The sequence below is a fragment of the Rousettus aegyptiacus genome, unplaced genomic scaffold (genome assembly GCF_014176215.1).
Source record: "Rousettus aegyptiacus isolate mRouAeg1 unplaced genomic scaffold, mRouAeg1.p scaffold_m13_p_9, whole genome shotgun sequence".
Lineage (NCBI taxonomy): Eukaryota > Metazoa > Chordata > Mammalia > Chiroptera > Pteropodidae > Rousettus > Rousettus aegyptiacus.
In genome coordinates, this window is record NW_023416312.1 from 104,769,183 (window position 1) to 105,051,211 (window position 282,029).

At 46.6% G+C, this 282,029-nt stretch overlaps 10 protein-coding genes, 2 non-coding genes and 2 pseudogenes across 31 annotated transcripts in view; 8 read left to right on the plus strand and 6 right to left on the minus strand.

Moving 5' to 3' along the window:
* Positions 1 to 9,957: 9,957 nt before the first annotated feature.
* On the plus strand, positions 9,958 to 15,922 carry GJB1 (gap junction protein beta 1). 4 transcript variants are annotated; one of them, XM_016150909.2, is made up of 3 exons: positions 10,163 to 10,501; positions 10,622 to 10,759; positions 14,540 to 15,922. In XM_016150909.2, the coding sequence occupies exon 3, from the start codon at positions 14,556 to 14,558 to the stop codon at positions 15,405 to 15,407; it is 852 nt and encodes a 283-aa protein (XP_016006395.1). In that variant the 5' UTR covers positions 10,163 to 10,501; positions 10,622 to 10,759; positions 14,540 to 14,555; the 3' UTR covers positions 15,408 to 15,922. The 4 variants fall into 4 exon arrangements, with proteins under 4 accessions (XP_016006385.1, XP_016006395.1, XP_036083090.1 ...); XM_016150899.2 differs by lacking the exons at positions 10,163 to 10,501; positions 10,622 to 10,759 and adding an exon at positions 9,958 to 10,079; XM_036227197.1 differs by lacking the exon at positions 10,163 to 10,501 and having other exon boundaries at positions 10,545 to 10,759.
* Positions 15,923 to 24,184: 8,262 nt separating this feature from the next.
* ZMYM3 (zinc finger MYM-type containing 3) lies at positions 24,185 to 39,680 on the minus strand. 5 transcript variants are annotated; one of them, XM_036226660.1, is made up of 25 exons: positions 39,578 to 39,680; positions 36,322 to 37,004; positions 35,359 to 35,402; positions 35,052 to 35,124; positions 34,429 to 34,723; positions 34,032 to 34,209; positions 33,467 to 33,685; positions 33,022 to 33,172; positions 32,641 to 32,756; positions 32,382 to 32,468; positions 32,109 to 32,259; positions 31,750 to 31,922; positions 31,419 to 31,584; positions 30,715 to 30,812; positions 30,462 to 30,624; positions 30,073 to 30,185; positions 29,790 to 29,964; positions 29,498 to 29,644; positions 28,809 to 28,912; positions 28,317 to 28,485; positions 27,918 to 28,069; positions 27,319 to 27,433; positions 26,595 to 26,849; positions 25,740 to 25,857; positions 24,185 to 25,654 (listed from the first exon to the last, which is right to left on the minus strand). In XM_036226660.1, the coding sequence occupies exons 2-25, from the start codon at positions 36,983 to 36,985 to the stop codon at positions 25,462 to 25,464; spliced, it is 4,119 nt and encodes a 1,372-aa protein (XP_036082553.1). In that variant the 5' UTR covers positions 36,986 to 37,004; positions 39,578 to 39,680; the 3' UTR covers positions 24,185 to 25,461. The 5 variants fall into 5 exon arrangements, with proteins under 5 accessions (XP_036082553.1, XP_036082555.1, XP_016006408.1 ...); XM_036226662.1 differs by lacking the exon at positions 39,578 to 39,680 and adding an exon at positions 38,351 to 38,419; XM_016150922.2 differs by lacking the exon at positions 39,578 to 39,680 and adding an exon at positions 37,733 to 38,240.
* Positions 39,681 to 43,525: 3,845 nt separating this feature from the next.
* Positions 43,526 to 55,727, plus strand: NONO (non-POU domain containing octamer binding). Of its 3 annotated transcripts, XM_016150963.2 has the most exons (13): positions 43,535 to 43,648; positions 44,226 to 44,326; positions 48,435 to 48,594; positions 49,521 to 49,714; positions 50,873 to 51,174; positions 51,751 to 51,846; positions 51,995 to 52,191; positions 52,488 to 52,572; positions 52,999 to 53,101; positions 53,648 to 53,687; positions 53,918 to 54,027; positions 54,412 to 54,519; positions 54,732 to 55,727. In XM_016150963.2, the coding sequence occupies exons 3-13, from the start codon at positions 48,444 to 48,446 to the stop codon at positions 54,864 to 54,866; spliced, it is 1,521 nt and encodes a 506-aa protein (XP_016006449.1). In that variant the 5' UTR covers positions 43,535 to 43,648; positions 44,226 to 44,326; positions 48,435 to 48,443; the 3' UTR covers positions 54,867 to 55,727. The 3 variants fall into 3 exon arrangements, with proteins under 3 accessions (XP_016006439.1, XP_016006449.1, XP_036082556.1); XM_016150953.2 differs by lacking the exon at positions 44,226 to 44,326 and having other exon boundaries at positions 43,526 to 43,648; XM_036226663.1 differs by lacking the exon at positions 54,412 to 54,519.
* A 67-nt stretch (positions 55,728 to 55,794) lies between these two features.
* On the plus strand, positions 55,795 to 60,147 carry ITGB1BP2 (integrin subunit beta 1 binding protein 2). 2 transcript variants are annotated; one of them, XM_036227288.1, is made up of 11 exons: positions 55,795 to 56,406; positions 56,635 to 56,684; positions 56,773 to 56,829; positions 56,905 to 57,050; positions 57,689 to 57,783; positions 57,887 to 57,945; positions 58,085 to 58,155; positions 58,268 to 58,367; positions 58,635 to 58,748; positions 58,917 to 58,979; positions 59,606 to 60,147. In XM_036227288.1, exons 1-11 carry the CDS (start codon positions 56,343 to 56,345, stop codon positions 59,951 to 59,953), a joined length of 1,167 nt encoding a protein of 388 aa, XP_036083181.1. In that variant the 5' UTR covers positions 55,795 to 56,342; the 3' UTR covers positions 59,954 to 60,147. The 2 variants fall into 2 exon arrangements, with proteins under 2 accessions (XP_036083181.1, XP_016006593.2); XM_016151107.2 differs by having other exon boundaries at positions 59,329 to 59,733.
* A 16,201-nt stretch (positions 60,148 to 76,348) lies between these two features.
* Positions 76,349 to 83,819, plus strand: LOC107513866 (rho-related GTP-binding protein RhoG). Of its 2 annotated transcripts, none has more exons than XM_016150986.2 (3): positions 76,349 to 76,480; positions 80,030 to 80,121; positions 80,283 to 83,819. In XM_016150986.2, the coding sequence occupies exon 3, from the start codon at positions 80,298 to 80,300 to the stop codon at positions 80,871 to 80,873; it is 576 nt and encodes a 191-aa protein (XP_016006472.1). In that variant the 5' UTR covers positions 76,349 to 76,480; positions 80,030 to 80,121; positions 80,283 to 80,297; the 3' UTR covers positions 80,874 to 83,819. The 2 variants fall into 2 exon arrangements, with proteins under 2 accessions (XP_016006472.1, XP_036082875.1); XM_036226982.1 differs by lacking the exon at positions 76,349 to 76,480 and adding an exon at positions 76,488 to 77,003.
* A 3,879-nt stretch (positions 83,820 to 87,698) lies between these two features.
* Positions 87,699 to 143,548, plus strand: TAF1 (TATA-box binding protein associated factor 1). Of its 8 annotated transcripts, none has more exons than XM_036226519.1 (39): positions 87,699 to 87,717; positions 88,869 to 88,983; positions 89,110 to 89,226; positions 92,489 to 92,611; positions 93,697 to 93,938; positions 94,330 to 94,548; positions 94,934 to 95,152; positions 95,498 to 95,705; positions 96,876 to 97,052; positions 97,228 to 97,293; positions 97,424 to 97,551; positions 97,645 to 97,752; positions 97,874 to 98,047; positions 98,491 to 98,664; positions 98,894 to 98,998; positions 100,549 to 100,749; positions 100,912 to 101,053; positions 101,444 to 101,574; positions 102,248 to 102,328; positions 105,782 to 105,931; positions 106,160 to 106,279; positions 106,541 to 106,716; positions 107,268 to 107,446; positions 108,865 to 109,078; positions 109,504 to 109,669; positions 110,750 to 110,961; positions 113,438 to 113,546; positions 113,835 to 113,933; positions 114,215 to 114,392; positions 118,119 to 118,186; positions 119,280 to 119,402; positions 120,145 to 120,237; positions 120,320 to 120,404; positions 133,817 to 133,884; positions 134,205 to 134,321; positions 137,402 to 137,527; positions 138,627 to 138,783; positions 139,399 to 139,576; positions 141,708 to 143,548. In XM_036226519.1, the coding sequence occupies exons 3-39, from the start codon at positions 89,196 to 89,198 to the stop codon at positions 141,928 to 141,930; spliced, it is 5,370 nt and encodes a 1,789-aa protein (XP_036082412.1). In that variant the 5' UTR covers positions 87,699 to 87,717; positions 88,869 to 88,983; positions 89,110 to 89,195; the 3' UTR covers positions 141,931 to 143,548. The 8 variants fall into 8 exon arrangements, 7 of the variants coding, with proteins under 7 accessions (XP_036082412.1, XP_016006508.1, XP_036082409.1 ...); XR_004952807.1 differs by lacking the exons at positions 87,699 to 87,717; positions 141,708 to 143,548 and adding exons at positions 87,759 to 87,956; positions 138,865 to 138,989 and having other exon boundaries at positions 139,399 to 139,509; XM_036226516.1 differs by lacking the exon at positions 87,699 to 87,717 and adding an exon at positions 87,759 to 87,956.
* On the minus strand, positions 123,975 to 124,093 carry LOC118608300 (annotated as a pseudogene).
* A 37,674-nt stretch (positions 143,549 to 181,222) lies between the features above and the next one.
* OGT (O-linked N-acetylglucosamine (GlcNAc) transferase) lies at positions 181,223 to 220,113 on the plus strand. Of its 2 annotated transcripts, none has more exons than XM_016151059.2 (22): positions 181,223 to 181,489; positions 184,157 to 184,337; positions 185,173 to 185,416; positions 191,330 to 191,398; positions 194,812 to 194,928; positions 196,870 to 196,949; positions 197,507 to 197,702; positions 197,960 to 198,100; positions 198,685 to 198,785; positions 198,936 to 199,089; positions 199,174 to 199,275; positions 199,472 to 199,651; positions 200,340 to 200,498; positions 200,656 to 200,745; positions 205,194 to 205,319; positions 205,698 to 205,868; positions 205,980 to 206,096; positions 206,188 to 206,358; positions 207,929 to 208,081; positions 214,244 to 214,496; positions 214,716 to 214,839; positions 217,834 to 220,113. In XM_016151059.2, exons 1-22 carry the CDS (start codon positions 181,453 to 181,455, stop codon positions 218,006 to 218,008), a joined length of 3,141 nt encoding a protein of 1,046 aa, XP_016006545.1. In that variant the 5' UTR covers positions 181,223 to 181,452; the 3' UTR covers positions 218,009 to 220,113. The 2 variants fall into 2 exon arrangements, with proteins under 2 accessions (XP_016006545.1, XP_016006555.1); XM_016151069.2 differs by having other exon boundaries at positions 181,257 to 181,489; positions 184,187 to 184,337; positions 217,834 to 218,949.
* On the plus strand, positions 188,698 to 188,804 carry LOC118608135. Its single transcript, XR_004952933.1, has one exon. It is a non-coding gene; the product is annotated as a U6 spliceosomal RNA (small nuclear RNA).
* LOC118608210 lies at positions 194,054 to 194,172 on the minus strand (annotated as a pseudogene).
* Positions 220,114 to 221,177: 1,064 nt separating the features above from the next.
* On the plus strand, positions 221,178 to 241,227 carry GCNA (germ cell nuclear acidic peptidase; the record flags this gene model as incomplete). Its single annotated transcript, XM_036226413.1, is given in 11 exon segments — positions 221,178 to 221,570; positions 222,901 to 222,950; positions 231,637 to 231,716; positions 233,751 to 234,278; positions 234,281 to 234,451; positions 234,973 to 235,048; positions 237,847 to 237,991; positions 239,355 to 239,493; positions 240,210 to 240,414; positions 240,701 to 240,932; positions 240,970 to 241,227. Coding segments are annotated over 11 exon segments (1,923 nt in total), but the record flags the coding sequence as incomplete, so codon positions are not given.
* On the minus strand, positions 239,198 to 239,316 carry LOC118608353. The gene has a single exon (XR_004952993.1). It is a non-coding gene; the product is annotated as a 5S ribosomal RNA (ribosomal RNA).
* A 2,401-nt stretch (positions 241,228 to 243,628) lies between the features above and the next one.
* Positions 243,629 to 246,491, minus strand: CXCR3 (C-X-C motif chemokine receptor 3). The gene is made up of 2 exons (XM_016151082.2): positions 246,388 to 246,491; positions 243,629 to 245,500 (listed from the first exon to the last, which is right to left on the minus strand). Exons 1-2 carry the CDS (start codon positions 246,397 to 246,399, stop codon positions 244,406 to 244,408), a joined length of 1,107 nt encoding a protein of 368 aa, XP_016006568.1. The 5' UTR covers positions 246,400 to 246,491; the 3' UTR covers positions 243,629 to 244,405.
* Positions 246,492 to 280,922: 34,431 nt separating this feature from the next.
* LOC118607766 (uncharacterized protein CXorf49 homolog) overlaps positions 280,923 to 282,029 on the minus strand; it is a 3,802-nt gene continuing 2,695 nt past the window's right edge. Inside the window, exons 3-6 of the mRNA XM_036226575.1 lie at positions 281,975 to 282,029; positions 281,708 to 281,753; positions 281,070 to 281,108; positions 280,923 to 280,968 (exon numbers count right to left, since the gene is read on the minus strand). The exon at positions 281,975 to 282,029 is cut by the window's right edge and continues 25 nt beyond it. Coding sequence (XP_036082468.1) covers positions 281,071 to 281,108; positions 281,708 to 281,753; positions 281,975 to 282,029 — 139 coding nt within the window. The 3' untranslated portion in view covers positions 280,923 to 280,968; position 281,070. The remainder of the gene's footprint in view (positions 280,969 to 281,069; positions 281,109 to 281,707; positions 281,754 to 281,974) is intronic.

Sequence of the window (282,029 nt, forward strand, 5' to 3'; positions counted from 1 at the left end):
CCTTCCTCTCTGGCCGTCATCAGATTGTCCTCTATATTTGTGACTCTGTCTTGGATTCGTTTGTTCTTTTCGTCCCTTAGACTCTGCATATAACTGAAATCGTACAATATTTATCTTTCTCTGACTTATTTTACTCAGCATAATAACCACTATGTTCATCCATGTCATTGTAAATGGTAGGATTTCATTTTTTTAATGGCTGAGTAATATTCTACTGTATATATATATGAACCATAACTTCTTTATCCAATCATCTGTCGATAGGCATTTACGTTCTTTCCATACCTTGGCTATTGTAAATTGTGCTGCCATGAATATAAGGGTGCATAGATCTTTACTAATTATTATTTGGTTTTCTTTAGATAAATATCTAGAAGTGCAATTGTTAGGTCAAAAAGCATATACATGTTTAACTTTTTAAGAAATTTCCAGACTGTTTTCCACAGTGGTTGTACCAATTTGCAATCCCACCAACAGTGTATGAGGGTTCCCTTTTCTCCGCATCCTCACCAACACTTGTTCCTGGATTTATTGATGATGGCCATTCTGATAGGTCTGAGGCGATATCTCATTGTGGTTTTAATCTGCATTTCTCTGATGATTAGTGACATTGAGCATCTTTTCATATGTCTAGTTCCTTCCATGAGGCCACCATTACATTGATCCCCAAACCAGATAAAGACATTACAAAAAAGAAAACTATAGGCTGCTACCGCTTATGAACATTGATGCAAAAATCCTCAACAAAATATTAGCAAACCAAATTAAGCAATACAGAAAAATATCATACACCATGATCAAGTTGGACTTATTCCCGGGATGCAAAGTTGGTAAAATATCTGCAAATCAATTAAGGTGATACACCACATTAACAAATCAAAATAAAAACCATGTGATCATGTCAATAGATGCAGAAAAAGCATATTACAAAATCCAGCATCCATTTATGACAAAAACTCTCAGCATCCATTTATGATAAAAAAAAACCTGTTAGAACTGAGCAGTGTCAAATTCTTAATCATCTTTCAAGGGCCAACTCAAAAGTCCAAGTGTATGACCAGATTCCCCTAGTCAAAATTAACCTCTATGATAATATATGCAGCAAGAATTGCCATCATAATTGAGTGTTTAATGATGTTCCTTCTTTTTTCACCTGTGTTCCCACAACATAGTGCTTATACTTCTATTCGACAGTTTATTTCACTTACTTTATATTAGAGCTGATTATTTAGACAACTAGTGGGACCCGTTCACCTTCGCATCCTCCACGGCCCCTAGCAGGGTTCCTGGCAAGCAATAGGCACTTAAATATTTATCAAAATGAAATGAAGACTCTGGAGCCAAGTCCTGAGACATTTGCCTCATAACAATTTAGCAAGACTAATTCCTGTTGCTGAACATGGAGTGGCATGTTGGAAGAAGAGAAATCTGGGAAACCTTGTTGGCAAACCTCCAACAATGTGCTTTGGAGCAGCTTCTGTAATTTTCAACCAGACGATTTGCTTGAGGGTATCTGATAAGATAGGAAAAATGACACAACTCAGACAAAATTCTTATCCACACATTCTTTAAAAGGAGTTAAAATCGTTGCAGGCCGATTGTCCTCAGCTAACGGATTACAAATAGCTGGAGAGAGCAGTGACTGGTGCTGAGGAGTTGAGGAGGTAGAAGCAGAAGCTCTTTGGAGTCATTTTCAAAAGGAGACTACCCTGACCCAGAAATTATCCTTTCCCTCAAAACTGATTCTTGACTGATCTCCCTGTATCATTCCCCTTGGAAGAGCGGTAACTGCGATGGGCGATGCGGGCCAAGGAGATTGACATGTATAATATACCTTTATGGCATCTCGGTAGCAGGATCTGTTTCAGATCATTCTGGACAAGCTTTTAGCTAAGGCTGCTATGCAGATCATTCCAATTCTGGAAGTGACACCAAGATAAGAAATGACTGCATTCTCACGTTGACGGTTTAAGGACAAGTTGAAGGCCTCAAGTTCATTTATTCGTTGACCACATCCATTCATTCAATTGTCATTCATTTAACTTTTTCTAAACAACTACTATGTGTCAGGTACATAGGTGTTCATATAGAGATGGATGGTCCTTGCCCTTCGAAAGTATTATTCTAATGGAAGAGACATACAAGTAAACAGATAATATGTTGGGCTATGACAAGTGGTATTACAGAGATATACCGTACAGAGGAGAAACAAGATAGAGAAAATAAAGGGATTAACTAAAATCTAAATTCCTGAATTTAGCACAAGAGGCCCTGGCTACCTCTCACCACTCCATAGCCTTTGAATGTAAAGGGTAGACTATCTGAGCTAAGTTTCAAAGAATGAAGAGTTGGTAAAAAAAAAAATAGGGAAAAGGTGTTATAGGCAGATTTTATTCCAAAGGTAGTGAAGAGCCAATGGAGGATTTTAAGCCGGGGAGTGACATGATCAGACATGGAATTTAGAAAGACCACACCGATGAAAGTTTGGAAAATGGATTAGAAGAGGCCATGAATGGAGATAGGGAGACAGTGAGCAAACTGGTTTACTAATCTAATTGTAAAATTATCAGAGTCTGTATTAGGGCAGTGGAAGTAAACTAGGAAGGAAGAAGAGTGGTTGGAAGACAGGAGGAGGTAAAGCCTACTGCGTTTTGTTACTTATAAATATGAAGTGGTAGGAGAGAGAGCAAGACGGGGAAGCTAATGCCTACTCCAAGATTCTTGGCTTAGGCGATTGGGTGGATATGATACCATTAAATGAGATAAGGGAACACAGGGGAGCAGGAGGTTTGGGAGCAGAAGAGATGAGATGAAGATATTTATATATATATTTGAAGGCCAGAAGTGAGGTCTGGCTTCATACAGATTTGGAACTATCAATAGTTGAGGTTGTGGGAGTAGATGAAACTGCTATGGGAAAGTTGGGAAAATGGTAAGAACAGATGGAATGAATTCTCAGGAGCATCAACTTTAAGGGGCAGAGTAAGAGGAAAGCATGGAGCAGTCAGAGAGATGAGAGAGGCCAGTAGAGAAAAGTGTAACAAAAATTAAAGGAGACTATGTAAGCATTTGAAACTCTATTTTAGAGAAATATTTAATGATACTTTAAAATGGTCATGATCTAGTGGCAAGTGAAAGAGGTTATAAAATTATATGTATTTCAGAGAACAGATTGGTCGTGGCCAGAGGTGGTGGGTAGGGGGTGGACAAAATGGGTAAAGGGGGTCAAAAAGGTATAAACTTCCATTTAGCGAATAAATAATTCATGGGGATGTAATATATAGCATGGTGACTACAGTTAATGACACTGTATTGCATATTTGAGAGTTGCTAAGAGAGTAGATGTTAAAAGTTCTCATCACAAGAAAAAAATTTTGTAACTATGTGTGGTGATGGATGTTAACTAGACTTACTGTTGTGATTATTTCCCAATCTATACAAATATTGAATTATGTTTTACACCTTAAAGTAATATATTATATGTCAACTCTACCTCAATAAAAAATAATATGTATCATATAATGACAATTTTATTTTAAAAGTATATTTATATCTTTTCATTGCAAAATGACTGTAAGGTTTCACAACTGTTAGCAATAATTATCCCTTGGTGATGATATTACAGACTATTTTTATTTTCATCCCTATGTTTTTTTGTATTTTTATTTTTCCATAAAGAACATGCATTACTTGTATAATCAGCAAACATAAAATGAATATTAAAAGGAGAAAATAAAAATGAGAAGCAGGTTTTGAGAAGGTGGGAAAGGTCAGCTGGATCAAACACTTGAGTCAGTAAAACTCATTCTGAGAGAGGTCCTTTGGATTTTGCTATGAAGTGACCTTGGTCAAAACTCAGTACCTCTAGTAGGGAGTAGAGGCAGAAGCCAGATTGGAGTGAAACTGGAGTGAGTTGGAGACAAAGACATGTAGGCGGGAAATATAGAAGTGTCTTCCAAAAAACTCGGTTAAGAAGGAAAAGAGATAGGGCAGAAGCCCAGTTTAAGATACCATCCAGTTTGAGAATTCCAAGCTAGGCCTAAGGACTTTGAGTAGCCTGATGAGAGATAGGTTATGAAGGTCTTCTGACAATCAGATTCTCTGTGTAAGGGACGCAGCATAGGATGAAATCGGAAGCAGGAACCAGCTCATCAGAATCATCATCAGAAATTGCTCTTCTGAGCTCAGAGACAAAGTTATCATCATTAAAACTGAACAAAGCACTCCAATGCTATTTATGCGGCTACATAATTCAGAGTGTAGGTTAATCCTTCAAAGGCCCTCCCACCTTCAAAGCTTGCGATGAGGATGAAATAGTTGCGGAAGTTCTTGTGACTCATGTGATAACAGTCAGGTCTTCTCTATAAAGGTGTGGAGCTCAGTTCCGTAGACAAGATTGTTCTCTAGGAACTATGCCAAACCTCAGTGCGTTCTCTGGCTTAACCCAGCCCCGGCACTGTGAGATGAAATGTCAGCAGTGTGAAAGAGCAGTTCATGTTTATTGTAAAGCACTAACTGGGATTCGGAAATCAATAACTGCTTGACATTCTGAAAAGTGCCCTCATGCTGGCAAATCCAATGGCACTGAACACCATTTCCTAGGTGATAATAAAGTAGCTCCATCATCCTTGTCCTTTGTAGGAGGAAAACGTAACCGAAATGGAGGCTTCTTCAGAGGATCTGAAGCTCTTACTTCGTATCGGAAACCGAGACCCCATAGATAGGGGAATCATTATTCTGGATATGTTTGCTTCTGGGGTGAGCAGAGGACAGAAGATCTTAGGGCCACCCAATTGGAAGAGATTTTTTACCTGAGGAGGCCCAGGGAAGCAAAGCCCTAGAGGAGAACCATAATCTTTAAACAAAAAGCAAGATGAGGATGGACATAGAAGAAGGGAGATATGGAAGCAGGACTGTCTTGTTCAGGTGCAAGGAACGGATTAAGTGAAGAAGGTTAGTTTGAATGAAGGCTGTGAAGGGGGAAGGTGCACTGGAGCTCCCCTTTTATATGGTGCTCAGGGCCTCTTGCAGGGACTGACTTGGCAATTTAAAGCAGGTATGAAGGACTAGATCCTGTCTTCCCCTTCACACACACACACACACACACACACACACACACACACACACACACACTGCTGTAATGACTGGGGCTGGAGCTGAGCTGGCTCTATGGCAGACACAAGGCATAATGGATAGGAGTTAAGGTTGACTCAAGCTCTTGTGGGTGATGCTTTGGCCCACAGTTCTCTCCATGGACCAGGTGCTGGAATCCACATTGGTGGGTCTGTCCAGGAATCTGCTTAACACATACTCTGTGATCAACAGAATGGACTGATGTGTGTGGATAGGGAGGTGGGGGACGTCAGGCAGAAGGCAATGGAGTCTGTGATTTCAGAGATCTGAACGGGCCTGGGAGTTGGTCCTCTAATTTGCAGCGGGCTTGACTGGCCAGGGGGAGCAGGAGAAAAGCTGCCTGGGTTTCCTACCTAGACGGCCCGCCATACCTCCTATGAGTACTGCCTGTCAGCAGAAGCCTTGGTTTTCATGGTGTCATCTGAAGCCTGGCACTCCCCGAGGTACTGACCTGGTAGTGCTAGGCGGTTCCAGGAAGGAGCAGGAGAAGTGGTTATGATTATTGAGGCACAGGATTCTGGATAAGACATTCATGGTGTTATTGGTGGCAAACTTGGCTGACACAGGGAAGGGCCGAGGAGTCCAAGGATTGGAAAGAAGGGGTGAGCACAAGGGCTTCTATTTAGGGTCCGGTTTATATGTTCGATTGGGTTCTCAGTGTGAGGGGGTGGGTAATAGGCCAGTAGATTTCTATTTGGAGGATTTAGAAAAATATCTTATGAAAAAACAATCTTCTGTATATACAATATGATTTCGATGATGGGTATATATATATAAAGAAAGAAAACTGGAAGGAAAGTACTAAGCTATTAACAGCTTAATGGACAGGGCATCAGCTCATCACCCTGGCTGCCCAAACTTGGACAATTAACAGAAAAAGCTAAATTTTTCTTTGTCCTTTTCTCTTCACCCTTCAAACTTGACACTTGGCTCCTTTTTCCTGGCTATGACCTGGACTCCTCTCTGATTCTTCACCCTACCATGCTACCTCCAGTCCCCTTGGATAAAAATCCAAGATTGGATTCAACCTGGGAACTTTCTACCTCTGGACCACTCCCAAGGTCCTACAGTGCACGGTACCCCCAAGAGCAGAACAATCAGGAAATGGACATCGAGCTGTATTAGCTGAATAAAAGTGATGTCAAGACGGGAGCTCAAAAGTTCCAATTTCCTATTTCACTTTTTCCATTTGGCTACCTGGTCTAGCAAAAGGATGCCGAGCTTTCTGGAGTTTTTTTGCAAGTATACCCTCCGTCGGTGCAGTGATCAGACATCAGTGAAATGTAGTGTTACACCTCAAACCCCAGGAATTAGGGTCTTCATAAAACACAAAAACAGGGGGAAATGAATTCCAAATTGCAGGAAGTAGATATGGTGCTGCTTAAGGCTGTTTTTCTCGGAAAATCCAGAAGCTACAAGAAACACCCTCCCCTGGGCTTTACTCTTGGTAGAATGAATACCATCCTGACTGTGTGGGGCTGGTTTTAGAATATTTCATACAATTATGTTTTTGGAGGGAGGTGCTGACACAATTTAGCTTTTGTTCCCCCTCTAAACTGTCCTTAGAGCAAAAAGTATATGCCTAACCATCAAGCACACAGTTGTCCAGAAACTGCCTTGAAAAAATATTGATAACTCCTTCTAGTAGACCTCTTCTAAGAATAAGAAACCCTGGGACACAGACTCATTCATATAATTACGTGTCCTTTTGAAAAGGATTGGTGAAAACCAATGCCAATTATGAATACAGCCCTTACTGGGAACGGCTTGCGTAACCTTGCACAGCCTGAGCCGGGATGTGGACTTTTGAAATGTTCTGCAGATTTTCAGGGTTACCCATCCCTTTAATCCTATGGACTCATTTGGGAAGAGTTTTTGTCTGTATGTCTTAAGCAACATTTATGCTGGAAGCTGTCCCCTTTGATTTCTGAGCCACACAGCAATGCTGTCTCATTGATCAAAGCCATACCAAATGCCACATTTTGTTTGGTAATGAGGCCCAGGGACGGGCTGGATGATGGACTCCACATGCAAGGCGGTGCTGCTGCATGCCATCCGAGGAAGCCTCAAGATCGCCGTGATACCATGAGCAGAGCTCCCACAGCCCGCTGATTGATTCTGTTGATGAGGTCCGAACCTCTGAACTATGATGATGTTACTGGTGAGATGTACTACTAATTAATTTGATCAGTTTTTTTTTTCCATCAACTGTCCTGGTCCTGAGTAGAGCAGGAATGAGGAAAGCCCTTGTTGAAGCTGATGTGTGAGCCATGCCAGAGACAGCGGGCTTATGTTTAGGGTCTTTTGCTTTGTATGTTTCAAGGTCTAATAAAGATCTCCCGGAGTAAATCCAAGGAAATAAGCAGGCTCATGTAAATTTTTCAATTATGCCTCTAAACATCCATTGTAAGAAGCAAGTCTGCTTAGGATTCCAGGCAGAACCTAATATTAGCTGCTTAGCAGGAGCAAATGGATTTCCATTTCTCAGTGTAGTAGTATAGCACCTCTCCACTCCTCTCTCCTCTCCTCTCCTCTCCACTCCCTCTCTCTCTCTTTCTCTCCCTCTCTCTCTCTCTCTATCTCTCCCTCCCTCCCTCTCTCTCTCACGCAGCGCCCCTTCCAGAAAATGTGTTCAGGTAACAATAAACAGGCAAAGGACAAGTTGATTCTAGCAACGGTATTTTTTTTACAGCTACGAACCACTCAGATAGACTTCCTATAGCCTATAACTGCAAGTATCCTAAAGAAACTGCCAGAACTCCAGGGAACAGTGAGTACACCGTGATATTGACCCGTAGTTTCCCTTACCAGGAGCTCTGCTGTGGGAGCTCTCTCTTCTGGTCTAACAGGTCTGCCCGCCATCCCTTAAACACGTCTCACAGCTTCCTGTCTCCTGGAAGGCTTGGCCTTCTATCCTCTTTCAGACCGGACCTGAGCTCAACTCTGCCTCTTCCATTAAACCTACCCTCCTCTGCTACATCTGAATGCTCTCAGCATCTCCTATCTAAATATGCATTTAGGACATACTCCCTTGGTACAGGTACCAAGGGACATGTCTCATCTCCCCTGCTAGCTTAGATCTTCTAGAGTCAGGGACCGACTCTTACTCAGATTCTCAATGGGACCTGTAGAGCTCATCAGCTATGATGTAGTGAAACAAGTTTTGGAGCCAGACTGCCTGGGATCAAATCGAGCTTTGTTACTCACTAGCTGGGTGACCACAGTTGTGTCGCTTAACCTCTGTGCGCCTTAATTCCCCTGTATTATGTGAAAAATTTTAAAAAATGCTTACTATATAGGATTATTTCGAAGATCAAATAAAGTAATACTTGCAAAGTATTTCTATGTTGCCTTTCACACATTAAGTACTCAAAAAATGCCACTCCTCTTTCTCCACTCCAACTTGTGGTCTCGGCAGGAATTGCCAAGTGCCAAGTGATGGCATTCGGCCTGTCACCCATGATGTCTAGCTCAGCTTTGCCTTATACCAGGTTTACCAGAAACTCACTAAAGGAATTCTTTACCTGACTTTAAATGTCCTTCATACTCTGAGCCCCTTAGCTGACTGGCAGAACCTTGCAAAGTCGCTCAACACAGCCCTGCCTCCTTTTTGTCTCCCAGGCATGCTCTGCCCATTCCTAGCTCTGTGCCTCTGCTCGCGCTGTTCCTCCTCCCTGGAACACTAGTCTTACCTTTTTACTTTGCAACTCCCACCCATCCTTTACTTCTCCAATCAAGCCTCACCTGCTCGAGGAAGCCTTCCCTGATTATTTCAATTTACTCTCCCCTTTCTTTGAACTCCCTCTGCAGTCAAAGTCAGAACCACATAACTAAACATACACTGATATTTTTCATGGTAACTTCTTGAGTCTTGTTCTTATCCACTCCTTGTCTTGATAAACTCTTTAAGAACAGTTGGGATGTTTCCCCTCTTCTGCCACCTGTTCCCAGCATGCATCCAGTACTGAGTACCCAGTAGGTGTCCAGTAAAGACATATCAAGTAATGTATCCACGTGCCTGGGTTTGGCCAAGGGAAGCCGAGGCTCTGGCTCTTTCTGGCAGTGAGCTTGGGTGGGATGGACAGCAGAAGGCAGGGGGACTGGCTTCTCTTGCCTTCACACATTTCTTTGCTGCCATTCAGACCACAGAATTATCAGGGTCCTCAGGTAAGCCTTCCTTCAAACTGAACTGATCCCACAGTTAATGGTTGACATTCTCTGTTTACCTTAATGATTGCCAAGATCTGTTGCTACACACGATACACTTTGGAGTCCAACTACCTTGGCCCCGAGGGTAGAAGGCAATTTTAGAAGAAGTCCTAGGGTTCTGGGATGGGACTGGAAATACTTCGGTCTATTCCCAGCTACTCGGGACATGGACAGTAAGGAGAGAGCCAAAGAGTACCTTGGAATCGCCATGTTGGGGAACTGTGTTGTCCCCTGATGCAACCTGAAGGTGCCAGTAAGCACCACCCATGGCCTTTTTCCTCCCCAGAGTCAACTCATTTTAGAGGTTGAGAGCTGTAAGGAATGGAAGGGGGCACACTCTGCACCTTGCCCGCTCACAGAGCCTCCCTATGGCCAGGGGTTGGGGGAAGGCTGAGAGCTCTAGATGAGCCCAGGTTCAGTCTCCTAGATGAGATGGGCTGAACATAGGCACGTGGGTAACAGTGATGCCTCTCTCCCTCTGGGGCAGGACAGAATTCCAGGCTATGTGCTTTGTCTCTCCAAATCCATTGGGAGCTCAGGAGATCAATCTTCTTTAATAATTGTATGTGAGAGGAGGTGGGGCTGGTTAATGTTTGTCTGGTTCCTCTTGGGCTGTGGGCCATATCTGGCTCCAGCTCTGGGCTCTTTGTCCCTCCCCTGGGCTTGGCTGACAGTACCTTGTGGCATAGTGCAGATATGCTTGCAGACATTCCCTGAGAAAGGGCAGCAGCAGCCAGGTGAGGAAGCCGGGGACTGAGGGAGGTGGATCGGGGGGGGTGCTGTGTGGCACAGGGGCACAGAAATTGGGGCTGGGGAGAGTCCCGGATCTTACCTTCTCTTAAACTCAGCATTCGGCCACGTAGATCCTTTCTGTGCTTCCTTCTGAGCTGCCAGGTGCCAGTCTCGCTGAGCCTCTCTTCGTACCTCCCAACTCTTATGCTCTTCCCAGACTCCAAGTCGCTCCTCCTCTGTCTTTTTCCCCAGCCAAGGATTCTACTTGTCTCCATGGGGCTGAATTCTCAAGAAGACTTGAGGGGGCCCCTAGGCACAGTGGCCAAGTTCATCTCCTTAGCCCACTGATCATTTCCTGCCATCAGGGTTATGGTTCAATGGGACTGTTTGGCACGGCCAGGTGCTATTTTCCTTCCTTGATTAGAAGGTAAGCCAGGCATGCAACCGGCATGGGGGCTGTGGACAGATGAATACAGTGCACTCAGTGGGCACAGAGGGCCAGCCAGTGGGGCTGGGATTTGAAAGCATGTGTTTCTCTTTTCTTGAGGGAGGCAGGCAGACTCAAGCAGAGCTTGGAGTAAGTGATGCTTTGGAGATATAAAGGAGGGGTGGCCTTCCAGCTGTTTGAAAGCTGTTCCAGCTGTTAAGAATGGCATGGCCAGACTGCATGGACCTAGAAAACGAGGTGAGCGAAAGAGAACAGATACAAGGAGGAGGGGTTTGAAGAGGCAGAGTATAGGCAAGGACGCAGCAGAGCAATGGGGAAAGAACACAGGCTTCGGTGAGGGGCCGACGTGCTTCAATCTGAGCTCTGGCACTTCCTCAGCAGCTGTGTGATGAGTTAGTCCGCTTCTTTGAGGCCTCAGTGCCTTATCTGCGGACTGAAGATGATAACCCGCAGCTCACAGGGCTGCCGTGACGTTGGCTGAGTGAGCATACAGCTCCAGCACACAGTAAACATTCCCCGAGTGGTGGCTATTTTAATGAGCCCAAGTAGAGAGCAACAGGAAGTCCGGTAGCTGATGGAGTAGAAAGAAGGTGTAGGTCGAACGGTCAGCAAGGGAGCTGACATTAGCAGGGGTTCTATGAAAAGACCAGGATACAGCGAGAGAAGGAGAAAATTAGAATGAACTACCCTGGTTCTGACCCAAGCCTGGCCACGGAATACATATGGCAGGGCAGAGGGGACAAGTGCAGTGACCAAGGGGCTGTGGAATTACAGGATTGAGGAAGGCTGGAGGGAATGGGCCTTAGCCATGCCAAACTGATGAATTCAGAAGGGAATGTGAAAGGCAGCCTGCTGTCCTCTCTGGGCCAGAGCCCGCCTGTGAATGGGGGAGGTGGAGCGGAGTGTGAGGCCGAGCCAGGCCCCTCTCCCCCAAACCGAAAAACGCAAGGATTCCCTGTAGTTGGAAGAAATAGATGGACTCGATGAACATGCATGTGCATGTGTGTGTGCGCACGCGTACCCGCACATGTGCACACATGTGGCAAGGAGTACAAGTGTTTGAATTGCGGGCCTGGTCTCAGTTAGAATGCGAAGTCCTTAAAAAGGAAGAGAGGCCACCAAAGGCTTTGAGGTCAGAGGGTAATAAGCTTGCAACTTAAGTCTACCATTTAGCAGCAGTGCGGTCGCCATTGAGGCAAGCTATTTAACTTCTCTGAGACTCGGCTTCCTTGTCTGAAAAATGGAGATGGTATTACAAGACTGTTGTGAGGACGAAGGGTGATGTCCTGATTTCGAACTGTGCTTGAGAAAGTCCGAATCAGAGGACGAGGCCGGAGTCTGCCAAGGCCAGAGGAGTCTTGTCTGATTAAACATGCCTGGAGCAAGACACAGAATATCAATACCTGGACTTTAACCCGAAGTCACAAAAAAAAATGGTTTGGATTTCAAAATCAGGTCACTCCCCTGGAGGTTTTCAAAATGAAACCCTTGATGTTGACATAGGGATCAGGGCTCCTTCCGAAGGGGGGAGCAGAAATTATCCCAGTGCCCACACAAGGGTTCTCGGGGGGGCCCCAAAGGAGCTACTGGCCATGTCCCAGAGGGCTCAAGAAGGCGAGAGGCTGAAAGCTATAAGCACCTGGAAACCTAGGGGTGGCCGGGCTGTCTGTGGGGCACCCAGGTAGAGAGAACAGCTGACATTTGCTTTGGGTTTGAGGAAGCAATGAAAGAAAGCTAAGGGAGGGAAAAGAACAAATCAGGCAGCGGAAGGCACTGGGAAGAAAGGACAGGGACAGAGTTGTCAGTTGATAGGAAAGGGAGAAGGGGCTGGAGGAGAATGAAAACCTGACCAGTTCTGAATCTCTAAAGACACAGAAAGAAAAATTCTAATTCCAGCCAAGGCGATAGAGCTTATGGCAAAGAGTATGGGCTGTGGAGTCCACTGGGCTTGGCTCAAATCCCAGCTTGGTCACGTACTAAGTGTGTAATGCTTATGACCCTTGGACAGATGCCTTCACCTTTTGTTTACCTTAGTTTACTAATCTGTGACATGAGGATCAAAAATACCTACCTCACAGGGTTGTTCTGAGTTTGCTGTGAGATAGCGTGCGTGCGAGGGTCTGGCGCACGCCAGGTGCTCAGTAAATGATTTTTCTCAGTAATTGCTCCGTGAACATGTGTTTTTGAACCTAACGTTGTTCAGAGACGTAATCTATGTCCGTGGAGCACCCCCTTCATCCCTTAGTTTCTTCTGTCCCATTCCCCAACTTTTCCAGGTGCTAATACCTCACCCTTTCCCTTCGTGACAGAGAGGACCACCCAGAACTAGATACGGGGCTTCTGCCACTACCCCTGCACTGGGGACATTTCCTACATGCTCTTAGAACTTAACGGCGGAAGTGGTGGGAGGTAGGGGGGAGGCTTCTCGCCTTCCTGAGGAAGAGAGGGGAACTTCTTCCCTAGAGGAACTGGCAAGCTGAGGAAACCAGGAGGTCACAATGTACACTTGACATTGGGGGCAGGGCAACAGCGGAAGTGTCTGTTTCATTTCACGGGGACACTATAGCTCAGCAATAGTATTGGGGATAAAAAAAAAAGCAGGGATATTGGGTTTGGCAGCCCGGTTAGTCCCCAAAAGTGGCATTGTTTCCTCTTCCTGATGACGTCCTTACTTTCCTTCAGTCAGCAAAACCAGGATTCAAACCCAAAGCCGCGTGACTCTTACCTCGCCCATCTTCTGACTTGCTGCTTGCGTGCTTACCTCGTCCCATCTCCTTCTGGCTTGTGCTCCCCTGTCCCCACCTGTCCACCCTCTGCACGGCTGCCCTTTCACGGAGCTCAGGGAGGGATGGTCAGGCTTTGCTCCAGGACACTGGAATGGACTCACAGGTCAGCAGCTTCCACGTGGCTTGCGCTGTTACAGGCAGCATCAGCCTTAGGTGTTGTTGTTGTTGTTGACGCCATCTGCAAAAGCACAATAATATACTGTGGAAAGAGCTTAGGTTTCTGCTTCAGACCCTTTCGGGTTTCATCCAACTCCTGAGTGAGCAACCGCTTCTCTGAGCTGCAGCTTCCTCATCTGGAAAGACCTGGGTAACTGTCCTGAGAGGATGGCTAAGTGGGTCAAAAGAAAGAATATGTGGGAAAAAAAGCCTGAAAGGCTTGATATATACAAGCTCCCTTTCCTGTCCCATTCCCTAGCGGGGACCTAAGCCAAGGAAAAATCCAGCAGATGCCGAGTTTCTAGTAGGGTCATGGGGACGGGCCTCAGCCCGGGGCCTCCTGGTCCCCTCCGGTCCCCTCTCCCGTGCACCTGTCTGTGTTGCACCTCCACCCCCGACCCGCCGGCCATTCTTCTGGTGGGGCTATTGGGCGGGCGCGGCGATGGACCGGGCGGGCACAGAACAGGTGGGTGCAGGCCTGGTGTCCGGCGCTGGGACACAAGTGCTCTGTGTGTAGGGTGGGCGGAAGTCAGGGCGTTTGATCTGAATTCTAAAGGGCGTTGTTCAGAGTCCCACAAAGGTCCCATTGTGCAGACACTGGGTATAAAGCAGCATATGACTCCTCAGCACCGGGCGGCGATGAATTGGGACGCAGGCGCGGACCCAGGGCCCACTCCCCCGGGACAGACATGAGACCATAGGGGACCTGTCTGGGTGGCCTCAGGGATAGGCGCTCCCCAAGGTAATAGGGCTTGGCTGGGTTTGCCCCGGGGCCAGAGCTGAGGAGCCAGGGGATAGTGAGCTAGAGAATGGCAGAGGGCGGAAGATGGGCCTGGTACAAGGGGCTGGACAGGAAACAAAGCAAAGAAGGGAGATGGGACTCGGGGACGTCAGGTCGAGTGAGGGGGACGAGGAGCAGCTGGCAAGGGACGGGGTGATCAGGAAAGCTATGAGTGCCCTTTCTCCTCCCCTGTCGCTGGCTCTCGGAAGGGCTGAATGGGGTGTCGTTCGGTGCCGTGGCACCCTGCCTTGTGTCCCAGCTCTCTGACAGCTTGCTCTGTGGCTCACCTTGCAGGTGTGAATGAGGCAGGATGAATTGGACAGGCTTGTACACCTTGCTCAGCGGTGTGAACCGACATTCCACCGCCATCGGCCGCGTCTGGCTGTCAGTCATCTTCATCTTCAGGATCATGGTGCTGGTGGTGGCTGCGGAGAGCGTATGGGGCGATGAGAAGTCTTCCTTCATCTGCAACACCCTGCAGCCCGGCTGCAACAGCGTCTGCTACGACCATTTCTTCCCTATCTCCCACGTGCGGCTGTGGTCGCTGCAGCTCATCATGGTCTCCACCCCAGCTCTCCTCGTGGCCATGCACGTGGCTCACCAGCAGCATGTAGAGAAGAAAATGCTGCGACTTGAGGGCCATGGGGATCCTCTCCACATGGAGGAGGTGAAGAGGCACAAGTTCCACATCTCAGGGACACTGTGGTGGACCTACGTCATCAGCGTGGTCTTCCGGCTGCTGTTCGAGGCCGCCTTCATGTATGTCTTTTACCTGCTCTACCCTGGCTATGCCATGGTGCGGCTCGTCAAGTGTGAGGCCTACCCTTGCCCCAACACAGTGGACTGCTTCGTGTCCCGCCCCACCGAGAAAACCGTCTTCACCGTCTTCATGCTGGCCGCCTCTGGCATCTGCATCATCCTCAACGTGGCGGAGCTGGTGTACCTCATCATCCGGGCCTGTGCCCGCCGAGCCCGGCGCCGCTCCAATCCGCCCTCTCGAAAGGGCTCCGGCTTCGGCCACCGCCTGTCACCTGAATACAAGCAGAATGAGATCAACAAGCTGCTGAGCGAGCAGGACGGCTCCCTGAAAGACATCCTACGACGCAGCCCCGGCACCGGGGCCGGGCTGGCGGACAAGAGCGACCGCTGCTCCGCCTGCTGATGCCACGAAGCAGGCGACCTCCCGCCCAGCCCTCACCTGCCCCGGGCCTGCCCCTCCTTCTCCCCTGCCTGCCAGGGAACACTCCGGCCAGACCTGCCCCTCCCGCCTTCCACCCCTCCAGGGTCTCCTGCCGAGGCGCTGAAGGGGTGAGGAGTTGGGGGACACTCCACGCCAGTACTCCAGGTTATTGGGGGTTAGGATGCTCTGACGGCTTCTCCAGTTACGAAGCTGATCTTAACCCTGTGCTGTCCCATCGCTGGGGAGGGACGTGGGTAAGTGGAGTGCAGGGAGGGCGCCGCGGACCTGAGGGTGGAGAAGGGAGGGAGCAGGAGAAGGAGGGACAGCACTTGCCGCCAGGCCTCAAGGAAAGGAGGACAGGTCTGGGGTGGAGGAGTGAGGGAGGGAGAAACAGGCAGATAAAGCGGAGCGGGGGTTGGTCAGTGCCGCCTTCGCCTCAAGTCCCAAAGCCTCTCTCTGCCTGAAACGTTACACATTAAACAGGATTTTACAGTAAATGAAGAGGTGGCTTGTGTGTTTGTCAAGTTCTCTTTCCTGCAACCTCTGACCTCCCCCTGGCTGAGCTGGCTTTGGCTTTTTCTTGATCGAGAAAGGAATGGGTTAAAGAAGTAGGATCGGAGGAGCCGAAGCTGCAAACAGGGGAGCGACAAGGAACCACCACCTTCCCTGCTTGGGAAAGCACTCCTAGCTGTTCTTTCCCAGGTGTTTTTTTCCCATTGTTTTGGTTTTTTCACGCCCCCCCCCCCCATTTTTTAATAACAGCTTCATTGGGATCTAATTCACTTACTTCCATCCTCTGATTTTATTGTTGAGGCCACTTTAAGTGTATGGTTTATTGAGTTTTGGTAATTGCGTGTAGTTTTGTAAACGTGACCACGATAGATATGCCATAAAACATTTACATGACCTCTAAAAGTATCTTTGGGCCCCTTCCTCTGATTTTAAAAAGATTACAATGACAACTCCCTCTGGAGAAACAGGAAATGGTAGAGAAATTTCGGGGACTAGCTAGCACACCTTCTCCTGGTACCTTGGTGAGGCCCCTACCCCTGGACCCTTGGGAGAAATAGTCCCCTTCCTCCCTTGAAATCCAGCATTCACTAACTGATATCCATTGCACAATGAACTTGACCCCTTTCCTTTGCACCTAGCCCCTAATTCTCCCCTCCCCTCTACTTTCCTTCTCTCAGGAATCAATGGCACCCATCCCAGAGATGTCTCTGCCACAGGTCACACATTTCATGGCATCACTCTCCAGAGCAGCAGGTAGCCTCCCCTCCCTCTGTCAGTGCTGGGGGGAAAAGCCCCGGGCTTCAGGTCCTGTTTCTGTCACTTATTAGCAAGGCATTCCCTCCCTCAAGCCTCAGTTTCCTCATGAGCCAACAAGGCTGCCTTCGTACATCTCTAAGCTGCCTCTGGGATTCTGAAGAGACACCTCCCCCCAGCCTCACGGGGTCTCCCCTTCTCAGATCGCTGCCCTCCCCAGTGGCCCCTCAGAGTAAAAGTTTCCCCTACAAAAGATTTCTCTCCTCTGCTTTCCTACCTCCTAACAGAAAAAAAAATTCTTTGCACCCCCTGTCAGAGTGCGCTGACTCCGTGTGGGAACTATATCAGAAAGGAAGAGAAAAGCAGGCATAATCTTATCAGACTATTCTCTACAGTCTTTCTCCTTCAAACAGAAGGCATGGAATTTTTCCTCATTCAAGGAGCTTTCTCCTTTAGAAAGAAAAGGAGAGGGTAAGTATTCCTTTCCCCCACACTCAGCAACCCCTGGCGCAGAGCTTCCTCTCTCAAAAGACAGACATTCCTTTCCTGCATGAAATTTCCTTTCTCCTTAGAAACTGACATCATACCCTGTCAGAGGACAGGTCCCACCCCCTCATGGTGGAGGAGATTCCTTTTCTTCTTGAAATGCATCCCCTCCCCACCCACAACACAACGCAACACACGCAGAGCATCTCCCCTCTGTCAAAAAGGCCATCAAGAGAAAGATATTCTTTTTAAATTTCCATCCTGATTCCACAAAGCAACCTCATTCCCCCAGCATACAGAAATGCTAAATCCATCATCACCTCTGAAATCCAGTTTCTCTTCAAAAGATACTATGAATCCCCCTCGGAGAGAGGCTCCAACTCCAGATCAAGGCTTTCCTCTCCAGGGGGCAGTGGTGGGACAATAAAGCTACCCCAGCTGGGTGCCACAGCCAAAGAGAGGACACTTACTTTTGTGTCCTGTGAACCAGGTGGGAGCAGGCCAAAGGAAGCTCGAGGGTCCCTGTGCACACTGTCACAGGGAGGGAACAGCGTGAGTCAGGCTCAGCCCAGGACTGACTTTCTTATTTGAGGCTCTGTCAAAAGAATGCAAGAAACAGGTGGCAAGTGAGGCTTAGTACCTGCCACCCGGTAGAGGACATTGCAATCGGGAGACTTGGGTCTCCATTTATTACTTGTGCCCCCTTAGACATGTTATGCTTACCCTCTCCAAGTCTCAGTTTCCTAATCTGCAGTATTGGGTCGATAATAACCTCTCTACCTCTTTCACAGAGCTCGCGTGAGAATCAAAGTAGTATGCAAACTTGTTTCTAAACTGTAAAGTGAGAAACATAAAAAAATAAAAATAAATGAACTATAAAGTGAAGTAAGATAGTATCTGGAGCTCTGAGACCACAGCTTTAGAACATGCTAGAACCTAAGACAAGCCAGAGAGGAATGAGGCTGGTTCAGATGGGCTGGACCTAGTGGAAGGAAATTGGCTCCACCAGGGGACAGACAGCAGCCCAAACAGCAAGCCCAAGAGATGTTGCAAATTCCTCTTGCTCATGATCCATCTAGGGGTCAATATTCAAGGGGTCTGATCTGGGGGCAGAAAAGGCCTAATAACAGGAACTTCTTACACACTCTCTCACATGGTACTGGTGCTTTTAGGGAAGTTTACGGTCTTTCAGAAGTATCTGTCTTCAGAACTACCAGGAGCTGGGGGCAAAGGGACAGAGTCAGCTCCTGCATGAAGGGACTATCTGAACTAGGAGAGGCAGTCAAGGCCCCAGCCGGCCGAGTTGGGATTTCAAAGCAGGCTGCAGTATCCATAGAGAATTGGCATGGCAACCATGAACTGATTTAGATGCCCAATCAGATAGCCTGGGCGCACACAGTGGCAGCTAGAGGGGAATGCTTGTTCCATTGATTCTACAATACTTAAATGCCAGCCCTAACCTGTGGTAGAGAAGGGGCTATAATATCCACCAAGCTGGGCTCCCTTTGATTTGGGGCCAGGCTGAACCTGTCAGGTGGGAAAAGGATTGGGCCATTCTAGGGAAGGAGCATAAAGCAGGCAAAAAACACATGTCAGAAAGGGCATGATTTTGTCTTCAGATTTAGACTAGTAATCTGCTGTAGAGGATTCGAGCAGTGGAACGGCTAGTGGAAAGGCGAGAAAGGTAAACTATGGCCAGCTTACTATGGGCCTTCCATGTCCCGTAAGGGGTTAAGACTGTCCTGTAGGTGGTGGAAACCATTAAGGGTTTTGAGTGGGGGGAGTGCTAGTCTCAGACTGTGGTTCCGGAGCTCACCTCGGCAGGCACAAGGAGAGTCGCTGGGGGCTTTGAAAAGGGAAGAGGCAGAACCACCAGTTATGGAGCTGTTGCAATAGCCCGGGTGGGGCCTGTAGGACCAGGACAGTGGCAGAAGGAACAAGAGGAGACAAATGTGAGAGACACTGTGGATGCAGGATCTACAACAGGACTTGATGTCTGAGTCTGGGCAAACGGAGGAGACAAAGATAATTTGGACGTTTCCTTCCCCTCCCCTGACTGGCAGCCACTTGATCATTCGAGACTCAGCTCAAATGTCATTTCCTATGTGGAGCTTTCAACTCTCTCTCCTCCCCTCTCCCCTATACACCCAGTCCGTCAGCAAGAACTACTGCCCCATCCCCATTCTGAATTCCTGCAGTATATTGTGTTTCTTATCAAATTGCGTGGTAATTACTTGCATATCCTTAACACGTAGGAGGTGCTTAGCCTGTTGGATGGAGGGCAGCAGGGAAGAGGACGTAAGTGTGTGCACAGGTTCGCCATGTCGGAAGAGGAGAGTGTGATCAGTGTGACTGAAGCGGAGACTGCGTGGGATTGGGAGGGTCGTGGGAGGAGGCGAGACTGATGAAGCAGGTTGGGGCCAGTTGGTGAAGGGCCTCGTGTACGGCGCACAGAAGTTTGCACAGGACTTCGAACTCTCAGCTTTCACTCAGAGAAACCCTTGTGACTTCAAAGTTAGCCTCTTCTTCACTTACAGGCGGTTCTGTCTATAAGTATAGGCAGGCTGTGCAGATCTTGACAAGATTCAGGGCAGGGCGGACCTTCGCACAAATAGATACACGAAGGCTGATGGCAAACTGTGGAAGGGGGGGCAGTGATTTGACAGTAGACTCCAGGGAGAAAGGGTAGTTTGCACAGGATGGCGACCGGCTTTTGGCCAGATTAAAGCCTCTCTGAAAAGTCAGGATAGCATAGTGACTAAGAGCATGGTCTCCTTCCTACCTGTGTGACTCTAGCCCCGTTACTCAGCTCCTCTGTGCCCCGGTTTCCTCATCCGTCACACAAAGATAATGATAGCACCTATGATAGCGAGGATTAAATGCATTGGTTGTATATAAAGCCCTTGGAACAGTGCCATCTGGTCGACAGTAAGCTCTGTACAAGAATTCCATGTCGCTATCTGCCCCTTCCTCCAGCTATTAGCCAGCTCTCTCAAACACTGAGCTAAACTCTCGGTCATGCCTAATTAACATGCTTTCTTGAGTGTCTAGTTGTCAATCGCCATGTGTGTGTGCTTAAGTAAGCAATATGTTTGCATACATATGTCGCGGTACATATGACTGCATCTGTGTCTATATGCGAGAGGGTGGCTGTGAAGGGTGTCTTAATTCCTAACGTGGTGTTAATGAAAAGGATGTGTCTCGATCATGCCATAGTCTGAAACTTTGTTATCAGACTTAGAAATCATCTCAGTGGACGAGAGGAAAGGAGACTGTGTTGGAGCATGGGGTAGGGACCGGATTTGGTGCCAGATTAAGCCCTTGCATACCTAATCTCAGTAATGGTGCAGTTCAGAGAGAATGACTAATAGGTCCAAAGGTTGCACAGCTTAAAGCCGCAGAGCCAGAATTAAGATGTAGACCTACCGTGATCTAAAATCTGTGCTGTCTCTACAGCAGAGTCGCTGGTCCAGTCTGTGTTGCCTTAGGAAGGGTTTCGGGCCATAGAGGCGGGGGAGGGGAGGTGCTCAGTGCGACATGATATCCCTAAATATTAACCTGCTGGAAAAACGAAGGTTAAGAGAGAAAAATGGTGACTGTTCAGGAAGGGCTGCCCTGTGCTCAAACCCAGAAGGGCCGTGTGGAGCCAGAGGGCTTCTCTAGAAATCTCCGCCTGGAGCAGGATCCAGAAATTGTCCATCTCCACAAGGCAAGGCAATTTGGGGAATGCAGAGAAGACAAGGAGAGACCATTATTTGGAACCCGTACCCTCCAAACTCCTAAATCAAGACAAACTTCTGAATTCACCGCCATTTCTCGCCCTTCACCTTAGGGGTGTCAAAGATGCAGTCGGTTTTCCAGCCATCTCTCCTTGACCTTTGACCTTCCCTTCAAGGGACAAAGCCCTTCGTTTCATAGTTAGACATAAAAGTCTTGAAATACAGATGCCTCGGGGAATTTATGCCAAGTGAAACTCATCCACACTAAAGTATCATCCATTAATCACCACACGAGGTCTGGTAACGTGGCTTCCCAAATCTTTCTCAAGCCCCTTTCCTCCTCAGATGCTTTCCTTCGCCGCACTGTGTGCCTCCCTTCCAGGCTTGCGGTGGTCTCCTAACCAGTAATGTGGGTAACAGACGCTAACGTTTATTAAGCGCTTGCTGTATGCTGGGGACTGTGTTCAAACAAGAGCCCTTGGTCCTCACCATCCGTTGAGGTGAGCACCATTATTAGAAATGAAGAAACTGAGGCCCACATAGGTTAAGTAGCTTGCCCAGGTCACACAGCTAGGAAGGCAGGGGCTGAGCCGGAGAACTGGAACTCGTTACCACCTTGGCCTAAGGCCAAGCGCTGAACCTCCCCACCACTGGCCTCCTCTGTTTCTTGGGGACCCAGTTCTCTTCCACATCACCCAGACGTGCTAGATTCATCTTACGACATGAATCATATCCTGCCAATTCTTTGTGAAAACCCTTTAATGGCTTGCCACCGCTTCGAGGATAAAGCGTGACTATTTCAGTTTGCCAGGAATGACAGCTTTCCCAGGACATCAGACCTTCATTGCTAAAACTGGAGAGGTCTTGGGCAAACGCAGATGGCCGGTCACCCTAGCGGGGCTCTGCATCACATGAAATGCCTTCCATAACCTGACCCCTGTTTTCCCAACAACGCCTCCCAGCGCTGCTCACCCTTTTTACTGTATGGTCTGCACCGCCTCTGTAGTCCGACCATCCTTCCCCAAAGACACCCCACACTCCTGTCCCATCATGCCTTTGTGCGTGCTGGTGCCTAACAAACTCACCTCCCATGTCACCTCTGTGGTCTTGATTTCCTGGGCGACAATGAGTAGCAGTTGGTAATTTTATTGCCACGCGAGTCTTCCCCGGGGTCAGGACTAGGGTGAGGCAGCCGGAGTACCTCAGGGGTGCACACCATGTACCCTGATTGCCCCGCCCTGGTCCCAGCCCTTGTTCTTCTCCCTATCAGACTAAGGACTTCTCAAGAGCAGGCCCCAGGTCCTTAGTCATCTTTATAACCCTAGTGACTAGCGCAAGGCTGGGCACGGAGTAGAAATCTAGTTGAGCAAATGACATCATCCCTCTCAGTTCCAGCAGGGGAAGGCAGTGAGAGTCAGGTGGTTTTGGGCCCTGTTGACGAGGGGAGAGGAAGGGAAATTAAATAGACTTTACCTTGGCCTGTGGTGTGAGCTATCTGTCAGGTGGTTCCACCTTTAGCATCTGGCAGGTTGGGGGCTCCTCCCGCTTCTCTGCTTCCTGCTCTCAGTTCTTTTCTCTGGTTACCTGGAGACGTGCTGCAAGGTACCATTTTAGTCCTCTTCTTGTTTACTCTACTCCCCCCCCACCCCGAGAGATCTTGTCCACTTCCAGAGCTTTGCAGATGATTTCTAAATTGATACTTCATGCACTATGTTAAGTGAAATGAGTCAAACAGAAAAAGACAAGTACTGATCTAACTTACATGTGGGATCTAAAGAAACTGAACTCACAGAAACAAAGAGTAAAAAGGCGGTTGCCAGGGGCTGGGGGTTGTAGATTGCATGGGCAGATGTTGGTCAAAGGGTACAAAGTTCCAGTTACAAGCTCAATAAGTTCTGGGGAGCTGGCGTACAGCATGGCGACAAAGTTACAATACTGTGTTGTATACTAGAAAGTTGCTGAGAGAGTAGAGCTTAAATGTTCTCACTACACACAGAAAAAATGATAGTTATATGACAGGATGGAGGTGTTAGCCAACACTATTGTGGTGGTCACTTTGCAAAATATGTGTATCAAATCAACACGGTGTACACTTTCGACTTAGGCAATGTTATATGTCAATTACATGGCCATAAAGCTGGAAGAAAAATACATATCTTGCCTCAGACCCACATTTCCAACTGCCTACTGTCTTCGGTCAGATGTAGCATCAATGTTACTCTTTCACTTTCATTTTCTCCTCTGACCTTTGCATCAACTCTGTGAGAAAGTCAGAGCAGAATATAAATGCATATTTTTAGGTGAGGCTCGAAAAGGTAGCGTTGCCCAAGTTTTAGCAGCAGAACTATGATTAAAAAGCCAAGCTCGGGTGTCCTTTTTGCAATGCCATGTCACGTGACCTACCACACGGCTGTTTCGATGGAGGCTCCAGCCCGACATGATCAAACCTTCAACTTGTTACCCAGTTCTTAGCTCCCAGTCATCAGACAAAACAGAAACAAAAAAGACCCTGCCCATTTGCCAACTTGGTCGAAGGCATCTCTCTCCCAGTCAAAACCTGGGAGTCGTGCTTCATGCACAATGCTTGCCTCCCCCAGATCCTGCAGACTTGACCTTCGAAATGTCTGCAACTCATTTGAATCAATATTCTCGTTTCCTTCTCTATCCCCACACCCCGTTGAGGCCCGTAGAATCTCTTAGCCTTTCACTCATCTTCCCAGCTTCATGTTGTTCTGGGCATCTCCACCCAGAATGAACAGATCCGATGCTGTCATTCCTGGCTGGAAAATCTCAGCCTTCCAATATGCCGGTCCCCAATCCCTCCCACTTCGTGAGGCCCAGGTCAAATGCCGCCACCCTCACTCTGGGAACGGGGATGTGATGTTGCTATAAACTTGAACCGAGGTCCTTATTCCTCTGCACTCCCACGGTACTGCGTATTTCATTCCACCTGACTCCTCTCTAGCCTGGGAGCCTGCTGGGGACAGGGTCCCACCCGAAAGAATCTTTGTCATCTATGAAGCACGTAATCTAGGTCCTTAAACATAGTAGGTCCTTAATAGACAGCCATGGAACGAATTTTTCCCCTTAAGTGTTTGGAAACTTGTTGTAAAAAGGACCGTATTCCTAGTGGATTCATTCAGTGAGGTGGATACAAAGGATTCTCCAACTGAGGTTGGACATCTCACTTCACACCCTGAGAGATTAGAAGTTGTCTGGCTGTTGCTCCTCTACGACCCTCCCCCCACCCCACAAACACCGCTCTCCCTCCCCAGGAGAAGGCAAAAGACAATTTTAACTCTTTATTTGAAACAAACAATTCCAGAGACAGAAGGTTAGTCGTGACAACAGCTTCTCACTACAACACAAGGGCGGGCATGGCTCACTGAAGGGACAGGCCAGGCACCTCAGAACAATATGTACAATTTAAACAGTGGCTAAACTGGTGACAGTTATAAAAACACAAAAGGAGGCTGGGGAACAGCAAAGCCAACAGGGAAAGAACTGGGCACCCCCTTTGCCGGACGCTAAGAGTTTTCTGGAACTACGAAGGCAAGATGGGGAAGAGAGATGTAGGCAGTGGGGGAAAGACCCGAGCCCACAGCTGCCGAGCTAGCCTCTGACCACAGACCCCATGCTGCATGACCCGGGGTCCCCACAGGCGTGGCCTGGCGCTGACGATGAGGGAGAACAACAGTGGGGAACCCAGCCCCAACCCAAGTCAGAAGGTGGTTTTTGCCTTGGGAACTGTGTCCACTGAAGTAAAGGGAGGCGGTTACAGAAGGGGGCTAAGCACGTTGACACGTGGCTCATGCCAACCTAAGATGGCAGAGAGGGACGAACACATAAACCAAGGGAACAGGAGTCTGCTCCCCACACGTGGAGTCATTCTCTGCCTTGGAGGAACAGAAGCATTTGGAAGCTTTCTAAGCTGCGGCACCGAGGGCTGGTGCTTGCTTGCGGCGGGCGGGGACACGTGGTGGCGAGGGGGTTCCGACAACCGGTTATTTTACGGAGAGGAAGAGTGTCAAAGCTCTGTGTTTTAGGTAAGTGGTCCCCTCGCTACTTTCGGAGTTTCTTTCACACCTTTCGGACGAGACCCTTTAGCGCAGTACTGGGCGAGAGGGGAGAAGGGGGTGGGCACGGGGAAGAGAAGGCAGCTGGGTTCCTCCCTTGGCCGAACCTGGGAACAAGGGGCTTTACCTACGTGGTGTGGGGCACGAAGCCCACACCAACAGGATCACCAGAGCTAGTAACTCTCCATCCAGAGTCTGGCCCCACGAGAAGGGCTTTACTCCGAAGCATAAAGAAAATGGCCTAGCCAGGTTTTGCCCATCACTGGGAGGCCAGCCCCCAAGCACAGAGGGCTGGGCCCCGTGCTTGTCAAGTGGTACACAGGACGGTAAAAGCCAGGGGTTCCGAGGGAAGGCAGGGAATGGATGAGTAGAGAAGGGCGGCCAGGGCCCTTCAGGATGAGTAGCATTGGTTCTTGGGCCTGTCGCCCCGCGGGACGAGGCCACAGGCCGGACATTGGTGTGAAGGATGGATACAGACGACACAAGTGCTCAGTCCAGGTCTTCCTCCGCAGGACGACCCAGCTCCTCATAAATCTCACGCACAGCCAGGATGCGGTTGAGCATGCTCTCCAACATGCTTCGGTCCATGGGGATCACAGAGTACCAGAGGGGCGACTCGGCGATGCAGGACCGCTCAGGCTGCAGGTAGAACACATCATTGCGAGTCCGGAGGCTTTCGGGGCTGCAACGGTAGGGGACAGATCAGTGCCAAGGGAGGGGCCCGGGGCACCCGTGCTGAGGCCGGCCCCGCACACCTGCCAACTCACCATTTAGACAGATAGAATTCGTAGAACTTGACAGGGCAGCGGAGGGGATTCATGCGGTTCTCACGCTGCTCTAAGATGGGGGCTTCGTCTTCTCGCTTCCGTTTTCCGGGACCTGTGTCTGCAGAAGGCAAAGGACCCAGGCTCGTTAACGGCAGCCTCGACGAGCCACCTCCCGGTGCACAGTGCGAGGCACATGGGAGGCCTCGGGACACACAGCGCAGTCTCATGAAGAGGTAAAGGCAGAGGCGTCGGTCAGTCGCCCACACCAGCCAGCGTCCTGCAGGGGTCTCGCTCTGCAGTCCTCCCTGGTTCGCGCGGATAACGCGTCGCCTTGCGAGCTCCCGCAGGCTGGCCTCTCCGAAGCGGCACGAGGAAATGGCCCCAGCCCCCAGCCCCCAAGTCCAGGTAGAAGCGCGGGTCCAGAGGAGGGACGGTGGGGACCGCAGTCAGATGGGTCAGGAAGGACTCCAGGGCCAGGACGGAAACCGAGGTTCCGTTCCGTCTTGCCCAGCGGCAGAGCCGCGGGAAGCCTGTCGTTCACCCTGTCAACTCTCTCCCACAGGCAACCCACCCAACAGCTCCCCACCTGTCTGCTCCCCTCAAAGAGAGGAGGCAAGTCAGTAAATGGCCTCCACATGACGAAAGGCGGGAAGCAGGCAGCTGGGTGACCTCCTGCTTATGCAACAGCCACCACCCATCAATCGAAGGATGGGCGGCTTTCACCTTTTCTGCAAACGCAGGAACGAACGGTGGGGAAGCTAGTGGCAAAGGAGAGGGCCACTTGGCAGTTAAGGCGAGGCACGGGACGGGACAGCAGAGAGGGGACAGCAAAGTGTGGGTGGGGGGAGCTCGTACCGCGCCCTTTCCTCTGGCGGACGGGGGCGTAGTAGCGGATGCTGACCACCTTGGTGGTGCCCCGAGGGGTGGTGCACTTGCGAGACTGCCGCACGACGTTGGTGAAGGACAGCTGCATGTGCTCCTCGGCTGTCTGCAGCCCAAAAAACTTTGTGTTGAAGAACATGAGGGTGTTGAGAAGGACAAAGGGCGAGTAGACGCCCAGCTGCTTACACTCCCACAGGTGCTCCTCCTCCACGCGAGAGAAGACTGTATCTGCAACAGTGCAGGGCGCGGGCCCGTCAGGACCGGCGCCCCCCCAAGCCTGGCCCCCTCCGCTCCCCGCTGTCCCGCTCACGAGCACTTCCATTCGGCAGGGGACCATTTTGTGGGACACCCTGACACCCCGCCACACAACCCAGTAGGACGGGGTGGCTTCTTGTGTGGTCTCCACCTGCACTGGGGGCTTCTGTCACCAGCCTCGAGTTATGCGCAGTCAGACGCAAACCTCAGGGAGCCCCTCAACTCCTTCCTCTTTTTTTCCCCCAACCCAGTCCACTATGTGTGGTCCCAGCTCTTCAGACATAAGTCTTGGTCCCTCCTCATGTTCGAGGACAAGGCTCCGGCTCCTGCAGCTACATGCACCTGCCCTCGGACCCCTTGTCAACAGCAGCCCGGGACTTGGGATGGTGTGTCTGAAGAATGGCAGAAGGGGCGCAGGGCTCGCTAGGTCTCTGTCCCTTACTGTTAGGGAGGAGGGTGGGCTGCCAGGTACTCAGGGACTTGTTGAGCTCTTGAACGAAAGTCAGGTAGTAAAGGTCCGTGAAAATGTTCACCATCCGGTTATTTTCCAGCAAGTACTGGAGAAAGAAAGAGACACGCATCAAGCCAGATCCCAGGTCCTAGAGAAGACAGTGAGGTCGAAGGCCCCGGGCATGGCGACCTTTGATAATTAGGAAATGGTGGAAGACAGGTACTCGATGAGGCGGCCAGGGCCCTCTTCCCTAGGTATACCCACAACTCCGGGGTGCCAAGGCCTCGTTGGAAGAGGAGGAGGCTTGAGGACATGTGTCGCAGCTGGTCCTTCACAAGCCCCGACCCCTTGCCCGGGAACTGGACATGACCCCACCACCTGAGAAGTCCGGGGTCTGAGTGTCACAGAGAGCAGGGAGGGCCGCCGTGCAGCTTTGACTTTGGAGAGTATTGACTCGTCTCGTCCTGCTTGGGATGGGAGAGGAAAGCTGCCCGCCCATGGTAGGAGCAGGGAGCGGGGCAGTATCACTGCTGGCAGGACCCTGGCTGCTGTTGACAGTGATGGCAAGTGAAGCGGTGTGCCTGGAGTACCTGTTGGATGCCAAGACACAGGTAGTAGATACTGTCAGGTTCGTATCGTTCGCCGTTGGGTCGAGTGATTTCTCTCACGAACTGGGCCAGACCATAGTTGAGCTCGGCAGCTGAGCAGGCCAGAATGTCCTCTTTGATACGCATGGGTTTGGCTGCAGTGATGGGTAGCGGAGGTGAGTGGGGTTAAGAGAACTTCGCACGGAGAATGTCATTTAGTTCCACCATTAACCTTTCATCCGTTTCTCACATCCAACTCCGGAATGAACTACCAATTACCAAAAGCGCCCTAAGCCTTGAAACCCACACAACACCAACCCTTACTCCACAACTCCTCTGCATCTTTGCGGGACACCCTCCGCCTCCTGTCCCTGTCCCCACCCCCATCCCCAGGGTGCTCACGGCCAAAGCGCAGCTCATCAGCCTTGCTGGTCTCTCCGTTAGCATATTTCGACTGCACCCAGCACTTCCAAGCGTTGACACCGTAGGAATAATTAAGTCCGGTGCAGCCAGGCTGGCTGCTCATGGAATCCCGGGAACAGCTCTCAGAAAGCACCAGCCGCTTTTGACCCTGGAGGGAAAAAGGGATGAGGGTGGTGGAGGTAAGGCCAGGGGCACCGTGGAAGCTGGCGTGACAGTGTTTACCACCAGGGCAGTGAGGGGCTGATGGGAGCACAAAGCAAGCTTCTGGAGCACAGAGCCCCAGGCTCAGCTCTGATGACCTGGCAAACTGTGGGGAGAGCAGTTTGCTGGACGTTAGCACTTATGGCAGTAGAGAAGGGAGGTCATCAGGGAAGATGACAGTAAAGATGCTGACCTGGCCACAAAAACGCCCCCCTCTGGCCCTTTGAGACTCCATCCCCCTTCTGCAAATGCAGCAGTCCCGGGCCTCACCTTCCTCATGGTTCGGGGAAGGTCTTGCTCAGTAGACACATCCTCGGGCCCTACCAGGCCACAGTCAAAGAGGAAGTCTACACTGGGGTTAATGTCCAAAGGATCTGGTAGAGGGTGAAGAAGGGAATCATGTCATGGTCTACAGCCATAGACGCTGAACATGTGGGATCTTATACGATCTCGGCAGCTAAGCAGGGTCGGGCCTGGTTAGTACTTGGATGGGAGACTACCGGGTACTGTAGGCTTTGAAAAGAATAATAAGATGTCAACTCAACGGTCCTCCCAGGCTACCCCTGCTACTTGCCCACTTGACTTGAGACAAGCCTCCCAGAGAGGTCCAATTGTACTCAGTGGGAACCAGCAAAGTTAGACCAAGAACACACTCAGGAGCACAGCGACTCAGGAAGTCACACGGGAGTGCTTGTCACACTACTGGCGCACGCGCTCCAACGTGGTCAAGATGGTAAGTTTCATGTTGTGTGTTTTACCACAGTGCAAAAAAGCCCACGAGACTCAAGTGTAAAATCGGGCACCTGTCCCAGTATCTCTGCTGCGACTCCCTGGGGGAGCTTTCTGTCGCCGGGTCACAAGGAGCACTGTTAGGATCGTGCTCAGGGCCACAAGAAACACACGCCTTTTCCGATGGCACGAATGCTCCCACACCAAGGGCTGCATCGAAGCCTACTCACTCTTGGGGAAGTCTGCCTCCAAGTCTTGCCCAGGCTCATCCAAGACATTGGCCATCTTCACGGCCATGGCCAAGACATCGTCTCGAGCCGGCCCAAACAGGTCGCAGTCTTCCAGAAGCCCCTCTGCACTCTGGTTGCTCACAAGATCTGGGAAGCAGAGAAGTCCAGGTTTTCAGGGGTGGGCCCCAACTGTCCCCCATCCCGCCAGGTACGAGGTCACCACTCTCTGCCCGCCATGCAGAGACAGAGCCATGGCGCATTGGCTCCCCCATAGCCACGACGCATGACATACCACAAAGGTCGGACGAGGCCTTGTCTAACTCCTCAGCCTCCGCAATCATTTCTGCCATAGCCAGGATGTCGGCCTCCAAGGGGTTGGAAGGGATCTTCACCTTCAGCTCCTCTATGGTCTCCACAATCTTATCTGTGCTCTCCAACGTGGTGGGCAGGAACATGGGCACAGGCACCTGGAACCATGAGTCCCAACTCAATGCCAAGAAGCACGGCACCGGATCGGGGGATGGCCGGTGGCAGCCGGGGGCAGGGCTGGTGTCCGTCCTGGGAGGTGCGCTTACCGGGATGGGCATCGAGAAAGGCACCGGGACTTTCTGGCAGTACAGATGCATAGGCACTGGCACAAAGATGGGCACGGGGATGGGCAGCACGAGCACCTGGGGCTTCCACTCTTCTGCGGGCAGGAAGGGGTCTCGTCAGAGCCCCCGTTATGCAGCTCCCATCTGACCCAGGACCCCATGCTTGCCTGTCACCCCGAAGCCCTAACGCTCTAACGCTTGCTCACTGTTACAAAACTGCCCTCGCATCAAAAGTTGAAAGGCAGTTCTGTGATTCTTCCACATCCATGATACTTGAGCCACCTAAGAAAGCTCTGTGTAGCTCTTAGGCACAGGGCTGGTGGCCGAGGACGACGGAGCACAGCCTGTGGTGTTGTGGTACCCTGGCTCACCTGTCTGGCTGCCTTTGGACTTCATCTCCACCTTGCAGGAGACCCCTCGATTCTGCATCAGTGGCTTACACATGGCGGCTTTGTTTTTGCGGGGTGTTGCTGGGGGTGGCGGGGGTGGCGGAGGGGTAGAAGCGGTGGCAGCCGATCGGGTCTTTACAGGGATCTGCACAGACAAAGGCACACCGGTGCCGCCAACCGCCAGTTGCTCCTCTGAGACCATCGCCCCCCACCGCACCCCGGCTTCCACCCTGACCTTGGCCAGACTCCCATTTTCCTCCGGGGTCTTCACCGTATTGCTGTTCTCCACTTTGGTTTGCGAGGGTGTCTGGGGCTTTGACTCAGGAGATTGACCTGCACATCAAAACAAACGAATGTCCCCTCTGCACAAGTGGCTCTCCGTTTGCAAGGAGAGCGGCATTAGGACACACGACACCGGGGAGTCTGGAATCTGTCCTCTTTGCTCCCCTAGGTCCCAGGAGGAGCAGCCAAGGAGCTGCTTTGCTCCTGGCTGCCAATAGGAATGGAAAAGAGTAGTTTCCCCAGTAACCCACAATTTGAGACTTTCCATTTACATGGCCTCAGGAGTCTGGCACCCCTGGAGTGGTGAGGGACCGGGGTAACATGCTAGAAACGACAGCAGTCTTTGGTCTCACTAAAAGTAGAGCTTCTGCTGACACTTCCTTCTCCCTGGAAACTGGCCACAGCCCCCATGCCCCACCCTGCCTGAGTGGGCCCCCATCCCTAAAACAAGCTCCTTCACAGAGAATCAGTACAATCTAACTCTTGAACCTTTAAACCAGAGGCCCCTGGTATCTGCAGGGTCCAGAAGCTAAAAGACAGTGCAGGACCAGAAGCTCTGGCTGGGGGGTGACATGAAAGCGAGGGAGGAAGAGGGCCCATGCCCCGGCTGCGAGCGTCGGGGCCAGTTCTCGCAGAGAGGCCCTGCGTGGGACTCACTGTTCAGGAGGCTCTCGGGCCCACTCTGGGTGTCCAGGTTGGGCTGGTTCTGCTGGCTGTAGAAGCGCAGCAGACACTGCTGGTTGCAGAAGTGACGGATCTGCCCGCGCCAGTGGATGGTCTCTAGCAGCTTCCCCTGGCGCTTACAGGCGTGACACCGGGCAGCCTGCGGGTGTCGACGACACGGTCAGGCCTGCCTCCCCAACACCAGCCGGGAGCTTTGCCCCAGGATAAGCCCGGCTGCTCCCCTTGGAGGCCGGGCCACTTGGAGCCCCTTCCTGGGGATCGCCCACGCTCCCCGCCGCCCGGGCCCCCGTGCCCGCCGCCTTACCTTGCAGTACCACAGCAGGTACTTGCTCTTACAGTCCTCACTGCAGAAGTCCCAGGTGCTGCCGTCCAGCTGCTCGGTGACGCCGCGCTGGCAGGTCTGGGAGCAGTAAGTACACGTGATACAGCACAACCCTAGCTTCTTGGTGAAGTCCTGTTTGTACAGCAGCACGCAGCCTGGAAAGAGTCCAGAGACACAGAGATCTCCATGACCGTGAGACCCAAAGCTCTCTCGGATGGCCTCTCGGGCCGAGCCTGAGGACAGGCGGGGTGGAGCATCCTGAGCCGAAAGCCCCGGTCCTCGGACGGACGGATGGCACCCAAGGCCCTGTCTCTCTGCCATCCTCCCGGCCCTTTCCCTACCTTCGCTGCAGAAGCTCTTCTCCACACCGCTGAACCGCAGCTTCTCGTGCAGGAGTTTCTCTTGCCTGCAGTGCTCACACTGGGACACCACACCCCGAAGCCGCTTGAAGTCCTCACAGCAGTCCCGGCAGCAGAACTGGAACACCTGGTCCTGGGGGCACAGGCAGGGAGGGGAGAGCCGTGACATCCGAACCTGGCGACCGCCAAGCGGAAGGGCCCCTTCAGACAGACGCCTGGTCCTGTGGCAAGATGAGGGCAGGGTAGGGGTCTTACCTGCCAGTCCAAGACCTCAGGCTTGCCACTGAAGAGGCTGTGGCAGTAGTGACAGCTCAGATGAATGCCCCCCTCAGGGCTTGTGCGCTGGAGGGAAGGAAGACAAGTAAGGGAGGGGCGAGATGTGTGCGGCTATGGCGGCGGCGGAGGGGGGGGAGTCAGGTTTGGTATTTGCTCTCTACCCAGGCCTACCTACCCCCATTCTCTCGCCCTCTCTGTGGCGCCACACCCCTTAGCCCTCGTCCAGGGTCTGAAGTACCTGGAACTTGGTCCAGCAGCTCGGGCTGCAGAACTGGTAGACTGTGCGATCAACCTTGTTGTAGTAACAGGGGTCAGAGAGGCTGCGGCGGCAGAAGCTGCAGGGTCGGGGAGGGCCTGGGGTACAGAGAGAAAGGGAGGAAGGGGGGGAGAGGGGAGGAAGAGAGAGGAAGAGAGGGAGAGAGAGAAGAGAGGGAGAGGGAGAGGGAGGAGGAGGGAGAGAGCACACAGAAGGTGTAAGGCGGTGCAGAGCTGGACCAGGAAGTCCACGGGAAGACGTGGCTGGGTCAGGTCAGGCAGCAGGGGTTACTTTAGAAGAGGGGAGTTCGGGGGGTAGAAGGGAGGCCAGCAGGGGTCTCAGAGAGGAGGGCTTTGCACCTACCAGTGAGCCCTGCCTGCTTCACTTTGTAAGAGGTGGTACAGCAGAGGGAACAGAACAAGCTCGTCTTGCCATTACGATCCACATGTGATAGCATCTCAAAGTTCTTACACAGGGTCTTGCACCAGACACATGGGTACACACGTGTGTTTTTCTGTGAGGATGGGGAAGGAGAGGCTGAGGCTGGATTTGTCCCTTCGCTTTTATTTTTAAAATTTGTAAAACATGAAATATTTCAAGCATACAAAAAAGTATAGGTGATGATATAACAAAGACCTGTGCATCCACCAGCCAGCTTCAAAGATAAAACGTAACAGATACAATCGAAACCCCCTTTATTCGCTTTATTCCTCCCAGCCCTCGCCCCGGCAGGCACCTTTATTCGTCACCCGCGAGCCGCGAGCCGCGCCCCCTTCCACGCCCTCTAGCGCTACTCCCTCGGCCCCACCTTCTTGTACGCCCCCAAGCAGCTTGTGTTGCAGAAGCGCTTCTGCTGGCCCTCGTGGAAGAGCAGCTCGGGGCCAGGGCTCCCGGTCTTGGTGTAGATGTAAGCCCCGCACTGGTCGCAGCAGTTGGTTTTCAGTCCCTTGTTGGCCCGGAATTTGGAGAAGCAGGAGTCGCTGCAGAGCCGGTGCACCACGCTGCCGTTGCTGACCTCGTGCAGGACCTGCCACATACACACGCGCATGCTGAGCCGGGGCCTGGCCACCGCCACCCGCCCCGATGCGAGGACAGCCCTCCCCACCTCGCCCTAGACCTTCGCAGCACACAGTGAGCCCAGGGACCCCCCAACCTGCACATCGGGCTGCCGACTTGATGGTGAGGTCCTGGGAGGCAAGGAAGGCCGGCTGCACACATCCTGAAGAAGCTCTATCCTTGATAGGCTCCCTGCAGATGGCCGCCTTTCGCCCCCACCCCTCCTGCGCAGGGCCCGGCCCCTGCAGCCCCAGGATGGCCGGGGCGGGCCGGGGCCGGCCAGGCTCCGTGATCAGCGCGCCCTCCAGCTTCCTCACCTCTCCGGTCTTCTGGCAGATGCTGCAGCGAGTGGCATCGGCAGGGTCCCCAGACTGCGGGATCGGGCGCTGCTGCTGGGCCTCATACAGGGAGAGGCAGACGGACGTGCAGAACTCATGGAAGGAGCCCCCGGAACCCGTCTGCGCCACAACCGAGTCCTTGGTGTTCCAGATGTCCCTGCGGGCGGGAACCCGTCACTCAGTTGCCCCCTCTCATTCCCTCAGCCCCCCGCCTCTCCCCTGGGATCCACGGCCACAGGGCTGAAGGCTCTTGGACCCCTACCCGGATGCTGCCTCCCAGTCCCATTCCGCCAGGCTCTGGCCAACAGTCTCGGCCTCACGCACTGCTCCTGGCCCGACGCCCGCCCTCCCCTCGCCCCCGGACGCCCCCGCGTACTTCTTGCAGAAGGTACAGGTCTTTTTGCCCGAAGGCTTCTTGGAGAACGTGGTGAGACAGGACGAGGAGCAGAAGAGCTGCGGCAGGCCCTTGCGCTGGTAGGCAGTCTGCCCCTTCTGCAGCGGCGTCCGGCAGTGCGCGCATGTCATCTTGGTGCCCACCGCGGAGCGCCCGGCCCTTTGTGCCACGCTGGAGCGTAGGGACATGCGAGGAGAGCGCCGGGGCCGGAATGGCACAAAGTCCTCATCATTGGGGTCATCTACCATGGCATCGGAGTCCTCGTCTGACACTGGAACTGCGGAGGGGGCGCGGCGTGAGGAAAGGCGACCGCGCCGGCTCCCTGGCCACCCCCGGACCAGCAGGGAGCTCGGCTGCTACTGGGACCCCCTTATTCTTGCCCGTCACACTGGTATCTAAAGCCACTGCTGTCACTCTCCCTTAGTTACTCCGTCATCAACCATGGAGGAGAAGGCAGGGCTCGAAGTGGGGGGGCTCTTGTTTTCAGTCTCCCCCACTGCCCCTGGTTCCCATGCCAACCCAGAGCGGAGAGAGGCACTTCACACTCTGTGCGGAGCCGGGAGGTCCCACTCGTCACATGTCACACTGCCGCAGGTCCTACTCACTGCTCTCGGTGGAATCCACAACCTCAGGTTTGGGAGGCTCTGCCCGCCTAACGCGCTCGCTTCTCTTCTGCACCTTGGAAACACGGAGGGGGAAGCTGAAGACGGGCTGAAGTTTGAGGGGGCAGAGCTGGGAGGAGGGGGGCAGTAGGGACCCTGGGCCCAGCCCTCAGCAGGAGGGCAGAGAAGGCGGCCTCCTGAAGCTGCTCGCACCACCCTCCGCAGAACGACATCTGGGAGGGAAAATGAAGGGTCTGTCCTTCCCGGGGCTACAGGGGAACCGGACTCCTCCAGTCCCCTCCCCCCTCACCCTCTCAGGCGGCTTCTCACTCGCCTTCCCAGGCAGGCCATCTCCTGCAAAGGAAGCAGAAAGCAGCCTACATGTTGGGCCTGCCCTCACACCCCCTGCCTGGCCCAGAGACCGCCTCCATTCCTGGGGAAGAACTTACTCAAAACTGAAAGGGAAAACTCGAGTGCCTGTGGCTTCTTGGGGCCCCTCTCAGGGTTACCTTGAGCTTTGCACTGGGGGGGGCAGCCATTCTCCATGAAAAAAATCCTACCCCTCCCACCAGCTTTCTGTCCCAATCATGGGGAGTTTTGGATAGATAGGTAACACACCTTTCATTGAGAATTTATAGTTTACCAACAGAAAGCAATGTGCTCCCCCAAAGGCAGGTAGCAAGGGGGGAAGGGAGTGGTGAGGCATGGGTAGGTCCCCTGGACTCGGGTGGCTACCTAAGCGCTAGGACCCTGGTCACACAGCCTGGGAGAGGCACACCACTAGGCAGGACAGGCGAGGAACGAGAGCCCGCCCTTGGCAGGCTCCAGTCCTGGCCCCCGCATCTCTGCAGGCCCCCTGAACTCACGATGCTGTTGGTGGCTCCAGAACCTAGTTGTCATTCATCAAACCCCGAAACCCCACTCTCGCCTAGAACAAAACAGCTGGGAAGAGCTTAGAACCAAGAAGCCCGTGGTCCTCCCCAAACCCCGAAGGAAGGACCCTGGCACCAAAGACCCACTCGGCTAAGAAGAAAGGAACCTCTCCCACCCCATCCACCCTCTCCAACCCGGCCTCTCACCCCTTCCCCAAGCCTACCTTCCCTACTCTTCACCAGTCCCCCTTCCAAACCCCCAGCTCCTTCTGCACACGCATCCCCCCTCTGATCGCTCCACCCTCCTCCTTCTCCCCTACTTGGTCCCCAAACACACAGCCACCCCTCTTCACCCCCGCCCTCTCCCCAGCCTTGACTCTCCGGCTGAGCAGACAACCTACCTGGCAAGGAAGGGTGTGCAGGGGGGCTAGGGCCCCCAGGTTGGGTCTGAGAGCTGCTGAGTCCATCCCCCAGAGTCTCTCCCACTGAAGGGCTGGGGGGGCCACTGGGGCTCTGTGGCTGCCCTTGGGGAAGCTCCTCCTCCTGCCCGGGGGAGCCCCGTCTCCCAGCGCCCATGGAGGCAGTCTCCTCCTCTTCACCGTGTGGGGACTGCAGGCTTAGTGGAGACTCTGGAGCCAAAGGCTCTAGCAGCCCTTCGGGTGAGGAGGGATTGGCCCCAGCCCCCGGGTCAGGTGGCACCACCTCAGGGGTCTGGCCCCCCGGTCCAGGCCCTAGGGTCTGATCTGCATCCCACGTGAGGCTGCCCTCAGGACCGTGGTCCACCGCTGGGGGCGAAGGGGCTTTATACAGCAGCCCCCCCAGCCCCAGCAGCTCGGTGGCTCCATCCAGGACGCCAGGGCCCTTTTCCAGGCCAGCAGGGGCATCGAGCAGGTCCAGGGCTCCTGAGGATGGAGAAGGGCCAGGGGGAGCCCATCCTCGAGTGGGGGCAGTCTGGGATTCCAGTAGGTCCTCTCCAAATTCCATGTCTACTGGAAGGTCTCCAGCCAGGGGCTTCTCTGGCAGGGTCAACGGGTCAAACGGACTGGGGAAGTCACTGGGGTCCATGAGGGTGGCTGGCTATGGGCTGCAGGTGAGGGCAGAAGAGGGGGCGGGAGAGGTGGTCTTCGCCAGAATTCCTCCTGATATAGGCTCTGGGACACACCCCAGCATCCACTTGGATTTCTCAGGCACAGCCCCCACCGCAAACGACATTTCCACAGGCTTTAGCCCAAATGACCACTCCCCCCCCACACACACGTCCAGCGCCCCCTGTGGGGAGAGGCGTCCCCCGCCCTGGCCCGGTGCCCACGCTCTCCGGGCAGTCGGTGGTTCCACCCGCTCGCCTGGCCCCGCCACCCCACTGCAACTCCCAGTTCCCCTCCCCCCTTACCTTTCGGCCCCCCCAACTCGGCCTGAACGCCCCCTTGGAGTCTGCTAGGGCCGTCGGCACCAGGAGCCTTTCCCGCCCCCGCGACCTCGGTCTCTATCCCCGCCCGGGGCTCCTAGAGCCCCCCAGCTCCCCAGGCATTACCCACCCTGTCTGGCCCCACCCCCCCTCCCGGCGCTGCATGAACTGCCCTCCCTAACCCCTCCCCCCAGTTATCTTTCAGGGTCGCCCACTTCCTCAGCGCCGTCCCCCTTTCCTATTGCGCCCCCAGTCCTCCTTCCCCTGTTGCCCACCCCCCACCTCAGGCATTTACAGGAAGACATTTTGGAGCTACGATCTTTCCTTAGACGCCCCCCCCCCCCGCCCCGGCTACTGTGAGATCCCGCCTGCAGGTTCGGTTCGGCTTGATCAGGCCCGACCCCTACCTGCGGCAGGGTTAGTGTAACGGCTACAAGCCTAGAACTGCAGACAGCGACGGCCCCGCGCTCCTTCTCCACCTCCCTCCCCAGCAGCCGGGACAGGGGTCGCGGCCCCTTTAAATGGCAGCGCCGCTCACAGCGCCCAGCGCTCTGCACCAGGCGGGCGGGCGGCTCCAGTGCCCAACCCCATTGGCTGGCTCCGGGAGGGGGCTCGCGAGACAGCGCCGGCCCCCGGCGCGAGACTCCCAGCCCAGTGGCCGCCTGGAAATTGCGGAGTGGAGCTAGTCGCTGGAGATGGAGCTTGAGCCCCCGCCCGGGGCCCCGTTAGTTGAGGAGGAAAAGCTAGGCTCCGGAGCTTTGGAGCCCGTCCCCGGGAAAGGCGGCACCCCCTTTCCACCTAAGGGCCAAGCACACTAACCCACAGAGAACAGATCTACGCACCTGCTTCCCTCACCTGGCTCGAGTCTGCCCTCCCCCGTGTCACACCCGTGCCCGCCCTGCCTCCTGGAGCCCACTCTACCCGTGATCCCCTCCTCTCATTCAAATGGTTCCCGGTCCCCTCCCCCTCCCCGTGTCTCTCTTCGCTTCCCACTCGTGTTCAACCGCCCCCTCAACACTCCCTACCTACGCCATGCAGCCAGCGCCTGCCAAGATTACCCTCCCCCCAACTCCACCTCTCCGGGGCCCGCCCCCCGGGCGACTGTTGGGGTGGTGAGTGACAGCGGAGGGTGGGGGGGAGGCAGGGACCCAGCCCTCGCGTCCCTCCTCCCCTTGTCTGCAGCCGCGGCCCCCCCCCCCACCAAACATTCTAAGAGTCATAGTTGTGGGGTGTCTTAAGCTTGGTCTCCAGCCCCCCAGGGCAGGATAAATGGCTGTGGCTCAGTGACAACGCCTTTGCCATAACTGCCTGGTGACCCCAAAACCAGGTCCTGCAAAGACACTCCCCCACTCCCTCAACATCTTAGGGTAAGTTCTGGGATCTCCTCGACTGTTCCAGCAGGAGCTCCCTGCGTTAGCTCTCCAGTAGTTTTCCTCCCCGAGGCCGGTAGCTCTGCTTCCTTCTCTCTGTCTCTCTGTCTCTCTGTCTGTCTCTGTCTGTCTCTGTCTCAGTCTCTCTCTCTGCCACTGTCTGTCTCTGTCTCTCTCTGTCCCTCCCTCCCTGTTCCTTTCCGTCCTTGTCGATCTCTTTCCTCCCCCCCCCCCCCCGCCCTCTCTCTGGCGCGGCACTCTCTCTCTCTCCTGGTCTCTTTTTGTCCCCGTCTCTGTCTCTGCCTCGCAAGTGCACGAGCACGCACGCGCGCGCACACACGCCCCCCTCCTGGATGGTCCTTAGCCTGTGGGTGTGGCTGAGGTTGAGGCTAGAGAAGTGGGGTCGCGGGAAGGGGCACCAGTGTTAGGCCTACTGGCTATGGAAAACGTGTGCCAGGATCCGTGCTCAGTCCCCATTATCCTCAGAGCGCTTTACAGTCCCCGCTCCCCACTTTCCCATCCACCCCACACCGGCTGGAGACTATTTAGGATCTGAGACAGCAGGGCAGGCCCAGACCAGAAGGCAGTCCTGCCACAGAGTGAGGAAGGCGGAGGTTTGGTGTCCGGCGCCTTTCTCCCAATCCACATGCAGCGTCTCCTAGCCCTGCAGTCCTCCTCCTGCGTCCCGTCCGCTTTCCCAGGGACCGTACCCTTCCCGACTGCCCACACGGCCTTGAGGGTATCTTTGCGCTCTCCTTATACACAGACATAAAACCAGGAGTTTTCTCTTGAGGTCGCCCGAACCCTTGCTTTCTCTTTCTCTTAACCAGATTCTGGGTACCCATCTCCCACCCGCATCTGCTTATTTCTAAGTCTCTGTACCTCTCTTTGAACTTTCAATCTCTTCCATCTCAGTTGGGGCACCTCGGTCCTTTGAACTGCCTGCCCTTCCCAACACACGCTTGGGGCCTTGGCCACTCTGGAGAATGAAATGCCTGCGTTCAGTCGTGGGCAGATAGTCCAAGGGCGGTTAACGGCGTATTATTCATTCAGAGGCAGTGCGATCCCATGAAAGTGATTATAATCTCAACTCTGCCCACCTCTCAGCCAGTTAACTTTGGACAAGTCACTTGTCCAGTCACCAGGTCTTAGTTTTCTCATTCTTAAAACATGGATAGGAAAACAATCTAAATGTCCAATAGTAGGTAATTAGTTAAATCAATTTTGGTTATATTCATTCAATGGATGTACTCATTAACCGCCACTTTTAACCAAAACGGTGCCACTAGTCCAGTGATACCGTAATGGTGGATGTATTTTACATTTGTCAAAACTCATAGAGTGTACAGCACCGAGGTGAACTTTTATGTAACCTATGACCTTTGAATGCTAATGTGTCAATGTATGTTCCTGAATTTTAACAAATGTATCACCCTGGGCAGGTTTGTTGCTACCCAAGGGAGGCTGTTGGAGGGAGAGGAGGGGCAGTTTAGGAGAAATGAACTTTCAGCTCATTTTTGTTGCAAATGTGAAACTGCTCTAAAATACGAAGTTTATTTTAAAAAGACAGGAGAATGATCCTGATATAACGTTACATTTTTTAGAAAGGAGTTAAAATGATACAAATTTTCTAGAGAAATTCACATGTAATGGAGGACATAATGGAGATAATAATACCTCATAGAGATGCTACTAAGATTAAGTGACATGTACACCCCTGTGACATATAGCAGGGATTTAGTGGATACCAGTTACTGTTATTACAAGAGAAATATATCTGACTTCAAGCACGGGGGGCGGGGGAGACTTTGCACCATGGAGCCTTCATATTCTTTAAATATATATATTTTTGTCTTCAAGTAAGCCAAGAGTGCCCAAGGTTGATAGGTTTGACTATGTATCAGGTGCAGATGAAAGGCTGTAACATAGAATGGGCCTGGGGAGCAGGTAGGATAAGAGTGTGGCGGGAAATTCAACATTTTCATTTTCAGCCTTGAATGCTATAGTTACCGCATAGTACTCTGTTCTCCTGTTACATTTATGCATAGTCCTGGATTCTCCTACTTCTTATTCACCGTCCATAAGGCACTCCTTAAAATGCTGCAAGCACAATATAACATGTAGAAACTCAGTCCCTGTCCTCATGAGAGCTCTTTCATTTTAATTATACATTTTTCTGATTACAGAAATATAAATAAATGTTCACTGTAAAAATTTTGGAAAGCACAGAAAGTCTGAAGAAAGCAAGAATCACTCATATCCTACCCATTATACTTGGAGATAACCACTGCTCTTTTTGATGTATGTATTTCCAGTCCTTTTGTAGCATATGTCTTTTTTTTTACAAAATTGGAATTATCTTGTACAAGATGCTATACAAGATAATTGTAACGGCTGTATATTGTTCCGTCATTTGGAGGTACCATGCTTTAATTAACTACTGCTGGGTGTCAAACGTTTGTTTTTCGAGACAAGCAGGGCTGAATATAACTTGGTCAAACAAATGGAAGCACTATTCAGCAGCCATTGATTAGAGTGAGGTTCGCACTTTAACTCTGGAAACACGTGGATTCCTACTTACTGTTTTATACCATTCTAAAGTACCCTGGAGTGAATAAAAGGAAATATGCATTTAGGGTGACACTGGGGAATAGCTAGCCTGTGAGCTACTCAATAATAGGGACCAGCTCTTCCTCACGTGTATCTCCAGCATCTAGCATAGTCCCTGATAGATGCTCAATAAATGTTTATTGGATGAAATGGACAAATGAATAAAGGAGAGAGAGATAAAAAAAAGCCCCCAATGAATTCAACTCGTAGCAATATTTCTATAACATAAGGCTTAATAAAGACAGAGGTGATGAGAGTGACGTGAGAGGGAAGCAAAGGCAGGCAGAGATATGCCATTTTATTTGTTGACAGCACTGCGATTATTCTATTATTCATTTACATAACATCTGTCTTATGTTGAGATTGGCTTGAGGAGATACACAAATGTATATGTTCTTTCCTTTAATTTTCTAATTTAGTTTTCCAATGTAAACAGCTGTTATGATTAACGAAGTCTAAATTCATTAAAATGTTATTGAATATATAGTAACCTTTTTGTAATTTTTTCCCTCAACAGATTTTAATAACCATCATGTGGTGGTCTATGAAATACTTGATATTAAAACATCCTGGTGGATCTTTATCCATTTATATAGAGAGATAGCTAAAGTATTAAGTGAGTAGGTCATGACTCAGAAAAGTATGTATAGTTTAACCTGTGTAAAAAAACATAAACATTTCTGTTTAATCAGAACAGTACAAACGCAGAAAACAGAAATGCAAGAAAGTGGTCATAATCGCTACTATTGGAAGGAGTAGAGGCAGAGACTTTTTATACTGTTGAGTATCGTTTGATTTTTTCCCACAAGCAGAAAAAAATGTTTTTTTTTCAGAATAGAGGTAAAATTTCCTTTTTTCACAGTAGAGGTGTTATTTATTTTCAAAAAGTTTGGGAACCACTGACCTAGATACGTCCAACATGGTAGCCACTAGCTATGTGTGACTATTTAAATTTTGAGCTAATTAAAATGAAATAGAATTAACAATCAAGTTCCTCAGTTGCACTAGTCATATTTCAAAGCCTCAAAAAGAAAAAGAAAGGAAGGATAGAAGGAAGGGAGGGAGGAAGGAAGAAAAAGAAAACGAATCCCACAATGGTTACGTTATGGTTGGTAGCTACTGTATCTGACAGACCAGGTAAGGAATATTTCTATCACTGCAGCAGGTTCTATTGGACAGTGTGAATGTAGTGCACCGTGTCCCCACGTAAGGTGGAGCCAGTTGGGACACTCTGAAACCCTGAGTGTGAATTAGTGAGTGGGGATTAACTACAGAGACCTATCAGTTGAGCCCTGTAGCTCTCGATTAAGCACAGGGCTCGTGAGTCAGGTATTAGGGCAAAACGAAGGTGATTGCTTGATTGCTGCCCTACAGAACACAGAATCGCTCGATCTGGAGGCCTACAATGTATCCATGGCAATGATGACACCTGTTGAAACTCTGTAAATCGTAGTAACAATAGTGTTTGGACTGCTGGGTTCCCTGGTTACCATGGAAATGAGGGTGCTGGCTCCAATTCTGTGTAATCGCAGAATGAATCAAGTATCAATCCTCCCTCTCCGACCCACCCACCCCTAGAACCAGAACCACAAGCATCACCATCACCGTAGCGAAGACTATTTCAGGTGGGTTTCGCGAGCAGCCCCGGGAGCAGGAGAAGCAACTAGCAACCTGATCGAGTATGGAGTGTCGGAGTGCAAGCCCTCATGAGGAAGTGTGAAAAAAGAAACATGGCGGGGCATTTTTTTTTTCAGGAGGAAAAGGCTAGATCTAGTACACCGACTACAATGACATTGTTACTCTCGCTCCTCGCACAGGCGCAGTGCAGGGCGCCTCGGAGCACGCCTACGCGCGCATCCCGCCCTACCCCCGGCTCTGTCTCCGTCTCTCCCTCTCTTTCCATTTTCCTCTCCCTTCCTTCTGTCCCTCGCCGCTCCCCCTCCCGTCACTTGGGCTTTCAGCTTTTCCGTTAGTCCGTTCGCGTCTCTCCTTCCGAGCCTCCATCCCCCTCCCCCCCCTTCCCCTTCGGTCCGGAGCCGACAGTGGCTAGCGCGTGCGCACTGGACCCAGACCCGCGCTCTTTGTCCCCATCTGTCGTTCACACGAACTCAGTCTTTCGCGTTCAGTAGCCAATAGGATCGTGGAAATGGCGGAAAACTGGTTCCGCCTCTGGGGATCAATGCTGATTAGCAGGTCAGATACCCAATCGCGGACGGCAGCTTGCACCCCTGGGGAGGCGCCGAGCTCCATCGTCTCGCTTCCGGCGGTCGCGCGCTCTTTTCTTGGGACGGTAGAGGCCGTGTGGCGTCGCCGTTACTCCGAGGAGAGAAGAGTCGGTAGAGGGTGAGTTTGGGGACGACTCAGTTATTGCCTGGGAGGGGACTAGGCCCCCTCGGGACAATCAGGGAAAGAAGAGCTTCGCCCGGGCGAGGCTGCGTTTGGAGGGAGGCTGCCCCTTCGTCCCCAGGCCCCTTGAGGCCTTGTCCCCGCCGCCCCCCGGCCTCCCCGGCCCACCCGCGCGGGCCCTTCCCTCTGCCCTCGCCTCCCGCTGGACCCTGGTGACCCTTGCTCTCTCTCCGCGTTTCTTAGTGCCACCTGGCCTCGGCTCCCAGCCTTGACAGTGAGCGCCCGGCCCTGCGCCCCGGGCCGTGGGGTCCCGCCGCCCCGAGCCGCTTTGTCGGGTGCCCCGCGAGGCCCTGGGCTCCGAATGCGGGGTGGGCCCCCTGAGCGACATTTCTTTGTCGAAACTCTTAACCGGGAAGTTCATCTGCTCGGCGGGACCCCGCCGCTTCCCTCGTCGGGTTCCTGTGGGTCCTTTTCTTGGTCTGGCTGCCTGGCTGCCCAACCCATGCGCACCATCACTCTGAAAATGTGAAACTTCAGTGTATGGATTTCCTATCGAGTATTTTCCGCTTTGCAGAAACGATTGTCGTAAGGCGACACCTTTCTTTGTGTTCTTAACGGAGAAGTCGAGGGTAGAGACGACGGGGAGGCACTTTGCTATCTTCCATCTAGGTTGAGGTAGGTGGAGGGGGTAGCCAGACAATGCCGGACGCCCTGTTCCGAATTTCACATGGACATCGATTTTTCTCTTTTAGGATACCTTGCGGGGCACTTATACTAAGAAACAGTTCCTTTTGAAATGGAAAATTTACATTTTTTTACTGTAGTGCTTGTCTTTATTTGATAAGTTTGGCTAGATTTATCCTGTCTTTGTCCAACTTCCTTGTCGTTAGATGAAAGGTCCTAGGAAACTCTTAGAGAACTGGAAATGACCAGGTCGGGTGGGTGGCGGGCTCCACAGCCTCAGGCTGATTCCTGTCCCGCGGCCTGAGGGCGGGTAGATTTTTGCCAGATTTCCCTAGTTTCCACCTGAAAAAGTTGATGGTTGTCTCTAAAATGAAGGGGACGTTTACTTAGGTTGCAGATGTGTGTGATGTAGCATGGGGGGCCCTTACCTAAGTGTTCGTGTGACTCTGGTGCCTGGTGGTCTGTCTTAGCCAGCAGCAAATATTTCCTATCAAGCCAGCCCTTAAGCTGGGCTGTTCTTTAGGACAGAAATTCTTGCTGCTGCTGCTGCTGCTGCTTCTCTTTGTGCTTTGTTCTCTTAGAGGCCCCATGGTTATGGGGCAGTGACTTTATCACTTAGGTTTTGGCACATATTTCCAGATGATACTGGTGGTCATCATCATCAGAAGAAGATAGCGACAGTGCTCTTTGAGGATTGAATGCCTGCTTGGGAAAGGAGCACCTGAAGGGAGGGATTGTGAAGATCAGCATTATGGAGACATTTATTTTAAAAAAGTGATTTTTGGTAGAATCGAGAGGAGTGGAGAAAGACTGTTAACATGAAATTCGTCTAACAGCAGCCCCTACCTTGTGTAGAAGTAAGGGCAGTGGCTGCCAGCAGGAACAAGTGTCTTATATATACATGATCTCATTTATCATTTAGTATTTAAAATAACCCCGTGAGTTAGAAATTGTTATCCCCATCCTACAGGTGAGGAAACAGGCTCGGGAGTTAGGTGACGTGGGTAATAAGTTTGCCGGACTCTGAAACTCTGAGATTGAGCTGAGTTTGATGACAAAGCTAGTACAGTGATGAGTGAGATTCTCTGCTCTGCTCCCTCACACTTGTGTGACCTTGGATGGGCATCATTTTTCTTATCCATAAGAATAATAGTTGCGAGTACTAAATGAGATAATGCAGACTTAGCACAGTGCCTGGAACATAATGGTCGATAAAGCTGTTGTATTATCACCTTCACTATCAGGCTGTACTTTCCCCAAGTCCAAAATAAACCTCCTTTAAAGTAATCTTCGGTGGTTTAGAACATGCTAGCACTTTATCCTCAAGGAGGGAGGTCAGTTCTACTCAAAAGTTGCAAAATGCCCTTTTAGAAGTGGAATGAAGTTTGGTTAAGATGTAAATATAGACTTTGTAATATTTCATTTGGAGGGGATCTCTCTAATGATTTATGTTAACGTGCAATGTAAATTGTGGATTCCTGAATGGGATGTGAGGTATTGAGGCTGGGGCCTGGGAGGCTGCAGGAAAAAAAAATGGTTCCTGGGCTTCTCGCCAGAAGTAAGAAGATAAAAAGAACTAGTTGAAGAAATGGCTGTGGAGATGGTTGCAGTTTCTGCCCTGGGCCACTTTGGGGGGTGGAGATTACCTGGGACTTAAACAGGAAAAGGTCTGGTTCTAATGCCTGCCTTACCCCGCCCCCACCTTGGCTGGGGCCGACTTTACATTTTGCTTGTTTGCGTTTTCTTTTATGTATCTTACTTGAAAATTATGATTTCTTTTTTGTTTTTGTTTTTAAAGGTGTTCCATATCCCGGACAACCGCTACACCTATTCATCGCTTTTAAAGTTATTACAACTTTTTGAGAATACAGTGCTGCACTATGTAGCCAAAGTCACAAAGATAGAGTTAATTATTCCATTTGTATCCTAAGGAGATAAACAGAAAGCTATAAGCAAGGAGATATTTACTGCAACCGTGTAATAGGAACACACAGAAAACAACCTAAATGGCTCGTGGTAGTGAGTCGTTCAGTAAATGAGTGTAATCCACACAGACTCAGTGTAGCTGTTAAAAATTATAATGGCGTTGACACTACAAATGATGAGCTAAATACACAGTGGTGCGCTGTGACCCGCGGTCCTTGACCTGATAATGTATGTTTGGGAAGGTAAAGAAACAAAGATGGAAATTATGGGAGGAATATTTACTCTGGGCTGTGCCCCAAGATTTAGCTCTGAGTCTCATTTCTAATGGTGAAGAATTAGAAACCCAAGGGTCCAACACAGCAGGAGCTTGGTTGACAGCTGCGAGCTGTGTCCTCTAACAATTGAAGATTTAGTGACTGAAAAGTGTTGGTCATGTGTCATAGACAAGGCAAATTGCAAAATAGTTCAAGATCTTTATAATAAAGATGTGTCTTGTAATAGGTGCCTTAATGAGAAATGTAAAATTGATGAAAATTGAAGTCTGGGCTTAAATAGCCCCTTTTCAGGGAGGCTCAGCTCACAACTGCTTAAAATTGCTGCCTTTCTCCTTCCACTCCCTTACTTTCCCTGCCCCTCCTTTTTGCCTTTATTTTCCTGTAACACTTAACCTTTAAGTACTGTCGATTATTATGTATATTGTTTCAAGTAGGTAGGCTCCCCGGTAGGTAAGCTCCCCTGGGGGCAGTAGTCTGCTGGGTTCATTGTTGAGTCCCCAGCACCTAGAATAGTGCCTGGCAAATAGCAAGCAGTCAGTGAGATTTATTTGCTGAGTGAATTAGTAAAAATGACAGTAAAAAAATATCAATAGTCTACAAGCCGGACAGTTTTCCTTTTTGTCTGTCTTCTGTTTCTTTTCTATGTTCATGCATTAAAAAAAAACATACCTTCTTTAAGCATTATTTTTCATGTTTACATAGTCTTCATAAATTTTATTGTTAACATAAACGCCATTACAGTGACTATGTCATGGATGTGATTTTTAATTTTTAAAGTTACATCTGCAGAATAAATTTCTAGGACTGGGATTCCCGAGTTAAGGAATAGGAACATCTCCATGGCTCTTGTTACCTGTTGTCTCACAAACAACTTTCGGGTACCATGTTTCATAATTGCATTGATATTTCTAGTTTGGGTCGGATGTGATACAAAATATATTAGGAAAGTTTCTATACCTGTAAAAGTATTCTCATGATATCAATCATCTGACTTACCAAGCCTTTGTCAAATTGTTTCATCTAAGGAATATAACTTGCTCTGTTCATGAAAAGGTCCTGTTCTGCATCTTCAGCTAAATTCTGACCAGAGAGTCTTGTGTTCAGGGGAATGGACTTGGAATTGACTTTGCTATTTTATTTCCTTTACTGAAGAATGTCCTTGGATGAGGAAGACTGTCCCAAGTTAATCTGATCAGTTAGAAAGTTTGCAGTTTAGAACCATTGTATAGTCATCATTTTGTATTTGGTAGCTATTTTTCGGTCCATTGTGATTAATAACGGTGTTTATTGCACCGAACTGGTGTTTTCACGTATTAATTAATTCTCATAGCCACCTTATTATTATCCCTTTTATAACAGCCTGAGGAACCGTGCAGAAGTAGCTTACTAAGTAGTGCAGGACCGCGTGTCAAACCTAAACAGGATCAAGGCCACGGGGACTAGGACTTGCCTGCTGTCTGACCCGCAGGGGGCTAGGACTGCGCAGGTGCCAGGGAAGAGCAAGACATCTGCGATCTCGTCCTTGGGATAACTAGAACCTGTCTCAATAATCATGCTTTGTAAATGAGCTTTAATGTTATGATAGGGCCAGAGTTTCGGGGCTAGATTGGTTGGGGAGGGGGGTTGTTTCCTAGTAGCGTATAAAGCAATCGAGTTGAAAGATTGCTCAGGCCAGTCTAGTGCAAGCCGTTCTCGGCCGGTACTTGTTGGGTTTCTATGCGACGCAGCTGCTAATAATGCCCGCTTGCTTTTCCATGTTGCCATACTTGTTTGAAGTTCCCAGTTGTTCGGATCTGGCAAAGCCAGGACACCAAAGGTGATTCATGGCATGTAAGTCGCCAGGAAGTGGCCGACTGCCTCCTCAGCACCGTGTTTGACAGTCCACATTTTCTTGGCAGGGTGCAAAAATGCAGAGCAATAAGACCTTTAACTTGGAGAAGCAGAACCATGCTCCCAGGAAGCATCATCAGCATCACCACCAGCCGCACCATCAGCCGCAGCAGCAGCAGCCGCCGCCGCCTCCGATACCCGCGAACGGGCAACAAGCCAGCAGCCAGAGTGAGTATGTGGCAAGCGATGGGGTAGTCGCGGGCTCCCTCTGGGGAATGGGCTCAGTTTTAGATGAGTCCTTTGGGACCGTAAAGGAGTAGGTCTTTGTTCTTCTTTTCTTATTTACCTCTTACTACTTCTCAGAATAGAAAAAGGCTGATTCGCTAGAACCAAGGAGCAGACGTGTGTTGCAGGGACGGCCTTCGTGTTCAGGTTGCCGGGCTGTGTTGGCACAGTCTGCCCCTAAGCAGACATCTGCATGTTTTACCTCAGAGCTTGGTTGCTCGGAGGTAGTCAGCAGATGGCTGGTCTTAGGGAAGATTCAGAACAAGTCTTTAAGACAGGATGGAGAAATGGTCTGCTACCCAGTGTTAATGCATTTAGCCCGGGGCATAAGCCAGCCCATGTTTGAAGTGGTAAACTTTGAGCGCCTAACACCTATTGTGTGCGAACAGACCTCAGCCCTCTTGATTTGCAGATTTCTACAAAGACTGCCCTTTCCTAACTCATTTTTTTTTCAGTCTGTTACGGAAGCCTGCAAGAGTGGGAATTGTTAAGGTTACGCAGAGTAGGAAAATCGCACACTCATGTCTTACATTTAAAGATCGGATCCCTTCTCACGTAGAGTTCCTTGACTTGCTTCATTTTCTCTTTGGCCAGTAGTTCCTGTCTTGTCTGTCCGTGTCTGACTCAGTCCAGGTCGGCTCCCGACCCTCAGTAGAGCTGTTGAGAAGTCCCCCCAGATCCCTGGCACTGCCTTCCCCTTCTGAGGTGCAGATTAATGATAGGTGGGTAGCGGATAGAGTGCGTGGGGACATGGCATTTGACTTCTCTGCAGCAATTAGGTTTCCTAATCTAGCAGCTATTGTAGCTCTTTGAGAATGACCGTAAATCTCTGTCTCCTATCTTTTGAGTGATGGCATGTTTTTTCTCAGATGAAGGCTTGACTATTGACCTGAAGAATTTTCGGAAACCAGGAGAGAAGACCTTCACCCAGCGTAGCCGGCTCTTTGTGGGCAATCTCCCTCCTGATATCACTGAGGAGGAAATGAGGAAGCTATTTGAAAAATATGGGAAGGCGGGCGAAGTCTTCATTCATAAGGATAAGGGCTTTGGCTTTATCCGATTGGTAAGTGACTGCAGGTTCATAGCGAAGGCCGCGAAGCTGGAGAATGATGGCTGTGGGACATTAGGCAGCTAGTACTTCTCAGGTGGTCTGTTTCTTTAAAGCTTTGTGCTTGTAGTTGGTGGAACGGGACAAAAAAATGCCAACTTTATTATGTTTTCACTTACAGGTTTTTGTTTCAAGGGCATGATAGGTTTATCTGTCTGAGATACTCAGGCTAAAGTATGCCCTTTGGAACTTTTTTGCTTTAATTAGAAAATTTTAAACCTACGTAAGTAGACAGTAACATAATGAACCTGCATGTGCTGCTCTGTTTCAGTGATTATCAACTCAGAGTTAACTTGTTTTTCTATGCTCTTCCCCTATTTTCACCTCATAAACATTTTCGTATGTTAGATTTTTTTTCAGAAGAGAAGGAAAACAGGTTTTTATTTTAGTAATGGTCAAGGTGTATATCATTGCAGAGCCATGTGCACTGTCTGGCTTCAGACTTTAGAGCCATGATGGGACAGTTTTATTTCTGTCTTTTTTTTTTCAATTGGGCTCAAATACACATGACGTAACATTTATCATGTGACCATTTTTAAATGCATGTCGTGTAAAAACCTGATTCGATTTAGGAAACGTGGGAGGAGGCTGTTCTAGGGATTATCTGTCTACATAAACGAGGAGCGTGATATGGGCAGAACTAGTTTTCCTTCCCGATCTCTCACTCACTCAGGACTATACAGGCGAGTCATTTTCTCTGGGGGACCTCCAGGGTGGAGGGTATAAGTGATTCTGGCTAAACTAGATAACTAGCTGCAATGAAAATATTCTGCCTACTGTATCATAGGAGGGTAGGTTTCAGCCTGATTGTCATTGTCCAGATGATCTGCTGCCACTTGGGAGAATACCCTGCAGTCCCGGTGACCGTGTGAGTGGGATGGACTTCTAGGATTCCCAGTTGGCTTACTGCAAGGCCATCAGAGCAGTTAGGCTAACCCGAGAGTTACCGGAACATGAGTCCACTCTTCCGGTCTGTCCCTGTTTCTTCATATGCTGCTTGTCCAGGTTCTTTTTTGGAGACATTTTGTGTTGAGCTGTGCTGCTTTGGACTCTTGATGGCAGTGTAGTCGCTCTGCCAAAGTGAGATAATTCTGACGTCCCCCTGCTTTTCAGGAAACACGGACCCTAGCAGAGATAGCCAAAGTGGAGCTGGACAACATGCCGCTCCGTGGGAAGCAGCTGCGCGTGCGCTTCGCCTGCCACAGTGCGTCCCTTACGGTCCGGAACCTCCCTCAGTATGTGTCCAACGAACTGTTGGAGGAAGCCTTTTCTGTGTTCGGCCAGGTGGAGAGGGCCGTGGTCATCGTGGATGATCGGGGAAGGCCCTCAGGCAAAGGCATCGTGGAGTTCTCAGGCAAGCCAGCTGCTCGGAAGGCTCTGGACAGATGCAGCGAAGGCTCCTTCCTGCTGACCACGTGAGTGAGGGGTCATTGGTGGCTCAGCCTCAGCCCATGCCCGGCAGTCAGTTACCTCCAGGAGCCCCGTTCCCATGGTCTTGCCAGACTGGTGATTGGCCATGTCACCCTTCTGGCAGGGCGTTGGGCATAATCTTAAATTTTTGCAAGTGTGCGAGGATTGAGAAGTAAACCTTTTTGATCCTGCACTAGGTCGTTCAGTCCATGTTAAACGTTCCCCTGGAAGTTCTGTAACTGAGAAGCCGCTTCGCGCATGCGGCATCTTCGCGTTGTTCCGCGTAGTGCTCTGGGCCGCCCTAGACAGCAGACACGTAGGCTGCATTGACCACATGCTTGGACCGATTTTTAAAGCTGTATTCGGAGGTCCGGAGCCTGACCTGACCCTGTCCACCCCAGGTTCCACATTATGCCACCAAAAGGAGTCCATGACTGGGGATGGGATAGAACAGTGGCTTCAGAAGCTTGCCAACTTGTCCAGGCCCGAGCCATAACTGGCTCCCTGTGTCACGGCAGATGTGGGAGGCAGCCCGGGGTGGGCTCTGGCATGGGTAATGCTCAGATGCTTTCTTATCCCAGATTTCCTCGCCCTGTGACCGTGGAGCCCATGGACCAGTTAGATGATGAAGAGGGACTTCCGGAGAAGCTGGTCATAAAGAACCAGCAGTTTCACAAGTAGGTGGTTCCGACACAGTCCTCCATTAAGTGCTTGCGTGTTCTGAAAGCACCTTGTCCAGGAACGTGTGAAAAGGGGAGCGCATTGCTGAGTTGGGGCAGGGGGGTCTCGGACACGGCCCTAGTAACCCCGGAATGTCGTCCATAGGGAGCGAGAGCAGCCGCCCAGATTCGCACAGCCGGGCTCCTTTGAGTACGAGTACGCCATGCGCTGGAAGGCGCTCATCGAGATGGAGAAGCAGCAGCAGGACCAGGTGGACCGCAACATCAAGGAGGCGCGCGAGAAGCTGGAGATGGAGATGGAGGCTGCTCGCCACGAGCACCAGGTCATGTTAATGCGGCAGGGTGAGTACAGGCTGCGGCCCAAAAACCGGAAGGGCAGCCTGTGTCATTTTCGGGGTTCCTTTGTAGCGATCGGGAGGGAAAAGCCCAGACCTCTCCATCAAGTGTCTGAAGTCTGTCGTTGAGCCTGGAGGTGTGGCAGAGGGACCGGGCTCTGCGCAGAGAGGGCAGTGGTGGCTTTGGCTTCATTCTGGGATCAGAGATCAGATCCCCTTTGCTTTCTGGATCTGTGATTACGGACAGTTACTTGGCCCACGAGAGAATGACGCATACTCTCGACTGCGCCATTTTTTTTCTAGATTTGATGCGGCGTCAGGAAGAGCTTCGGAGGATGGAAGAGCTGCACAACCAAGAAGTGCAAAAACGGAAGCAGCTGGAGCTCAGGTACCTCTTTCTCGCTGACGCCTTTTCTCTGACAGCTCCGAAAGGTGACGTCTCCCTTCTGCCTCCCATGCCCGCGCCGCCTCACGCACTCGCACGTGCGGGAAGCCGTTGGCAGACCTTTCCCCGCTGCTGCCTAAGTTCTGCCTTTGGAGGGGAGGCGTGTCAGCGGCCCGCGGATCTGGGCGGCAGTAGAGACAGAGCAGCCGCCTTTCTACCGGGCTCACGAGGCTCCTTTGGGAAAGGAGAGCGTTTTCCCCTGGCGGATGCGTGCGAGTTGCTGTAGGGTTAGGCACTCGTGACACTGACTTTCTGGAGAGCGGTGAGAGTTTTTGGTGGGCTCTCGATCGCCACCTCGGCTGAGCCCCCTGCTAAGCTGAGCCGCTCAGGGGCCGGAGTGCCTCTGCTTAAACACCTTGCTGACTCCAGGCAGGAGGAGGAGCGCAGGCGCCGTGAGGAGGAGATGCGGCGACAGCAGGAAGAAATGATGCGGCGACAGCAGGAAGGATTTAAGGGAGCCTTCCCCGATGCGGTATATGTCTTTCCATGTGCATGACGTGCCAGGCCAGTCATGATAGGCAGACGCGCTGTGAACTGTCCGCTGAGGCTGTAGGACACGCCAGGTTCCCGTCCGTGTTCCCCTTCCGTGACACTCTGAGAATTTGTAGGAAGGGAAGGGAAGGTTTGATGGGGGGCTCCTCTCGCTCTACAGGCAACTTAGGATGGAAAGCTGGGGCTGCAAGACGAGCTAGATCCAGTCCTGTGGCAGCCTGGACCAGTCCTCCGTTGTCCTCACGATGCTTGTCCAGGCCAAGCCTTAGAGGACGATGCCTGCCTTTCCCCTTTCCTTTCAGCTCTCCTGTTCCTAATAGGAGGCTTCTCGTTTGTGTCCTAGTAGCTCCAACCTTGAACTCACTGCACTCCTAGCGAGGCACTGTCATTGGCGTTCCCCACCTTGGTCTCAGTGCCCTTGGGGTGTGTCACCGCTCTGTCTGATTTCCCTAGTGCGAGGTCGTCAGTGGATTGTGGGAGAAGGCAGTGCCGTCTCGGACTGTCTTCAGTGGTTTTTGTTTTTCAGAGAGAGCAGGAACTTCGCATGGGCCAGATGGCCATGGGAGGTAAGGCCCCGGGAGGTTAGTGGCTCTGAGTTCCCCTCTTGTCTCATCTCGGGCAAGCTACGTAGCTGTTTTTACCTGGTCCAGATTTAACGGGTTGACATTTCTGGGAGCACCGTGATTTGGGGCTGGGGTGTAACGTCTTCGTCCAGAGGTGTCGTTGAATTGTTTCCTTTGAAACAAAGATACTGATCATCTCTGCTCCTTGTACTGATCATACGACTCTGCTTTAGGTGCCATGGGCATAAATAACAGAGGCGCCATGCCCCCTGCTCCTGTGCCGACTGGTACCCCAGCTCCTCCAGGACCGGCCACTATGATGCCAGACGGAACCTTGGGATTGGTAATACACTGCAGGGCCTTACGGTAGCTCTACACGCTAACAGGACAAAGGACTTTGCCCTCACACTCCCGGGCCTGGCCACGGTTTGGCTCCGGTTGTCAGTCAATAGGATGACTGTTACCCATTAAATGTCACCTCGAGATTTTTATCTTTCAATCTCGTGCAAACCCAGTCTCTAACTATACTTAGGCGTTGGGCAGATGCCTCTGATGGGCCTGTCTGACGGTTTAGTTACTATCCTGGGTCAAACACACGCGTTTTTGGAGGGAAGATAATGAAGATTAGACATTAACACATAACAGAGATGTGAAGCCAAAAGGCTTTATGGCTCATTCAGTCTGGTGGTGGTTTTAGTTCTAATGTCAAAATGTTCAAACTGGATAGGCTTCGGGTTGCTTGCCCTTGTCCGGCAAAAAGGATATGGCTACAACGCACCCATCCTGGGATTTTCGTACGTCACGTTGTTTAGCAGATAAGACTAGAGATAAAAAGGTAAAGGCGGGACGGTGGGGGGGCGGGGGTCCCCGATTCTGGCAGCCTTCCTTCCGGGGATGGGTGCTACAATCCTGAACAGGCTCAGAGGCCTCTAGCATCAGGAGCCTTGAACAGCTGGGTGGAGATGGCCTCTGAGGGAGGGACTGCTGATGGGTGGGAAGCTTAGGACCTAGGCTCTATTGTCACGTTGTCCTCCTCTTCTCTTTAAGACCCCGCCAACAACCGAACGCTTCGGCCAAGCAGCTACAATGGAAGGAATCGGGGCAATTGGTGGAACCCCCCCTGCGTTCAACCGTGCGGCTCCCGGAGCGGAATTCGCTCCAAACAAACGTCGCCGATACTAATAAAATTGCAGTGTCTAGTTTCCCAGAACCCTTAAGAGAAGGACCCTTTTTGGACTAGCCAGAATTCTACCCTGGAAAAGTGTTAGGGATCCCTCCCAGTAGTTAGGTCTTCCCTGCCTGTCCACTCCAGGGAGTACGCTGGAGGCAGAGGGCAAGGGAGGGGCGGTGTCTGCCGAATCAATCAATTCCGTGTGGTATGTCGTCTAACTCAGCGAATCATGTGGTGCGCTCCTGAACTCCCAAGTGATTTGGGAGGGTCAGGAGGTGGGGGAGTCGTGGCAAAAAGGATTCATTTCAGTCAGAGCCCCGTTCATCTTGATCATTCCGTTCTTTGCGCGTCCCGTCCTACATGCCTTCTCGCTCTTCAGCCCCCGCCCCGGCGACACTGCCAGGCATACCCCAGCACCCGCGCATCCCCAATGACCTTGGCCTTGCCCTCCGTTCACTCCCAGGTGGGAATTCAGGCAAATGTCCGCAGCGGTCACTGATAACATACATACGGTTCTGTTATAGCCCATGTATTGCCCCCGCCATGTCCCAAGGAAGACATTTTCTCTTAGAGCTTTTCATTTTAGTACACCTTTAAAAAATCTTGTTAAGTTGCCGCCTTCATTTTCTTGGGTCAGGACGACCCAGGAATGGCCCTTTTGTGTCTGATGTTGCTGTTCATAGCTTTTTTTTGGTAGGCCTGGTGCAGTCGATCGGACAGTGGCCCTCAGCCTTGCCTATCCTAGGTAGTCACGCTGTGCATTTTTTATTGGTGTACCACGTTTGGTTTGTCCCTGATACCTTTGGAGTTTTTCTGAGAAATGGAGCAGTCATGCAGCATCGACTTATTAAAATACATTTTAAGCCTTTTAATTTCCTGTGTGATTTTTGCGGGGGTTGGGGGCGGGAGGGAGGGAGGGCCATTCTGCCTTGGCAGGAGCACTGCGCCCCAGGAGGACAACCCTTTGTGCCCCTTGGCCTAAAGCATCAGTTGTCTGGAGGGTGGCCACATGCTATGGCTGAAGTGACCCAGGTTCATGCTTGCGATGGTACACGTTACTTGAGGATGGAGGAAGGCTGCTGCCCCACAAGGTCAGATAGGCCAGAGGGATCGGGCAGCCTCGCCAAGCCGGGAGGGGTCTCCATGTTGGCACTTGTTCCTGGGCAGCTGCTGGCCCGTCAGGGTTGACACCGCGGTCGACCTAAAAGTGCCTCAGCGGTGCTGAGCTGACCTCACCCCAGGCCCCAGCCCTGCGCTGCCTGCTCCTTTTCTCGAGCCTCAGAGCCGAAATCCTCCTGAGCTGTCCCCATTGGCCGGGAAGAGCCAAAGACGTTCCCTTGCCCATGTTAGGAGGTGGCCGCCTCCCGAACTAAAGATAGACACAGCTGGCCCTCGCGGGCAGCTAAAAGCCTGCAGACTGAGAGGTGTGCCCCACTCGGCAGCCAGGCTCCTTGAAATACCCTTTCAGTAATCCTCCCAACGCCTCCATGTCTCTGCTCTGCCACAACAAAGGCTGTGGGCAGCGCTTTGACCCCGGTGCCAACCTCCCTGGTGAGTAATCTGGATCTTGCCAGGGGGCTCTTGGGGTGCTGGCGGGCGGTTGGCCGTGGACAGTCTCTTCAAGGGGTAGAGAGAGAAATCGCGCATGCCCGCCTCAGCTTAACTGGTCTGGGTGATCGTCAGTCTTCACTGTTTTTTTTTTATATGGAAAAAAATATAAGTGTGTAAACCTGGGCACGGGCACCCTTCCCTCCTTGACCCTTCTACCGGTATTCACAGATGCCTGTTGCCATCACCCCGGGGTCCCAATCTTCCACGATGCACTTAAGGTGAGGCGTAGCTGGGGATGGTAGCAAGAGCGTTTCCCCAAGGAGATACACCCTGGAACCTGAGCTGAGCTGGGTCTCTTGTCCCCAGGGTTGGTCCTGCTGCCGGAAGCGAACTGTAGACTTCTCTGAGTTCTTAAACATCAAGGTAAACTCCCGACTTCCTTAGATTCTGCGGCCCACGGGAGTCCATCTCTCATGCTTCTCTCCTCCTCTGGACCAGGGCTGCATTGTGGGGCCACACTGTGCCGAGAAGCAACCTGACGCCCCTCGCCCTGAGGACCCAGCCACAAGCAGTTCGCTTCAGGAGCAAAAACCCCCGACTACCATTCCAAAGTCAGCAGAGACTTTGCGCCGGGAGAGGCCCAAGTAAAGGAAGGGATCTCTGGGTTTTTCCTATGTTAATGGAGCTTTGTAGGAGTGACTGACTAATGGGTCACTGGGGTTTGGGAGCTGGGGAGCAGGCACGCAAGCGAGGATGGCCAGGCGTCAGGCTTGGCGTGTGCCACAGCAGGGGTCCTGTGTCTGGGAGTCACGCTTATTGTAAGGGGCTGCAGGCCGATGGGCTGGGGGTTTGGAGTGTGAGCAGACAGCAGCCCTGGATCCGTACTTAGTTATAATACAAGGGGGGTGGTTGGGGATGACTTGATTTTTTTTCCCTTTTGGAAAAGAGCTTTAAAATAAGTTTTATGTCAAGAAAAGGGTGTAGTAGTGTTGGCAGTAGTATCGGCTGCAGAGTAAGTGAATTTTGCGGAGCTAGGATGAGCAGCAGAAGAAAGTCATATTCGGTCCACACCTAATTAGATGAAAAAGAAGAGGAAATGATGCAACTCTGTCCCCCCACGGTCAGGGGTTTGGGGTGCACACAGAGAAGAAAACGGGCCGCGCGGTTGCTGCTTAGTGGCAGCAGACTCGGGCTCCATCGGCACCTGGCACCCGGGGGAGGGTTGGAGCTGTTGGCCCCGGTTAATGAGTCAGAACGAAGTCACCCCACCCATACCCCCTAGGTCAGAGTCGCCTCCAAAGCTGCTTCCACTAAATATATCCCAAGCCCTGGAGGTGGCATTGGAACAGAAGGAGTTAGACCAGGAGCCCGGGGCCGGTAAGTGGGTGCCTGGTGGGACAGGCCTCGCAGAGCGAACTCAGGAAGGGGGCCCTTGGGCGGGAGGAATGGGCGGGTTCCTGACTCTGTTTCCCCCGCCCAGGACTTGACAGGAGTCTGATTCGGACTGGTTCCAGCTGCCAGAATCCCGGCTGTGACGCTGTGAGTGAGAGCTCGTGGGGGCTCCAGCTTGTGGGCGAGGGGCGCGGCTCCCGTGGGTGACTGGGTCTGGCTCGGAGGCTGCGTGGGGTGGACTTCACAGTGACCTGACGCTGTCCCTCTTCTCTGTGGTCTGTCTCAGGTTTACCGAGGTCCCGAGAGCGATGCTGCCCCGTGCACTTACCACCCAGGAGCACCTCGATTCCACGAGGGGTGAGGGTGGGGACCGGGTGGCTGCGGGACAGCTCTCTGCCAAGTTTGACTGAGATGGGAGCGGGGGCTTGTGGGGACATGGAGGAGCTGTGCTGAGTGGCCTTCACCTCAGGATGAAGTCTTGGAGCTGCTGTGGCATTCAGACCCTGGACTTCGGGGCCTTCCTGGCGCAGCCGGGATGCAAAGTGGGTAGACATGACTGGACGCGGCAGGTAAGCCCCACCGTTCCTGAACTCGTGATGAGAGGCCACTTCCAGAAATCGTTTCTCCCCACTGCGCCTCGCGGCCAAGCTCTCTCCATCCCCCTTGTGTGCTGCGCAAACGAGATTCCGCTCCTTATCCCGCCACAGCCCAGAGGCCTTGCTGCGGGAGGTGGCGTGACTATCTCAGGCCCCGCCATCTCTCCTCCGCACACACCTGAGGACTCTCCTCGGGTTAAGCATTCATCTCTCCACCCACTTCTCCCATCTTCTCTTTAGCTGCCAGCATCTTGCCGTCACGATTGGCACCAGACAGAGTCCTTGGTGGTGGTGACTGTGTATGGGCAGATCCCACTGCCTGCGTTCAACTGGGTGAAGGCCAGTCAGACCGAGGTGAGCAGCGTCCGGGCCCTCAGCATGGAGGTGCCACTGTCCCCGTGCTCGGTCAGGGTTACCTGGCTGACCCGTGGATGTCGGGCTCATGGCTCCGGCCTGGTCGTGTGTCGTAGTGACAGCTTCCGACCTGGGATTGTGACTGCCCCTGTCATTCTTTGCTCTCAGCTGCACATCCACGTCGTGTTTGATGGGAACCGTGTGTTCCAGGCGCAGGTGAAGCTCTGGGGGGTAAGTGAAGACGAGGGCTGCGAGGGGGGGGGGGCGGACGCGTGGGCAGAGGGCGTCTTGAGGGACGGAGTCGTAGCGCGAGAACGTGGAGGTTTTCTCCTCGTTCGCTCGGATTCTCTCTCTCTCCCTCGCCCTCTCTCTCTTTCTCCCTCTCTTCCCCCTTCCCTCTCCCTTTCTTTCCTCCTCTCTCCCTTACTATATTGTCTTATTTGACCATCTTTCCCCCAGCCTTCCATTTTTTGATTTTCTTCTCTGTCATTCATCGCCACCCACCCTGACCCCAAGCCCTTCCTTTGATTTCCTCACTTTCTCTTTCTTCTGTGTTCCTCTATCTTTCCCTCTTCCTCAGGTTATAAACGTGGAGCAGAGCTCTGTCTCCTTGATGCCATCTCGGGTTGAAATCTCCCTGGTGAAGGCTGACCCAGGCTCCTGGGCCCAGCTGGAGCACCCCGATGCACTAGCTGAGAAGGCCGGGGCGGGGGTTGGGTTAGAGATGGATGAGGAAGAATCTGAGGACTCAGATGATGATCTGAGCTGGACAGAGGAGGAGGAAGAGGAGGAAGCGATGGGGGAATAGTGACACCAGACAGTCACGTGTCTACACAGGACCTCAATGACTCTCTTAGGATCTCAGAGACCAGGATATGCTTGGCCATGTGATACTGGGCAGCAGGAGGCTGAAGGAGGAGAGAACAAAAGTGTCCAAACCATGCTGTTTTTTCCCCCTAAATAAATCTTGTATTCTGCGCTTTCACATAGTGTCGTTCTGTCACCTCGCTGAGATCGTGTGCATCCCCCCAACTTCTGTGTGTGTTCCATGCGCACGTGACAACCAGCACGTGCACGTTCAGTCTGTTCTCTACAACTGTCAGGTATTTGCCGCGTACTTTCTCTGGCCCAGCTATGTGCCAGGTGGCTTAGAGATGTCTGAGAAACAGGAGACGGACTCGCTCCTCCTCGGAAAACTAGCCTAGCTGACAGACAAGTCAAGGCTAATGTACACGAAATAACAATAGAGAGTAACAGGTCATTAAACTGAGTGCGAATTGTGCGGTGCCGTTTTTAACAGCCGTAGGACTTGAGAGATTGGAGAAATTAGTGTGGACCGTGGTAGAAAGGGAAGGCTCCTCAGAGGAACTACATTTTTTACAGCTTTATTGAGATACGATTCACTCATTTAAAGTGTAAAATTCAGTGTTTTTAAGTATATTCAGAGTTGTACAACCACAATAAATTTTACAACATTTTCATCACTCTGAAAAGAAACCCTGTGCCCCTTGCCAGTCCCTCCCAACGTCTCTCCAGAGTCATAGCCCTAGGCAACCACTAATCTGTACTCTGCGTCCCTGGGTTTGCCTCTCAGGGATATTTCCTGTGAATGGAATCATACAGTCTGCAGTCTTTTGCGATGGGCTTCTTTCACTTAGCATGTTTTCAAAGTTCACGCATGTCGTAACATCTATCAGTACTTCATTCCCTTTTTATATGTCACCGAGTGACAGCACATTTTATCTATTCTTCAGCTGAAGGACATTTGGGTTGCTTTCTACTTTCGGCTCTCATGAATATTCTTATGAACGTTCACGCATAAGTTTTCACGGGCACGTATGTTTTCATTTTTCTTGGGTATATACCTAGGAGCGGAAGTGCTGAGTCCCAAGGTAACTGTTTGAGGATCTGCCACACCGTTTTCCAAAGAGGCTGCAGCACTTTACATTCCCACCAGCTGCATCAGGGGCTTCCAGTTCCTCTATATCCTCAGTAACACTTACTTGCCTTTTTGATTCTAGCTCTCCTACTGCATGTGACGTGGAATCTCATTGCGGTTTTAATTTGCATTTCCCCGATGGCTAAGATATTGAGCATCTTTACATGGGCTGCTTATTGGCCATTTGTGTCTTATTATTTGGAAAAATATCTATGCTTATTTTTTCCTATTTGTTAATTGAGCGATTTGTCTTTTTACCGAGTTGTATATTTTAAAAATATATTTTAGAGACAAGGCTCTTGTCAGATACATGATTGCAAATATCTTCTTCCACTCTGTCCCTTGATACATAAAACTTTTTACTGCTTATGAAGTCCGGTTTATCTGTTTTTCCTTTGGTTTCTTATGTTTTTGATGTTATATCGGAGCAACCATTGTCTAATCCAAGCTCATGAAGATTTGCTCCTCTGTTTTTCTTCTAAGTTTTATGGTCATAGCTCTTACATTTGGGTCTTTGATCCATCTTGAGTTAATTTTTGTATGTGATATGAGGCAGGGGTCCAACTTTACGCTGGTGCACACAGATACCCAGCCATCCCAGCGCCATTTTTTGAAAAGATTCTCCTATCCCCATTGAATTTTCTTGGCACCCTCGTTGAAACACAATTGACCCTAAATGTGAGGGTTAAGAAATACATTTTGAACAGAAATATGAAGAATGAGATGAGTATGGAAGAGAGGGAGAACCAGGATGGGGCAAGAAGATTGTTTTATTTTACTTTTTGTTTTAATTTTAATTCCCAAATAGCACATGGTCACTCTAAAAGACTCAACGCAGTCCCTTTGCTGCTTGTAACCACTGCTGACATATAAGAGGGTATGTTAAAGGGAGGGGACAAAAACATTAAGTGGGGTGTGGCTAGATTGGGAGGAGCCTAAAATTCTAGATCGAGGATTTTGAACATGATTTCAAAGAGAGTTAAAAAGGCATATAGGTCTTTTCTTTTTAAATGTCGATTCTTAATCAGAGGAGACTCTTTTCTGAGTCTCCCTCGAGTCAAATTTACTCAATGGCGTGGCCAAGAATCTGAGAGATTCAAACAATGAGACATGGAACTAGGAATTTCACCAAACCTCAGATGATCTCAAGTTCTTTTCATAGCACGCTGTTCTCTCAGTTCAGCCTCTAGGAGCAGAAGGTCACATTGGGAGCTAGGAGTAAGATGGCGGTGGGAGAATGGACAGGGGCAGCAAAGGTGAGGGATCACAACATAGTGTGGCTGAGTATTTGGAGACTGAGGTGAGATGAGGGGACATTAGGGAATGAGTCCGGGGATATGTAGCAGACCAGAGGTAAAGAGGCTTCCAGAACCTCCAGGATTTTCACAATTGTTACTCAGTTTGAAGTGCAAATAAAGTTTCCCCTTGAATCGAACCCTTCAGATCCTTTTGAACCCTGGCAGTAGTTCACTATCAAGGTCATTTTTCCATGAGTGAGTCGACATCCATTGGGGTTTTGGTGGACAATTAAAACTATGTAGAACTGTAAAATGCATATAGAAAAGTGCAGAAAGTGCACAAATATTAAATGTACAACTTTTTTTCTATCTTCTTATCAAAATCAGGGGACCAGCAACTACCCAGAAATCCAGGAGAGGATGGAGGTGAAGAATCAAAAAGTTCAAGTAACCCTTTTATATAAAGTTGATATGTAAAATTTCAAATCTATAGCATTAAGAATGTAGTGTACTACCTCATTTTACATAGCCCAAAGCTTAAAATGTAAAAAGGTTTCAAGCAGGTGTATAATATTAATAATCACAATGATAACCATAGCAACCATTCCTGATACAAACTAACCTGCCAGGCACTATGCTAAGTGCTTTGCATACGTTATCTTATTTAATGCCCCGCCTCGCACCGCGAGACCTACACGTTTGTTCACATTAGCACAAATCCTTTTCCTACCTCCTTCTACACTTCTCATTTCTCCCCAGTGTGCTTTGTATCCTATCCCCTCACACCTTCCCAGAAACCGTACACAACGAATTATTCTTTCTCTTTCCTGCTTATTTGACCTTTCCTTCTCATTGGATGTTTTCGTTGGCATGTAAATATGCTCAAGTCTCTCCAATTTACAAAATCGATTTCCCTTGAGTTCACATCCCTCTCTAGCTACTACTCAGCGCCCTTCTCTCCTTTATAACTAAACTCCTTGAAATAACGATATTTCCATTTCCTTCTTCACGATCCCTTTACGACACACTTCAATCTGACTTCCAAGCCCCTCGATCTGTGGTGATAAGGTCACCATTAGCCACCAAGTCACCAAGTCCAATGGAAACTTGTAGGCCCCATCTTGCTTGATCTGTCAAGCAAAATTTGATACCTGTGATGCTTTCTTCCTGGAAATATATTTCACACGTCGGCTTCAATGACCCATCGCTCCCCTTGGTTGTCATCCTACATGTCTGGTCATTCCTTTCAGTCTCCTTCCTAGGCTCCCTGCCCCCACCATTCAATGACGAAGTTCCTCAGGACTCAGTTCTATGCTTACTCTCTTCTGGACACTCATTTATGCCCAAGACTTCAAGTGCCACCTGCACACAGAGGACACACAATTTTGTCTCTATGGCACATCTCTCCTTTGAGGCCCAGATCTGCATGGTATAGTAATAATAGCTAACATGCATCTGGAAGTGTCTGGCATACAGTAAGTATTACATAAGTGTTTGCTATGATTGGTACCCCTCCTCCTCCTCTTCCTGTTCACCAGAAGCTTTCACTTCCACCTATTAGGAAAGTTGGGGTGTTTTTTGCTTAGGAGGGATACATCTCCAATGTCTAATTTTATAATGTTTCAGTAAGAAAATAGGGTTTTCTTGACAATCAGATTTTGCTAGTCTATAACGTGTTAACATGTTTACCATAACATTGCATTAGCTTCAGGATTAAGGGCTGTTGTATTCATCTGCTGAGGGAGAAAACTATCATGTAGAGCACAGGTCCTCAACTCCCAGGTGGCGGACCAGTACCGGCCCGTGGTCCGTGGCCTGTTAGGAACCAGGCTGCACAGCAGAAGGTGAGCGGCAGGTGGGCAAGCGAAGCTTCATCTGCATCTGCAGCCGCTCCCCAGCGCCGGCATCAGCACCTCAGCTCCACCCCAGATCCTCAGGCACTAGATTCTCATAGGAGCACCGGTCCTTGGGGTTGAAAAGATTAGGGACCGCTCATATATGGGATAACACTGTTCTGGGCATTTCTACCCACATTATTTCACTTAATCTGCACACCTGCTCCATGAAGTAGGCATTGCCCCAAAATTTTACAGGTAAGGAAACCAAGGCTCAGAGAAGGAGATAGCTTTTTTGAGGTCACATGACTACTGATTAATACCTCTGTCATTGCTAAGAGCCATCCCAGAGCCACTGGGGTCCAGCCCGCACCTAGGACCCCCCTGCCATCTGAGAAGGGGAACCCGACACCAGGCCCCTCCAGCCAGGAGAGTCCCTGTGACCAGCCTGTCTGGAATGCAGTGAGGCCCTCGTGGGTCACCGGTGGCTCACCGGTACAGCGCCTTCCCAGACAACTTTTACATCTCACACGACCTCACCTGCGACCTCGGTGGGACTCCTAGGTACACTGCCTTTCATGTCACCCAGATCAGTAACCACCTCCCAGTTACACGCCCCCCCCCCCCCGCCTCCACCGTCCTCTCTTCCCGTCTGCCTCCAAAGTCCCAGCACACTGCTAGAAAGAGGACCGAGCGGGCCAGTAGGAATTCCTGCTGACCCATTTCAACTTGGCCCTTGCAGCTGCTCAGCAACCCTGTTATTTGTCTCGAACGTTCCCTGGCACTCTCCCGCAGAGGCTGTTCCGACCTTCCTCTTCTCAAATTCCAGCTCCTCCTGTTCCACTCCCTCAGAGGAACACCCGCGGGCTTTCATCAGATGCTTGACAATTCAGTAACATCTTTTTAAAACTTCGTTGTAGAGCATTGAATACTTGTACAAAAGTAGACAGAAAGGTATAACGAATCCCCAGTCACTACTTGGCTACAACTAGTCTGAACTCTTGGGTCCTCTTGTTTCATCTGTTTCCTCCCTGCCATATTATTTTGGAGCTAATCCCACACGTGATATCATTTCATTCTTCAAAGTTTCAGTACGTATCTTTAAAAGGTAAGGATCCTTTTTTAAAAAAAAAATCACAATTGTAATACCATTAGCACACATAAAACAAACAAGTAATAATTCCTTAATATATTAAATGCCAAGTCTGTATTTCAATTTCCAACGCTTTCATGAATGTCCAAAGACTGTTTTACAGATTTTTTTTTGTTTGAATCAGTATCCAAACAAAGTCCACACATCGTCATTGGTGGATATGTGTTATATGTCACTTTTAACAAAAGGTTCATCTCTTATTTTCCTTATAATTTTTTGATGAGGAAATCAGATTGTTTTTCGGTAGAGTTTCAGTCTGGGTTTTGCTCCGTTGTATAGTTTACATGTTTCCTTGATCTCTGTTTGTTGTATATATTGGTAAAATCAATAATATCTGTACAACGCATCCCCTTTATTCATTGTCCAGTTTTCAGTGGTATGGGTAACTGTCTGTGGGACCAGAGAAATGGAAGGTTTCTGGTTTGGGGAGTGACTCAGGAAGGAGCTAGGACCTCTTTATCAGGACTGAAACAGATGGTTGGGGTCAAAGCTCAATAAATAGTAACAGAAGTCCAGGCAAGATGGGACGGGTGAGGGGCCACGCAGTGTCAGATTTCCACTCTGCTGGTATGTGGAGCAGGACAGGCAGGGAGGGATGGTCAGGCTGAAGTCAGCGCTGGGAAAGGAGAGGTAACACTTGAGGCAGCAGCTGGGATCATTTCTCAGGGGATCATTCTGCTTGCTGTACCCTGTTTTCTAAATATATCTTATTCATTCCCGCCTCTATGCTTTTGCCCGGGTTGTTTCCTCTGCTTGGAATATCATCTCCTTGCTCTCCACCTATCCAAATCCTACTTATCTTTAATATGAAAGAGAATAATCTCGATAAAAGGGACCAGTGTGAGTTCCCTCTTCTCCATACTTTTGCTCATAGAGTCACAAAATTTCTCTGAAGGGGGAAACAGATCGTCCATTGATTGCTTTCCCAGGAGAGGAACTGGGTGGCCAGAGGACAGGGCTGGAAGGGAGCAGATATTCCTGATCTGTGACGGGAGGGTCACTTAAAATCTGATGAAAGAATCTAATACGAAGTGGTGGAAGTAGAAGCAGGGAGATTGGAATTTGCAGTTTAAGGAGAAACAGGAAGGTCGGAACAGCCCCTGCGGGAGAGTGCCAGGGAATGTTCGAGACAAATAACAGGGTTGCCGAGCAGCTGCAAGGGCCAAGTTGAAATGGGTCAGCAGGAATTCCTACTGGTCCTCTCGGTCCTCTTTCTAGCAGTGTGCTGGGACTTTGGAGGCAGACGGGAAGAGAGGACGGTGGAGGCGTGGGGGGGAGGTCACAGAGACAGTAACACTGCATGTGGGGTAACTGGGAGGTAGATACTGATCTGGGTGACGTGAAAGGCAGTGTACCTAGGAGTCCCACCAAGGTCGCAGGTGAGGTCGTGTGAGATGTAAAAGTTGTCTGGGAAGGCGCTGTACCGGCGAGCCATTGGCGACCCACGAGGGCCTCATTGCGTTCCAGACAGGCTGGTCACAGGGACTCTCCTGGCTGGAGGGGCCTGGTATCGGGTTCCCCTTCTCAGATGGCAGGGGGGTCCTAGGTGCGGGCTGGTACCCCCCAGTGGCTCTGGGATGGCGCTTAGCAATAACAGAGGTTTTAAGCAGGTAGAATTCATCAGTGAAACTGGAGCTTCTCCAAGAGGCATGGTGTAAGGAGTGATTTTAAAAATTAAGGAAACTATCGAACCTTTCCTATGATCCAAGCGCTGTAATAAAGATGTATATTTTTTCTGTTCTTTCTGTCTCTATGAAAATCATTATATATATATATATATATATATATATCAATCTGAAGTGAGCATATATACTCTCATTTAATTCTCACGACAGCATATTAAAAGAATTATCTTTTTTTAATATATGGGGAAACTGAGGCTCAGGGAAGTTATATGATTTTCCCTAGGTCACATAGCTACCAAGCGTCAGAGCCAGGATTCTTGGCGTCCAGCAGTACTTCCCAGCAAACGCTTCCCTCTGTTAAATGACTCTTATTTTGCCAGTGATGTCTGTTGTGATATAGATGCATTCCCACCAAAAAGAATTGTACACCTAATTGCAAACTTTTCGAGAGCAAGGAGTTACTCGAGCAGGGTGGAGGAGCTGCGTGGAGGCCATGAAAGCTCTTAGATAAGTGCGGTGGTCCAGGGGAGGAAGCTGAGCCCCCAGGGTGGGCACAGTGGGGTTCTGGGGAGGACCCTCTGCCGGGTGAAGAGTAGACAAAGCCAACTCTGTCAGCTCTGTCTGTCGTGACTCTTATAAGGGCACTCATCCCATCAGGACCTTGTCTAATCCTTGTCACCTCCCAAAGGCCCCACCTCCTAATACCATCATATTGCAGGGGGCAGGATTCAACACAGGCATTTTAGAGGGACACATCCAGTCTCTAATGAGAGGGTCCCACAGGTAGTGGTGAAATAATGTGACTGGGCTGCTTCTCTGTGTTCCTTGGACTTAATGCAGCTCGCTCCTTCTCAGGGCCTCTGCGCTGAGTGTCCCCTGGCCTGGAACAGTCTTCCTCCAGGCCTGAGTCCGGCTCCTTCTTGTCGTTCATGTCTCAGCTCAAATATCACCTCTCATTGGCAGGGAACCGATTTGGTACCTTGAAAATTCATCAATAAAGGAAGAGAATCAAGCATTTATCTGGCTTTTCCTAGATGCACTGGATAACAAAATAGTAGGCTGAGGGGACGTGTCTTTTTATAAAACTATTCCAATCAATAAAAAGAAATAATGAAATTAGAATATCAGCATTTTGCAACCCTCAATAAAAAGATATAGATAGTAAGTGTCAACAGCTTCTAAGGTTATAAAAAGACATCAACCAATTGTCTGTTCCATAGTCACACCGAAGAGATGGAACCCGATTCGATTGAGTCTTTGGATCTAGTTGCCAGTTTGCAGGAAACAGAGAGGAACTGCACGACATGAGTGCACTTAGCAAAAATCACCTCTCGGAGAGGCCTTTCTTGAGCCCCCTCCCTGAATCAGCACCCACTGTCTGAGCCACTATTACATCACCCTGTTTGATTTCCCCCATAGCCCTTAGCATCAAGCGAGGTTTCCTTATGTAACAAGCACTAGAGCATAACACTTAAGACAACAAACCATAACACGCTGCCCAGCTTCAAATCTTGACTCTTCCGCTTACTAGCTTAGCTATATGACCTTAAAGTATATAAGAGCTACGTGCCTCAGTTTCCCCAACTGTAAAATGTGGTTAATAACAGTGCCTGTATCCTAGGGTCAGTAAGAGTATTAAATGAGTTAATGTATCTAAAGAGTTTAGCACAGTGCCTGGTACAGGATAAGCATTATAAAAGCGCTACCAATATTAGTGCATAATTATTTTTACTCGTATATATTTCTCTTTCATTAGAATCTAACTCTATCTTTCTGCACTGTTCCCAGCTCCTGAAACTGCCCAACACATTCATAGTATGTGCTCAATAAATATTTGCTGAGTGAAAGGTCTGGATTAGGGTGGCAAAAATAGACAGGAGGGAGACATGTAAGATATTATTTAAAAAGATTAAAAAAAAACCTTGAGCTTGATGATTTTTTTTTCCTGACAGGAGAGAGAAGGGTATAAGATGACTCCGAGGCTTCAAGCTTAAGTAACAGATACAAGGCTAGTGCTTTTAACAGAAATAGAAAAACGAGGAACCAGAACCAATACTATTTAAACATTCTGATAACATATTTTATTTTAGATACAAGTTTGAAACGACTGCAAAACATACAAGTGGAAATTCTAGCAGGCAGTTAATAATAGTAAATACGGAGTTGGAGTTCATGAGAAAAATCAGCACTGAAGATACATTTGCGTATCATCTGCATCAATGTGATACTTAAATATTCACTTGTCTAGTATGAGCTTCTTTTATTTTGAAAAAACAAAAACTTGCAGAAGTGAATACAATGGAAAACAAAATTTTGGGGCCCTTCGATTTATTCTCCCGAGGAGGTCACTGTTAGCAGTTTGGTGTGTACCCTTCCAAACATTTTCTATGCATCCACAAACATATCAGCACACGATGTGCAGAGATGTAGTAAAAGTCTGAGCAGGTACCATCCTACATATGGAGAAGTCTGAGTTTTCTTTTTGGCCCATCCGGAATCATTCTATAATATTTTCCAGGAACTTGTGGAATTATTAAACATATCATCACCTTATCGTCCTTGAAGACATATTCATGTATATAGATCTCAACACGATATGTAAAGCCCTCTGACATTCTTTTTTTGCGCTGCATGGTACTTTTTTATGTAGACATGCCATAATTTATTTAACTATTCTCTTACTGATGAACACTTCAGTTGTTTCCGATTTCTTTGTTATTACAACTTATACAGCAATGAAAATTGTTGTACATGTATCTTTGAGTATTCATGCTGATATTTCTTGAGGATAGATTCGTAGAAGTGGGGTTGCTGGAAAGCAGGCATACACATCATTAGGTACCTAAAATGTTAATAGAGCCTGCTCAGTTTCCCTCTACAAAGGCTGTTCTAATTTACACGGCCACCCAACAGTGCATGAGGCGCCTGTTTCCCGATACCCTCATTGATACTTTATATTATCAACTAGAAAGTATTTTTCACCTGCCAGATGTGCACATAATGGTATCTTACTTTTATTTTGCATTTCCTCTGATTACAGGGAAGGGTGAGAATTTTTTACTGAATATTCCTGTACAGACTTTCAGTTAAACTCTGTTTTCAGCGCCGTTTGCCATGCGCATCCTCTGCTGTTCCTGGTTTCTTGGATCCTGGAGCTTCCTGTAGTTTAGTGGTAAAATGGCCCCTTCTCATCTGCAGCTTCTGCGCTAGGCCAAAATGTTATCCCAGCTACCATTTCTCAAATGGCTCCCCTGCCTCTAGAGAACCCCTGGAACTGTTTGTCCTTTCGGGATGTACATATTTTCTATTTTATTTTAGTGTACTTTTAGTGTCATCTCAGAAGGGATTCGAAATGTTGGGTTTGTCATATACTAAATTCTCATCTGTAGCCGCCTCTTTATTCAATCCCGTTGATCTGTTTGTCTATTCTTAAACCATATCACAGCTTTCTATAATATTTGATATCTGGTAGGCATGTCTTCCCTTATTTTTATCTTTTAAATGTTTCTTGGTTCTTTTTGTATATTCTCTCAGATGAAATTCAGAACCAACTCATCGAATACTCCCACCCTATCCCCCCAAATCCCAATGAGATTGTTATGGGAATTTATAGTTATTCGAGATTTTTTCCAATTATGAAACTCTCCACTCAGGAATATTGTACATCTAGCTGTTCGTCATATCTTCATATTTGTAGCCTTCAGGAATATTTTGTATTTTCTCGTAAATGCTTCTTAGATTTATTCCCATCATTTTGTTTTTACTACCTTGAATGAGACTTTTTTTCTCCAGTTGGATAATTGGATATTGTTTTTCTATAGAGAAGTTATTGATTTAAAACTTAAACTCTTCTTTCATTTTAATAGTATCTCAGTTGATTCTTTTAGATTATCTATATACCATGTAGAAACATAGACATTTATATCTTTTATCTTCTCTGTCTTCATGTTTTGACTAGCAACTGCAGAGCAATGCTGGGTAATAAGTATAAAACAGGAAAACGTTCTTATTTGTTCTGATTTTAAGGTGAATACCATTAGTATTTCACTGTTGAGTATAATGATTGTTGCTATTTTCTATATTCTTTAGCAAGTTACCAAATTCTCCTGTTCCTAGTCTACTGAAAAAAAAACATTTTTAAGGTACTACAAACACAAGGTAAAAAATGTAAATAGTGCAAACGGGTATGCAAAGAGTTGCCCATCTCGATTCCCCAGTTTCCCAGTTCCCTTACTGGGGGGCAATTTCTATTAACAATTTTTATGTGAACTACCGGAGACAAATCAATGCAAATATAAGCATATATGTGAATATGTTGTGGGGTTTTTTACACGAATAGTGTCATACTATAAACGCTATTCTAAACCCTGATTTTTTTGTTGGTAAATCAGCTGTCAGTTATTTCTTTGTAGATAATTTGTCTTCTCTTTTTGGCCCTTTTTTGCCCCTTACTTTCATTATGGAAAATTTCTAACATATAAAAGTAGAGAACAGTACACCGGATTCTCCATGCACCTGTAATTGAGTGTCAGTGGTAATTAACTCATGGCCAATCTCGTTTCATCTACTATATCCTCCTGACTCCCACCCACACACTGAAGTTTTTCTGAAGCAGATATTAGGCATCATAGTATTTCATTCACAATTACTTTGGTATATAGCTCTAAAATATAAGGGCTTTTCTTCAACATTACAACAGAACCATCACCTCTAAAAAAATAAGATTTCTTTAATATCATCAAATGTACTGGCTGGCCACTGTTCATATTGTCCCGACTGTCTCATAACTGTGTCTATTTTTAGTTTGTTTGAATCAGGATCCAGATAAGGAGTATACATTGCAATTGGTTGATGTTCCTTAAATCTCTTACTCTATAGGTGCCCGTTCCTTCCTCTCTATTGAAGAAACCGGGTTGTTTGTCCTAGAGTGCTTCTCATAGAATTTAGCGTTGTTTCTAGTCCTTGTATTTCCTGAATATTGATTATATCTAGAGGCTTGATTAGATTTAGATTCAGGTCCTATTTTTTTCCTCTTTCTGGAAGCAAGGATATATCCTGGGCAGCTTGTAGACTTCTGTAAATAGACACAGAGTCTCTTGCTCCTTTTAAGATCTTCTCTTTGATGTTCTGAAATTTCACTACAATGTGTCTGGGCCGGGATTTCTTTCTTTGTTTTCTTTTTCCTGTTTGGGATCCCTGAATCTTAAAGATTGGCATCATCTTTAATGAATTCTCAGCTATGTTGTCTTCAAATACTGCTGCTCCTTCATTTTCTCTTATTTTCCCCCAGACACCAATTAGACATCACCAGTAAGCAGGGGGCCTTGAAAACTTAGGCCACAGGCCACCAGGGATCAGACGAGTATAGAGCAAGTCTGCTCCAACACTCACCCAGCAGTTTCAGTCACCCATTGTTTCCTCTACTCTCTAGGGGGCGCACCAGATGTGTGTGTGTAGGGGTGGGTAGGTGGAGATATATTTATTTCTACATGTGCTTAAACATATATCTTGAAATTCGATCCATATCACTCCATAATCTACATTATTCCTTTTCTTTTTTCATTGATCGAGGTATAATTTGCATAGGGTGAAATGCACGAATCTTAAGGGTACATTTTTACGTATGTGTACATCTATGTGACCTCCCCCCAGGTCAAAACACAGAACGTGCCTAGCGCCACAAAAGGTTGTTCCTTGTGCCCCCTCTCAGTCATTACCTGCCCTGAGATTAACCACATTCTGACTTTGATGACTTTGATTGTCAGAGGCCAATTTTACCTGCATTTGAATTTCACATAAATGAAATCATACAGAGTAGGTACTCTTGCTCCTGACTTTTCATTCAATATTGTGAGTGTCTTCTATGTTGTTGAATTATCAGTAGTTTGTTCTTTTTCGTTGCTGTGTAGAATTCTACCTTCTTAAAATTAACTTCTGAGATATATATATATATATATATATATTATAATTTAGGTAAGTAAGCCTCTACTGATGGATATTGAAATAGTTTTCACTCTTATTACTGCAAACACTACTACAGTGCATATATATATATATATATATATATATATATAGTCATCTTTGCCAATGTGTTTATTAGTAGGATAAAATCCTAGATGTGTAAGTGCTAGGTGAAAGATTAAGTGCATTATTAGTTCAAACAGATATTGCCAAATTGCTCCCAAAGAGGGTGTGTTAATTTATACAACCGCCCACAACATATAAGGGTCTGTTTCTCAACACTCTCGCAGACTATTTACAAATATTTTAGCTCTGACAACCTAACAGGTAAAAACTAGAAACCTGTAATTAATAAATATTTTTGTTTTTTTATACTAAAAATATTTGCATATGGTAAAAAATTTTCAAGCAGTATAAAAAGATATATAGCAAAAGTTACATGCCACTCCCACTCGTATTCCCTCATTCCCCTGGTTCCCTTTCCAGAAATCACTACGGTTGTCAGGTTTTTGTGTGACTTCCAGATATATTTTATACAAATCATGCATGTGCAAGTCTAAATGTGTGTATATATGTGTGTACACATGTTTTTGGGTATCTCTGTCGATCTGGTCTGCTTTATTGATGAAAATGGAAGTTTTCTTTTTTTCACTTAAATATTTATCTATATCTATATATCCATCTCTTCTCCCTTTTTGTCACAAATGGTAGCAGGCTGTTCACTCTGCTTTTTTCACTTAATATCTCTGAGATCGTGTCATATCAATACATTTACAGCTGCCTTACGTTGTCTTATGGCTGCATCATAATTTCTTGAACCAATCCCAGCCATTTCGGCTGTTTCCAGTATCCTGTTATTACAGTCTCCTCGAATACACTTATTTGTGTACATGTACCAGTATATTTTTAGGATAAATTCCTAGAGTTATGGTTGCCAGATCAAAGTATATTGTGGCTGATGTGGTTCCCTGTCCAACATCCATTCCTGTCTTTCCCAGTGTTTGGCAGTCAGAAAGTTTGAAGGGGCGTAATTGATCTCATCTCCAGCTTTTGGCCGGGTGCACCCGCCGTGTAACCAAATCAGGGTAAGCCCATCCCCTGTGCCTCAGCGATTGGTTGAGGCAACCCAGGCCTCAGCCAATCAGTGCATACCATTGTCCTGTCAATGGGGTTGTTGACCCAATTCAAGTTAATGAAATGTTAGGGGATGTTTGTGGAAGTATTTGAAGGAAGAAGGTTTTTTGTTTGTTTTGGTTTTGGTTTTTTGCTCTTTTGAGAGAGGTAGCAGAAGCCAGCTTTGTCTCTTTTGGACAGTGTGGTGTGGCTGATGTAAAGCCTTCAAAGCTGCAGCCCTTTTGCTACCAAGAAGGAAGTCAAATTTACGATGAAGCTCACACTGTGGAAGGCTGAACTGACAGAGGGAAGAAAATTAGGTCTTTGGTGATATTGTTCATCCATAGATTCAAACCAATTGCAAAGCCTACTCATCCCCTGGAGTCTGCAGTTGTAGGAACCAATAAATCCTCTTTATTGTTTAAGCCTATTGGAGTTGGGTTTTCTGTTACTTGCCAATAAAATTTTTTTTGATAAGTTGCCTTCCAAAGGTTATACTCACCTATAAGAAAACAAAATATGAGAGTGCCTGTTTCTCCACACCATTGCCAAAACAATATCTTGTCAAACTTTCTGATATTGTCATTTTTTTTTATAGGAAAAGAGTGGTATCTCATTATATTTTTAACTCAAACTTTTTATCATAAGGTTAAGCTTCTTTCTAGTGTGGTTAAGTCACATGTATTTCCTTGGCGTGGGGTGTGTGTATATATTGCTCATGTCCTTTGCCTAGTTTTTTGTTTCTATTTATCTTTTTCTTATTGCTTTGTAAAAGCGTTTTGTATACTAAGAAAATCAGGCCTTTATCATATGGGTCAAAATATATTTTCTGAGTTTCTCCTTTTGTTTTTGACTTCCTTTTTATTTTTGTCTTTTACGGCAAAATATATACAACATAAAATTAGGAAAGGAATAACGCTTCACAGACAGAGCGTGGTCTCCTCGCAAAGGCAGAGAGCTGAGAGGGACAGAGAGACAGAGAGAAAGACAGAGAGAAAAGACCCCGAGTGTTCCAGGAATTCAGGTTATAGATCATTCTTAGTTTCTTTGAATTACAGTTTAAAGACTTTGCATATCCTTTGATGGTATGGATGTGCAGTGTGAAGTTTCGCCTGTAGCATTATGTCGTGTTAAAAGCATGCTGGTAATCCCCGGCCTTTGTTCCATAGGTTCCCCATGGTTTTGGCTGGAGGGAATGAATGTAGGGTACAAGTTAAGGACTCGGTTTCCCCTTCAGGGTGTGGGTAAATGGTTTGTTAGCAATCCCAGCAGGACCTTTCTTTTGTTCTGTAGGTTTCCTCGTGGAGCTGATCAGCACGTTGCAGGCTCTGAATACAGCTCGATTTAACATTTAGTTCTCATGCCTCCTCCTGCATTTATTGCACCCAATTACAGCAAAACACACATTCTCGTCAAGTGCACATTGGGTATATTTACCAGAATAGACTATATTCCGGGTCACAAAACAAGTGTCAATGAATCCAAAAAGGATTCAAGTCATACAAAATGTACTCTTTGAAAATAATGGAATGAAATTACATATCAATAACAGAAAGATCTCTGAAAAATCCGCAAATACTTGAAAACGGAATGATCCATTTCTAGATAACCCATGGGTCAAAGAAGAAATCAAAAGAGTAATTAGAAAACATTTTTAACTGAATGCAAATGAAAGTGTAACATAATTTTTGGCATTCTGCTAAAGTAGTAGTTAGAGGCTAATTTTTCTAGGGGGTAATTTTTAATCACTAAACACCTGTATTAGAACTTCAGCTCTCACTTCAGTAAAAGAAGAGCCATTACAACTTTATAAGAAGAAAAACAGTGAAAATCGAAGTGGAAATCAGTGAAAAGGGTAACAAAAACAGTAGAGAAAATCAACAAAACCGGATTCTTGTCACTGACGGTCATTGCAGCATTATTCACTATCACCAAAAGTTGGCAACGACGGCCAACGTCTACGAGTAGACGAGTAGTAGTTAGAAAACTCAAATTCTCAGAGGCAGAAAGTAGCTTAAAGATTGTTTTCCGGAGGCTATGGGAAGGAGGCAATGAGGAGGTATTGCTTAATGGGTACAGAATCTCTGCTTAGAGTGATGACAGCATTTTAGAAATAGATAATGATGATGGTTCCACGTCACTGTGAATGTACTTCATGCCGCTGAATTAACTGTACAGTTAAAAATGGTAAAAATGGTAAGTATCGTTATATATATTTACTACAACCTCTAAAAATAATATACTCAAACCGATTGAATTGTACAATTTGAATGGGTGAATTTCATGGTATATGGATGTATATGTCAATAATGGTGTTTTAAAAAGTGCATCCTATGTGATTCCATTTATATAAAACTCTAGAGAATGCCCATTAGCACGTGGTGACAGAGAGCAACCATAATTTGCTCACTTACCCCATTTCCTTCTATCGCCTCCATTTTTCCCAACACTTTCTCAGTTCCCTGGCTGCGTCTTTCTGGTGCCAGTGGTCCTGAGAGGACAGGGGTCTGCGGAGGGGGGTGCGGCCCGACTCTGCCATGGGAAGGGTGAGGCTTGGGGACCCCCGCCCACGGAACTGGTACCGGGGTCAGAATCTAGGCAGTCCTCGATCACCTGTCACTGGTCACCGGGAGCTGTCCTTTAGGACCCTGCGACATGCCGACGACCAGACTGGCCCCAGAACTCCACTTCCCAGGAGGTGTCGGGGCGCAGAGCGGTGACCGTGTCCGATGACGGGGTGGGACTCGTTTGCTGCCCGGATGTGGCTGTGGCGCTGAGCCCGCCACCCCCAGCCAAGCCCAGCAAGAGACGCCCGCGAGGCTCAGCCAGCGGCGGCCGAACCGTGCCGGAGGGCGACCGCTCTGCCCGGTGAGCTGCCGAGCCCCCCAGGCCGTGCCCGCCTGTGCCCTTTGCTCGAGTGTCCCCATCCCCGGGACCTGAGTATGAGCATGAGCCTCTCCTCGGAGCGCAGGGGTCTGAGGGCGGGTTAAGGCGCGTGTGTAGCAGAGGAGGGGGAGCCGGCTTTTTCTACGGGTGACTCCGACGCGGGGCCACCTTCAGTCCCAGGCCCGTGCCCAGATCTAGTCCCCGAAGCAGCCCCGCCGGGTGGGGAAGGACGTGGGAGCCGTGCCCAGCAGGCTTCTGCTGCCTCCCGACGGGCCGCGACGATTGCCCCTCGGGTGATGTCTCCGGTGCAGACTGGTGCCCCGCTCCGGCCGGGGAGTGTTCCCATGGCGTCCCCCCACCCCCGGAGGCCTGGACTCTTACTTGGTGGCCTCCGGTGGGAGAGAGCTCCCCCGATGTACTGCGTGACTCGGTGCAGAAAGTACTAGATCGGAACGGGGACTTCGCTGACTCGCTCTGATTTCAGAAAGCCACCGACTAGTTTCAGGTGCATTACACTCGGACTTGCAGAAGGGGCGAGACTTGGGGGAGAATGTGCTAGAAACGGCGGGTCCTTGGAGCTGCATTTTCGTCTTGTTGCCGGGTCTTTCCTATTGTGTGTCCAACCTGGGAGACACGGGGGCTGCCGTGCAGACCAGGCGCGAGCAAGGCTGCTCGGGCAGCTGAGATGGGATGATTTAGGACAAACTATAGTTCCCAGGCTAACGGCGGAGGGGAGCCCCCTGGGGTGCAGCGCCCGGCCTCTGAGCGGCGCCGGTGGCTGATGGCTGCCTACCTGCCCGCGCTACCGTGAGGTTTAAATAACGCAAGGTGGGCGGCTGAACAGCCCGGAGCAGGCTCTCGACTGTCAGCGACCCTTCGCCTCCCCCAGCAGCGAATTTCTCATCTGAGCCAGGCAGTGCTGTGTGTCCTTCTTTGCCTTTTTATGTGAGTCCCGCCTTTACCACGAGGTCGCCGCATTCTTTTACTTTGTTTTTACACCATTTCCAGTCCCGCCAAGCAGGGCACCAGAGACAATATGGATGGCGGTGATGAGGATGGGGCAGCATTGTCCTAGGTAAACAAGTTTTTCTCACATAGGAGACAAACAGAATATCTGCCTTTGTCTCCTAACCCCCAGCCCTTTTAAAAGGTGGGATTTTGATTTTTAGTATTTGTAACCATTTTAATCGTACAGTGTAGTGTTAACTCCATTCACGTGGCTGTGCAATGGATCTCTAGAACCTTTTCATCTTGTAAAACTGAAACTCTATACCCGTGAAACAGCTCCTCATTCCACAGCCCCAGCCCCTGGCAACCACCATTCTGCTCTCTGTTTCTCTGAGTTTGGCTATTCTAGATACCTTTAGAAAGTGGGATCATATCTGGCTTTTGGAGACTGGCTTGTTTCACTTAGCATAATGTCCTCAAGCTTCATCCATGGTGTAGCATATGAAAGGATTTCCTTCTTTTTAAGTCTGAAGCAAATATGTGTGTGTGTGTGTGTGTGTGTATCACATTTTCTTTATCCAATCATCTATCAATGGACATTTAGGTTACTTCCACCTCTTGGATATTGTGATAATGATGCAACGAATGTGGGTGTACAAATATCTCTTCGAGATCCTGTTTTCAGTTCTTTTGGATATATTTTTAAGTATTATTTTGATACCTTTAACTCTGGAGAATTTCAAACATACACACAGGTAGAGAAAATAGCATAATGAACGTGCGGGCTGAGTAAAAGAGTCAGTTGTACAAAGCAGCCCCCAAAATACCTGGGACTTTTGCTGAAACATCTCCTTTATAAAGTTTGCTGTGGGTGAGGATGTTTTGAGTTTTCAGACCTGAGACGCGTCAGCTGCACTTCATCATTTAGGCCGTCAGCCATCATTGTGACTTGAGTACCCAGTAGCAGGCCATGTGTACCAGGGGCACTGATAGATGTAAACAAGCAGAAATGTGGGTGGACACCCTTCCCTGGTCACAGAGACGAGGGCCTGAGCGTGGGCTGTGAAGTGGCCTTTGTGCCTACGAGCTTTGCTCTAGTTCAGCAACGCGTCAGGTGCGCTGTTGTCCTGATAGCTGTTGCTTCAAGCTGAGATGCTGGACACTGGATGGTACCTACAGGAAGCTGGGGAGGTGGTTTGTACGAGCACTGAGTGCTCCAGGAATCCAGAGGAGATAGAAGTGAATCCAGCCTGGGAAAGTCAAGGAGAGCTATTCTTAAGGAATGTTCTGGTAACTGTCCTGTTTCCTTCCACTATAGGGGTCTGTTGGACCCTTATGCCTGTTCCTACAGGGATGAAGCCAGAGCTGACAGTCATTGACTACCTGGGGTGGTTGCCTGCTGGTCCCAAATCATGCTCTGCACTTTCGGCTGTGGGACCCACGCTTTCCAAGGCTTTGGGGCGGAACGCGGGGCATGTCAGAACTGGCTGCGTGGGAAGAGAGCGACCCCTAGTGGACTGCCAGCTTCCTTTACCCCGACCCAAAAGGAGTCGTTCTGTTTTGTTTTTGTCTGTATGATATGGGGCCTAATGTACACCTAGGACGACAGGATGGAGGATGTATCTGTTCCCTCAAATTCCCAAAGTGAGAAACTAATTGATTCTCGATTTTTTTCTATAATCGAATATACATTACAGTCTGTCCCCTTTCCTCCATGTTCTGACACTTGAAGAAGTTAATGCTGTAAGAATCGGGTCTGAAATTAGAGCAGTAGTTAAGAAGCTAAAGAAATCAGAGTGCTCTCAGGCCCTGACAGGGTAGGCTACTGCCAGGGTATTAATATGGGGGTGTAAACATGCGAGCTCACCGTAAATGTGCTTCTCGGAGATAATCGAGGCCGCGCCATTGACTCCCAAATATTTGATTCACAAAGAAATGGATGAGAGGATGGTGCTCTTTTGACCCGTGGTGTCATTCAGATAAGGCAGGACGGGGTGAGACCCTCAGCTTGTCTTATGCGCGTGACAGACCTTTTGCCTTCCCCAGTAGAAGAGCAGAGGAAGAGTGGTTCTGAAGTCCTAGTAGCTTCGGACAGTTAACGAGCACCTCCCGTGTGGCAGCACTAACGACTACTGCACGTGCGTTCCTCCATGTGCGCCCCAGGTTCAAAATTTGCCCAAGTTCACCAAGCTTAGGAGGAGAAAGGCCTGGGTTTGGCTCCAGGCGGCCCGACTTCCGAGCCTAGGCTCATGCCCCCCTCTCCATGTGGCCGAGCTGGACCAGCCAGCCTGCATCTCCAAAGTTATGGTGTCACTGATTTTCAGGAACGGGGTCATCCTTTGCTGAGGCTGTAGCCGCAGACCTTGTGAGAGCCTTGCTTCTTTATTTTCAACTCTGGGAACCTCCTTTCTATACCGATTTTTAAAATGAATTTACCACGTATTTTAGCACTTCTGATAATGGTATATCCAGATCTTATGACACAGTGTAATGTAAATACCCACGTCTACAAGTGGTTGTTAATCTTTTGGGGCTCACGGCCCTTTTTGGGAATCTGATAATGGCTTTGGATCTTCTTTCCAGAAAAATTCACTTAAGCACATACATATGCGATCGCACACAACTTCACAGGTGGCTTTTGGGACCTACTGAAGCCTGCCCTCCAGCAGCCCACGGTAAGAACTCCAAACCACCTCCCCCGCGGTACCATGAGGGCAGGGCAGTGGGGGGTCGCCTGCGTCCTTCTCCTCCTCAGAGAGAGACATGTTCGTACAGCCCAGGCTTCCTAAAGCCACCAGGCAGCCGTGAGCGTTCTTTCTCTCTGTCTTGTACACAGGACTCCAAGCGAAGGATGCAGACGATCAAATGTGTGGTCGTAGGGGATGGGGCTGTGGGCAAAACCTGCCTCCTCATCAGTTACACGACGAACGCCTTTCCTGAGGAGTACATCCCCACTGTCTTTGACAATTACAGCGCCCAGACGTCGGTGGACGGCCAGATCGTCAGCCTGAACCTGTGGGACACAGCCGGCCAAGAGGAATATGATCGACTGCGAACGCTTTCCTACCCCCAGACCAATATCTTTGTCATTTGTTTTTCCATTAGTAACCCATCCTCTTATGCCAATGTGAGGCATAAGTGGCACCCAGAGGTCTCCCATCATTGCCCCAATGTACCCGTTCTGCTGGTAGGCACCAAGAGGGACTTGCGGGGGGACCTTGAGACGGTGAGGAAGCTGAAGGAACAGAGCCTAGTGCCCACAACTCCTCAGCAGGGCACTTCACTAGCTAAGCAGGTGGGGGCTGTGAAGTATCTGGAATGTTCTGCCCTGATGCAGGATGGGGTACACGAGGTATTTTCGGAAGCTGTCCGGGCTGTGCTTTACCCTACTGCAAAGAAGACCACCAAGAAGTGTGTCCTCTTATAGCTTTCGGGGTGCTACTTGGGGACTGCACCCAAGGAGAATAAGTGGGGTTCCCTTGACAGCCTTTAGCAATGCCAGCATGAGCCATTTTGCCTCTTTGGGAAAGCCTAGGCTCCACGTCCCTGGGCTTTTGGAGGAATGAAGACAAGCTAGTCTGTACATGGCCGCTTGGAAGTTTGGTCTGAAGCTTTTGGAGGAAGTTTAAGTGCGGGTGTCTCCCGTCAAAGTGCTTACAGGTGACACACCAGGTGCTATTCTTCCCTGTCCTGGCCAGGCCACAACTAAGCACAGCAGCCTCGTAGTGTTCTTCATAGTCTCTTTGCTTGTCTTCGTTTAAGTGGAATTTCCCGGCCATATTTACCATTGAGCAAGTGCCTCACAGTTTTCAAATAATTGCCTTAAACTCTGATGTACTAATTTTTGGAAACCAGTTTATGTGTGATTTTGGGGTGTTGCCAATGTTGAGCGTTCCTCCCATTCTGGAGATGAGGTATTTTTGCAAAACTGGTTAGGCAGCATTTTCCAGAGTTTTGTGAATGCTCCCAGATAGATTCCTTAAAAGGGCTCTGTGGTCAAATAAGTCAGGGACCAGCTATTTCAATAAAGCTGAGCAGGTTCCTCCTACTGCAGGAATTTGTAACTTTTGATAAGTATGCCACATTTCCCAAACTTATTTCACTGAATTTTTTTTTTGGTCCTATTCAAAACAGTCTCAGAGATGCTGGCTTAGTAGGAACTAGGAATTCCTATGGAGGAGGTTATGAAACACAGCATAATGTGGCCCTATTCTTATTGATATTGCTTGTGAAAAGAGTGTTTATCGCCACGGACTTATTACTGTTATCCTCCCATCCTCTGGAGGTGGGTGTGGCACTTGCTGCCACGGATGTGGGATGCAATGGTCAGACTGCTGTCAGATTCTTTTTTTTTTTTAACACCTACGGTACCTGGTATTCCGGGGTGGAGCTGTCAGATTCTGACAGCACTGTGGGCCTGAGAGGTGGAATTAACAACCCCTCTGAAAAGCTGTGTCTCTGAGGCTTCTGTGTGGCCTTTTTTTCTGTCACCTTTTGTTTTAGGGAAATACCACTGAAGGTTAACCCTCTACATCAACCAACCAACCAGGCAATCAAAATGTCCTGCCAGTCATTGTCAGGGAGTTCCGTGATTCCCTCAGACCTGTCTTCTGCCATTGCTCCTCTGAGTTACTGTAAAGGCTACCTTGCTCTCTTCCTGTCCCTCCATCCTCTGTACATCTGCGCGTGCGTGTGCCTATGTTCCGCCCTGTGTGCCTTTTTAGGTCTTTTAGTTGCTCCAAGAGAGGTGGAGTGTGTCGGAGCCACAGGCCCCAGAGCTGTCACCCTTGTAGAACTTTGCTGGAGTTGCTCAGCTTGCCGTGGGCCAGTAGGAGTCAGATTCCGTATCCAGCGGGCTTGCTGCTCGTCCCTGGTTATATTTCCAACCTTCTTCATTCGATACGGAAGAAAAACTTACTTCCCTTGGCAGATGACACTCGACAGCTCCACCGTGCACACGTGCTCTCATCCTGCCAAAATAGCACGGGAGCTTTGAGAGTTTGAGAAATAGAGCTAAGTGGATCACTTACCTCCCCCTGTGGCGGGTGAAGTGTCTGTGCTTTGCTCAGTGATGGTCTGACTGTGGCTCTGTGATGAGATGTGATCAGAGTAGCCTTGGACTAACAATCTCCCGGATACGGTTGCCAGATAAAACACAGTAATATCACATGAGATGGAAGGAAACTAGACTTTGGAGTACGCAGATATCGTATTATAAATTCGTATGCCTGAAACTTACGTGTTACTAACCAGTGTTACCCCCCAATAAATTTAATTAAAATTTTAGAAAAGAATCTCTTACAAATAACTTTTTAGTATAATATGCACCATGCAATATTTGGGACATACTTACATTTAAAAGTTATTTACCGTTTATCTGAAATTGAAATTTAACGGGGCATCCTGTATTTTTATTTGCTAAATCCGGCAAGCCTACTCTTGGGAGATTCTAGAACCTGGTGGTCAAGCAGAAGTCAAGTATTGATGGAAGCTAAAAGGCTATTTCAGCTGTCTATTCTCTCGCTCTTCCCCGGTTGCCCTTTTCCCTCGCCAGGGGCTGAAGTATTCCTGCCTTCGTCACGGCACCCCCCACTCTACGCAGTCCTCTGCGGGGTTCTATTTCTACACCAGCTGATTTGTTGAAAGCCGTGGAGGAGCCGGGATGCATAGTACTGTGTGGCGCCTGCCTTCTATCTCAGTTTCAATGTACTGTATGTTTTCCTCTGGGTGACCCAGGTCGCCTAGGTGGGGGGTGGTGGTGGCAGGGATTCTATTTGAGCAGTGTTAACTCGAAGAGAATGAGGGTGGCCCTTCTCAGCTGTGGCCCAGCAGCGCTTTGGAAAGTGGGACTGCTGTTGGAGAAGTGTGGGGACGTTGGCATCAGCTGGCCTGCGGGTCTGCGTGCCCTCTGCCCTTGGTTGGGCTCCCTGAGTTGCCCCACGAGCAGCCACGTGCAAACACTGTTGCCCAAGTGTGTTCCAGTCTCAGGATGTTCTGACTGCTGCTGCTGGGCTGCTTACAGGACTTCATGGTTGAACGGGGCTGGAAACGTGCCTGTCACCTATGTCTCTGGGAATTTTTTGTTTAGCTACTGAAAATCTTTTAAGTGGCTTTAATAGTGCCTCCTGCTCCTCTTTGGCTGGCAAAGTCCCAAATGTAAGCCTAGGTTTGGTTTGGGCAAACCTGTGTCCTCTACTAAACGTGGGTGTGATCCACGGGCCTGAGAGTGGTTTTGTATTGGGCCGATTTGATGATCCTAAGCATACACTGACATCTTGATTTTTATACTTGAAAGGAATTTGTATGAAGACTAACATGCTAGTATCACTTTTAACTTATTCATAATGAATGGTAATAAACTTTTCTGACTTTACCGGGCCTGTTGCTTTCTAAAAAGTCAAAGCAATTCCTCACTGCCCCCCACCCCTTTGTTTTGAGTGGTTTCTAAATGCTTTTCAACTTGCAAAGGATGGAATAAGTGTGACTCATATTGAACACTGTATCTGTGTGTAACGACATACTTTTCTAATCGGACGATCAGGATAGGGACCTGTCTGCTCTGCTAACACTCATTCTCTAGATCCTGCCCTCCTCCCTCACCCTCTGCCCCAGCTGTTCATATCCAGAATCTAGCTACATTTCCTGGTTTTCACTAATGACAGACCAGTTAGCTCCCTGTAAGGGATTTTTCCCATTTATTACACTACATTTGGTAAATAATTATCAAGCTCCTACCATGTTATAGGCATTACTGTTCTGGGGGCTGGGGCTGTCCTTTACCTCTCCCAATTATCTCAGGACAATGATGTTCTTCCCGTTTGTTAAAAAAATGAATTAAATCCTGGCTGGTAATTTACATAGTGCTGGCGAGAGCACTAGTAAGGAAGAGGAAAACCATGTTTTGTTCTAAATAGCTTCATTGAGGTATAATTTACACACCATACAATTCACCCATTTCAAGTATACAACTTAATGATTTCTTAGTAAATTTACTGAGTCATGCGACCATCACCAAAATCTAGTTTCAGAACATTTCCATTGCCCCAAAGAGCCCTCTCGTGCACTTAATCCCTGCCCCCCAGTTCCGGGCGACCATTTATTTTTTCTTTTCTGAACATTTTACATAAATGGAATCACACAATAGGTGGCCTTTTGGATATGGGACTCGCTTCCTTCATTTAGCATAATGTTTTCAAGGTTCATCCATTTTGTAGCACATATGTACTTTCTTTCTTTTTACTGCTCAATAATTTTCCACCATATTTTATCCACTCATAGATGAGGGACAGTGGTTTGTTTCTACTTTTTGGCTATTGTGAATGATGTTGCTGTGAGCCTCTATGGACAAGGTTTTGTGTTGATGTGTTTTCAGTTCCCTTGGGTACATCCTTAGGAGTGAAACTGCTGGGTCGTATGGTAAATCTATGCAGAACCACATTTCGAGTCAAGAATGGCATCTTCAATATTTATAGTATCTTAAGTCCCCTTCTGCATTCTACAGGCCTCCATCTACCTCTCATTGAATCTGCTTTTCCTCAAGCACAGCATCCAAGAGGCAGTACAAGGTGCATTAAAAAACATTCTATCCTGTTTTTTTTGTCTTAAATATTAATATAGCGATAGCATTCTACTAACTTTTCATTATCGAAGTGCAGCATTTCAGCTACTGTGCAGGTTTTGGAAGAACTTTATCTGGCCTAGAGACATAACTACTCTTAAAGCAGTCCATTGGATAGCCATGCAATAGAGTACTAAGAGGCCATTAAAAAAAGAACAGGAAGAGCACTATAAAGTGGTGCAGTGTGATTTCTAGGCTATGTTATTAAGTGAAAAGAAGCAAGGTGCAAAGAGTAACTATAGTATGCTACCTTTCGTGTAATGAAAAAGGAGAAATAAGAATATATACTCATTTGCTCATTTTTGCACAACGAAACACAGAAAGCACAAATATCTAATCATTATGTTGCACACCTGAAACTAATGTTATATGTCAATAATACCTCAATAAAAAATAATAATAAACACCGAAAAGATAAATAGAAATGAAGACAAATGGTTACTTACAGGGAGCAGTGGGAATGGGGTAGAGGGCATGGCAGCGAGCCTTTTCTGAGAATAGCTTTTTATATAGTTTTGACCATGTAAAGGTTTACATATTTTAAAAATAAAATCATATATAAAGGATAATAAAAGCAAATCTGAAGTTGAATGCAAAGAGAACTGCACAGAGGAAAAAAATGATTCAAGTAATTTTTAGTGTATCCTCAGTAGGGTATATTCCAAGGACAGAAAACTGCAAAGAACTTCTGAACTTGGGTTTGTTGTTGGTAGTGATATTGGTCTTGTAATTTTGAAGAATAAATGTATTGGTGTTGGAAAGCCAGGTTTTTATTGTAAGAAAAGCAAGATACAAATATGAAATGGGGAAAAGTGAGGGAGAACCCTGTGTATTGGATTTGAATGGGAGATATTAATATAAACTATGTATGTATGTATGTATGTATGTATGTACATATGTATTTTGCTCTCTCTACTGAAAGGGCATACAAGCAAAGATGTCCCAGTTTCTAAATACCATTCCCCACTAAAAACAAACAAACAAACACAACAAAAAACAAAATAGGCTGCTTGAAGAAATGGCTTTTATCAGGTCTGGAACATGGAATGAAAAGAGTAAGCCCAGAGCACCTTGTGCCAAAAAGCGAGGAAAGTGATCAAAGACTAATGGGTCATATTGAAAGGACACAGGAGCCAAAGTGAAGTGATTCCCATTGGACAAACTTGGGACAGTTTGAGTATCAAAAAGGTTAATGATGGTACTAGCTTATAACATTAAAAATGTATCAACAGAGTCTATGGCCAGGCCACCCTGAACAAGCCTGATCCTATCTGCTCTTGGAAGCTAAGCAGGGTCAGGGGCCTTGTTAGTACTTGGATGGGAGACCACCTAGGAAGGCCTAAAAAATAAGGCATTGTAAGCTGGCAAGGTCCTTGCAATCTGTGAGGTCAACCAAGGGTTGCCTCTCCTAAAAGAAAAAAAATGTGACAACGGAGGTAAGAAAAGGGGAAGCTCTTTATTGAATAAGTCCAGTTAATAAATGTAGAAGGAATTCAAGATTTAGAAAAATTACCCTTTTGCACTCTCCCAATATAATTGATTCAGGTGAAGATTATCAATGGATGCTAAAACTCTTGGGGTTTAAGGGCCAGGGTGAACAGAATATTCACACACTCTCTAAGTATCATCCCATAGATTGACAGATTACAAAAGGAAAAATATGCCTTTGCAATGGCGAGATCTGATGGTCACCATTTTTTGAAACATTAAAATTGAGCATCACCAATATTGGGAGAACCTGACATTGTGCCTCCTGGTAACCTTAATCGATTTGAAGAAGCCATCAGATGATTTTAGAATATGGAATATATTCCAGACAACTTGCCTGGATTCTTCCAACAATGTAGCCTCATGCAATGCAAAGAAAAAGGCTGGTGGATTCTGGAATGAGACTAAGGGGATGTAACCAAGTGCAAAGCATGAAACTTGAGAGGATGCTGGACTGAAACGTAAAATGCTCCAATTAGGACAATTGGGGAGCTATAAATGTTTTTTATGTTAAACGGCATTGGAGCAATGTTGGTTCTTAAAGATGTGATAATAGCATCATGGTTCTGTAGAAAAATGTCTTATTTTCAGGGCGAAGATTCACGATATCTGTAACCCACTTTCAAACGAAACAGAAAACACTGGCAAAATGTAAACAAATGTGAACCTAGGTGAAGGGTCAACTGTTCATGTTACCCCATGTTTTACTTCCGCATTTCCGGAAATAAAACGGAGGGGAAAATCTATTCGTGTGGGAAAACGTCAACTCAAAACAGCCAAGTCACACGGGTACCTCTGGCACAGTGCAATTTACGGTTGGTTTGTCTTTGGAATGGAAGGGAGAAGAGGGGTCACAGGACAGCAGCAAAGGTCTGATTCTACTCTTCCATGCACCACAGTGCGGTGACCGGCCGTCAGCAGACCCGGGGCGCTCCTGCCGATTGGCGGGAAGGTCCGGTGCAATGAGAATGTTCGTGCTCAGACGCGAGCGGGAGGGGGCGGGGCCAGACATTTTCTCTGACCAATCGCGTTCCAGATCCCCAGCCTCCTGATGGCGTGCGGTCGAATCGGAAGCCGATAGTAAAGTAGTAACAACGAGTCTACTTTCTCAGCGGACGGCCGATCCTTCCGGGTGCTTTCCTTATTCCGTTTCCGATAAGAGCCGGTAAGGTCAAGGGGCACTGTGAGTCACTTCTGTGCGACAAGTTTTTTCACTTCCGGTCTATGGGGTCCGGCTTGGATTTGTGGCTTCCCGCGTCCGCTGGCGGCAAGGTGGCCGCCATCATGTCAGACACCGACAGCGATGAAGATTCGGGTGGAGGCGGCCCATTTTCTTTAACCGGTTTCCTTTTCGGCAACATCAATGGAGCGGGGCAGCTGGAGGGGGAAAGCGTCTTGGATGATGTAAGGGGTTGGTGCTACTAGGGAGAGTAGATGGAGGACAGTAGAGGGTGCTTAGGGTCCGAGAAGAGAGGGTGCAGTGGGCGTAAGAGAGGAGGAAACGGCCAGCGGATGCCACCCTAGTGGCTCGGGGGCCGTAATGAAGAGTGGGGGGCTCCGTTCCGGGCGAGGGTGCAGGGCAGAGGGAGCAGCTGGCGAGCCCCAGGAGGTCAGGGCCGCCGAGCCGGGCAAGAACACCCTTGCCGATCAGGCAGAGGGAAAAGTAGCGGCTTAGGCTGGTGCGCTTGCTTTCAAACCGTTGCCATGAGAAGCTTCTTGGGGATTCTGGAAACTGCGTTTCTGACATCGCTGCTAGAGGGAAGACCGGACAGGACCTGCGGCAATTCATGTGCAAGCGCCGGTTCTTAGAAGTGACCAATCAAACCGTCCGGGCCAGGCCTTCGGGGACCTTACACTTAGATAGCTTTCCCGCTGTCCATCGACATTCGTGACATCGTGTCCTGTGCCCAACTTTCTTTTAGGTTCGTTTTCTCAAGGAGAAAATACCTCTCTCCCTTCTCCCCCGCAGCACACACGCGTTAGCGGCAAAGTTCTTGCCTTTGATCCAAAGCGACCTCAGCTGCCTTACTCTTTATTCAGGGCAACTGCCATTCCCTTATCTGCTCTCCATGGTGGTTCTTTGCAGAACCTCACACCACTTTATAAAGTATAGCAACAGAATTGGACGTTATGTGTTAAAGCTCTGATCAAGGGACTTTAGTGGAAGATTCACAGTCTTGAGTGTGATGATGCTTTTAGCACGCTGCAGCAGCGTTTTCATAGGCTTAGATAGCTTGGTGGACCAGAATAATAAGCCTTGTATGGGAAGCTTAGGTTTAGCTGTTGTCTTCGACTCTGGTGCTGTCCCTTTTTCAGGAGTGTAAGAAGCACTTGGCAGGCTTGGGGGCTTTGGGCCTGGGCAGCCTGATCACTGAACTCACAGCAAATGAAGAATTGACTGGGACTGACGGTGCTCTGGTAAATGATGAAGGTGAAGTTTGGGTCTTGGGGAGCAAAGGTGGGGAGGAGGCTAGCCACTTACTGTACCTGTCCTTTTCAGTGGGAAGGCAGTGAGAGTTACTTGCTGTTTGTTGAAATTAACCCCGCTTTTTTATAGGCTGGATCAGGAGTACAGAAGATGCTGTGGATTATTCAGATATCAATGAAGTAGCAGAAGATGAAAGTCGAAGATACCAACAGACAATGGGGAGCTTGCAGCCCATTTGCCATTCAGGTGACTCTTTGGTGTCATCGGCACCATTCCCGGTGTCTTTTCTTGCTGTGTGGTCCAGTTTGCTTCTCTGCGTGCTTTCTGCCATCGTTCCTGTTCTCCATGCCTTTGCTCTGCTCTCTCCCTTTGTCAGCTCAGTTCTAAGAGCCACTATCCTCTTCTGTGTTTTGGGGAAGTGTCACCATTCCTCATACTGGTTATTCCTACATTCTCGATGAATGTCAGGTAAAGATGATTATGCTTTCCTCCTTATCTGGTATTTGAGTAGCTATGGGCTTCATGGCATTGTTTTAGATGCTTTTTAAACTCAGTCTTTGGCCTCAGGAATTGGTAGTTCAAGAAAGGTTCAGTCTACAAAGTCATACATAAAAAGAGCACATGTACTTATTGGTTCAGCTTTTGTTAACCACTCACCACCTATGTGCTGACACGGTGTGCTTAGTGCTTGCTCACAGCATGGGTTTTTCTCCCTGATACGGAGTGCTGCGTTATAGAATCAATGTCAGAGTTGGAAGGGGTCTCAGTGATTATATATTCTTAATCTCATTATAGGTAAGGAAAACTTGAACTTTGGGGAACTTTAAAAAAATGTGGAACTTTATTAAAAGTTCTATAGTTAGCTAGTAGCAGACCTTGACTCATTCAACAACTCAGTTTTTTAGACAGGGATTGAGTACCTGTTACATGCCATAATATGTGATAGTATGATATGAAGGTAATAAAATCCAGTTTCTGATTTTGAGAAACTCAGTTCTGTGGTCTAGAACTTAGAGCTACTGGTCAGAGTTTATTCTTTGCATTGCTCTACACGGCTTCTCATTGCTTGAAACTTTTATGTGAAGTTGCTCATTGTTTATTCATTGCTCACCTCTTTGAGTTAGATTTCAGGGTGCTGAGGAATGTAGATAAAATCTTGGTAAATACTTGAACTTAGTTTTTTCAGGGTCTGTTAATGGATTTGAGTGCTGCTTATATAGAGAAAATAAGTGTTCCACATACATAAAAAGCAACCTAGAAAAAGGTAGAATATATAGGCCTTGCCTTCAGGGATACTGTTACATTTGAGGAAGATGGGATAAGTTAATGCAAAGCGTCATTAAGTATCACGAGAGGACATAAACCAGTTACAAACTCGTGTTTCTGTATGGAGTGTTACGTTTACTTTTGAGGGGCTGGCTGCCAGAATAGCTAAGTCAAATAGCATAACTTATTTTTGAGTTCTCTGAATTAGGGTAAAGGGAAGGTGCTGACAGCTCTGATTTTTAGGGTTGGGTTTTATTATCTTGGCTACAGATGGTAAAGGATAGGCGATGGTTTCTTACTTGGGTTTTATGAGCTGACCTGGAAAGGGAGGATGCTGCATTTGATAGAGGCTCAGTGCTCTGGGATGTTCTTTCCTAAGTTCCCTTGTTCTCTGAGGGTGCCTTCATCGATGTCCTTAGCTTCCTCATTCCCGGGAATTGGCCACTTAACATAGCTTGGTTTATAAGTGTGCTTCTTTGGAATAATTGGAAGTGGATGAAGGTCATTAGAAAAGGCTTCGTGGAGGTGAATTTTAAGCAAAATTTTGAAAGAAAAGATTTGATGAAGCAGCAGCAGGCTATTTTGGTTTAGAAACATGGCTTGTCTAAAGTTTTGAAGATAGAAATAAGCAAGTGGTGTGGGGGTAATTGACCAGATTTTCCTGAAAGGAGTGGAAAATATGCTGCCAAAAGTAGCAAGAACCAAGGACAGAGCAATTTAACAGCAACTTTATGCATGGCTTGGGAGTTGATGCTATAAAGGATTGTAAACCAATGTATATTGTTAAGTAAGAGGTAGGGTGGTATAATGAAAAGGAAATGAACTTTGGAGTCGGAATGTCATAGGTTCAAATGTCAACTCCATATTTAGTTTGACACTGGGAGGTTTGGATTTCTTGTTTGTAATCCTCAGTTTTCTAGTTCACAATAAAGGTGATAATGCTTACTTGATTGATAGGGCTTTTGTGGGCCTTTTAAGTTCATTATCATATGGCATTAAAGCACCTGTGAAATACACTGTTGTGATAGGTCTTTGTTAACCTTAGTTACCTTTCCTTCCTAAATGAAAATAAGTGCTGCTTGGTGATTTGGGGTTTGGATTAGAAAAAGAGTTAAGGGACAGGTTACTTGGAGACCGTTTTTGCGGGCTAGATGTATAGTTATCAAGGTCCAGAGTAGGGTGTTAGTTGTGGGCAATGACAGGCAGGGTCAAACTGGAAAATTGGTGATAAAACATCAGTAAGACTCAGTGAGTGAGGAAGTGCACTAGAAAGAGTACAGAATTTGTTGTTAAACCAGGCTTGAGTTTTGACTTTGTCACTTATTGTGTGATGCTGAATAAGTTGCTTCTATACATCAGAATAATTGCTGCATTACAACATTATTGGGAGGATCATAGGTGAAATAGCTACAAATACTTGGCACATAATGTAAACTCAGTAAGTGGAAGTTGTTGTAATGATGACTATTACTGATCGATTGGAAAGGTGTGTTGGGAGTAAGACATCGATGAAGGAGACAGGAGACTAAAGTCATAAGGTGGGAAAATGAGGATGAGGTGGTATTGATAGTAACAAAAAGGAATTTAAAAGAGGGGAAGGTTAGTCAGTGTGCTGTGAGATGCAGTTGTTGAATATCTGAGTGGGAAGGTTCTTTAGGTGGCAGAACGTGCATTGCAGTTGTAGAGGGGCTAAGTCAGGGCCAGACCTACAGATTTGGGTTAAATCTGGATAAAGGTGCTTTTTGAGAAAAGGGAATGGCAAGTGTGTAGAGGAATAAAAGTGGAATGTTCAGGACCAAGTATTGAGTGATGCCAGTGGTTAAAGTGCAGTGAAAAGAATAACCAGCTGCAGAAAGTAGAAAAAATGTGTCCAAAACTTGGGAGGTCAGAGGAAAGTCCGATCTTAAAGGAAACTGACCGTAAGAAGTATGTTAAATTCAATCATGAGATTGAACAGGGTGAAAATAAAAAATAAAACAGGATTTGATCAGGAGAAGGAGCAAAGTTTTTAAACAGTTCTGGGGATTGCCCTAAATGCCTGTATGAGGTATACATGGTGTTAACAGCATTTGGCGGTATCGTAATGTCATCTCTTTCTGAAGACAAGCTGCATCTCCTGTGTGTTCTTAAGGGATCTGCATAGTGGTTCATGTGGTGCTTTAAATTCTTGAGTGACAAGGAAGCTCAAGGCTGTTTTGTGGCATTCTGGATATTGAGGCGATCACCTTCTTGGTTTTATTAGATTATGACGACGACGACGACTATGATGCTGATTGTGAAGACATTGATTGCAAGTTGATGCCTCCTCCACCTCCACCCCCGGGACCGTTAAAGAAGGATAAGGACCAAGATGCTCTTACCGGTGGTAAGCAGAGACTGGTTACTTTTGTCTAAGGAGCGAGTTCCATTCCTCGCTCAGTCCAGCCTTTTGGCATGCACACAGGGTACTATTAAAATTAAGCTATTGGGAAAAGGATACAGCGTCCAGGGATTCATACAGTTTCGAAATTTCCATGTTATCAGGAAGGTTTACTTTTAAAACATTTGGCAACAGTTTTTTAGCATGCACTCAAGAAAAAGTTTAGGTCAGTGGTTCTCAAATCTGGCCGCCCATCAGAATCACCTCAAGTGTTTAAAAAAGTACAGATTCCTGACTCTCACCCCTGAAAGATCTGATTCAGAAGATCTGGAGTAGACCCCCCCCCAAGAATTTCATAGCATTCTCCAAGTAATACTAGTATTTGGAAGCTACCTGTTTCGATGATTCTCTTCAAAAGAAATGATTAAATAGGGAGGACACCCTAGAATGTATATAAGAGCCAACTACCAGATTCAGAGATTTCAAAAGCAGGGTCTTCAGTGGTCATCTCACTTCTTTCTGTATCTGTGACAGTAGTAACCCTGTCCTAGGCTAGAAGATTGGGGAAGAGCGGTGTCTGATCCCTCTGTATTTTGAGGCTTATGTTAACCTAAATTCCTCCTATTGGAACTTGTAAGTCATTTCCCTTTTAGTCTGCAGGCTAAGTAGCATCAGTTAACTTCATGCCATTGATCTTATTTCATGCTAAGTAACTTCGTTGTTCTCTTATGGGGTAAAACAAATTCTCCAGCTTATGAACTGGACATGGTAAGGCCTGACTGGTATAAAAGTGTTACATAATTTTGCTCACATTCCTTTAAGTTGACATACTTACAGAAATTAGTAAATGTAGTAATAGTCTCTGTTTTCTCTCATCACAACCCTAGGGTACAAGGTGCAAGGTGAGTTGGGCATGGTGGGAGATACTGAGTTTGAATGAATTCTCTGGGGCCAAACTAGTAGTAATCTGGGTGCTTGGAACTATATCCCCTGCCACTGAGCCATGCACATCGCCTGGAGTGGGTGTTGGCTGAATTTGAGGAAAAATGCTCACAGTTACATGCCAAAGGGCTTTCTCTTCCTCATTGCAGTGTCTCAGGATGGAGAAGGCATCATCTTGCCCTCCATCATTGCCCCTTCCTCTTTGGCCTCAGAGAAAGTGGACTTCAGTAGTTCCTCTGACTCAGAATCTGAGATGGGACCTCAGGAAGCAACACAGACAGAATCCGAAGATGGAAAGCTGACCCTACCATTGGCTGGGATCATGCAGCACGATGCCACCAAGCTGTTGCCGAGCGTCACAGAACTTTTCCCGGAATTTCGGCCTGGGAAGGTACTTTGTGTGGAGAATACCCACATTGCAAAACACTGACCTCTTCTGAATACTAAGTTCTGTTGTTATGATGCCTCACATAAAACGGATGAGACCTGAAGGTTTCCTCATTCAGGAACATTGTGTCACGTCTTTTTCCATAAGTTGTATACATTGTAGTACATGTGATTTATACAGTTCCCATTAGTGTTGTCTTGAACCTAGTCCAGATTATTAAGGGCCACTTCTTTACTCTTTGGATGCATGTCGTGAATAGGATTTTTTTTTACGAGTTCAGCCCTTTTTGGTCCCTCCCTGACAGTCGGGTATTCTCCTTGTGGGAGTTTCCAGATGCTCCTGTGTTTCTAGCTGACATTGAGTCTCTGACATAGTAATATCGTTTGTGTTCTAGGTATTGCGCTTCCTACGTCTTTTTGGACCAGGGAAGAATGTTCCATCTGTTTGGCGGAGCGCTCGGAGAAAGAGGAAAAAAAAGCACCGTGAGCTGATACAGGAAGAGCAGATCCAGGAGGCAGAGTGCTCGGTGGAATCAGAAGTCAGCCAGAAGTCGTTGTGGAACTACGACTACGCTCCGCCACCGCCTCCAGAGCAGTGTCTCTCTGATGACGAAGTAGGCAAAGTAGAGCTACCTGGGAGTAGGAGCTACAAGGGGAACAGATGAGTGCTCTCCAGTTTGTCTGAACTGGAAATAGCACCTGAGCAGGCAGAGTCCTGTGTTGATTATGAGTGCTCATGAGTTCAGTCGCAGTGGCTATCCCTTCTTTATTGTAATAGACAAAGATTGGGGGAGGCAGATTACAGCAATATCCCTGCTGGTGAATAGGAAAGTTTGGATGATAGACGGGGTGTGCCCTGAGATACTGTCGCGGTTCATGTTCTGACCCCAGTCCTGTTCAGGAAGCATCCTCGTGGCTCCTCTAAGTCCCTCGCCTGCCTGTTAACGCCCATCTAGGATGGGGGAAATTCTCCTCCCCTCCTGCATTGTTCCGTTACAGATCACAATGATGGCTCCCGTGGAGTCCAAGTTTTCCCAATCAACTGGAGATATAGATAAAGTGACAGATACCAAACCGAGAGTGGCAGAGTGGCGTTATGGGCCTGCCCGACTGTGGTATGATATGCTGGGTGTCCCTGAAGATGGCAGTGGGTTTGACTATGGCTTCAAACTGCGAAAGATGGAACACGAACCTGTGACAAAATGTAAAATGACGGAGGTAAGCCACATTGGCGAGAGGAGTCAGTGTGCCTAGGGCCACATCAGTTTTACTGGACTTTTCAGTTGGGGAGATATTGCATAGGGTTTCTTTGGTGGGAGATTTAGGCGTCTAAGCCTTCTGCTTGGTGTGGGATGCCACCCTGGCAACTGGCCCCCTGCAAGGATTCTGTTTGTGAAGTGAGTGCTGTGGTCCACTAGGAGTAAGAAGAGGCAGACATTCCTCCATGATCAGATTCTTGTCTCAAGTCAGGGACCACACATGATGCCTCTGATGTGGGATTCAGAGTGGGAACTTTGAGCAGTGACCATTGAAGGACTTGCTACTCCTTCCTTTCTTCTGCAGGACTGTAGGACACTTGAGGACAACAGTGGCACTGACCTTCTGGCTGATGAAAACTTCCTGATGGTGACACAGCTCCATTGGGAGGATGACATCATCTGGGATGGGGAGGATGTCAAACACAAAGGGACAAAACCTCAGCGTGCAAGCCTGGCGGGCTGGCTTCCTTCCAGCATGACAAGGAACGCCATGGCTTACAACGTTCAGCAAGGTGCGCTGCCGGGCTGGCTGTGCCTGCCACACTGCCCTTTGTCTCGGTCACCCTAGGTGGGCGTAGCTGTGATCTTTGCTGCTGCTGAGGGACAGTGAAACATTCTGAGCCTGAGCCCTGATTCTAGGCCATAATAATTTTTTTACACTGTTAATAAGCTAGGATGGGACTCTGGTTTCTCATTAGAAAAATGGGAGAACTACTCTGAAGTTAAAGATCTTGCTGAGGTCTAACAAAGCTTTAGAGTCTGCTTTTGTTTCTGAAGCCCGTTTCTTCATTCTAGAATTTGCTTTTTCTCTCTTTAAATATGCAAAAAAAAGTATGCTATGAAGAAAACTCCAAAAATGAAATACAGTGTCAGAAATCACTGGTAATCCTTTGCAGAGATTATCACTTATTAACTTTATGGTGTATTTTGTTCTTGATTTTTTGTTTTCTGCGTGTGTATGTGGGTGAGCTCATTGCTGTAGGTACAGTTTTGTGTACTATGCTTTTCACGTAAATATTCTGTGTCATTGGAAGTTCTTAAAAGTAATGACACGGGATCTCATTTTAAATAGAGAAAAAGATACGAAATGGCATATTTAACATCCTGTTTATGTAAGTGAAAAAAAGCAAAAAAAGCACACTGTATAAACATAGAAAGCGGACCAAAAGGAAATACACTGTGGAGTGCACAGTGGTTGTTTCTAGTTTGTAAGATCACAACTTGTTTTCTTTATACCTTTTTCTCTTTTCCAAATTTTTCTCAGTTACCCTGGATCACTTTTATAATTCAGAGGGAAAAAATTTATTTTTAAATCTAAGGAATAGTTTTTTTTCTTCCATTCTTTCTAAACACTTTATTGGCTGCATAGTATTATATGAAAGTTTTCATAGTTTACCAATAATTATTGTATTTTAACCTATTTATTGTTAGCATATTTTCCCGTATCATTTATTGCCATAATTTATTTTACTAGTCTCTTACAAAACATTTGGTCATCCATATTTTGACTATTAAAAAAAATACTGCAACAAACATATTTGTCTACACTTTATTAAAGTGAGAAATACCCTTATAAGGGTCTCTTTCAGTCACATGAGTAATGCTACAAACATTTGCTCTTTCCCTTTGCTAGAATCATAAGTGTTAAGTCTGTTACTGTTTCTTTCTTCCATTTTGACCAGGTTTTGCGGCCACCCTGGATGACGACAAGCCTTGGTACTCCATTTTCCCCATTGACAATGAGGAGCTGGTGTATGGGCGCTGGGAGGACAACATCATTTGGGACGCTCAAGCCATGCCCCGGCTGCTGGAGCCTCCTGTTTTGACACTTGACCCTAATGACGAGAACCTCATTTTGGGTATGATGCTGGCAGGGCCATTGTTCCTTCTTCGTAACTGCCAGTTAGCTTCCTGCTAACGTGAGGGAGCAGGAAGGACTCAGAAGGGTTGGGAAGGTGAAGATTAGAAGCTTCTAGGTAGCAGTTGGAGAGAGCAAAGTTTGTGGTCAGTTTCCCGTATTCATGTATTGTTTAGGGAAAAGTCATATGCGAGAATGTTGGAAAGTCGTGCCTTTGAGATGTTGGGAGTATAGTCTGTCTGGTGAGAGTGACTCCCGAAGTAGAGGCGGTCTGGGATGGAATGCGAGATCTGGCTTGGAACTGCAACACTACCAGTGGGCAAGGCGACTCTTCGGGAATGGCAACTCCAGAGCAACTTGTTTCATCCTCAGAAATTCCTGATGAGAAGGAAGAGGCCACCTCCAACTCCCCCTCCAAGGAGAGTAAAAAGGAGTCATCTCTGAAGAAGAGTCGAATTCTCTTAGGGAAAACAGGAGTCATCAAGGAGGAACCACAACAGGTTTGTGAAGGGCAGAGGGGCTTGGCGTTTTGAAGAACAAAGGTAATGGAGAAGGGGAGTCTGACTAAGGTTTATTTGATGATCTGTCATTAGAACATGTCTCAGCCAGAAGTGAAAGATCCGTGGAATCTGTCCAATGATGAATATTACTACCCTAAGCAACAGGGTCTTCGAGGCACCTTTGGAGGGAATATTATCCAGGTAAAAAGCATTTTTTCTGTGGCAGTTGGGAGCCACTGAATTGTTTTGATGGAGGATGCAGGTAAATCTTGCCTAGGCCGGAGTTAGTGTTCAGTTTGAATTTCCATCTTTTCTGTTCCAGCATTCGATTCCGGCAGTGGAGTTACGGCAGCCCTTCTTTCCCACCCACATGGGGCCCATCAAACTCCGGCAGTTCCATCGCCCACCTCTGAAGAAGTACTCCTTCGGGGCACTATCACAGCCGGGTCCCCACTCAGTCCAGCCCTTGCTGAAGCACATCAAAAAGAAGGCTAAGGTATGCTCGAACCCTGGTGAGAAAAACAGCTATAGAAGACTTTAAAGTATACATTGGGGAAATGGACTGGATGTTAGATGACATTAGGGAATTAGTGTTTTATTCTCTCTGATGTGATAGAATAGTGTCATTTTGGAGAGTGTTTTTATTTTTAGGAGATGCATGCGAAAATGTCTAAGCTGTAAAGTGTGTGCCATGATAACTGCAACTTTCAAAAATAGTTCAGAATCTCTAGAGAGAGAGTTATAACTAAAACAAATGGCAAGAATGTAAACAGTTGTATCTAGGACATGGGATAATGTTTATATGTTTGAAAACTTTTGCAATGACATTGAAAAAGGCAAGGTAAAATTATTTTTAGTGTTGTCTCTGAATGAACAGCATCAATGTGTGAAGTGATTGTCCTTTCAGGAGCTGGATTGTATTCTTTTTGTTCTGGGCAGATGAGAGAACAAGAGAGGCAAGCTTCAGGTGGTGGAGAGATGTTTTTCATGCGCACACCTCAGGACCTCACAGGCAAAGATGGAGATCTTATTCTAGCAGAATATAGTGAGGAAAATGGACCATTAATGATGCAGGTTGGCATGGCAACCAAGATAAAAAACTACTATAAGCGGGTGAGTCTCCGTTCAGAAAATCTTTATTAACATAGCTGTAGTTAGCTATCCAGTGATAACTTATGAACATGTATTTTGTCTTTTCTACACTGTAAATTTCTTGGGAGAAAGGAAGGGTATCTTTTTTTGCAGTTAGTGTAAGTTAGTAAAATGCCATGCTCATGGAATATTTTGTGCAGGTTTATTGATTAGGTTCTGTGACAGTAACGCGGTCTGCTGTTCCCTATAGAAACCTGGAAAAGATCCCGGAGCCCCCGACTGTAAATACGGAGAAACCGTGTACTGCCATACTTCTCCTTTCCTAGGCTCTCTCCATCCTGGCCAATTGCTGCAGGTGAGGGATTCTTTCCTGTTATAACTCGTTCCTAGGGTAGTTGACAGGTGAGGAGCCAGTCGGCCTAGAGAGAACCGATTCTAGGTGATTGAGATACTATCCAGGTATCAAATATGGGGGAGAGCAGTACAATCCAGGAGTTTCTTTGATCTTTCTATTAAAACTGGCTCTTCATTGTGTTATTCATAGGTTAAATTTAAAAAAAAACCTGAAACTAAGAAGAAAATAAAATCTTTCAAAAAGTAAGCACATAGACTAGATATTTAAAAGTAGCTTTTTGAAAATACACACTGGTAAGAAGTCCAGAAACATCTGGGTGGAATAGGAAAGTCAACCTGGGATTGATACTTTACTATAGTTAATTTTAATTTGTATGTGTAAAACTGGTATGTTTTGATTATATTAATTGCGGTCATGTTGCGTATTGAACCACACCTGAAGCATGCGGTCTCCAGCGACAGTGAAGGTTCCCCCGCCCTTCTTTGTTCTGCTGGATGTAGAGAGGCCCCTTAGTAGCATGGCCTTTACACATTTTGTCAGGGGGCAGCTTAGAGGCCCACAATGATGTGAGGACATCTTTAGCACTTCCTGCCTTTTCTCCTCCACTGGATTTTTCTTAGCCATCTTAACCACTCTCCCTACTTTTGTACCGAGTTTATTCCCTTCTTACTGTTGCTCATTCTACAAAAGCATCTGCAAAGCCTTTTCTTTATCCTTTACATCTGTAGTCCACTTCCCGCCACATTTTGAGTATTTTATACTGTTCTGACATTCTCCCCCTGTAACTTCCTTTTGAGATTTTCTACCAATCCATCTCCTTTTGTGGCTGCTTCTGTTGTCTGTTGAAGATCCTTTGTATCTTCTGTAATTTTTTCTTTTTGTATTTCACATTTAGATTTTCCATACCCAAATGTTGAAGATTCTTCTTCTGTCCACTTTTCTGATTTTCTGAGAAGTCTGTCTTTAGCGTCACATGCTTCTTGTGACAGTTGATCCCTGTCTGACTGTCACTTAAACAAGCTCAGATGTTTCAGTCCTACATGTTTAGTCTCCTCTAGCCCACTTTCTACTTTTTTCTGTCTTTAATTTATTTAACGAATATTTTGATCTCATCTGCATTATGTCAGAGTCTATGTTGGGATCTAGGATAGCCAGTATAGAACTTGTTAGTTTTTAAAGTTAATTTTCATATATGATTCCCATAGCAATCCTGTGAGGTACAGGCATTTTAAGTGTCTGTTTTGTAGCTGAGGAAAATGAAGCTCAGAGATGTTATCTGGTGTTAGACAGTGTATAGCAGCAGAGCAGCCAGTGTCATTTGAATCCACATCATTAAGCTCCCCAACTGGTGACTCTTAAAGATAGCCAGTGGTAAGACGTTACCTGTCTAATCCCACTGCATAGTCCGTATTACAGTTTATTTACGTTGCCGGATGGATCTGAGATGGTGGAATGGGGACGGAGAGCACAGCAGCTCGATTTTCCTTCATCATTAGCTGAATGTCCTAGGGCTTCTCTGTATGTAAATTCTGTGTTTTCACTTTCGCTAGGCATTTGAGAACAATCTTTTTCGTGCTCCAATTTATCTTCATAAGATGCCAGAAACTGATTTCCTTATCATTCGGACAAGACAAGGTTACTATATTCGGGAATTGGTGGATATCTTTGTGGTTGGCCAGCAGTGCCCCTTGTTCGAAGTTCCGGGGCCCAACTCCAAAAGGGCCAATACACATATTCGAGACTTTCTCCAGGTAAGAATGAGAGGCAGAGAGGGGATCAGGGTGCCCATGACAGGGTATGTATATTTGGGGGCACGTCAGGAAAGATAAAAGCATAAAGGGTTCAGCAGTGGAAGGGGCCCTGAGGACTTTCATCGTTTACTCTGCTACATAAACCTTTGGTTTGTCGGGCAGGTTTTCATTTACCGTCTCTTCTGGAAGAGTTTGGATCGGCCACGGCGGATCCGAATGGAAGATATAAAAAAAGCTTTTCCTTCCCATTCAGAAAGCAGCATCCGGAAGAGGCTGAAGCTCTGCGCCGACTTCAAACGCACAGGTCGTCCGTTGTGGCGGATTATTTGTTCCCTCTGCCTCTTTCCAAGATAGGAATCATGGCTTTCAATTAAAGGATAAGCATACAGTTCATAAATCGGAAATAGAAATTGGTAGTCATCAAAAGGGGGAGAGGTAGTAAATCATCTTAAGCTCTGATGGCTTTTTGATTTTTGCCCGCCGGGAAACGCAGCGTGGTCGTTGGAGGTCTTAGATGAGATGTAGGAAACCCAGCAGCACAGCTTTTCTTGGCCAGTCAGGCTAACTCCGTCCAGGCCTGCTGCTGCCTTCTAGAACAATGCCTGGTTCAGTCTTGGTTTGCTATCCCTGTTGCTGTCAATAACAGGGCCTTGGGAATTCAGCACAGTCTCATTCTCTCTCTCATCTTTTCTAGGGATGGACTCAAATTGGTGGGTGCTGAAATCGGATTTCCGCTTACCCACCGAAGAAGAGATCAGAGCTATGGTGTCTCCAGAGCAGTGCTGTGCTTATTACAGCATGATAGCTGCGGAGCAGCGACTGAAGGTAAAAACACCTTTTTCTTCAGCGCTACCTGTGCCTGTGGGTGTTTTCACAGAGATGAGGATGAGAATGGTGCTCACTGGTGTAGAAATGATGGTTACTAGGCTATTACCAGTTATTTCAAAATTCTGAGGTACTCTGCATACATTGGTGCTGGGGAAAACGACAGTGTAAATGTCAGTGGGATGGCTTAACGAGGGACCGAGGGCACATTGTTTTGCCTTGAAAATGGTGCCTCATCCATTTGGGTAGGCCCTGTTCTTTACAAGAGAGGTGTGTAAGCAGGGAAAGTACTTCTCAGTTTCTTACCTTCCTGGTGGCCAGAGATGATGATGGTGCTGCGCACGTGGCTCAGAGAAGCCCAGTGTCCTCTGGCTAAGATCGGAAGGATCTAGCTAGGGTGGGGTAACATGACTCTGTCCCACTGACTTAATGAGCATTGCCATTTAGCTTCCTATGTGCCATGTATCGGCTGGTAAGGCCCTTGCACTGTGGTGCTATATCTTAGGGCAGCCTAAGGATGTAGCATGGCGACAGATACAGTGAAGACTGTACAGAATCTATTCTGTATGCAAAACGTGCTTTCGTATTCTGTACTTGGTGTTCAGTGTAACTCGTGTTTTGTGTTTTCCAATTTATCGATTAGTTTATTGATGATGATTTTATCCTCTTCCAGGATGCCGGCTATGGTGAAAAGTCCTTTTTTGCTCCAGAAGAAGAAAATGAGGAAGATTTCCAGATGAAGATAGATGATGAGGTAAGGCTTTACACTAATTTTTGTTAGTACACTTCATTTATCCTTTTAAAAAACCCAGCTTTATTGACACAAGATTGATACAGAATAAACAGCATGTACTCAAAATGTACGGTATGGCATGTCTTGGGGTATGTTTATACCTGTGGAATCTTTAGTGTGTCTGTCGCTCCCAGAAGTTCCTCAGTGTCCCGTTAAAATCCCTGTGTTCTCTCCACCTTCCCTCTTCTCTGACAACCACTGTTCTGCTTTCTGTCTCTGTGAATTGGACTACTCTAGGTACTTCACCTAAGAGGAATCACACAGTGTTTGTTTTGATGTGAGAAGTTTATTTCCTGTAGCATAATATTCTCAAGATTCGTCTATGTTGTAATGTATGTCAGAATTTCCTTCCTTTTTAGGCTAATACTCCATTGTATGTATAGACCACATTTTTCTTATTTATTCACCCATCGTTGGACATTTGGGTTGTTTCCACGTCTTAGCTGTTGTGAATGTGAGTGCGCAGCTACCTGCTTTCAGTTCTTTTGCATATATACCCAGAGGTGGGATTGCTGGATCATGTGCTATTTATTTTTTTAGGTTTTCGAGGAACATCCATACTGTTTTCCAAAGCAGCTGCACCATTTTACATTTCTATCAATGCTGTATAGGAGTTTAAATTATTTCACACCCTTGCCAACATTCGTTATTTATTGTTTTTATTTTTTTGATAGCAGCCATCCTAATGGGTATGAGGTATTATCTCATTGGGGTTTTGATTTGCATTTCTCCTCATAATTAATGTTTTTGAGCATCTTCTCACGTGCTTATTGGCCATTTGCATGTCTTGTGAGAAATGTCTATTCAAGTCCTTTGCCCATTTTTGAATAGGGTGGTTTTTTGTTGAGTTGTAAGAGTTCTTTACATATTCTGGATATTAATCTCTCATTAGATGTATGATTTACAGGTATTTTCTCCCATTCCATAGGTTGCCTTTTCACTATGTCGTGTCCTTTGATGAAGAAACACTTTTAATTTTGATGCAGTCCAGTTTATCTAATTTCCTTTTTGTGTCTTGTGCTTTTGATTCCATACCAAGATATCATTGCCAGTGTCATGAAGCTTGCTCCCTGTATTTTTCTTTTAAGAGTTTTATATTTTTAGTTCTTATGTCTAGATCTTTGATCCATTTTGAGTTAATTCTTTATACGTATAAGGTGTAGGTTCAACCTCCTTGGTTTTGTGTATGGATATTCTGTTTCCCCAGCACCACTTGTTGAAAGTATCCTTGTCTTCTTTAAATCTGCAATTATGTTGCAATTCATCCAGGCTATTGTGTATATTGATAGATTGCTATTCTTTATTGCTACAATTTATTTCATAGTGTGACTGTGTCACAATTCAAATAGCTAGTAACCCACTGAAGGACATTTTGATTGTTGCCAATTCTTGGCTATTATGAATAAAGCTGCTATGAATATTCACGCATACATCTTCGTTTGGACAGATGTTTCCTTTTTTCTTGTATAAATACCTAAAAGTGGAATTGCTGCATCATACGGTGATTCTCTGTTTAACCTTTGGAAGCACTGCCAGGCTGTATTCCACAGCGGCTGCACGGTTTTACATTCCTACCAGCAGCGTGTGGGACTGGCAATTTCTCTACATCCTTGTCAATACGTATTTTCTGTTTTTGTTTATGGCCCTCCTGGGGGGCATGAAGTGATCTTACTGTAGTTTAATTTGCATTTCCCTGATGACTAAGAGTGTTGAGCTTCTTTTCATGTGCTCATTTATCATCCAGATATCTTCTTTGATCTAGTGTGTGTTCATCTCTTTCGCCTATTTTTATTTTTAATTGGTTGCTTGATTTCTTACTGAACCTCGAGAGTTCTTTAGGTATTCCAGGTTGAGTCCTTTATCAGATGCGTGATTTGAAAAGATTTTCTCCCGGTCAGTGGCTTGTCTTTTAGTTGTCTTAACAGTCTTGAAGAGCAGAAGTCCAACTTGTCAATCCTTTCTGTCGCTTGTTTGGTGTTGTATCGAAGAAGTTTTTATCTAATTCAAGGTCACAAAGATTTTCTCATGTTTCCTTTTAAAAGTTTTATTGTTTTTAGACCTTATATTTAGATCCATTTTGAGTTAATTTTTGTATAGGGTGCATGGTATAGATTAAGGTTCATTTTTTGCATATGAATACTGTCCAATTATTCTAGTACCATTTGTTATTATACTCTCTTGTCCAGACACATCCTTTGGGTCCTTATTTCTTTCAGGAACAAGTCCTTACCATGATTTACAAGAATCTTGGGTCTCCGTCTGCCCCTATCCTCTCATCTGTCGTTGCGCATCTTGTACTCTAAGCTCCAAACATATTAAAGTCTATTCAGTTCCCTAAATTTATTTCTGTTGCCTCCCAGGACTTCATAACTGCTGTTGTTGCCTGTGCCTAGAATATTTTTTGTTCACTCTTGTACTGTTGACCTTCACTTACAAGTTATACTCTCTTAGAACATTTCCCTGACTCTTGCCCTCACTCATACCCTTCATTCAGATTGGATCATCATCCTTTATGTACAAATAGCATTTTGTTTCCTTTCCTATCATAGCACTGATCGCGGACCATTGAATTTGATTGGTTGGTTGTCTCTTCCTTGCTAACATGAGGTCCATGAGAAAGTAGCACTCACGTGTGGTAGATGGTCAAATGAATAAGTGAATGAATGAGTGATTGTAAATGAGGTCAGACAGTGCAGGAACAGAAGCATTGTTGTACTGTTCTTTTGAGACTGGAGTGAAAAGTGAATGTCTTAAGAGTTTTAGAAATTAAAAGTTCTGTTAAATGGTCTTCAAGACTAAATCTTGGATAGAGAACTGGCCACTCTCTAGCTAATCATGTATAATCTTGACTGGTCTTCATGGACGAGCACATTCTCTTTGTCTTAATGCCCTGATTATTTTGTGTGGTTAGTAAATACTATTTAGGGTCCCAGGAGAGGACAGGCTTTGACCAAACCAGTGTCAGAGGTAGAATGGTCTTAGGTTTGGTGCTGCCGGGGACGGGGCCAGTGCTTTGTAAAGCATGAGAATATACAGGTGATTCTAATGGGGCCATTTGAGCAATTGGACATGCAAATGCAGTCATCAGTCTAATGCCTCTGCGCATTGGCGGGGCACACGGTCTTTGAGGACTCTCAGTTAAGCTCAAGGATAAGTGGGCTGAATGGTCCCACAGTTCCACATGGTCCTTGCACTGTCTGAGATCTCGCCTTCTTTTTAGTAACATGAGGTAACTACCGTGGGAAAGAATAACAGCAAGCTAAGTTCTGGGTAGCTTGATGTAGCTGTTACTTTTCGTGGACAGTTTACGAAAGCCTCAGATTGTACATTTTCGTAATTACTCCAGCCTTGTAAGTATGGCTGAACATACAGTGAACTTCCCCCCAGCTCTTAGGATCTTTTATTATACCTCAGGTTCGCACTGCTCCTTGGAACACCACAAGGGCCTTCATTGCTGCCATGAAGGGCAAGTGTCTCCTGGAGGTGACTGGGGTGGCAGATCCCACGGGGTGTGGTGAAGGATTCTCCTATGTGAAGATTCCAAACAAACCAACACAGCAAAAGGTAAGACTGTCTGAATTCCCAGAAGCTGAAAATTAATGGATGAGGAAATGGAGGGCGAAGTGGTGGGTGAGGTGGAGGCTCTGGAAAGCAGTTAGGGCCACAATTATCTAGCAGTTAGTACCCTGTGTTGTGGAGAGCAGTTAAGCTGCCATGATGAACTTAGATACCTACTAGAAGGAATTAAGCTTAGTGGGTTTCTTAACCTGTTTTGTTCTGGTTTTGAGGTAGGATGATAAAGAGCCTCAGCCCGTGAAGAAGACAGTGACAGGAACAGATGCAGACCTCCGTCGCCTGTCTCTGAAAAATGCCAAGCAACTGCTACGTAAATTTGGTGTTCCTGAGGAAGAGGTGGGTGTGGAAGAGGAAAACTTTGAGGCTCTTAGGGGCTTTGTATGCAGAAGGAAAAGCCAGGAAGCAGGTAGAAGGAACCGTCTGAAGAGTTTTGTGGTGTGGGTTGTACTCAACTGGATCTTGGATATCTAACTTTCCCAAACCTTTCTGTTTAACCTTCTTTGGGTAGTTTTTTTTTGTCTATTCCTCTAACCGTGTTCCTTAGTTATTTGAGATCCCTTAATGATTTGTATGCGTGTGTGTCAAACCCTCCTGTAGATTAAAAAGTTGTCCCGCTGGGAAGTGATCGATGTGGTACGTACAATGTCAACAGAGCAGGCCCGCTCTGGAGAGGGGCCCATGAGTAAATTTGCCCGCGGATCGAGGTTTTCTGTGGCTGAGCATCAAGAGCGTTACAAAGAGGAATGTCAGCGCATCTTTGACCTACAGAACAAGTACGTTGTTGCAGAGCTGTAAAAAATCCAAGCTGGACGTGGCGGTGGGGTCCCAGCACTGTTTTCTAATGACTGGGAGGTCACCTCAGAACAATTACCTGGTCAGGTGTCTGAGAGCATTGAGGGCGGGGTCTGTGCATAGCACTGCTAGAGAACCTGCTTGACAGAGGTTTCGACTGTCAAGAGGCACTCGGTTTGAGCTTTGGTTCCATGACCACTTTTGTGGTCTCCTTAGGCTTGGCAGCCATTGCAGTGGTGATCGGGGACAGGTAGCGTCTGTTTTCTGAAGGCTTACTGGTGAGAGGGTGATAATGCCCTGTTAAAAATGAGCGGCATGCTGATATGTTTCTCAGGCTTTCTCCAGGAATTCTGGATGTGAAATGCACGTTTCAAACTTGCCTTGTTGACTGAATGTCTACAAATGCTCTAAAACTTTTCTGTGAAGGGCTACATGTCTTAGTGGATTTTGAGTATTCCTTTTTAAGGTCGATGTGCCAAGTTCCTACTCTTGCCTACTGAAACCATGTTTTTAACATTTTTTCTCTTTCTAGGGTTTTGTCATCAGTTGAAGTCTTATCCACTGACACAGATAGCAGCTCAGCCGAAGACAGTGACTTTGAAGAAATGGGGAAGAACATCGAGAACATGTTGCAGAATAAAAAAACCAGCTCTCAGCTTTCACGCGAACGGGAGGAGCAGGAGCGGAAGGAACTACAGCGGATGCTACTGGGTGAGGGTAGTGGCTTCACAGACAGACAGGCAAAAAAGAGGAGGATCGAAACAGTGTAAATCACTTGACACTAGTAACTGAGGCAAATCTGGAGGCAGAAGAAGTAGGGGATGAGTGTAGAAAAGCCTGTAGATGAGGGACAGATTACTGAAAACAGGACTCTAGGTTTGGGCACAAATCGAAGAGAAGCTGCAAATCTGCTACTGCCTCTGTCAGGCCTGGCCAAGCTGGGGGTCTCAGTACTGTACGTCAAGTGAGCTTTCTGGGCGTTCATCCTAGAGGCTGAGAGCGTTTAATGGGTAAATTTGGGGGTTGTTCTTGAACCCTCAAATCGCATGTGAAATTCCGTGCAAATGTGCCTTTTCTGAGAAGATCCATGCTTTCGGAAGATTCTCAAAGAGGTCTTAGACCCTAAAAAGTTTCAAATAAGCAACCAAAAATGGTAGGAGTGGAGTGGAGGCTGGGGTTCTGAAGGCCTGAACTGGTTTGGGGTGTGGACATTGGGGATGAAAGGAGAGAAACCAAGGTGACCTTAAGGTTTCACCTCGGGGCTTGCCCAAAGGGCGGGATACCTCTGGTTCAAGTAGTACCTTTCAAAGTGAGAAGCAAGTGTCGGAAGGGAAGGCGTAGCATGCGGGGTGGAGGTCCCCTGCCCCTTCCCAGGACGGTGTCTGGCAGGCAGTGGAAAACCTGGATGTAGATACTGAGAGGGAGGATAAAGGCTGAAGATGAAGGTTGAAACGACTATTCTCACTCATAATAGTCTTTCCTTTGTTTCTTTCTCTCTGTAAAAACTTTGTATAATTCTGTTGTTTTGACTACTTTTGTAAACATGTGATAAAGCCTTTTCACCAGTGTGGTCCTGGACCAGCAGTATCTACATCACGTGGGCGTTTGTTAGACATGCAGACTCTCAGGCCTCACCCTAAAGCTGCTGCATTAGAATCTGTATTTTAATGAGCTCCTCAGGTGATTCCTATTTATTCATATTAAAGTTTGAGAAGCATACTCTAGGCCTTCAGACTCTGGACTTGTTTCTGCGGTGTCATTCCCCCTCCCCGGGTGCTCGGGTGCTTTTCTTTAATGTGCTTGTCAACCGCTTCCTGCTTGGGTTTTCCTCTTGCACTGTGTGTGGCTCAGAGGAATCAACACAGCTACTGCTCTTCTGTCCACTGTAACATAGTTCTTTGAGATCCTCTCAGGACTTTTGGCACTGAGGAAAGTGGGAACATTGGCAGTGGTAAGATGAAACCAGGAAGGGACAAATCAGTATATTTGGGTGCCGGTGGGGATTTCGATGTTCTCTGTAGAACCGTAGTTTCATGTGCATGTTGAGCTTCGAGGCCTCCACTCAACCCCAAGAAAATGGCCGTTTGGGTGGTAGGGGGAATGTGTGGAAATCTTTTTCTGCCTTGCAGCAGCAGGCTCAGCAGCAGCAGGAAACAATCACAGAGATGATGACACAGCTTCTGTGACTAGTCTTAACTCTTCTGCCACTGGCCGTTGTCTCAAGATTTATCGCACATTTCGAGACGAAGAGGGGAAAGAGTATGTTCGCTGTGAGACGGTCCGGAAGCCAGCAGTCATAGATGCCTACGTGCGCATCCGGACCACGAAAGATGAGGAATTCATGTGAGTTTGGCTCACCGCTTTCCACTGTGCCGAGAGTGTCAGGATCCTGCAGTTGTTCCCAGAAGTCTGTTAGTCGAGAACCGTCTTGCCTTTTAGAGCTTTGGGTTCCGACAGAGTCAGGTCCCAGGGGGAATTCCAAATTTGCCGCAGGACAAAGGCGTCTTTTCAGGTCCACCTGGGTCCTTTGCGTTTTGGTTGGTTGGTTAGCTGGTTGGCAAGAACCTCGGCGATGACGCTCATCCCGAGGTGGTGTCCCTGCAGATGGAAGGCCTGTGAGCGGGGAGGGGGGGGGGCGGGCTGCCAGGTCGCCCCTTTTCGTTTTAGCGTGGATGGAGGTTTTTAGTTTGGAGCTGTGCAGCTGTCTCGACAGTCGTCTCGGTTCAGGTTTGCTCACGGTCCTGTGATTTATGTCCCCTGTCATTCAGCCGAAAATTTGCCCTTTTTGACGAACAGCATCGAGAAGAGATGCGAAAAGAGCGGCGGCGGATTCAGGAGCAGCTGAGGCGGCTGAAGCGGAACCAGGAGAAGGAGAAGCTTAAGGGGCCTCCCGAGAAGAAGCCCAAAAAAATGAAGGAGCGTCCTGACCTCAAAGTAAGTCTAGGGTGGCACGGCAGTCACCGACGAAGAGGAGGAAAACACCCTCCCCTATTGCTTCCCGGGAATGAGGGCGGTGTCCCGAAAAGCTAGTTCCAAGTGACAGGGCTCCTCGGGTGTTCTCAGCACTAGTGTGACTGGTATCGACAGCGTTAGACCTAACCTGGTGTTATTTCCTACTTGATACGTCAGAAATATTTTCTAGGAGTCAAGCTAGGCCTGGTGCTTTTTTTTTACGTGTACACACGTATACACATACACATCTTGTTTTTAGATTGTATGTGTGAAAAGCAAGAGAAACAAAGTGCACGTTGCTTTGCACAACTTAGGCAGGATTCCAGGTATCACTGTGCAGTGTAGCCGTAACGCGTGCCGTGGGGCGAAGAAGCTGTGCGGGGGGAAGAGCCATGGACTTGCACTTGGAAGATTGGGACTCAGGTCTGCTTTGCCAGTTACTAGCTCTCCACTCCTAACCTCTCTAAACCTGTTTTCTGTAAAGTGGTACCTGCTTCAGTGTGGTCATAGGAAGGAATAGAATGCACGGGAAGCCCGTGGTAAACGATAAAATTCTCGGCGAGCGTAGACTGCTGGTAACACATACTGAGATCGTTCAAGTATTGTAATGTTCCTTTCTCATGTGTGATGTTACAGAATTAGGGTGCAGTGTTGACTGTATTTTACAGATGAAACGGGTCAGTTGCGAAACTAAGATGGAGACTTGCTGCTTCCGAGCCTTTTCCTAGGGGCTAGGAATGTGCCTGCGCTGGCTGCCAGTGCTGGCCAGCAGCCTTTCTCCTGTACACGTAGCATCGTCACAGTTTACTACTTTAATCGGGGGTGGAAAGCCTCCCCCTTTTCTTTCTTACTTGATTTTAAAGAAACGATCATTGTCTGGGTTTGTTTCAGTGTCGTCTCCGTATGTGCACTTTTGTCCAGTGGCTTCTTGAGAGCCGTATTTAGAACAAAAGCTCTGAGCCTGTCTTTGTTTCCCTCCCGCCTTGTGTGTGTGTGTGCGTGTTAGAGCTGACATCATGCAGCGTGCTTACTTCTGACATACTGATACTTTTCCTTTTGTAGCTGAAATGTGGGGCTTGTGGTGCCATTGGACACATGAGGACCAACAAATTCTGCCCCCTCTATTATCAAACAAATGCCCCACCTTCTAATCCTGTTGCCATGACAGAGGAGCAGGAGGAGGAGTTGGAAAAGACAGTCATTCATAACGATAATGAAGAACTGATCAAGGTCGAAGGGACCAAGATTGTCTTGGGGAAGCAGCTCATTGAGAGGTAAGGGATAGTCACTGAATTTTCCTCAGTAATTGTTGGCAGCAATGAAAATTATAGTCTTTTTTTCATAAAGCACTCATTAGGCTCCACCACTTGCCCTTAGGCATTCTACCTACCTTTCCTAGGGGTCAGTTTCCTTTTTACAAAATAAAACCACCCTCACCAGGGTAGTTATGAAGGTTAAAAAAATGGAAGAGGTTAAAAAAAATGGGAAGGTTAAAAAAAATGAAGCACAGTGGATGTTCTTCCTGTTCTACTTCCAGGCCTTAGTAATATTTGTGAGGTCCCTAATTTTGCGATGTTCTAATGACCATTCAGGAAGATTAGTGTGACATAAACTATGCTTATACCTACTTGTCTCTTGCCAAGAGAACTTAATCAAGTGCAGAAGTTTTTAAATTAAAAAAACATTTCCCCTAACTTCATAGTTTGGAAATTGCAAGCGACAGAGAAGTCGAAAGAATATTACAGTGTACTATTTCTCTAAATTTAACAACTGTTAACGTTTGTCACATCTGTTTCAGCTTTATATATCTAAGAAAACTTCTTTTCCTGATCTGCTTGGAAATAAGTTGCAGGCATCATGATGTTGCACTTATAAATTCTTTAGCATAAGGACATCAAAACATGATACTATTACTATATCTAGGAAAATTGACATTAACTCCACAGTATCTAACATTCAACCCTTATTCAAATGTCTTTAGTTATCCCCGTGTCCTGTTAATCGCCTATCCCCAAATTAAGGATCCAATCCCAGTTCGAACATTAAGTATTTCTGAGTCGCTCTTAATCTAGATTGTCTTCCCCATATCTTCTGTTTTTTTGTGACATTGAATTTTTTTGAAAAGCCCAGGCCAATTGCCTTATAAGATATCCCACATTCTTGATTTGTCAGGTTCTTGTCTCATTGATCGTATTCAGATTAAATGTCTTTGGCAAGGTTACTTACGTAGATGATATTACGTATGTTAACACACCCCATCAGGAAGCACATAATGTCAGGTTTTCTTACTGTTTTAATCATCTTATTTAAGTGCCAATCCCCAGATTCTTCTATATTAAAGGTGTTTTTTCCCCTCTGTAATTAGTATGTGGGTGAATGTCGTGTTCCCTAACAGTCATTCTCTCAGTAGTTTTAGTGTGCATTGATGATCACTGTTTACCTCAGTTACTACATTTGGGGTTGCAAAATAATGGTTTTTCTGATTCTAGCATTCTTTCTACATTAACTGGCCATTCTATGAAGAAGAGTTTCCCCTCTCTTTTTGAGTACTACTGTGGATTCTGAAATTTCTTTCTTTTGTAAACTTAGTGTAATATATAATTCATTAGCTTCTTTATTAATTTTGATGCCCATATTGTCCCAAATTTGACCCCTTCAAGCCAGATCCTGTGTCCATTTGAGAACTTTCTTTGCTTTCTGGCACAAGGTGTTCAGGCTCGCCTTGAAATTTTTCTGTCCCAGGCCTAGCTAGAATCAGCCATTTCTTTAGAAGAGTCTTGATTCTGTTTATTGGGGAATGATATTTGGAAACTAAGATCTGGGCATTATGTGTGCTCATTGCCACAGAGATGTCTTTGCTTCTAGGCTGTTAGTGGGCAGAACTAGGAAGTATGCATGTGTTATAAATCATAACTTTATGGCAACACCTCCAGTTCAGGTTGTATCTGCAGATTCTTTCTCGCCTTCCCCCGTTTCATATTTGTATCTTTTCTCTAGTGCCAAACATCAATATATTTTTTCGTTTGCTGTGTCCTATGATACATACAAAATAGTTTGAGAATTAGAATACTAATTCCCCTACTAACAACTAACCTATAGAGTCAAGGTATTTTCTCTAGTTTGTTGTCCTTGGACTATATGGCACTGAAGTTGTATGGTCAGACGATTTTATATTCAAAATATATTTGAATCAGTTTTGGAGTGTAATTTTTAATGTGGTATACTGTTATCTTTCTGTTTTTAAGTTTTAGATTCTTTTTCTGTCCTTGTTGATTTAATTTATCAGCATAGCAGTCATGTTTTGAAGCACGTTAGAAAAGGAAAATGTATCTTGGTCCCATACAGTGGAAGGGAACAAGGTGGGGATTGAGGAGAACTCAAATTAGTTTTTTCTTTTCAAACCAATTTTTAATTTTCTCCTTGTTTCCATTCTGAATAAGTTGTTTCTTAGCCTTTTACCCTTTAGATAAAATGGGGGAGGTAGAAGGATCCTTGAAGTTCTTTTAGCCTCGTTCCCTTAACTTCCAAATAGGAAACCGAGGCGAAGCTGTAGCTTGCCCATTTCTTTAAGTTTGGAGACCTGATGAGCCCTTGCCTGGTTTGAGCCTTAGGATGTGGATGTCTGGCCTTCGGTTTGGCTTTCTCCTTCTCAGGCTCACACTCAGGCACTTGGACTTTTCCAGTGTAGTTGCTGCTTTTCCGGGGACTAGAAATAGGGACTGCAAACTATGAAAGTGTTATTGATTTCAGTGCAGATGAAGTTCGCAGAAAATCTCTGGTTCTCAAGTTCCCTAAACAGCAACTTCCTCCCAAGAAGAAACGGCGAGTTGGAACCACCGTTCACTGTGACTATTTGAATGTGAGTTATTTGCCTGGTTTCTGACCAAACAGGGTTCTCATTGATTCCTCAGCCTTCTGACTCCTTGCTCTGACACAGCCATAGAGTCTCCTTTTGGCCTCGCCCTGAAAATTATGTGTACTGCTTAGTGCAAGTTTCCCATAATATATTTGTCTAGCTAGAAAGTATTGTGGTTTTTTTTTTTTTTAATTTTAAAGAGTAGCACTACTGAATAAGTTTTGGTCACAGTAAAGAAGTATTTATTTTTTTAATGTGTAGAAGTATTCTGATTTCCTTGTTTCTCCTTAGAGACCTCATAAGTCTATCCACCGGCGTCGGACAGATCCCATGGTGACATTGTCATCCATCTTAGAGTCTATCATCAATGACATGAGAGATCTTCCAAATGTGAGTTTATTGCATTTATAGCTACCATAGTGATGGCTGCGTTCTGTCTGTGACTTCAGGTAGAGGGCAGTATAGTCCTGGATACCTGGAACTCCTAATTTTGGGGGATGTCTTTTGGGGCTTTTTCTTTTAAACCATTTAGTAGAGGAAACAGACCTTTTCCATCTAAAGAGATTGTTTTGAGAGTCAATGGCCAGGTAGACAGGTAGAGGTGAGTATTCAGGAATTGGTTCTGACAGGTGTTCTTTGCTTATGGATGGTGCTGGCTCTTGTTTGCACAGACATACCCTTTCCACACCCCAGTCAACGCGAAGGTTGTGAAGGACTACTACAAAATCATCACTCGGCCGATGGACTTACAAACACTCCGTGAAAATGTGCGTAAGCGCCTCTACCCGTCTCGGGAAGAGTTCAGAGAGCATTTGGAGCTCATTGTGAAAAACAGTGCAACCTACAATGGTAAGAATCATCTGTTCTTTGAGTGTGGAGGTCACCTCGCAGCTCCTCCTTTCTCCCGTACTAGGCTTAAGTTCAGACTAGCTTAGACTGACCGAAGGACCCGTAATGTATTAGTGTATTTTGGGCTTATGAAAGTTAGCCAGTGTACATTTTAGTCATTTAAGGTACAGCTGACCCTTGAACAACATGGATTTGAACGGCAGGTGTCCGTTTATGTGCAGATTTTTCAGTTGACCCTTGAGGTTCAAAGCCAGGTTGTTCCAGGGTCAGCTGGTGGTTGTGAGTCTGAGTATGCGGAGGACCTCCTGCAGTTTCAGAGCGTCCACCGCATGGGTGGTCAGCGCCCCTAGGCTCTGCACTGGTCAGGGGTCCACTGTATATTGTTATTTCCCCCTACTTTTTACATATTCTCTGGAGAATTTGGAGTCTTAATCTGTTGATATGAAACAATCACATGCAGAGTCTTGGGAGGGAGAAGTGGCCTGGGTAAATAGAAGAGAGCCATTTGGTGTGGGTGGAGCCATGCAGAGGTGTGCTGTGTGTGAGGCCTCCACTTGGTCTACAGACCTATCATAGAGGCATTCTTGTATTTTGCTTAAAAAACTGGAAAGGCAGGGAGGAAGAAATCTTCGGATTTTTAAAGGGGGAAACAGTACAGCTTCTGCATGTAGAGGATAAAGGTTTCCAGCTGTGCCCTTGAGTACAAATTCATATGTAAATGGAGGGATTCTGTGCGTATGGAGTGTGAGTCATGGCTCTGCCACTTGCTGGTTGAGTTAGCTAGCGAAGTTGTCTAACCTCTCACAGGCACCTCAGTTTTCTCTGAGTACCCAGGTGTTAGGACCTTTTGCAGGTAGAGCAGGCCTGACCCATTTATCTCGTCTCATTGCCAATGACTGGCTCTCCTACCTACTATAGACTCCTGCTGTACTCAGCAGTATATTGCATGACATACCCTCTGCCATGTCTTTATGCCTTTAGACAGTCTTTGCCCTCTGTCTAGAATGCCCTTTCCTTCCTTTCAGTGATGAATTTCCATTCATATTTCCAGAACAGCTCATCATCTCTTCATGAAGAGTTATTCAGATTGCCCCAAATACCCATTTTTAAATCTTCTGGGCCCACTAGTACAATCAAATCAACTTTTATAGCTCTTATTGTGTTATATATAATTATTTATATATCTGATCCTCCCACCGCTTTGGGACCTCCCAGAGACCAAGTCTTACTCATCTTTGTATTCCCATGGCCTAGCAGAGTGCCACACACATGCAAGAGAAGAATAACTTTGTTAGGCCCAACTGTCATTCAAGTTGCGAGAGTAAATATTTAAACAAAAATCATATTGGAAGGGGAATGGGAAGGCGAGTTGGTTTTAAAAAATACAGAGTTTGGGATACCCAGGGTTCATTTGGGTGGAGAGATTAGCAAAAAATGAGCAATTTAAAAGTTCTCATTTTCTCACAGCCTTACATAGATATCCCACAGCAGGGTTAACTAGTCGTCATACGCGACATCCCTCGTGCTTATGTGCCTCATAACTGGAAGTTTGCATCTCTGAACCGCCTTCCTCCAATTTCCCCTCCACTCGCCTCTGATGACCACAAATCTGATTTCTTTTTCTATGAGTTTGCGGGGTTCATTGTTTTGTTTTTAGGTTCCACATATAAGCAAGATCATATAGCATTTGTCTTTGTTGTTGAGCATCTATCTTTGTGTGTGCTTAGAATTAATTTTTCTTGAACTTTGGGGTGTTTGGTACTGTTGACCACTTTTTCCTGCTTCGGTGCTTTCTTCTCCCTTTTCCAGGAGTACTTTCCAGGATACCTTCCTTATTTATCCTCATAATTAAGCTACCATATATCCGCTGATGGCACTATCTCTAGCCTATACTCCATGTTTCCAGGTACCTGCCAACATGGCCATTTTTCAGCACCCTACAGAAGCTGTCTGATTGCCTTACAGATGGACTCTCCTCCCTCTAGCTGGGCAGCTGAGCAGCGTTAGCGGCCTTTGACTCCACCCTCCCTTCCCCACACTCCGAAGGCATGAAGTCCTGTAAATTGTACCTTCTAGCTTTCGCTAGAACGTGTCCCTCCCTTTCAGTCTCCACTGCTATGATCTCAGTTGAAGCCCTTGTCATTTCTTGTTTGACCTCTTGTGACAACTTCTAAAGGTTTCTTCTGCTGCTTGCCTTAATTCTTCACACTGTTGACAGGGTGTTTTTTCCTAAAACACAAATTTGAAAAATTATCCTCCAATTTAAATCTTCAGTGGCTTTCTATCGCCTATGAGACTTTGGCCACGTGGCCCCTCCCGCATTTCCAAGTTCCGTTTCCTGTTTCCCCTCCACACGGACCTGTATTCCAGTTGTATCAAACTACTTGGGTTCCCGTCGTGGAATGTGCTGCTTACGTTTCCATGAATTTGCTTTTACTCTGTGTCTGCACACTTTCCCCTCCCTCTGGACTATCTTTCTGTTATACCATCTACCTAATGGACTTCTGCTTTCATTCACGATGCTGCTCAAACGTCAGTCACAGCAAGTCTTCCCTACTCCTCCCCAGTACACAGATACGCATATGCAACCCCTCCATATTTTATAGCAACCAGTATATTCTTTTATTATTTGTGCTTATACTCAGTATTTTTAAAACTGTCTTGCGGGAATCGTTAGACATATGCAGAGGTGGAGAGGGGAGAAAGAAGTAAATAAACCTTAGTTCGCCTATTCACCCAGTTCAACAATTGCTAGCTCATGGCTGGTCTCGTTTATTGTTTAGTCTGTATTTCCAGACATTGTATCATTTTATCTATAGATACTTCAAGTACTTAACATGTCTGTCTTACAGTGATTTATTTTCATGTTATTCTTTCTGACTAAACCAAGAACTAACTGTCTAAAGTAGGAACTGTGTCTTGGTCTCCTGTTCTCATCATTGAACACACTACAGATAGTTGTTAAACATTTGTTAAATGAATAAACAAGCAAATGCCAAATGAGTACTTGAGAACAGACCTGAGGTTTAAGCTCTGGGGAACACTTGTATGAAAGGATAGACAGAAGAAGATAAACAAGCAAAGACTACTGAAAGTAGTCAGAATTACTGTCTAGATGAAAATGTTTTAACTACCCTGATGAGCTTAAATTAGGGCAACCATAAGCAGCAGTGCTTGCAGAAGATAGTTTGAGGATTTCCTGAAGCTCTTGCTCTGGATTTCAGGGAAACTTGTAACAGTTTGAGGTGGGATGGAGATTCTTTTATGACAGAGGTTTTGGCTCAGTCATATGTTGGGAGGATATCACAAACCGTGAGCTCTATAGACAAAAATTGCAGTCACAAATTCTACATGCTAAATACAGAAAGATTATAAATCATGCATTTATCTCTTTAGCCATCCTTAAACTACTTGTTATTCCTCGTCCATAGTATCATTTTCAAGACATTAAAGGCAGCAGTATCAACAGTAGTACTACTTACTTGTGTGTGGATATACACAAATAGAGTTAAAATTAGTTCAGTTACCTGAGTTATGTATCTGCTGTGTGTTAGGCACTAAAAAATGGGCGATAAGACTGGTGTATCTACCTAACCCAGCAGCTCTGTTGGTGCCTGGCTCATATTTGGTGCTTCAGTAAATGTGCTGAAAGTCAGGGGAAGTGTTAGTAGCTCTTGCTTCTCATTTTTAACAGTCCCATCTCTTACTGTTCCCCTTATAATTTAGGGCCAAAGCACTCACTGACCCAGATTTCTCAATCGATGCTGGATCTCTGTGATGAAAAACTCAAAGAGGTAAGACATTTAAAATGAGAGACAGGCAGTAGAATTTGAAGGTGGTGGGCAGCACGGTTGAGAAAGAAGGGAATATAACAGAACAAAGAGTAGAGAAATGTGGGAGGAGCAGATCTTGAGTATGTTAGTCTGGAAGGGACCTTACAGATCATATAGTCCAATTCCCTTTTCTTGTAGATGGAAAAACTGAGGTCCATAGAAGAGAATGACTTGCCTTGGGCATCATGAATATTAAACAGTGGAGCTAGGATTAGAATCTAGAACCCGCATGACTCTTTAGAAAGGGCCAAGGAAAGTGACTTCCCAGGGGGTGTCTGGAGCTGAGAGACTTTCGGCAGAGAGGAATTGTATTTTTAAAAGATTACCTATCTAAATTCTATCTTGTTACCAAAAGAATATGGTAACCTTATGAGCTTACAAAAATGCAAATATAATAACGATATTAATATTGAAGTAGACACTTTATAAAGGAGGCTAATCACATGGCCAATGAGCATGAAAAGATTCTCAACCTGATTGATCATTAGGGAAATGCAAGTTTGGACCATGATTAGATAACCATACACACCCACCAGAAAGGCTAAGATTTAAAAAGGTGTAAAAAGAAGATTGACAGTAGTAAGTGTTGGTGAGGATATGGAGCACTTGGAACACAAACACTTTTTCCAGGTACGATCTAGAATGAATTTCTTGGGTTAGACTTCCTTACACAGAAGTCACTAATCAACAGTAGTGTGTTGAGTGTTTCCAACAGTAGTTTTACAGCAAAAACAGCATGATATTAAAACCTCTCTTGGTGAAGGTGTTTTTCGTTATGGAAGCTAAGGTTTTAATGCCTAAAGATGTTTATTTTTGGTGACCTACAAGAACAGAATATAGACTACCTGAAGGAGTGTTTGGTTTATCCTTTTTGATCCTTTTAATGGGCTATCATTTATCTGGACTTTTTGCCTGCAACTAAATAGTTGACAGTTCAAAGTTAGATGTTTGAGGCAAGGGCAACAGGCAACCAACCTTTAGAATATCCTTAATTTCTTACGGTGATCACACCTCAGAGAAACTTCTGCCTTTGCTTTGCTTCATTTCACATCAGAAAGAAGATAAATTGGCTCGTTTAGAAAAAGCTATCAACCCCTTGCTGGATGATGACGACCAAGTGGCATTTTCTTTCATCCTCGACAACATTGTCACCCAGAAAATGATGGCCGTTCCAGATGTAAGTGGTTTCTGTGCTAAGTATTGTGAAAATAGTACAGGGGAATGGAAAGAACCGTGGAGTGTGCGAGTGTGTGTATGTTTGGGAGTCTAGAGAGTGGTGTTTGTCAATTCAGAGTGGTCTATAATTTTAAAAACATCATTGAAATCAAAGAGGCCAACAATCTGAATATAGAGAGGTTTTTTTTCCTTCCTGTTGTTTATGGTCAGTATTTGAATGTTCCTGAATAACCCTGAAGAGAAATTAGTATGCCAGCTAATAGGAAGTTTTAGATTTAAGAGTTGCTTCTTGACAGATGACAGTTCAATGATTACCTAGTGTTTGTTGTCTTTTGTTTCTTTTTTTGTGTTTTGCAACTTTTTGACACAGTTGCCTTGTTGATTGATTATATCATTTTGTTGTAACATTCCTGCCTAGGAATTCTGAACTTTTTCCTTTTGTGTTGTAGGCATACATTGTATATTTGTCATACTATGAAACTTTTAGATGGGACTAGGGATTAAGAAATTTTATTTGTGAATATGGAGCAGGGATTCTTACTCTGTCAGGGCATAGGAAGCCTTAAAGGAAGCCTATACTCTTTAAAATCTATACAGAGTTTTGTGTGATTCTGCGTCTTTGTAGGAAAAGGGTCTATAGCTTTTGTTGGAGTCTTAGGAGTATTTGCAGTCCAGTGAAGGTGGAGACTCTCGAGTATAAAGAATGGTTTCCATTTAATTTCTCATGCTTTCTTTTTTACTAGTCTTGGCCATTTCATCACCCAGTTAATAAGAAATTTGTTCCAGACTATTACAAAGTAATTGTCAGTCCAATGGATTTAGAGACTATACGTAAGGTGAGTGATTTGATCTAAGATGTCTTTTGGAAATCAAGTAACTTTGTATGTATATCTGAGTCCCTGATTCTTTTAATCGCAGAATATCTCCAAGCACAAATATCAGAGTCGGGAGAGCTTTCTAGATGATGTCAACCTTATTCTGGCCAACAGTGTTAAGTACAATGGTGGGTATGTCTTCTCGTTTTTCTCTCTTTCCATCAGTCTATCCATCTAACACTAAAGCAGGCACACATTTTAGTATGTGTGTCCTGTAAAGTTTGTTAGTAACTTTTAAGGATGTAAAAGCAATGTACATTTATTTGTTAAACTCTAGAAATTCCAGAAGAATGAGATGAGAATAACAGTCCAATGGATCTTACTTTGGGCTTTGAGCCAGCAGTGATCACGAGAGGTGGACCCTCCCCTGTGCCCCAGGCTCTTAGATGGAGCTTAGGGAGATGTGTGACTGTATGTACCCCATGGTGAGCTTCCTCAGAGCATGGAGCTTTTGCCTAGGATGTGAACCAGTTGAAAAACATACCAGTCTCCAATGCCAGCTACTTAATCTAATGATGGGAAGGACACCGTCACTGTCCTCATGTCATTTATGATCCAGTGGACAGAGGAGGACGGTTAAACACAGCTTGTTGATAAGGGCTGCAGTGCAGGGGTACATAAGGTGCCCTGGAGAAGAGGAAGCACAGTGCCCTCTTCCGAGCGTTGGGGAAGGCTGCGTGAACAAGTTAATGAAGTTCAGTCTTAAATGATTCACTTGTTCAGTAAACGGTGACTGAGCACCTAATATGTGCTGGCACTGATAGATGCTCCAAACATGAAATTAAATTATTATTACTTTATTTTTTTGGTGACGTCGGTTAATGAAGTCCAGTAAGTTTCAGATATACAATTTAACATTCTGGGCAGAGAGAACAGAGTGTTGAGCATCATAGAGGAATGAAAGAGCAGAGCAAGTTCTGAGAACGGGGCTCCACCAGGACCGATGTGTTTCACAGAGGAAAGGAGGGGGAGGCGAGCCTTCCGTCTTCATTCCATCTGGGTTGGGTTTTGCTCAGTGGAAATGAGAGCATGGAAATGCCTTTGGTCAGGTTAGTTTCCTATCTATTATCATCTTTTGAAAATGCCTGAAGCTAATTGGCCAGAATTCTGGTAATAAAAGTGTTGGCAGGCCCACAGATGTCTGCTAGTGATCACAACAGACGATAAGCAAGTAGGAGCAGTACAGAAAGGCCGCGGGGCCTGGTCACAGCTGGCTTCAGATAAAGGGAGAATTTGTAAGTAGCTTATGTAGGCAATAAGAAAAACCCAGAGATGCTAATCTAAAAATAAGCAGAGGGCAGATGGACAAATCACAGCAGAAGACAAACATGAAATAGCTAATGAATGTGAGTGAGTATTCAGTTGCACCTGTGAATCAAAGAAATGCAAGTTAAGACAAAGCGATACCAGTTTTTTTCCCTAGCAGATGAGCTGTTTTTGTTTTAATGGAAGGAGACGATGCCAGTGACGCAGGTGCTCTCACATATTGCTGTTGGCAGTATAAAATCATAAGACATTTCTGGAAAGCTCTTTGGCAGCATTGAGAGACTTAAAAATAGTTAAGCGAACAGATTTTGTAGTCCAGTAGACTCGAATTTGAATATTGGCCCCACTGCTGAATAGCAGTGTGACTTTGGGCACGTAACTTAGCTTCTGCTTTCCCATCTGTAAGGCAGGGGTAGTATGGTGTCCTCCGCAGAGGGCTGTTGTAAGGAGCAAATAAAATGATGCATGTTAGTGCCTAGCACGTGGTAATAGGATGAAACTCTCTTCTAATCAGAGATGTAGACAAAGGTGTTCATAATAATGTTATTTGTATTAATGAGAAATGACCCGAATGCTTAATGTAAAAGGAATGTTTAGTTATTGTGCCATCTGTGGGATGGATTACTATGTAAAGGTTGAAAGCTCTTAAAAAAAAACTAATGACAGAAATGCTCACAATGTTAAGTGAGAAAAGCAGAAAACAAAACTGATTTTTTGTTTTACATTAGCTTCAGGTGTATAGCATAGTGGTGAGACATATATTTATGAAGTGGTCACCTAATTAGTCTACCTAATTAGTCCCCATCTGACATCACACAGTTACTGCAGCATTACTGACCGTATTCCCTGTACTGTCTTTCACATCCCGGTGACTGCTTTTGTAACTGCCAATTTGTACTCCTTAATCCCTTCACCTTTTTCACCTGGCTCTCCAACCCCCTCCCATCTGGCCATCACCACTTTGTTCTCTGTATCTGTGAGTCTGTTTTTGTTTGTTTCTTCATTTTGTTCTTTAGATTCCACATAGGCGTCAAATCATATGGTGTTTGTCTTTTTCTGTCTCACTTATTTCACTTAACCTAATGTCCTCTAGCCATCCGTGTCATTGCAAATGGTAAGATTTCTTTTTTTTATGGCTGAATAATACTCTATTGCATATATACACCACCTCTTCTTCATCCAGTTGTCTGTTGATGGGCACTTAGGTGGCTTCCATATTTTGGCTATTGTAAATAGCACTGCAGTGAGTATAGGGCTGCATATATCTTTTCCGATTAGTGTTTTCGATTTCTTTGGATAAATAGCCAGAACTAGGATTGCTGGGTTATAAGGTAGTTCTGATTTAATTTTCAAGGAACCTCCAGACTGTTATCCATAGCAGCCGCACCCATTTGCAATCCCACCAACAGTGCACAAGAGTTCCCTTTCCTCCACATCCTCGCCAGCACTTGTTGTTGGTTGATTTATTGATGACGGCCATTCTGATGAGTATGAGATGATATCTCATTGTGGTTTTAATTTGCATTTCTCTGATAACTAATGACATTGAGCATCTTTTCACATATCTATTGGCTGCCTGTATGTCCTCTTTGGAGAAATACCTATTCAGGTCTTCTGCCTATTTTTTAATTGGGTTATTTGTTTTTTTGTTGCGTTGTATGAGTTCTTCAAATTTTTGGATATTAACCCCTTGCCAGATGTACCATAGGCGGATATCTTCTCCCGAATTTAGTAGGTTGTCTTTTCATGTTGCTGATGGTTTCCTTTGCTGTGTAAAAACTTTTTAGTTCGATATGGTCCCATTTGTTTTCCTTTTGTTTCCCTTGTCTGAGGAGCTATATCAGAAAAAGTTTTCCAGAGAGCAAAGTCAGAGAGTTTGCTGCCTATGTTTTCTTCTAGGATTTTTATGGTTTTGCGTCTTACATTTAAGTCTTTAATCCATTTTGAGTTTATTCTTGTATACCATGGTGTGTAAAAGGTGGCCTAGTTTCATTTTTTTTTAACTTGTGTCTGTGTAGTTTTCCCAACACCATTTATTGAATAGGCTGTCTTTACCCTATTGTGTATTCTTGCCTCCTGTGTCATAGATTAACTGAGCACAGAGGCACGGGTTTATTTCTGGGCTCTGTTCTGTTCCATCCATCTCTGTGTCTGCTTTTATGCCAGTACCATGCTGTTTTGATTACTAGCCTTGTAGTATAGTCTGATATCAAGTAGTGTGATACCTCTGACTTTGTTGTTTGCTGTGGCTTTTGGGGATCATTTATGGTTCTATATCTATCTTTCTTCTATCCTTTTCCTTTCCCTTTCCTTTTCTTTTTTTCTTTTTTCTTTTTTCTTTTTTTTTCTTTTACTTATTTTTGGCAACTCATGGTTGACCTCACAGATTGCAGGGACCTTGTCAGCTTAAATGCCTTATTTTTTATTTTTTACGCCTACAGCACCTGGTCTTCCTAGGTGGTCTCCCATCCAAGTACTAACCAGGCCCGACCCTGCTTAGCTTCTCAGATCAGATGGGGTCGGGCTTGTTCAGAGTGGCGTGGCTGTAGACTCTACATATATTTTTCGATTATTTGTTCTACTTCTCTGAAAAATGCCATTGGTATTTTGATAGGGATTGCAGCGAATCTATAGATGGTTTTGGGTGTCATGGACATTTAACGATGTTAATTATTCCTATCCACAAGCATGGTATATACTTCTGTTTGAATCTTCTTCAGTTTCTTTTTTCGATGACATAATTTTCCTAATACAGGTCTCAAACTCAAATGGCCCACGGGGAGGGGCCGGGCAAGTAATATAAATGAGTGAAGTGGGTCCGGTGTGGAGAACAGTAAACTGGAAGAGTACATATTCCATCTGAGGAGATGTGGTCTTTTTTCATCTGATCGTTGTTCTAAGGAAATGAATATCCACTGTTGCTAGATATCTTAATTTTTCAAGAAAAGCTGAAAATCTGGATTTTTTGATGTAACATTTTTACATGCCAATTTTTACATGTTTGCAAATAGTTTTTTAAAAAGTTTTTTTTTTTAGCTCTATAGGCCAAATAAAAACATCTATCTGCAGGTCAAATGTGACTCCAAGATAGCTGATTATCAGCCTCTGGCATAGTAGAAAATGAGCCTCAAAGTAGGGATTTTTTACTGAGGGGAAGTAAATAATGATTTGGTAGCAGCAGCGGACAGCCTAGAGGCTGGCATTACCCCTCCTTAACCAGTGGATGAGAGTATAAGAAACTTTTGAATAGGGTGGTAAGGGTTAATGGTGTCATATGATGAGAAGTGTGACATCTTTTGTACTAAAGGACATCTGTCATGGAGTTGAAGGCACATATGAGCTGTTTGCTACTGTCGGGTACTGTACACAAAGTCATACTTATGCTTTAAACTTTATTGGTTTAGCCAGATAAGAACCTGCCTCAGTTTTAATTAATAGTAACAAAGTCCATGTAGAGTCTATTCCCTATTTTAAAATTTATTTCAAAAAATTTTACTAACCAAAATTAAGAGTGGTATCTCTAGTTAACATTTTGACTCTTTCCTTTCAAATCCTTCACATGCTATTACACTGCATGCAAGCATATTTCCATGGCATTTGATACGCTTTTATTGACTTATCCTACGTGATCATACCTGTAGCCCATGCGTTATGTTGTATGTAGCCAGAGTGCCCAGCTCTGAGGTTAGGCCCTTAGGTAACAAGCGCAAGATAAGGAACATTCCATGTACCACTGCACCTGGGAATATGCAGGACACCTCAGAGGACTGAGTCTTGAACTTAAGTGGTGGTGACAGACTGTACAGTGTATTAGAGTTCAAGCTCTTAGGTCTTCAGGCTACTGCATAGATAATGATTCAATCTCCAAGCTTCTGTTTATGTTCAGATAACATTTGAAAGGAACATTGGTCATCAGGGAAACTCAAAACTTGGAATTGGAGCTGTTTGCAATAGTCTCAGGACACACAATATTGCATGTCTGCGAAAGGAGGGTCATACAGATAAATCTCTTTTGAAAATAACAATCGAATTTTTTGCCAGTCTTAAGAAAGCCATAAGGTCGTAAGTAGTGGGCAGAGGCTTTAACATTTAAATGTTTGATAGAATTCGAAATGAACCGCATAGTCTGGACCAGTATGATGCCAAGCTACTCATGATGAGATCCATTTTCCCAGAGAATTTCCTAGCAAGTTTTGCCTCTAGTGAGTGGTCTTCAGACCAAAAATCAGCCTTAGTAAGAGGCCATCTTCAGTGTGGATCCAGGAACAGTAGGTCGTGTGTCATAAAACCTGGGAGCCTGGAGGTTTAGAATGCTCAGTGGGACCCCACAATCTAGATCAGGATACCAACCACCTGCTCAACATTTCCTCTTGGATGTCCCAGTTGAACTTTAAATGTGCCTTACCCGACTTACTCCTTTACCATTTCCAATATGGGTTTAATGGGGGCACTAGCGTCACCCAGTAGCTACATCTAGAAACCATTTCTTTTTGATTCTTTCCCTTGAATAAATCCTCAACTTCTAATCACTAAAGCCCTCATTGTATTTTGCCTAGATTATTACAATAAATAGTCACCTGGCCAGTGACTCAGCCCGTAGACTTATCTCTTTCAAACCTATCATTCACATTCCAGTCAGACCTATTTTTTTAAAAAAAATGTATTTCTTATTAAAAAGGTCAAACAATATAGAAATATATAAAATTTGAAATTAAAGTTTCTGCCTACCCTTCCATTCCTATCTCCCAGTTTCATTCCCCAGAGATAACTATATTCTTCCATACTTTTTTTCCTGTGCTCATACAAAATATGTTTAATAATTACACATTGTTTTTTTAAATTCGTTTTTGTACAAAAATTGTCATTTTCATAATCTGTGATTTGTTCTTTTATCATGAATATATTCAGGTCCTCTTTTTTAAACTTATTTCAAAATAATTATAAATCATTATAACAAATTATAAAAATAAGAGTCCTATGTACCCTTTTGCCTAGCTTCCTCCAATGGTGGCATCTTAATGTGACTGTAATTCAGAATCAAAACAGGAAACTGATATTGGCACATTGCCATGAGCTAGAGTCTAGACCTCACTCAGTTTGCAGCATTTAAAAAAAAAACTGCACTCATTTCTTCGTGGGTGTGCGTGGTGTGCGTGCATGTGCGTGTAGTTTTATGCAGGTTATGCCGTCACGTGACCACCACCACAGTCAAGGTTTAGAACCGCACTGTCACTGCAGAACTGCTCCCGATGCTGCCTCTTTGAATCTGCAGCTCCCCACATGCGCCCACCACTGTCTTTGTCCCCGGTAACCAACCACTTTTCTGATCTCCATCTCTGTAGTTTTAACGTTCTAATCGAGCATGTTAGATAAAGAATGATATGAGATTGACTTTTTTCACTAGGCATAATCCTCTCGAGAGCTAAGGAGTTTCATTTTGTTCAGATCATTGATGGACATTCAGGTTTCCAGTATTTTGCTGTTATGAATAAAGCTGCTGTGAACATTTATATAGAGAGTTCTGTGTGAATATGAATTTTCATTTCTCTGGGATAAGTGCCCAGGAGTATGATGGTAAATGTGTGTTTAGTTTTATGAGAAATTGTCGTACTCTTCCTGTACTAATTTACATTTCCACCAGCAATTTATGAAGGATCCAGTTTCTCTGCAGTATTTAGTATTCCCACTATTTTAAAAATTTTTACCCGTTCTGTCTCATCGTGGTTTTATCCTCCATTTCTCTGATGGCTATTGATGTCAAACATCTCTTCTTGTGTTTATTTGTCATCCGTGTGTTTTCTTTGGTGAAGTATCTGTTTATTTCTTGACCCTAGTTTTAATTATGTGGTTTTCTTATTAATAATGAGTTTTTGTATACAGTATGATGTCGAGGTTGAGGGGTAGTTTTTGTTTTTTGTTTTGTTTTGTTTTGCCTATGGATGTGCAGTTGTTCCATTCTCATTTATCGAGAAGACTATCCCACTCCACTGAATTGTTTTGAGCATCTTTGTCAAAAATCAGTTGAGTGCATGGGTCTATTTCTGGGTTTATTTTGTTCATTGATCTTACCCATGTATCTACCCCTCTGCACAGCACCATGATTACTATAGTTATACAGTAACTCTTATAATCAAGTAGGGTGATTCCTTTCATTTATTTTTCTAAATTGTTTTCTTCTTCTTTTGGTTTTCCACGTAAATTTGAGAAGAATCTTGACTATATCTAAAAAAAAAAGTCTTGCCAGGATTTTAATAGGAATCGAGTTAAACCTATAGATCAGTTTGGGGAGAATTGATATCTTTACTAATTCCATCTTATGTTAGTAGAGAGAGATATCTACCATTCTGTGTTGTACTCCATAGCATAGATAGAAGTATCACAGTTTATATAACCATTTCTCTGTTGGGCATTTAAAGTACTTCGATAATGCTGCCTTGCAAGCAGCTTTTCACTAGTTTTCTGTTTCATCGCTCGCTCGTTGGAATATTTCTGTAGGGAATGTTGATGAATGTTCTGAAAGGTTTCCAAAAGGTTTTACCTGTTTGTAGTCAAAATAACAGTGATGGAGAAGGACTGTTTTCCTATAACCTCTCCAAATACTGGGAATGATCAGTGTTTAAAAATCTTTGCCAAATTATTTCTGCCAAGTTCACGTGTATTACTTAAACCAGAATTTTCCATCGTAAAAAAATTAACATGGACACTTTAAAAATCAAACTGTAGAATGATATAAAGTGAAAAGGAGAAATCTCTGTCCTTTCCCTCCTTCCATTCTGTTCTCCAGAGCAGCCCATGTCAGGCTCAATGTGAAGCATTCTGGGCCTTTTTTCTGTGCATAACATACTTTTTTCTTTTTTGACAAAAGAAATCATGTATTTATATTCTGTTCCACGGTTTTCTTTTTGCATTTGACAATATGCTATTGACAATTTTTCATTCATGTAAGTATGTGATTTTGTTTAAGTAAAACCTGTTCATATGTAATTTAAAAACACAAAGGAGTTAAATGGATGTCTTGAATGTTTCTGGGGGAAAAATCTAAATTGGATTTCCACTTTGTTTTTTAAAAATGCTGTGACTGAAGTGGAAGGAGATTGCCCAGTGGTTACTGTCATTTGACATTTCATTTCTATGAGAATACTATTTTGTTGTTCAAGAATTCACTTTCTGCTTGAATTTGATAGGGCAGCTGTTCCGAACCTGTGGCACCAGGGACCGGGGCTCCTATGAGAATCTAACGCCTGAGGATCTGGGGCGGAGCTGAGGCGGTGATGCTGGTGCTGGGGAGCGGCTGCAGGTGCAGATGCAGCTTCGCTCGCCCGCCCGCCGCTCACCTCCGACTGTGCGGCCCGGTTCCTAACCGGCCACGGACCAGTACCAGTCCACAGCCCGAGGGTTGTGGACTCCCGTGATAGGGAATAGACATCTGCTGTCCAGAACTCAATAGCCGTCGTCTCTTACGCACTGCAGCGAGCTAGTCAATAGTGACATGGCAGCATCTCACCAGAAAGTCCTGCGCCTGCGCTGTGCGAGACAGTGTAACATGCCAGTGAACAGATAGGCAGCAGGACATGTGAAGGCCACGGCAAAGTCCACGTTTTAAAAAATGCCATTTGGGGAAATAAAAATTATTATTTACTATAAGGAAAAAGATGCAGGAAAACAGGCTCGCTTTCAGCCTCGGAGTTTCCGTAATGTATTTTCAAGGCAACTCTGGTGTCAGGAAAAACCACAGCTTACCATGAGGGACGCACCTCAGTGTTAACCCCCGTGTTTATCCTGAATAAGCTATCGTAGTCGGCGTCCTGTAGAGTTGGGCGAAGAGTTTAGAAAGAAAAATGGGCACAGGTAGACATGGTGGCCTAAATCTAGTGGTAGTCGTAAGCCCCGTGCGTGTCTTATTTCCCTAGTGCTTAGGACAATGCTTGGCACGTCGTAGACGCTCAGTAAGTATCTGTCATGTGAACTAATGGCCCAAGATAGAGGTACCAGAGATGAGTAGAGAGCAGGCTTATGGAAGCCACAGGGCTAGAGTTTCAAGGAAGAAGGGAATGGCAGTTGCAAATATAGCTCAGGGCTTCTGAGGTCGAGTCTGAAAAGTGTTCACTGGATCTGGCGGCTGGCATGTCGGTGCGGGCTTGATGAGGACCATTTCCGTGGAACGTTCCTTAGCCATCTCCACGTTCTCTGACACGGTCGTCACTTCCGCTGCAGTCCCTTTCCTGGAATCCTGGGTTTGTGTATGTGTAGCTTCCACGAGGCCACGAAGGGCAGCAAGGACAAGGACCTGTCTCTTGTTTTTTGGTTTGTTCTGTTGTTTTTTATTTTTGTATCTCCAGAACCTGACACTATACCTCTGTGTGTGTATATTGTTTTAAGTTGTTAAATGAAATGGTGGTTCGTTTGGGGGTGGGGGTGCGAAGCGTTTTTCGGCTTTGGGGGCTTTTCGTCAGACAGGCCCTGAATGTAAGTCCTGCCCTTGCCCCATGAGATTGCTCACCCTCCACCCTCGGTCCCCTCCGCGGAGCTTGAAGCTGCTCGAGTGTGTAGTCCAGATTCTAAGCGAGGTGCTCTGCTCTGCTTTGAGAGATCAGACCTCTTACCTTGGAAACCAAACATCTTAATTTGCATCTGATCCACATTCTCCATAATGTAAAGAGCCTAGCTACAGTCTGAAGGATTAGATTCACCTCTCTTTTTACCTTTTCTGGACCTGGTCAGAGAGATAAATGTCTAAGAATTAGGAGAACCCAAGCTTATCTCTGGGATCCGTGGACTGTGCGTGGTCAAACTTAGTAATTCTAGTTTCTTTAGAAATCAGCTGTGCAGACTTTTTCTTTTTAAATCTGGCACTGAGTTTTTTAAACAGCTTTCTGTTACTACCGAGGTTTTATTTTTTAATTTTAATCGTTCACATTGGAACGCAGTGCGTATCTTCCACACTGTTCACTGTCACGGTTTCTCGTTTTGGCAGAATACTCACTTTCTTAGGAGAGTTATTTTTAGTGTTTGCGGAAAGGTTCTTAAAGGAAATGTGAGCTTAGGATGGTGGGACTGCGCAGCAGCTAGACTGGGGTTTTTCTCTGAAACCTTTAGGGTAGCAGTAGTACTCGCTTGCTCTCTCTAACTAGAGCCACAAAGCTTGTAGCTTTTCTTTCTTCTCCTTGCATCACTAAAGAGGTAAATTAACTTAGAAATGACAAAAGAAATTTTCTTGATTTTAGTGGCATGTCAACTTTCCAAAGCTGTTATCGAAGTCACCACTATTTAAGGACATGTGGACTTGAATTATATATAATACTGTAGGCTACTGCCAATCTTTATTTGGAATGAGGCAAAATATAAATATCAATTTTTTCGAAGGGCACTTGAGGTTTCTTTGCCGTGATTTAATAGTGAGAGAAAAAGTGAAATATATTCAGAAAAGCATTTCTTTTTGTAAATGGATAGCTTAGTCTCCTGTGGGTCACAGTGGTAATTCATAGATGGCCTTGCCTTTCATATTAATATTCATGTCATTCTGAAAATCACTTTTTATCAGTTAATTTTGATTTTCTGTATAGAAACCCTTTAGGGACTGGGAAGTTAGAATTCGGTTTCTCCCTCATGTTTCTCCCCACAGTACCCCCAGCACCTTTCTTTTTCCTGCGAGGACCTGTCACCTTTGTATGTCTCCTCACTGGACTCCTTCTCTTCCTAAGCTGTGAACCTTAAAGCTTTCAGTAAGCTCCAGATGGCTACAGAATAGAGAGCAAGAATTTTATGGGGATGGTTATGGACTCTTTTGAGTCTGATGAAAAATTATAGCCCTTCTACCCACAAAAATTTATCTTACACACAGTTTTGTTTACAGTTTCATGAGGCTCATGGATCAATCTCTCATTACCACCCCATTTAAAAATTCCTTGTAGAGGTACAGATAAGAAAACATCTTGGTATTTTTACCCTTTTTCAGTGGCGGTAACAGTGGTTTGCAAACTCCACCACCATCTTTCATCAAAAAGATTTCAATGTTTCTTTGCAAATAGTAGAGTAATAAAGCTGAAAACCTTGTTACTCTTGAGAGCATATAGACTGTCAAAAACTAAGACTTAGCGAGTAATCAGAACACACAACTATCATCTGTGTAAGTATATCTTTTTTTATGTTCTGAGTGTAGCATTAATGGGTATTTCTTTAGAGTTGTGTGTTACAAAGAAAATGGGGAGAGAAGAGGTCCCGTCTTCAAAAACACAACACTGCAAATACATAAAATAATTTTTTCCTTGTGTCATAAATGAGAGCACTGAGACACTGATGTGTTGGTTTTTGTTTAGGTTTCAAGACTGAAGTAGAACAAAGGCTGCGTTGTTGATCTGTAATCTGAATTTTAGCCATGAGGCAGGCAGGTCCCGGTAGGTGGAGGAGCCAGTGTGCCATAGGAAGCTGACACGCTGTCTTGGTGAAGGAGGCCTGCCACCTGTAGACAGCCTTTTTCCCTAGTGTCCTGCATGACTATCAACATGAATGTTTGTCTGGTCGCTCTTGCAGTCCGTCTGTGTCAGATCAGTAGTTTGGGGACCAGCTTACTGGTGGCCCAAGGAGATTAGAACTCTAGAAACTTGAGCTGCAGCCTCCTTATCACTCAGACCATTCTTGGTTGTGAGCCAGCTCTGGCTGTCTTTATATGTGTCCCAAATATCCTGATGATTGACTTAGTTTTCTTTCTGGCTCATTCGTATTTGGCACAGTCAGCTCATGTGAGGATGCAGCTTTATTTTACATCTTTTGAAGAGTAGATGGCTTGTACTTGTGCGAGGTTTTAATTGCAACAGACTTTTTTGTTCGTATAATTTATAATAATCGGAGTAGGTATGGCATGAAAGCTTCACATGCGCATGTGGTATATTTTTTAGCCTTTACATCCTGATAAACAGTAGTTTTAACTCAGGGATCGCCGCCTCTGGGAAGCCTTCCCTAATTGCTGTTTCCCTCTTACCTCCCAGAACTGTCCACTTCCTCCTCTGAGCCCCGTATGTACTTTCATTGCATTGTATTGCCCTGTGTGTTTACAGTCTGTGTCACTCTGCTGGCCTATAAGCTTCAGTATTTTAAAGAATATCATCGAACACTTACGGCCTGTTAGGGGCTCTGGGGACCTGGAGCACACTCGCCTGCCCTGAAAAGGGCAGCTGCTGCTCAGCTCCAGCCAGCGGGTGCCTTGAGGGGATGCTGGCCCTGTGTTGTCCTATTTTTTAATTTTTAAGGAGGAGTTAGACAATTAGGTTTTCATATGAAATCTCTTGAACGTTAAGTGGCTAATTCAGATATTTTAAAAACTTCATTGAGGTATAACTTACTTAAGAAAGTGTATATATTATGGGTGGATAGTTCAACCATTTTCACAGACTTGACTGACTTTTTTTATATAGGCCAAACAAAACTGGGTTGAGCTGCAAGCCAGCATTTTTCAACTTGTGACAAAGGCTGTATGAGGAACTGTATAGTTTGCCTAAGAATCACCTAATAGGCAAAAGTGTCTTAAAGAGAGACATCAGCCAGATATAATGTGGGGACTTCATTTGGATTATGATTCAAAGAAATCAAATGAAAAAGAATATTTATGAAATAATGAGGGAAATTTGAATTATTGTTAATTATTTTAGATGTCATATAGTTGGGGTTCTTTAGAAACTGTATTTTTTAGAGCGGTGTGGAGCAGCATTGAGCTGAAGGAACAGAGATGGCCCGTGTACCCCGTGCCCTCACACAGCACCGCATCCCCCGTTAGCGGCGGCCCGCGCACAGCGGCACATTTGTTAGAATCGATGAACTTCACTGACATGTCACTTTCACCCACAGTCACTCTGGTGGTATCCATTCTGTGGGTTCTGGCAAATGTATATTGACGTGTCTGTCTTTACACTGTCGTACATAGTTATTTTTTTAAGAGTCCTTAAAGGTACATAATGAACAATTTATGGATAAAATGAGATGATACTGGAATTTGAAGATAATTTGGGAGTGTGAGAGTTCAGGTTTAAATGACAGAAGGTCAACTGTGTGTTGGTAATCCTTGAAGATGGGTAGCGGGCACATGGGAGTTCATTATATTGATGTCCCTGTTTTTTCATATCTTTGAAATTTTCTACCTCCAAAAGTAAACCAAGAGTCCAGGTTAAGCTGAAGCATGGATTTTGGGGCCTGAGACCACAGGACACCGCTGCTGGTGACAGACTAAATTCCTGGACATATAGCCTGCAAAGGCAATGGCATTTTCTTTTTTCATTTACAGGGTCCGAAAGTCAGTATACCAAGACTGCTCAGGAGATCGTGAACGTCTGTCACCAGACGCTGACGGAGGTAAGCGGGAAAGAGGCAGTCCCCTCAGGGTCTGGCTTTCTGGAATCCCTTTCGTTCCCTTGAGTGAGGAGGCTTTCCCTGCCTGTCCTGTGTTAACGTGTCACAGCCGCCCCCGCCCTCAGCCCACATCCCTTACTTCCCCCCTGCTTTATTTTCCTACCTAGCACTAAATGTTTTTGACAAACTATATAATTCATTTATTTCAGTTAACCATGTGTGTCCTGCCTCTGTGAAGACGGGTTTTTGTCTGCTTTGTCTACTTTTGTATCCCTAGTGCCTAAAACACATGTTGAATGATTCACTGTTTTTTTTTCCCTCAGTATGATGAGCATTTGACTCAACTTGAGAAGGATATTTGTACAGCTAAGGAAGCCGCTTTGGAGGAAGCAGAATTAGAAAGCCTGGACCCAATGACCCCAGGGCCTTACACACCTCAGGTGAGTCTGAGGACTAGCGACCTCCCCTCATAGTATTCTTGTTGGTGTGGGAAGTTGGGAGCGTGTTAACAGATGCATTTACTGAGATACCCTTCTTCTCTGTCCTTCCTCTTCATATGCCTTTCGTGTGCTTTCTTGTCTTCTCAAAGGCTAAGGTGAGTGAGGGCCATGGGTCTCGGTGGCCTCGTTGAGTCCAGAAGAGGCAGATGTGGGATGAGTGAGTGGGGTGGGGTCGTCGTCGGCCAAGCCGGATTTGAGAATGCCGGTGTCCCGGCTGCTGGCCAGATGCGGTCCCTTTGAGTCTCTGCACGGGGCTCTTGGGTCTCTCAAGAGCATCAAGCTCTCAGGCGTAGACACGGGTTGCGTCGTCCCTGTGCCTGGTAGACGCCTCAGGTGTCGGGGTAGCACAGAGGGCACCCACTTTCCTGGATTGACTCCCTCTCCTCGTAAATGAAAACAGGTAATGTTTACAGTGTTCTTAAATCTACGTGCCCAAAGACTAGCGAGGACGAGTGATAAGAGAATTGTAGGGTTTCTGTCGTGAGTCCTGAATATACTCAGTATATTCAGTCTGTACAGCGCACTTCGAGGGCTGCCTTGTTTGAAGACTAGGACTGACCAGGACATAGCTGGTGCTCGCTTTCTGTGTTGGTGGCACTGTGGTCAAGTGCAAAGTACAGGACATTTGTCAGAAGACAGGCCTGGGTTTGGAGCTCAGTTCTGCTACTGTTTAGCTTTTTGTGAACTTGGGAAGTTAACCTCTGTAACACAGTTTCCTTTTCTCTAAAATCTACTTATTCAACATTGTTACAAACACTAAATGAGTTAATTGGCCTGGGACACAGTAGACACATTTATTAAGTGTTTGTTTCCTTATCTATGTGAAAGTCGTCTGCAAAGTTCTCAAAGGCCCTTTCAAATTTAAGCAAATATTTTAATGTGAAATTTTCCCAGTTCCCACTGGAAGACTTCTTTTCCTTCTACTCAGATTTCACTCTGAACTGATAATGCAACCTGTGTGGTCTCCGTGGGATTGTTGCTGCCTATATGTCTTATTCATGTACCCTCCCTATCTATCTTTTACTCTCTTTCATCCCAAAACCTAGGTTACTGAAGGGCTAAGTATAAAGAACCCTAAGATACTTCTTCCAGGCCCAGAACAAAGAAAGGCTCTTGGAGCATGTGGGCAGATTGGGTCAGTGGGGGCTTGGGTGAGTGACGTTGCCCAGGAAGGCCTTATTTGCTCATAGGCCCACAGCTTCCACCAGGCGCTTTCTGGTAAGTGAAAGCCTAGGTTTTAGCCATCATTCCCAGGAGTGTCTAGCCATGATGACACATGGGTTCCTGTAGTCGGCGACAGCATAAGCCTAGTCCTTTGGTGAGTCAGAGCCTTAGACCCAGAAGTCGTCTTCCTTTCTTCCCTCCCCTCCCCTTTCGCACTGTCTCACATAGCTGAAGGAAACCTGGCGACTGTTCTCCCACCTGTGAAGAGTGGGGTGGGGGTCACGCCTCGTCGTTGTCCCTGTTCACCTGTGCCTCGTGGCCTCCCAACGTGAGGGCAGGGTGCGCGAGTGTCCTCGCTCATTACTGGTGTCGAGCCGAAACGTTACCAAAGAAAGTTTGCGTGAGTTTGACCTGTCACAATACACTTCTGGTGTATGGAAACATCATGGTGATCGTGCTGTTCTTCCAGCTGCAAGTGGCGGCAGGCAGGAATTTACTGCCACTCAGCTGTTCGCACCCAGCTCGTATTGCCTCAGACATCCAGCTGAACACACTGTCCTCACAACTGTTCACTTGGCGGCGTCTGCATAGCCTTTCGTGCCCAGGTTTTCTCTTCTGTTCCACAATTAGTTAATCTGTTCTGGAGTCCTTGTAAATTCTGTTTCGCCTGTCTTTCTCCAAAACCACCTTCTCGATTCTAGCCTCATTCCTTTGCCTCAAAAAAACAAACCCACGAAGTAACACACATGTTGGTTTTTTTTTTTTTTTTTGAGAACAGTAACAGGTTCGTGGGCAAAAATTGGAAAATATGAAGAAGTTATCTAAAATCAAGTGCACCACTCAGAACGAACCAAGCTCTGTGAATATTTCGTGTTTCTTTTCTATCTGTGATGTGAGCGTATGTGTGTTTATACACACACTTTTAAAGTGAAATTGGTCAAGATGGTTTTGTGTCTTGTTTTCATGTCACATTGTCTTATAAGCATTTTATGTCATCATCAGTCTTTGAAAACTTAGTTTTCGGCTAGTTGTATGTTTCTTCTGTCTGCCAGGTTTTTAGAGAACTCTTTCCTGTTTTTCCAGCCTGTTGTTTATTGGTCCCTCCTGTCTTCCCATCACTGAATAGTCCATTTGCTAAATTTCTGTTCTCTTCAGGAGAGGGACGAGGGAAGGGCTCTCTAACTCACTGACTAGCAGGCATTGGGTGAGGCGCATACACATATATCTTAAGTGTCCCAACAGCCTCATGAGACAGACATTATCATTCATGCTTTACAACTGAGAGAATCAAGGCTTAGAGAGATGAAGTAATTCATTAAAATTCTCAGCCAGCAAGCAATGGAGCCAGGACCCAAACCCAGGGTAGTTCACTTCAAAGCCCATGGTTTTCCACCACACCATTTCGCCTCATAGCATCCTTCGATGAGCTCGTAAGCTATTAACCCACTCCAAGCTCTTGCTGGGATTGAAATTCCTAGGTGCCATTTCCTGTTAGGTATCTCTAAACTAAACGGTCAAAATCGCACTGGTGTGAAGCCCTGGGCCTAAAAACGGTAAGATAAGGCTTGGAAGAAGCGAGGTTACAGACCATAAAGGCTCTTGGGCCTGGAAGTGCCCCTCGGCCGATGCTTTCCTGCTACAGGCTTCTGGTTGTGTACGTTAGGTGCCGCTCCGCTAGAGTTAGCGAGATTCATAAGATTCCCCAAAACCTGTTCAGAAAGTTGTTTCAGACTGTGTTTTCTCTAAATGGATTGGTCTGCGTGACCTTTTCCCGCAGCGGCGGTCTAAAGGGGAGTTCTCTGTGTTTCCTGCTCCCTTTCCCTGATGCAAGCTAAGTTGTGTGATTTGTGCCACAGCCTCCTGATCTGTACGACACCAACACCTCCCTCAGTATGTCTCGAGATGCCTCTGTCTTTCAAGATGAGAGCAATATGTCCGTCCTGGATATTCCCACGGCCACTCCAGAAAAGCAGGCGACACAGGTAGGACATTCTTTTTCTCCGTATGTGATTGCTAGTACGCTTTGGGGTGGAGAATAGAGGAAGTGTGGGGGTTAACACATGGGTCAAGGATAATCAAGCTCCTTGGCCCTGGGGATGAAGGCTTAAGAATGTGATTTCAGGGTGCATCGACGGCAGGTCATATGACTGGCATCGTCCGCTGTCCGTCCTCACAGGTAGAGTCAGGGAGCACACGAATGCAGAAAGTGTATGGGACATCAGAGTAACCTGGCAGGCTGTACAGGAACAGAAAGACCACCCGCATTCAGAGACAGTTCAAAATCATTTCCCTGCTACTGTGTGGATGCTGTGATCAAAACGAACATTATTTATAAAATTAGATTAAATTGTTCCAATCAGCCTTTTCCAGCGGTATCAGAAGGTTCTCCTGAGCTGAGGCCTGAAACCCTGTCAGCTGATCTCAGGGCTCCACCGAGGGGTTCTAGCCCAGAGCCCAGCCAAAGCTAAGGAAAGCTTGGCTTAGAAAGGAAGAGTCTTCTTTGATGCCACCGTAAGAGTAGACAGGACCTTCCTGTCCTTCCAGGCTTTACCGTGCCCGTGATTCCCGCAGAGCGGACGGGGCAGGCGCCCGGGCCCTGAGCTGTGGAAACAGCCCCCAGGAGCCACCGTGGCCTGGCTGGGCTGCCGGAGAGGAGCATCCGTCCCGGGCGAGAGTCCTTGTTATCTCCGCCTGCAGCCACGGCCCTCAGTGATGTGCTATTTGTGTTCCTTACTCAGATGCACCAGGGCCGAGGTAGGCTGGGCGAGGAAGACTCTGATGTAGATATTGAAGGGTATGATGAGGAGGATGGGAAACCTAAGACTCCAGCCCCAGTGAGTATGTTCACAGAAAGCTTATGGTTACTTATGCTCTGGCATGGTAGGAGCCCCACAGTACAGGGCAGGCCGAGCCCCAGGGCCGCAGCAGAGGGTCTCCGACTTTAATCCTTGGAACCAGCTGAATGAGTCTGTCCACCAACCTTACTTGACTTCTTGTGAGGCAGCAAGCAGGGCTGGTGGTGGCTTCTGGTCTCTTACTTGGGCAGTGATGGGACCTTGACCCCCAACTGGTCTTATTCAGGAAGGTGAAGAAGTAGATGGCGATCTTGCAGACGAAGAGGAAGGAACTGTGCAACAGCCTCAAGCCAGTGTCCTGTATGAGGATTTGCTCATGTCTGAAGGAGAAGACGATGAGGAAGACGCGGGGAGCGATGAAGAAGGAGATAATCCTTTCTCTGGTGAGTCTCACTCTTTTGCGTCTGTTCCTGTATAGCTCACCATAGCGCCCTCAGGATGGCATAGGACGCTCTTGGCTACAGGTGCTGTTACCAGAAACCGTTGTTTTAACGAAGCCCCGTGAATAGGCCTCAGAGGGCCGAGCGCTCACTCGGAGGATGATGACATTTATTAACCTTAGAGGACATGAAGGAATGCAACACAGGAGGTAGGTATAAAAGATGACAGCGGAAAAGGCAGTGTCTCAATAGCAGCTTTGACTGGAGTACTTGTTAAAAACAAAAAGGAAGTGTTTTACGTGGCGATAGGGAAGGGAAATTGAGAAAAAAGGTCCTGCTTTGAGATACCTTGTGGGCTGGTGGCTATGGCGGGCAGCGGGGTGGGGGTAGAGGAGATGATGGGGGAGCAAACAACTTGGCCGGGGGTGGGTAGAGGAAGTGGGGACTCGGATTCCATTTCCAGAGCTCGGCTCGTGTCGGCATCGGCCCCAGGCAGGCACGCCTCCACAGCAGGGCATCCGGGCAGGGTGCCCTGCACACGTTGGGAGCAGCCGGTTTTGGAAGACCAAGCCGAAGAGGTCGGTTCTGTCCAGCTTACCTTGGTCTGTCTCTTCACAGCTATTCAGCTGAGCGAAAGCGGCAGTGACTCTGACGTGGGATCTGGTGGGATAAGGCCCAAACAGCCCCGCGTGCTGCAGGAGAACACGAGGATGGGCATGGAAAATGAAGAGAGCTTGATGTCCTATGAGGGAGCCAGTGGGGAGGCTTCTCGCGGTTTGGAGGAGAGCACCATCAGGTAATCGGCAGCAACATGCTACAGGGCTGTGGCGTCGGTGCCCAGCCGTGATGTCAGAGGGCCCAGCGTCAGATTCCTCTCATCCAGCAAACGTTTACTGAGCACCTGCTAGGGCCAGGCGCTATGCTAGGCCCTTGGGGATACACAGAGGAGCAAGAAATACCCTGTCCTTGAGGAGCTCACAGTCTAGTGGAAGAGACTGAGAAAAACCAAGTCGTTACCAATGCGATGTGATAAGTGCTGTAGCATAAGTTAAGTACAGAGCGCCAAGTCACCCCTGAGAAAAGTGTCTCACTCTGCTTGGGAGTAATCAGGGAAAGTTCCACAGACAAGGCACCAGTCGAACTGGGCCTTACAGGATGAATAAGAGTCTGCAAAGTAGATAAGTAGCAGCAGGTGAGGAGATCCTTAGAGTGGAACAATATATTCAGAGGCACAGAAATGAAACAGAAGGCTCCAGAGCGAAGGGAGGTTGTTGGGAGTTGTGGCTCCAGAAGTAGCAAAGATGATATTGCACAGAACCTTATATAGCATGCTGAGACATCTGGATTTTGGGTCATAGGAATCACTATCTCAGGAAAAGGAAATAACATCAACTTTGTATATTAAATAACTAGGACAATGATAAGGGCCTCATCTGGCATCTGTTAGAAGTGGGGGGTGGGGGCAGGGGAAGGAAGGGACATAGGGAAGAAGTATTTAGAGGGTCAGCCGATTGGATGTAGGCGGTAAGGAGATCAGGTATATAACGAATGGGAATGTCACTGATATAGGAGAGGGGGAGAATAGACATTAGATGGGGCGGGAAAGAAGGAAACAATTGTCTTTGGCCATGTTGGATTTAAGGCACACAGACGCATAGCCAGAGGTATTCAGGAAGCAGTTATAGTATTCATTCATTCAGAAAGTATTTCTCACAAATACAGACGTAACTAAGATGCGATCCCTTCCTTCAAGGAGTTGCGTCTAATGGGATACCTAAAACAGGTAAATGGATCATCAGACACAGTGAAACATGAAAAGCGCTGTGATAGGCAACCACAGAATTTTTCTGATTTGGGTGTAGGAATGGGGTAGGGGAGCTGGTTAGAGAAAGAAACTGAGCTGAATCAGAAATGAAAGATTTTGGAAACGTGTATCCCTTTGGCCCCAAAATTTTACGTCTAGGAAATTATTCTATGGGAATAATAAAACACCTTCATCAAGATATTTGTGCAAGGGTGTTTATCACAGCATCGTTTCTAATAGTGGGAAAGTTGGAGACAGCTGAGCTGTCTTAGTGAGAAACTGTTAAATAAATCATGTTACAGCCATGCAGTGGAGTACCATGCAGCTGTTGAAATCATGCTACAGATGTGTGTTTATAAAGATGTTCATTATAATCTTTACTGAAAACGTTCCTAAAGACCTTGTAGAGTGTTCTAATTTTGTAAATAAAAAATGTTTAAACATCTAAGTAAAGTGCATAGAAAAAAGTTGGAAGATCACCTACTAAGAGATTATTTCTGGGTAGTGCAGTTACCGGTGATTTTTTTTCTTTCATTTTTTTTTTTGTTGTATATTCAGTAATTTTTTGAACTAATGAACGTGCATTCCTTGTGTGGTTTTTTTGAAGTAAAATTAAGAATAAACAAACAAACAAAAAATGACAAGCACTCTGGCAAAAGCGTGAAGTCATTGGAGAGCAGGACTAGAGGCGTGAGGATCGCCCCGCAGTGGCGCGGGCCGGAGACGACAGAGGACTCAGCCAGGGCACGCAGAGTAGGGGTGGAATGGAGGGGGTCTAACAGGTAGAAGCTGCAGGACTGTTGGCTCATTGGCTGTGTAGCTGACTGAAACTGTAACTGGTAGGGGAAACTGAGTCTCAGGGTGTTTATGGTCATGTAGGCTGGCAGTGTGCCGTTCAGGAGTGAGGGAGTTTCTTCTTTCAGGTTCGTGTGTGCCTGTAGTTGGCCAGTTGGTTTTTGAACAGGATCATTTTTCTCTCAGGGGCCTGTAGAACAGTCTGGAACCAGTCATTTTAGTGTCCAGGGGAGGTGAGGCGGGCTGATCCCTTGGTAGCACCAAGAATGGGACTGGTCAGCTAGAGGGTGGTGCCCGAGCTTGAGAGATGACATGTTTCTCTTCTCAGTTATGGGAGCTATGGAGAGCCTGATCCCAAGTCGAACACCCAAGACACGAGCTTCAGCAGCATCGGTGGGTATGAGGTGTCAGAGGAGGAAGAAGAGGAGGAGGAAGAGCAGCGCTCTGGGCCGAGCGTGCTCAGCCAGGTCCATCTGTCAGAGGACGAGGAGGACAGTGAGGATTTCCACTCCAGTGCTGGGGACGGTGACTTGGACTCTGATGGTGGATGAGGCTTCCTTTGGGCCTCCTGGGTCAGCCTTCCCTGTTCTCCAGCCTAGGTGATTCACCTACCCCCAGTTCGTTTATGTTTGTGCAACGTCTGATCCTGAAATCACTAGATTAACTAACACCTTAGCCTTTAAGAAATAGTAAGTAAGTGATAACGAATCGCCTCTCCTGACCTTCCTGGGGCAATGTCACCCTTTGAATTAAAACCAAGCAACCCTGCTTCCCCCAACCACTAACAAAAATAGACCATCTCCTCCTTCTCCATTGTGCCTGTTTAACTCCATTTATCGCTGTCGGTGTCATTTTTCCCCAGAGAAGGAGGAGAAATCATGAAAGGACTAATAACTTTATGTCCTCTTGGTGTATTAGAGATTTTCCAAGCATGATATCACCTTAGTTTTCGAATTTGCAGGCTGTAACAGGTGACAGCCCCCTGCTGGGACAGAGAATTGGGTTCTCTCTGGTGGACTCTGTGCCACACTAAAAACGGAAACCTATTGGACAAACTGCCCAGTTTTTAATTATTTATCTAATTATGTAAGGCCTTGTTCCTAAAAGGATTTGAGGCAAATGACTATAGAAATCTTTGAAACGGCCTATATGTCAGAAGTGATCTGTTGCCATGTAAGTGTGTTCCATCCGTCCACCCTCCTGGGGAATGATAGGAAAATGGTAAGTTCCTCGGGGCAAAGGCTATGTCTTCCGTTTCTTTTCATGCCGAGGCTGTGGTTCCGTGCATAGTAGGTACTCAATCCATGTCCCTAGAATCACGAAGTTCTCAGTAGATTTGTTACTGAGCATCTGCTTCGTGGTAAGCACGCTGTTATCCTCGGGGATGCGAAGGGAAATGAGACACAGTCCTTTCACCCAAAGAGCACCATGAAATTGGGAGCGGGGGAGTGGAATTCTAAACATGTCGATCAAGCGTTAAAGTACTGTGAGATAAGTGCAGTTAAAGAGCTAGATATACAGCATAGGGGGAAAGAGAGGTGCAATCATGTCTGAAAAAGTCAGGGAAGTCTTTTTAGAGGTAATTTTTAAGCTGACTGTTGAACGAGGAGGAGCTTGCCAGATGGGAAAGGCTAGGACAGCAGAGTGCATTCCTAGTTTGTTTGTTTGTTTGTTTGTACCTGCCTCGTTCCAGGAGGGATTGAAGGTGGTTCAGTACCAGGCCTTTACAGCTGGAATGGCTGGAGATGAGATTGCAGGATGGGCAGGAAACACATCATCAGGAGCTTTGAATTTGATGCTAATGAGTATGAATTTTATATTATAGGAAATGAGCCCTAGTGGAGTGATAGAATCTGAGTTGTGTTTTAGAAATGTCTTATGTGTCAAATTATGAAAGGAATGGAGGAATCATAGGTGACAAGTGTGATCCCATTTTTGTAAAAGACAAAAAACCATGTATGTGTATTTATATGCATCGATATGTACTTATATATGCAAAGGAAAGGGTCCGAATGGACATACGCTCAGCTGTCCACAATGGTAACCCCCAGGGAAGAGGGCTGTATGGTTGTGTGCACACTGGGCGGGGTATTATGCTTTTATTTCTGTATCGTTTGATTTTTTTTACAGGTATGTACTATTTTTGTAATAAAAATATTTATAAAGACTCAAGGAGTAGTGTGGAGAATGGTTTGGAGAGGAGCAAATCTAGTTCAAGTAAGGCGTGGCAGAGGCCAAGCTAGAGCCGTGGCCTTAACACAGGAGGAGGGCTTCGAGAGGTCTTCAGGGGTCGAAGCAGTAGCACGTGTCTGATTGGCATTTGGAGGTGGAGGGGGCAGAACGGAGGCGGCGGGGACGTGGCGCCTGCGCATCCACTCAGCATTGATCAGCCCACCTCTTCTCACCAAGCAGTCTGCCAGGCACTGATACAGAATAAGATGGACTTTGTGATTGCAGCGAACTTAAGGTCTAGAACGAGAGAGAGACGTGTAAATAAAGACATCTGCTCAAAAGCGATGACTGCAATGCACTTTCACAAGGTTCTGCCTCCGGAGGCAGGGTGGGAGGGCTTCAGGAGGAGGCCCTGGGGGGGGACAGCCAGGGCGGAAGGGGAGGGCCGGTGGAGGGGGGAACACTCTAGGCAGGGGGAACGGTGCTTAGGGCCTGCTCCTGGAACAGGGAATGCGGGCCAAGTAGAGGAGAGGGAACGTGCATGGCGCGGTGATGCCAGCCGAGGGGTGATGGACACCTCAACTGGCTGCGGCATTGGCAGTGGGGCCGGAAGGAGAGGTGCATCCGGGTGACTACCTGGCTAACGAAGAGTAGAAAAGTGGAACCTAAGTGTCTGAGGTGATCAGGGAAAAGGTGAGGGCCATTCACTGAAGAGGCGGAAGGTGGAAGGCAGGAGAGGGAGCCAAGTTCGGTGGGCCGCCTGCGGGTGCGGAGTGTGATAAGGAGAGAGCTCAGGCTTCCTGCAGCCTTGGGCGTAGGCGGGTCAGCCAGGAGGCATGTGGAGGAGAGTCAGCAGACAGTCCTGGTGAAAGCCAGGAGTTAGGGGTGGTCGGAGACAGAAGTGAGACCTGAAGAGTAAAAATTTTCACACCGAGGAAGTTTTAAGGAAAAAAAAAACCCACCACCACGGAGAGGTGAAGTAAAATTAAGCCCGAGGGAAAGCCTTTGGGTTTGGCAGCTAGCTAGGAGGACCCTGGTGACCTTAGCTAGCAAAAGCAGTTTTAGAGGAGTGAGGTTGGAAGTCTGCCAACAGCCGGGCGAGGAATAGCTGGAAGATAAGGAAGCGATAATGGACGTCTGTAGATTACTCTTTCGAGAAGCTAGCCTGTAAGGAATAGAAGGGCTTGTCTTAAGATGGAAGATAAATAAGCCTGTTTACTTAGGCTTAGGGGAGGAAGCAGTAGAGGAAAGGTTGGAAAAGGGACCTTTCCCCTTTCCCCGGAGAGAGAGAGAGGGACGGGACGGGGGGTAGTGACAGGTCAGGTCAGCGTGTAGATCAGGGAGATAGGGAGCTGAAGTGCACACTTCACAGCCTCTGTGTCCTCTGGGGAGTAGACAAGATCAGCCCGGGGAGAAAAGTGAAAGTGGGATGGGAGCTGGAATAAAACTTTTCAACTACTGAGGGAGATAAGGAAAAACCAGAAACCAGCTCAGTGTCCCCCAGTAGCAGAGATGTGGCGTTATGGCACATCTGTTCAGTGAAGACACACAACTGTTCACAGTGAGGAAAATCTGTGTGCTGATGTGGAAAGCTCTTGTTTTTTATTAACTAAGTTTCAAGTGTACAGTATTATCATTCAGCATCCGTATACACTGTAGTGTGCTCACCCCCAAAAGTCTAGTTACTTCCCATCTCCATGCAATTGACCCCCTTTGCCTCTCTCACCTCCTTCGCCCACACCCACCCCCCTTCCCCTCTGTAACCACCGATCTCTTCTCTGTATCTTTGAGTGTGTTTTTGTTGTGTTTTGTTCACGTTTTTAGATCGCTCATACGAATGGATGAAATAACAGCGTTTTTCTTTCTGACTCCCTTCACTTACCATTGTCTCCTCAAAGACATCATGAAAACATAAATCAGAATAGTAGGCAGCATTTGCTTTCATTCGTTCAGAGGATATAGAGGGTACAAATCTGTGTTTGTAAATTCACAGAAAAGGTTTGGCAGGGTGCGTCTCAGACTGTGAAGGCCTGTGAGGTAGAGTGGGAGGCAGGCCTACGCTTTTCACCGGAAAGCCTGATATTAATGTTTTAAGTCGTCCCCCCCCCATGATGGTCACTGAGGGAAATGGGAGCTGGAGCCGACCAGGGATCCACAAAATACTTGCTGGAGATGAACACACAGATGAGTTTGTAGGCCATTCATTTTGCTTAGTCACATGATTTCTTTTCCTCCTAAGGTATTTAAGCAACAGCTGTCAGAAGCAGAAACGGTAGAGCAGTTTGGGGTGAAGAGTTGGCTAGAATAGACAGATTGGTGGCTTTCCTTTCCAAAAGCATTGATCACTCTGTCCCAAGCACAGTGCTGAGTACTGTGACTACAGCATTGGAGATGGGCGAGTCCACATAGGAGTGTGATAAGTGTCCCGTAAAAAGGTACAGAGGAGGGCAGGTACCCCCAAGTCTGGAACGAAGGGAGACCGCCCTCCTCAGAGACGGCTAGTGGGAGTTCGCCAGGCACAGCAGGCGTGGGGGTAGCGGCCGGGCCTCAGCCCCAGGCAGAGGAAAGAGCGGGTGACCGAGGAGGTAGAGGCGATTGGAGCGTGGTGCACGGGGAAGGGGCTGGCAGGACTTGACACTAGGATTAGCGCGGGTCCAGATCCTGGGGAGCTTAGCAGGCTTAACTCAAGAATTTGGACCTAATCCTAAAGGTTGCCGAAGGCCTTGTTCGGGTGACTTTAGCAGCAGTTTGGAATATGGATTATAGGACCGAGCTGGAGGTGGTGTGGCAGGTCACTCAGAACGCATGCGTCAGCCGTGAGGCAAGAACAGTAGGCAGAGATCTGAGAGCATTCAGGAGTGGCCGATCAAGTGTGGGGGACAGTTCAGTCAATTAGTCAGTAAATGCCGAGCGAGCCCAGTGGGTTCCAGGCGCTCTGAAAACAGCAGTGAATGAAACAGCCCCCTCCTTCGAAGAGCTTAGAGCCGCGTGAGGGAGCTGGGTGTTTCACGGGGCCCTCAGAGCGCGGGGTGCTGAGAGGGAGGGAAAAGGAGAGCGAAGAGAGAGGCTGCTGGCGGGCCGGGGCCCCGGCCGCGGAGCTCTCATAGGCGGGTAAGTGAGCGCGTGTGATTTCGGTAAAGTGAAAATATATGTATTTTTTAATTTGAAAAGGTAAACAATGAACCCCCCCCCCCAAAAAAAATGCTTTAGAAAACCAGACAGGGAAGTATGAGGAGAGCGGGCCGCGCAGTGCTCAGGGAGAATTCCAGAGGAGGGCATGGCCAGCGAGGGCCGGTGCCAGCAGAGAGGTTGGTCACACGAAGGCTGGAATGTGTGTGTCCTTTGGACTTGGCAGTTGGTGAGCCTGGCGAAAGCAGTTTCTGCGGAACGGTGGGTGCAGAAGGCAGATGGCGAGTGGGTTGGAGCATTGGCGTGGCTGTGAGGAGCAGACGCAGCGGCTTTGTGTGAATGGTAGCTGTCGCTCCCTGCGCCGGCCCCTGCAGACAGCCCGCCCTGCCCGACCTCACTGATCCTGCGTCGCCTGTGAGGTAGGTGTCGTCATCCCCGTTTCACACTCTAGAGAACGTATTCAGGAGCAGAGGGCAGAGGGTTAGCCTTGGGCTAGAGGAGGGCCACCTTTACATCAGGACCAGAAAGGTGGTAGCGGATGCACATGGAAGCAGTGGGAAGGGGGCAAAGCATGCCTCCGGGCACCGTAGGCCCCACCGAGGAGTGTTGTCTTTATCCTACAACTGGTGGGAAACGTTTCATTAAAAGTGGGGCGCAGCTCGAGAAGATAAGCGCAGGTTTGTGTTTCTAAAACTTCGCTTCCGTATCACTGTAAAAATGGCCACTTTTTACCTGTTGGTAGTTGTAAGCTGCTTTTGCAATTCCAGGGTCTTAGGTACTCCATCCAGTACAGTATAAATATAACGATCTAACTTGTGTCTCTGGAACTTGAAGATAAACGCCTGCTGTGCTTGTTAAAAATGCTGCTTCCTAGGCCCCGGTTCAGCCCTCTTGAGTCAGAACATCCAGGGAAGAAGACTGGGGTCTGTTCTGCAGACCGTGTGGGAGCCATGAGAGGAGGGGAAGCTGAGCCAGGCATTCCCAAATCAACGTGCTCCTCAGCTGCGCTTAGACCAGTGTGCGGCAGGTCGGGGCACGGGTTGCCCGTCGTCACCCTCAGTGCCTGCGCTCGGAATGTGCATTTTTGATATACGCACCTGTACTTCTGTTGCAGCTTGTCCCCCAAATCATAATAGCAACAGTGCTGATCATCCTGTGGTAAACATGAGTGCTTTAGACGAAATACAGAATTACGGTTTTTTTTTTTAAATTATCAGGCATATAATACAAATTTAGCCTTTACTTTTTGGTTCATAGTAACTTAATAGTCAAGGTTTCTAAAATATTACTTTTAATATGTATCTCACCCATTTATAAATACTATACGTAAACTGACAATTCAGATTTCAAATATTATAAATTATGCAAATTAGTTTAAATGGATGGAAGATTTTCAAAATTGTTTCTTTTAAATTTTGCCTATGTAGGTTTGGATTCTCCACATTTGGGGACTTGGAATCCAGTGTTTTCAGTCAACTCCCTATTACAACTTTTCGACTTTTAAAAATACCCATTCCTCCTGTTTACAATAAAATTTAAATGTGTGCTTATATCCTGTGTTTCTCTCTCACTTATATAGTCCAAATAAGACTTTCTGGCAACGAAAAATTTGACTGTTACGTATAATACATGTAAGCAGCATTCAAGCAACAGTAAGCAGAATCAAATCACATTTTAGTAGGTGGGAAGACGTGTCTTATGGGGTGGGGAGAGGTCACAAAATTACCCCCTCTTCCTGTGTTTTCTTCCTACGAAAGGAGGGATGCTTTAGGGGAGGAAAAGGCTGTATTGGAAAACCGAGGCCAAATACGTGCTCAGAACTGGAGAAATAGTTAAACACTCGGGAAGGAAAACAAACATAAATGAGAAGTGAAAATTGCTAGGGCGCCAGATATAGTTTGCTTCACTTTTACCAACTGTAAATACATAGAAGAAAGTATGTCGTAGTAAGTGTATTAGAACCTGTTTGTTTAGACAGCTCACTTCCTAAATTGCTTTATCCTAAGTTTTGACAACCTGCCTGGCTTTAATGTCAGCGAAGCGCTACGCACATGTCCATGGCCACAAAGGCAAGAGTTTAAACCAGTCCTTTTGTTTCTCCCCGCAAAACAAAGGTTCTAGATTCTCATGGGCGGCACCTTTTAGATGTGTGGTGGGCGGGCAGCTCAGGGGAGGGGGGGAGCTCCTCAGGGTCTGGGAGGAGGAGTTTTTAGAGGCTCTCAAGTGGTAGGGAGGCCTGCCCCCTCTTCCCCAACCCCAGATTTAGACAATTAGACGACGTTTCCTCAGCATTGCAAAAATTCTTAGCTCACAGTGCTGAAATTCAAAACCAGTTGATTCTTCATCACTAAGGAGTTTTCAGCTTTTTACCTGTGTTTGCTCTGTTGAACAGTGCTTACACAATGGATCTTAACCTGTTTGGGGGGTGTGGGCAATTTTGAATATATGGTAAAAGCTATGAACTCTCCTAGAAAAAAATATGAATTACATAGCAGGTTTTGTATATAATATCAACTGTTTCTTGGATTCCTGGGTAAGAAAAGAATATCAAGAGAGATGTGGTCTGAGGTTTAAAATAACTTGCTCTCCAAAGGCATCTAAGTCAGACAATAGAGCACAATTTAAATAATACTAAATCTTAAGGAAAAAAATCATAACCAAGTTGCAGGCTGGACTGCTACTTTACAATAGAAAGAAAAGTTGGGAGCAAGCACTTTTTTTTCTCAAGGTGAATTTACAAAGCATTTCACTTCAGCCTTGTAGATGGCAGCTGTAACTCCAGGTCCCAGTAGGATCTGCGGACTATGAGGAAAAGTATTTCGACAATAAACCACATTTCAGAACCAAGTGTCTTAGAAAAGTGCAGTGTGGTGGTTTGAAATACAGGTGTGAGGGTCACACTGTGGTTTCCACACTTTCAGCTGTGTGACCCTGAGCAGCTAGCCAAGGGTCCGTTTCCTCAGCTATGTGATATGGTCGCAGTGATAATTAGTGGGAACAGGCAGCGAGCGCCGAGCAGCGCAGAGCCCGGCACGCAGTGCATGCCGGTACCTGTTAGCCATTCCGAAGAAAACACTTAGCACCTCTAGACCACCGTAAGTCACTGTGACTCCTGAGAGTGGACTCTTCATGCGAAGGCCCGGCACCAGTTTACAACCCAACGAAGTAGAGATCCTCAGGAGAGGAGGAGGGGTTATAATTCTCTGGCAGGATTTCTCAGACTCCCGTTGCCCCATTAAGCTTTGTCCCCACAATGACATTTGCTTCCCCTGTCGCCCAGAGCTGGAGTAGGCCCTTGGCTGAGAAGCCCGTGCCCTGTGAGCTGCTGTGCGTGTGCAGGTGGAAGGGGGCGGGGGGCACCGGAGCCGCGTGCTGACTTCGCCTCCCACCCCAGCAGGGCCAGAACAAAAGAGGCCATTGCATCACCTGACTCTCCTTTCTTTAGAGCAGTGTCCTCTTTGTGACAGGAAGCACAGATGCTTGAAAGCTCCAGACAGGTCCATGTGTGATTTACAGCGCCCAGTACTAGAATACGGCAGACCGTAAGGCAGGTGTGCAGAAGGCCTAGGAATATGTTCAGCACGAACTTCTGTAATTTAAATATTATTTTAGCTTCCAAGTTTCTTGATGTGTTTCCAGAATTCAGGTTTGGAATACAAATTTCAGGTTTTAAAAGGTTTACTTCTCATTCCATTTTCTTTTCCCACGATTTCATTTCTTTTTACTTTCAAACCAAATTATACCAGATTTAAGTCTCTGATAAGCAAGTAAGTATGGCTTCTCCTAACTGAGCAGTAAATGGCAGACAGAGCAGCATTGTTTACCAGACAATGTAATACACGTGCTTAAAAGAGCGAGACAAAGCAGTTTCTAACTGTCAAGCCGCAAGTGTCCTCTAACTCCATGTGGCAGGACGACTTTTTCAACCGGGTTGTCGCGCAGTAACGTCCACCCACTTAATGCATGTGTGACGTGCCAGTGCAGTCGATCGACTTCTAGTTTCAAGGGCTCCTCGTTCTAGAACATAACGTACTGTTTTCCGTGCCAAGTTCAGTGATTAACATTTCAAGCACTTACACAGCTTCAGACGTCACTTGGAGCGGTATGAACAGGACGACCTGTTGCGTTCCCCGTGTGTTAAGTCTTGCCACAGACAGCGCCCGAGACGGGAGCCGCGCTGTGCTGCCTCCGGCCCCCGGGCTCCTCCCCTGCCAGCATCGCTGTCTGCATTTTGCCAGAGCCTGGAGAACGGTGTGGAGACGCTCGTGGACGCGCTTACAAGACGACAGGACTGCTGGCGGCGGTTTGGAGTTCCGATGCTGTGTCACAGCGCCTAAGAGTGTGACTGAGGTCGGAGCCCTGTGCCCAAACTCTGGGTCTTTAGGCAAGTCCCCTGGGCCTTAGTGTCCGCATCCGTGATGGAGGGCCGTAGGAGTGCCGTGGGAATGAAGCGGATGCTAGATGGCGAAGCGCCGAGGGTAGCGTCCGGTGCACAGGGGGCACTCGGTGTGTGTGAACTGTCTACGATGCCACATCGTAACGAGGGGGACGGAGGTGGACCTTCCCTGGTCGTAACTCCCGGCTCCTCAGACCCTAGGTTGCTGTCCACCAGAGGCTGCATGCGAACCCTAAACTAGTCTGCGAACACTCATTTGTTAAGCAGCGATGACAGATGTAACGAGCAGGAAGGGAATCGATCACATTTGCTTGGTAGTACACCCTCCATTAGTGGGCAAATCTACACGAGAAGGCATTGGGACCGGAACGTGTCTCAGGGAGGAGAAAATCACCTCTTAACTCGTCTAGCTGTAGCAGTACACGGTGTCCCCGCCTTTCATCTGTCCTACCCCCTTTCTTGCGGGGGGTGGGGGCCAGCTGTAGTATTTTAAAACAAATCCCAGACATATTTTGCCAGTAAATTCTTCAGTGTGTATCTCTTATGGATAAAAACAACAGCAAAAAATAACTCCACTACCTTTATCATATATTCGAAACCTCCAGTGCTCTTCTAAGAAGGCCCGAAGTTTTTCTTTAGATTATTCTACTTATTTCTTCTGAGTTTGGGGGGTTTCAGCAAGGGTGCCATGCATTTCTGTCATCCTGGTTCCATAATTTCAGTAGCTGCCATTTATTGGCCACATAATAGGCCAGATACCCTGTCTTCTATATTAGCTTAAACCATATGAAATATATTTTTGTAGGTGAAAATGACATAGAATGTTGGCAGTTTCATATAGATAGTGCAACCTAATACATTATCTTTAATCCTGATAGGAAATCTGAGGGTATGTGGTGGTGTGCCCATTTTTACAGTTGAGAAAAAAGATCAGAATAATTGACTTTCCTAAAGTCCCATATTTATAAATGATACAGCCAGGTTTGGATACAGGGCTGTTTCTAAAACCCGTGTTTCTGAGCACAGTACTGCTTTTTTAAAATATGATGACGTGGTAAAGCAAGCGCTGACACAGTGCGTGGGAGTGAAACTGCCGAGAGCCGTTTGACACTGTACATCCAAGAGCCTTAATTTTCATCTTAAGTAGCTCCATTTCTAAAAAAAATATCCTCAGAGAATAATTGACATCAACCCGGAGATTTATGGAAAATGTGTTCTTTAAACTGCTATATTTTTAATGTTAAAAATTGGAAACAATGAGCGTTCAACAGTGATGGATTAAATTGAGAGACAGCCACAAGATGGGTATGAGACGTGGAAATGCTCGTGCTACAATGTCACGAGTGAGACAGGCAGTATACAGAATTAAGGACGACCACATTTTTTGAAAAACAAATGTAGAAAAAGTCTACAGAAATACAGGAAAATTATAACTGGTTATACCTGCACAGTGGGATGAGAAGGGATTTTCATTTTTAAATTTTTCTATAGAGAATTGTCTATTAACAAACATACTTTCATCATAAAAATACTGAATAAATCGCAGTAAAAAAAATTCACCTATAACCTCACTGCTCTAGCACAATAACTCTTCGTTTTTGCACATCACCACCCAGTCTTCTCACAGGTGCGTAATTTCACCTGCTAGCCACCATGGTGTACAAAGTATAAGTATATTTTTAAATTTCCAAAAATTAAAAATATTTATACATATATCGTGCAAATGTTACCACTCGTTGCAGAACAAAGGGAGATGTAAACATGTAACGCCGCCACCAGAGAATATCGCTGTCAACCCGTTAAGAGACTGTTGCATTAATCCAGGTGAGGAGAGATGGGGTCTTCGACTAAAGCAGTGCCACCTGGGTTGGAGGTGGGTTGATTTAGGGGATACTGAGGAAGGAGACGTAACCATGCTTGGTGACTAATTGTTACAGGAGCCAGGAAATAGGCATACGGGATTCAGTCATCCAGTCAATAAATATTTACAGTGTGCCTACTGTGTGCCAGGCACTGGGACGTAGCAATGACAAACGGGGATAGAAATTTTCATTCTCATGGAGGTTCTATCATAGTGCAAAAGAGACATACAGTAAACAAGTTAACTATGTTAGAAATAAAAGAAGGTGATACATTAGTAATAGTGGCAGGGTTGAGGTGGGCGTGGTCCTAAGGGAGGACAGACAGGAAAGGTCTCTGCGGAGGAGGTGGCAATTTAGCTAAGACTCAAAGATAAGAAAGAGCCAGTCTGCCTTTGGGCTAGAGGAAGGTCATTCTAGGTGGAGGTCACCAGCAGGAACACAGACTGAGGTAGAAGAGAGGTCGTGTTAGTTGGAGGAGCGGCAGCACTGCTCGAGTCGCTCCGAGCATCTGGGCAGGGCTAGAGGGGGATGAAAAAGTGAGGAACAAATAATGATCAGCCTTGAAAATGTAACAGAGAAGTCAAGTAAGAACTGAAATTGGCCACCGAATCTGGCAATTAGGAAGTCGGTGGAGCAGTAGGAGTAGGAAGTAGATCTGCATTGACTTGAAGAAATTACTGGACAAAGTGTAATTAAAAAGTGATATATTTATATATCACTGAAAAATAATGAGATTCCTAGGAATAAATTTAAATAAGATTTTCAAGACCTTTATGAAAAAGAGAAAGTTTACTGAAAGATAATAAAGACCTAAATAAATGGAGAGAGATTACAGGTGTAGGAACAGGAAGATTCAGTATTGAAATTGTAAAGATGTCCTAAGTTGATCTATGGATTCCTGTGTATTTCCATTGACATTCCAATAAGGTTTTTCATTTAATTTGATGAAACACTGCAAAACTTCATATGAAAGAGGAATGGACCAAAAATAGCCAAGAAGACAGGCGAGATGAGGGAACCGGAACTTCTGCTTTCAGATACCAAGATGTATTATTATAAAGCGATAATTAAAAGAGTTTGGAGTTGGCAAAGGAATAGGCAAAGGAAACGGGTGGCAGTGCACGTCAGCGGGGGGAGGATGAGTGTTTGCTGATTATCCACTCAGCTGATTATCCACCCAGGCAAACAATGAAACGAGATCTCTACCGCCTACCACACACACGCGCCAATTCTGGATGGATCAAGGGCTTAGATGCACTGGGAAAACTTTTTTAAGTTTATAGAAGAATACGTGAGAGTGTTTCTATAACCTCAGTATAAGGATGTGTTTCTTAGGCAAGACATATAAAGCACAAACTGTAAGAGAAAGTCTGATATATTTGACGATGTTAAAAGAACAACTTCTGTTCATCAAAAGACATTAAAAAGGCTCCACAGTCTGGCCAAAGATAGTTGCAATTTGCATAACTGATAAAAGATAATTATCCTGAATGCATACATTATATATATATACATATATGTACGTATGTGTATACATATGTATGTATGTGTGTATATATATACATATATTTTTTCTAAGCTACTGTATATCAACAAGAAAAAGACAAGGCACCCAATAGAAAGTTGACCAAAAGACGTGAACAGGCATCTCACGGAAGAGAAATCAGGAAAGACCGAGAAAAACTGAACAGATGAGCTCCGTCATCCGTAGTCGGGGAAACGCCAAGTCCAACCACAGCGAGATTCTTTTTCTCCCCAGCAGACTGACGAGTATTAAGAAGCGACGACAGCAGTGTTGTCGAGGAGACCACGCGACAGAAAGCCAGCTAGCAGAAGGTACCGTCACTGGAGATCTTTTGGCATTTAGTAAATCCGAATGAGTTCTGCAGCGCACCTAGTTTTATCGGGCTTTGCAGATGTGTCGTAAACAAATCGAAGGCACAAACCTTCCACCAGCAAAAAGACGACGGCTCGCCCTACCACGTGGTCTGGAACCAGGTCCACGTACATCTCTGAGGTATGTCTGTATACCCCGACGCAGCGATTCTGCCCCAGCTGTATGTACACTAGAAAAACTCTTATGCAAACGTAGCAGAACACACGTACAAGAATTCAAGAGCGTTCTTAGCAGCACTGACCTTAATAGCAGAACGCTGGAAAACAGCTCGTTTCCCAGGACATTCAGCTTAATAAATTGTGGTAAAATGATAAAATGGAAAGTTACACATTGGTGAAAAGAAACACCTGCAGCTACAAGTATCCACATGGGCGAACCCCTCAGAAGCAATGTGTCGAGAGAGCAAGCTTGGAAGAATATGCGGTATGATTCTGCGTGTGCAAAGTTCAGAAACACAGGTGAGGAAACCCCGAAGAAAAGCAAACGTCTCTGATGGTGGCAGCGTGGGAAAGGACAGGGGCACGATTCAGGCCTGTGGAGGGCTTCAGCGGCTCCGGGACCGCTCTGTTTCCCAGGCAGGTTGGTGGGTACGTGGGCGTTCATTTCATTATTTCAATCACACACGTATGATTTTATCAATTCATATATGATCTGAAGCGTCAAGTTGTAAGAGTATATGTGTATATACTCTTGTGTTTCTGAGACATTTCACCGACGTTTTTAAGCCAAAAAATTGTGATTGGAAGGTGAGAAAGCGAGGCTGTGAAAAGGAGAATAATAGTAATAACTAGAGGCAGAAATGAGATCAGCCCAGGATTTTAAAAAGTCTTGTGAGATATGAGTATGTTTTACAGGCCTTATTCATCCATTCAACAAACACTCAATACCAACCATGTACTTGGTACTCTGCTGGGCCCTGGGGTACAGGGATATATTCATTCAATTATGTAGTTCACGTAAGAACCAGAAATCATATATGCATTCATTCATTCAACAAATATTGATTGAATGAATGAATACTACTTGTCAGTTATCTACCTCCTGGGAATACAGCATTGCACAAAACAAAATCCCTCCTTTTGTGGGGAAGGGTGGGGGGAAGACAATGGAAGGTGTTAAGGACCATGAAGAAAACTAAAGGTAAGGGTAAGGAGAGTGTGTGCAGGGCAAGGTGCTATTTTATTTTATTTATTTATGCTTTAGGTGAGGCAACCCTTGGTTGATCTCACAGACTGCAAGGACCCCATCAGCTTGCAATCCCTTATTTTTTATTTTTTTGTGCCTACAGCACCCAGTCTTCCTAGGTCTCCCATTCAGATACTAACCAGGTCCGACCCTGCTTAGCTTCCGAGATGAGACGGGATCGGGCACATTCAGTGTGGTGTGGCCGTGGATGCAAATTGCTATTTCAGATAGGGTGTTCAGGAAGGGCCTTCCTGAGGGGCATGTTGGAGGTGAGAACTTCATGAAGTGAGGTGGTAAATCACATAGCTATCTGGGGGAGACCATTCCAGGCAGCCCATGCCAGGGCGCCGGATCGGTACAGTGCTTGGCATGTTAGAGGGATCACCAGGAGGCCATTGTATGTGGGGTGGTGAAAGCCAGGGGCACGTGGTAGGAGATGGGGCCGTAGAGGCCTCCAGGAACCAGATCCTAAGTCCTTGTGGCACGGGAAGCTATTTGCAGCTTCTAAGCACAGGTGATTAATGCGTGTTTTTAAAGATGATCACTTAGGCTTTGTGGTCAGCACTAGGGGGCAGTGGTGGACCCAGGGAAACTGGTTAGCAGGCTGTTGTAGTAATCCAGGCAGGAGATGGTGGTGGCTCGGATGAGGCTGCTAGCGACGGAGACGGTGAGTGGCGGGGGCGGGGGGGGGCGTGTTCTGAAGGCAGAACCCACTGCAGTGGCCGGTGCATCGGATGTGAGGGGTGAGACAGAGGAGTCGGAGTGACTAGAAGGCTGGACATGCTGTGTTTTGAGATGGAGAACATCGAGGGAAAAGGGTTTTTTTGGGGGGACGGGGAGAAAGAGTTCTGTTTTTAGGTTGAGGTGCCATTTAGACATCCAAGTGGAGAATGTTGAATGAGCAATTGGCTAATGAGTAGAGGGGAGTGGTCGAGGCTAGGGATGTGAATTTGGGAGTCGTCGCCATGTAGGTGGTGTTTAAAGCCGTGGGATAGGTGAGACCGCCTGCGAACTGAGCGTGAACAGGACAGGTGAAATGCCTGAGTCCCAGAGGCGCTCGGACAGGTGTGCCGGGGCCAGCAGGGTGCGGCGGACTGTGAAGTGAGGAGAAAATCGGGATGGGAGTTCAGATCCCAGAGGCCAAGTGAAAAGAATTCCAAAAGGGAGGTCACGGTCAACACAGAAGATACTACTGAGAGGTCCAGGAGGGTGTTGCTGGAGAACTGAGGCAGATGACGGTCATTGTGTTACCGACAAGAGCGGTTTCGGTGGAGTGGGGGTAGTGACAGCCTGGTCGCAGCGGGTTTGGGAGCTGGGCAGGGAGAAGTGCAGACAGTGAACAGGCACCTGAGGAGTTGTAAGGGGAGCAGAGACAGGAGACAGCATCTCCAGGGGCATGCGACGATCTAGAGGGTGTGCGTGCACCTGCGTGTGTGTGCGTGTGCCTTTGTTCTGCATGGGAGATACACTTCAGATGCTGGCGTTTAAGGCAGAATTCTTAGGCTCAAGTAGTCCTCAGTGTAGGAAATAAAGAGACGTAAGTAAGTAAAACCCACACGCTGATAGGTCATTCTAGTGAAATGGGTAAAAGGGCTGCTGTGGTAGCAGAGGGAACATCTAACTGCCTGTGGACACCAGGAAGACTTGAGACAGCAAGTAACCATTGACCTGGTACCGAAAGGGAAAGGGAGTCATTTAACTCTGCGACTCGGGGAAGGCAGTCCAGAGAAAACCAGCTACCCGCGGGCATGGGTGCCTAAGAGCATACTGCATTCCGGGCCTGTGGGCAAGCTGGAGTAGCTGAGGGTGTGTGGTGGAGGAGGCATCTGGAAGGAGACAGGAACAAGTCCCGATGGACACCCCACGTCACTCCATGAGGAATGAGCTCTATCCTGGAATCGATGGGTTTTAAGGAGGAAAGGGACATGATGGCATTTGTGAGGCTCTAAGTAACAGAAAACTCGACTTAAACAAGTAGGGCTTTGCTCTCCTCTCGTAAGCATAGGGCTAGGTGGCCGTGGGTGGCGGTTCAGTGGCTTCGCAGTGGCATGAAGCGTTCAGTCTCTGTCTTTATGGTCGCCCCTCAGCACGTTGGCTCTTTGCCCTCATGCCTGTTGCTTCGTGGTCACAGGATGTTTGGGGGAGGGAAACGGGAGAAAGCGACACCGCCTATATCTGTCCCTTATGTCATGAAAGCGGAAGCCTTCTCCCACTATCAACATACTGCCCTTCATCTCCTGGCCGATCCCGGATCGCGTGGTGACTTCCGGCTTGAGGGACACTGCACGGCTGTGGGGCCGACAGACGGGAACAGATTTAGACCAGCACGACTCACCCACCGCCTGGGGCTGGGCGTGTTTCCGCCCCGCACATCCGAGTTCCCTTAGCCAACAAGAAGTCAGGAAAACTAATTCGAAAATTACCGTGATCATTTAGCAGAGGAGCGGTGAATGGCGGAACAGGTGGAGCGGAACGCTAGTGTTTGCATCTGTGGACGTGGCCACGCCACTACCCAAGGCGGGGGACGCCAGAGCAAAATACACGTGGTGTGCGTGGCGGACAGAAATCATAAGGGCTCCCTGAAAGAAAAGTTTGTTTCATCAGTTTGAATACATTGTATTATAAACTTTTGTAATAGAAAATGCATTTTATCAAAAAGGCCATACTATACCTATGATCTTGCAACTTTCTTTTTACACTTAATATATTGTGAACAGGTCTCTCCGCGCGCGCGCGCGCACACACACACACACACACACACACGTGTCATTCTTTTTTTTTTTACTGAGATTTTTATTGAGGCGATTGTAAGAGAAATGACATCCCTCGTCCACTTTGTTCAGTTTGTGCTGGCGGCAGTGTTTCGCAGGACTGTGGTATAACGTTACAGCCAGGACACTGTCATCGATACACTGCGCCCGTCTTTATCCAGAGTTCTTGTTTGCCTCATTGTCTTTTAGCATCCTATTGACGGACATTTAATTTTCCAATTTTTTGCTCTTAACAATGCTTGCGTCCCCTGGACTACAGCCAATTTTTAAAAAATCTTTTTTATTTCTGAACCACTATAGAACTTTTAATTCCTACACATTTGATTTTATTTGGTGGGTCAAATAGTCTCTTCCTTTTGAGTGTGGGCTGGACCTGGTGACCTAACAAAGCTGATAGGATGTTGCTTCCAAGACAAAGTGACGAACGACGGTGACTTCCATCTCGCTAGCACTCTCTTGCCCTCTCTCGCTTGCTCACTCTGAGGAAACCAGCTGCCACGTGTGAGCAGCCCTGCAGAGAGGCCGCCCTCAGGCCCACAGGCTGCAAGGAGCTGAGCCCTGCCATCGGCCACCGACCTGGCTCCCACCGAGGCTGGGCACGTGTACAGTCCCACCGGTCCCTGGACCGCAGCCCTAACGGAGAGCTCAGGTGGGCAGCCCGGCGTCCTGACCCATAGGAACTGTCACATAGTGCGTGGTTCTGCTCTAACTTTTCATCTTGAGATAACTGTAGAGTCACAGTTATTAAAAAAAATGCAGAAATCCCTTTACTCAGGATCTCCCAGTGGTAACATTATGCATAAATGACTATAGAACGCTGTACAACCAGGAAGTCAACATAGGGACAGTTCACAGACCTGATTCAGATGTCGCCCGCTCCACGTGCAGTCGTGTGTGTGTGAGGTTAGTTTTGTGCAGTTTTATCATACGTGTAGACTTGTGCGGCCACCACCGCAGTCAAAATCCAGAGCAGATTCATCACTGGGTGGCTCGCGTCAGCCTTTGTAGCCGCTGAGCGCAGACTAGCCCGGCAGGCTGCTTTTCTTTCGGCCCTTCAGAGAAGTTGCTCCACCCACTTCTGGTTTGCATTTTTTTCTGAGAAAAAAATCTTGTCACTCTTATCTTTATTCTCTGTACAGGACATATCTTGTTCCCTCTGGCGGCTTTTAAGATTTCTCTTTGTCACTGGCCGAAAGGAATGCAATTATGATGTCCTCTGGTCTGCAGGTTTTCTAAACTGTGGTAAATGCATATAGATACAGATATAGATGCACAATACAGATATAGGTGCACGTTTAAAATTTTTGTCATTTTAACCATTTTTAAGTGTACGATTCACTGGCATGAATTACTTACACAATGTTGCGCAACCATCACTGAGCACTATGTCTAATACCTTTTATCATTTGGAATAGAAACTCTTTACCTATTGTTTCACGTAGCATAAGGTTTATGTGGGGATTCTTTAGAGTCTTTTCTCTGTACAAAATCATGTCATCTATGAATAGAGAGAGTTTTATTTTTCCCTTTCCACTTCGAATGCCTTGTACTTTTTTTTTCTTTTTTGCCTGATCGTTCTGGCTGCAACTTCCAGTACTGTGTTAGGTGGAATGGCTGAGAGTGAACGCCTCTGCCTTGTTCCAGATCTTAGGGGAAAAGCTTTTAGTCTGTCGCCATTGAGCATGATGTGAGTGGTGGGTGTTTCAAATATCACCTTTAGCATGTTGAGGAAGTTCACTTCTATTCCTAGTTTATTGAATGTTTTTATCATGAAGATGAGTTAGGTTTTGACAAATGCAGTTGAGATGATGTGTCTCTTTCCTTCATTCTCTTGATGTGGTGTTTTACATTGATCTTCAAATGTTGAACCACCCTCACATTCCTGGGATAAATCCCTCTTGGTCAAGGTAGATAATCCTTTTAATATGTTGTTGAATTTTGTGGTCTGTTATTTTGCTGCTGTTTCTGCATTCGTATTCATGAGGGATATTGATTTGTAGTTTTCTTGTAGTGTCTTTATCTGGCTTTGGTTTTAGAATAATTCTGGCTTCATAGGATGAGTTAGGAAGTGTTTCCTACTCCAGTTTTTTCAAACAGTTTGAGATGGGTTGGTGTTAAGTCTCCAGTGAAGAAGCCACAGGGCCCTGGGCTTTTCTGTGTTGGGAAATTTTATTACTGATTTGATCTCCTTACTTGTCTAGTCAGATTTTCTATTTTTTCTTGAATCTGTCTCTTTCATCTAGGCTGTCCAATTTGTTGGTATATGGTTGTTCATAGTAGTCTCTTATAATGCATTTCATTTATGTAAGGTCTGTAGTAAAGCCCCCTCTTCATTTCTGATTTTAGAAATTTGTGTCTTCTCTCTTTTTTCTTAGTCTAGCTAAAGGTTTGCCAATTTTGTTAATTTCTCAAAGAACCAACTTCTGGTTTCATGGAATCTCTGTTGTTTCTCTCTTCTCTATTTTGTTTATCTCTTCTCTAATCTTTATTATTTCCTTCCTTCTGCTAGTTTTGGGTCTACTTTGCTCTTCTTCGTGATGTAGTTTTCCACATGTTTCTTGTGCTTGGAGTGGAGTTCACTGGGATCGTTTTCTTCAAATTTGGAAAAATTTCAGCCGCTATTTCATGAAATATTTTTTTCTGTCCACCTTCTTCCTTTAGAACTCTGATTACATATATAGTTTCTACTGTTTTGCCTTCAAGTTCATTAATCTTTTTCTTCTGCAGTAGCTAATCCGACGTTAATCTTGTCTAGTGTATTTTTCACATTAGACATTTTTTCCTTTCTAGAATTTTTATTTGTGCATTTTTGTATTTTCTGTCATCTACTTAACATACTCAATGTTTTATCTACCATCTTAAACATATGGAGTATAGTTATATAATAACAGTTTTATTGTCCTTGGCTACTAGCTTTGTCGCCTGTGTCATTTCTGGGTCTGTTTCCATTAATTGATTTTTTTGTCCTTATTAGAGGTCATATTTTCCTGCTTCTTTGTGTGCCTGTTAATTTTTAATTGGATACCCGATGTTGTGAATTTTATCTTGTTGAGTGCTGGATATTTTTGTGCTACCCTAAAAGTGCTTAAGCTCTGTTCTGGGAAGTTAAATTACTTGGTGACAACTTGATATTTTTGAGGCTTACTTTTAAGCTTTTTTTAAAAGCCAGGATCAAAGCAGCCTTTTATAGTCTCAGGCTCATTTTGCTGCATTACTAAGGCAACCCCTTCCCAGTGCGAAGCGTGGAGCTTTCTCACTCGCGCTGGTGGGAACACGAACCGTCCGGTCCCTGTGAGAGCTCTTGAGTATTTGTCCTCTGATCCTCTCAGGTGATTCTTCCGGCTTTAGGTAGTTTCTTTACATGCGTTTACTAACTGATACTCAGCCAAACACGCAAGCGGCATCTGCAGACCTCCAGAATTTTCTCTCCGTGCGGCAATCTGCTCTGCAGTGCTCTGACCTCCCTGGACTGCCAAGTCTGTCTTCTCAACGCAGAGAGACTGCTGGGCTCTGCCCGGCTGTTCCCTTCCTGCACTGTGTGGCGTAGACACCCTGTCCAGACGCTATGTCAGGGCCATCGTAAGTCCCGTCTTGTCTCTCCTCTTTCTGTGGTCACTGTCATGTGCTGCCTGAAAACTCGTTTCATATAGCTTGTCTTTTTGTCATTGTTTCAAGTGAGAGGATAAACTATTCAGTCTTGGCCTCCAGTGGAAGACCCTTCTGGCTCTTCGTGAGACCAGAGTTTAAGATTTCAGACGTCACAACATTCTGGGCAATGAAGGAGCCCAGGATGTGGCCGTGAGAAGGGGGGCTGAGGTGGAGTGGCAGACAAAGCTCCTAGGGTAAAGGCCAAATGGGAGACGGACAGCTGGGCTGTGAAATGCGTCATTCGTCATTCGGATGGGTGCTCAGCAGGGCCGGCTGGGTGGGGCGGACCCGGCCTTACGGATGGACGGAGAACGGCGAAAGGCTGGAGCGGCAGGTAGCTGTGGCTTTGGAGGACCGTAAAGGATTTCTTAGAGTCGCAATATAAAGTACCTACGAAGCCATGTCAGGAAATAAAGTAGACCAGTGACTGTATCCGAAGGATGCTGTCTGTCAGACTGAGGAGGGCAGTTGAGAACGTCAGGAGATCGGGGAGCCAGGAGTCAGATGGCCATCTAGATTACTTTGGGGGCTTTTCAGCAGGTGAAGGATGGGGGAAGGGAAGGAAAACTGAAAGCTGGATTCAGAAGTCCTTCCCGCACAAGGAGGCTGGGATGATAGCTTTAAGGTCGTGCAGACAGTTATAAAGCCAGACGCCGTGAGTCTCAAAGGAACAGAAATTGTTCGCCCACGAGGGGCGGGCTTGGCACCAGGGCACCAGGGAGCAAGGAGAGAGCCTCCCTCATTCGTGCCCCTGTCCCTGGTGGGCAGAGTGGGGGAGCAGGCTAGGTCTCCGTCCGGAGGGGGCCCCGGGCTGGGAGGGTGAGTTCAGTGGAGAAAGCCAGGGTGTCGGCTGCTGGGGTTCCCGTGCTCCGGAGGGCGTAGTGGGGCAAACAGGCAGACGGTGTTGGGAGGGGGAGGGCCTCTTGGGCTGTAATGACAGACTTTACCTCTCTTCCAACCTGCGAAGGTGGCGACACCTCCCATGTAGCGGGCCCGCCTTGTCCGCAGCTTCGCTCTGTGAGCTTTCGGCAACATGCAGTCACCGTGCTCTGACGATGTCAAGTGGAAAACTCCAGAGATAGTTTGTGAGTTTTAAGTGGCGCGCCATTCTGAGGACCGTGACGAAGTCTCCAGCTGTCCTGCTCCATGCCGTCCAGGGCGTGCGCCTTCCCCTCGCGCAGCCTCCCCGTGCCGTGCGCCCCCCGCCCGGTAGTCACTTAGCTGTCATCGTCCCTGTTAAGAGAGCCGTGATGACGGTATATTGTCACCATTGCTCTATTTCCTTATTTGTTACTGTCGTTCCTCTCTTTCTGTGTCTAACTTGTAAGTTACTTTATCATGGGTCTGTGTGTTCAGGAAAAGACAGCATATATACAATTTGGACTCTCCGCGGTTTCAGGCCTCCACTGGGGGTCTTGGAGCGTGTCACCCGTGGATAAGCAGGGACAGCTGTGGTGTCCCCCTCCCAATCAATTTTAGTTTCACTTGAACGTATCCACGTCAGCAGGTTAGGTTGTGCCCGAGGAAACAGTCCCTGCAGCCCTCACGACATGTGCTCTCTCTGTGGCAGAAACCCTGTCCTCTTACCTCGTCACGGTCCACAAGGCCAGCTCGTGGCCTCTGCCATCACCAAACAGCTCTGCGTCCACCACCGCGCATACCCTCCCGCTCCCCTGAGAGCCCGGCACTCAGTTGGAAGGGACGGAGATGCCCCCACTGCTCGCGAGGTCCCCAGCTTCTGCCCGGGCCACATTCCGGCGACGAGCGCCCGGACCTGCCCGAGGCACCAGGGTCCAACAGAGGCCAGCGAGTTGGACAGAGTCCATGACATGCTCCTGACCGCAGTATGGAGACACGGCCCCTCACACCCTGTCGACGTTACTTTACGTACAGCCTTTAATCTTTGTGTACATAATCTAAAGTACAGAAATGAAAGCCTATGCAAAGGTATGTGGCAGAGAGTAAGCTGTCTGTCCCCTTCTTCCCCCGCCCCCCCCCAATTTGCTTTCCCTCCCTGCAGGCAGCCACTGTTACCAGTTTCTTGTATATTCTTTGAGGAATATTCAATACATTTTTGTCAACATGCATCTATCTATACATTCCTTGAAAAAAAGCCCACAAAATGTAGCATCAGATGGCCACTGTTTGGCAGCCTCGCTTTGTCAACTCAGTAGCATGTCCTGGAGACCTTCCCAGGTCAGTTCACACAGAGCTGCTCATCACAGCACCCGGTCTTCCTAGGCAGTCTCCCATCCAAGTACTAACCAGGGCCGACCCTGCTGAGCTTCTGAGATCAGACATCGGGCTTGTTAAGGGTGGCATGGCCGCAGACCATGGACTGCAGCTCCACCGGGGCATGAACTCAGGACCTTCTGCGTGTGACGCAGACGTGCTCACCGCTACACCGTGGGACCACGCCTGCTCACTACATTTGCGACTGCATAGCGGTGCCATTGTTGATTCATTCAATTTCCTCCCGGTGCACTCCTAGGTTGCTTCCAGTATTTTGCTCTTGCAAGTGTGTTTCAGTGACTGTTTCTGGCCATGTGTCATTTCAAACATATATATACTGTCTAGAGGGTCCACGTAAGCCCTTCCGTACGTCTGCTTCATCTTGTTTTCCTTTCACGTTTTCCTACTTGTCATCACAACCTTGGTTCTGGAAATCCGCTGGGGACGTCCTGGCATCTTCCTTGTCCTTGTTCCTTTTTCCCACACTTCCTCCTTCGTCTTTTCTTTTTCCATCTCCTTCTTTCTCCTCCACTTCTCCCCTCTGCCTCTTCCTTTGTGGGGATCTCTTGATGTGTCCGCTCTGTGTCCACTTGACTACAGTCTCCAGTGAGTGAATCAAGCTAATCTCAGTGTCCTATGCAGGAATTTCGTAAATGTCACCAAAGTAGATAACCAGCTGACTTTAAGGAAGGGAGATTATTCTAGATTTTCTGGGCGGGCCTGGCTCTATCAATTGACAGGCCTTAAGAGCAGAGCTGAGGCTTCCCTGATAAAGAAATCTCTCCGGGAGCAGCTGCTTCAGCCCTGCCCAGAGGCTGGGAGGTCCAGCCCGCCCAGTGGATGTGGGGCTTGTCCCGCCCCCACAACTACAGAAGCCTGTTTCTTACACTAAGTCTCTTAATAGATATCATCTACTGGTTCTGCTTCTCTGCTTGAACTCTGGCTGATACATCCTTCAAAGTATTCTCTTCGTCCAGTCTGGGACGTCCTCGTCTCATTGACAGGCATAGGGAGGCAGCCCGAACCCACTTTATCTGTACCTCAAGGGGGAAGGTCAGTGTCAGTAAATTCAGAGAGCCATAGCCTCTGATAGGAAGGAAAACATTCTCCAGGTCCAGGAAAGATCCCCCAGGGTCCGGAGCAATGCGCTAGGCCCACAAGTGAACTTCCCTGTTGTTGGTTGATTGCTTGATGCCAGACTGCTGTTAATTGCATTAAAAAAGGAAGTAAAAATGATTGAGCATACAAATGAGAGTGGGAAAGTATAAAATGTCTATGAGTCCGTACTGATATAAATAGGTGATTGCTTGAGTAAATAGATAAATCAGTGGACTTTTTTAAGCGAGGGAGAGAGAAGCTCATTTCATGTTTTTTAGGAACTGGTAGAGTCCAGTAATGGGACTCAGGGGCATACAGCAGCCCAGGGCAAGGACGTCTGCGGGAGCCCAGCCTGCCCCACGGCTGCGGTGGTGAGCCAGGCAGCAGGCCGGGCCGATGTGGGAGTGGGGGGCAGTGAGTCCGTGCCTCCAAGCTTGCTGTGCACAGTAACTCCCTTCCAGAGAGGACAGTATGGGGGGCATAGAATAACTGTATAGCGGAGGAATTTGACAGACACTACTGCAGTCAGGTGACCCAGATCAGCATCAGCACTGAAGAGTCACGTTGAGAAAATGTGTCATAGCTGTGATGCAGTGCAAACAGCAGTGGACCTCTGCGGGCTTCCTCCCTAAAACCCACAACCCCAGCCTAATCATGCGAAAAACATCAGAAAACTCCCAATTGAGGGACATTCTACAAAATACACGGCCAACACTCCTTAGAACTTTTAAGGTCACCAAAAACAAGACAAGTCTGAGAAACCATTACAGCCAAGAAGAGCCTAAAGAGACATAACGGGTAACTATACTGGCATTCTGGAACAGAACAAAGACATTAGGTCCAAACCAAGGCAGTCCGAATGAAGTGTGGACTTGGGTTAATAATGCTGCATTGGTATTGGTTCACTGATTATAACAAACGTCCCATAGTAATGTACAATGTCAGTCATAGAGAAACCGGATGTTGGGTATATGGGATCTCCCTGTACTGTTTTCTTACTTTTTCTGCTCTAAATATAAAACTGCTCTAAAAATGAAGTTTACCTATGGAGATAATAAAAAGATCAGTGGTTGCCAGAGGTTCAGAGTGAGAGGGGGCGTGAGTGAACGGGGGGAGTACAGGGGGTCTTAGGGCAGTGGAACTGCACCGTATGATCATGTGATGGTGGGTCCATGATATATTCGTCAAGGCCCATAGAATGTGCAACACAAAGAGCAAACTCTGATGTAAACTACCGACTGTAATGTATTGATATCGGTTCATTAATTTTCAGAAAATGTACCACACTATTTATCGTGAGATGTTCATTATGGGGAACACTATGCATGTGGACATGAAAGCGGCCAGGGGTGTAGAACTCTGTGTTATAGCCACTCATTGTTCTGTAAATCTCAGACTGTACTAAAAATCGGCTACTAAGATAAATGAACAAAGAACCTGAATAGACATTTCTCCAAAGATGATATACAAATAGCCAACAAACACCTAACAAGATATTCAGCATCACTAATCATTAGGGAAGTGCAAATCAAACCCACAGTGAGATACTACCTTACACCCACTAGGATGGCTATATTTTTTTTAAAGGAAAATATGTGTCAGAGAGGATGTGGGGAAGTTGGAACTCTCGTGCGCTGCTGGTGGGAATGTGAAATGTCGCAGCCACTGTGGAGAGCAGTTTGGCGGTTCCACGAAAAGTTTTAAGAGATGGAATTACTATGTGATCCAGCGATTGCACTCCTAGATTTTTACCCCAAAGAACTGAAAACAGTTACTAAACCCAAAACTTGTTCACGAGTGTTTACAGCAGCGTTGTTCACAATAGCCAGAAAGTGGAAACAACCCAAATGGTCGACAGCGGTCGAATGGATAAATAAAATGTGGTGTGTGCATATAATAAAATTTTGCTCAGCTGTAAAGAGGAATGAAGTACTGATGCACAGTATAATGGGCGAAGCTCAGGAACATTCTGCTACGTGAGAAAGACACACAAAAGGGCACCTATTATATGATTTCATTTTTAATAAATACCCAGAAGAGAGGAATCCATAGGGACATAAAGTTAGTGGTTGCCAGGGGCTGGGGGCGGGGAGGAATGCTTAACGCGTATGGGGTTTCCTATTGGGGTGATGGAAATGTTTGGAACTTGATAGAGATGATAGTCACACAGTATTGCAAATGTGCCGTGTGCCACTGAATGGCATACTTTTAAATGGTTAATTTTATGTTATGTGGAGTTTACCTCAATTAAAAAAGAGGAATGAACAAAGTGTGTAGAAGGGATCATTAACTGCTTTAAGAGAGGTCCAGAAGATGGGAGGATGGGAGGCTTAAAGAAATTTTCAAAAAAGTGGTGTTTGAATGGAGTCAACTTATGAATCAGTTATCATACTTTTATCCTGTGCATAGTAAATGCCACACACTGAGGTACACATTGAGGAGGTTTTTATATATATACACACACGTGTATATATACAAATTCAGATTTCATTTGCCCCTTCAGAGAGCTCACTATCTATGTGGGATACTTGCATAGCCAATCGCAGTGCCTGCGGCGAGTGCAGTGTTAGATGTCCGCCAAGGTATTATGACAGACAGGAGACCAGAAGAGTTACGGATCATAGCCTGGGGGCGTTTGAAAAGATATGCAGGAAGGCCAAGTTAAGAGAGGAATGAAAGGTCATTTTCGAGAGAACACCACAGGCGATGGCATGGATCCAGGAGGCGGATGACGCTTTGTGTGTGCGCGTGCACGCACAGTGGGTAATTACAGGTGGTTCCATGTCGTAATTGCAAAAAATTTCAAAATAAGAAGTTACAAGTAAGGAGGGCCGGAGCAAGTGAATGACACAGTCAGGCTTATGTTTCAGGTAAATCTCTGTATTAAGGGCATGGAGGCCAGGACTGGGGGAGGACTGGACCGAGGCAGGCCCAGGAGGCCACTGCAGGTGTCCAGATGAAAAGCCGTCCCAAGGGCCCAAACCAGGGAGTGGCCATTGGCGTGAAGAGGAGGGGTCGGAGTGAAGTGGGCTCAGGAGAGAAAGTTGGCAGGGCCACCAAGCCCGGAGGATCCGCTGGGTGTTGGTGCTGGGAGCCTGTCAAGGATGACTCCAGGCTCTGCTTTTGTGTGCTGGGGTGCGTCTTTGTCAGAGATGTTAGTGGACAGCGACGGAGGCTGGCTCCGGTTGCCTGAGCTGAAAAGGCGTTTCTTAAAAAGGATCCTAAGGAGCTTCCACAGCCATCGGGAGGGCTGGAGAACGAGCTTGGATGCTGAGCTTCCAGGGACAATGCCTCAGACCCTTGCAGAAGTGGCCAAATGGTCCCAGGGTCCCCACCCAGAGCACCAGAGGAAACTGCCACGCGAAGTCAGCCTTGAAAACTCTGGAAATTCCCTTAACAAAACGACAGAAGCCCCCTGACTGTGTCCTGGCTGCCAGGGAGGCCAGCAATTATAGCACTGACCCTAAACCAGGGAGGCTGAACTCAAACGTGCAAATCCTCCCACATACATGGGAGGGCGGAGCGAGTTCCGAGGGCGGCCACGGGAATGGGGAGCGGACGGGAGTTTGAGGCGGGATGACAAGGTCCAGTTTGAGCATGCCGAGTTGGGAGTGTCCGTAGGGCATTCAGATTACACACGTGTAGCAGGTGGTGCCATGTTGGAAGTTCTCAGCATCCAGGAAGCACTTAAAATGAGAGGGTGGGGCGGGCCGGGAGAGCACGTGGCATGACAGGAGGAGACAGAGTCCTGGGTTTGTCGGTGCCCTGTAAAGAGCCCCGGCCACGTGGGACACAGGGAAGTACACGGTAAGACAGAAAATGTTTGCTTTCACTTTCCCTAGATGCACGCACTCTCCTCATACCTCTTGCCGTTTGTCTGCTATGGTTCTGATCCAATCAGATAATAAAATTGCTTTTTTCTTCTTAAGAGATCCAAACACCTTCTACCAGAACTAGGCTCCCAGGTGGAGCTCACAGGGTGCCAGGAAGAACCCAGCGCTGGGTCTCTAGGTATTAACACTCCAAAAGGACTGAAGCCCAAGCCTGTGAATCCCAGGCTGGCGGTAAGTGTCAGAGACACAGCTTATCTGGCCCTTGGAAGGACGTGTCAACATTACAGAGGTCAGGGTCAGATTAGGGTCAGGACCTTTTCATCCCAGCCTCCAAGGAGCGAAGGGATTGCTCTCTCTCTCCTCCCACGTGTAAGTGGACTAAATCCACTTTTATCCATCCTGCAGTCTCTGGGAGGAAACCCTGCCGCTCACACAGAAAGTTCCGTCACCGGAAGGTCTGGGTGTGGGGGCCCAACGTGGCAGTGCTAATTGTGGATCTGGTTGTATTAATAAAAAACTTTCTTCCCTAATCCCGGTTCCTTGTGTTTCTTTGGTATTCACGCTTATAAAGTACATGACTGTGCACGTGGGGCGACATCTCAGACCGTTCACGGTTCTTGACAGAACATTAACATTTAAGTGACGGAAGGAAGAAGAGACTTAAAAACAGAGAAGAAACAGGGCTGGTCAGAAAAGCACAGAATAACCAGGAAGCTGAATTCACTTAATGTCACCGGTGGCTTTTGCCAACAGAAATTTCAGTGGAAACATTTTTCGGTATGTCGAGGCATGGATGGATTTGAGGAAGCAGAGGCAGCAAATGTAGACTATTACTATGTGGAGACGCTTAAGCTGAGAATGTAAGGAGAGAAATTGGCACCTGATGAGTTAGGGTCAAGGGAGAGTTTCCGTTTTGTTTCTTTTTTCTTTTTTTAAATTATTATTCCGTAGGTACGTGTATCTGCGCAATGTTAGATTTCTTTTTTGTTCTGTTTCGAACAGAGCGTTTATTTTTATTTTTAAATTTCAGTTGACATACGATAGCACGTTAGTTGTAGGTGTACGATGTGGCGGTGAGACGTTGATACGATCCCACCTGGCACCATACACACTTACTACAGTGCTATTGGCCGTACTCCCTATTCCGTACTTCGTATTCCCGTGACTATTTTGTAACTGTCAATTTGTGCTTCTTAATAAAGGAGAAATTTGTTTTTGTATTTTTTTTTAATGTTTAAGGCTGAGGAAAAGGCAGCACAGATTGAAATCAGAGAGAGAAGCGATAATTGGCGGAGAAGCGTTATGAAAGAGATCGAAAAAGATGGCACTCGGGGCACAGGCGGATGGGTGGCCCTTGAACAGGAAGGCGCGATGGAGATAAAGACGGATGCAAGTGTCATGTCACTTGTAGAAAAGGTTCAGCTGAGGCTGAAGACCATGGATTTGCAGTGATGCTAATTTGTATGGTTTTGTGGGTTTTGTGCAGCAGGTGCCAACACGGAGATGAACGCGGAGAGGAGGGTGGTTTGTGTGCCGACCCCAGGAGAGAGGTCTGTGTGGCTGGTCTGGTAGATAGGGACAGAGGGGACATCGAGGGTGCAGGTGACCAAGCATGGGGTTAAGAAAGGCTGGGAAGGGAAGGAAGAGAGGCTGGGGGTGGAGCGGGGCGGTTACTGACAGACTGGGAGAAATGGAGGGCTCAGAGGCCTAAAGGGGTCCATACGAGGTTAAAAATCAAGGAACAAGCCAGTGTCGAGTGGGCGAGGGGCTGCGGGAGCCAGTGGGAGAGCAGACTGTGGTCAAAATGGAACGCCGGAAGGCTAGATGACAAAGGGGAACGGTTCTGGGCCACAGTAAAGTTCAAGATGTGTTTTGGGTGCAGGTGGCTGATGCGGAATGGAGAAGGTAATCGACAGAGTCGAGGGACCGAGAGGTTGTTGGTTATGTCATCTCCACGGACAACGCGATCCCCTCGTTCGAGCGCCAGGAATTAGGGTTGAGAGGACGATCACGCACTGGGTGCCAGGATCGTCACCGAAGGTGGGACGGTGAAGGACGTGTGAGAACTTTCTAGGCAGCGTGGGGTGGTCACGATGGCCATTAGAGGTAGAAAAGCCTGGGAAGGGCACATTGGCTGAAAGCGGCCGGAGCGCGCGGACGGGGATGCGGGGGGCGGGGCGGGGGCCGCGACGCCGCACGGCCACCGAGGAGTGTTAAACGGAGTGTTGACTCAATTCCGACGTGCAGTTTAGGTTTTCTAAAATGAAGTGTGGGAAATTAGGGTCAGGGAGGGCTAGGAAGCAGCAAGAGGGCTGTTGGGGTCGCCCGGGCCGGCACCAGGGGCGTGGCGCCGGCGGCGCGCGCGGGGACGCATTCCGTGACATCACGCAGGTGTTCTTGCAGCTCTGCGCCCTCGCACCTGCCTTCGGCGCGCAGTGTGAAGCCTGGCTCTTCCAGCCTTGCAGTTTGTGCCTCCACGGCCCAGCTCTGCACCCGGAAGCAGCCGTCGGGATCTTCGAGAACAGGATCCTTGTCACCGATATCTCCACTTTGTACACCGTATAGGGCCGGGGACGCAATTATCCAAGGCTTTAGGTCTTGGCTGATATACTTTTTTTTTTTTCCTTGCTTTTGTTTCCCTCTACCGAATCTTTCAATTTTAATCTGAGGCAAGAATTTGATATCTCGAACATTATGGAGTCAGGCCGTTTCAGGCTTTTTCAGCCCTTTATTGCCCAGAGGTACACGTAGGGCGAGTCTAAAGGGTTAATGCAGTTGAACTCAGTATGAAATGGTCTGATAGGCCACAGTTAGCATTCCCCCTTCTTTTTCAGGGTTACTCCGCCATTTGTGGTAGGCAGTTCTAACACGGGCCTCAAGATTCCTGCCCCACTCCAGTGAACGCACGACTTCTCCCAGTTATCCAGTCAGGAACTAATCTAAACAAACAGAGACTCTGGGACATAGGCAATGGCCTCATGATTACCAGAGTAAGGGGGACGGGAGGGGAAGGTAGGTGGGAGAAAAACAATTTCAATCATTTCCTCAATTAAATTAATTAATCGAAGATGAAAAAAAATAAAATTAGAGTGGCATGATCAGGAAAAATAACGAATCTAGACAGTGCTGGAAAGGGATTGCGTGGCTGTAATTAAGGCCTCAAATCAACTAACATTAAGAAATAGAGATGATCTTAGGTGAGCTGACCTCATCAGGTGAGCTCTTAAAAAGCAGTGTGTTCTTCAGTCACAGAAGGACAAATACCGCATGCTTCCGCTGATAGAAGGTATCTAAAGCAGTCAAATTTATGAAACAGAAAGTAGAATGGTGGTTACATAGGCTAGGGGAGGGGGAAATGTGAGTTATTGTGTGCTGAAGACAGTTTCAGTTTTGCAAGATGAAAAAGTTCTGGAGCTCTGTGGCACGACCATGTGACAATACTTAACACTGCTGCGCAGTACAAAAAGAGTCGAGGGTGAATTTTATGTCCTGTGTGTGTTTTTAATCAAACAAAAAATCTTGAGTAGGAGGGACTGGGCTCTTTCTGCTGATATTCAAAGTATGAGAGGAATTCGAGACCAGGGAGATTCTTCATTGCTCACTTTGAAGATGGAGGGCGACTTTGCTGATGGTAGGGGCCACATGGCAAAGAAAGTAGATTGCCTCTAAGCAGAGTGTGGCCTCCAGCTGACTGCCATGGAGGATATGGGGACCTCAGTCCTATGACCTAAAAGAACTAGATCCTGCCACGACCACAGGAGTTTGGAAGCGGTCCCTAAACCTCAGAGGAATTTATAGCCTAGCTGACACCTTCTTTTTAGCTTGTGAGACTTTGAGCAGAGGACACAGTTAACCTGTCTGTGCCTGGATTCCTAACCCATGAAAACTGGGGGAAAATTGATGTGTATGTGTGTTCTGCGTGTAATTTTTCATGAAGTTTTTACTTAAACACTGTATCTAGAAGCAGATACATAAATTCTTAACACAATTTATTTCTAGAAGCATACAAGAAATTATGATCATTGTTTATGAACCAAACCATATATTATGATCAGTGAATGGACTTGGGGTGATTCATTCTGTGGGGTTCTAAGGACAAATGGTACACACCTAACCTGAAACACAGAAGAAGTATAAACTATAGTAGTCTGGATTGGCAGTATTAAATTCGTGACACTTCAAAATGACTACAAAATTTCTTTAACCCGACAAATATAGTTACTATATGTCTATAAGAATTTTTCAGCATCTCTAGATGTAGAATTTGTAAGTTTCCAGAAAGAGCAACTGCACATTTTGCCATGTCATGACTGATTAATAAAAAGGATGTTTGCAAAATCCTAAATTCGTGATCACCAACAGTTTATTTTAGAAATGTACAGTTATTTGTGGAACTGGCAATTGTTCCTTATTAGACTATTTAAAAAAACTGTCTATTGTTGGTAGTATGATTTAATTTTCAAATTAAGAATTCATATTTGATGGCAAGCCACTGCGATTTAAATATATATATATATATGTTTTGAATCATTCATAAAACATCTCACATAATATGAAATGTGCAATAATTAAAATTGCCATTTCTGAAGGCGTCTGAAAAGAAAATGTTTAGACTTGTAGCATTAGCAGAGTCATATCCATTACACTGGATGTAATCTATTTAAGATTTTAGTATCTTTTATCCTGTCTCAATAATACTGGCTCAGAAATACTTTAAAGTTTACTTCACACGTGCTGATGATGTAGCCTTTTGGCACATGATTTTCTTCAAGAGCTAGATTATTGCCCTATGTAGCTGGTTTCCTAAAACACTATTTTTAGTTCTATGATCATTTCCTGTGATAAATATTTTGACCTTCTAAATTCAGATTATTGCATCAAGTAGGAAAAAAAAGTTTTTCTTAGACTGAAAGACAAAGGGAGACACACAGAGAAATTTTCCAAATTCTTTCTATAGCTTTCTTATTTGTAAAAATGCATAATAGTGTCTTAATAAGCCTGACGATAGCTCTGGCTTCCATCATGTTTTGTGACAAAACATTTGACAAAAAACAATTTGATCCATTTATTACGGCTAAATGACACAGCCTTCCTGTTTTCTTTTCCTTTTTTGCCTTGGGCTCACATTTTTAGAAGCCCATATTTAAAAATAAAATACAGGTTTCTCCATATGTCATTTAAGTCACTGTTCAATAGAGTCCAAAAATATGATCCAAATGTACTTAGACCAAACTAGAGCATGAATTTTTCTCTCTTTTTCACCTTCCATTTTTAACCAGATCGTTTGAATATCATATAAAGTTAACCTTTCACCTTACAGTTGCTACCCATGTCAAATGGCCATCTCGCTATACAAAAGCAGAAAACATTGCAATACCCTTTTCTTTCTGTTTATAAATTTAATTAATTTCTTGACAAATGCTTTTATTTTTATCGATATACTATTGGAACCCGACAATTTCAGATCACATAACAGGTCATATTCCCTTAAAGTATTTTATATTATTATGGATATACCCCGGCACACCAAAAAGTGGCTTTCTGAATAGAACAGGATTAAGATTTGCCCTCCAAAATGACATAAAAATTTAAAAGCATTTACATGAAAATCAGAATAATCTTGACACTACTAAATAGCTAGATCTCTATGCACATGGTATCACACATGGAAAACGGAGGGAACAAGCTATGTATACATGATAAAATGGGGTTTAGGACAGTCCAAAGACGTCTGTGTACCATGTTTTCACAAGTAGTACATGTAAATGCTTCGAGAAACATGGAGATCTCATTTCGACAACTATCATTAATATATAGTGGCCTTCTAACTCCGTATGCCATCTACTATAGATGCACGTGGATTTTTAAGTCACTCCAGATACGTTTTAAATTGTTTTAAAATAAAGAGCTTTTGCAAAAGAGTAGTTTAAATGTTTTACATTAATAATGAGTTAACAACTCTAATAATTCTTAATCCAAATAGCTTATAGTGAACACATTATTAGCGTTCTCCATATTCCATCTTATTAGGTGAAAACATGAGAAAATGAAAGAGGAGTCTCCACAAGGTACAAGCAATGTTCCACCAAAATTAAGTACCTTTTCCCCTTCGAGCCAAAATACATACATGGTACAATGGGATGGCCTTGTGCTTTTTTTTCGGTAATATCTCAAGTCTGACTTTTAAGGCTAATAGAGAAAAAGATGGGGATTCACATATGTTTGAATGACAAAGCCAAAGACTTTGGCTTAAGACTTTTACCCCTGTGTTTAAAGGAGAGTACAGAAAACTAAGTGGTAAAGAAACATCTCAAATTACATGTTGCATTTTAGATAGGAACGTTTTCCTTTAAAGCCATGTAACTGGAAACATTTCTGGAGAGGGCAATCTCAAAACACTGTCTTACAGCATTGTGCCACGAATAAACACTCTGCTTTTCAAAATGACTCAAAAATATTAGGGATAACCACCCCCGTGACTACTGAATAAGAGGTAAAATGATTAACTAATGATTGCAGATTACTCAAGACTTAGCTAAATTAAAAAGAAACAAAAACTTTTAACAATGGCAGTATGGTAAGCAAGAAGATTTCCACATATCAGATTATGGTTTTAATATGTCTTAACGCTTCACGATTTCCACACTTTTTCAAGTATTTTGGTGAGGGCAGGGGTCAAATCTAGCACATTTCACTAGTGACTACAGTAAAGAAAAATATAAATCCACTGCGAAGCAATGTTTCTTTTAATCTAAATCAATTCAAATCTACATGAGCTTTAATATTGCAAGAAAATCCAGTCCATTTGTGAAAATTAGTTGTACAATCAAGTTCTACCCAAGAAAATGTTGACTAAGCCAAAGAAGTTGAGATAAAACATTTGCCAAAGGAAAGAATGTGACGAAAATTACTATATAGTGATCTAAGACCACGTAATATTTCTTTAATAATAGTTTTAGTCTCATGTTATACCAATTTGCATCAGGGTTGAATGTTGGAAAAGGAAACAGTTTCTAAATTGGTGGCATACATTTCTTTAAGGTTTTTATATGTAAGTCCATTTAAAAATATACAGACCACTGGATGAAAATGAAGGCAACAGGAAACTAACTTTTTACAACCAAAATAGCAGCATGTGAAAAATAATTTAGAGTTTTGCAAAAGGCATGTTGCAGATCTGCATTCTGTTACCTAAGATTATGTCAATTCACCATTCCGAGTCTTTTTAAAGTATGAGATTAATAATCATTTTCAGTGTATATGTAAATTCAGCGTTTTATCACGAGTGTTTCTTCAACACTATCTTTTGAAAACAGGCCATTTAAAGAGACAGTTTATTCTAAAAGTTCCATGAGATTGGCTACACATGAAATATGCTCTCAGTGCATAAAAATCGCAGTGCATAGCAGAAAAGGATTTGGGGGCGGGTCAAGGAGAATCTGACAAAATTCACCTTGTGGCTGTTTTGCACATGATTGATAGAAGACAATGCACACTTCTAAAACCTCTAGACTTTCCTCCTTAAGGAACCAAAAATAAACTCAACACACTTTTCTGACACGTCCTCACCCCTGAGCTAAGTGATTACTGTTTTCACCTAAAACTGAAACAGTCATGGCAGCACAAGATTTTGATAGCAATGAAAGTTTCCAAACCATATTTCAGTCTCTGGAACCCCAAGTGCAAGATGCGGGGTTCTCGTAATCTTTCAGTGATGCTTCTGTTGATGATCTTTCATTTTGTTTGACAGAAGCAGCTTGGGAGACGTCGCCAATGGTGGTGCTCCATCGGTAAATTGCAGGTCCAGCACCCGGGACCTTAAAAACAAAAAGCTCCATTTTCTGAGCCCCTTGTTCAATGTTTAATTGCATCAGTGAATGAATAGTCCATCTACATCTGGTTGTCCATAAAGCGAAACCCACCATTTGAGTGCCCGATCGTAGTGTGTTTCGCCATGGGAGCCAAAGCTCGAGTTTAAAAGGTAACAATCATCAGAACCGACCCGAACCAGGAAAGAATCATCTGGCACATTCACTAGATCCCCTTCTGCTTCCCAGCATGAGATTGGCCCCCAGCGTCATCCTTATTAAACAAGTTTTTTTTTCAGTTCCTCTGTAAGGCTGGTCACAACCCCCAGACCACTACTTTCCATTGAGTCATAAAGTCTTGCCACTCCAGCAGCCGCTCAGGATCAGAATGTAAACGAGGAGAGAGTTTCAGCCACGTGGCATCCGTGCTGGTGAGCCCGCGGAAGCCCCTTCGGATTCGAATATTCTGCGTTGGAGATGGCAATGGCGAGCGTGCAGGGACATCATCGTGACTCAGCGTTGGGCTCTGCAATGTGACGCCTGTGGTGCCCCGGGACAGGCCATTCATTGACCCAGAAAGATCGCTGGGGTAATAGCTAGGTCCCGGTCTACCAGATTACTGTTTGGGGAGAGAGAGTTCTCTGCCACTGGAGAACGAACCGGAGAAAGCGCCACGGCAGAAGCCGTCCAGAGCCGAGCGGGGCGACTCTCCCCGCGACACACCCCTCGCCTGGGCCCCAGAGCCCGCAAGGCGGTCTGCGGACGTGCGGGGACCGCCGCCCACGTTCACTGAGCTGAAGACACAGGTCCCCACCCCGAGACGCTCCACACGAGGTCCCAGGCTGGAGACGGCGACAGCCCTTTCCAACGTCATTCCGGGCTGGGCTCGCATTGGAAGAACGAACCAAGCCTTCGACTCTCGCCTCCTCCATTTTGAGGCGCGTCTCCCCAGGTTGCAGGTCAAGAGGCCGAGGGGTTGGGCGCATGTGCTGGCTGCGACAGAAGCGGCCCTTGCCGGGCTGCGGGCTGCGCCGTCTCTGAGGCCGAGGCGCGGCGGGAGAGGAAGGCTGTCACCCCCCGGCAGGGCGCGCGGAGGCTGTGTCCCCGGCCTTCCTGCTTTTGTTCTGCAGAAGCCGCCTTTGAAATGCCCCGTTAGACTCTCACCCTTTGATGTATTATTGCACCCTTTTTCATCTCGACTGTTGATGTCACAGCTGCCCTGCCTCCCCCGGAGCCGCTACCAAATAAGGAGTCGAGGCTCCCAAACTCACAGGCGGGTGACGGGTGTCGGGACTGCCATGAAATCCCTTTCTTTTCTACTTTTCTCCAGGCTCGAAGGTGTCTGGAGGTTTGAAGACTGGTCGCCTTCGTTATGGCTGCTCTCCCCGCCAGGGCGCTCGGGCTCCCGGGGACGGTAGCCGCGGACATCCGCGGAGCCCGCGCTGCTGCACGCACGCGTTCTCCCAGCGTCGTTTAACCTTCGGAGCCATTTTCCACCGGCAGCGGCGGCGGCGGCGGCGGCCAGAGCGTGTCTCCGCTCGCTCGCTCGCCCAGCGCGCAGCGACTCTTGCCAAGTGTCTGCTGTTTTCATCGCTAAATTTGCGATACATTGTTGTACAGTAACAGCAAACGAATACACCACTGATGGTGTTGGCAGGGTGACAAAGTTTGGGATCGGCGTTGTAGAAGCGACTGATTTCTTGCAGATGATTCTGAATTTGGAATTGCTGCAGTAAAAGGGGGGGACACTCCCCCCGCCTCTAGAAATCAGCGTTAAAGAGAACACACAAAAGCATCTCCTTCGATGCCCAGGCGAGGCCTTCTTCCTCACCCTCCTCTAGCCTGAAGTCACTCCTCCCTCTCCAGATATTTATAGACAATAATGAATTTCATCACATAAACAATACTCTTCTGTTTTATGCTCCAGTGCCTTTCTGTCTGTACCTAATTGGGTCTCAAGTTTCTTGAGGGCAAAGGTCCCCTTGATTTTTCTGGCGCCCACAGTCCCTTGCATGGAGAGATGGAAGGGTTACTTGACCCGCCAAAGAACAGCGTTTGTCGCATGAGTAACTCCTGCAAACTAAACGCTGCACGTGCTAATCCCGCACGGTACCTGGACTGGGGTGGGGGGCGGGTCTTAAGACTCCGACAGGGACTTTTCCTTATTAAACCGCTGTCAGCCTCATCATCCAGGTTTTTACGGCAGCAAAATGTACCATAACGTCCCCTGATTCTTCCCTCGGGATTAAGGACCACAAGGTGAGACCAAGGTATCCATGTGCCAAATCGCCTGCCTGACTGGAAGCCTGACCTGGCGTTTTCCAACAAAAAGAGTTCTACCAAACCAGCTAGCACCGGGTGATCAGTAAGGCCTAAGCAGCTGCCAGTGGCAACCGATAAAGTCCGTTCTACGAGCTGCAAAGCTGAGTTTATTCACTACAGATGGGGGCACATGTGCGGGGGCGGAGGGATGCAGGTTTTACCAGTTAAATCAAATTAAGAGAAGAGGTTGGGCGATTTGCATGGGAGTTTGTGAGGTGCACGTGATGGAAGAAATGATGAGCATTACGAATTTTCTCAGGGTGCGTCTCCGTAATTAACAGTTCACGAACTGTCTCAAAGAAACGGAAGCAGAAATTAAGGACTTGGGTTTTTTGTTAAGGCGGACAAATGGCTAAGGTAGTAGAAACTTTTTGGAGAAAATCACTTGACTTGTTTTTTTTTTTAGATCAAGGGCTTTTTGAAATAAAAAAGACTCTGAGAGATCTCACTTGTTGCTTCCATTGGTTTATGATAATTTCTCACCGATGTGGCGAGCTACGGTAAACCTTTTCGGAACAAGAGATGAGGGATAAATTAATACCGACGTACAAAATGCACGGCGGACTCGAAACTACAGAAGGATCAGAAAAGCTGATTTATTCAAGGAAGTGGAGGCGATTCAGACTCAACCTAGAGGTGTGGTTTATACAGACGGGCTGCGAGTGAATTCATCTCGCCGTTGCACCGCCTTGAGTAAATGAAATCACCGATCGTGACGACTCGCAAAGCTATTTGATGGAAGTGAAGTCATAAGTCAGAAAAAAAGTCATGCATTTAGACGAATTTGAATCGCCTTTCACATTTTTTACGGCTGCCTTTGAAGTGCAAATTCCCAGCCTGTCCTTGAGTTAAAAAGCGTTTGCGCTAATACCGAGGGCCGAACTATGTGAATACCTAAAATGCTTTTCAAGTTTCGGGCTTTGTGGCCAAAATCTGAAATGTTTGGGCTCGTTTGGCCCTGTCAAAGGATCGGTCTTTTTCATCTGAGTGCTTAAATCGATGCCTGGAGTTGGAATTAGGCGTGCAAGTTAGAACGTTCTCCGCCATCGTTTCGAACAGTTTAGTCTTTGAAATACAACCATTTCAAAGTGACTTCCTGAGAACCCATCAGCGTTGTAACCACTGGTTTTCATACGAATACAGTTGCTGAAACTTTTGTTGACGCTTTCGTGTTTATGCTAACAGTTACATTCTCGGCGAAGACCCCAGCACTTGGACAAAAAATGTATCCGTCTAATGTATACCTTCCTTCCTGACCCCCCGCCTCGCTCTTAACAAAAGTTAGATCCTGTCACCCCAGACAGTGCCCTGACCGTGAGCTGGGTTGACAGGGTGAGTCGCATGCGCTCTTGCCACAATCATGTTTGTCGCAATGGGCCCGCGCGGAAGGTTACCCAAAGCTGGTGACTTTGATTAGAGTCATTTTGCGGTGGCGTCGCTTCCGCGCTCCTTCCGCGCTGGTACTCGATTGTAACAGAAAGTAGTTCCGGCCCGTGTTGTTTCGGCCGAGGAGCCGCCGCCGCCATTTCAAGACCGTGAGAGGTATCTGGCTAACCAGAGTTCCTAAGACTCGAAGCCTGTACCTGCTGTCGCCACTCGAAAGTGCCAAAGCACTGGTACGGCTGCTGCCTTTCACTACTACCTCCAGAAACACTCTTGCCAGTAGTGGCGGCAGCGGGACCCAATCACCCCCTTCTCGCCCTCCCTCAAGAAGCTCCAGATGGCGTCTTCCGTGGGCAACGTGGCCGACAGCACAGGTACCGGTGTCTGTTCTACGTTGGTAGATGCCCCGTTGGGGTCTTGCGCCGTCCCTGCCTCTCAGCGCTCCCTTCCTCCCCTCCAGCCATCCCCATGACATCAGTGGCACTGCTGAGCCTTTCGCCGTCTACCGGCATCTCATGGGCTTCTCTACCGGCGTCCACTCCGCAATCGTTTCCTCTTCCTTGGCTCCCTTTCTTGCTTTTGAGTCCCAGTGATGTCCTAGTGATCCCCTGCCTCGGGACGCTTCTGCCACACGTGCGCGCTTGCTGTCGCGCAGTGGGCTGCGCTGGCATCCCTGCCCTTCGCTTGCCTTCGCTCCCGTTTTGTCCCCGAATGCAGCTGGCCACCCCTCTGCGGCCGCCCCCCGGCCCTTTCCCCTCGGCCCGACGTGGTCCTCTGCTGGCCCGGGGCACAGTGCCATTCCGATGTGATCACACCCTCACTTTGCGCCACCCGGGGATGAGCAGACGCTCCCCGGCGTGCTCCAAGTCACCTCTGCCCGAGGACGGCGAGCCGCACCCCGCTGGCCAGCACCCGCCCGGTGCCCGTGCGCTGGAGCCGCGGCCCTCGTGGGCGATCGGAAATTTCCAGGGGGCCCTTTTGCCCTCGCGGATCCCCCGGCCCGGGGCTCACCCGCCCCTCCCGCTGGGAACCACACCCTGCCCCTCGCTGCCAGCCGCGCGCTCCGCGTCCTCCGCTCGCGGACCAGCGCCGGCGCTGACCACCCCGCCGGCCCGATGCCCGCTTTGTGCGACCTGCCCCCGTGCTCCGCCGCCGCCGCCGCCGGGGCCCCCATCCGCATCCCCATCCCTGGGCTCAGTATCTCTTTATCCATAGGGCGTGTTTTTTTTAAGTTTCCATCCCCGCTTGAAGAGTTTGTAAAGCAACTGGAGTGTGGCTGCACAAGTTCAAGGCGGTTGCCCTTTTCGGCAGTTCAGTCGACAGCATTTGATGCTAAAAATAAGAGAACGACCAAATTATAGGGGCGTCCTTCAGCTGCCTTTCCCTATCGAAGCTTCTGGCGCGGGGGGCATTGGGCCGCCGCTCTAAGGGTTCCCGAGAGGTTTTTTTTCGGTCGCTGTTTCTCCGCGGAGACCTGTCAGGCGTTTTACTGTCTGGACATTGTGCAATAAGCGAATCTTCAGTCATATCTTATCGACCACTGCATTCGAGGGACTAGCAATTAGCGCTCCCCTCCCTCCCTCGGCGTTTTTAAAGATTGAAGCTTTGCGCTAGCTTTCCCTTTTGTATGTCTTCTTGTTTATTTGAGGAAGTTGGCATTTCAAGTGTTAAAATAGATAAGTGGCTTTGGAAAGTTGATAAAGTAATGTGCTTAAAATAAGGACTTAGGAAGTTCTAGAGACTTTTCTAAAACGGAATTTCTAGTTTCTTTGAGACAGATAACCTCTCCCAGATTTGGATACAAGTGTTTCTGCCCCTGTTAGTGGTCAGCTGTGCCTTCTGTTCAGGAAATTTACTTTGCTTTCCCCAGTATGCAGGTCATTTGCCAGCTCTAAGGAAGCTCGCTCAAATTTGCGCTGGTTACTGTGACCTTGGTAGAATTTAAATCATTTGCACGTGGTTTCCAGTAATGTATCATTGCTTAAGTTAAAGTATTACTCTTGAGACTCGGCCAGTTTGTGTTTTTCCCCTCGGTGGGCTTTAGCCATCCCCTTTATCTTTATGTATGTGAATTAAGTCACTTAGACACAGCAAAGTGCTTTCATTTATTATTCCTTGTTTCGCTTTATCAAACGGTTTTAGATTTTAGCATTTTCCCATCCTTTTGAAAAATCATCAGTCATAGGTAGTAACTGCTTGGTTTATTTGAGTCCTTTGCTGTGGCTTAATCCTTTAGTCTCTGTCAGCTCTTTGGAAAATGCTGGTGTTCAACCAGCGTAGGTGGGATTTACCCAATTTGGTCTCATTGCGAGTTTTAGATGGTAGAGGAGCAATATAACCTTGGGTGTTTGTTTAAAATGTTTGCTGACCCCTTTAAACATATTGGCCCTTGACAGATGAATTCGTCTTGTTTATCAGCCACTTTAAAAATAGCACCTTGACTCTGAGTTCTTTTCCCTTAGGCTTATTACTTAGCTTTGTCCTTAATGAAAACAAATTACTCTGTGTGAAATACAAAAACATCAGCATAATTTTAAGAGTTGCAAACCACATCTGGTTTCCCTGCCCAAGTCAAGAGACATTGTTACCAGTATGTCCACAAATCCAACCAAAAGCATGGGGCAAGTTCTTAGTTTCCCATTGGGTTATTCTGACGTTATTAAACCTTTGTGACCATGCAGATCACGTTTTATATTTTGTCTCCGTATGGTAATTATAAAGGAACAATCGTTAAAATCTCTGATTTATCATTTAAAAATAAATGGTATTCGTGCTTGTAAAATGTTATCTTTTTTAGAAGCAAATATTTCTACCTAGGTCTGGGAAAGGCAAGGCAGTGGGTGAATTCTAAAAATGCCAATTCTGCACCTGGTGTTAACTTGGGGGTATAAAAAACGTGCAGAACACTCTAGTGCTTTACATAGTTTCAAGCGTTTTCATCTTTAAGTTGAATAGACCATATTTTTACATTTTTTTGTTTGCATTTCTAACTTTTTGTTTTCCCCCCCCTCCTTCCCTCAAATGTTTTGATGATTCTCCAGAACCAACGAAACGTATGCTTTCCTTCCAAGGGTTAGCTGAGTTGGCACATCGAGAATATCAGGCAGGAGATTTTGAGGCAGCTGAGAGACACTGCATGCAGCTCTGGAGACAAGAGCCAGACAATACTGGTGTGCTTTTATTACTGTCATCTATACACTTCCAGTGTCGAAGGCTGGACAGGTAGGAGATGTGGGATACCTACTGGTGACTGCTGCCTCTGGGTGCTGAGCTTGAAAAATGACACTTAAATATTTGAACTTGAAAACTTCCAGTCCTGGGTTTCAACTGAGCCACCAACACACACCTGCTCTCTGGTCCACTTGTGATATGCTCAGCTGCCAGTTCTCCCTTCTTTGGTGGTGGCAGTTATATTATCAGTATGACTGGGAACCTTTTCTAGATTTTTCCACCTTCGTCCGCTGCTTTCTTAGTACGCATCTGAGCATCCAGTCTCACCTTTGTAAGATGTGATATCTCGAGGGATGGAATACTCAGAAATGGCAGTGTATGTGCTGTGGTACGAGGTGCAAGTTGCAAAGGCCATCACTAAGTCGTTATGGCATGCCGCTTCCGGCTACTCAGTCGAAATCACCCCAAGGGAAGAATCTGTGTTCTTATCCTTTTTAATAACTCGTCTTTCTGACTGACTTACACATTTAAATATGTGTGTCATTAAGTCTTAACAAACGCAAAATGAGACTCGCAGCACATGGCATTTTCATTCTTGGTCTTACTGGTCATGATTTTTTTTTACCATGTGGCAGTTTGGTAATGAGAGTCTAGTAAGAATTTTGTCCTACAAGGAACAAGAGCGTTTCAGTTGGATGGAAATCTGGGATATCCCCACTTTTGAAAACCTTTGATTTCCAAAGTTTTCCCTGTGCGCTGGTTAAAAGGTGATTCGATCCTTGCATAACTAATGATAGCGCAGGCCTTCAGAAACAGTTGCATAGGGGCCATACCTTCTTCCTCTGCCACGCCACACCCATCCTTCAACGCTTTTCGCCTTTTCCAGATCTGCTCACTTTAGCACTCTGGCAATTAAGCAGAATCCCCTTCTGGCAGAAGCCTATTCGAATTTGGGGAATGTGTACAAGGAAAGAGGACAGTTGCAGGAGGCCATTGAGCACTACCGGCATGCGCTGCGTCTCAAACCGGATTTCATCGATGGTTACATTAACCTGGCCGCTGCGTTGGTAGCCGCAGGTGACATGGAAGGGGCAGTACAAGCTTACGTCTCTGCTCTTCAGTACAATCCTGTGAGTAAAATTTTAATGGTTGTTATTTTCCCTTCACAAAAGCCTGGAAAGACATTGTTACTTCAGACGCTCGAGTAGATTTTTGCATGGAACGAAGTCTGGAGTTTAGAAATGTCTGTCTGCTTAAAATGGGGAAATTGCTTTGACTGGGGCTCTGTCATGTTTTAAACATTTTCTTTAAATTTTGTTTTTATCTAGCAAATTATATTAGAAAACAATGAAGTGATCCTTATTGCAAGAAACTATGTCTGCTTTATAATGCCTGTAAAAGCATGGAACACACGATTGTTTCTCTTGATTACATTTGGATAAATTCTGATAGGTGTTTGCAAACAGTTCATTGGTTTTCAAGGAAAAGGGGATAAAAGGCCTTTAATCTGTAATATAAAATAGTTAAAACAAGATGCCAGTATATGGATCAGTGATGGGAAAACTAGGATGCAAAATTCGATCCTTTGTATCCTGTTCTCGTTTCTTTACGCATAATTAGAAGTGTTAGAGTTGAGGCGATAGTATCCACACCAGGCTTTTGATTACTACTTAAATTATTGTTTTGATTAGTTCTTAAGCACATTTAAATTGCTGATGTTTTCTAGGGGAATAAGTGAGGCCCAGCTGGCAGACAGAAAGTTTACACTGTGTTAGGGTCTCTGAAAGACACACAAAAAGAATAAGACTTGCCCTCAGAGCTTTTGATGTAGTTAGGGAAAGAAGATAGGGATAAATTTAAGAGGTAAGTGATAAAGAGACGGATCGAAGGCATCCAGAAGAGAATTTGAGAATGCATTTTCAAGCTTATGCTGTCAACGTTTAGCTTTGCAACACCCCTGGAAGTGGTTAATAAGGAACCGTCGCAGCTGCCATTTATCGAGTTTACTCTGCTCACTGTGCCAGTTGCTTCAGACGTCAGACGCTGGTCTTAATGCTCACAATGATCGTTCAAAATAGGTGGTATTTTCCATTTTACCAAGTAAAAAAAAAGACTCGGGGGTTATGTAATTTTCTTGGGATCTCAGAGCTAGTAATGCCAAAGGGAACTGTAAAAACCTGAGCCTGGGTATCTTGAAAGCAAACATTGAAGGGAGAAAAAAAGATGAAAAGGGGGTGATGACGTGCCGGGGCGCCCACCCCGAAGGCAGAGCGCTTGAGCACAGCTTGGAAACCGTAGCTGATGTCCCGCTCGCCCTTCGTCCCTGTTCTACAGCTCAGGAGACTGGAGCTTAGTTGAGCAGTTAATCCTGACAGTTTAAAATTAAAAATTGGTCTATGCATTGTTGTTTGTATGGATACAGTGTCAAGTCTCCCAGTTACTTCTTGGAGGCAGCCAATGAAACCACTTATGTAGCCTTTCGGAGCTACTCGATGCCCGTGTGTGTAAATTCGAGTGACATTTTGTAATTTTCCTCATGGTACTACTATCTGGCTAGTTCCCCATCGAAGGTTTTAGAGAACCTTCTCGGATGCGCAGCCTCTGGGGCTTGGACCCTGTCCTTGCTAAGGCTCAGGGGTCGCTTGTGCACCCCGTAAGTTCTTTCCCTTTATTAATCAGGGCTGGTTTCACCACCCTTCCCTTCTCGACCGAGTGTGAGCTCGCGTGTGCCCTCTTACACAGCTGTGGCCCTAACATCTTGAACTCTGATCCCCTTGGCTCAGGTTTCCAGTTGCCTACATGCGTAGCAGAGCAGTCTCTGCTGCTCACAGCATACCAAGCCGTAGGAGTGTCGTGAGAAGAGAAAACTGAACTGGGAGAGGAACCATGCTTTTCAATATGTAAGCTGTTCACAGGAAGCTTATCGTTCTGCCCTACCAGAGAAGTGAGAGAGTTCGAAAATGAATCATGGGACTGCCCTTCGAAGGCACTCAACAGCTATGCAGTCCCATCTGGTTCTGTTTCTGCTAGTAGAAGGTGCTGCTTTATTTTCTCTGTTTTTACCAGCAAGAATGAAAAAAGAGATTTGCACACTGCCTTGATTTCCCCTAAATACACCGCAGTGATCATGCATTATTTCAGGGGAGCTAGTCTTAACGAGATTTACGCTTACTGTCCAATGCCTTTGTCAGTTCAGTACTGGCAGAATCTTCTTAAATTGTGCCCTTGTTGGCCTGACTCGGACGTATTTGGCATTCTCTGAAAAATATTTAAAGAAACCCAGATTATTTTGGTTTTGCAGCAGTGAAAAAGTGAAACGTTGCGGTAGTTTTCTTGGTAACCTGTTTTCAGCAGTGTTTACCTTTTTAGGTTAATGGTGTGTCACTTTAGAAGTTACTTTGTGACTTGATTATAGAAATGACTTTAAAGAGAGAGAGAGCCGTTTTGTATTTTTCCATTCCCAGTTGTCTTTTGCAATGTTGAATGATTTAATAATGTTACTAAAATTTTAGTCCTTTGTATTTGGAGGTGCCGTTGTAGCTGGCCATCTTCCACGTGACGGCTCACGAGGGTCGCCCATACTCAGCCATCCCTTTTATGAATTATGTGTAAAATTGCCTTCTGTGAAACGGCTGTAATGCTGAGCTGCTCTAAGGAGCTGTTTCTATTGGTTGTCGAATCACTGCTCCTGCTTTGACAGTGGATGAGTAGCACTGAGAGCTGCTGGCAGCGTGGCCGTAACATGTCATCGTCACGTTGTTACTGTCACAGGCCTCGTTCGTATAGCTACACTGTAGAAAGCCCTACACTCCTATTCCGCTCTGCTGTTTAAGTTTGCCGTGCAGATGTCACATTTAAATGTTGGAGTGCTTATCGCGCGCACAGCGCTTTGTTAGGAATTGGGGAGATGGGTTGGGAACAAGTCGCGGATTATAATATGAGATAGGACCTGACCCATCAAAGATAAAGGTGGAAGCGCCTTGGATGATTATTGTTGGAGAGTATTAATCAGGAGATTTTCTTGAGTGGGTGCTTAGAACCTAAGCATTCTGGAGGAAGGTAAATAGCATGTAGACTTCCTTGGCTGAAGTGCTTGAGTCAAGTAGTGACAAGAAGTGAGTGTAGTAGAGCGGAGTCAATGGGAAGATTTAGAAAGAATGGAGCGGCTGAGGAGTTTGAATTGAATTTGAGAGGCAGTTGAAAACTAGGTTTTTATCAACCTGGTTTGACGTCATGTGTACGTGTGCATGTATGGGGGGGGGGGCTCTAGGAGGATGTGCAGGAAATGGACGCTATCTTAGGAGGGGCGCTTGTACAGAAATTCTTACTCATTTCTGTCTCCTTACTTTTGTTCATACTCTTTTTCCGTGGTCTACAATGCTGTCCTCCTTTGTCTGTTAAAGTCCTACTCGTGCTGGCTGTGGCAGCACATACACTGAAATGGTAACGGTACAGAGATGATTAGCATGGCCCCTGCACAAGGATGACACGCAAATTCGTGAAGCGGTCAGAGAACAAACTGACGGTCGCCAGATGGGAGGGGGGTGGGGAGCCGGGTGAAAAAGGGGAAGGGATTAAGAAGTACAAATTGGCAGTTACAAAATAGGCACGGGGAGGTGGAGTACAGCATATGGAATGTAGTCAGTAACATTGTAATAACTGTGTTGTGGCAGGTGGTTACTAGACTCATGGGGGGGATCAAGATTCATGGGGGGGATCACTTCGTAAATTATATAAATGTCTAACCACTATGCTATACACCTGAAACTAATATAAAATAATACCAAACGTCAGCTGTAATTGAGGAAAAAAAAATCCTACTCATCCTTTATGGCCCAGCTTAAATTTCTTTCTTGAGTTAATGAACCTCTCTCAAATTCTTTACCACTGTGTGGCATTTAATATGTATGTACCTTGTCTTTCCACGTACACTGTAATCCCCTCTTGGTTATGGGCTCTATGAATTTCTCTCCTCTGCAGTCCCAGGCATCTTCCTGAGTTGAATAAAGGTTTCCGTAAAAGGGAATGGATAGGATGGGCTGCGTGTGAGGAGTGCGATTCCCTTAGCAGACGTGGTTTTGTTTTGACAAATAAAGCAGAGCAAATATCTGTCTTAGGTTTTGAACTTTTGGGAGAATAGAGGTATCCTTGAATTTTCTAGAAATTAGCTGTTCATGCATAAAGGTTTGGAACCCCAGGCGGGAGAATTGGATTTCACTGTTACATTTAAAATAAGATATGTTTTACCTTATTCTAAAACTGCTTGTTGGATATCTTATAGTGATCTGGAAAATTATCTATTTTTAACTGCTGTCATTGTGTTAACTTGATTTAGTATGCTGTATTATGGATCTAGATGCTATAACTAAATATAGATAACCTGTCATGATTTGGATGGCATTTATCCGAGAGTTTATAGAAACTAGAGGGTAAAATTATGCAATAGTCGGCTATGATGGATAGCCTATTAGGGTCATTGTTGGAGAATTATTACAAGCCTTCTGATTATCATGGCTCAGAAAAGATAGGAATTGGTAAAAGTCCAAAGCTCTGTATAACCACAGTAATCACGTGTAGTAAGTAGAAGGAGCTCGTAGGAACAGATTGGTTTGTTTAGTCATAGTCTGCCAAAACGGCAAGGGTAACCCTTAAAGTTTGAGGGGGAAAAATCATATAAAGTAGATAGCAAGATTATAGAATTCATTACTTCTGAGAGTATAAATAGGGTTAAAAAGTGCTTAGACTTATTAGAGGAGATAAGTCTACGATAAGATTAATGGTATCTATAAAGTTTTGGGAGGTAGTACTAGCTTTTTGTGCTTGAGGTCACTGGAGACAGCCATTCTTTCCCAAAACTCCAGTCATTGCTTCATAGACAGCCAGATCGGGCCGACCATGGAGTGTTCTGTGGCAACCGGTTCTTTGCCGGCTGACTTTTGGGTCACCCGATGGATGATAACATACAATCCCAAAAGCCGTTTATGAGTAAAATTACCCAATTCTGGAAACCATAGTACAGGTGCATGTCGAAGAATATGTACGATGATACTTCGGCACAGTTGACAAAATTTCCCTTTCTAGGGCTTAACTTAAGGCTCTTCCACGCGGGTAACAGTTTGGAATAAGCCTCCTCCCTATTGCCATTGTCTCTGCTTGTTGACTGATTTGACTGACAAAGGCAAACAAGGACATATAAAAATTTAAGCTCCCTGTCCTGACGACGTGCCTTTCATACTGATGAACGTACTGGTGAGTCAGATGACTAGCAACACAATTGTGCTGCTAATAAAAAGCAGAGTCAACTGCTTTTCATTATTCACCCACTCAACTCTAATGGCACTTAATACTAATGAGTAATCTCGTGGCAGGTGCCAGGACTGGAGCTTTGCTGGGACGGTAATCCTTCTAGCAGTGAGACGAAGTCAGGGTTTCTAAATATGCTAGGCAGTCGAAGGGCAGGTTTGCTGACAGCCAATCATGGCTAGTTCCTTTTTTCCACTATGGAAAATTTTTGGCCCTTGATATGGGAGTGATTCATCAGAACTTTGAACAAAATTGTTGAACAAATATTTGATCCCTTCTTGTTAAAGCACGGTTGGCATTTGGGGAGAGGAGAAGCTAAAGTAAGGCCCATGTTCTTTCGTCTGAACCTGTTGGGATCAAATACTTTTTAAAATTCAGAATTTTTAGGGTTTTAGAAAGATGATGGTACTCTCCTTAAAACTCTCGGTGGGCCTGGAGCAGCACCTTCCAGTAGAAAACACATTTCTACAGCAAAAGGTATGCGTAGTTACACTAAGTGGGATCAATAAATTCTAGAAATCACTGCGTGCCAGTTCAGGTCAGGCTTAGTCATCACATGAGTTTTTGGAACTTTTTGGAATTTGGAATGGAGGATGAGGGATTGCGCTTCTGTAGTTACATTTGTCATGCGGTGTCTTCGGTTGACAGTAAAATGACAGGGAGCTATATGCATAAATAACTATCAGGATACTTTGAGTCGAGAAAGAGTATAATTAATGCCAGTGTCTCTGGATTTCCAGGATTTGTACTGTGTTCGCAGTGACCTGGGGAACCTGCTCAAAGCCCTGGGTCGCTTGGAAGAAGCCAAGGTAGGTGTTTGATAGAACACATTTAAACGTCAGTGTTACGAAAACGTGTACTTTTTGCCAAGTCTTCAACTCTTCATTGAGCTATCTTCACAAAACAGTCCTATGAAACCGAGGAAAGCTGACGGCACGAATCGCCTCAGACTAGAGCAGGGCCAGGCTTTGGCATATCTGTTCTCAATCTGGGGGTAAAGCAAGAACCTGAACATTTTGGAGCCTTTCTGCTGAGCTAGATCATCTTTGTAACAAAGGGCTCCGACATGATCTTATGTGGGAATAAATAACATTCCTTCAAATCTGAGGCTTGCCTGCTGGTGACAAGCAGAGCGCCTGTGATTTGGCTCAAGACTCCTGTAAGATGCAGGTGCCATTGAAAATGCTGCTCTTCTAAGTCCTTTGTGGCTTGTAAGTGGAGAAGAATTTCATCCAAATGTTACCCTGTAATACTGGCATTTAAACTCTTGTTTAACCTTCCTCCCTTCATCTTCCTCACCCCTTTACAGTGGAAGAAAGGCTGTTGAAATGATTGCAAATTAATAATTGGAACATCCTGCCCCCTCTTGTCCCCGCTCCCTCCCCTAGTTCCTTTTTCCTCTTTTTCCAGTCCTAGTTGTCTGCCTTCTTTTCTTCTTCACTTCCTTCTTTTACTCCTCCCCACCCCACCTCCTTTAAAAAAAAAAAAGGACAAAGCTGGTTTGTTTGGGAAATGGACTGATCGAAAGAAAACTTGCCGAAGTGGAAAGGTGGCTTTTAGCATTCTGTGTTTCCAAATAATGAATTTGAACGCCAGGTTGGGTTATTAAAGCTTTCGGTATAATTTTAAATTAAATTTATAAATGAAATTGTCTTGTTACAAGCCACCTTACGCAACCGCGCTGCAGGGGTGAGGAGTGGGGAGAAACCAGAATGCTTCTGAAACTCCCACCTGTTGCTCTGAGCCCCACGCGCATGCTCATGCGTGGAGTGTATGCGCAGCGTAGCTGTCTGTTTGCTTCGGCCAGGGAGGGAGAAGGCTTTTCAGCACCGTCTCGTGTTAAAAGGCACTAGTTTTAAGTGCATAGCTCATAAATTCTGCTGACACCTTGGATTAACCTTACGTAGGTTTCCAGCTAACGAATTGTGATTGATTTCCATCTTCGCCGACAACGCCAATTGGTAATTTATCGAACAAATATTTGATAAGCTCCTATTAATTGTCACCCACAAGCGGACAGCTAACATGAATTGCACTTCACCGCAGCTTTAGAGATCGGTTTAGGCTGAGACCTTGCGCCTGCCTTAGGTTGCTGACCTCTTTATTTCAGAGCTCTGGAGACACCTAGTTTGAAAAATGTGATTCTGTTTTTGTGAGAACCTAGTGAACAAGAAAAGACTCTTGAGTGAAATGCAATGTCTTTCTTTTGTAATCAGTGCATTTGAAAATTCAAGCCAGCGTGTTCCTAGTAGATGGAAGCAAAATTAAGTTGTTTGTGGAAAACGCAGAGCCTTTCTTCCAGCACCCCCTGCTGTATGCAATAGCCCCGATTAACCCTCTCCCTTCTGCATGTTCCCATGTTACAGACTTGAGACTGTCCTCATTCCCATATGTAATAGACATCCAAAGAATTTCAATTGCTTTGTTGAACTTTTACTAATGATCTTGTTTTTATTTTCTCTCTTGTTTTTGGTTTTTCACCATTGATATTGTATTTAGAAGGTTTCAGGTGGGTGAAACCTCCTATTCCATGCGTAAGGTGCCTCGCTGAAGGGAGCTCGAGGCCTGGATCTAGGGCAGACACACAGCTCCTCCTCTTCCAGCAAGGAACGCGCCGCAAAGTCACATGATGACAAATATGGTAACGGGTTTGTAACTGCCACAGCAAAACCATTTGCCTCCATGCCTGAATCTTCTGTCTTGTGGCTTCAGAAACAGCTTAAAATAATTTTATTTACGAGCAAGTTATGTAAGAGAATGTTTTATACTATAGCCACAATTCTGTCAGATAAGTAAAAGTTAATTGATATTAAAATTATTAGAGATAATTTACTAGTAAAGCTTCTAACTCTTCTCGTTGTTCATTTTTTTCCTTTTTCTTCTTTGTTTGGATTGCAGCGTTCTGCTCTTCTGATGACGCGCGGTGACCCTGCAGTAGCGCAAAGGCTGCGCAGCGTTAACGCGCCGCGCGTGCGAATGACCCCTGTGAACGGTCGACTAGATGAGTAATCTGACTGACTGGCTCCCTCAGTCCTGTTCTGTAGCCTTTTTGGACAAAATTGGGTGTTGGCGTGCCTGGAGGCCAGCGAATCGCATTGAACACGCGCTCTCTGTGGGCCGGTCTAGTGGATTAGTGGATCTGGTTGGCCGTTTGCTGCGTGGGGCGCGCCCTCCGCAGCGCAGCAGTTCGCAGCGAGAGCGCAGCGCGCCGCTGTTAGGCCGCGCCGGCGACGTTTGCGCTCGCATTACAGGGACCTCAACCTCGGTGCAGTCCTGTCATGTGAGGTTTCGGCGGGGCGGCGGGTGGGGTGGGCATGGCGAGGCGGCCACGGCGAGGCGGCCACGATGCCGGCTCGGGCTTCTGTGTCCGACTTGGCGGAAAGCCGCGCTTCTCCCCGGTAGCACAGTTTTGAAGCTAGCGAGGATCCTGGCTGTAGGTCTATTTTTCTTTTTATTTTTTTAAGCGCCTACGGCGCCCGGTCTTCCCAGGCGGTCTCCCATCCCAGTACGAGCCAGGCCCGACCCTACTTAGCTTCCGAGACCGGACGGGATCGGGCGCGTGCAGGGCGGCGCGGCCGCAGACGGGTCGTGGCTGTTCAGAGCAGCTTTTCCCAGCCTGCGTTTCCCGGTATTCGAAGGAAAGCCGAGAGGAAGAGGCCCGCGGTCGGCCGAGTCCAGGGGACCCCGCGTGACCCCTTGACGGCCGAGGGAAGCCCGGGAGCGGAGAAGCCGGCGTCCCGTTTTCCCGATTATTTGGTCGCGAAGCCTCTTTTCCAGGGACGCCTGTTAACTCTGAGAACGCCCTTTGGGAAAAGGGGGTGGGCAAACGTGCCAGTCGGTGCCACCCTCTAGAGGTCACTCGAAAACATGGCAGGAGCCCTTGGGTGTCCAGACGAGGTCTAGAGAGGTCTAGCGCAGGGTCTGCAGGCAGCTCACGTCCCCACAGGTCCCGGTGGAGGGGTTGCTCAGCGGTTGGCAGAACTGAACATGGTGGTTTGCACTTGGGTTCTGGTGGCGCAGGCGCAGGAGCAGCCAGCTGTGGCAGCGCATTAGTTTTGGCGCAAGCGAGCCTATGCTGCAGGGTCACTTTTGGCTGGTCAGAGAAGGAATAATGATATCACCTTCTCCTCCCCCCCCCAATCTTCTTCTTTTCCCTTTACAAATTTTCCCTTTTCCCTTTATCTCCTTCCCCTCCCATTTTCTTTCATTAACCCCTCCCAAGGCATGTTATTTGAAAGCAATTGAGACGCAACCGAACTTTGCAGTAGCTTGGAGTAATCTTGGCTGTGTTTTCAATGCACAAGGGGAAATTTGGCTTGCAATTCATCACTTTGAAAAGGTTAGTCATTAAATTAATAACTGGTATTCACAAAGTGCTCATGCGTGCAGGGTGTTTTTACTAGAACTAAGTAATAGGCCTTTGCTTAACTGGTCACATAGTATCTCTGTTTCTCTGACACTGTTGCAGCATTTGCTTGATGGCCTATGAGATGGTAGTTTCCAGTTTTGCACTGAAAATGTGTTTGAGTAAATACAAATTCTTAAAACAGCAGCCTTACTGTAAAGAGGAAAGGCTTCTGGGTGAAAATGCTGATTCCAGCTGTGGGACAGGAAATGTACAGAATTAATCTGGAGTGCTTGTCACACCAGAAGGCAGGGAAGTTCGGATATATTGCTTCGATTGTGTCGAAAGGACTCAGGAGGCGACTGGAAGAGGCTCCCCTTGGCTAAAGATGGGACTGGAGCATCAGTAGGAATAATAACTGAAATGTGTTGAAACTCATCAAATAGTTTAAATCCATAAGTTCTTAATTATATTCAGTAGAAATTCATTGGTCACCTTTGGAAGATAAGCAACTCACTTTGAAAACTGGTAGTAAAGGGAAGAATAAAGTATACGACCCCCTTCCCTTGTATGAACCGGACCTCAGGTGACCCAGTAGTCGATAGGGAGAAGTTTCTTTTTATGGAAGTGTTTGTTCTAGCTAAGAAATGAAGAAGAAATGATAGAGTCAGATTTATCACCATTAATAGATTTAGGAATTTATCAGTGGCAGAAAAGAGACAATCATATGTTATGTATGTACCTTGTGATAGAAGTAAACAGTTCCACCAGGGCAGTAGCCTTGCAAAAAGAGAAAAGAACCCAAATCTGATTAAGCTTGTAGTTCTAATTTCTGATTTACAGGAAATAACACGGGAGGAACAAATATTTTGTCTAGTCCCTGAGATACAATTTGAAATGTTTTCTGATAGACTGATATGCCTGGGATCAGCCTCAAAATGACCTGGGAAGAGGGAGAGTTAGGTCAAATATAGACTAAGTAAGATCTAATATGATGCCGAAGCTGCATAATGCAGGCCTGGGTTTGTCATAGTCCTCTGCCTCTCTATGGGTTTGAAATTTTCCCTAATAATGAAAAGTTAAAAGTTTTTGGAGTGGACATCTATCACTGTAGACCATCTATGTTAAGTATATCGTGTTATCTTTACCATAGAGTTGCCATCAAAGTGAAGAGGCACATTCTACATGAATCTTTCATGTACTCAGTTCCTTACCACCTTCACCTTCTCAGGGGCTCAGTTAGGCTTTGCAGTAACTCCCCAGAGGGGTCCCCATCTCTCTTGCTCACTGGTTCTCCACTTCGGTTGCACCTGAGGTACTTCTAAGTGACAGGGATGTCCTGGACCCATGGCCAGAGGGTCGAATTTAACTGCCCTGTGATGGAGCCCAGGCACCTGTTAGGAGGGGAGTCTAAATATACTGCAGGGGTTGAGCATCACTGCTCCAGAGCCACCTGGTCATAGTTTAAGACAACTTTGAGATGAAATCGTTCAATGCTTAGTATCTCCTTGAAGTAATGTGTCGGAGTATACAGCTCAAATTACATGGCTTCCTAAGGTCTTCTGAGTATACATTTATTGCGGTAGAGATTTTTTCTTTTTCGGTTAGAGCTGGCTGCTGCTTCCTGCCGTTATTTTTTAGAAGAGTTAGGGCCAACCATTGGAAGTATTCAGTTCAATGAAATTGGAGTAGAGCCAATTTAAACTTTTCCCTTCAGGACACATTTTCTTCTTTACATGAGAAGTTATTTTGATAACGTTGAGATTTGTGGATAGTGAATAATGAGTAGGTACTAAAATAATTGGGTTTTAAAAATGAAAAATAAGAATTATATTAGAAAATTTAATCGGAGGTCTAAAATTATCTCAATAAAAAATTGTCATTGGGACATTAACCTGCAATCCTAACTTTAAGTAACTGTCTTGTAATTTTTAGGCTGTCACCCTTGACCCCAACTTTCTCGATGCTTATATCAACTTAGGAAATGTCTTGAAAGAGGCACGGATTTTTGACAGGTAAGAGAATGTTCTGTTTGATAAATTTTCTTGAGTCTTTGTTGTGCTGACCTTTGAGAGTTTAGACTGAAATTATGACAGTGGTCCATTGAAATAACATTTTCCTTTTCCAGTATGTTGCTTTGCCCTGACCACGTCTGCTGTTACCTTTTATTCATAGGTATCACTGCCTGATTTTATTGTTGGCGTTCGACAAAGCCATTGTCCTCACTCGGAGTTCAGTCGAAAGTTTCGTTATTGTAAAAATGTTGATGTGGTTATCTTTTAGACTAACTTATTCCTTTGATCCTATTCACAAAGCTAAGTAAATCCTGACTTTCAACTTTCTTTGTTGTTGTCAAAGGAAAGCCTATTTATTATGTGTGAATAGAAAACCTCTCAGTGTAAAAGTATTTTATTAAGGTGCAGTTTTGATTGGAGGTTTAGTATAGCATGACTTAATGGGAACTAATTACAATTAATTGATATACTTTGGTATAGCATAGCATGAATTAATTGTAACAAAGCATCCATTAAAAGTTAGTTGCATTTCGTGTGTGTGTGTTCTTTATTTACAGAGCTGTGGCAGCTTACCTTCGCGCTCTAAGCTTGAGTCCAAATCATGCAGTGGTGCACGGCAACCTGGCTTGTGTATACTATGAGCAAGGCCTGATAGATCTGGCCATAGACACCTACAGGCGAGCTATTGAACTGCAACCACATTTCCCTGACGCTTACTGCAACCTAGCCAATGCTCTCAAAGAGAAGGGCAGTGTAAGGACGTTTATTCCGTCTATTTCTTTGTTACCTGGCAGGATTAAAATAGTCTTTTTCTTGTACATACTGAGTTAAGTATCGAGGTGGTAAATTGTTTTCCTTTGGAGTTTTGGTTAAGAGGGAAAGTAACAGAAATACCTATTTTCGGGAACCTTACCAGCCAGTAGGCTTAACTAAGCAATCGTTAGAGTGACGTCACTGGTGGTTCTGGGCTCCCCCTGTACGGGCTGCGAATAGTTCGTTTTGTTTCCTAGGTTGCTGAAGCGGAAGACTGTTACAACACAGCTCTCCGGCTGTGTCCCACCCATGCGGACTCGCTGAATAACCTGGCCAACATCAAGCGAGAGCAGGGAAACATCGAGGAGGCGGTCCGCTTGTATCGTAAAGCGTTAGAAGTACGTTGGGGGCGGCGTGCCTGGGGCTTTCGTCTGTGGGGTAGTAGAGGGAGGGAGGCCGCTGAGTTCGCCGCATCACCCACCTGTTCGGTAGAAACAGTGGGCGACTCACTCGCTGGACCAGTAATTGAGTACCTAAGGTATGAGTGAGAACCTGCGCGACATTTAAGACTGGCCCTACATGCTGAGTTTGTTAGTCTATGGGTAGATGAGATCTGCACAGAAAAATCGCACAGTGAACTATAGTTCAAGAGAACTTAGCGGTAAATATACAAGTTCAGCCATAATGGTGGTTGGTAGGTGTGGTAGTTGAGGAGCAAGAGATTTCAGAAGGGAGGTGCCGCGCTGTCAGCATAAATGAAGATGAAGCGAGGTCTGCCTCGTTGTGTTTTGAAACAAGGAGAGGTGCAAGACGAAGGAACAGGTAGGATTGGAGCCACTCGGCTTTGACGCATGAGTAGGCTTGGAGAAGGCGGGGAGAAGCATAGGGATGTCAAGGTCCCCAAGTAAAGTCATCGTCGGAGGGCAGAAGTCATCACTGCCGTTCTAGCGGGTCTTCTGAACTCAGTCTTCTTGCCTACTAGGTCTTCCCAGAGTTCGCTGCTGCCCATTCGAACCTGGCGAGTGTGCTGCAGCAGCAGGGGAAACTGCAGGAAGCGCTCATGCACTATAAGGAGGCGATTCGGTGAGAGGCTCCCAGCCTTCTCTTCTTTTTAAAAATGATGTGTGATGTTTGGCACCTTTGGCACGGGCTAAATAAGAACAGTAAATTCGGCGTTACTGGGGGTTCGAGGTTTTGGTCCTAGATACATCCCACCTGTGTCCCGTCCTTTAGAATCAGTCCTACCTTTGCTGACGCCTATTCTAACATGGGAAACACTCTGAAGGAGATGCAGGATGTTCAGGGAGCCTTGCAGTGTTACACTCGTGCCATTCAGATTAACCCTGCGTTTGCAGATGCCCACAGCAATCTGGCTTCCATTCACAAGGTACTCCTGTTGATTACAATGTGTGCCTCTTAGCACCTACTGTTGAATTTTAGAAAAATTTTAACCATTCCACTCTATTTCTAGGATTCAGGGAATATTCCAGAAGCAATAGCTTCTTACCGCACTGCTCTGAAACTTAAACCTGATTTTCCTGATGCTTATTGTAACTTGGCTCATTGCCTGCAGGTAAAGAATAACAGGCCAGTAACTGGCTTTCAGTGTTGTAATCACCTTTGAATTGTTTTGTGCCATATTAATCAAAGCCTGCTTGGAGACTGTTTTTTAATAAGTTAACTGACTGACGTGACTTTAGGCCAAAGACACGTAAATGTTAAATGCCGGAATAGGGCTTTCTGTGTAACTTCTTCTTTGCCTCCTCTAGATTGTCTGTGATTGGACAGACTATGATGAGCGAATGAAGAAGTTGGTCAGTATCGTGGCTGACCAGCTAGAGAAGAATAGGTTGCCCTCTGTGCACCCTCACCATAGTATGCTCTATCCTCTTTCTCATGGCTTCAGGAAGGCTATTGCTGAGCGGCACGGGAACCTCTGCTTGGACAAGGTGCGAGTCCTTCAGTCTTTTTGTTACGAAGTAAGACACATACAGAAGCTACAGGAATCGAATGTGTTGCTTAGTGAGTTATCATAAGGCGAACACCACCCAAGTTGAGAAATGAAGCTTTGCCAGCTGCCCGGAAGCCCCTTCCTTCCATTGTGTCCTGTCTCGGTCAGAACCCAGTCCGTCCCAAAAGGTGGGATTCTTGACTGAAACAGGAGCAATAGACCGACGGTGTTTTCCTTCAGTATGAAAATGATGTTTGACGAAGTGTTCAGAATTTTATACTCACCTTTGCGAATTAGACCAGTATGTACTTGATCAAAGGTGGGAGTTTGCTCGGCAGAATCTATTGGAGCACTAGGTGTAGTTCCGTTTGTTTGGGCTTTTTCGATGCTTCCCTCCAGAATTTTCTGAACTGAAGGGTTCATCATGCTGTCTACACCACCTCCTTTCTACAAGTCTCAGATTTGCTCAGGCTGTTTCTGAGGGAACATGTCAAAGTATGAAGCACATTGTGTAAAACGCTAAGGTAGCGTTGAGCTGGCTCTGTGCATTAAATGAACTATTCTGGGCAAATCGTTCCCAACAGGTGTGAGGTGCAGGTTTGGTGGTGTGTTTTTAGTCTTTTTTCCTAGAAGAAAATTGATGTATAGACTCACCTTTACTAACAAGCATTGGATTCCATTGGTAGATCAACGTCCTTCACAAACCACTATATGAACACCCAAAGGACTTGAAGCTCAGTGATGGGCGACTGCGCGTCGGCTACGTGAGTTCTGACTTTGGGAATCACCCCACTTCGCACCTTATGCAGTCTATCCCGGGCATGCACAACCCTGACAAATTTGAGGTAAGCCTGGAGTTTCCCTAGAGCCACCGTTTCTTAATAGAACAAACCACACAAACCCACAGTGGTGCCTTTGTTGTCATCATTAGGTGTCAAGCCCAGTGACTTTTTGGGAAGGTTTGGGCCAAGGTTATTAAATAGGCTCTGTGTCGCCCTTCAGGTATTCTGTTACGCCCTGAGCCCAGATGATGGCACAAACTTCCGGGTGAAGGTGATGGCAGAAGCCAATCATTTCATTGATCTTTCACAGGTAGGTGAAATTCTTAACTTCCAACTTTTCTTTTTTTGAGCAAATCGTGACTAGAACTGTTGGTGTATAGCTTGTACTTTTCGTGACGAGTACGTAACTTCAGCTACTACATATGGGCAACTGCTTTGACCTTATTTCCATGATCATTTACATTTATGATTGACATGGATTTTGTTGAGGTTGCAGATGAAACTAGAAATATGGTGTATTTGTGCTTGGACATAAAACTTTTCTGGGGATTGAGCCAGCGCTTGTGACAGTAGATACTTAATATTAACTGTAAATAACTTGAACAAAATGGTAGCTTAGAAGAAGAATCGATAGGTCTATACACCTATTTATTTTCATGGGCCTCAGCCGTTGGTTATCTTTATTTCTATACTTGCTCTAGGAACATAAGTTTCATGATAAATTAAGATTGAAACGTGTTCACGGCCGCACCACCCTGAACGTGCCTGATCTCATCTCATCTCGGAAGCTAAGCAGGGTCAGGCCTGGTTAGATGGGAGACCACCTAGGAATACCAGGTGCTGTAGGCACAAAGGATCAAAACCCATGAGGGAATTAAGTTGCTGAGAGTGTAGACTAGAGTTTTTTTAATAGACGCTATTGGCCCCTTGGGGACTATTAGTGATATGCGAAGTATAGCAGAAGGATTGTGAGACTTATCATTTAATAAATAATATGTCCCAACGTCTTCCGCAATATAATTCTTGCTTCAGAAGTACACCTGCCTGTTTTCGATGTAGGGTTGGACTCTGTGGCCAAGAGGCCTATCGTCCCCCCACCTTGAGACCTTCAGGGACTCGGTGCTTGTTGATGGAGTACAGACTCCTCACACGGCCTTCCCAGCCTCTCTGTGTCTTTGCAGACCCTTGTCACCCACCAGGTTACCCTCATGTAAACCCCGTACCAAATGGAAATGACCTACTCACCTTTTTTTAAACCCACCACACAGTTTCCTCTGTTTTTTATCCATACTGTTCTCTACCAAGATTATATCCTGTCCAGCTCCTCAGACTCTCCTAGCCATCTTCGAAGGCCCATTTCAGACACCGACTCCTATGAAGCCTTGTTAGTCATTCAGTCTCGAAGGAAATTCTCCTTCCTCTGCACAGTTGGATTTTTGAACAGTGCAGGGTTTAAGGACGCCCACCGCCATGTAGTCGCAAATCCACATATAAATTCTGACTTCCCAGAAACTTAACTACTGACAGCCACTGTTGAGCGGGAGCCTACCGTTAGCATAAACAGTCAGTGAACACATGTCTTGTATGTCATATGTGTTACATATTGTATTCTTATAGTAAAGTAAGCTAGAGAAAAGAGAACCTTATTGAGAAAATCATAAGGAAGACAATACATTTATAACACTGCACCGTTTTAGCAATACCATGAAGTTAACATTGTCTCTTTACAAGATGAGTCATCTGTCGGCGCCTACGTGAGTATTATCTCACATGATGCAAAACACTGGACGTTCTCAGGAGGGACGGGGCTTTCTGGACAGTAATGTAATTCTTCAAAAGCGAAGTTACGAAACAACAGGAAAATAACATTATTAGTTTACTATTATGTCCTTCCCCCTCCCTCATTAAATACCCCCCCTCCACCCCTGACCTACGGACGTCGCCGTCTCTCCTTAAGAACCGGATCGCTGAAGGTGGGGTGTCTCCTCCCACGTGCTCGCGGCGCGCACCTGGGGTATGGTCCGTGGCTCTACCTGGGGCGCGAACCCAAGACCTTCTGCGTGCTACCTGCTGCACTGTGCAGCCACCACCTATTCGTTTACTGTTAACAAGCACTCACCTTAGGCCTGTGTAAGGGTAGGGGCTTCCATTCGAGTCTTGCATACAGTGTTCTTCGTTGGTGACTACATAGGCGGTGACGATGATGACACAGAAATGTCTCATTCCGTTCTTGGGATTTCCACGTGAAGACACACACGCATCCCAACAGCTAAGTTTATTGACTGTCTTGCGTAATGATTACTTGCTAGTGGAGACGGAGCACCATAAAGGCCGCCGCCTCGTCATCCTCACACAGAGTAGGCTGAGGAGGGGGAGGGCTGGTCTCGCCATCTCGGGGACAGAGGCAGGGCAGGCATGCCAGTCCGTGTAACTCTTCAGAAATACATTGCCGTGTCTATTGGACCCTTTTGCTCTTTCATTTCTCTGAAAATGGAAGACGGTCCCACTCCTTCCCCCACCGTGTGCTGTGGGTCCAGTGCCCGCGTCACAGAGGGAGGGCCCTGCTGTCCCTGTGTCCGCCTAGTCTCCAGCACTGCTGCCTCCACGAATCTCCCTTGTCGCCTGGCGCTGGTTCGGGTGCGCTCACCTCCATGGAGTCCTCTGTAACCTCCTCGAGCATGGTGTCACTAGCTCTTGAATTTCTCCAAGATCTGTATCTTAAAACCCTTCTCCCCCCAGAGATCTTTCTTGTCACATCCACATCTCCTTCATGGTTTTCTTGATCAGCACATTGCAAACCCTCTGAAGTCAGGCACAGCGTCTGGATAGTTTCCTCCATCAGGAGCTTGTCATTGGGGCTCAGTGGCTTTCACAGCTTTGATAAACGAGGATGGCATCTTCAGTGGTGTCATCCTTTCAGGCTTCTGTGACATTCTCTCTTGGGGTTCCCTTCCATGCCGTTGACGTCCGTGGTGTCCCTCATAGTGTCGACAGTCCTTTCTGTGGGGAGTGTGCCTGATGAGCCTATAAGGTCCTGACAACCCCTGACCCAGAGGCCAATTAGGGATGTTGCGTCTAGGGCAAGTAGTCCATTTTGACACCTTCGCCGTAGAACCCATGGGGTTCTGGGTGGCCAGGGGCGTCATGCAGTTTCAAAGGAGCTTAAAAGGGCAACCCCTCCCTCGCAAGGTGCTTCCTGACCTCAGGGACAAAGCAGCAATGGAACCGATGCAGAAAGAGGGCGCTTGTTTTTTGTGTCTCGGCCTTCTCGTACATTCCAAAGACCGGCAGCTGGCGTTCATGCCCTCTCCCAGGCTCTGGGGACAGCAGCTTCGTAGACGACGGCCGTCCTGATCGCAAACCCGCCTGCGATGCCAAAAGCGGAGTTAACCTGTCCTTTCCTGCCTCAGATCCCAGCGCTCCCTTCTCTTCCTTACTAATAAATGTCCTTTGTGCCACTTTCCCCCCAGAATAGGCCACTTGTGTCTGATTTAAAAACCTGTTCAGCCAGACACTCTTATCTCTCAGTGATTTTCTTAGTGGCGTCTGGGAACTCGTCTGCTGCCTCTTGGTTGGCAGAAGCTGCTTCTCCTGTTCGCCTGACATTTTTAAAGCCGAACCGCTTTCTAAAATTATCAAACCATCCTTTGCTAGCGTTAAATTCTCTAACCTCAGATCCTTCACCTTCCTTTTTTTTGCTTTAAGCTGTCACACAATGACTCGGCATTTTCTCGAATCATATTAGTCTATAGGCATGTCTTTCTTACAGTAATCTGGCATTTTCAATACGAGATAAGAAGGCATTTCACAAGAAATGCAAGTTTTCTGAGCCCGCTGGCATAGCTGCAGAGACGGCGTCACAAATTTCGTCTTCCTCTCTTATAATGGTCCTGCCACTGGATTCATTTATCTTGAAAGGGCGGGCAGTGCCGCTGCACACGTCACTCACTCTCTGCGACGTATCCAGCAACTGAGCTTTTATTTTTCTTGTAACGTCATGACTTTTCTTTGCTTCTTGGGAGCACGTCCAGCATCACTAGTGGCACCTACTTACAGGCCAGGGTGTTATTCAAGGTTTATGGTATTGCACTAAACACAGTGGAAAACACACAAACTTTGGGATCGCTTGTGACTGCGCTATGCATTTCACTGGAGAAATAAACTCACCTGGAGACGACTGGTCTCTTGCCGCTGAAGCGCTTGCTGGCAGCAGCAGGTGGCTGTGAAGTTACAGTAATGTCACAGTTAATTTCATGGTTCAGTACTGCATCTTGGTGTTTGTTTACATTTTTCTTGACTGCAAATGAAGTCCTGTATGGTCTCTCTGTGCGCGTGTGTTATTTTTAAATCAGTTTTAACGTTTAATAATAGATTTATAAATGATAAAGTGAATTAATATCTGTATTTCCTGAGTTCATGGCATAACTCACTTTTTCTTAATTCTTTCAGTAGGTCTAGGTTATGTGATTTGTCTGCAAATTTTTTCAGTGTCACAGATCTCCAAAAATTTTTCCAATTTATTGGGGGAAAAAAGTGTATGAGTGGACCTGTGTAGTCCAAGCCTGGGTTGTTTAGGGGTCAGATCTACCCCGTTTCTGTGATGCTTCGGAGCCATGATGATGATCCTTAACTAGATTTTTTACCCTACGTTATAATTTGTATTTTGCATCTGGGAATCTGAATTCTGTTTAATACCATAAAATCAAATTGGATTAGTCTGAGACTCTACGTAACGAGTTCTTATTTTTTATTCTGTAGATTCCATGCAATGGAAAAGCAGCTGATCGCATCCATCAGGATGGTATACACATTCTGATAAACATGAATGGTTATACCAAGGGTGCTCGAAACGAGCTCTTTGCTCTCAGGCCGGCTCCTATTCAGGTAAAGAAATTAATAGTAATTGCTCCCAGTGTTTACTGGTTGTGTTTTTCTCCTTTTTTTTTTGTTTTTGGTCTGTTTGCCTGGCATCGAGGGCAGATGCGCATGATGTAAGAAAAGTAGTTCTTGAAATGTACAGGGATAAAATTTTGAGTGTGGAACACAGCACCCACAGGTACATGTATGTGGAGAAATGCAATTCATAGGTATAAATAGTTGTCTTGTAAATTGGGAAAATATTTTAGTGCTTAGAAGTTGTATCTAAAGTACTACTGGATTGCTCTTGACAGCCAAAGTCAGTCTTCCTTGTTTTACTTATTTTTAGTTTTGGACCCTTTGGTTGAGGGTTCTTAGTCGGTTTTGGTCTGATTTCTCTCTCAGGCGATGTGGCTGGGGTACCCTGGGACAAGTGGTGCGCTCTTCATGGATTACATCATCACTGATCAGGAAACCTCACCTGCTGAGGTCGCCGAGCAGTACTCCGAGAAGCTGGCTTATATGCCCCATACTTTCTTTATTGGGGATCATGCAAATATGTTCCCTCACCTGAAGGTAGGTAGAAAAACAGTGCTATGGGGAATCGCAAAGAACTGCAGTCATTTAGTTTCTTGCTGTTGTCTCTGCGCATCCAACAAGACGTGTCTGAAACTGTTTTTCCATTAGAAAAAAGCAGTCATCGATTTTAAGTCCAATGGACACATTTACGACAATCGGATTGTTCTGAATGGCATCGACCTCAAAGCATTCCTTGATAGTCTACCAGATGTGAAAATCGTCAAGGTCAGAGCCTGCTTAATATTGTCAAATGAAGTCAAGTCATCTGCATCTGGGGTCTTCTTCCTAATATGCATTTTGTGTCCTTTTTTTTAAGATGAAATGTCCTGATGGAGGAGACAATGCAGACAGCAGTAACACCGCTCTGAACATGCCAGTCATTCCGATGAACACCATTGCAGAAGCGGTTATCGAAATGATTAACAGAGGACAGATTCAGATAACAATTAACGGATTCAGTATTAGCAATGGGCTGGCCACTACCCAGGTGAGAAGAGAATGATAGAGCATAACATGTACCAACAAGAGGCATTTATCTTTATTAAATCTCATAATAACTCTAGGAGGCAAGCATCGTTATTCCGTTATAGACTAGGAAATGAGTTCAGTGGAAATTGACATCTCACATAGGTTTGTCTGATTGTAAAGGTCTCCTGGCTTCAGCCCAGCAGGTGACTTAGTGGGAGTCCACTATGTCAATGCTTTGTCATTCCCTGCCTGTGGCTTTACTTTTAGTGGTGGTGAACTCGCTCCTGTAACTAAATTATCCTTTTCCTAGTTAAATCGTACTCATCTTTAAGATTCTTGGTCCAGAGAGCTCCTTCGGGGATCTGTGCCTCTCTTTATCCCTGTGTGTCTCCAGATAAATATCCAGAAGTAGAATTGCTGGGTCATAAGGTCGTTCTAGTTTTAATATTTTGAGGAACCTCCAGACTGTTTTCTGTAGTGGCTGCACCAGTTTGCCATCCCACCAGCAGTGCACGAGGGTTCCCTTCTCTCTACATCCTTGCTACCACTTGTCATTTGGCGATTTATTGATGACGGCCATCCTGACAGGTGCAAGGTGGTATCACATTGTGGTTTTGCTTTACATTTCTGTGATGCTGCTGTGTAGTGTGACTTCTGTAACATTTGGGATATATCTTTCCATCCCACACAACACATCATTTCCTGGTTTTGTATTTGCCACTGAGTTGAATTACTTTAGGGCCTGTGTCTTAGCCTCAGTAATCTAGTATGTGCCCAATAAATATATATTGCATGCTCGAATACATAAGTATGTAGCTCTGTCAAGAGATCATAAGGCAAAGATGTCTGACCTCTTAGGATTAACAGTTTATACAATGGGTGCTTCAAGTGAACTCTGCTGTCAGGCCAGCTCCTTAGGAGGAGGTAAAGGAATTGATAATAATTGCTCATAATGTATACTGGGCTAAAAAGACTAATGTGTGTTTTCCCCTCTGATTAACTGGCATTTGAAACAATAAGGCAGACATGCATAAGTTAAACAAAAATGTAGTTCATGAAATGCATAGGAATTTGAGTGTAGACAGACCCCAATGCCCTTATGTATGAAGAGTCCATACACACCTGGATAGTTAAATAACAGTGTAAGGCAGTACCCAGATGTGTGGGAATTGAAAGATTAGACTATAATTGTGCACACAGACGCTCAGAAATCAGGATGATCAGTGTGGGGAGAGAAAGTCTTAGTAGAGATTATTTGGAGGAATGAATTGACTTTTGAAGGGTGAACACATTTTAGAAAAGGACATCGCATTCATGAATAAAAGAGTGAGTGAAAGCTTGTTGAATTGATACTGTTTTGAAGAGAGCATTTTGGCTAGAGTGAGAGGTTTCATAATGCAACACCCCCAAATTTAAGGTGATGCTATAGCATTGTTCTTTTTAACTTAAAATGTCATGGATATTTTCTCCTAGTTCAGCGATGTAATTGATAATGGTCATACCATTTTGCATCTTAAGGATTCCTTACTGATTAAAAAATACTGGACTATGCCGACTTTACAATCATCATGTTTTCTTTCTTGTTCTAGATCAACAATAAGGCTGCCACTGGAGAAGAGGTGCCCCGTACCATTATTGTAACCACACGTTCTCAGTACGGGTTACCAGAAGATGCCATTGTGTACTGTAACTTTAATCAGTTATATAAAATTGACCCTTCTACTTTGCAGATGTGGGCAAATGTGAGTATGTGCACAGGCCGTCTTATGGAGGCTCCCCCACTCCCATTTGGGAGCCGCCGTGCCGATTTCCTCCTTTTTTTTTTTCTTTTTTTTTCAGTTCATTTATTTTTCAATTACAGTTGACATACAATATCATATTAGTTTCAGGCGTCCAACAGTGATTAGATAAATATAAACACACCTTACGAAATGACTGCCCTGATCTAGTACCCATTTGACACTGTATGTAGTTATGACAATATTATTGACTGTATTCCCTACGCTGTACTTCACATCCCAGTGACTGTTTAGTGACTACCAATTTGTACTTCTTAATCCCTTTAACTTTTTCACCCAGTCCCCCTCCTATCTGGCCATCACCACTTTGTTCTCTATATCTGTGAGTCTGTTTTTGTTTTCTTCATTTTGTTCTTTAGGTTCCACCTAGACGTGAAATCATATGGTGTTTGTCTTTCTCTGTCTGACTTATTTCACTAAGCATAATACCCTCTAGGTCCATCCATGTTGTCCCTAATGGCAAGATTTCGTTCTTTTTTTATGGCTGAGTAATATTCCATTATATATTACATCTTTATTGAATTGTTTATCAATGAACAGTTAGATTGCTTCCATAGCTCAGCTGTTATAAATAATAGGGATGCATATATCTTTACAAATTAATATTTTGGATTTTTTTTTCAAATAAATACCCAGAAGTGGAATTTCTGGGTCATAAGGTAGTTTTATTTTTTTGAGGAACTTCCATACTGTTTTCGATAGTGGCTGCATCAGTTTGCCATCCCACCCACAGTGCACGAGTTCTTTCTATATAGGATCGCGTCTTCTGCAGATGATGACAGTTTTCCTCCTTCCTTTCCAATTTAGAAGTCTTTATTTCTTTTTTCTTGTCCGATTACTGAGGCTAGGACTTCCAATACTATGTTGAATAAAAGTGGTGAAACTGGACATCCTTGTCTTGTTCCTGAACTTACTTACAAAGCTTTCAGCTTTTCATTGTTAAGTATGGGATTAGGTGTGGGTTTGTCATATAAGGCCTTTATTACATAGAGGTATGTTCCCCCATCCCTGCTTTGCTGAGAGTTTTTTTTTTATTATAAATGCATGTTGGATTTTGTAAAATGCTTTATTCTGAATCTTGTTGATATGATGTGATTTTTATCCTTTGTTTTGTTTACATGGTGTATCACATTAATTGATTTGTGGATATTAAACCAACCTTGCAACCCACTTGATCATGGGTTATGATCTTTTTATTATTTTATAATTTTTAAAAATTTATTAGGTGATATTGGTTAATAAAATCAAATAGATTTCAAGTGTATAATTCAATAATATGTCATATGTATGTTGCATTGTATATTCACCACCCTAAGTTAAATTTCCTTTTGCCACCAAAAATTTGAACCCCCTCTGCTGACGCCTATCTACCTCCCCCCTTCCCTCTGGTAACCACAAATCCAGTGTCCTTGCCCATAAGTCTCTGATTGTTAAGTGGTTACTTTTAATTTTATATCCCATATGTTAGTGAAATCATATGGTTCTCAACTTCTGACTTATTTCACTTAGCATGATAATCTCAAGGTCCATGTTGCAAATGGCAGTATTTCATCTTTGCTTACGGCTGAGTAACATACCATTGCATATATGGACCACATCTTTATTCAGTCACATATCAATGGGTATTTTGATCGTTTCCGTGTCTTGGCTGCTGTGAACAAATGCTGCTATGAACATCGGGGTGCATATAAAGTTGCGGATAAATGTTTTCAAGTTTTTTTGGGTAAATACCCAGAAGAAGGATTGCTGGGTCATATGGTAATTTTATTCTTAATTTTTTGAGGAACCTCCATATTGTTTTCCATAGTGTCTGTACCCGTTTACATTCCCACCAGCAGTGTATGAGGGCTCCTTTTCCCCCACAACATCTCCAACACTTGTTATGACTTATCCTGTTGATGACAGACATTCTTAGAGGTGTGAGGTGGTATTTCATTGTGTTTTTGATTTGCATTTCCCCCATAGCTAGTGAAGCTGAGCATCTTTTCATGTCCATTGGCCATTTATCTTGGGAGAAGTGTCTGTTCAGGTCTTCTGCCTCTTTTTATTTTTTATCTACAAAACTTGAGAAGTGAATTTATTAATCCTCACAACATCCTCTGTATTATTATCACCACATAATAAATATGGAGTAAGGGGTCGAAAGGTTAAATTAGCTTTCTCCCCCCTATCTGCAGGGAACTTGGTATTACTTTTGAATTAGAATGGAGTTGTCTGTGTTCTTTGGCTTTAAGTTTATGTCCCTTTTGCCCAAATTTATCCATTTGTGGATTTTTTTTGATAGAGGATTCTTGCAGAGTCAGTTTTGAGATTAAAGTCCAAATAAAGTCATCCTCTTGTCCAGTCCATTTTGGAAAATGCAGGGTCTGTGTGCTGTTTCTTGATGGCAGAAATCTCTGCAAATTAAAACTGGTTTTACCACTTTTACCTCCCTCTTTTCCTCCCTAACCCGGCTCCATCTCCTACTGCTATCTAAATTCTTTTTTATTTTAAAAATTTTACTTTGAAGTGTTTTGAACAAATAAAAATGTACAAAGAATATTACACTGAGCTCTCATATCCCTACCACCTTGCTTTAGAAATAAAATATTAACCAGTATAAACAGAAACCCCCAGGATCTTTGCCCTTACCTAGTCAAACACCACCCTTCTCCTAAGTGTGACAATGATCATTCCCATGTCCCATGTCTTCCTTTACATTTACTACACATACATGTCTCTAAGCAATATGATTATGTCGAATGTTTTAAAACTTTGTATGACTGGCATGATAAGGTTTATATCTTTCTGAAATTTGCTTTTTCTTTTCTTGTGTGATATTATATTTAGGTGATGTGCCCTTGATATGTGTGGCTCTAGTTCATTTTTTTTAACAGTAAGGCATATATATGTGTGTATACACACACACACACACACACACACACACACACACCTATTCCAGTGTGTTCACCTCTCATAGATTTTTTTTTGGTCACCACATATTCGACCCCCTTTACTCCTTCTTCCTCCCCAATCCTCCCACCCCTCTGCCCATTTTTTAATTGGACTGTTTTTCTATTGTGGAGTTGTATGAGTTCTTTATATATTTTAGAAATTAGGCCCTATTGGAGGCATTGTTTGCAAATATCTTCTCCCGTTCAGATGGTTACCTCTTTGCCTTGTTGATGCTTTCTCTTCTGTGCAAAAGCTTCTGAGTTTCATGTAGTCCCATTCGTTTCTTTTTACTTCTCTTGTCTTTGAGGTCAAATTCATAAAATCCTCTCTAAATCTGAGGTCGATGAGTTTAGCACCTATGTTTTCTTGTACGCAATTTATTGTTTTAGGTCTTATATTCAGGTCTTTGATCCATTTGGAGTTAAGTTTGGCATATGGTGAAGGACAGCAGTCTAGTTTCATTCTTTTGCATGTGGCTTCCCATCGGGGGTTACAGTGCAAGCTGAGACCAGTCTCTTGTGTTGGGCTTCAGGCCGGTTGGCAGGAGCTGTACTGTACGCCGAGGCCAGCCGCTGCTTGCGGACCTCGGAGAGTGTCACGCAAGCTGAGGGCAGCCACCCCTTGTGTGGTGTTTGGTCCTTCGAGTGAGTCTGCAGCATCAGCTGGGAGAGACTCAGGCCTGGCACAGCCAGTGGGCTGGGGCAGCATGTCTGGGAGTCACCAGGGCGGGGTGGATGGTGTCATGTCGGTGGAGAGCAGGGATTTGGTACCTGCCTCTGCTGCCTGCAGCGTGGGAGGAGAGCTCCACAAAGGAACAGTTGTGCCCGCCAGCACTTCCCTCCCCAGGGAGAGTTGCCCCCACCCCTACACCTCCAGCCCTCTTCCCGAAGAAATTTAATTCCTCTCCCTACAGCTCTGGTGCTTTTCAAGCTGCTGCTCCTGTGCTGGAGCTCGGAGTGATCAGTGTGTTCTCTGGCCCTTTAAGAGCAGCGTTGCATGGGCTCCCATGGCCCTTTGTGTCTCTGGACACAATCCCCACTGCTTTTCACAGCCAGATGTTCTCAGGACCCCTCCTCTCAGCACTGGTGCCTAGGGCTGGGGAGCCTGGCGAGGGCTGGGACCCCTCGCTTCTCCGGGGGACCTTTGCAGCTGAGATATCCCTCCCGATTTTTAACCGCCACACATGGCTGTGGGGCCAGCTCATTCTGCTTTTCCTTTTCTCCTGCCAGGCTTCAGGTGGCTGCTTCTGTGTCCTTAGTTGTAGGGCTTCTGCTCAGCTAGACTTTAGGTGGTTCTCAGCGATGGTGGTTCTGTAGTTTGGTTGAAATTTTGATGTGGTCATGAGAAGAGGAAATCTCAGAGTTTACCTACTCTGCCATCTTGACTGGAAGTCTGTTGTGCTCATTTTGAATCTCCAAAAGAGTTACAGCTTTTTCAGCCATTATTGATGTCCTTCCAGTGTCTAAATATCACCTGGTGAACCTTTTAAATTTATGTATTCAAAAGGAGAGAGATCAGCAAATTTTTTCTTAAAGGCCAGACGGCAAATCTTTATAGTTTTGCGGTCCACACTCTCTGTGACACCTACTGAACTCTGCCCATTGTAGCAGGAAAACATTGTCGACATAGTATAAATGAACGAGTGTAGTTGTGTTCCAGTAAAATTTGATTTGCAAAAACTGACAACATTCCAGATTTGGCTCACAGGCTGTAGTGTGCCAGCCCATGGTCTAAGCTGATAGCAAAAGCTGTCATGCACATCCACCCATGTTAAACATTCTTGAGATATTGTACAATTAAAACCAGGAATGAATGTCTGCGGCCACACCAGCCTGAACAAGCCCGATCTCGTCTGATCTCAGAAGCTAAGCAGGGTCAGGCCTGGTTGGTGCTTGGATGTGAGACCACCTAGCAAGACCAGGTCCTGTAGGCATAAAAGAAAAAAAGAAGGGATTGTAAGCTGACAAGGTCCTTGCAATATGTGAGGTCAACCAAGGGTTGCCTTGCCTAAAATAAATAAATAAATAAATAGAAATAAATAAAACCCAGGAATGAATCGATTCATGCCATGACCTTTCAGTCATCAGACCAGTTTGCATAAGCAGGGCCTCTGAGCATTTTAAACTTTGCTATCCGTAATTTGTTCTTATTCCATAGAACTCAAATGGAGATAATTCCTGGTAGCTTTTTTGATTAATGTCAATTTTTTCTTTAGGACGGGAGGGTGGAGGGTTAGAGGAAACAGATGAGTATAAGTTTACTGTCCCTTAATCTTCACTTTCGAGTGTTCAAAAAAATTAGAAAACCAAAAGCTTTGTCATAAGTTTGTGGCAAATTTGTCAGCAAAACTAACTGAACTACACAATTTCTGTTCTGTTTAGTATGAATATTCCTACGTTTAAATGCAGAGATACTAATGTGTTTGTTTACAGGGAGTTGCCCTGAGGGAGTTAGGTAATGTATATGTACTGTACAACTATTTAACAACCTGAAATACTCTGAATTCTGAAATTCGTCTGTTCCCCTGCCTTTCACAGAAGGGACGATGAATTTGTATGGTACATGGAGTAGCTGTAGATCGAAATCTGTGGTTGGCAAACTGGCCCATCCACTGTCTGGTTTTGTAAATAAAATTTTATTGACATAACCACACCTACCTGTTTACATACTGTCTATGGCTGCTTTCCAGTGACAAGGGAAAATTGAGCAGTTATGACAGAGTCTGTGTTCTGTGGTCCTTTACAAAAAAAAAATCTGACACCTTATCTAGATTAGGCAAATAAAGTTAGGCAAGTGTGACCTAACTATTTGATGTTCATGGTGGGGGAATTAAAATTTGAAATGGAAAATTCCTACTTCCTCGACAAAACTACTGCCAGTATCAGCTCCCACAGGATGTAGCTGCCTCAGATTTTGTCAATTAGTAACTTGTTTCATAGCTTCTTATATCAGTCTCCTCTTTCTTTTAAATCTCGTTGGGGACAGCTTAGCAGAACAGGAACTAGCAATCAGTTGATCTAATTTATCCATGTGAAGGAAAGACTTAAGTTCACAGTAGGCCACTGTCTGGGTGAAAAGAAGAGAGTGTGGTAGAATATTAGAGATCTGTAGCAACCTTCCTGGAGAAGGCAGAGCTGCTATTAGTAATTACTCTTATTCTTCCTGTTTTAGATCCTGAAGCGGGTTCCTAATAGTGTGCTGTGGTTGTTGCGTTTCCCAGCAGTAGGAGAACCCAACATTCAGCAGTACGCCCAGAACATGGGCCTTCCCCAGAACCGTATCATTTTCTCACCCGTTGCTCCTAAGGAGGAGCATGTCAGGAGAGGCCAGCTGGCTGACGTCTGCCTGGACACGCCGCTCTGTAATGGGCATACCACAGGGATGGATGTCCTCTGGGCAGGGACGCCCATGGTGACTATGCCAGGTAAGTCGTTGATAAATCTTTGGGGAAGACCCTTCCAGGTGAAGCTGTGTATACTAGAAGCCACATTTAGGGCAGGGTGATAGAAAACGAGACTTGTTCAAGTCTGAGCACCAGGCTGCATTCTCCCCATCCGCATTGTGTGGCTGCTCAACATAAATAACAGTAATGACCACGTGCTGTTTGCATTCTCAGTTGTGCAATTGTTCTTTCTTATTACAGGAGAGACTCTTGCTTCTCGCGTTGCTGCTTCCCAGCTCACTTGTTTAGGTTGTCTTGAGCTTATTGCTAAAAGTAGACAAGAATATGAAGACATAGCTGTGAAACTTGGAACCGATCTAGAATAGTAAGTAAACTTTTTCATGGACAAATCATATGGTAAAGTGAAGAGAATCAGGGATATTTAGAAAGAATATAGGTGTTATGAAATGGAATAGTAAAATATGGGATTGTATGATCTCTGGATGGGATAAGATCGCTCTAAACTTTAATGAATGAAGCAATTGATAGGTAAAGAGTAAATGACTGAATTTAAAAGTAAGTCAAAAATTAAAAGGCAAATCAAAAAATCTTTTTAAAAATGTCAAATATTAATAACCTTGCTGTATAAAGACTGAAGAACATTAACATTTTAAATCCATTAATGGGAAAGTAAGGAAATGACAATTCAACCGAAGTAAAAACACAAATGGTCAGCAAGAGAATGAATGTTTCAGCCTCTGTAGTAGAAATGTAAATTAAAATAACATTGAGGCATACCCATTATTTGCCTTTAAAACAAAAGACTTTTAACATGATACCAATGATGAGGGAGCATTGAGGTGCTGGCCTTTTCATACACTGGTGAGTAAATTGGTAGACCCCTTCCTCAAAGTTTAAAAAAAAGAAAAAGCCAGAGCTTTGAGCCTTATAAGCCCCATTTTCACTGTAGCATAAGAAAAAAAAGCATAACTTAAATGCCCCCAAATGGGCAGGAATTAGCAGGGTGATGCTTAGATAAATGATTCCTTATCCATACAATGAAATACAGTTTATCTTTTAACTGAAGTTTTTCTGGGTGATTTTTTTCCTTTGGTTTTATGAGAAGTATAGAACTTTAAAGAGGCACGCTCTTTGAGTCAGATTGCCTGGGTTCGAATCCAGGCTCTCCCACCTACAAGTTTTGTGACTTTGGACAAAGAAGTCTCTGTGTGCCTTGGTTTTTATATCTGCAAAATGGGGACAAATAATAGTACCTACCTCGCAGAGTTGTAGGGATTAAAAAAAGATGTTCCACATAAAACATAACAGTTATTAGTACATAGTAAGCATTCAACAGATGTTAAGCATTCATTTATTTTCATAATTGTCTCCATTGAACATCATATACATCTAAGAAAAATGACTGAAAATTTTGAGCCCAGTCATTAAAAAAAATTAAGATACATGTCTGTCACCCCAGAGATAATGACAGTAAATAATTCAGTGTATATATTTTCCCCCTTTTATTCCCCCCTCCCCACTTCCACCCATGACCCATGGATGTTTCCATTTCCCCTTAAGAACTGGCTCTCTGAAGGCGGGGTGTCTCCTCCCACACGCTCCTGGCGTGCACTTGGGACCTGGTGCACCCAGGGCCAGGCATACCCAGGGCCTGCCACCCCTGGTGCACTCGGGGGGCCTGGCGCACCTGGGATGTATGGTCCATGCCTCCACATTAGGCGTGAACCCAGGACCTTCTGCTAACCTCTACACTATGGAGCCACCCCCATGCATTTTTAAACTTTTTGGAATATAGTTGATGTCATACAGTACTTTCCCCAATATTTTATTGTGAAAAATGTTAATTTTATAATAAACGCTTACAGACTTACCATCTAGATTCCACCGCTAACATTTACTATGCTCGCTTTATCTCTATCTGTTTATTCCTCTCATCTTGACACTTCGAAGTCATTCGCAGACATCAGTTCTCTTCTCCCTAAATACTTCAGAATGGACATCATTAATGAGGGTTTAATATTTATTTTTTTGAGGCAGAATTTATGTACAGTGGAATACACAAAGTACTTTTTTTTTATAACCCGAAGTTCTAATAAGATAGAGAACATTCCCATCACTCCAGAAAGTTCCTTCATGCACCTTCTCATTCGGTCCCATCAACAACCCTCAGTCAACCACTGATCTGAAAAATTTCCTCACCATAAGTTAGTTTTACCTTACACAGATGGAACCATGCGGTATATAACCTTAAGGACTATTTCACTCAGCACGATGTTCTGAGATTCATGCATGTTCTTGGCTTTTATCAATGTTCATTCCTTTTTATTGCTGAGTAGTATTTCATTGTATGGACATCCCAGTTTAACCGTTCTCCTCTTGACAAACAATTTTTAAAAACACAGAAGTATTTTTATTTGGACGGCAGCATTAATATGGTCACGGTCGGGTTAAGGCCAGCAGATAGATAGATGCACAGCCATTTTACTAGTTCCATCAGCAGACATGAAAAGAGCTTTTTTAAAGAATTTTAAAAATTCACAGGAGGGTTCCAGCTTCTGGCTCTAAAGTAATAATTCCCTCCATATAAGAATAATTTCATGGCAAATGATACATTCAGAAGGGGAGTGGACAGAGGATCTCCTCCATTCCCAGAGCCGATTGCGTTTTCTGTTTCTGAGCAGAACCGCACCCTTGGTGACAGTAGGACCACCTTTTTTTTAAATATCTAAATCAACAGCTTTGTTGACAAAGTGCGTTTTTCCCCTTGTTTTCCTATTTCCTTCAAATGCCCATAAACAAATGTTCGTGCCTTAGCCATCGTGAAGAGTGCATCCATGGACCTCTCTGTGTGGCCAGGCGTTTGCATCTCTGATGGTTTCTTGCGAATAGATTTTTAAAAGTGTTATCGATGGTCAGAGGGTTATAACCATTTAAGGTTCCTAATATACACATTGCCAAATCGCTCACTGAAATAGTAATAAGCAGTGTACATTCTAACCAGTGGTGCATAGGAAAAGGCATGTGTCGTTGCCGATTCTTATTTTTATTTTCAAGGTAGGAACAAGACGGAACGGAGAAAGCGTGGTACGTCTTGGGTACCACGCTTTCCTATTGCTTAGGAAAGAACGACTTTTTTTCAGAGGACACGAAGGTGAACTCGATTATAGGTGCTAGCATCATGCTAGGTGTGATCCTTTCCTTTTTTAGCGTCGGGGTAGAGGAGCCAGTCAGAAGAGAAAACGGTGTGAAGTTCGCTTGTGTATTTTACCACAAGGGTGACTAGGCATTTATTGGGGTGAGTTCTGAGTTTCCGCCCTGTTTGTAAACTTGCCGCTCTCTTTTTGTTTTAATCACCCAGCCTGAAGAAGATTCGTGGCAAAGTGTGGAAACAGAGAATATCTAGCCCTCTGTTCAACACCAAACAGTACACAATGGAACTAGAGCGGCTCTATCTACAGATGTGGGAGCATTACGCTGCTGGCAACAAACCTGATCACATGATTAAGCCCGTTGAAGTCACTGAGTCGGCCTAAATAAAGACTGTATGCACAGGAGAACTGCCCTGTACCTGAGCCTCAACCTTCTGGGGGAAAGGGAACTAGATAACGGACTTCTTATCTGTACAGTATCATGTTGCAGAATGGTGACAAATAATGATCATAGAATAGCACAGCCAGACTCACTTCCCTTCATTGCTAGGGAGAGACACGAGATGGGAAACCGCTGTTCTCTAAGGAATCGCCCTAGAGTGTGGCAGCAGCAAGTGGTGCAGAGGTCTGGAAGGACCGCTCTCCCTTGGTCTTCCGTAGGATGCTTACTGTGGAGGGGAGACCGCGATTGTCCCGCCATTTGTGATTCCATGGATTGATCAAGTCTTCAGAATTAATTTTTTTTTTCTTTATATTTGGGGTATTGGAGCTTTTAAAAATGTTTGGTTTCAGGTGTTTTTATTCATGTGAAGTGTATATGATTCTCTTCCGATAAGGTTTTAAGCTAAAATGTTGCTCCTTGTTTTGGTTTCTGAACTCTACAGATGAATGGGGACTTGGCTGGTGTAGTCTTTTTATAGGTTTTATAAACCACTCGAGCCTATATCAGTTGTTTAGTGTCTGACCTAATATTTGGAGCTATCAGTGCTTTGCTGGTTTAGATGGTTCAGAAGTTTTTTCCTGGTCCGTTTCCTTCTCTTCCCCTCCCCCTACTGTAAAACCTCTCCTGTAACTCAGCTAGCAAAACCAAGTCTGTTGAAAAATATCCCAGAGTGTTTCTCTAAAACACACCATCTGGTGCCAAATGAGAATTCTTAGGAATGATTAATTATGAAGGGCACAGTTGTGGTACTGTCATTGATGATAATAATGTATAGATTTTTCTGGCCTAGTTTTGACCTGTTTCACCAGTGTTTTACCTTCGACTGCCCCTCTATGCTGCTTCCAGAAGTGATAGTGTGTGAAAAGATTTTTACTTTCCTTTCTAAGGTTTGTTTTTTTTAAAGTGAGTCCTGTTCTTCCTATTTCTGTCTACAGAAATGAAATCCCAGGTAAGTATAAGTATTCAAATATTTGATCAGTAAGTCACAGTTACTGCGAATACATTGAATAACTTTCATCAGAAAACATGTTACAGGTAAAGAGCTCTAAAGGACTAGCTGCGTATATGAGTAATTATTTTTCGGACCTTCTAGGGTATTCTGTAATAACTGTCTTCTGGACTTGGTCGTGAAGTCTGTATGGATTCAGGCTCAATAGTAGAGAACTGTACTGCTACTTGTTTGGAGTACAAATTAGACGTTAGCCCTCCCGGAGCTTGAATTCTTGATTAAAAACCATAGGAATAAAATTACCGAATTTCAGCGAAGGATCGAGGGCTCGAGGCTTAAGGAAGCCGACATATGAATATATGTTTGTCTCGCTGTACTGCACTTATGCTATCCAGTAACAGATGATGTTTTTGTCTGCTAGTAGTGTTCTAGATTATAATGTCTTTCCAAAGCACTGAGGCAGTCACCTATTCTGTAGTTGCAGCTGATGCCTGAATGTATCCTAGCTGACAAATTATTGATTCATAAGAACTTGAACTTCTGAAAAGTTCTTACTATTAACCAAAATCTGAGCAAGGAGTCTCAAATGTAATTCGTAGGCAGAATTACATGTTAATGAACTATGTACCTTTTAACAATGTAAATCAAGGAACATCAGTTTAGGGATTTCTTAATTTATTTTTTACCCGATTGAACTTTGAACTATCAGTTAAAGGTTACCCGACGGTTGCTGATAAGCTGATGATCGAAATTCACCAAACTACTTAATGTGGAATAGGATGATGTACTTGCAGTGCCCTCAAGGCTGTGAGCTAATGGCCATGTAACATAGCACATCATTCCTCCTACAGGGATGAACGTTTTCCTGGCACGAAAAGTCGCCACTCTGGATAAAGCTTTGCTTATTGTAACGAGCGTTTGTTTCCAGGTGACATGTCTGTGGAAGACTTAATTCAAAATAGAAATATAGATATTACTGGAAACTAATTGTTTTTTTATTATACTCTGCTATATCAGAAAAGTAAAACATTTAAATTGTGCTACAGAAACCCAGATGTCTTGCGATCTTTAAACAATAAATGAATGATTTGCCCTTAATGTGGCTGGTGTAGTTTGTGTTCTGTTAAATCGAGTGTTGGACAGAATAACAGGATCATCCAGTTATGAGATCTACATTCGAAAAGCTCCAAACAACCAGAGAGCCAGATTTGCCTGGCACAGCTGTGATATTGGGAATTATTTTGTTTTCTCAGCCAAGTGTGGCGGAGGGGTGGGGTTGGCATATGCACCTTTAAGATGACACGCGGCCTGCATCTCCCAACACACCAACTCATGCTTGTTCCTGTTTCGCTTAGGACCGCTCTGGCTTCCCCGCCAGCACAGCTTCGTCATTGTCCACGCCGACCCATGCCGCTGTGTGCGGTGGTTGGATGCAGCCATCTGTTTGTGGGAGCAACCAAACCAAGTAGCAATGCACCAGGGACCAGGACAGGCTGTTCAGCCTCCTATTTCCTCAGAGAGATAAGTGAGAATTTTTTAAAAAGTAGAATTTCAGGTAATTTGCCTGCCAAGGTCTGTGGATTATGCCCCTCAAGGACCTGATGTGGACTCATTTGCTTCCTAAAAGGCAGTGGGGGGAGGGGACGTGCAGTGGCCTCCTCGGGGACGTTCTTTCTCGGCCTGTTCTGCCCTTTGGGAATCTGCTTCTGTCGTGTCTAGCGGGCGTCAGTCTAAGGGACCCGTGCCCTGCATAGAGGCGTGGACCTTACTGAGGCTGCGGTTCTAACCGCGGCCCCCGGTGTTAAGTGCAGCCGCGGTGGGGGCGCCTGGCCCCCGTTCCCGCGGCAGAGGCTCGTAGAGCTGTGTGCGGGGTTGTCGCCAGAGAGGGTTATGAGAAGCCCCTTCTGAGTATTCCCTGTCACCTCAAGGTGCTTTGTACATGGGGACGGTCGGGCGCTGGGGAATGGCGGTTTGGGGAGACGAGCTGCTGCGGTCGGAGCCGCCACTATGGCAGCTTCTAGCGCGCGCGTGATGGCGGTGACGTAGCTAGTGCCAAGGCCGCCTGCTTTTTGCTATGGCAAGGGCGCAGTGGCCGCGGGCCGCTTCCCGCCGGCCCGCGACCTCGCCGTCCATGTTTGGGGGCGGGTGCCAGGAAGAGCGCCCGAGTAACCGCCGCCCGCCCCCCCGGGGCGCCGCCTGGCACGGTTCCTTTGGCGCCACCCGGCGGTTCGGAGCGCGGCCGGAAACGTGGCGGCGGTTGGGACAAATCGACGGGAGTCCCCAGAGTGGCCGGCAGGGTTCGAGGCGCCAAATTTGAATTCGATTCGCAACTTATGAATTTGCCCGGAGGCCGGCTGTGATAGGCGGGCACGGGGCGCCCTGTGATAACGTGGGCACCTGGGGCGGCGACACGTCAGTTCCTGCCGCCGGCGTGCCGGGCACTATAAAAAGCCGCGGTGCCCGCAGGCCGCCCTCAGTCGCTCGGGATCTCGCGTGCCCTCCGGCCGCGGCCGAACATGAGTGGCCGGCGGCCGCGCCAGCGACGACCGAAGGAGGTAGGCGGCCCTGGGCCGGGGCTCGGAGCGGGGCGGGGGAGGCGACAGGCTGGCGCCGCGGGCACTCGGACGGGCCATGGGCCTCGGGGCGGGGGTCCCTGCGGGGGCCATTTAAGAGGGGGCGGCGGCTTCGCGTCAGCGACAGCTAACTGCCACCCCGGAGAGGGGGGCGCTGCCGGGGGACAGGCCCCGGCGGCGGCGCCGGGATGTGTGTGCGGGTTCTTGGCCCGAGCGCGGGGCGGCCGCGACGCCACCTGCGGGCCGGGCCGAGTGTCTGAGGTGCGGGACGCGGTCACGCGACCGCCGCGGACGGCCCAGAAGAGGTTGGTGGGCCCGAGTGCAGTGTCGGGTGCGGTGTCGGGTACGGTGTCGAGTGTGGTGTCGAGTGTGGTGTCGAACGTAATGCCGAGGCCTGGCGGCCGCGACGCCACCTGCAGGCCGGGCCGAGGGCCTGAGGTGCGGGACGCGGTCACGCGACCGCCGCGGACGGCCCGAGGAGAGGTTGGCGGGCCCGGGTGCGGTGTCGGGTGCCGTGTCGAGGCCTGATTGGTGCGACACGGCCGAGTGGGGGCGCTCGCTCGCGGAAGACCTCCCGAGAGGACGTGGGTGGCGCCAGCCGAGCGAGCCCCGAATGGCGGGAGCGGGGGGACGTAAGTGGGGGTGTGGCCTGGTCGGCGGGCGAGCCGCGGGAGGTAGGCGGGTGGCATGGGGGAGTCGGGGAGTGGACGTTGGCTGGACGTGTTTGTGGGCCCCGGAGGCTGCGGGGCGCGGGAGTAGCGAGCTGCACGGCCGGGCAGGGCTAGAAGGGCCGAAGCCTGGTAGGTTCATGGCTTCCTGAGTTGTGCGGCGTGCATGGCGGCAGTGGGGGGACGGGGACGGCAAGTGGCGACGTGGGGCAGGAATCCATTTCAGGGCAGGGGCATTGTTTCGTAGGCTGAGTCGGGGTGCTGCGTGCTGAAGCCTCACAATGGGGAGGAAACGTATCTGGTGTGGCTCTTGAATGAATGATGTGTCTCTCGCAGGTCTCTATGACATGTAGCGGTTCGGGTGACTTCACATCAGGCATGGCCGTGCGCTTTGGGCTTTCCGATTGATAGGCAAAGAACCTTGGCGGGGCAAGGTGGGAGAGGGCGTGGTACCCCTCGCCTGCAGTTTTCTTCATCCAGGCAGCCTGCCGCGAAGACATCTAAATACTTGTCATTTCACAAAGCCACGTTTTGGCTTTAAATTAGGGTGAAGAAGGTGCTCGATTCGGTGCAGAATGTACAAGTGTGTTATTGGTTCTGGGTTCTGGTTTTCTTTAAAAAGCACATCTTTTTCTTGAGTATAGATGGACACAGCCAAAGAAACACCTGACAAAGTGAAGATGGAGGACGATGGGTGAGATTTCAAAAATTCTATTATCTTTTAGTTTTGTCCTACTCTGTTGGCAAAATGACTTTCTTGAAAAATACACGTTAATTTTTTTTAGAGTCTGCAGAGGGTATAAAATGAGAATTGTAAAAAGGGATCTTAGAATTACAGGAGTCTGGCTTCCTACCCAGGGCACGAATCCTCTACGTAACACCTGCTGGTGGCCAGAAGCGTACAACTCCATTAATCAGCACAACACATTGTTGAATATGTGTACAAGTTAAGTTTTAGAAATTTCTTCAGAGTACTTGTCTTTATGGTATTTCCACCTCATTGTTTACCATGCTACCTCCAGAAGTGCATGGATGGATAACAAGGTATTTTAAGATAGTTGTCTTATCTCCTCTAAGTCGTCTCTATCCTGGAACACTGCCCTGTTTTCCTCCTTCACAGATAAGCATGTAGGTGTATAATATGAGACAAGTAGAAACCATAGAACACAGTCTAGAAATACAACGAAATAAGTAAGAAAATTTAATTCATGATAATAATGACGTTTCAAATCAGCAGAGAAAAGACAGATTGATCAACAAATAATTTGAAGATAATTGGCTGACCATTGAGGGGGGAAAAATAAGAATTAGATTCTTAAATCGTCACTCCTTATGCCAAAATAAATTGCGCACGGTAAAATATTTGACAATAATAAGCGAAACCATTAAAATATTAGAAAACAGGTGGATTTTGAAATGGGGAAGGTCTCTTTAAGTTTAATGTTGAACAAAAGCATAAAATGACAACAGAAAAGTGTTTGCATTACCTATGTTAAAAGGCTGTTTTTGTTAATCTACAAGGAACTTTCATATATCAATTTTAAAAAGGTGAAAAAACAAATGGAAAATGGGTAAAAAGATACAGAAGGTGGTTCTGAGGGGGAAAATGCAAATGGTTCATAGACATAAAAATTCAACTTTAATTTTTTTTTAATTTATTTTTTTATTTGTTTTAGTCGAGGCAATTCTTGATTGACCTCACAGATTGCAAGGACCTTGTCAGTTTTCAATCCCTTATTTATTTTTTATGCCTACCGTATCTGGTCTTCCTAGGTGGTCTCTCATCTAAGTACTAACCAGGCCCGACCCTGCGTAGCTTCCAAGATTAGACAGGATCGGGAAAATTTATTCAACTTTTAATTGTTGCTTAAACTGAAATGAAAATTTTAAATGATATATCATTTTTCATATATCAGATTGGCAAAGAATTAAAAAAAGGGATCATACTCAGAGTTGGCGATTTGTAGGAAAACAGGCAATTTCATACAGTCATGGTGGGGATATAAATTGGTGCAGCCTTTTTGGAGGGGAATTTGACAATATCAAAATTTTAAATACACGTGTCCTTTGACCTAGTAATTCTACCAGGACCTTTTTTACTTTTAGAACAATTTTATTTAATTTCTGTATACTCATAACACGGTACATAAATGTAGTTATATCATACATGCTTTTTTTGTAGTTCATTTGCATTTTCTCTAGACTCCTCTACCTCTTCTCCCACATCCCTTCTCCTGGTAACTCCTGTTCATTTAATCATCTGTAGACTCAGGCCGTTTTGGTCTTTGTTCAGTTCTGTGGAAGAAGGATGTATGCCTTATTTACTAGTATACAGAAAAACGCGTACCAAGATGTGTACTGTCGCATTGTTTGTAACAGCCCAAATTTGAAAGGAGCTTAAACATCCTGAGGATGTAGTTGAATAAATTATGGTTCATCCAAAAAATGTGATAAGAAATATATGTACCGATAATACAGAGAGACTACTGAGATACAGAAAGTGAAAAACTGCAAGCCGCAGAAAAATTCATGTAGCATAATATTTGTTTTTAAAAAGTGTGCACTTAAGCTGGCTGGTACATGCTTATGCTTAAGAACTTTCTAGCAGAATAAATAAGATACGCTGTTTATCTTTGGGGAGTGGGACTGTTGGTAAAACAAGGACAAAGTTTTCACCATTTTCAGTGTTCTTTATCAGTCACAAAACTATCTGGTAAACATTATTTTGTGATAGTCATTAACATGGGAAGAGATTAGCAAAAGAATGCAGCAAAAAAACATTGGGAAAATATATATCTTAAGTAATAGATACTAATTTAAAAATTATTTACCTATTAAAAGTGCAAATCAAAAATATTTAATTCCTGAGATTGGACAATGACCTGCCGGTGTCCCCACCACACCTGCTGCGAGGTCGGGCCATTATGGCTCAGGGTCTGGGCATCGTATTTTCATTAATGCAGACAATATTGTTGGGCTTCTGTTCGTTTGTTTTTACTTTGGCCCGTCTCTATATCTCAAACCTGCACAAGTGGGCATATGTGTGCAATTAGTTTTTTAAAGAGAGAAAATGATTACTTACAGTGTAGGCAGAAATCCTTCAAAAAACAAGGTTCTATTTCTATGCAGGTGTAGGTGGGAGGGTGGAATATATTAAAAGGGGTCCTTGAAACCACTTTTTGAGATTAATTCATTCATTTATTCAACAAATATTTGTTGACTGCTTGCTTTGTCCTGACAGTGTAGAAGAGACATGCCTCCAAACCCTTGCATAGCTTACGGTCTGGGATGGGAGGTAGGAACATGTAAACAGGCAGTTACAGTGCGATAAGCACTGAAGCACATGATCCTGCAGGAGGGCAGGCACGATCTCGTTTAATTTTCACAACAGCCCTGTGAAATTAATGGTTCTTTCACAAGTGAAGCCCAAGGACTAGATGGACAGAATTTTGTTGAGAAGTGATGGTGGCTTAGAGTTGGGTGGTAATAGTAGAGTTGGAGACATTTGGGTATTCTAAGACGTTTTTTCACATTTCAGCAGTTCTGAAATTGGGATACATCATACGTTCGATAGCATGTCATCATTTAATAGTGTTTTTCTTCTTAGAGGTACATATAATGATGTTTTAGATTAGATGAAATATGCTCTAGCGGTAGAGCCAACGGGCATTGCTGATGAATTGGATGTGGGAGGTGAGAGAGAGAAATCAAAGTTGACGCCTAAGTTTTTTGTTTGCGTTCCTGGTGTCACTGATTGAGATGGCTGAGACTGGTATGGGAATAGGGCCAAGGGAGGAAACCAAGAGCTCTGTGTTGGCCATGTTATGTTTTATATCCTTTGTGAGGTCCAAGATGTTAGACAGCTGGAGTTCGTGGAGAGGTCAAGGCTAGAAATATAAAACTGGGGGACAGTGAATGATCCAGGAGAGAGGGGACAGTAATGCAGCTCAGGATGGAAAATTGCAGCAGTAAAATCCTTGAGAAGGCTAAAGGCCACTGAGGTCCCAAGGACAAGGGATGTCTTGGCCTTAGGTTGCTGTAGGGACCCTGCGCTTGTTGAGGATAGAACAAGAAGAGCCAGGTGTAGTTACAGATAGGGCGGTGGGAGGACGAGGGAGTTCCTGAGTGATTGCTTCTATTTTCCCAGTGACTTATGAGAAAGTCATTAACAGTGAAGGGCGTTTTGGCAATTCGAAAGGCAGAAGCGCTTCCGACATTTGTAAAGTGAGGAGTGGGGGCCTGCTTCTCATTGATGACTCAAAGCTTAATCAGTACTTTCTGATGCCCACTGGCCAGTCTTTTTTAGCCCAAGATTCTTTGTTTTGTTAATACTACCACCAGGGTAGCCTTGGCGACGTGCAGAAATACCATATTTTTAAAATTACCCTATTATACTTAGTTTTAAAAAGTTGCATCAGAAAAGCCAATTAAGCCACCTAGTGTTCTGGCTGTGCAGATGCTCAATAAATGTTGAATGAGTGAGTGAATGAATGAATGAATGAAACACAGGTGTACCCACCATATAATTATAACATTTATTGAGTTTCAGAAATTACCGAGGGAATGTGGGCCTGTGCTAAAAATAAACAGTACAGAAGCATCTAAAGTGAAAAGCGAACGTCCACCTCATTCATATCCTCCTATTCTTTTGAGAAAATAATTATCGATAATTTGGTGCTGGTTCTTCTAGATCTTTCTCTGTGGTCATAGAAAAGCATACACAATGTTTATGGTTTTCTGTCCCCAGCTTAAAAAGGGAGATCTTTGGAATTTTTACTTTATAGTTTTTGAGGGTTTTTGTCTGATATATTTTTCAAAGCTTCTAATGTGATTTACAATTCCTTTCAGGATAGAGTTCTGGTTAAGCCAACTGTCTTTCGGGGCACGTATGTTTTTTTCTACAGTGACAGGAGCCTCGAAACATTTTCTATGAGCTTGTCCTCCTGGTGGTGAGTTTTACTTGGGAAAGGCACCCAACAGACTCTGCCTCCTTTTTGAGCCCCAAACACTTCCTTAGTGCTTTCCTCAGACCGCTTTCCCTGTTGATTACTATTTAACCTGGAGGACAATATCTTATCTTTAAGGATTAGCCTGGGGCTTTCTGTCGTGGAGCTCTTTTGTGTCATCTTTCCAATCCCTTATTCCTTTTGCCTGACTTCTAAAAAAATGTGAGTGTGTGTGTGTAGCACAGAAGTATGTAAGAAAGTAGATGAAGTGTAAAGTTTAGTTTTTACACAGTATTATTTATTGGTAATAGGCTTCAAGACAACCAAGGTCACATTTTGAGCCATACTTGAGAAACCTTACAGGAATTTTCTTTCCTGATTAAAAAAACCAACAACTGGAAGCCTACTACTCAAGTCCAGTGTACACTGATAGGTAAATAAATAGGAAGTTTAATCAAGGGAGTAAGCCAGCACCTGTGGCGAAGGACCGACAAGGTAAACAGTCACAGCAATAATCAACCTCAAGGCCAAATGCCCACAGAAAGTGGTCAGGCTACCTTTCTATATATAAAGCCTTGTAACTATTAATGTGAAGCCTTGTAAATATTATGTAAAACCACATAAATATGTAAACCCTTCTAGCTATTATGTCCACTTTAGCGCTTTTGATATCCTCCGTGAGTCCTGTGTCACAATACCGATGGCACGATTACCTATGGTAAGGTCCTAGGATGTAGCTCGGTCCAGCATTGAAGCGATGCTTAGTGTAGCATGTTTTTCCGAGCCACGTTTCAGATGTGGATCGCGAATGGCTGATGATGGGTATCCAGTCAGTGCTATCTGGTGAGCTGAAGGATCCTGAGTCAGAATGTGCCTTGGCGTTACCTCAGGCATGGTGTCACTGAGGCTTTACTGCGCAGCTATAGCAACAGCCCCAGCAGCATGGCTCATAGCAGGGAGCAGTCGCAGCTTTGAAATCGCCCTTTGCCTGCTTCCTGAGAAATGGACTCCAGTGTTTATCCGTTTCCCTGGATAGCCCTCTGCAAACAGGAACGCCCCAAGAGCTGTCCTCCTCCTCCTTTTTCCCTTTACCTTTTTAACTGTATTCTCTTCATCCTGAAGTCTTTTTCCCTGTGGCCCCTTTCTCAGAATTCACTTTTGTACCTTTAAATAGAAATCAATCACTTGGCAGAAAACAGTTCTCACTGTTAGTTAGTGGTATCAACTAACATTCTTGAGTAGCCATCTGATTCCGTAGTAAAGACTGAGGACCTTGTTGCTTCTCATTTTTCATCACTTCCCCTGTTGTGATCTGAATTTCATAAGCCCTTAAGACCCTTTTTGCATTTGAGAAACTTTGATTAGTGGTTCTCTTCATTTTAGACTTTTGACATTCGAATGCTTATGATGTTAGTATCCTTCCTTTAAAACAGTATGTATTTTATTTTTGCAGTTGCATTATTATTCCGGGCTCTAGTGATGAAGAATGTGAGTAGAGTCCACTCAAAGCAGTCATTTACATTTTAAAGTGTCACTTAACCATGTCTTCGTAGTGATGACTGAAACGGGATTTGAGACATTTGATGCGAGCTGGTCTTAGGTTTGTCTCATCTCTGGCTCTCCCTAGACTGGTGAAGCAAAGGTTTATTTTCTTACTGTTAGGAGCAGAGGAAGTTTTCAGTGCTCCATTTCAAATTTGCTTCCTTTACCTTTTCCATTCTAGGTCTCCTTTCATTTCCCCTCTGCCTCTCATGGGAAATGTAGGAGTCCACCATAACTTGTAACCTGCTCTAATTTATGGACTCGGGGATTTAGGGAGTTAAGGACAGGGGTCACCAGATTCTTGTCATGCTTCAGATGCTTTCTGACACCTTCTCTCCCTGATTTAGTTGTGGCTAAACCGAGCACGTAGAAAGAAACCAAGTGAGTAGGAGAATTGGTGAAATTTAATGTTTTTTAAGGAACAATCTTCTGGGTAAGAAGATTTAAGAATAAACATCACATTTCCTCTGTGAACACATGTTCAGGGTCATACTGGCTGTTTTATGTCATAACCAGGTTGAAAAGATGTGATTTCCTTAATTGCGGCTCATTACCTAATTGTTCAGATTCTCCTTTAAAACATCTCTGTGTTAGTACTTGGTTGGGAGACCACCTAGGAAGACCAGATGCTATAGGTGTAAATAAAAAATAAGGGATTGTAAACTGACAAGGTCCTTGCAATCTGTGAGGTCAACCAAGTGTTGCCTTGCCTGAAAAAAAAACAAACAAACATCTCTGTGAACCATCTCTTAACTTTCAGTCTCTACTACTCAGGCCCTGATCAGTATTGACTCTTGCACGTGCAAGAGTTTTTAAAGTGAGCTCCTCGCCCTCATCTCTTCCTCCTCTGATACAGTGAGCATCCTTCTAGACTCACCTCTAGAGCTCCAACTTTGGTCAGGTCCACCCATTTAAATTGCTTGCCATAGGTAAACCCAGCCGAGTGGTCCAGTAGTTACAGACCTCTGGTCTGACCCTCACCTATCTTTCAGCATCATCTGCTACTATTCCTATCAAGGAACTTTGCTCTAGCCAGAGCTAGGTGAGGGGTGTGGCCCAGGTGCCAAACCCTAGGAGGTGCCAAAAGAATTAATGGAATAAATCTGAAATCTCATGCCAGGTAACTATGGTTTCTACATCGACTCCTTGAATTACTGTAGAGATGTGATGAGGCCATTCCTTCCCTGCCACCAAGCCAAATAACGTCAAGTGAGAATATTTTTTTCTTGCTACCTCTGATTATTTTGCAACATGAAAAGCCATCGAGCCTGACACCAGTGTGTGAAAAGTGATTTAAAGTCAACAGTTGTAATCAGCTGAAATTCCAGAACCAAATAATGCATTGTATAGAGCTGCGTTTTGGAAATAATTAATTTTATTATTTGTACTTTGAAGTCAGGTTTACTGAGGTGTGATTTGCATATAGCAAAATTTGCTCTTTTTAGGTGTACATTTTGATGGTTTTAGACAAACATCACCACAAACTACAGAATATTCCCATCACTGTCATTTATGTTTTAAATGGTTTATTGTGGATCCTTAGAAGTAGTCTGGTTTATAATATAATACATAATGTCCTTATTTGGTAAGAAATTAATAAGTATCCATCTTTTAAACAGAAGAATTAACTTCTTCCTGTCTCTAGTAGAATAAATATGTAAAGAAAATCCATTTTAAGGAGCCTGCCAGGAGTACCCACAGATCTTGGTCGAGTTTCAGGTGACCTCTTTCTGTATGGGGTACTGTAGGAAGGGTGGATTTGGGGAGGGAGGTGATGAGTTCAGTTCGGGACATGTTGAAATTAAGGCATGCATAGGCGGGGCTGCTACTCAAAACATTTAACAACCAATAGAGTACAGACAGGGATTGCTCAGGATGGCTGCCGGGACGGTCAGAGCAGATACCATCAATCAACACTTGGTAAGGCAGTGCCTGTGCATGCTGGCTAAAAATTGTTCCTACGCACAGGATAGCCAGGGAGGCAGTTGGAACTGGGGACCCAGAAGTCAGAAGAAAGTTGGGCTGGATTGGGCTGGCAGAGAGGTCACGCTCAGCGAGTCTTGAAGAATTGGGCTGCGGCTGCGCTCTGGGAATGGGCCGAGGAATGGGAGTGGGTGGAAGGTGATAAGGGAACGAAACAGACCTGTCTCCTGGAAGCGAAGAAGAGCATTTTAAAGGAGGAATGGCCAGCAGGATAACAAAGGCCTGTCGGCAGCTTCAGAGTGGCGAATATGGTGGCAATGGCTCATGGGTTCATATCTGTAGCAGGTACAGACAAGTGCTCAAACTGTTTTAAGTAGTTTTCTCTCTCATCATCAAGGTAGGGCAGGCTCATCGTACACTGTTTAGAAAATACAGGATGGTGGCGATTCAGCCTTCAAAAGCCTCTGACTCAAATAGCAGGGCCAGCTGAGAATGAGGGCCCCGGATGTGTGCTCAGCCCTGGCACCTGGTGGCACAGGGCTTCTGCAGTCTGTCATTAGGGCGGTGCGTGCTGGCCTGTGCTGGCTTCGGGGATGCGGAGAGAGCATGTGCTCTGAGGCCACCTCAGTCTGGGCCCCCTCCCCTTCTCCGGCAGCTGAACCTCCACGTTGATGGAGAGAAGTGGTGATAACCAGACATGTCCCAAACAATTGCCCCTGCACCCTCCGATAGCCATTTCACTCCCAGTACTTGGCAGATCTGTCTTTTGAAAGGGTTGAGGCAGGTGGCAAGATTGAGTAGAAAAATAGAAAATCAGGAATAATGAGTGAGGAGTTCCAGAGAAGGGGAACGGAGCCACTGCCCGAAGCAAACCAACAAAACACTTTAAAGTGATCGCGTCCGTTGTAGAAAATGCCGCGAAAAGAATGTTGCTCATGTCTCTCTGCTTTTCCCCGTCTCGCCACTCAGCTGCGTGGTGATTGACTCTGACTCGGATGATGACCTCGTCCCACCGAAGATACCTAAGCTCACCAAGATCTGCAGCAAAGGCAAGTGCACGGCTGACCGGGCCGGTGGCGCTGTGGGCCAAGACGCATGACATTGTTTTCCACGTCGCTTGCGACTGAGTGCCACCACCTCTCCCTCCGCTGTGCCGGCTGTGTCCAGACACTGTTCTGGCGGTGTCCTAACAGCAGCCACTTCCCCTGGCATTTCCCTCGGGAGCGTTCTCACCTACCTCGCACTATGTTACGAGCAGAGGGAAGAAAGTCCAGAGGCGACACAGAAGAGCGAAGGCCACTCTGCTCCTCTGTCCCGCTCTCTCCCTCCTGTGCGTGGGGGTGACACAGGATAAGAGGACTGAGGGGCACAGCCTCGCTCTTCGTTTCTGACGGGGACCTGGCTGGGTGGTGACTTCTCGGGGCCACCCTCGCTTCCTCCGTCCAGCTGTTTGTCTGCCTTCCACTGCGCCCTCTTTCTGCCTGGAGCCTCACTCCCAGCTTGCAAGCCACTCGATGGCTGTGAAACATGGGAGGACAAGGCGCTTAAGCACGGGGACACCATTTCCTGCCTCTTCATTAGCTTAGGACCAGGTGGAGGACAGGGTACAAAGGCGCCTAGAGGACTGGCTACGCTTTGATAACTATGCCAGAGCTGCCTTGGGCTAGGGTTTCCTAGGGAGCCCGTGACATCAGAGCAGCGGAAGGACAGGTGTTTCGAGCCATGGTCTCCTGTTTCTCATCTGGCCCCTCTGATCTCTTCTCTCCCTCCTTTTGTCCTGCTCTGAGCGGGACAGAGGTCCAGGTGATGTAATGCAAAGGGGGAGCGCCAGGGAGGGGGATGGCGGGTAGCGCGTACTGCGTGAGTGACAGCCAGGAAGCCCGTCATCACTGTAGGCCGCCTGCTGCCCTCCTGTCTGAGCGGTGGACGCATGAGCAGTGCTCCCACAGGACTGTCTCTGTCACTGCCCACGCACTGTTTCTCTTGTTGCTGGACGAGTTTGGAGAATTTTATAGAAAAGAAAGGCCCGAGGAGCTTTAACATGTTTCCAACCTTGCTTCTAATCTTTGTCAATGTCCAGGGTCATTTCTTATAGATTGTAAGCAGCGTGTCCCTTTTTTTTTTTTTCGATTTTTTTAAATTTCACCTACAGGTGGGAAATCTTTAAATTTTCTATAAAGAATGACTTTTCACCATAGGGACACCCACTCCTTTCTCTTCCCTTACAACATATCTGAAGGTCTTTAACAATAAATTCAAATAATAGACGAGGCTCTCAGTATCTGTTAAACCTGTAATTCTAGGATAAAGTTTTGCGTCATAAATGCTTTCGCATCTGGTGATGCTACAGTTTATATTTTTTACATCCACTATTATAGAAACAGCTCTGAACAGACTCCAGAGAGCATGTGGTGTTAGACATGCCGCCCCTCATTTCCAGGTGAAGGGACCTTCATGCGAGGATGGTGACATTTCAAATGTCCCCAAGGCCTCTTAAGTCCTGATGTCAGGACTTAACTCCTCACTCTCGTATTGGTGGTCCAGAGAGTTTTGCCCTTAAAGACACATTAGAAAATTAAATTTCGGTGACAAGCATGAGTTGCCAATTTTGAACTCGTTTAATGATGGAACCCTATTCCAACTACCATCTGCCATCACCGTGATTTCATAAAGAGCACCAAAGTTCAGTGAGGACATAATCTCAAAAGACAGTCCTTTAAATCGTAGACATTGAACTTGAAGGGAATAAAACCTCTTTATTCTAATGTCTCCTGTTTTTCGGTGGACCAGGAAAGATAGAAATCTTCAGCCCTGTGTTTGGGAACAGCCAGGTGCCCACATCGTGCTGTTTAAAGAATGCGGTTTGAAAATTACTGCTGCACTTGAATTGCTGTTTTATCTGTCACTGTTGTCCGTAAAGTAAAAGTAATAGGGAAAATAATCTAAAATAACTGATCTTTAACTGTGATTCATGTCACAGTTCCTGCCTTGCTTAACCTGTGCTCAGTAATGTGAAGTCGGGCGGATGGGGGCATGCAGTGGAGGGCGTCTACTCATATGTGAATGTGTCCTTTGAATTTCAGATGAGATCTTAGTGTTATCTGACAGTGATGAGCCTCCTGTCCTGAAGCCTATCATCCTGGAGCCTCCGATAGTCATCAGCGATGATGACGACAGCGATGTGGAGGGCTCTGTGGTGATATTAGAGGATTCGTGTGACAAGGAGCCGGATTCCTCAGTTGGAGAGGAGGCGAAGGAGCTTGATATCTCCAAAAGCAACTCAGCTGATGATGGTGGGGAGCAGCAGCCTGGTGGTGATCCGGAGGCCACACCGGCGGTTTCCAAGGGAAAGACCGTTTCTGAGGGAAAGCCATCAACTGCTGAAGCACTCGAACCTACGGTGGAACAACCAAGGAAGAGAAAGTGTAAAACCAAAAATACATGTGTGACACCTGGTAAGCCAATCACGCCAAGTATGCTCGTCCCCCCAAATGTGCCTAGCTCCCCCCCAAGCGTGCCAGCCAGGCCAGCTTCGCCCTTTCCCCAAGGTATGTCTGTCTCGTCCAGTCTTCCGGTCCTACCTCCCAACCCTACCCCATTCCAGCAGCTGCCTAGGGACCAAGGTAGATGGCCATCGCGTTGAAGAGGGTCTTTCTGGGACTGGGGGAAGGACACCCAAGTTCCGGCATCTGCCATTCCACCTGCAGGGGCTGCTTCCTCCCTGCGCTTTTTGTCCTGAGGATGCCCCACTTTTCCTTAGAACCCAGCCCGGTTGACACTTCCGGTGGGAAGCCGTAAGTCGGAGTTCTCCGAACCTGGGTTCCCATGGTCCGGAGACCCTGCCTCTGCCGAAGCACTCGCACAGCTGTGTCACTTTTCTTTCTGTTTGGCACGCAACGGATGCTTACTAACTTTTTAAATGAATGAATGAATGAATGAATGACAGCACTGACGCACAGATCTCCGGCTGAGCCCCTGGCAGTACAGGTGCCGCACCGTGGTGGAAGGATTGGGCTCGCATGTTGCATGGAGGTGCTGCCCAGGGTCTGACCCCTCTCAGAGCAAGTGTGTGAGCCATGCCGCGCCCTGCCCCATATTGCACACTGCCTCGGTACCCACAGCGCCGTCCTGCCCCACTAATTCTGCTGGCAGCTCATGTTAGTAAATATTTCATGCTTCAAACAGATAGTTACTTATTTGTAGATACATACCGCTCTGGGCCGGGCAGTGCGGCACCTCCCAGGTTTCTGCCAGTCACTTGATGGTTCCAATTTTGGGGGTACAAGTAAACCATTCTCTTTCCAGCTACTAGAGGAGACGAAGGGCGTGAAGCTGCAGCTAAGAGTTTCGTCGCAGAGGAATCTGGAAAGTGCGATGACGGGTATGTATCGCTCATGTTCAGCCGAACGGGAGTTGGTTGCACTGTTGTCACATGTTAAGCAGTCCACTGGGTATAGGGGGCTGGGGGACAAGTTTTCTGTCCTCGAACCAGCAGGCACCCTGCCATTCCTCTCCTCCCCTCCCCCAGCAGAGATGGGTGTGATCACTCCACTAGGACCCGAGTCCCACCCCGGGCACCCGGCAGCCCCTTTGCCTCCACAGCAGCTCGGGCCTCCAAGGTTTCTTTTGCCCTGAAACTCAGACTAAAAGAACGATGTGTGAGCGAACAAGATAACTCTTTTTTCCAGGCTAGGTACAGCCTCGTGATCCCTCAGTTTGCACTAAAGCAAACAGTGGACATGGTGAGGAGGCAGCACTGACGTGTTGCTCAGATCCACTGGAATCGGAGGGAGGACAGTCGAAACTCTGGTTTTTCTAGTTCTTTGGATGAAGTTGGTTACTCTTACCACTTGTATAAATTTCTTCAAAACTTTAAAGTTTTATTAAACATTGAGGTGAAAAATATTGCTTATAGTTCCTTTATTTTTATTATCCTACGTTTAATTGATACTGAAAATACTAGGCCGTGTAAACCAAAGACGTTAATGCATTAGTACGTTTTTTCATTTAGATTCTAGGAACTTCTTTCTTTTTTCCCTTAATACAATGGGGTCAGCATACTTTCTTTGTCTTGACCTGCATTCAGGAGTAGTGTATACTTACATCTGAATTATCTTCCAGGGGAAGGAATGTATTTGAAGGACCACGTGTTTAGTTTTTCACTTGTGTTTTGGGATAATAAGTGCATCTAAAGGGGCAGAGAGCGGTGTCAGCCACTGGGCACTGGTGACCCGGGCCTGAGCAGAGGGGTCACACCTGCGCCCCGCACCGCCGAGGCAGCAGGCAACTGTTCCGCTCGTTCCTTAGATGGAGCCCCTGGCAGCAGTTTCTGCTCTGGGTTTCCAGCTACATGTTTAAGCTGCTTTACCTATAGGAACGTGTGTTTAGGTAGCTCCCAGGCGGCTTGGCTAGATAGAGTACGACCAAAGAAGGGGGAAGCTGTCCCTTTGTCACTGTCCTCTTCATCATCTAAAGGAGGCTCGCCTGTTTGCACTCCTTACCGTCACCTTAGAACCGTTTCAATCTGTAGGCTTCCTGTCATGCCTAGTAGCATCGTCTCCATGTAGGCAGCTTGACTGGTCACGGTGTCTGATGTGCCATTCGGGGTCTTGCCGATTCCGCCAATGTGGAGATGCTCAAGCCACAGTGAAATGGCACAGGCGCTGAGGCGAGGGCATGCTCAGCCACAAGGCCTGTTTGCGCACACGTGCAGGGGTCGTGTTCCCTGCCGAGCCCTGTACACGGCTCCAGTCTTCACCTGCCACCTTTTCGGATGCAAATTTGCTAAGGAATTTGAGGCAGAAATGTCAGTCACCCATGGCCGCATCTGCCTGATCTGGTACTTTCCCCTTCTCCACTGCAGCCACCTCACCTTACCTTACCTAAGCAGGGTTTCTTTTGTGTCTTGAGGGTTAATGAGTGCCCTGGCCACATCTGTCTCTGGAGTCCTGTGAAGTGGCAGCCTCACTCCTCTGTTTCTCCTGTTCTATCTGTCGAGCTCTGTGGGCTCATCTCTCGGGACTCGTTGATTATTCCAGCCAAGATAAAAAAAAATCGTTATAAGTTTGAGTCCTTCATGTGCTCAGCACTATTCTTTGTGCATTTGAATTAGGCTTTGAAAGATAGGGCAGCAGTAGTATCTAATGGAAAGACCATGAGATTCGAGTCAGGAGATTCAGTGTCTCTGAACTTGGGGTAAATCACAACTGCTGGGCTTCCTTATCTGCATAGTGGATGTCAGGAGACTGGCAGTGGTTTTTTTGGACAGTGGTTGTGACGATTAACTATGATAATGCAAAAACAAAGTTCTTGGCAAATGACCCCACGCTACACAGACGGTCCTCAGCAGAGCTGAAGGTGTGCTCGTTCCGGACCATGGGCAAATAGGGTGCACCAAGGCACGGATTGCCTGTGGGAGGTGGTGGTTCGTGTCTGGGGAGCATTTAAGTCTCCCACTTTGGCCAGTGGGAGTGGCAGCTAGAGATAGAAGTCAGGACTAGCTTGACCTGCGCCTCGAATGCCAGGCCAAGAAGTCAGTGAAAGGCCCAAGAGGGACGTAATTGGAACATGGCCTAGGAAAATTAACCTGGAGGTACTTGTGTGGGTTTGCCTTAGAGAAAGAGCCCCGAGGCGAGGAGCACAGGGATACCCTAATGTCCCTGCATAAAGGACAGGACAGGACTTGATCTAGGGTGGGGACAGTGGGGTGGGAATGAGGGGCTGGATGCAGGAGGCAATGGGAAGGAGATGGCAGTCTGTCTCTGTGCCTAACTGAGTGCAGGGTAAGAGAGAAAGGAATTAAATGACTGAGGTTTTCCGCCTCGTATGACAAGTTGGGCAATTAAACACTGAGCTAGAGGCATGCTCGTGTCAGTCGGAAATTTGCATCGGGCAGTTGTAAACTCAGAACCAGATCTCAGGAGAGATGGAGACTGAAGATACAGGTGTGGGATCACTGCCATCGAGGTTGAAACCAGGGGCTTCGCATCTGTGAGAATATGCAAAGAGTGAAGAGGAAAAGGCTATGAACGGCACATTGGGAAACGACCTCATGTGAGGAAGGAGCTGGAAGGAAGAGGGACCAGCAAGTTCTCCAAGTCTCTTGACATGACCTGTATGTATGCATTTTTCTATTTATTTTTTTAGCCGTAAGAGACTCAGTTGAATTTACCTTTGCAGGAATTCCAACTGCAACATACCTGGCTGTTTCTTGCGTGACGTCGAAAAGTCCCGGCGCTATTCTGGAAGGAATTTCAAGCACAATAAGGATGAACTGGTTAAGAGAATCTACGCCCTGTTTAACAGCTCTGTCTTTGATAACAAGGTAAGAGTCTGAAAAAGCCCTCACTGAGCGCCTGCGATGGCCCAGCACTCGGCGTATTTCCCGCCCTTGAGAAGTCTCAGTCTAGACGGGGAGGGGAGACGTGCGTGTGTGAGAGAGCAGGCCCGCGGGCCGCAGGGTGAGGTACAGACTGTTAACAGCCGCAGGAGAGCAGCAGAGGGAGAGCCCACTGGGAGCCCAAGGCATCGGGAAGCGGGGTCGCCCGGAGGGAGTGAGGCTTGCTCTGGTTCTCGAGGGTGGTATGTGGACAGCACGCAGTGACGGGGGCAGAGGACATGTGGTGAGGCTTGACCAGGGAGACGGTTCGCGTGGAAGAACAGGAAGGAGCTGTGTCCCCTTGAGCAAGTCACTTAACCCCTCTTTGCCTCAGTTTCCTCATCTGCAAAATGGGAACAGTAATAGTACCCAGTACTTCATAGAATTATTATTCGGCCTAGGTAAGTTAATACACCCGAAGTGCCTAGAACAGGGCCTGTGACAGCAATACGTGTTAGCTGCTCCTGTGATTTTCGGTAGAATAGGACTAGGGACTAGAGGGCCTGGGAATCAGGTGGGAAGAGCTTAAGTTGAAATCAGTAGGTACCACCACACATGAGGTGACATGAAGTGGCCACCCTAAGGAACTAAGGTGTCTGAAGCACAGGAGTGGGGACTGAGTCAGAGCGACCTGCCGGTCCTTAGGTTTTTCCAACTTGATTGTCTCTGGTGACAACTTTCTGCAGAGAAGTTCTCACATCTTTTGAAGGTTCCCCATTCTTCGGCACCCTGCCCGACGACAGTGGCGTGCAGTCAGGTGACTGACGAGCGGAACCTGGAGTTTTCAGTTCCGCCTCGCCCCTCCCATGCACGGATCACATCTAGCCCAGCTGGCTCGTGTGTCTCTCCTTGGCTGCCCCAGCCCCCCGCTTTTGTCTTCATGCAAGGGGTCACAAATCCTACACTCACGGGCTCTCAGCAGTCTCCCTTGTGTCCTGATGGCCTGTTAATTATCTCTGCCCGGCCTTCAACTTGGGTTTTATTCTCCCCCAGAATATTTAGATTTGCAAAACTCTTGAGTTCCTATTTTCTGGTCTGCTCAGAACTTTTTTCTTTTTTTTAAATTCCTTAGGCAAGACAACCCTTTGTTGACCACAGATTGCAAGGACCTTGTCAGCTTACAGTCCCTTATTTTCTACTTTTTATTTTTTACACCTGCAGCACCTGGTCTTCCTAGGTGGTCTCCCATCCAAGTACTAACCAGACCCGACCCTACTTAGCTTCCGAGATCAGATGGGATCGGGCTTGTTCAGGGTGGCATGGCCGTAGGCTACAACTGCTTTCTGATTCACCGTTTGCTTGTTCTCAGATGCCGGAGAAAATCGATGTCAGATGGAATAAGAAGATGCTGGGGACCGCAGGCTTGTGCACCACGGGCGAGATAAGTCAGTCGGACAGGAAGCCCTATGCTAAGATTGAGATTTCTCTGAAAGTCTGCGACTCTGCAGGTGATGGCAGGAGCATGGCGGCTTTCTCGCTGTGCCCTTCACCTCTGACACCGCTCCTTTTGGGCGACTCAGGTGCTGGTATTCTCTGGCAGCCTGCGTCAGCTCTATCTGTCATTCCTGGGTGGGCAGGCCTATTGTTGCCGGCAGCAGTAGCATCTTCATTCTCCCAGGAACTGAGGTTCCGGGTCCCCTGTATCTGGCCAGTCACCAAATCTTTATAATGACTGCCGTGTCATCATTCCTTCTCCACCTGCGCCTCTGCCCAGGTATGGGCCCTTGTCACCTTATTCTTCCCGCTATGTTCAGGCTCCTGCTCAGAAGCCGAGGGCTTGCCAGTGCCTGGAGCCCGGCTTCTCCGCGGTGCCTCTCACTGATTCCCACGCCATGCCGATTCCCCCAACCCTGTCCCTTCCGTCCCGAGGGGTGGCAACCAGCTCGTGGCTGCCTTTCTTGCAGCTTCCTGCGAAAAAGATGAGCAGGTTGGAGCTGCTCCAAAAAGACTCGCCTCCGCCCAGGCTCTGTGCCATGAGCAAAATCGGGTCGAAGTGGATGGAAAGTTCACTTTGGGAATCCTGTGAAGATGACTCTCACACCTGCCCGCGTGTGCTGCCCAGATGGCTTTTTGGCTGGAGGGGTTGGGCGTTGGGCTGCTTGGGTGGCAGACCGGAAGGGACGCAGTGCCAGTGTTCACGGTCTCTCTCTTTTCCTCTTGCAAGATCGAGTCCGGGATACTTTCATCCATGAAATGTGCCACGCAGCCTGCTGGCTGCTCCATGGCCTCCGTGATTCTCACGGTGCCACATGGAAGTACTACGCCAGGAAGTGTAACATGGTGCACCCGGAGCTGCCTATGGTTACCCGTTGCCATAACTACAAGATCAACTACAAGATTTACTATGAATGTCAGAGGTGCAAATCCAGGTAAGTCCCTGCCCACTTCTCCCCATCCTGTCCTCACCGGGGCCTCCGAGCAGCTCCGCAGCGATTCGGTTGGGAAGTAGATGGCTCTCCGACTTGAGAGAACCTGCCCTAGCCCTTCCGTGCCCGCTTTCTCCAACCTTTGAGTCGGCCTGACCACTGCCACTGCTTGGTGCCCCACCCCCTGAGAACCCCCAAAAACTCTGGCTTTGAGCCCAAATCCAGCAGCCGGAGGAAGAGGCCGAGTTACGGGGACTGATTCCTTCTCTGTGTTCTCTTTTGTCATTAGGATCGGTCGCTACACCAAGTCGTTGGACACCACCCGCTACATCTGTGCCCTGTGCAAGGGGCCCCTGTTCATGGTGCCGTTAACTCGGAAAGATGGAACCCCCATTAAGCCCCACGTGAGACCGTTTGCTAAGTACGTGCAGCAGAATTACAGACTGGTTAAGCAGGAGATAGAGGGGATAAAACATAAGGACTTGATGATAAAGCTCGGCAGTGACTTCACTGCCAAAAAAGCTGCTGCTGCTGCGGCAGCGGCAGCAGCCGCAGCAGCAGCAGCAGAAGCAGGAGGAGCAGCAGCAGCAGCAGCAGGAGGAGGAGCAGCAGCAGCAGGAGGAGGAGGAGCAGCAGGGGCAGGAGGAGCAGCAGGGGCAGGAGGAGGAGCAGCAGCAGGGGCAGGAGGAGCAGCAGGAGGAGGAGGAGCAGCAGGAGGAGCAGCAGGGGCAGGAGGAGGAGCAGCAGGGGCAGGAGGAGGAGCAGCAGCAGGGGCAGGAGGAGGAGGGGCAGGAGGAGGAGCAGCAGGGGCAGGAGGAGGAGCAGCAGGGGCAGGAGGAGGAGCAGCAGCAGGGGCAGGAGGAGCAGCAGGGGCAGGAGGAGGAGGAGCAGCAGGGGCAGGAGGAGGAGAAGCAGCAGCAGGAGGAGCAGCAGGGGCAGGAGGAGGAGCAGCAGGGGCAGGAGGAGGAGCAGCGGCAGGAGGAGGAGGAGCAGCAGCAGGAGGAGCAGCAGGGGCAGGAGGAGGAGCAGCAGGAGGAGTAGCAGAAGCAACAAGAGGAGCAGGAGCAGTAGCAGCAGGAGGAGCAGAAGCAGGAGAAGAAGCAGGAGGAGGAGCAGCAGCAGCAGGAGGAGGAGGAGCAGGAGCAGCAGGAGGAGCAGCAGCAGCAGGAGGAGGAGCAGAAGCAACAAGAGGAGCAGGAGCAGTAGCAGCAGGAGGAGCAGGAGCAGCAGCAGCAGAAGCAGGAGGAGCAGCAGCAGCAGAATCACTGAGGTCCTTTCTGGGTGCCTACATGCTGAGCCCTCTGCTGCTGAAGGAGTTTTAAAAAGTGCCTGTTTTATAAAGTTACGAATATCAGAAGTCGTTTTGTAAAATTTCATGTTCTTAATGATGTTTGTTCTTTAACCCAGCACTCTGTTACTAAGCATTTTGTGCCCTTGCCAGTACTCAGAAGTCCTCTAGACCCACCTCAGGTCTTCCTTAGACTCCCTAGTTTTAACGTGTAGAACAAAAGGCAAGAGAAATGAAATTTCAAGAGTGGTCGGTTGCCATAATGAGAGTAAAGCTGAGAAGAGAATGTATTTTAAGGCAGTAGTTCAGAGCTAGGGCTGCTGGCAGGTGGAACCTGCTATACCTATTAAGAAAGAAAAGACAAATGTGCTTCACGAATTTACTTGATCTTGACATTGAACGAAACTATCTGAGCAATGTAATTGTTTACAAAATAAAAAAAAAAAACCTGTTTTCTGCAGTTCACTTAGCAAAGTCTGTTCATTTGCAACCTGTGCCGAGAGCAGAACGAGTCCTTGGGTCTTTCGTCCAAGACCCCGGACATCTGAAGGGTCCCCAGGGTGTGCCGGGAAGAGACTTCTCCATTCTGGGTTCCCTGGTTTTTATGACAGCTCATGAGTACTTTCGCGGCTTAGTGACCTCTAGGAACCATCTGGGGTGTCAACTGGAACCAACGAGGTATTCATTCTCTATTGCTGCTGTAACAAGTCAGCACAGGCTCAGTGACTGAAAATGACCCACGTGTTATCTGACGCGTCCGCAGGTCACTGCGCTGAAGGGCTGGCGTGGGCAGGGCCCTGGGGGAAATTGTCTCTTAGAGGCAGCTGCAGTCCTTGATGTGTGGCCCTCCGTCTTCAAAGCTAGCCACACCTCTCTGTCTCCCCTTCTGCCTCCCTCTTTCTAAGGACCCTGTGATGACATGGGGCTCACCTGAATAATCCAGGAGGGTCTTATTATAAGGTCACCTAATCAGCGACTGCAGTTCCCTTTGCCACATATGGTGATGTATTCCCAAGTTCCGGGCACCTGTGTGGACAGCTCCGGGGTTCGTCATGCAGCCCGCCACGCGCACCTGGTATCGCTGCTACTCTTTGGAGGCCGGATATGTTCCGCCCTTTGCCCTCTTTCCATCCTTCACTTTGCAGATGCTTTGAGTGTCCTTTTAGTGCCCACAAACAGAAGCCGAAGCACCAGTCTAGGTGGGATTAGGTGTGTCCACAGGGCACTGCGGGCTTCCCTGGCAAAATCCTTGGGTCCCTTTCCAGTCTCACCTCCAGCCACACCGCAGACTCAGTAAAGGCCCAGCTGGCCTGTGAAGCTGGATCATGGCACATTGGCGACTTAATTAGGGGAAACTGTGCAGTGCTCTGCAAAGGGAGGGTCCGGCCCTCTGCCTCAACTCGGCCCTGTCACCTGCCCTTCGGGGGAGCCCCGGTCACTTCCTCCGCTCCTGCGCCGCGGCTATAGCCATGGGAAAATGCTTCCGGGTGGCCTATCTGCTAATGACGGTTGGCGAGTCATCCAACATTGTTGCTTTTTTTAGTCCCTCTGCCAATCCCCTAGTAGGAGCCCGCATCCCCTCTAACCTCTAACCTCTGCTGGCCTTCTGATTGGTCTCTGTGATACCATCACCGGCTCTCAAACCATCTTAATTTTCAACCCTTCGCCTACCCGAACCCTTAACTCTAGCCAGTGGGGACCCCTTCCAGGTCACCCACCGAGCACCTCTGTTTTCAGCCTTCTCGTCTGTGCCGCTCTCTTCTGCCAGGAACACCATCTTTCCTTCTCTTTGTCCTTGGAAATGCCACTTGCCCCTGACCATCCGTGCATCGCCATCTTCAGGAAGGCTTCCCAAATGGCTGCAGCCGCAGCACTCCATGTCAGATGGCTGTGCGTGTGGCAGCCGCAGCACTCCATGTCAGATGGCTGTGCGTGTGCCGCGTGTTTGCCTCATGGCCTGGACCCCTTGCTATCCTGACTTCCCACCGCATCTTCCCTGCTGGCCTAAGCTGGAGTGTGGGGACTGTTGGTCTCAAGGCCCCTGCCCCCAAGTATGGCTGTGCGCCGTCCAGCCAGCCAGGTGACCAGCACTTAGCCTGCACCCCTGCACCTAAGTGCCTCCCTGGGCCTGGCTGACAGTTGTGTCCACAGGCAGATGGGTTGGTACCACCTCAGGGCCGGGCAAGGAGAAGCAGGAAGTGCATCCCCGAGCCTGGGCGGGGCTGGCTATAATGACGCACTACTGCCACACCTTGGTCCTGATTCTCTTGTTTATTGACAAGTTTTAAGCAGAATTTTAGACATTAAAAAAGAGCGAATGCAGAGGTCTTGTGGACCACAGCCCATCGCCGCTGGGCTGGAGGCCTGGGCCAGAGGCCGGGGCCAAGGCCTCGCAGGGACCGCTCCGCCGTGCCGCTGCCTGGTGCTCCCTGCGTACAGGGAAGGCCAAGGTCTAGTTACTGAATTAGGAGGCTGGCAGGACTCCGGGCAGCCAAGGAAGAAGGGCCTGAAGGCAGCCAGCTCGGAAGTGGCCGGGTGGGGCTTGGCAGCTAAGGAGCGGTGATGGCGACATCCCAGGAGACCTGGCGGTGTCTGGGCAGCCAGAGAATCCCAGGAGTGTGTGTGTCTGGGGAGCGAGGCCCAGGGGAGAAGGAGGAAAGGGGAGGAGTCAGGGTGCGTGGCGGAAGGGGCACCCCCAGCCCAGCCTCACAAGCCCGAGTTGGAGGCCTCTGTGGTCTCGGACCAGGACGAATCCCGGCGGGAAGACGACGGCTGCCGCGAGGGCCCGGCCCGGCCGGGGCATCCCAGGCGCAGCAGGAGCGTCCACATGCGCTCTCGGAACTTGACGCCCACGAAGGCATAGAGTAGCGGGTTGAGGCAGCAGTGCATGTAGCCCAGGCCGGAGGTGACCGACTTGGCTATGTCCACGTGGCTTTCCCGGCTGCAGTTGCGGCTCCAGGCCCCCAGGTCCATGAGGGTGTCCACGAGCACCACCAGGTGGTAGGGGGTCCAGCAGAGGGCAAACGCCACCACGACCACCACCACCAGCCTCATGGCTCGCAGCCGCCGCTGGCCCCTGGAGACCAGCAGCACGGACAGGATGCGGGCGTAGCAGTAGGCCATGACCAGCAGGGGCAGCAGGAAGCCAGCCAACAGCTGCAGGAGGCGCAGGGCCCTGTGGCCCGCCTGGTGGAAGCTATACTGGCAATGGGTGGCGTTGAGGCGCACGTCGCGGTCGGCCGACAGGAAGATGAAGTCAGGGAGGGCAAGGAGCAGACATAGCCCCCAGACCGCGATGCACGTGAAGGTCACGCGGGCGGGAGGCCCGCGGCGGTAGAGCTGCATGGCGTGAACGATGCTCAGGTAGCGGTCGAAGCTGATGCAGGCCAGCAGGAGGGCCCCGGCGTAGAAGTTGACATTGAACAGGGCGCCGGCCACTTTGCAGAGCCCGGAGCCGAACACCCACTGCAGCGCGGCGTCCACGGCCCAGAGCGGGAGGGTCAGCACCAGCAGCATGTCCGCCACGGCCAGGTGCAGCAGGAAGGTGTCGGTGCTGCTCAGGGCCGTCCGCTGGCTCAGCAGCACGGCGGCCACCGCGCCATTGCCCAGCAGCCCCAGCACGAAGAGCAGGCTGTAGACGGCTGGCATAAAGGCCCGGTCAAAGTTCAGGCTGAAGTCCTGGGGGCAAGGCTGTGACTCGCAGCAGGAGTCGGTGTCATTCTCGCTGCTGTAGTCGTAGGAAGGGCTAGAGCTTGCCAGGGAAGCGAGCTCAAAGGCTGAGAACTCGTGGCGCCCGCTGATCTGTGGAGGGAGGGAGGCCTGGGGTTTAGTCTCCTGAGCCTCCCCGCACCCTGCAGCTCCTGGGCCACACCCCATGACTGTCCCCGCCCTTCTGCCCAGGCCACGCCTCCTGGACTCCTGCCCAGCCTTGCTGGGCTGTAATTTTCCTTCTCAAAGGCCCATCCTCCCTGACTCCTTTGGGGCAGTCCCGCTGGCCCAGGATCTGGGGTCACAGGAAGGGTTCCCTCCTGGGCCAAGAGACCCTCTTCCCCCCTCCCCCCTTGCTCTTCCTTCCAGGTTTGCCACTCTCAGTGTCCCCACCACGCCTAGTTCTACCACCTTCCTCCCTAGATGCCACCCCACGAGCCCCTCCCCTTCCCTCCTCAGCCCTCGTCTGAGGACCCCAACTTCCTGCTCCCCATGGGGCCCCTCTACCAATCACTGTGCCCCCCCAGTGCACGCTTGCGGCCCTGCTCATCCCCTCCCTTCACCAAGGCCTGCCACCCACCACGGCCTCCTGAAAATTCCAGCAGGAATACTCCCTCCTTCCCGCAGAAACTGCCCGGAGCTGCAGGCCTCCCCGGTGCCAGCTCAGGACCAAAGAGTCCAAGCCCCAAGTCAGAGCTGAGCAGAGCCTTGGGGCCATCAGGGTGAGCCTCTCCCTCCTACATTTTGCAGCAGACGCACTGAAGCCAGAGGGGGGGGGGCAGTGACTCCCTAGTGGTCATTCGCACCAGTCAATGCCCCAGGTGGCTGCTGCTCTCCCCACCCGGCGCCCCCTCTGCACAGCCCGTGCGTTCTCTGCCACTCGCCGGCAGCCCCCGCTTGTGGTTCAGGCCTGCTGTCGCCCTGCTGCCCAGGGCCGAACACCCGGCCGTGGCCCGGCCTGGCCGGGCAGCGACACTCACCTCCTGGAGCATGGCTGAGCTGCTGCTCCTGCCGCTGTAGTGCTACCTGCCCCTCTGCCTTGGTGCTTGTGGTTGCGAACCTGCGCACGCAGAGGAAGTAAGGGTTTCACACCGTTTTTGACAGCCGCCTCTTCCATGGGCTTATCACTGCCAGACCGCCCCCCACCAAGGCCACGGTGTCCCTAGCCCTGCCATTCCCCCGGCTTGGGACAGTGGCTCTGGAGGGGCTGAGCACAAGCCTGGGACCTGGGGAAGGGCAGGGGGAAGCAGAGCCGCTGGGAATTCAGTAAACGAGAACTCGGGTTTGTCCTGGGCTGGAGTTAATTTTTGCATGATCGCAGACTGGATCGCCGAAGTGTTAAGTCTGTAAAGGAGATTAACCTTTTTTTAAAAAAAAATATCAAAATCTTGAAAAGAAATCTATCACACTGAATCTAGCCCCTCGGTATTTCCCGTCCCGTTAATCTCCAGGGAATTGCTAGTAACGAACTTGTGTGCCAGACATTGCGTTAGGTGCTTTCTCATTCACCACCTCACTCCAACCACACGACTCCCCATGACTAATCCAGAAAGGAGAAAGGTCTTCACGAGATACAGTAAGGATCTGACTGTTCCCTAGCACTCATCGCACGGCCTGCAGTTTTTTTTTAATGGATGAACTATGCTATAGTCATGCAGTTAAAAACAAGTGAACTAAATCTGTATATTTTAACATGGATGTATCTAGAAAAGCCAACAATCACATGGTACAAGAGGCAAGTTACAGAACATCATGTAGTTGGCCACAAGTTATGTAAGTTCTAAAAACCACACACAAAAAAAACAATATCGTATTGTTTTGGATACAGCTATTTATTCTAGAAGTTTAAAGGAGTGACTGCAGATACCACAAATTCATGAGAGCAGTTGCTTCTGGGGCAAAAAGAGGAGGAATGGGGTTGGAGAAGAAAGAGTACGCGGGGGCCTCCCAATTTTAAGTGAAATCTGTAAAGAGCATTTGTGGAGCAAATCAGTCCCCTCACGGCTACGTATTGTGACAGTTCCTCTCCTACCACGCCCGCCCTCAGTGGTCCCCTCTCCCTCTTGTCCCCTGCCTGTCACTCTGTTTTCATTATCAGCCAGGATAGCTGGCCCCTAATTTGCCTTTCCCAAGCGTTTTCCTCTTAAGCCCCAAGGCCCTTCCCTACGTTCTGTGGACAGCAGATGTGACTATCCTTGCCCTAAGCAACTCATCACCCGCCAGTGCAGGCCAGAAGGGATGGAGGGGCTGCAGGAGGTCGGGAGCAGTGTAAGAGGAGGGAGTTGGGAGGCTTCCAGAAGCCATGGCGCTTAGAATGCACTAGGCAAGGGAGACAGCGGGCTGGGAGCCGGGGACGTGCGCCCTGATGCAGGCGCGCGAAGCTCTGTGTTCGCGGGGCTTCTGCACCTGACAGAAATGAAGGCAACAAAAAGATCTAACCGTTCAAGTTAAAGGAGGCTCTCATAGTATGCGAGTCTGCCCTTGTCCCCTTTTTGATATTAAAGGGATTTTTTTTCTTCATTAGACAATGGTGGAAACAGCCGGCAGTGTTGGAAGTGTCTTGTGTTGGGGGAAGATGACGAGCCACAGTCTCCTCGTTTGTCACCTGGGGACAGAGATCTCCACCTTCCCGGGTTGCTGGGAACGGGAAATGAGAGTACGTCACACAGGACCTCGGCAAAAGGAGCTTTCCTGTGTGACCCCAGGGCCTGGGAAGCTGGGCGGGCAGCTGTCCCTGCTCCCTGCGTGGTCGTGTTGCGGCGGGAAGTTCTCGTCTGGCTCCAGCCCTGAGCGCATCCTGTTCAAGCTGTGTGACCTCGCACAAAAGGCGTGACTGTTTGGAGCTGCTTATGAAATAAACGGAGATACCCAAGGCCGTGGCCAGGGCCTGGCGCTCAGCAGGTACCCAGCCGAGAAGGCTGAGTGGGACATTGGGGGATGTTGGCTACAAACTTCAGTCCCTGACGCCCTCGTGTCAGGGGATCCCCGGGCTAGAGTGTGCTGCCTTGTGGGGCATGCGGGCATGGGGCTGGGCCCCCGGCGGCTCCTCCGGAAAGGCCACCCCTCGCCTTAGCCAGGGGCTTGGGCCAGGCCCGGCTTCCAGCTGCTCAGCCGTGTAATCGCAGGCAAATCATTTCCCCTCTCTGCCTCGGTTTCCTCGCCTGACAAGTGGGGACAAAGAAAGTACACATGTGGTTGGGTTGCTCTGTGGGCCGCAAGCGACGCATGCGGACAGTGCCCGGCGCGGAGTGAGGACGGCGCCAAGAGGGCAGCAGTCTCCTGTCCTTCTAGTAACTTTCCGGGCCAGCCCGCCCCAGGCCTCAAAATGGCAGGTCTGCTGCGAGCTTCTGTCCTCTTTCACAGCGAAGAAGCCTTCGAAGGTGGCTGTGCCGTGATGCTGAGCCGAGCTCTTGTCCGGCCCTCTCATCGGGTCTCCTCCTTTTCCAAGCAGCCCCCAGAGGCAGGACGAAGCCTCGGGGAGCCCCCGGCCGGGGCCTGCGTGCCGCGCTCTGCCATGACTGTCCTGGCAGCAGCCAGCGGGGACCCCTGGGGAGGAAGTTAGTCAGAGCGAAGCTGCTCGGGCCCCACCTGTGGTCAAGGTGTGAAATGTGCACCTGTGTCTTCTCCGCCACCCCTCCCCCTGTTTTTTCTCTTTCTTTCACACCTCTGGGCTGTGGTTTGGGGAGCTGGGAGGCTCGGAGGGCTGAGCGCTGGGCCCGGGCCCTCACAGGAAGGAGGGCCTCCCCAGCTGTCTGTCAGGCCAGCCGGGGGGACTGCGTTTCCTCCTCCTCTCTCTGGCTGCACCTCACAAAAGAAAAACCCCCTGGGCTCAGTCACCAGCCGCAGCCTAGGTCGCCATCCCCATCATGCACGATGGAGGCGGAGGCTCAGAGAGGTGAGGTGACTAGTCCCAGCCTAGTCGGCCGGGAGGATTTCGGGCTGACGTCTATCCAGGCTGCTCTCTGACGCGCGGCTGGAGACCATGCCTGGCTCCCCGCACCAACACGGTGCCGCCCGAGGACCGCTTCTTGCTCCTCCCCACTTAGCAGGAGAAGGGGCCAGAGCTCCCTTTTGCTACGCTCCCAGGAGACTCCGTGGTGCTGCCAGAAGCCTCTGTCTGGCGCAGGCCAGCTCCTGAAAGCTTCCCTGGGGAGGCCCCCACCCCTGGGGTCAGCACGCACCTGTCCCCATGCCGCCCAGTACCTGGGACTCCGCCTCGCCTGGGGCCCGCCCAGACTGTCCCAGTTGCTCCCACAGCGAACAGGCGAAGGCTGGCCCCTGCACCGCTGGGCTGGAACACCCCTCGGCACAAAGTCGTCGGCAGGTGCCACACTCGCTCCTCGCATTCCCTTGGCTTTCCCCACGGATAATAACAACAGCCGACGCTTATTGATTACTTAACTGTGTGCAGGGCGCTATTCTAAGACTTTTACGGGATGGATTCATTTAACACCCACGGCTATGTAGTTCCTATGCCATTGTTAGTACTATCATTCCCGTTTTCCAGATGACAGAAATGCGCAACGTTTAAAGAACTCGCTTAATGCCACAGAACCAGCAAGTGGCAGAGACCGCATGCTCTCACCCATTCTGCGACATGCCTTTTAAGGTTCCAGAAACCGGGACAGAGGGGGACAGTGCAGGGAGGGCTACTTTGGCTTTATCTGAAATGTTTTATGCGGACACTGTCATGTACTAGCTGTGTGATTAAAAAGCCATCAAAAAGGAAATGAAAATGAAGCTAAAAAACTGGCACAATTGGTGAAAGTTGAATACGGCCTGACGATTAGATAAAAAGCTTATGTCTCTGCTATTTCGCTCATTTCGCCAAGGTAGAAGACCGTCTTTGGAGGAAATACACACATCGAGGTATGTAGGCATGAAGGACTATCACATTTGTCCCTCCCACAGTTCAGTCCCCACCTCTCCTCCCAGGGGGCTCACTTGGTTCCCAGGCTCGGGGGCTTCTTCCCTTTCTCACTGTCTGGCGACCTTCAACTCTGAGGCTTGACTTTCCGTGCAGACATCGAATGTGGAAGAGAAGGACTGTCTGCTCACCACATTCAAGGCCTTAGCAGCACAATGAGCCTGAACACCTGTTAGTCGAGTGGCCATGTCCTCATGGGTAATGCAGTGACGGGTTTCTCCCAGCTGCAGACCCCAGCTGGCTGGGCTGTCTATGCCGAGCTGCAGGTGCAGAAGGGACTGGGCCCAGAAGCTGTGGATAACATGCTTTCTTCTGTAATACCCACAAGTTCCTCACTCCCAGAATCCCACATTAGTTGCTGACTCAGCCCAAATACCAAGGGTAGGGTGGGGTGGGGATCCGACAGGTGGGCAACAATTATGTTCATCGGTAGCGCATATGCAGCACTCACTGTGTGCCAAGGGCGGTCTGAAGCGCTTTTACACACGCACATCGTCTTAACGAGTCTTTGAGATGCATTCGATTTGTATTCCTTGTATAAAGATCAGGAGACGGACTCAAAGAGGGTAAGTAACTTGCCCAGTGTTAAACAGCGAGTTTGTGACAGAGCCTGGGTTTCAAGCCAGGCAGTTTGGCTACTGAGTCACTGCTTGTCACTACCCCACTCTGCTGTCTTGAGCTCGAAAACGCCATCATGTGAATTTAAGAGGAGCAGAGGAACACGAAGCCGGGCCAGCGGTGGCTGTGCTGCTCATTATGTAAATTCCCGACCGACCGAGCCCGAGGCCCGGGCAGAAAGCAAGGCAGGGAGGGCCCCTTCCTGGAACAAGTTCTCTTCAGGCATTCCAGCACAGAAGCTGAAGGACAGTGGTCAGGAGCTAGGGACGGTTACCATGGAAACCAGCCATGTGGTAAAGCTCAGAGCCGAGCCTGTCTGCGTCTGAAAAAAAAAGCAAATGATATTTTTAAAGACCCTAGAGTTTTTGGAGGATGGCTGAGGACAAACCCTCTGTGCAACTCAGATTTTTTTTTTTTGCATATTTGCTAGTGAATAGTGGTCTTTCACAGAACTGCTTCAAGTATTTATAAATCACTGTAGGTTATGGTGTAGCTTGCACGCAAAGAGGCACAGGATGGTTGAGGGTGATGGATGAAAGGAGGTGGGTAGTTTGGGGGCAGGGAGGTGCAGCGAGACGTCAGAGGGATGGATGGTGTTAGCCGAAGTGGGGGTAGCAGAGGCGGAGAGAGGGGAGAGCGCCGAGCCTGGTCTGTCTCTAGTGTACGCCCATTGGTTTTTGTCATCAGGATGGCATCCACTGCAGACTCTTGGCTTGACCTCTGCCCTCGAGGCGGGTCTGGGAGGTGTGGCATAAAACAGATCTGTTTAGCCTCCTTTAACTCCAACTTTTTGACGAGAGACCTTGACTTTCTGACATAACCCGCCTTCCCGTTGCCGCTGGTACCACTCCACGACACCAGTCGATTGCAAGACATGCTCTGGCAAGCGCCAGCCAGAGAGAGGCCTTCCATGATCTGGCCGCAGCCTCCTTCCTGGCCTGACTCTCCTCCACTCTGCTTTGTGCATCCTACATTCCAGTCCAACTGGACCACGTGCTGTTGCAAGCACATCCCAAGTTTCCACTGCTTGGTGGGTCTCGATCTGCTTTGAAAGACTCAGGGGCGCAGCTCAGAGCTATGGAAGCATAAAAAGTTTCTTTAGCTGGACCCTGTGGTTCTGCACAGAGGGCTACAGGTGATGGGACAGGACAGAAAGGAGAGGTGAGAAGACTCAGGGGAGGAAGCAGGAAGTTTCACTACCCTATGCCTACCTTCCAAACATAGAAATAGTTTGAAGTAATTCTGCAGGGTGGGTCTCAGACTAGAAGCAGCCTTTGCCATATGATCTCAGCGTCGGAGCTATTCGTTCCACTGGGAATCATCGAACAAGTATAGGAAGGCCAAGGCAGGCTCGGGAGGGTCTCAGTGGGAGTCCAGCTGAGTACAGGGACTGTGTAGCATGGTTGTAGAAAATGAGTTTTGTTTGGTGTCCAGCTGACCTGTGTTTCAATCTCATGTTAGCCACTTAAAAGCCGTATGATTTCGGCAAATTGCTTCACTTCTCTGAGTCTTAGTTTCTGTATCTGCGAAGTGGAGATAATACCTACCTCATATGACAAGGATGAAATTGTTGTTAAGAGGTTTTACATGAGATTAATTTAGGTCCATCACCTGCTGCAATGCCTGGCCTTCTCTGACACCCACTCAGAAGTAGCCACTCCCCATCCTCCTATATTCTTGTTTTATAGTCTTCTATGCATTGCTTATTGACTACTCCATTAGAATATACTTTTCACAAGAGAATGATTTTGTTTTTTTTAAATCACTTTTTACCCAATGCCTTGAATAGCTTCTGATACATAATAGATGTTCACAAATATTTATTGAATGAGTTCAAAAGTGAATAGAGAATAGATTCTGAAAGGGTAGATACATGATGTATATATATATGTATAGATGTAACTCTCTCTAGCATAAAGGTCTTGCGTGCATACAACCTATAATGCTCTGAGTTTGCATCATGGCTGCCAGCTAGAGTGTGACCTAGCCCCGGGTGTGTTCTGCAGAGCATTTGTCCAGGGCTTGTGTTTGGAAAACAATCTCCATTAGCGTTGAAAACTTTTTGGGGGGTTCTGCTATAAAAACAAGAGTTACCAAACTCATTTAGTCACCGTATTAGCTTCTTAAGGATTCCTACTGTACTGGGTAGGTTAAAAACAACAGAAATCCGTGCTCCCACAGTTCTGGAGACCAGAAGGCCAAAATCCAGGTGTTGGCAAGGCCGCCCTCCTCCCACCAAAGGCTCTAGGGAAGAATCTGTTTGCCTCTCCCAGTTTCTGGTGGCTGCTGGCTGGCATGCCTGGGCTTGTGACCGTATCACTGCAATCTGTACCCCCATCTTCATATGGCCTCCCCCTTTTTTGCGTGTCCAATCTCCTCTGTTTCTCTCTTGTAAGAATACTTATGGCGGTGTTTAGGGCCCACCCAGGCCACCCAAGGTAGTCTCCTCATCGCAAGATCTTTAACTTATTTCCATCTGTAAAGACCCCGATCTAAAGAAGATAATACTCACAGATCTGGACAGAAATTTGGGAGCCCTTAGCAGCCAACCACAGTCACTGACTCCCCTATTCCCCACAGCTCCCCTATTATCACTACAGTGTATATTTTGAGCAATGGTGGTTTGAGAAAAATGAGCTTTTAGGTGGAGATGGGAGTAGAGTACGGAAAGAAAGAAGTTCTTGAAAATGTGAAAGCGCACTGAATTCTCTGGGCCTCCTCGGGCTGGAGGGGGATGGGACGGATGTTGACTAAACTCTCCTGCTGATCCTCTCTGCGTGTCAAGGACTGGGATCCACTGCGAACAAAGACATGGAGAGGTAATTATGCCTGATGGAGAGTAATGACTGTGTCATGCTTCTCATTTAATCAGGACAGGGGCTGTCTGCCTATGGGCAGTTTTCGAGAGCTCTCCAGGTAATTGTACTGCGTAGCAAGAGTGGGACTACACTGTCAAAGTGATGAGAATTTCAAAATACAGCATTAATGAACATTATCTTTAAGAGTAGTAACAAGGTTCATAATGTTGACATCCATAATTAACCCTCTTGACCATCTCAGTGAGATAATAACAAATGTGGAAGTGTTGGGGACACTGGCTAACTACAGGGGGTGGGGTGGGGGGTGCTCAGCAAGTGTGAGGTTCAGAGAAAAAGCAGAAAGCATTTGCGCAGTCACCGTGTTTGAGAATTTCAGTCCCCAGATGGAGACTACAGGACCAGGGCTGGGTAGACATAGGGAACTAGCGGAAAGCTGCAAAGAGTAGCCAGCAAGAAAGAGGAGGTGTTTTATTTATTTTTATTATTTTTAAAATAAAATTTGGGGTGACGTTGGTTGATAAAATTATGTCGCAACTGTACACTTTTATAATACATCGTCTGTATATTGTTTCGAGTGCTCGCCACCCAAAGCCAAACCTCCTTCCGTCACCATATATTTGGCCCCCTTTCTTCTTGTCTACCTCCCCCTCCCTCCGTCCCGCCGCTGTCGTCTGTGTCTATAAGACTCTGATTCCCTTGTTCCTCTGTTTCTTTCTTTTTCTCCTGCTTTTAAAACTTCTTAAAATAATGTTTTATTTTTCAATTGCAGTTGACATACAGTATTATTTTCAGATGTACAATATAGTCATTAAATATTTGTATAAAATATTTACAAAGCAAGCCTTCCTATGAGTCTACTACCCATCTAGCACCATGCATAGTTATTACAATATTATTGACCATATTCCCTGACCTGTGCTTCACAGCCTCATTTGTTCTGTAATTCCCCATTTGTACTTTTTAATCCCTTCCCCTGTTTCTCCCAGCCCCCCACCCGCCTTATCTGGCTATCACCAGTTTTTCCTCCGTGTCTATGAGTCTGTTTCAGTTTTGCTCATTCATTTATATTGTTCTCTAGATTCCACATGTAAATGAAATAATATGGCATTTGTCTTTCTCTATCTGACTTACTCCACTCAGCACAATACCCTCTAAGTCCATCCATGTTGTTGCAGATGGCAAGATTTCATTCTTTTTATGACTCAGCAATAGTCCATTGTATATATATACACCACCTCCTCTTTATCCATCCATGCATTGATGGCCACCCAGGCTGCCTCCATATCTTGGCTACCGTAAATAATGCTGAAATGAACATATGAATGCGCATGTCTCTTAGAAGTAGTATTTTGGTTTCTTCAGATACACACCCAGAAGGAGGATCACTGGGTCCTTCTTCGTCTCTTGTTATAGCCTTTGTTTTAAAGTCTATTTTGTCTGGTACAAGTCTTTCTACTCCAGCTTTTTTTGGTTTTTGTTTCCATTGTCATGAAATATCTTTTTCCGTCTCTTTACTTTCAGTCTGTTCATGTCTCTCGTTCTGAAGTGAGTCTCTTGAAGGCAGCATTGGAGCATTTAATGCATTTACATTTCAAGCGATTGTTGATAGATATGTAGTGATTGCCATTTTATTATTCATATTTTTTATCTTTTTTTCTTCTTGTTTTGAAAGAAGTCCTTTTAACATTTCTTGCAAAACTGGCTTGGTGGTGATGAACTCCTTTCACTTTTTCTTATCTGGGAAGCTCATTCTCCATCCTTTGATTCTAAATGATAGCTTTGCTGGTTAGAGTTATCTTGGTTGTAGGTCCTTGCTTTTCATCATTTTGACTATTTCGTGCCAGTCCCTTCTGGACTATAAAGTTTCTGTTGAGAAATCAGCTGCCAGGCTTATCAGAGCTCCCTTGTAGATAACTGCCTTTCTCTTGCTTTTAAGATTTTCTTTGTCTTTAACCTTTGACATTTTAATGATGATGTATCTTGGTGTGGGCCTCTTTGGATTCATCTCTCTGGGGACTCTGTGCTTTTGGGCTTGTATATTTATTTCTTTCGCCGGTTAAGGAAGTTTTCCATTATTTCTTCAGATAGGTTTTCGACATCTTACTCTCTCTGTTTTCTTCTGGTACCCCTATGATGTGAATGTTGGTATATTTGATGACCCAGAGGCCCCTTAAATTATTATCATTTTTTGCATTCTTTGTTTCTTTTTGCCATTCTGATTGGGTGTTTTCTGCTATCTTATCTTCTACATCTCAATCCTTTGCTTCATCTCATCTACTGTTGATTCCCTCCAATATATCCTTAATTTTAGTTATTGTAATCTTCATTTCTGACTGTTTTTTTAATGTTTTCTATCTCCATTTTAATGTTTCTTATCTCTTTGTTGAATTTCTCACTGAAGTCATTGAGCATCCTTATAACAACTGTTTTGAACTCTGCATCTGATAAATTGCTTGCCTCCATTTTGTTTAGCTCTTTTTCTGGAGCTTTGTTCTGTTATTTCATTTGGGGGACGCCTTCATTCTGTCCTTTCTTTGTCTCCCCATTTTGGCTGCCTCCTCGTGTTTGTTTCTATGTATTAGGTAGAGCTGCTATGTCTCCCAGTCTTAGCAGAGTGGCCTTATCTAGTAGGTATCTCGTGGGGCCCAGTGGTGCAGTCTCCCTGGTCGCCTGAGCTGTGTGATCCTGGGGCATCCCTTGTGTGAGTTGTGTGTGCCCTCTTTGTAACTGAACCTTGGTTGCTGTTCGCACACCTTTGGGAGGGATTGACCCTCGGGCTGACTGGCTGTGAGGACTGGCCATGACTACAGTGGAGGAGCCGCTGTGCAGGGGCTGAGCCTATGGAGCAGGAGTCTCGTTAGTGGGGCTCTGGTGTCTGGCCAGCCTGCTCTGTGGACGTGTCATTTGTGGAAGTGGTTGCATGGTGCTCTGGTGTGGTCTGAAGCTGGCCACTGAGTGTCTTGGTTCTGGAGCCTCTCGAGTGGGGCTCTGTTGTAGTCCAAGGTCAGCTGCGGCCTGTGCCCTGCCTGGGCTACTTGGTATGGCCTACAAAGTGATCTGCAGATAGTTGCCACCTGTGCTGGGTTCAGATACACCTGGGAGAGGCTAAGCTGGTAACCAAGGCAGCTGCCACTAGGGCCAGGTTTGGAGATGCTCAGCAAGAGGTACAGGGCTCACAGATATCTGCTACCACCTGCCAGCTGCCCATTAGGCTCAGCTGCTAAAGAGCCTGGGTAACGTGTGTTGGGTGGGGCAGGGCCTCAGAGTCACGGGGCAGAGCGAGCGGGCTCGCTGGGCCAATGGGGACTACGATCTGGCCGTGCGGGGGTGGGCTCAACACAGACAATATAGTGGCCACCCACTTCCAGCTGTGTGGGAGGAGGGTTCAGCATGGGACATGGGCAGCTGCCCCCTACCCCTCGCCCTAAAGCCACACACCTCGGCCTCTCCCTGTATATGTCTGGAGCCTCCTAAGTTGCCATCCCTCTGCCGGAGCCCACAGGTGAGTCATGGGTTTCCAGCTGCCCTCCGTCTCCATGTCTCTGCTGATTTTTACAGCTGGGTGTTGTGGGGGCTATGATTCCTGGTACTGATGCCCCAGGCTGGGGAGCCTGGTGTGGGGCTGAGTCACTTTGCTCCTTCTGGGGACCTCCACAGTGGAGAGATCCCTCCCAATTTTTAAGCGCTACACATGGTTGTGGGGCCAGCCTATTTCGCATCTCTGCTCCTCTTACCAGTCTTGAGGTGGCCTCTTCTGTGTCTTTAGTTCCAGGACTTCTGTTCAGCTAGATGTCAGGTGAGTGTCAATGATGGTTGTTTTGTAGTTTAGTTGTAATTTCGATGTGGATGTGGGAAGAGGCCACCATGGTGTTTACCTACTCCGCCATCTTGACCGGAAGCCTCCTTTGTTGCTTTTAGTTTTATATCCTACATATGAGTGAAATCATGTGGTTCTCGACTTTTTCTGTCTGCCTTATTTCCCTTAGCATGATAATGTGTTGTTTATTGAATTAAAAAGGAGAGGGGCCTTGATCTGGGCCTAGTGGTTCATGCCATTTACTCCCTTTTGGCCCAGCAGGACAGAGCAATACTGCTGTCACTGCTGAGGCCAGAGTCGGGGTTCTTTGGCAACTCTGCTTACTCTCTGATAGAGAAGTTGGCCTTTAAGATGGGCCAAATGCTCTAGATGCCAACATATTAAATATATGTGTGAAGTTCAAGCTAAGTGGTATGAGACCTCATGAAGTACAGACTAAACCTTTTTGAGATTGGGGCTTACAAAAAGAATCCTCTTTCCTTTGTTTCTGAGGCCCCCTCCCCACTCCTCGCCCCCGCAACTCCCTGGGATAAGCCAGGCAGGCATTATTGTTATTTTTTCTCATTTTAAAAATTGTGGTGAATCTATATAACATAAAATTTATACTGTTTTAACTATTTTTTTGACAAGAAATCACAGATACATTTTTATGATAGGTAATGTATTCTTCATATATAAAATATAACATTAACCTCAAAATCCCAAATCACATCAGCATATCGAAAGGATAAAATGGACCGATAGCTTTGAAGCTGCTTTTTGTAAACTTTAAAGTCCTAGATGGTTTTGAATAATTATAAGTATCAGGAAGAAAAACTGATTATCATATTTTATGTCTGATTCTCAGCCTCCTCCCCCCAGAATTATGGGGTAGAGTAAGAATCATATGTCAACATGAAATCTGACTCTTTGTTTAATTTAGACACTTATTTTAATATAAGTGCTTTCACTTTGGTAGCTGGCATGCAGTTTTTAAAAATTGTGGTGGAATACACATAACGTAAAGTTTCACATGTTAACCATTTTTACATATATGCTTCAATAGGGCATTAAGTATATTCATGCTTTTTTCGTCTTCCTCAACTGAAACTCTGTGCCCACTAAACACTGACTTCCCATTCCTCCCCTCCCCAGTCCCTGACAGTCACCATTTTGCTTTCTGTCTCTATTCATTTGACTCCTCTAGGGACCTCATATAAGTGGAATCATACAGTATTTTTCCTTTTGTGACTGATTTTCTTCATGTAGCATAATGTCTTCAAGGTTCCTCATGTGATAGCTTGTGATAAGATTTCCTTCCTTTTGAAGGCTGAATAATATTCTCTTATATAGACATATTACATTTTATTTGTCTAGTCATCCATCAGTGGACAATTTTTGTTGTTTCCACCTTTTGGCTGTTGTGAATAGTGTTGCTATAAAAGGGATTATTATTTTGTAGGAGAGGAAAGTGAGGTTCAGAAAAGATCATACAGAAAATCGGTGCCAGGGCCAGGATTCAAATGCTGGCCTGACACAAATCCTACTCATTGGCTGGGCTAGGTGGCCTCCGGAGAAGCAGTGGCCCTGCTCTCCACCTTTCCACCTGTGGTAGCTCTAGCTACCCCGCTGGCTGTTCATACTCCCTGGGAGCTTGGACTGAACCCACTTAGTAATGACCTCATGGAGAAAGCCTTCTCTTTATCTTGCACAAACCCCGGCAGTCAGATAGCTGGGCTCCTCTGTTAGGGTGACATTTGTTCCTGTTTCTGACCAAAAAGAAGATGTTGGGGTCTCTCTCCTCTCCTTGCCTGTGTCCTGCCTCCTAGGGCTTTTTGTTACCCTGGTGCCCAATAGGGCATGTTTGTTTTTGAGCAAACATCACCACTACAGCCCCCAGGAGGAGCTTGAGGGAGAAATAGGCCAGCAACTTCCTTTTAAGTGGTAGGGCCCTAATTTCTTCCATCCCCCCTCTGTTACCGCACATGTAGAAAGCAAGTACCTCATTGAAACTTTGCATGACACCTTTGAAAACTCCTTTGCATCGAAGTGTGTGGGAAGATTCCTAGAAGTAACCCTATCTTTCCTGCCTGCCCTTAAGGAATGCCAGCCCCTCCAACAATCACAAAAATTAGAGGAATCAAACTTCTTTAAGGACTGCCATTAAACCTTCAAGTGCTATTTCAGCCACAAGTCACACTCCATTTTGTGTCTCAAGTGTGCCATAACCCAGGTGATCATCTCACTAGGAGCCTGGGAAGGAACAGAAGAAGCAAAGCCACAACTCAGAGTGAATCCAATGGTCACTTCTGGTGTGGGAGGGAGCAGGATATTTAGTTGAAGATGCTCCTGGTAAGCTTGGCAGATGGTGGTTCTGGAAGACTGTTGGTTATCTGCCTGATAGCCGGGCTCTTCCCCTTCCTTCCCACTGGAAGATCTTTTCTCCCACAACAGAGGTTGTAAATGGCAGGTATTCACTTTCCCAACCTACCTTGCAGGTAAGAGTAGTCATGTACGATAGCAGAGTTCTGGACCATGATACGTAAGGAGAAATCAGCTGGAGGGCTTCAGGGAAAGGGTTCCCTGTCTTAAAAAAAAAAGAACTTAGTGATGAGTGTCTCCCCAAGTTTCTTGTCTTTGGACTTGGATGTGTGAAACAGCCATCTTACAACTATGCTGGGACAAACCTGAGGACAAATGTCAACATGTTTAGCAAACTTGAAGGATAGAGTCCTGGGTCCTTGACACAGTCTTCGTGTCCTGAATAAACCCTGAGACCACTGTGCATTTATAAAGTGAGATCATAAAAATCCTTATCACTTACTTGTTGTACTTGTAGCCAAAAGCATCCTCACCGATTCTGTACCCCAGAGTAGATTATGGGAGAACAGAGGGCAATTAGACTCAAGTAAGGCAAAAGACATGAGGCTGGAACCAGAGTCCATGTTGCACAAGCTCATGTCTGAAGCAAGAAAAACTCAGGCTCCACCTCTTGTGGCCACATGAATAAAGAGCTTGACTAGGAGAGAGAGTCCCTGACAAGCCTCAAGCTTGTCGATATAGGCTAAACTAGACTGAGCTGTGATACCAAAAAAATCCCCCGCCCTCAGAGGGCTGGCCAAACAGAACTTTCTTTTCTGCTTACATTAGATGTTCAACATGGATTGGCAAGAGCTTGGCTCACTGTAGTCACTCAAGGCCCCCAAGCTGGTGGTGCTGTTGTCTCCGCACATGCTCCCATGGTCACTGCAGCAGTGGGATGAGAACAAGGTGAATTGCACAGTCTCCTAAAGTTTCCGTAACTCTAGTGGGGATGGGCAGCATGGCCCTGCTATGTGCCTGGAAGGAGGGTCTGTTCACTGACCCCATATCTATCAGGACTGGCCTCTAGCCAAAACCTGGCTTTTAGGTGGATTGGAGGACAAGGAGAAGATGTTGATTTCTAAGCTCATGGCAGAGCCAGAAGTGGGCCATTTGTTCTAACCCCATCGTCCACCACCCTAAGCCAGCGATATACATCACTGCCTCAGGGGAGCTATCCAGCCAGCTAGAAGGTGGAGAGATGGGACTATGGGTCCCTTGATGCTGCTTTCTCGTAGTGCTCTGAGGAGCTGGCGGTTCTCCAAAGTGGAGTGGTCCCCTCCTCAGTTTATCCGGAAACACCAAGGCTCTCAGCCATCTGGCAGATTTCCTCAGCTTCCCACAGAAGCAGCAATGGGCAGGGGACAATGAGTGGCTTAGTGGCAACTTACATATTCCAGGTAATTGATGGCCATATAAGGCTCCCTCAGATGTCTGGGACTGTGGAAATTTCCAAGACCTAGTCTTCATATCACAGAGGCAGGGAGGCAAGAATGACTCAGGCAGAATTTCCCAACACTCTGTTGAGATGGGGTGCAGAATCGAAATTAAGTTGATTTAGAAAAACAAAAAACATAATATTTCTTGCATACCTATATTACGGTCTAGGATTAATAATAAGAGAAAAACTCAACTTTCCAATCTGCTGAGGAGCTTGGGGCACAGTGGGAGAGAAGGCAGAAGAGAGCCACAGGGTTACATAGGGGCATCACGGGCTCAAAATGGAGCTTTTCATTTCCTTCATCCACAATCAGAGACTACGATCTCCCTCATTGAAGAGCTTATACAAAATAGCATGATAGGAAGACTGAGAGAGAGTGAAGAGGGGCTGAGGTGCTCTAAAGAGCATCGCCTACGTAAATCAGCCAACTCTCTCTTTTTGGAGAGCAATTGGGCAGTGTCCAGTAAACAATGCAGCTGTTAGAATTCAGCAACCACAACAGCACAGTGCTCAAAATTATATATGCAAAGATGTTCTCAAATAGGTTTCCTCCTCTAGCCTTCCTCTCGCAGGCTCAAGCCGGCACCTCTCCCCTGGCCCCCGGTGGCAGCCTCCTGTCTGAATTTCCTGTACCCCATCTGGTCTGGCCGTTCTATGGAAAGACTGCTCAGAATACAAGCACAATCATTTCAGCTCCCTGTTCAGAAGTCGGCAGCGCTCTTCAGCACTGGCGTCTGGCTGCAGGCCAGTGCTCTGAGCTTCCCACACAAGGCCCTGGGACCTGGCCTCTCAGCAACAACCCCACCTTCCTAACATGCTGCAAAGTTTGTTCACCAAACGGGCTGACAGGCTCCACTCTGTGCTCCTTTGTACACTGTTGCCCTCTGCTCTGCTGTCACCTCATGCGCTCCTTTTCCATCAGGAAACTCTTCCGTTGAGAAGCTGGCCTTAAATGCCCAAAACAGTCACGGACGCGTCTGCTTTGGGCTCCCCCAGCATGGTGTACACCTGAGTGGAACACAAATTCGCATATTGGGTTGTAAGTTTCAAAACGAGTCTTTCTCTCCCACTGATGAGTTCTTTGAAGGTGCAGGCTATGCCCGCTCTCTCTCTATTTCTGCCATTTTGTAAGATTCTCGATAGCTCTCTCCGAGTATGTGCTTTCAGGCACAGGGGGCTCCTCATTCTTCCAGACCACCCCCTTCTGATCCCAGTCACCTCAGGCTGAAGGTGCTGGAGCTGGAGACTTCGTCAACAGCAGAAGGATGGCGGGAGCAGTAAATCCTCCTTTCACTTAGGCTGCTCACCAAGAGAACACCGCATTGGACCACACGCCTGTACCTGTCACTTCCTGTGCAACCGTGGGCAAAGTACAGTCTTGGACCTTCTTTCTCTTCTCGGTAAAATGAGTATAACAATGACAAGTCCCTTCAGAGACCGTTGTTAAGGTACTGAAGCGAAGTGCACGTGCTTTGCCAATTGTCCTTTTCTATGTATTAATAACCCCGAGACCTGCTGTACTTAAAAGGGGCCTGGGAAAAGAAATAGAAGCAAATCCCTAATTCCTTATTCCTTTCTCCCTGTTCAAAGGAACTCCGTGCCTAATCCTGCCTTCGCGTTCAGGACATTGTCCTCCTCTTTCCATGCCATCCTTTTTATTCTATCCCCAGTGACAGAAAAGCAACATGTCTCTTCCATGACGTGACTGACTGGATAATGGAGTCCCAGATCTGGATTCAGATCTCAATTCCGCCATTTCCTAGCTGTATGACTTTGGACTGGCCGCTTAGACTCCATGTGCCTTTGCTTCGTCATCGTCTAGTTCTTAGGTATGTGATGAAGAATGAATGAGGCCATACGACCGTTCCTTTCGATTTCAGTAATCTCCATCTCCACTCTTATTCAGCCTCCCACACATTTAATCACACCTAGGATGCCTTCTTCACTCAACCAGTTTCATGTTCAAGGTTTAAACTTGGAAATCAGCCTTTCTGGGTACGACCTCTGGTTCTTTCAGTTCCCTTCCTTCCGTCAACGTCACCGTCTTCTCTTGGCTTCTAGCCCCTCATGCCATCCTAGTCCAGCCAGGCCACTTTGTTCTGGTCCCAGCCTCCCTCTCTGACAATCCAGACTCTCTCTGGATGACCTGTGGGCCAAGAGAACCCCCACCATAATATTTTGGCTTCCTGATGTCCAAGTCATTTCGTCCTCCTATCCTACGGGGGCAGCCTCATGACTAGGAAGCCTACCTGCCGCTCCCTGACATCCTCGTGCCCTGGCTGAGGAAGAATCATCCTCTCCGTTGCCAGCAGTCCTGCTGCTGGGTGCGCTGGATCCCGCCACATAGCCAGCTCCAACGGTGGCTCCCTGTGTCATTTGCCTCTGCTCCTGCTCTTTCCACATCTCTTCCTCCTCAGCATATGACAAACTCGGATCTCCTCCCTTCTAAAACTGCCTTCTTAACCAACGGTGAACTTCCTTGAAAAAATATTCTACACGTGCTCCTCACCTGCTTACCATGTACCCACATGTTAATTCTTTACAATATGACTTTCTCTTTTACCACTCTATTTGGTTTCAACCTAATGACATCTAATGGTCTCCTAGCTGCCAGACTCACATGGCAGCCATCATCCTCCCTACAGCACTTGGCGTTTTGGCCTAGCTGTGTTTTTTGAGGCACTTTCCTGCCTTGATCACCATTACTGCCTCATTATGGTTTTCCTTCTGTCTGTTCTCTTCCTTACCCATGATGCTCTTTCCTTGACACCACTTACTTAGTGAGCACTTCTACTCTCATGGTTTCAACCAAGAGTCAGCAGACTTTTTCTTAAAAGGTCAGAGAGTAAGTATTTTCAGCTTTGTGAGCCAAGAGGCAAAATCAAGGCAATTTATACAAAAATAGATTGTGCGTTCGATTTGGTCTGTGGGCTGTAGTTGACCCTTGGTTTCAACTACCACCTCTAAGCAGAGAATTCCCCAGCAAACACCTCCGGCTCCGGCTTCTCTGGATGGAAGTCGGCTGAATTCCACAGATGTGCTTCCAATCGCCCGCCAGAAATTTATACTTGTCTCTCCCGTGTGTTCCTCAAATTCAATATGTTCAAAACAAAATTGATTCCCTCTCAAATCACTTTGTCTTCCTGAATCACCTATTTTTGTTAATAGTATCATAATTATCTCAGTCACTCTCAGTCACTCAGATTCAAAATCTCAGCCGCTCTGACTTTCCCCTCCTTCTCTAAACTATTGACAGTGTTACTTCTAATCACCTCTTGAAAACCTCGCCTCTTCTCCACTCCATTCCATCTGTCGTGGTCCAAGTCCTTAGCATCTCTTCCCTGGAAATTGTCACAGCCCTCTCACTGGACTCCCTGTAACAAGATTTGCCATCTTAATAATTTTTAATCATACACTTCAATAGTGTTAAATATAATGATGTTATTGGGAAACAGAGCTCCAAAATTTTTCATCTTGCAAATCTGAAACTTTATACCCATGAAATGACAAATTCCCTTTTCCCCTTTCCACCCCGCCCCAGCCTCTCATAGCCCCCATTCTACTTTCTGTTTCTATGAACTTCGCTCCTTTAGGTACCTCATGTAAGTTGAATCATGCAATATAATTTTTTTTGTGTGTGACTGGCTTATTTCACTTAGCATAATGTCCCAAAAGTTCAACCGTGTTGTAGCATACCAGGTTTCTTTTTCTAAGGCTGAATAATATTCCAATGTATGTGTATACCACGTTTTCTTTATTTGTCCATTCATTGATGGACGCTTGTGTTGCTTTTGTCTCTTGTCTATTGTGAATAGTGCTACTATGAGCATGGGTGTACAAATATATTTTTGAGACTCTGCTTTCAAATCTTTTGGATATATATCCAAAGTTGGATTGCTAGATCATATGGTAGTTCTGTTTTTAATTTTTTGAGGAAACTCCATACTGTTTTCCATAGTGGTCGTACCATTTTGCAATCCCACTAATGGTGCACAAGGACTCCAATTTCTCCACATCTTCGCCAACACTTGTCTCATTCATTTTTTTTCTAATGGTAGCCATCTTAATGAGGTGGTATCTCATTGGGGTTTTGATTGGTATTTCCCTTACCATTAGTGACTTTGAACATCTTTTCACATGCTTGATGCCCATTTGAATATCACCTTAGAAAAAATGTTTATTCAAATTCTTTGCCCATTTTTAAATTGAGTTACTTGATTTTTCTGTTGTTGAGTTTTAGGAGTTCTGTGTATATTCTGGATATTAACCCTTTACCAGATATATGATTTAGTATTCTTTAGGTTGTCTTTCACTCTGTCGATTGTGTGTTTTGATGTACAAAACTTTTTAAGTTTGATGTACTTCCATTTGTCTATTTTTGCTTTTGTTGCCTGTGCTTTTAGTGTTATAGCTAAGAATCATTGCCAAATCCAATGCCATGAAGCTATTCTGCTATGTTTTCTATGAGTTTTATATTTTTAGGTCTTACATATATTTTTAGGTCTTTATTTTTAGTTAATTTTTAGTATGGTATAAGGCAGGAATCCATCTTCACTCTTTTGCATGTGGATATCCAATTTTCCCAACACTGTTTGTTGAAGATCCCTGAACATAAGTGACGGTTTATTTTTGAGTTCTGTATTCTATTCCATTGGTCTATTTTTCTGTTGCTATGCTGGTTAAAATGTTTTGATTTCTGTGGTGTTATAATATGTTTTGAAATCAGGAAGTGTGAGTCCTCCAATTTCATTGTTTTTCAAAATTGTTTTAGCTATTCAGGGTCTGGCTATTGAGATTCCATATAAATTTTTGAATAAATTTTTCTGTTTCTGCAAAAAAAAATGCTATTAGGCTTTTGATAGGGATTATATTGACTCTGTAAATCACTTTGGGTAGTGGTTAGTCAGGGTTCTCCAGAGAAACAGAACCAATAGAATGTGTGTGTGTGTGTGTATGCATGCGCACGCGTGCACATGTATATATACATTCATGTATATATACATATATATGACATGATAAGGAATTGCTTCATGCAATGATGGAAACTGATAAATCCCAAGGTTCTTTTTCTTTTTTTCCAATTATAGTTGACATCAATATTATTTTATATTAGTTTCAGGTGTACAGTGTGGTGGTGAGACATTTAAGTAAGTCCCATTTAAGTTAAGGGTGGGTCGATAAGCAGGAGACACAGGAGAGCCAACGGTTTAGTTCTAGTCCAAGTTAGAGGGCCTAGGCACCAAGGGAGCTGATATTTCAGTTGAGTCTGAAGGCAAGAAAGTGAGCTGATGTCCCAGTCCAAAGGTTTCCGTGCAGGAGGAATTCTCTCTACTCAGGCCCTCGAATGATTGAACGAAGCCCACTCACATTAAGGAGAGCAATCTGTTTTACTCAGTTAGCCGATTTAAATGTTAATCTCATCAAGACACCCTCACAGAAACACCCTGAAAAATGTTCGACCAAATATCTAGGCACATAAAACTAATCATCATAGTTAGTATGGACCTTTTAACAATATTGTCTTCATTCCATGTACACAGATGCCTCTCCATTTCTGTGTGCCTTCTTTCATTTCTTTCATCAAGGTTTTGCAGTTTTTAGTATATGGGTCTTTCACTTCCTTGCTTAAATTTATTCCTGAACATTTTATTCGTTTTGATGCTATTATAAATGGGATCGTTTTCTTAATTTCCTTTCCATATCATACGTTGTCAATGTATAGAAATGCAATTGATTTTTGTTTGTTGATTTTGTGTCCTATAATTTTCCAGAATTACAGTTTATTTTTTGTGAAATATTTAGAATTTTCTACACATAAGATCATGCTATCTGCACAAAGAGATGGTTTTCTTTCTTTCTGATTTAGATGTCTTTTATTTCTTTTTCTTACTTAACTTCTCTGGCTAAGACTTACAGTACTATGTTGAATAAAAGTGGTGAGAGTGGACATCTCTGCCTCGTTCCTTATCTTAGAGAATAAGCTTTCAGTTTTTCACCATTGAGTATGATGTTAGCTGTGGGCTTTTCATATATGACTTTTATTTTGCTGAGATATGTTCCCTCTGTTCTTAGTTTGGTGCTTTTATCATGAAAAAATGTTAACATGCTGTGTCACATTGATTTTCATGTTATCCTTGCATCCAAGAGATAAAGCCAACGTGGCCATGGTGTATAATCCTCTTTTTTTTTCTGGTATGTCTTGATTACTAATGTTCTTTTTTTAAAAACAATTAGTTTCAAGTATACACTACATTGGTTAGACATTTATATAGTTTATAAAACAATCCCTCTAATTGCCCCTTCTCTCCTTTGCCTTTACCCACAGCCATTACCTTACTGCCGACTGTGTTCCCTATGCCGAGCTCCCCATCCCCGTGACCCTCTACTAATTTGTACTTCTTTAACCCTTCACCCCATTCTCCCAGGCCCCCAAACCCCCATTCCCTCTGGCCGTCACCAGATTGTCCTCTATATTTGTGAGTCTGTTTTTGATTAGTTTGTTCTTCTTGTGCCTTAGAGTCCACATATAAGTGAAACATATGGCATTTATCTTTGTCTAATTTATTTCACTCAGCATAATAACCTCTAGGTCCATCCACGCCATTGAAAATAGTAGGATTTCATTTTCTTAATGGCTGAGTAATATTCTATTGTATATATGAACCATAACTTCTTTATCCAATTATTTATTGATGGGCATTTAGGTTGCTTCCTTATCTTGGCTATTGTAAATTGTGCTGCTATGTATATTGGGGTGCATAGATCTTTATGAATTATTGTTTTGGTTTTTTGGATAAATACCCAGAAGTGCAATTGCTAAGTCAAAAGGTATATCCATTTTTAACTTTTGAGAAACCTCCGGGCTGTTTTCCATAGCGTTGTACCCATTTGCAATCCCACCAACAGCGTATGAGGGTCCCTTTTCTCCGCAGCTTCACCAACACTTGTTAATGTGCTGTTGAATTCATTTTGGTAGTATTTTGTTGAGGATTTTTGCATCTGTATTCATCTGGGAAACTGGCCTGTAGTTTTCTTTTCTTTATGGTGTCTTCATCTGGCTTTGGCATCAGGGCAATGCTGGCCTCATAAAATGAGTTTGGAAGTATTTCTTCCTCTTTAATATTTTGGAAGAGTTTGAGAAAGATTGGTATTCTTTTTCAGATGTTTGGTAGAATTTCCAGTGTAGCTATCTGTTCCCAGTCTTTTTTGTTGTTGATGTTATTAGGAGGTTTTTGATTACTGATTCAATCTCTTATTTTTTATTGGTCTGTCAGGCTTCTTATTTCTTCTGATTCAGTCTTGGTAGTTTGTGTGTTTCTAGGAATTTTCCATTTCTTCTTGGTTATCTAATTTCTTGGCATACAATTGTTCATAGTATTTTCTTATAATCCTTTTTATTTCTATGGCTTTGTTTATAATATACCGTCTTTCATTTCTGATTTTAGTTACATGAGTTTTTTCTCTCTTTTTTTTTAGTTAATCTAGGTAAACATTTGTCAATTTTGTTGATCTTTTAAAACACCAAATCTTAGTTATGTTGATTCTTTTCTGTTGTTTTTACTATTGTATATTTCTGTTATCTCTACTTTAATCTTTATTATTTCCTCCTTTCTGCTAGCTTTGGGTTTAGTTTGTGCTTTTTCTAGTTCTGTGAGGTAGAAAGTTACATTGTCGATTTGAGTCTTTCTTTTTTAATGCACACATTTACAATTTACAAACTCTCTCTTAGCATTGCTTTCACTGTATCCCATAAGTTTTAATATGTTGTTTTCTCATTTTCTTCTGTCTCAAGGTGCTTTCTAATTCCTCCTGTGACTTTTTCTTTTACTCATTTGTTGTTTAAGAGTCTGTTGTTGTTAAATCATCACATATTTGTGGAATTTTCAGTTTTCTCTGTGCAATTGCTTTCTGGTTTCATTCGACTGTGATTAGAAAAGATACTTCATATGACTTTAGTTTTCTTAAATTTGTTAAGACTTGTTTTGTGGCCTCCCATGTGGCCTGTCCTGGAGAATGTTCCATATAGCATTTTCAGTTCTTCTGATTTCTTGTTGATTTTCTGTCTGGTTGTTTTATTCATTATTAAAAGTGCAATATTAAAGTCGCTTACTATTATTTTGTCACACTTTATTTCTCCCTTCTATTATGTCAAAGTTTGCTTCATATATTTAGAAGCTCTGGGGTTTAGTATGTACATATTTATAATTGTTATATCTTCTTGGTGAATCGACCGTTTTAATATTATGTAATGTTCTCGGTCTCTCGTTACTGTTTTTTATTTAAAGTCCATTTTGTCTGATATTAGTATAGCCACTCCTGCTCTCTTTTGATTCCATTTGCATGGAATATCTGTTTTCATTTTTTCATTCTCAGCCTATGTATGTCCTTACATATTAACCAAGTCTCTTGTAGACAGTGTATAGTTGGATCTTATTTTATTTTTACCCATTCGGCAAATCTGTCTTATGGTTGGAGAGTCGATTCCATTTACATTTAAAGTAGTTATGAATAGGGATGGACTTACTATGCCATGTTATTGTTTTCTGTATGTCCTGTAGCTTTTCCCCTTCTTTTCCTGTCTTATTGCTTTCCTTTGTGTGTTGTTGATTTTCTTTTTAATATTAATATGCTTTGATTCACTTCTCATTTCTTTCTGTATATATGCTGTAGCCATTTTCTTCGTGGTTACCACAGCAAGTACATAAAACATCTTCAAGTTATAACATTCTATTTTAAACTGATAAAACCAACTTCAATTACATATGAAAACTCTACTTCTTTACAGCTCCATCTTTTTTATGTTATTGACAACACACATCTTTATATATTGTATAACCATTAACATAGGTTTATATTTTTTGTTTTTTTTCCCCATTTAATTCTAAGTCCCGAAAGTACCATAGTACACATTATTATATTTGTCCATTTGTTTACCTTTTCCAGAGACTCTCATACTTTGACATGGTTTCATTTTGCTGTTTATCATCGCTTTGTTTCCACTTGAAGGACTTTCTTTAGCATATCTTGTAGAGCAGATCTAGTGACAATGAACTCCCTCAGCTTTTGTTTATCTGGGACAGTGTTCCAGCCTTGTTGAAGTGGGACCCAGTACCTGAGATGGCTGTGTGAGAGCTGTTGTGGGCAACTGTAGGGGTGAGTGTAGCTTCCTTTCCTTTCATCCGTCTCTCTCTTCATCTCTATCTCTCTCTGCTGTATCCTCCTAGATTATAAACTCTTCTATATAGAAAGATTAAAAAGCATGCACAACTTAAAAATAATCTAACCGCCTTAACCTACAGATTTGTTGGTCACAGAGTCCACTTTCTAAAGTACCGCGGGAAACAATTTGACCAAATGTTTCATCACCACATAACTAAGGGTGATAACTGTCCAGTCTGCCATAGCTTTACCATTATGGCTCCAAGCCTAACCCTCTCTAGCCAATTCTAAAAGTTTAGATTCTGTAACTTGCAGCTCTAACTTTGAGATAAGAAATTCTAAATCAATTAGAATCTGAATTTAGCTCCAGTAACTGGGACTTCAAAAACAGTGGCTTAAACAAATTAGGTTAAACATTTTTTTTTCCATCTAAAGGAAAGCCTGAAGATGGGCAAGCGAGGGCTGAAATGATGTCTTCAGGTTCTTTTCAGAAATTCAGACTCCTCTTGTATTTTTCTGCTCAATGTTAGAGTGGTTATTTAGCATTCACAAAATGGCTGCCTGAGCTCCGGCCTTCATATCTGCCTTGAAAGCGGCAGAGAGAAAGAGAAGTAAGGGCAAAAGGAGATTGGTGAACTGATTCAGCTCTCCTGCCCATGTTTCTTTATAAAATATATTTGTATAAACATTTAGGAACTTTTCGGTGGTAAAGATGATACTCAGATTTCTCTGCTAGGCTCAGCAGAATATAATGTCAAAGAATGGTACATCCAGTGTAGAATATGTAGCAGCACATGAAAACAAATGTTATACAAAGAGCACTTAAAATGCAAAGAAATTTATAATAATAATTTAAAGTTTCATGAATTAGGATTGTTATGATTTTTAAAAAACTAAGAACTAAGACCACTGTGGAAAACGAATTCAACTTCTGAAGATATGAAAAGGAATGTAAGAAAATAAGCATTTTTTTAGTTGTAAATACAAGCTTTATATATACATGAAATCCCTTATAAGATGGACATTAATTATTATTCAGTGGCAAACCTTGAAAATACAAAACAAAATCCAAACCAGTGATCATATGATAAAAAAAAGTTATCTGTAATAAAGGCAAGACAGTAGATGCAGGTTCTGACTCGTCAAATATTTCTTGTGCTAATATCATCTACAGAAGCATCTGGCCAATTTGTACCTAGTGACTCCTTATGCATGCTGACAGGTTCAGGTAAAATTATACTACATGTAAACCTGCGTACAAAGCTGAAAGAGCATTCTCCATCTCCTTGGGGAGTTATTAGTATACAGCAGAAGAGCTAAGGTTTCATATTTTTGTTGCCTTATCACAATTCGAAGTGCATTTCAGGGTGTGATTTCAATTTTGCCAAGATGAATATGTACCTTGAATATGTGCCCTATAGTTACATTTAGCAATAATAAAATAAAACTCTAGTTTGAGGAGCTGACACACACCACCCGAATTGTGGGATATTATATCATGGGACACAGTGAGGTCACATTGCTTCCGGAGGAATTTCCCCAAAAGCTCTGTGCACCAATTTCTACTTCTATCTATTTCACTGGCAACCATTTAGTTATGTGGTTAATCCTGCTTTGAGGGAGCCTGGGAAATACAACTTTTTAGCTGGCCATATTGCTGCCCCAACAAAATCAGGATTTGTTAATAAGGTAGAAAGAAAAAGAAAGATCTCAGGTAGGCAATTCTAACTAACTGGGACAAAAAGGAATTTATGCTGTGCATAACTGTTACAAGGATTCTAGAAGCAGGTCTAGGCAAAGCTCCCAGAAACACTGCCTGAGCTGCCATCCATGCCAGCAAAACCGAAGACTTCTGTCCAGCTGTTTTCCTTTCCTCATGTCACTTCCTAATCAATGTCTTCCATTTGTGCATCTTACTAGTGAAAGCTAGGTCACAGGCCTGCAAAACATGCCGGGAAATGTAGTTTAATGAAGAAAGTGGGATTCACAGTAAGAGTGAGAGTAAGCATATCTAATTGATTCTAAAACATACATTTTTCACAGTTTCATGTCCCTGAAAAAATTTGAGAGTAAATGATAGTTGTCGGCCATCTGTCGGTTTTGTGATGCGGTTGTCATTGCTTATATGTACGTGAACCCCACTAAGAAGATGGAGAAAGCTCTTCATCAAAGGATTGGGGTCTCAGTAGCTTGTAAGGAAATCCTGGAGCCAACAGTGAAGCACCCTGTCTATAAATGCTGACCCATCAAAGAATCACATAGGGTGCAAAATGAGCAACACAGACGATGTTGAGTTGAAAAGGGGTTCATAAGGCTTTTACACTAACTATAAAGAGCTTCTAGAAATAAGTTAACTGATTTGTTTTTGCTTTTTTATGTATTCTCATGAGATCTACACCTAAATAAATATGTGAGATCTTTTAATAAGAACAAAATAAAATTACAAATTGATCATTCCGATTGATAAAAAATAATATAACTATTGACCCAGTTATACCACTCTCAGAAATGTAGCCCGAGGAAATAATTTAAAAGGAAAAAATTCTCTATGTACAAAGAAGTTTGCTCACAACAGTGTAATTTATAAGGGCAAAAAAAAAATAACCCTGATAATAACTTAAATGTTCAGCAATGACAACAATAAGAGCTATGAATATCTGTTAACACTTTACTATGTGCCAGGCCCTAAACATACAGTATCTCATTTGATTCTCATAACAGCCATATGAAGTAGATACTAGTGTTATCTCCATTTTTTATACAAGGCAGAAGCATGTGACAATTTGTCCGAGGTCAAACAGCTAGTAGATGGTGGAATCAGGATTTAAACTCTTGTCTATGGGTTCATATACATCCAAACCTGTGCTACACAACTAGTAAAATGAAGTATGTTGCAATAATCAATATGCTGCACAGTTCTGAGCAGAAAAGGAAAACGAATTTGTACATACATTATCATCGCAACTATGCGAAATATGGATATGAATGGTTCGATACTCAAGAAGTCTGCGAAATATATAGAGACATGTTACAGTAAAACATGAATGTCCAGGGTGGGTTTCTGGGGACTGGTGGGTCCAGTGGCCCTGAAACTCTTGAGTTATGGGAACTGTATTACTCTGTCAGGGCCGCCAAAACAAAATACCACAGGCTGGTGGCTTAAACAACAAATTTATTTTCTCATAGTTCCGGATACTAGAAGTCCAAGATCAAGGTGCCAGCAAATTCGATTCCTGGTGAGCCCCACCTTCCTGGCTTGCAGATGGCCACGTTCTCGCTGTGTCCTCACGTGGCCTTTCCTCTGTGTACACATGGAGAGAAAGAAAGGGCTCTGGTTTCCCATTCTCTTCTTATATAAGGACACCAGTCATATCAGATTAGGGCCTCACTCTCATGACCGCATTTCACCTCGACTACCTCACTAAAGGCCCTGTCACCAAATGCAGTCACCTGAAGGTCAGGGCTTCGACCCAGGAATTTTAGGGCAACACAGTTCAGTCTGGAACAGGATTCTTGTGAGAAGCTGATGAACGCTCTCCTTCAAGGAGACTGTATACGTTGCCTTCCGCACAATTTCAGGAAGTTCGTAGACCCCCAGATTGCAAACACTGTTCCAGGCCACCTTCCTCTTTTTGCAGGTGGAAAAATAGGTACAGAAAGGGGAAGTGATTGTCAGCAGGTTAGGAGAGAGCCAGGTCTCCTGATTCCTCACTCTATTAGCCTCTCACATCAACCATCAGGGTAACCCTAGCACACCACAGGGCCTGTGGCCAGGGTCAAGGGGGCAGCCACTCTTCGCCTGCGATGCTCAGCTTAGCAAGACTCTAGCTGTAACTGACAGCGATGGGGTCAATTTCAGTGCTTCCAACTAGTCAGGAGGTTGGGAAGAAGCTGCACCAACTTCAATATCCACCCACAAGAGACCTGAGTGTGAAGAGATAGAGGGGTTTCTGTCCCACCGAAGGACAAAGGGAGGCTAAAGAGAAACAGCCTTGACCTGGTGGTGTCCCTCTAGCTCCCAGATCTCTCACTCGGTGGCCTGTTAGATTTCTCCACGAGTTCTAGCTCTAATACTCTATACTTCTATGACTCTGGGGCAGGAACCCTGAAAAAAATATCAGTTGAGGCATTTGGGAATTATGAGCAAAAATAGTCCCCCACTCCAGGTGTCTTCTAATGGTGTAATAGAAGTAGGGATAAAGAAAATGTAGTTTAATGATATGAAAATCCCTAATGAGATTCTGAGAAGCCCCTTTAAATACTTCAACAGTTATTTAGAGTTTTAACACAAACGTTTCCTTTACTTCTGCTTCAGGCCCGTCCTTAAGTAATGACGTAGATGGCAGCTGAATGTCCAATTAATGGGCCCAGAGAACAGACCAGTATTTACCATAGGAAATGCTATTTTTCTTTGGGCAGAGGGAGTGGCCCCACAGAATCAGTCAATGCCACAAACCAGTGTGGAGCCTTCCCTTGGGCCACCTTTGGGGAACACGACACTAGAAGCCAAAGTAGGGATGCTCACTGTGGGGTGGAGGCTGACTTTTCAGGAAAATTCTTCCAGCTGCGCTCCTACGAACAATGAGGCCTTGAAGGGCTGTGTTCACCCACCCAGAGTTTGTCCGCTCATGGGCCCATACCTTGGCTAGCACGTCGATGGTCTCGGTTTCTGTCTGGGGAGAAAAAAGAGGAAGGAAAGAGTTGCTGCTGAGGAAGCAGGGGTGAAAGTTGGTGTTAAGATGTAGGTGTCAAACAGGCAAGGGGGTTACAACCATCAAAACCACCACCACCAGCAGTACCACTACCTTTGTTGGCACAGATAACCCCTTCAGTCCCAGTGGCTAAGCAGCTGACCTCAAAGAACAGAAGGAATGCCAAAGGTATGGCATCTGCTCCATGCTTCCCAACAAAAAGCCTTGGATGGCACTGCCCTCAGCTGGTCAAACATGTGTATTACACAGCAGACATATGTTTTGGATTTCTTTGCCTTTATTTCTTTTTCTCGGGTTCTTGGTCTTCTGTCTCTGAGAGGAAGTGGGTGGGGTGGGGAGAAATCTTTTCTGAGAAATTGTGACCAACTTCTCTGGGGTTTCAATACAAATTCACAGTTATAATCTGAATGAAAATGTACCACCGAATACATGGAATATTTATAAAAAATTGAGATTGATATTATAATTATGTAGTATCATTCCCAGTATTTTAGGCAAAATTTATGAGTTTTTGAAAATAAGCCTATTAATATAAATTAAATAAGATTACTAATCTCAATGACATCTGTTATAAATAAGGGAAATAATTTTAGTTCTACTTCTGGTTATAACATATGTTTCTACTGGGATGGAATTTCATTAGTGGTACTTTTTTCTCTCTTTATGGTGAAAGGTAACATAAGGAAAGTGGCACACGATGTACATGCAGTTTATTAAATGATTATCAGGGGAACCTAGATATCAACACCCCCAATCTCAGAACACTATCAGCATCCCCCAAGGCTCCTGATGTTTCCTAGCCTGAACTCAGTCCCATTTGTCCCTCAAAGAGTAACTGTACCTCCTTATTTTTGTGACCACCTTCCCCTTGTTTTTCCTCATGGTTTTATATCCAGTACAGGCATCCTTGAATAATACAAGTTACTGTACCCTGTTATTTACAGTTCCATGAATGGAATCTTTCACTGTGTATATTGATTCTTGCTTCTTTCATTCAATGTTATAATTGTAAGATTCATTTTTATTCTTTGTGGTGGCACTTTGCCATTTTTTTTTGTGATGAAATACTAGTCCTTCATGTAAAAATCCAGAATTTCTCGATCCACTTCATGAGAGTGGAAATTGGTGTTGTTTCCATATTTGAAACAGAATAACAAAAATAGTGCTAACAAACCCTTATGTAAATGATACATTTGGATGCAAATATTTAAAAAAAGTAATACCTGAAATTTAATAATAAGAGGTAGAAAAAGAAAAACACATGCTCAACGAGGTACAAGGAATAAAGGTAAAACAGCTCACATTCACATAATTAAAATGACATAATATAACAATTAAAAATACAGAGAGGGAGAGACAGGGAGGGAAGGAGGGAGGGAGGAATGGGTCAAAATGTTAGTAACGAGTGAATCCAGGTGAAGGATATATAGGGGTTGCTTGCAATTAATTTGCAAAGATCTGTAAGGCAAACACTCTCAAAAGTAAAATTTTGGGAGGAAGAGGATATTATGGGCCATTTTATTCTAATCAATATGAAAACTTAGGAAGAGGGGACCAATCTCTAGAAAAACATAACTCGCCAAAAGTGGCCCATGAAGAAAGAGCCAGGCTGAGTCATTCCATGACCATAAACACATATACCAATAGCCAAAGATGCTTTTCACAAAAACAACAAACAACAAACAAACAAACAACCTCCTCCAGGCCTCCCCATGGATTTCTGACAAACATCCTAGGCACAAATGTTTGCAACTTCTCAGAAACTCTTAAAAAAATGGAGAAGGAGGGACACTCCTCAATTCATTTCGTGAGGCAGGAATAACCTTCACACTAGATCCTGTCAAGGACAGTTTGAGGAGGGAAATCGGGGGTCAAACACGCTCTTCACACAGAAACGAGAATCGGAAGCAGAATGTTAGCAAACAGATTCCTACAGGATATGACAAGGGAAGTGCATAAGATGCCACGACTCATCTGGACTCATCCCAGGAGTACAAACTGGATCTAACTTCAGAAAGGAAGGTCGTAAAACATTCCACGAGAACAGAGTACGGGAGGAAGCTGTGATCCTCGCGCTCAGAAAAAACAATTGCTGGGCATAAATATCCATTTACGATGCACTCTTTACAACTGTCTCAAAAAGTTGAGACGATTGAGATGAAATTTCCGCACGAGGTCTGTCTGTGAGACCTGACCTGATAAGCGCATAGCGTCAGGGAACCGCCACCACGATCGGAACAGAAAACACTTTCTCACCACCCCGCAAATTCCTTCCTGCTCTAAACCCCTGCTCTCCCTCCGCCCTCGGAGCCTGGCAACCGCCGACCAGTTTTCCGCGGGGATAGGACGGCTTTCTCAAGAGTGTCATGTGATGGAATCATGCCGCAGGTAGTTTTCCATGTGGCTCCCTTCACAGAAAGGGACATGTGTGGGGAGGCGTCAGGCAGGTGCAACGGAGCTTCGCTTTACCTGGGTAGCGGGATGTGGCTTGATCGCTTCCCGCTTACGCTTTCTAAAATGGTGAACATGAACACCGTGTTTCACAAACGTGCCTAAGGCCGACCCCATATAACTGATCTGTCCGATCTCCGTAAGGGCTACGGATCAAAGAGCCATGGGCTCAGGAGGACTAGGGACGGACAAGTGATTGGCCTGGGGCAAAAGGAGGCTTCCAAAGTGACTGGTACGCTCCGCACCTTCACGTGAGAGGCCCTCACCAGGATTTCAACATCGCAGGAGCACAGGGGCGGCGATCACCCGCCCAGTAGTCATGCAGACGATGCTCCCCGCAGACGATGCACCCCGGAACCAGGCAGGCACAGCTCACATGGTCGCCCTGGCTACCCAGAGGGCCTGGCCCAACCTGGCAAACAGGGGTGAGAGTCTCTCCACCTGAGTCAGCGACAGCCTTCATGCCGCACCCGATCGTCGTGCAAGGCAGCCTGGCATCGGCTTCCGCGAAGTTGGACATGGACGTCAATGGGCACCGCCGCTCCCCACTGTGCTCAGCTCCCTCTCCAGCGCTCACCTCCCCCACCTCCCCTGGGGGCCAGGGCTCCCCTCTGGGTCCAGAAAGAGCCATAGGTTGGGGTTAGTCGAGGTGGTGCTGGTGGGGCGGGTGGTTTGCATCCAGGCACGGGCCAGGGAGCAGAACGAGGCAGGCTGGCCCCGAGGCCTCCCTGGGTCAGCCAGCCCTGTCTGCCAGCATGGAGAGGGGCTCGAGGGGCGGGCCCAAGGGGTGCTCAGACAGGGCGGGGGTCTGACCACCGCTTTGCCGCGGGGCCCCGAGGTCCTTCCCTCGTGGGCGCTTCACCCCCGTGGCGAGCCACCACAGAACCGCCGGGACGTGCTGGGCCCGGGGCCGAGGTGCTCAAGTCTCCAGCCACACTGCTGTGCAGGAGTCGGTCGGATTGTGAGGAGTGTGTCGTGTGCTCGGAGGAGGTAAGGGACGCTGGCAGGACTGGGCCCAAGGGCTGCGTTCCTGCCTGCCCCGACCGGCCGGCCAACTTAGCAAGCCAGACAGCAGCACACAGTGTCACTAGCCAGGAAATGACCGCAGGGTCGGGGACAATGCCTAAGCCTATGCGGTGAAGTGCGCCTCGTCAAGGCAGCGGCCTGAGGTGTGAGGACAAGGCCCTCGCGGGTCCTTTCCGGCCCAGAGGGCTGTGCTGACGGCCTGCGCCATGCGTGATGGCCGGCCCACCCGAGCTCACGGCCAGAGCTGGGAGGGAGACGGGGTGAGCGGATGGACGCAGGGTGGAGCCGCGTCTGCCCGATGTCCCCGGTGCGGTCACTCCCCCCGAACCCTCTTCACAGCGCCCTCCTTGCCCGTGCCCCGTGGGCTCCTGGGCGTGGCGGGGGGCCTCCTTCGTCAGCGCCCTGCCTCGGGATGAGGCGTGTCGTGGCCACTCTGCCGCGGCCGTCCTCCGCATTCCCGCTCCATCGACACACACGCGAATGGTCAGGCATGACGGGGCGGCCGAGTAGGGCCCGGAGCCACCCGCGGCAGCTCGGACGCCGAGCACCCGGAAGCCCTGCCGTGGGGCCTGGCGACTGGGGTGTCACCCCTCCTGTGCCAGGAGTCTCACGAGTCCTCTAGAAAAGAGCAGCCCCCACCCCGGCTTTGGCTGGCGCGGTCCCTTACGGGTCGGTTCGTGCCCAGCGTCTCTACTTCCTTTCCTTGCCGGACCTCATCTTTCCCCTGAGGGACGTCACTCAGTCAGTTTAGTTCGGACACAGAGGGCACACGCACGCACGCACGCGCAGGCACACACGCCTCCCTTGCACGTTCCATCCACTGTGGCTACCCCCGTTCCTTACCTGACACGCCAGTCTCTTGGGAACGGAGTCTGGCAGAATGATCCCTCAGGCCAATCAAGCGCCTGTGTGTCCCTCTGGGTCCCGGAGGAAGACAGGACCCCGTTCCCCAGCGTCAGCGAGCGGGACTCAAACGGAGTTCAGACTCACCCTGGTGCGACCAAAAGAGGCAGGCTGGGAGCCCAGGCGGGGACTCAAAACTATTTTCTGGGAAAATCTGTGTCCCGGGGGTGGCCGAAGAGGATTGGAAGGGGACCGCGCAGGAACAGTGACACCTGTCAACTGCCCTCGCCACAGCTACCGACCGGCCCCTGTCCAGTGAGGGCCGTGAAGCCCTCGGCGGGGGTGGGTGGCAGTGGCTGGCAGGTCGGGAGGGGTGACAAGGCCAGGAAAGCTGGACGACCACGGGAGTGGGGACAGGCGCTTCCCCATGGCTGGTTCGCGGCCAGGACCACAGACCCTGTCCCTGACCTTCGGGCTGGACAGTAACCCGCGCTCTTTGCCCACCTCATGCCCTCCGCGCGTTCCCCGACCCTCCGCCTCTGCTCCGCAACCCCCTGGGTTGTGACTTCTGTCTGCGCCCACCCTGAAACCAAGGACGGAAACCCACCGCACTGCTGACCCAGGGTCCACGGGAGGGACAAAGGCAGAGGCCTACCCGAGGGGTCCCGGGGGAGTTCTCTGATGGCCCAGGGCAGAGGAGGGACCTGAGCACACCACAGAGAGGACAGGGCCCGGGGAGGGGGGAAGATGAGCTCAACTGTGCTCACAGCCACAAAAGCACAGGTGCGGGGAAGGCTGCCTCAGGACAGCCCTGGGAGACATTGAGGATGCTCAGAAGGAGAAGCAGGCTGGCCTGGCCGGGAGCCCCGGGAGCGGAGGGGGGCCGGAAGGAGCTCGGGAAGGAGATCTCGGGCTACTGTCAGAGGGGACAGGAAACTGGGCGAGGGTGGCAACCGCGAGACACCCCACAACGCAGGGAATCGGGACTGAACACCGAGATGACCCGCAGGGGAAAGGGAGGAGAGGTCCACGGGGCCAGACCCAGGCATGCGGAACCTAGGCCCGGGACGTCTGGTGGCCTGGCCGCAGGGAGGAGGCCAGAGGCTGGTCCAGACGCCCACAGGGAGGAGGCCCACGGAGAGCCAGAGACTCCGACTTCGGAAAGGGCCCGAACTGGGGCAGCTCCCGGCCCCACCCCACCCCGTTCCCTCTTCCCCGCACATCCTCCAGGAGAGACCACAGGCTAAGAGAGAAACTTTAATTGAAAACGACTGTGAACAGAGCTGGGGCGGAGGCAAGAGGGGCGAGGAAGGCCGGGCGGAGGCAGAACAGGAGGTGACCCGCGGGCGGGGCTCGGGGCTCCCAGCATTCACAGCTGCCCCGCTGGTCCGAAGGTGCTGGGTTCATCCTGCCAAACAGAGCAGAGTCAGGGACGAGCCCCCCGCGGGGCGGGCCCACGCACTCCCACGGCCCACCCGTGCAGAGGGCTGTGCTGTGCGTGGCACTCACTTCAGAGTCCCTCCAACTTGCCTACGAGGGACTGCATGGCTGCTGAAACAGAGAGGCAGAGGCAGGCCCTGCGGGCTCAGGCACGGAGAAGCCCGCCACCCCCACCGCCGCCGTCCCCGTGGGCGACCTCCGCGAGGCCGGCCACCGGAAACCCCTCCGGCCCCACACAAGGAGCCCTGGGTCCGACTCACTCGCCCACCACCTGACTTCAACGTGGCAAGGCCATCCCAACGGGACAGACCTAGTTCTCAGGCTTCGGGGCACGTCACAGGCATTCGGGACTCGGCACGTAAACACACACGCGCACACGCATACACATACACGGCCCGTGGAAGCCAGAGCAAGCAGCAGCTAAAGGGAACTAAACCGCGGTGTCCTTAAAGGTCCCGAGAGCAGGACATCTCCAGGGCCGGTTCTCGGGGGCAAAGGGCGCTTGTGCCTCAGAGAACACATTGCCCTTTGCACGCACCCTCGCTGCTCATGCCCTGCGGCCCGGGCTCAGGCCCAGTCCCCGGCATGCTTGGTTCCCAGCCGCAGGGGGACATCGGTCCCTGCGAGGCCACCCGCACCTGCAGCATGCCGCACCCCAGCACCAGGCCCCCAGGGCCTGTCCCAACCCCGTCCCAGGGTCCTCATACCGAGCTGCTCTTTAAGGTCATCTACTTCTCTCTGTAGCTCGATGCACTAGGTCAGCAGACACCGGAGGAGAAAGGATTAGCATGCCCGGGCCACCTCTCTCCTGCACAAGGCCTCACCCCTGGGGCTAGGCTGGCACGGGCTCCTCCCAGGAAAGGGGGTGCGCGACGGAGGGCGGGGGACGGTTGCATGTGGCATTTTAACCCCGACACGGGTCCCATGGGCCAGTCGGGGCCTGTGTTTCGAGGAACCAGACGAAGGAGCCTTACCCTGGGACAACCCGGTGCTCCAGGAGGTGGCTGCTGCTCCCTTTCCAGGCTTTGG

Excerpts from the sequence above, each read along its gene's own strand:
- GJB1 (XM_016150899.2), top strand. The coding sequence starts at position 14,556 with ATGAATTGGACAGGCTTGTACACCTTGCTCAGCGGTGTGAACCGACAT.
- ZMYM3 (XM_036226660.1), bottom strand. The coding sequence starts at position 36,985 with ATGGACCCCAGTGACTTCCCCAGTCCGTTTGACCCGTTGACCCTGCCA. Across the intron at positions 32,469-32,640 it reads GCTGCTGGACCAAGTTCCAG|CGCACAAGCCCTGAGGGGGG; the intron begins GTACTTCAGACC and ends CCTTCCCTCCAG. Across the intron at positions 30,813-31,418 it reads GCCCGAGAGCCTCCTGAACA|GTCAATCTCCTGAGTCAAAG; the intron begins GTGAGTCCCACG and ends TTTGATGTGCAG.
- NONO (XM_016150953.2), top strand. The coding sequence starts at position 48,444 with ATGCAGAGCAATAAGACCTTTAACTTGGAGAAGCAGAACCATGCTCCC. Across the intron at positions 48,595-49,520 it reads GCAACAAGCCAGCAGCCAGA|ATGAAGGCTTGACTATTGAC; the intron begins GTGAGTATGTGG and ends GTTTTTTCTCAG. Across the intron at positions 52,192-52,487 it reads GGTCATGTTAATGCGGCAGG|ATTTGATGCGGCGTCAGGAA; the intron begins GTGAGTACAGGC and ends TTTTTTTTCTAG.
- ITGB1BP2 (XM_036227288.1), top strand. The coding sequence starts at position 56,343 with ATGTCTCTGCTCTGCCACAACAAAGGCTGTGGGCAGCGCTTTGACCCC. Across the intron at positions 56,407-56,634 it reads CCCCGGTGCCAACCTCCCTG|ATGCCTGTTGCCATCACCCC; the intron begins GTGAGTAATCTG and ends CGGTATTCACAG. Across the intron at positions 58,368-58,634 it reads GACATGACTGGACGCGGCAG|CTGCCAGCATCTTGCCGTCA; the intron begins GTAAGCCCCACC and ends TCTTCTCTTTAG.
- LOC107513866 (XM_016150986.2), top strand. The coding sequence starts at position 80,298 with ATGCAGACGATCAAATGTGTGGTCGTAGGGGATGGGGCTGTGGGCAAA.
- TAF1 (XM_036226520.1), top strand. The coding sequence starts at position 87,777 with ATGGGGTCCGGCTTGGATTTGTGGCTTCCCGCGTCCGCTGGCGGCAAG. Across the intron at positions 95,153-95,497 it reads CAAAATGTAAAATGACGGAG|GACTGTAGGACACTTGAGGA; the intron begins GTAAGCCACATT and ends TTTCTTCTGCAG. Across the intron at positions 119,403-120,144 it reads AAATGATGGCCGTTCCAGAT|TCTTGGCCATTTCATCACCC; the intron begins GTAAGTGGTTTC and ends CTTTTTTACTAG.
- OGT (XM_016151059.2), top strand. The coding sequence starts at position 181,453 with ATGGCGTCTTCCGTGGGCAACGTGGCCGACAGCACAG. Across the intron at positions 199,652-200,339 it reads GGAACCTCTGCTTGGACAAG|ATCAACGTCCTTCACAAACC; the intron begins GTGCGAGTCCTT and ends TTCCATTGGTAG. Across the intron at positions 205,869-205,979 it reads ATATGTTCCCTCACCTGAAG|AAAAAAGCAGTCATCGATTT; the intron begins GTAGGTAGAAAA and ends TTTTTCCATTAG.